The sequence below is a fragment of the Sus scrofa genome, chromosome 9 (assembly GCF_000003025.6).
Source record: "Sus scrofa isolate TJ Tabasco breed Duroc chromosome 9, Sscrofa11.1, whole genome shotgun sequence".
NCBI lineage: Eukaryota > Metazoa > Chordata > Mammalia > Artiodactyla > Suidae > Sus > Sus scrofa.
The window spans coordinates 20,069,910-20,358,267 of NC_010451.4; the positions used below are offsets into that span (position 1 = coordinate 20,069,910).

Consider the following 288,358-nt stretch of genomic DNA (forward strand, 5'->3'; position numbering starts at 1 on the left):
AACTCCGGTTTGGGGGGGTTTTTTTGTTTTTTTTTAATTATTTTTAAATGCTTAGTTTAATACCAGAAACCTCTCCTTAAGGGGATTTCTATATATTATAAGCCCAGTAATTAATATTAATCAAATCAGGTGTGATCTGATTGAAGAGGGTAAGAGATCGATAGTGTGGACTCCTGATTCTTTTCACCAGATGACCCCCTAAGACACCTAATAAGAAGCCTGAAGGCTTTTCTGGACATTGATCCACTCTCTAACACTGCTGATGGGAGTGTAAATTGGAACAGCCTTTTTGGACACAATAAGGCAGTTTGAGGGCAATTTCTAACATACTGTTAAATGATGTAACTTTTGATTTAGCAACACCATTTCTAAGAATTTATCCTATAGAAATACTGAGTTTCTATACAAAGATTTTATTTTATTTTATTTTTTGCGTTTTAGGGCTACATCTCAGGCATATGGAAGTTCCCAGACTAGGGGTTGAATCAGAGCTACAGCTGCCAGCCCATGTCACAGCCACAGCAACATGGGATCCAAGCCTCATCTGCAACCTACACCACAGCTCATGCAACACCAGATCCCCAACCCACCGAGTGAGGCCAGGGATGAAGCCCATATCCTCATGGATACTAGTTGGATTCCTTTCCACTGTACCACAATAAGAACTCCAAAATATTTTATATATATATGTAAAAAGTCATTACAGAATATTTTAAAGTAAAAAACAAACAAACTTTAATGTCCATTAAGGAACTGATTAATTACTTTATAGCACATTCGTCCTCTGGTATATTCTGAAGTCTTTGTTAATATTCAAAGATTTCTAAGATACACTAAAGTAATATGTCTTTAACATACATTTTTAAAGTAACTCACAAAATACTATTAAAAGAATAACTGTATAGTTGTATAAAAATATACATATATGGGTATATAAATGCATAGAAAAATGTCTTGAAGAAAAAGCATGAAAATATTAACAGTGATTACTTTTGGGTAGTGAGATTGAAGCAGAGAGAACTTTGAATTTCTACTTTGTAAACTCATGTATTGTTTGAGTAATGGACATGTATTTATTTTTATTATTTAGAAAATAGAAAATAACCCCTCACCAAAAAAGATGCGGATGGCAAGTAAGTATATAAAAAGATGTCCAACATCATAGGTTGTTAGGGAATTGCAAATTAAAACAATGAGATACCACTACCTATTAGAAAGACAAAAACCCAAAACACTGACACCACCAAATGCTGGCGAGGATGTGGAGCAACAGGAACTCCCGTTCATTGTTGGTGGGAATGCAGTGGTACAGCCACTTTGGAAGATAGTTTTGGCAGTTTCTTGCAAAACTAAACATGTTCTAACCACATGAGCTAGCAATCATGGTAAATACCAAATTTACTCAAATGAATTGAAAACTCATGTCTACACAAAAGCCTGCACATGGATGTTTACAGCAGCTTTATTCATAACTGCCAAAACCTAGAAACAACCACGATTCACCTACTTCAGTACTGAACACATTGTGGTACGTTTAGACAATGGCATCTTATTATTCAGTGCCAACAGCTATCAAGTTGTGAAAAGACAAAGAAGAAACTTAAATGCATATTGCTAAATGAAAAAAGTCAATCTAAAAAAGCTATATACTGTATGATTCCAACAATATGACATTCTGGAAAAGGTAAAAACTACAGAGACATCAAAAAAGACAAAAATTCAGTGATTGCCAGGAGTTAGAGTGTAGGAAGGAATGCATAGGTGGATCACAAAGCATTTTTAGGGCAGTGAAATTATAATGGTGGATGCATGTCATTATACATTTGTCAAGACACACAGCATATAGAACACCAAGGGTTTGGGATGATAATGATGCATCAACATAGGCTCACCAATTGTAACAAATAAACCACTCTGGTGGGGGATGCTAATCATGGGAGAGGCAGTATGAGTGTTATTGGTGGGATTCTCTGTACTTTCTGCTCAATTTTGCAATGGATCTAAAACTGATCTTAAAAAAATAAAGTCTATTTTTTAAAACAGAGAAGAAAAACCTACACTAATTCAAAACTTAAGCCAGCATATTTATTCAGTTTTTATTACGCACAACACGATAGCCTATGTTCCATGAGGCTACAGTGATAATTAAGACATTAAGACATACTTCTTGTTCTTATGGAGCTTAAACATAATATGGTGAGGATATAGAACCATATCATATTATAATTTCTAAGGTGCTATAATAAAGACATTAAAAATTGATAATGGGAGTCCAAAGAAAGGAGTGATTGGCTTTATTCTGACTACGGAGAATCTTAGAATACTTGACTGAGGTGAGAGCATATGCATTGGGTCTTGGAACATAAATAAGATTTTGTCAGTCAGATAGAGAGAGGTAAGGGAACGGGGAAGTGCACTCTAGACAGAGGGAAATAACACAAGCAAAAACACGGGACATAAGAGTGTATATTTCATGTGAGAAATGGTGGCTGCCAGTGTAGATACAACATGAGGAGATTCATTGGGAAATAAAACTTGAAAAGAAAGTTTGGGTAAAAGCATACAATATTGGACTTCTTGCTATGATACAGTGGGTTAAGAATCTGACTGCAGCAGCTCGTTTCACTGTGGAGGTGCACGTTCCACCACCGGCCCATCTCAGGGGGTTAAAGGCTCAGTGAGCTAAAGTGTGCAGTTCACAACTGTGACTTAGACTCAGTCCCTGGACCAGGAACTTCCATATGCCATGCATACAGCCATAAAATAAAATAAATAAAAAAGCATACATACAAACAACATATATAACTCAACAGCAAAAAAACCAACTACCCAAATGAAAAATGGGCAAAAGACCCAAACAGACATTTCTCCAAAGAAGATATATAGATGGCCAATAGGCATGTGAAAAAAATGCTCAACATCACTAATTATTAGAGAAATGCAAATCAAAACTACTAAGAGGTACCACCTCACACCTGTCAGAATGGCCATCATTAACAAGTCAACAAATAACAAATGCTGGAGATAGTTTGGAGAAAAAGGTGCCCTCCTACACTGTTGGTGTGAATGTAAATTGGTACAAACACTATAGAAAATAGTATGGAAGTATCTCAGAAAACTAAATATAGAACTACCATACAACCCAGCAATCCCACTCTTGGGCATGTATCTGGACAAAACTTCCCTTGAAAAAGACACATACACCCATATGTTCATTGCAGCACTATGCACAATAGCCAAGACATGGAAACAACCTAAATATCCATCAACAGACGAATGGATTAAGAAGATGTGGTATATACACACAATGGAATACTACTCAGTCATAGAAAAAGAACAAAACAAAGCCATTTGTAGCAACATGGATGGAACTAGGGACTCTCCTACTAAGTGAAGTAAGTCAGAAAGAGAAAGATAAATACCAGATAATATCACTTATATCTGGAATCAAATATATGTCACAAATGAACCTTTCCACAAAAAAGAAGCTCATGGGCTTGGAGAACAGACTTGTGGTTGCCAAAGGGGAGGGGAAGGGGGTGGGATGGACTGGGATTCTGGGGTTATAGATGCAAACTAGTGCATTTGGAATGGCTAAGCAATGAGATCCTGATGTATAGCAAGGGGAACTATATCTAGTCACTTATAATGGAACATGATGGAGGATAATGTGAGAAAAAGAATGTATATATGTGTGTGACTGGGTCACTTTGCTGTACAGTAGAAATTGACAGAACACTGTAAACTAACTATAATGGAAAAAATAAAAATCATTATAAAAATTTTTTAAAAAACTAATAAAAGATACATAAGAAACAAAAAAAGCACACAATATCTTGTGTATTTCATAATTAAATTGTTTATGTTAATAAGATATAGGATGTCAGCTAGTATTGGCTGGTAGATTGGGCCCATTGCCCTGTAGCTAGGGCAGGGGTAAAGAGGCAGAGACCTCAATCCAAGGGTCTGGGCCAGTATTCAGAAAGGCTGGACTCTGGGAAGGCAGCATTCAGGAGCCTGCCACTGGGGCTCCTAAGAGAGAAGCATGGCTTCTAAGTGGATCTAAGAACATCTACTGCCTTCTGGCTCAGAGCAGTGCTGCCCTTCCTGCTCAGCCTCTCTCTGGCTGGCCAGAACTACTATAATGAAAAATCAGGCTTAGGGGTGCGGGGTGGGTGAAATGGGTGAAGAAAGTTACGAGGTACAAACTTCCAGTTATAAAATAAATGTCATGGGATTGTGCTGTACAGCATGGCAACTATAGTTAATAATATTATATTGCATATTTGAAGGTTGATAAGAGAGTAGTCTTAAAAGTTCTCAACACAAGAGAAAGAAATCCTCTATGGTGATGGATGTTAACTAGACTATTGTGGTGATAATTTTGCAATACACACAAATATCAAATCATTATGTGGTATACCTGAAACTAATATAGAGTTGAATATCAATTAAGCCTTCATTTTTTTAAAAAACAATCAGGCTTTCTCATGTTTAGTGCCCCTTTTAGCGCCGCTGTCTCTAACTGGGCAGGAGAGATATGTAGGGCTCTCTGGCAGGAGTCTCTTGTCTTTCCTTCTCTTTATCCCCCTACTCCAGGAGTTGAGTAAGGGACCTGTCACTCTTTGATCATCTGTAATTCAATGAAGGAGTTTGTACTTTGGAATCACCCTCAATTCTCCTGACTGGTCTTCTAAGGTCCTGACCTTAAACGACTATCATACTTCTTCTCCAGTGTTCTATTTGTGTTCCTGGCTGATTCCCAATGGCTCCAAAACTTATTGGTTTAATGGCCTGGCTCTGCAGTTCAACCTCACTCTGAATCTCAGCCTCAGAAACCTAAAAATAAGGGCTTGTCTCCTAATATGGCCTGAGCTCATTGTTCCTAAGCTACTTGTAATCTAAGCAAGGATGCATGATTTATAAACATTAAACAAAGCAGGAGTTCCCGTTGTGGCCCAGTGGTTAACGAATCTGACTGGGAACCACGAGGTTGCGGGTTCGATCCCTGGACTTGCTCAGTGGGTTAAGGATCCAGCATTGCCGTGAGCTGTGGTATGGGTCGCTACAGCTCCGATTTGACCCCTAGCCTGGGAACCTCCATATGCCAAGGGAGCGGCCCAAGAAAAAGGCAAAAAGACAAAAATAAAAAAAAATAAAAAAATAAAAAAATAAACATTAAACAAAGCAAAAGACTGGACAGAATTAAACTCTAAAATGCATTAGCTGCTTTTTTTAAGGCAGTAAGGTGTAATGGAAAGAAAACTAAAGCCAGGACACCTGGGATCTAGTTCTAGCTGTCACTAACTGGTTGCAGGATTGGACAAGTCTCTAAACCTCAACCATGAAATTGGATTCAATATGATTTAGAATTTAGAACTCTATTACTAAGTGCTATGTGGGTAGAAAAAGAGAGAGAGAACTGTTTGGGCGGCATCTGCTGGGTAAGTCTTCTGTGGGGGGAAAAAGGAATTTAAGATGAATCTTAAGGACGGGCAGAGTTTTTGATTGAGAAGATGCAAGTGAGCATACTTGCTGAGTTGGGGGTAAAATCATTAGTCAAGCAGAGAAGTAGGAACAAGGGGAGTGGTTTATAGCACAGCAGACATACAGGCCTGAACACAAAGGCTGGGAAGCAGTGGGAGAGACGCTGAATGGGCCTGTTATGGAGGATGCTGGACGCAGGGCTGAAGGGTTGTAAAGGATCCCTGAGGAGGGAAAAGTAGTCTGGGACCAGTGGGCAGGATGGATTGGTAAGAGAACATACTGGAAGGAAGATTACATCGAGGCAGTGGTCCAGGTGTTAAAGTAAGCTTGGACTAGGACAACTGAGGTATGAGCTGAGTGCATTTTGAAATCTGAGAGGCATTTTGAAGGAGAGATTCAACGAAGAAGAAAAGACGAAGCAATCTAAATCACCACCAAGGGTGGAAGGGTGCTTCTTTGGCGGAAGAGTTGGTATACTGGGGAGTTTCCTAGTTTCATTTTTAGACATGAATATGTCTGAATAGTTTTACTGGAAATCCTCTAAGATGAGCACATCTTTGTAGGCAGTTAGAGATGAGCATATGATTGTCAGGACCAGAAACACAGAGTTTTTAAAATCATTTACATCAAGGCAGTCGTTGAAATCATAAAAATGGATGCCGTATATGAAGAAGAATATTACAAAGACAGAGACATACAGATAAAGTATTGGAAGGCAAAAAAGGAATCATAAGCTGTTTACAATTTCCAGATAGTCTATTTTATCTTTCATTGTATCATTTACATCTCTTATGGTACTCCTTTAGTTTGCCTCTTTTAGATTTTTTGCATAAATGTTAGCGATGTTTTCATCTCTGGGTATTTGCATTAATAAAATGGATTAGCTTACACTTACACTCAAGGATTCAGTGGCTAAAAAAATTCCTCATTCATTGTACATGTTTGTCACTTTCACACACTTTTTTTTTATTGTTGGTTTAATTTTTTTAAATTATTTTTTTATGGCCATTCCCACAGCATACAGAAGTTCCCAGGCCAGGGAGCAAATCCAAGCTGCAGCTACAACCTGTACCACAGCTGTGGCAACGCTAGATGCTTAGCCCACTGTGCCACAATGGGAACTCCTATTTTTTAATTTTTTAAATTAAAGTATAGTTTATTTATAATGTTGTGCCACTTTCTGCTGTACAGCAAATTGACTCAGCTACGCATATATATATATATACATATATACACACACACACACACACACACACACACACACACATTTTTTAATATTCTTTTCCATCCTGATCTACCCCAGAAGCTTGGATATAGTTCCCTATGTTATACAGCACAACTTTATTGTTTATCCATTCCAAATGTAATAATTTGCATCTACTAACCCCAAACTACCAGTCCATCCCTCTCCCTCTCCCTTTCTCTTTGGCAACCCTAAGTCTGTTCCTTATGTCTGTCCACTCAGATTTTATTGGCCAAAAAAAGTCATGTAGTCACACCAATCTTCCAAAGAGGTAGGAAGTGCAAAATGTCCATGTGCCTTAAACGGAGAGAGCGTTTGAGAACAGTTCTATTAACAATAACCTCATAACCAACTTTTTCCCTTAGATTTACATCTACGATCATGCCTCCTCGACTCTTTTATGTGTATCATCACTAAAATGTCCCTGATGTCAACATTTTATAACCGGTGGTACCATAGCATCCTTCCCACATGAACAAGTTATTTCTGCTTCTGTTCCCTTTGTTTTCTCCTTATTTTGACGCTAGCCTTCCTTTGGTTCCGTAGCTGGTTCTTTTTCCTTTCCTTTCCCTATTCTTGGAACTAAAGAAATTCAAGAAAATTGCTACACCCATAATAAAAAAAGGTCTTTACCCCTCTGTCTCCTGCTTGTGGTTCCGCTTCTCTTCTTTCTTTCGAAAGAATAAATTCCTTCCCTCTGGGTCCTGCCACACTTCCTTCTTCTACCCGCTCACTTCCTTATTACTCAGAGTTTAAGGCCATCAAAGAGCAAAACAACCAGCTGACAAGACACAGATATTGCTCAGTCCGCTATTTTTCTGTCCAACGTTAATTAGCTGGTTGTCCTGATTTTCACAGCCTGTGCACATCCCAAAAATTGTTGACTTGATTAATTCTGATTAGAATTAATCTTGTGTTCTATGAGAATCCCGTAGAATGTTGTCTGAAACTCTGATATGATTGGCAAAGTCTGTCGGGTCTCAGGGTTATTTTTGTACATGTTCCATCACTAAATCGTGACATTGCCATAGATTAAGCTGTGATTTGCATGTAATAGATACTCAATATTTGTTAACTCACTGATAAACTCAATATATGACTGAATTGACCACTGGTTTTGGTAACATTTGGTTGTATCTTCATTGAGCAACTGACACTTATTAGACTCTTGCTCATGTCTAGGAAAAAAAGGAATATACATGAATATACATGATTATTTCTACCTCTCAGCTCTCATAGTATCATTGTTTACTTATAATTCATACCTACATCTACCTCCCAGAAGGCTTTGAAAAATAGATGTATTATTCCCTTATTCATTTATTGATTTATCCAATGTCACTTAATGAGTGCCTATTATGAGCTAATGAGACATGGTGACCTCTTTCAAAATCTGGGAGCAGGTGGGAGGCAGATAAATATAGCAATTGCTACAGTGTGATACATGCTATGGCTTAGAGGAGAAGCAGCTAAATCAGATTGGGACTTCTTGGGAGATGGGACCCCTGAAACTAGATTTGAGGATAAGAGAAAAAGATAGCTAGGGAATTGGGGATGAGATACAAGCTCTTTATGAGATGGAAGATGCCATGTGCAAACATGGAGATGGGAAATTACATGACTTGTTCCAGAAACTGCTCAAGAAATTCAATACAACTGAAACATAACATACAAGTTGAAGGATGGCCAGAGACAAAGCCAGAAAGAGGAACAGGTGTCAGATCTAAAAAGGGCTTGTGTGCTAAACTAAGGAACTTTAATTTCAAAGCTATGGAACATGTCTGGATTCTCCCAGGCAAGTGGGATCTCAGATATCATTCTGGGACTCTAGTTCCAGGAGATGGGTCTGGTTATGGGTGGAGTGAGACATCCCCATAATGCCTAGGAAATAGAACTGAGAGGAACTGAAAGCCAGGGCACAGGGGGAAATCCAAGCTTAATTCAAAGTTGAGAGGAAAAACCAGGCATAATTAATATGAAAGCATGAACTAAAGGTACTAAGACAGAGCAAAGAGGTCAAAATAGAAGGCCACAGTTTCTTAAAGCCTTCTGTCCCCTTTCTATGCTCTTTCAGCCCAGTGTCTGGGTGGAAAAGGATTATACTGAACCAGTCTGGACCTGAGACCTTCAAGGATTTTAAGCAGAAGACTGACAGGAACTGTTGCACTCTTCTTAATCCTAGGTACATAGTGTCTTGCTGTATCCCATGAGCACTTCCCCACTTGTATTTGACCCAGAGTAAGTCCTCAATAAGAATTTAGCAAATGACATGGACTTGCTGCTAATTGTTTTTTTTTTTTTGCTGCTAATTGTTGAACACAGAAATGCATTTGCTTAGATATTCTGATGTGACCTGAGTATAATGCCACAAGAAAACTGATTTCATATAAACCCACAAGAAGTCACTCTTCTCTTTGATTTATTTTACTTTATTTTTATCTTTATGGCTGTACCTGCGGTATATGGAAGTTCCTGGACTAGGGGTCAAATCAGAGCTGCAACTGCAGGCCTACCCCACAGCCACGACAATGCTAGATCCGAGCCACATTTACAACCTACACTGCACCTTGCAGCAACATCGGATCCTTAACCCACTGAGTCAGGCCAGAGATCAAACCCACATCCTCACAGAAACTATGTTGGGTTCTTAACTTGCTAAACCAAAACAGAAACTCCTTACAGTTTATCCAAATTTTTTTCTTTTTTCTCATTTTTGACCACCCTGCAGCATATGGAGTCCCCAGGCCAGGGACCAGATCAGAGATGCAGTTGTGATTTACACCACAGCAGTGACAACACTAGATCCTTTAACCCACTGTGCTGGCAGGGGATCCAACCTGTGTCCTGGCACTGCAGAGATGCCGCCAATCCAGCTGCACCACAGCAAGAACTCTTAATTTATTTTAATAAATGTCAACTAAAATCATGTTATCTATAAGCCACCCAAATGTAAAAGTAAACTTTTTTTTCAACAGGATCTCAGATATGCACATTTAAATCATATGCATTAAGAATTAAAACAATAGGGAGTTCCCATTGTGGCTCACTGGGTTAAGAACCAGACTAGTATCCATGAGGATTCGAGTTCCATCCCTGGCCTCACTCAGTGGGTTAAGGATCCAGTGATGCCGCAAGCTACAGCACAGGTGGCACATATGGCTCAGATCCGGAGTTACTGTGGCTGTGGTGTAGGCCAGCAGCTGCAGCTCAGATTTGACCCCTAGCCTAAGAATTGTCCATATGCAGCAGGTGCAGCTGTTAAAAAAAAAAAAAAAAAAAGAATTAAAACAGTAGAAAAGAAACCCCAAAAAGAAGAACCAAATAAAATATAAGAACACTATAACACAAGCAGTTTAGCAGTTACATGGTATAAGTCTCCATAACAATAGTAATTCAGAAACTGTGGCTGAGATGCTTGTCAAACTAAGTTTAAAACAATACAAATCTGCTCACGAATCTGTATGAATGTCTGTGTGCGTTACCAACCCTATCTAAAGATAGGTGGCTAAAATTAGTGGTGGCAATAACAAAAGCTAGAATCTCCTGGAAAGAAGCTTCACCATTTGCCTGCCATTCTAAAGTCAGGGGGAATCAGGTAAGCTTTGGGCCAGTCCACCAGGAGAGAAAGCTTTAAATAAACCTAACAGTCAAACAGGGTGTGACCAGCCTGTACACATGTCACAATGGTGCCATCATGAGACAAGTCCATGTAATGTAAAAAGTGAGGGAGGAAATACCAACTCCAAGTGAAGATTAAATGCTAAGAGCTGCAGAGCCTCCTGTCTTACCTTTGTCCCACAGTACAGGCGTCTAGGATGTCTTGTGAGGTGATGCGCACCACGAATTGAATCAATGGGCTTTCAAATCAGTACCATGATTTCAGTAATTATAGAAACTCTCTGTCTCAGATTTCAGGATGATCCCCTCATACTTAGCAACACCACCAGAGAACAGAAAGCAGCATTCTTTCTCTGCAATGATTTCCTTTGTGGTATAATAATTAAAAAATTAAGAAAAAAGTATTCAGTCTTTGTTCCCCAGTTCCTGGCACACAGCTCCTTGGAGAGAAAAGACTGTCCTTTGTATGCTAGAGAAGTGACTGGTGGCTGGGGGCCTGTAGAAGGATTCAGGATAGGGATGGTGGCCAGAAAGACTAAACCTCAATTACAAGTTTGGAATGTTCAGTCCCAATCCTTAACCTCCAGGCAGAGGGGAGGGGCCGAAGACTGAGTTCAATCACCAATGGCTGGTGATTTCATCAATCATGCCTACTTAATGAAATCTTCATAAAAACTCCTAAACAATGGGGACTGGACAGCTTCCAAGTTGGTGACCACTTTGAGGTGCTGAGAGGGTGACCCCCTCCAATTCCAGGAGGACAGAAGCTCCTATCCTCTGGACTTTGCACCATGTACCCCTCCACCTGACTGTTCATTTGTATCCTTTATAATAAACCAGTAAATACTGGGAGTTCCCGTCGTGGCACAGTGGTTAACGAATCCGACTAGGAACCATGAGGTTGCGGGTTCGGTCCCTGCCCTTGCTCAGTGGGTTAAGGATCCAGCGTTGCCATGAGCTGTGGTGTAGGTTGCAGATGTGGCTCGGATCCCGCGTTGCTGTGGCTCTGGCGTAGGCTGGTGGCTACAGCTCCGATTGGAGCCCTAGCCTGGGAACCTCCATATGCCGCAGAAACGGCCCAAAGAAATAGCAAAAAGACAAAAAAAAAAAAAAAAAAAAAAAAAAAACTTATTCTACCACATCATATACTTTCCAACCCTATCTGCTAATTCATTCAATATATTCAGCAAACTTTTCCTCAGTGCTTACAACATGCTGGGGAAACAAAACAAAAGCAAAATAGCCTTTATACTCCAGGAATTCATATTCTACTTATGTCATGATACCATAAATGCTATCATCAGAGTCTCAGACACAGGATTAGAACCATCAGTGAATTTTGTAAAACTATAAATGCTTATGTCCAACCTAATTTAGTAAATCTGAGTGGGACTCCAATATATAAAATTTCTAAATCTTCCTCAAGAATTTTACTGAATAGCCAAAGAAGAACCAAAGGGGTGTTGCTGAGTGTGAAAAGAAGGTAAGAATCTGAAAGTGTTGGGTGGACTTCATGTTGGAGGTTGAAATTGTATGCTGAAGGTTAAGTAGTTTTCCAGGCGGAGACAAGAACTCCAGCAAAAGAAGAAGCATAAAGCTTAAACCTAAAGCCTTTGAATTTGAGCCATATAACTTGTTTGTTTGTTTGTTTGTTTGTTTTTGGCCATGGCACGCAGCAGCTTGATCTGGGATCTCAGTTCCCAGACCAAGGATTGAACTTGGGCTGCAGAAGTTGAAAGCGCTGAGTCCTAACAATTAGACCACCAAGGAACTCCCTGAACTGTATAATTTTTATCACTATTCCAGTGGAACAGGGTTAGAAGACACATTTATAAATAACATTTATGCACATCAGCTATAAATTTCTGGAGGAAAATGTTCTTCCTTTCACTGATCAACGCAGTTAGCACAGAGCACAGTAACCATGTTGTTTTCATGGTTGGTTTCTTCTATATTTTATGAATCCTCTTGGGAGAGGAATATATAACTTAAGTCTTTTAACCCCATAACTGATGCATAGTAGGTTTCTCAATCCACATTTGTTGAATGAACAAATGAGGGTCTCTGTTATGATCTTGGTAATGGGGATTTCAAGTCAAGTGAGAGAGGAGATGTTGGGGGAAAGTTAGCCTCTCGATTCCACTTGCAAAGCAAGAAAATGATCACCTGCTCTTTATCAGTGGGTTGTGGCCCTCTTTTGAAATATCCAAAATTTATCCATTTATCTATTATATACTAGGCTCTCTATTATTTTCAAAGTGATGGAATTAATTTCTTGTTTTGTCTTTTTTCTGGCCACACCCATGGCATATGGAAGTTCCTGAGCCAGGTATCAAAGCCATGACACAGCAGTAACCAGAACCACTGCAGTGGCAATGCCAGATCCCTAACCCTCTGTGCCACAAGAAAGCTCCCAATTTTTTGGTTTTTTAAAAAAATATATTTATAAGTTAATATTAGAGAAAGAAGGTGTGTATTTAATGAGTACTAATCAGACCCTTGTTATTTTATCTACATATCTGATCTATACAATATTGTGCATTTTTAGTCTTCCAAATCCACATTTATTCTTATTTGTTTGTATAATGTAGTGTTTTTCATGTTCACCTCACACATTTACTCTTATTTAATGAAGTTGAAAACAAATACTTCAGCAGGTATTCATCTGGCAAGGCAGTATAGAAAAACGGTTAAAGTTTCAGCTCTGGAGCAAGAAGAGTTCAAATCCTTACTCTAGCATTTACTATCTACATGTCCTTGGGCAAATTCTTTAACCTTGATTTCACTAAGCTTCAAGGGGGAAAAAAAAAGACAACAACCTTGAGGGGACTAAAGTACAGATTTTGGACTTCTTATCAGTTTAGAGTTTGAGTGTTCTGTAGGCTGTAGGTTACAAAGTTTTTAAGTTGCTAAACATTCAATGAGATGTGCCTGAGAGGGCAGAACTAGAAGTAGAGCCCACAGCTGTGGTCCAAGGCAAGAGACAGAGGCACAGTAAGTTGTTAGCAGGATTAAAGAAGAAGAATGTAAAGTGCTTAGGTCAATAATTCTCAATAAATACTACTTTATTATTATGACTTTAAAGTTCGTGAAGCATTATCACATGTATTTTCTCATTAGAATTACTTAGCATGAACATACAATGCAAGTTAGGGATGCAAAGTATTTTTTTTTTTTGGTCTTTTTTTTTTTTAGGGCTGCACCCTTGGCATATGAAGGTCCCCAGGCTAGGGGTTGAATTGGAACTGTAGCTGGTGGCCTACACCACAGCTCACAGCAATGCCGGATCCTCGACCCACTCATGGGGTCCTGCGTCCTCATGGATACCAGTCAGATTCGTTTCTGCTGAGCCATGATGGGAACACCAGGGATGCAAAGCAGATGAATAGGGGACAGAGAGATTGGTAAAGGAGGGAACACTTCCTTTTCCATTTGCTGGCATCTAATGTGAGATGAAGTTCCCAAACTGTCCCAAAGCTCTGAGTCTCTCGTGCCCTCCTCCTCTTCCCTTCCAGTGGCTTTTGGCTCTGGGTTGGAATGTCCCAACAGGGGGCCCATCACCGTCTTCACGGACCCCCATTTCCACTTCACTTAGCGTCACACTTTTCTCCATCTTACTCAGAACGTAACTGAGCCCCTTTGAGGGCAGCAAGAGCACAGCCCACAGGGCTCACCCTCCCAGCAGGGCCCCTGTCTGGAGGAAATGCCCAATGCAGGGGTGAGGACTAGGCGAAAGCCTCAGAGTCACCCACAGTTCCCCCCTCACTTGAAGCTTCTCCTGTTTGTGGCTGGGGAAATCCAGCTCAGTCATCTCTGAAGACCTTTGAATGAAGAACCTGAGCTTCCACCTTGGTTGCTTTTGGTGGGGAGAGGTGGCTGAAGCAACGGTCCCCACCCACACCCAATCCTCATCTGCTCAAACCCTCCAAAACACTCTGTCCTCTCAGAGAAAAATATATCATCCCCATAAATCCCCCAAATTAGTCAGCATGACAGAGTCAGCCTTGGAGGCTCATACATGCCGCAGTTATGTGTGGCATACTCTGTCCATAAACTCCCCTAGTTGCCAGTCACCTATTAAAGATCGTCACCCCATCTACTGATTTCCCCTCCTCCACTCCTGAGAAGAGCACATGAAGAGACAGGCAGGTCTGGCTCAACCCCTTGCTGGACCTCTTAAAACAAGGTTATCAAAAAGCTTAATTGGTGTAGTATAATCAGTCACTAGCATTAAATCAGAAGATAGAAGGTTGAAACTGAAAGTTCTCTGTGCTGCCCAAGTCCCTATCTTGTCAATGTCCTCCACCTTGCTCGCGGCTATTGACAAGGTCAGGAATCTTTTGACTGAAGTTCTATCGCTAGCTTCCCGCAGAGGCCTCAGAGCCACTTGAACCCCTAGCTCTTGTTATGGACCATAGATGTGGGCTCCACTTCTAAGTCCCGCCATCTCAGGCACGTTCTCAGTGGATGGTTCAGCTTAAAAAATTTATAACCTACAGCCTGTACAAAGAACACTCAGGCTCTAAACTGACAGGAAGTCCAGTGTCTGTACTTAGCTGCCTCAGGGTTGTTGTCTTTTCCTTCTCCCCAATTCAATATATTGACCCTAGGTTTCATGCTTTTTTCTAGGAAATGGAACTGACTTTATATATTTATTTTTGGCCACACTCACAGCATGCAGAAACTTCTGGGCCAGGCACTGAGCTTGTACCACTACAGTAACCAGAGTCACTGCACTGGCAATTCCAGATCTTTAACCTGCTGAGCCACAGGGAACTCCTGGGCCTGAATATATAGTTGGTGCCCTTGGAAGATTCTCCCCATCTCTTCTTCCTACCGACTCAAGGAAACTCTATCCTGCCCAATGATGCTGCTCTAAAAGGAATAATGGCCACCCACTGATAGCCTTGGAACCCGAAAACGTTACCTTATTTGGAAAATGGTTCTTTGCAGGTATGGTTAAGTTAAGGCTCTTGAGATGTGGAGATTATTGGGGGTGGGCCCTAAATTCAATCACAGGTGTTCTCATAAGACAGGAGTAGCGCAGGTATGTGCAGGGGAGCTCCCACTGTGGCTCAGAGGAAACAAACCTGACTAGGATCCATGAGGTTTTGGGGTCTCGCTCAGTGGGTTAGGGATCTGGCGTTGCTGTGAGCTGTGGGATAGGTTGCAGACACAACTGCTGTGGCTGTGGCATAGGCCGGCAGCTGTAGCTCTAATTTGACCCCTAGTCTGGGAACTTCTATATGCCACAGGTGTGGCCCTAAAAAGAAAAAAGAAAATGACAGCAGGAAGAAATCTGACACACAGAGAAGAAGGTGATAGCAAGACAGGACATAGAGACTTGAAGATGCTTGCCTTGAAAATTAGTGACACAGCCACAAACTCAGGACTGGTGGAAGCCATTTGAAGCTGGAAAAGGCAAAGAATTGATTCTCCCATACAGCCCTCTCCCACGGGGAAAGTGGTCCTGCCGATACTTCGATTTCAGCACAGTGATGTTGATTTCAGACTTCTGGCCACCAGAACAGTGAGAGAATAATCCATTCTCTGGGTATTTGTTTTAAGCCACCCAGCTTGTGGCAATTCATTTTAGTAGCCACAGGAAATGAATAACAGCGGCCATGCCCCAAACATCCCTCTAATGCTTTCATTTACTGCTGCATGTTTAATTTTAAGTCACTCTGATGACCATCCCACCCCCCCAAGGCTTTGCAAAACACTGAAAAGTTTCCCAAGACACTGAAAGAAAGGTTAAATGACCAGTTTCTCTATATCCTTAGAAAAGGCATAGCCATTTAACCTGTCCAGATCATTGGACTGTTCTTTTTTTTGCCTTTTCTAGGTCTGCTTCCTGCGGCATATGGAGGTTCCCAGGCTAGGGGTCTAATCAGAGCCACAGCAATGTGGGATCCAAACAGTGTCTGCAACCTACACCACAGGTCATGGCAACGCTGGATCCTTAACCCACTGAGCAAGGCCAGGGATCAAACCCACAACCTTATGGTTCCCAGTCGGATTCGTTAACCACTGCGCCACGATGGGAGCTCCCATTGGGCTGTTCTTTAGTCTACATAGAAAGGGTCTTTTTTTTTTTTTTGTCTTTTTGCTATTTCTTGGGCCGCTCCCACGGCATATGGAGGTTCCCAGGCTAGGGGTCTAATTGGAGCTGTAGCCACCGGCCTACGCCAGAACCACAGCAACACGGGATCTGAGCCATCTCTGGGACCTACACCACAGCTCACGGCAATGCCAGATCCTTAACCCACTGAGCAAGGGCAGGGACCGAACCCGCAACCTCATGGTTCCTAGTCGGATTCGTTAACCACTGCTCCACAACGGGAACTCCTAGAAAGGGTCTTGAAGCCAGGAGGCTGACAGACTGAAGAGAAGTAAAGGAACAAGGGCTTAGAGACCTTAGTGAGGTAAATAGTAAAAGCCAAGGAATGAAGTTGGAATGGAGAGGGATGGTCAGAGAAGTTTAAGACTTGACAGACATAGAAGAAGGGTTGGAGCCATTGTGGGTGATGTCGGGGTCCTGAGGGCGGACTCAAGCAGCTGAGGACACTGGTGATGACAGAGGACACTGGTGTCAGGAGGCCATGGAACTGGGAACTTGGAATGCTGGGCTGATCTTCCACATGCTCACTGTCTAGACTGCATGAATTTAGGGCATAGAGAGGAGGAAGGAGAATGAAGCATGGTGACCAGGATGAAAACATCTCAGTAAATGAGGATGCTGAAGGATGCTAGAGCAAGGGAGTAGGGATGGGGGGCAGAATTCAAGAAGAGTTTCTATCTTTTTTTTTTTTTTTTTTCCTTTTAGGGCTGCACCCATGGCATATGCAGGTTCCCAGGCTAGGGCTCCAATCGGAGCTGTAGCTGCCAGTCTACACTACAGCCACAGCAACACCAGATCCAAGCTGCATCTGTGATCTACACCACAGCAACGCTGGATCCTTAACCCACTGAGCAAGACCAGGGACTGAACTGTGTTCTCGTGGATACTCGTGGGTTTATTACTGCTGAGTCACAATGGGAATTCCCAAGAAGGATTTTCAAATAATGTGAAATGAATTAGAGAAGTGAAACTAAGGAGAATTCTAAAAGAGACTGCTAAAATAGTGGTAAAGGGGTTATTAGGGAACTTCAAAAAAGCAGTTATCCCACAGTAAGAAAAACCAGGGTTCTAGAAAACATCCTCTAAATCTTTCCCCCTTCCTTCCCATTTCTCAAGTGGTTCAGGCTTTTGCTGCCTTGTATGAAGATGGGTTTCCCTGATTCTTTTTTATTTTCTTGTCTTTTTTTTTTGCTATTTTGGGGCCGCACCCATGGCATATGGAGGTTCCCAGGCTAGGGGTTGAAACAGAGCTGTGGAGAAAAGGGTACCCTCCTTCACTGTTGGTGGGAATGTAAACCACTATGGAAAACAGTATAGAGGTATCTCAGAAAGCTAAATACAGAACTACTGTATTGTTGCAAGACATGTTTCCTTGAAAACTCCATCTTGTCCTTCTTTACTTTATCCCATCTTCTTGTCTTACTTTATCCCATCTTCCTTCTTTTGGAGAAACAGTCACAGTGCTGGTAAATGACTTAAGCTTAAGAGCAAAGACCTAAAGGCATAAATGACTTAAGCTTAAGTACTGTTATGTGCCTAGAGGTCAGAGTAAGAGCTCAACCCTTTACCACCTAAGTGGCTTTCTAAACAAACCCTGTATCATCCACCCATAGCCACTCCTCACTTAATCTCACAATAAAAGCAGTGTGGTTTCTTGAGGCAGGGCTCTTGGTCCCTGAGACCTTGAGTCCCGCACTCTTGGTCCCGGAGAACTTGAGTCCCTGGCTCCCACCTTTACTTAAGATAAATGTCTCTGTGTCTTGTTTTATGTTAACTATTTTTCCTTAAGTTCCACAGCACCCATTCTTCCCCATCCTGCTGAGCTGGCCCCGGCACTGTATGACCTAGCAGTCCCACTCCTGGGCCTGTATCCAGACAAAACTTTCCTTGAAAAACATACATGCACCCCTATGTTCACTGCAGCACTATCCACAATAACCAAGACATGGAAAGAATCTAAATGTCCATCGACAGATGAATGAATTAAGAAGATGTGGTATAAATACACAATGGAATACTACACAGCCATAAAAAAGAGACAAAATAATGTCATTTGCAGCAACATGGATGAAATTTGACTCTCATACTAAGTGAAGTCAGAAAGAGAAAGACAAATACCAGATGATATCATTTATATCTGGAATCTAATATATGGCACAAATGAGCCTATCTACAGAAAAGAAACAAACTCATGGACTTGGAGAACAGACTTGTGGTTGCCAAGGGGGAAGAGGAAGGAGGGGGATGGACTGGGAGTTTGGGGTTAGTAGATGAAAACTATTGCATTTGGAGTGAATAAGCAATGAGGTCCTGCTGTGTAGCAACAGGGAACTATTAGTCACTTGTGATGGAACATGATGGAGGATAATGTGAGAAAGAATGACATGGGTCACTTTGCTGTATAGCAGAAATTGACAGAACATTGAAAATCAACTATGATAGAAAAAATAAAAATCTTTAAAAAAAGACAAAATTACAAAGATTAAGAAATTTGGAAAAATAAATTTGCAGTAATATAACACTTGAAGGGTTAGAACCTTTATTGTAAAAGGAGATTTTGTATTCTGATGAAGAAAGAAGCAAATATTCTAACAGAAAAATAAGCAATGAATATGAACATAGGATTCACCAAAAAAAAAAGAAAAAAGAAATACAATTAGGCAATTAACATGCAAAACATTCAACTGAATAAGAATCAAAGGAGTGAAAGAGAAAGGCCAATACTCACTTATCTAGAGGGTGTAGGCCTGGGGCGCTCCCTATACCAGTCATTCTTGTAAGTGACCATGACCTTTCATGGGGCAATTTTTCAGCATGCATCAGAAACCGTAAACTATGTACACTCTTTGACCAGCAGTTCTACTCCCAGGAATTTATTCTTAGGAAATAATTCAGAGGGACTAGCAATGTACCACAATTCATACTGCAATCTTAATTATAATAGGAAAAAACTAATAGGAAATAACCTAAATCTAGGAAATTTGATTAAATAAATGTTAGGGTAGCATACAAAAGAATAATATAATTATCAAAACAGAAATAAAATATTTTCTAATTCATTGACATGAAAAGATCTCTACATCATACTGTCAAATTGTAAAAAGTTTCAAGACAGTCTGTTTCAAATGAGCTCAGGTACACGATGAGAGGAGGTATTATTTAGTGGGTCAAGGCCAAGTCTTCAGCATCAGACAGACTTGCACTCAAAGCTCTGAGATCTGCAACTAATTGGCTGTGGAAACTTGGACACATAATATCACCTCCCTAAGCCTTAGTTTCTCATCTGTATATTCAGGATAATAACATTATCTACCCCTGTTGTGAAAATTAAAAGAATATCACTTAAGCAAAGTTATCAGTAATGGTAAAGGAAATTTTCTAAAAAAATTACTAAAATTTTGGAGTTCCCATCACGGCTCAGTAGTTAACAAATCTGACCAGGAACCATGAGGTTGCGGGTTTGATCCCTGCCCTTGCTCAGTGGATTAAGGATCCGGCATTGTTGTGAGCTGTGGTGTAGGTCTCAGACTCTGCTCAGATCCCATGTCACTGTGGCTGTGGTGTAGGCCAGCAGCTACAACTCCGATTAGACCCATAGCCTGGGAACTTCCATATGCCACAGATGTGGCCCTAAAAAAAGATAAAAGACAAAAAAAAAAAAATTACTAAAATTTTAATAATGGTTGCCTTTGGAGAATGGGTTTTTGTGTGATTTATGTCTTCTTTTATACTTTTCAGTATTTGACTATATATATATATATACACATACACACATATTTATATATATGAACACATTTGATTTTTACTAAAAAATTTTATTCATCATATGCCAAGAAAAATACTAAAATACACTTGTATTATTTCAAATATCACAGTGAGCATGCATTTATTTATTATTTATAGAACTTTAACAGACTCTCAGGATATAGACTAAAATATCAAAAGCAATTACTCTCTGGATGATGGAATTCTAGATGACTCATTTCCTTTGGTATAATTTTTCTCTATTTTCAGTTCTCGCAAAATGCACAGATAGTACTTGGACAATTTTATATATATATTTATATATATATCTCATAATAGAGATTATGTATCAATGTTGAAATAGTTTTACAAATAGATTACTAAGTGAAAAAAACCAAAAGCTACAAAATAAAATGTAAATAATAAGATGATTTTTGTTTTAAACTTAGGTACCTACATATAAAGAAACAGTGAAAGTGCATGCAGCAAAATATTAATAGTGCTTATCTTTAAGTGATGGAATTATAGGTAATTCTGGTTCTCTATTGTGTTTTTGTGTTTTCTTTCTTTTTTTTTTTTTTTTTTTTTTGCTATTTCTTTGGCCGCTCCTGCGGCACATGGAGGCTCCCAGGCTAGGGGTCAAATCGGAGCTGTAGCCACCGGCCTACGCCAGAGCCACAGCAACGCGGGATCCGAGCTGCATCTGCAACCTACACCACAGCTCACGGCAACGCCGGATCGTCAACCCACTGAGCAAGGGCAGGGACCGAACCCGCAACCTCATGGTTCCTAGTCGGATTCGTCAACCACTACGCCACGACAGGAACTCCCTGTTTTTGTGTTTTCAAATATTCTGCATTAATCATTTATAAGTTCTATAAGGAGATAAAAATATTACTAAATAAATAAGAAAAGTTAGAAGCATATAAATGATAGAATAAGAGATTATTTGGACTAGAACCCATAGGCTTTCATGTTAGAATATCAGCTGGCAGGCTAGAACAATTATGTGGTTCCTATAACTGAAACATAAAAGGCAGTAAAAAACCAAAACCAAAACCAAAAATGTTCTCTGAATGTATGCAGGGAAAAAATTAGGTTAAAATTATGACATTCTGATACTCAAAGGCTAGGGTAAGTCCAACACCTGTGCAGGCTGCCTGCCCTCCCAAAGATCTGGACTTAAATATCACTGTGAACCAGCAAAACGAAGAATTTTAAAGTTTGGCATCTGTCTCCCCTAGGTCATTCACAGGTCTCCTTCATTCCTGGAGATTAAACAGTTTTCCAGGGTCCTAGATTCATGCTATTGCTCTTGCATTTCCAGCTCCTTCCTCCTAAATTAAGACAAGGCAGGCTCTGTTCAAGAAGGCAGACAGACTTTAATTATCTTTTTTTTGTCTTTAAATGTGGAAGTTCCAAAGCCAGAGAACAAACATGCACCACAGCTGTGACCTGAACCACAGCTCGGATCCTTAACCTGCTGCACCACCAGGGAACTCCCAGACAGATTTTATTTTAGAGAAGGCATGTGCCTCACATTTGGCTTTGCATTCCTTCAAATTCCCAGCTCCTGCTGATGACACTGTTCCAGTCCCAGAAGTGACCTCGGACCAAAGCCAGATTCTGCTGCCACCATGAGGGATGAAGCCACACGAATGTGCAGCTAAGGGTCTTTGTAGCTTCAGCCTTTTTTGCTGCCAGAAATAGTTCTCCACCTCTGCCTATTTGTAATCATCAGCTGAAGCTTTGAGTAAGATCCTATCTCAGCAAGAATCCCACCCATGAAATCCTAGACCCCTAAGTAACCACACCAGATCATATACACTTAGGCGGAAGCTGTCTGACCAGGACTCTGCATCATACAAGTGGCTACACAAGCTTCTCACCATGCAAAGAACTCTCGGGGCAAATGCCCATTCTTTATTACCAGCTCATGCTGGCCCCAAATCCTATTAGGTCTCTTGCTCAGCAGCTGGGCTAGACAATGTGGACTCCCCAGGGACGCTTGCCCTTCTGACTTCAGAATGTCCCAGACACTAATCAGAGTCGGGGAAGAGGTGACAAGATAAGAGTATTACAAGAGCTGACCAGAGCTGAGAGTCGCCAGAGATGACTGATGGGGAAAATATTCTCTCAGCCCACTTTCATTTATAATGACTTCACTTCTCCAACAGAATGTACCACAGAATCATTGTTGCTATAAATTCTCCTATTTCTTCCTATAAATTCCCTAGATTCTAGCGAATCTAGAACAAAGATTCACTTCAGAGTTCCTTCTACTTTGGAATGAAAGATGGAAACCTTGAGCTCCCCCTGGAGGAAGGAGAGTGTTAGTAAGAGTCTCCTTGAACTGTGGCTCCTGACACTCCACCCAGTTCTTAGCAGCATCCTTATTTAACCTGGTTGTTGACTTTGTCCATTTCCAGCCAAATTCTAGGTGACCTGTCTACACCTCCACGACATCTGACTGGGGCTTCCACCCTCTTTGTATTTGAGCTACTGTAGTCTAGATAATAGGAAGAGTTCATTGCCTGGCTGCGTAAACATCACAGCCTGTTTCCCAGTCCAGTCTTCCATTTTCTCCTCTAATACAAACTCTTTGTTAGTCATGTGATTCTACTCGACACCCCCCTCAATAGGTTCCTTCCTCTGTATGCTTGTTATTACTCTTCACATTACCTGAATTCTTTTCCTACCTTCAGTCCTTATTTCCTTTTGAAAATCTCTCTCATTCCTTAAAAGCCCAAGTCCCGGGCCAGCTTCCTCACATCCACCTCTGACAACCTGTAAAACCTGTTTACCAAGCACTTATGTACGCTGCTTTGTATTTTAGTTATCTCCGTACAGCTTATCTACTGTATCCAACCAAATGTATAACATGGTGTCTAGAGAGCAGAAAATAATCCTTCGATAAATGTTGAATTAATTTCCTTCATCCCTGTTGAAGGATGACTTCAAACATCCCATTCTCAAAGAACAGAGATAACTGCACTGTTAAGAAAGAAAGAAAGAAAGAAAGAAAGAAAGAAAGAAAGAAAAAAAGAAAGAAAGAAAGAAAGAAAGAAAGAAAAAGGGAGAGAAGGGAGAAGGAAGAGAAAAGGGATGAGAAGTAAATGTCCTGCAAATCTCAGCCTGCTGCAGAAAAAGCACTGGACGGAGAATCAGGGACCTGGGCTCTAGCCCCTCATGGCTGTTAATGAACCACAAATCTACCCTACTAACGTCCTCTAAACAGCCTCTAAAGAATCAGGGCAGTGGTTATATGAACTCTGAAGTTTATAACTATGCTGAAATTGTAAGACATCTCCCTATCTAGGTACATGGATAGCTGATTAAACAAGATACCATTCAGACTCACCTACCACAGAGCCTCCTTTGTTCACACATAACAGGAATAACCTTTAACACTCTCAATTTTAAGAAAGGGAAAAGTTTGCTTTTATCCACTGAGGATGGGAGCATATAGGAATATACATCTGATAATGCAGTAATAAAGAACTGTGCAACTTGTTCAATGCGAAATATTGCTGAAACATTTGTCTTCCCCTCTGGATATTTCTTTATGGAAGAACGTTCAGTGGTTGGCTCTCTCATTAGGCTGAGATTGTTTTATTATCATTTTTTCCTCTAGGTCTTGCCATATGTCATTTTAGGTAGAAGATTCCATTTCAGCTAATAAAGAGAAACTGAAAAAAAGCTATGCCAAAACAAATTCTTAGTCAACCTCGTCATAGTCTGGGAAGATGTGGAAAATCATTTGACAAGATTCTAAATGGTAAGCAAGAAAAGAGGAGGGTAACACTTGGAAGCCAATAAAAAACGGGAAAGGATTTGAATAAGGTATGCCAGGAAAATAACAGATTCCAGAGAATTCAACTACGTGTCTGGAACATAGGACAGTTGTAGAAGTTCAGATTAATACATGTAGGAACCACTCATTTAAGGATTTTAGAGAAATGAAGAGTTCAACCTATGGGCCTTTTAGAGATCACTGAAGTTTGGTCTTTTTTATTTCTAAAAAAGTAGATTAAATTTCAATATTTTATTTTCCTGACTTAAGAGAAGTCCCGACTACCACAGTCCTATCTTTTTTACGTGACGTTCTTTCAGTCATCTGTGCCACTGTGGATGGTATTCTCTCCTCCTGGCGTCTGCCTTTCCCTCTCATCCTTCAAAACCCATTTTAAATCTCTGTGAGAACATCCCAGACTCCAGTCGCAAAGCATGTTCTCTCACTGTTGTCCAACAGTCTTGGCTCAACGCTCTATTATTTTCATAATCCCTGGGGCCCTGGCTGGGTGAAGGCAGGTGCACCCAGTTGGGATCAGCATGGAAAGTGAGAAAGAAACTGATTAGTACAGCAGAATTCAATTCTGAGAAGTCAGGGGCCTTTCTTTACTGAGCATCTAATGCACACTATTATCTGTTGTTTTTTAAACCTTATGAAATGTTTTCTCCTGATGCTGTTCTGAGAGTCTTTTGAGTGGCTCTTCATAGAAGCCGAGTTGTGGGGGAAAAAAATCTAGAAGAGGAAGGTACTGAATTAGAAGGGTGGATGGAGAACCCTCAGTTTCAGAAGTCTTCATAGGAAACAAAGTCTAAGTTTACCCGCTCCTGAATGTTCACTTAGTCATCCTCCTACATTCTTCAGATTTCAGCTTCCTCAGGAGAGTGTTTCATGCTCTTTCTGATTACAACAATCACAGTATCTCACCCCTCTCCTTTACAGCATTTACCATAATTGCAAATCTATCTGGATACGAGATTCTTTGATGGGCATCTGTTTCTACCACTAGGCTCACGAGAGTAGGGATTCATATCTGGTTTTGCTCATCCTTGTACCCTAGATCCTAGCATAGAGTCTGAAACATAATGGGATTTCAATATTTGTAGCATAAACAAATATTGTTGTATGAAACGCAATAGGGTAAAGGAGGTTGAAACATAGATTTAGAGGGACTGCTTGGGAGTTCCCATCATGGCTCGGCAGAAACAAATCTGACTAGCATCCCTGAGGATGCAGGTTCAATCCCGGCCTCGCTCAGTGGATTAAGGATCTGGTGTTGCCGTGAGCTGTGGTGCAGATCACAGACACGGCTCAGATCTGGCATTGCTGCGACTGAGGCATAGACTGGCAGCTGCAGCTCTGATTTGACCCCTAGCCAGGAACCTCCATATGCCGAAAGGTGCGGCCCTAAAAAGGAGAATAAGATAAGATAAGATAAAAGATAAGATAAGATAAGATAAGATAAAGGGACTTCTAAGAGTAACTTAGCGCGGTGCTAGTAATCAATGAGAGAATCTTAAAGGTATGTGGACTTGGTGAGAGGGCACCAGAAGATTCTTCCTGACTATTTATGTCATGTCTTTTCCAACTCTCTGACACCAACTGAGAGTCCAACAATCCAGTTCAACTCTGACCCTGTCTACCTGGAGTTAGCATCAGATTTCATAAGTTAAAGGGCTCACTCACACAAAGCTGGCCCCACTATCAGATGCCAATTGCAAGTCCCAGGTCACTCGTGCTTTTGACCCTTTGGATATAAATCAGGACTACCATCACCTCCTCCTCAGGTTTGAGATTTTGCTAAAATGGCTTGCAGAACTTAGAAGACACTTTACTTACATTTGCTGGTTTGTTTGTTTTTTGGGTTTTGTGGTTTTTTTTTTTTTTTTTTTTTTTTTGTCTTCTTAAGGCTGCACCCATGGCATATGGAAGTTACGAGGCTAGGGGTCTAATCAGAGCTGCAGTTGCCAGCCACAGCCACAGCAATGCCAGATCCAAGCTGCATCTGTGACCTATACCACAACTCACGGCAATGCCGGATCCTTAACCCACTGGTCGAGGCCAGGGATTGAACCCAAGTCCTCATGGATGCCAGTCGGGTTCGTTACCACTGAGCCATGATGGGAACTCCTGCTGGTTTATTATAAAGTATATAAGGGAACAGCCAGATGAAAAAGTACGTTGGGTGAGGTCCAGAAGGGTCCCAGTGCAGGAGGTTTTGTCCTTGTGGAGTTGGGGTTTGCCACCCTCCCATCATCTTGATGTGCTTGCCACCCTGGAAGCTCTCCAGACCCTCCCCACCTCCATTTAGGGGTTTTCATGAAGGTTTCATTTCATGGGCATGATGGATTAAACCATTGGCCATTGGTGATTAAACTCAATCTCCAGCCACTTTCCCTTCCCAGGAGTTGAGGCTGAAAGTTTCATGCTTCCAGTCAAGGTTTGGTCTCTCTGGACACTAGCCCCCATCCTGAAGCTATCTAGAGGCTTGCCAAGAGTGGCCTCATTAAAATACTCTCCTATCACTCTTATCACTCGGGAAATTCCAAGGGTCTTAGGAGCTGTGCCAGGAACTGGGGATAAAAACAAATATTGTTCTATGATACCCCAGGGAGGAAATTAATTAAGGGCATAAATTTAAGGGTATGTGCAGCTAATAAGTAGTTTGTAATGATGATGCCGACAATGTTGTTAGCTGAGGTTTCAAAGGTAATAATAAGTCATTAGGTTACACTTGGATCTCATTGTAATTTATTTCTCACTAACTTCTTCACTAGGGAAATTAATGACATCAGCATGTCTTCAGTCAGTAATTATAGCACTCCCCTCCTCACTTCATCTAGCCTCTTTTACTCTGAGTCATTTATCTGATAATTAGATGATACAGACACTCATGAGAATGTGTGGCTGAATTAAATATTCTGGCACCGTGATAGCTTTTCTAGGAAGAGAAGGGTGGATGACTTTTAACAATCTCAGGCCCCCACATAATACTTAATGAGTTTAGATCAAAACTTTCTTTACTTCTCCTATGCTCCAATACTTAATACATATAAAAAAAAAAACTTGCCAGTACAAATTGATAATTTAAGAGAATAAATGAGACCTTGTCAATCTACATACTGCTGCTCAAAATTGTTGCTGGCAGGGTAATGGAAAGCATATCATATACAATACACAGATGAAGACATTAAGTCATTCATTCCTTGAAATATTTATTCAATGCTTTCTATATGCCTGACATGAGCCCTGTGGGAGTCCTCTATGATAAAGTGAAAACAGGAGACCTATAGGATGGGATGTGAACTCAACATACAATCTGTCCTCAAAAAGCCCTCAATTTTTTTTTTTTTTTTTTTTTTTTTTTTTTTTTGCTTTTTAGTGCTCCACCCATGGCTTATGGAAGTTCCCAAGCTAGGGGTCTAATTGCAGCTACAACTGCCAGCCTATGCCACAAGCCACAGCAACCCCAGATCTAAGCCACATCTGCAGCCTACACCACAGCTCACAGCAAAGCCAGATCCTTAACCCACTGAGTAAGGCCAGGGATTGAACCCATAACCTTATGGTTCCTAGTTGGATTCATTTCTGCCTCAGCATGATAGAAACTCCTGCTGCCACTCTTACTGGAACAAAACCTTAGAACAAAATCTATAATTAAATAGTAAGAAAAAGAAGCAGCCTACAAAAATATGGGGAAAAGGCAACCAAATCAGACTGGAGATTGGGAAAGATTTCCTAGCAATTTAAGTTTTGAAAGATGAGCTAAATAAAAAGAGTAAGGTAGGAAAGAGAGGACATTTTATTTTTTATTTTTTGGCCTTGCCAGCAGCATGCATAAGTTCCAGAGCAAGAGATCGAACCCAAGCCACAGCAGTGACAATGCCAAGTTCTTAACCACAGGCCACCAAGGAACTCAAGGAGAGGGTATTTTAAGGAAAAGGAAACAGATACATGAAAGAACTTAATCAGTAAACCACATTTCAGGATAGGTCTTAAAAATATTCAGTTTGGAAGTTCCCATATGGTGCAGTGGGTTAAGGATCTGGTGTTGCTGCAGCTGTGGCACAGGTCACCACTGTGGTGCAGGTTCAATCCGTGGCCCGAGAACTTTCACATGCCACAGGTATGGCCCCAAAACCTCAAAAAACAAACCCAAACAACCGTTCATTTTATGCACATGAATAAATACAAAGCTCTGTTCCTAAGCAAAAGTGCATCAACTCTTTCATATATGTCAGAAGGAGTCAGGGGACAAGTTGAGGTCATTTTAGTCCTTATCATGTGACCATTGAGTTATTCCTTAAAGTATTTCCATTAACTCCTTAATTGGCAGGAAGGCAAATTCAAATGGCTACCACGAGTGAAGCTGGCAGGGCAGGGACTGAGGTGAGCTGGTGTGAGGGGAACTGCGTCCATCGACATGGGTGGGCAGCCTGTGACGTCAGCTGATCACACCCCACCAGAGTGTAGCCTTGGTGCTGCCTTGCCGTTCCTCTCAAGGCAAACCAGAAACCTCCTACAATTTTGAAATGCAGGTAGCTAATTCAATATTTTAAAATGTTTTGCAGGCCAAACAAACGACTAACGCAGGCCATATGCGGTCTGCTGACTACCACTTTGGGACCTGTGATCTTTGTATACTTGCTGTGTTTGCTCTTAGTTTCCAATTTTTTGCAAAAACAACAAATGGCATTAACCCTTCATGTTCAGTAAGAACAAACGCAGTCACAGTTCCACTGCTGAGCAACTCCCTAGAAAGGGGAGATCAATATCCTATGCCTAAAGAAAGTTAATTCTGGACAAAGACTGGCATTGATTTAGAACACAAAGGCTGAGTGAACACGGTAAAAATGCTGCTGCGAGAACTTTTGACACAGCCACAGTTAGGTTCCATAGTTTAAGGACATTATAGCTTCCAAAGAGTTTCCTACACTTGCAGCCATCACCAAGGAGGGGAATTACCTCTCTCCGTATATGTTCAATGTAGTAGAAACCAGCCCATAGGAAAAGAAAACTGATCATTAGAAGGTAGGAGAGGGAGTTCCCATCATGGCTCAGCAGAAACGAAATCTGACTAGTATCCATGAGGACACAGGTTCGATTCCTGACCTCACTCAGTGGATTAATGATCCGGCATTGCTGTGAGCTGTGGTGTAGGTCACAGACATGGCTTGGATCCCGAGTTGCTGTGGCTGTGGCATAGACCAGTGGTTGCAGCTCTAATTCAACCCCTAGCCTAAGAACTTCCATATGCAGTGTGTGCGGCCCTAAAAAGAAAAAAAAAAAAAAAGAAGGTAGGAGAAATAGACATGTTTGGTTTGTGATTTTAAAGATAAACTATTTTTAAAAGCAATAATTATAAAGCTTTAAAAATTCAAATAGTTTTAGGAGTTCCCATCGTGGCGCAGAGGACATGAATCCAATTAGGAACCATGAGGTTGCATTTCCCATCTCTGGTCTCACTCAGTTCATTAAGGATCCAGCATTGCTGTGAGCTGTGGTTTAGGTCACAGACGTGGCTTGGATCTGGCATTGCTGTGGCTGTGGTGTAGGCTGACAGCTACAGTTCCGATTGGACCCCTAGCCTGGGAACCTCCGTAAGCCGTGGGTGCAGCTCTAAAAAGACAAAAAAATTTTTTTTAATTAAAAAAATAAATAAAAATTCAAATAGTTTTAAAAGATATTCAGTAGCAAACAAGTCTTCCTTTCACCCTAGACCCCCAATTCTCCTGCTGAGAAGTGACCACTATTAAGAATTTCTTATATTTCCTTTCATATGAATAAGCACATATTACACCACTTATTTCTGCAACCTTTTCCCATTTAATGTATTTTGAAGATTGTTCTATATTAATTCATATAGATACACCTTGTTCATTTTAAAAGTTACATGTAAAAATATGCCATAATTTATATAATCAATACTCCATTGATGAATTTATATTGTCATCTTTTCCAACATAAACAATAAATCTTTCTGCTTTGAAATCTTCAAAGAATCTTTTTGGTGAAACTGCATCCTAGGCTTACAAGCTTAAACATCTCTTAGTCCTTTTTGTTTTTTTTTTAATGGCTGCATCTATAGCGTATGGAAGTTCCTAAGCCAGGGACTGAATCCAAGCCACAGCTACAACCTATACTGCAGCTGCAGCAACACCAAATACTTAAACCCACTGTGCCAGACTGGGGGGATGGAACCCAAGCCTCCGTAGCCACTGAAGCTGTATTCTTTCTTCTTTCTTTTTAGGGTCACACCTGTGGCATATGGAAGTTCCTGGGCTAAAGGTTGAATTGGAGCTGTAGCTGCCAGCCAGCCTACTCCACAGCCAAAGCAACACCGGATTGAACTATATCTGTGACCTACACTGCAGAATGTGGCAATGCCAGATGCTTAACCCACTGATCGAGGCCAAGGATCAGACCTGCAGCCTCATGGACACTATGTTGGGTTCTTAACCCTCTGAGCCATGATGGTGACCCCTCTATTAGTCCTTTTGATTTGGGGAACAAGTGAACCTAAGGACAGCCATTTCAAAATGAACCTGTTCATAGGTAGAGAAGATCTGTGTCCAGAAAGAGGGTAAATGTGGCAGTATGATTAGCTACAAGACTAAATTCTCGCTGGTTTTAAGCAGAATGGCAATGACATGATTATGTTTTAGAAACTTACTGTGACAACGATGAGGAGAATAGATTAGAGTGGAACCAGAAAAGAAGTAAGGAGACCAGACAGAGAACTACTTAAGAAACCCAGGAAATAATTTATGAGTATATTAATGAAGTGAAGGCAGTGGAATGAAGAGGAGGGATATGATACTAGAGAACTACTAAGGGAATAAAAGCTACAGTACTTTGGACTGTTTGGACAGGGATGTGATTGAACGGGCAGAATGTAGGATGAATACCAGGCTTCTGGATTGGCCCACTTAGTGGATGCTATTAGTCACCAAGACAAAAGGAGCAAGTCCAGGGAGAAAGATATATGGTGAGTTTTGAACACTTGACCTCGACCTTCTGGGGCATGTGGGTGATTACATCCAGGAATACACTGGTCTGAAGCTCAACAAGCACTACATACCAATGGCAGTCATCCGCATATATTCCACAGCTGAAACTATAAGAATAGAACAGGTGACCTGAGGGTTACATATTCATTGACAGAACAAAAGGAAGAGATGTCGGTACCTTAAGGAAAAGAGTCATTTAGGCGGTAGGTGGAAGGAAAGGAGCCAAGGAAAGAAAGAAAAAAAGCCCTTTAATGGGCATTCAACAATTTTTTAAAGATGACATAAAATAGGATTCAAATAATTTTTTCTTATTTCAAACTTCAAGTTCACAACAACCCCCAGATATTTAAAGCAGACATTATTATCAAAGTCCCACTTTATGGGCAACTGAAGCTCATGTAGATGGCTAGCCCAAGGTTTCAGTTTTTAATAGCAGAGCTGGAACTATAACCCAAGTCTTCCCAAGTTCCACAGGTCTTCATTCTGCCATGCTGATTTCCAACTGCTCATAATTCACATCATGATTTACTGACTAGCAAAACCAAGAAAGCGGAAATGGGAGATGAGGCCAGTGCCCTCGGCCTCCCTCAACACCCCCTATTCCCATGAGGAAATTAAAGCTCAGAGAAATTTGAAACAACACCTTACCTTAAAACTCCAATTCTTACCTGAAACATCAATTCTTTAGCATTAACAAGCAAAAGAACATTAACGGTTTGTATAAAGACACATGTGCTCAGAACTTTCTTTTTTTTTTTTTTTTTTTGCTTTTAGGGCCGCACTTGTGGCATACGGAGGCTCCCAGGCTAGGGGCTGAATCACAGCTACAGCTTCCAGCCTACACCACAGGCACAGCAACGCGGGATCCGAGCCTCGTCTGTGACCTACACCACAGTTCACGGCAACTTCAGATCCTTAACCCACTGAGCAAGGCCAGGGATCAAACCTGCAACCTCATGGTTCCTAGTCAGATTCGTTTCCAATGCACCACGATGGGAATGCCCCCAGAACTTTCTTAATAAAAGTATCAGAAAAGTGTCTTTTTTGTACTATAATAAGTAGACAGCAAACTACTGGACTTCTTAAGGCCTTGCTCTACCCCATACCATGGTCTCTATTTTATGCAAAGGTACTGGCTGTGGGACATCATCTATGTGGTTTTCACTAGCATGACATGATTGAGTGTTACAGATAAGTAAACCACCTCCTTCATAAAGGTATTAACATGACATTATTATTATGGGCCTGCAAAAGCTTAGAAATGTTTTCACTATAATCCATCCTGTGGCAGTGAAACCTGTTTCACTGGAATCTGACTTGAAAGAGCACATCAAGTTTCAACACAAATCTTTTGGAAAGAGTACATTTCTTCTGATATGAACAAAGACTTTTTAAAACTTGATATACATATTATAAAACCTAGTTTTGCAAGCGTATTGCAATTGGGTAGATTCCAAATGCAGGTTTGAACATGATTAGTTCAAGGTCTTTTTACTTACATGGATTAGTCAGCCTGTGAAAGAGGCCTCTGCCCAGAAGCTCCAACCTGTAAAAGTGGTTTCAGTTAGTCTAATGCTGTTCTCACCTGGTTAAAAAAAGTCTTTCAGTTCTTGTGATAACAACGTTAGGAGCTTGCCTCCCTTCAAATCTCTAAAGAAGTCAATATAGAGTAGTAAGTAAGATATTGATTTTGTCCATTCAGAAAACATTTATTGAGCGTGAAGTCACTGTGGATATCAAGATGGATCAGAAATGGATTCTGCCCACAAATACTTTAGCCTGGGGTGTGGATGTGGCACAGCTAATTAGTGGCATTACGGCTGACATCTCTGTTGAGAACTTAAGTACAGCATTTTGTGTTGTGGATCCACATTGATCTTTAGGGTACAGACCCATAAACAGGTGGTGTTGGGCTGCATCCCACAGGGCCAGCTCCAAAACAGAAGAAAGAGCCTGGAGTCAGCAATAAAGACATCAGTGATTTAGCCGGTAGAGGGAGCTTACATGCCTGAAACAAGGTCCTGGAGGGACATCCCACTCCCACTGTGTGCGGCGGCTGGCGGGCAGGACATGCCGGCAGTCTTGGCTCCTAGGGGGTTGGAGAGGATACCAGTTATAGGGGGCATTGACTGCTGGTGGGCTCCTCGGTTACCAGGGAAACTAGCAAACTGGCATGGCCCCCAGCACACCTTTTATAAGCTATCAAGGTGGACAAAGTTAGAACAATCATTAGCTGGGCCTAGGGCAAGCAAGCAGGAAGGTCAGTCACTGGTCAAGCAGGGTGTAGGTTAAGCAGGCACCGGTCGAGCGGGGGATGTACAGAGAGCAAGAGAAGAGCCATCTTGGGTGGCCTGACCATAGAGGTGACATGTGGCAAAGCTGGCATTCTGGTATAAAAGTTGAAAAGTTTGGTTGGTATTTTCTCATTGTTTTCACTACTCCTCCTGTTTGCAGCGGAGGGATCTTTCTTGGCAATTCTGGCAACCCTTCCAGGATCTGGCCCTTAAGAGATTACAGACCTTTTAGTCATCAGATGGTAACCCATCTCCACTGAGAGTGTTAACTGGTACAACTGTGCCACAGTGACATGTAACTTTGAATGAATGACTTAGCTTCCTTCTGCTTTCCCTCGCCTAAGAAACAATCAGATAAGGATAAAAACATGTACATGCATCTATATGAAAAGATCACAAACAATTTAAATGTCAAACAAGCAGGGTGTGGTTAAATAAATTATGGAAATCTTTATGATGTAATACTATACAGCCATTAAAATGATGCTTCAGGAAAACAAAGGAAAATATTCTATATGCTGTTGTAAAAACTGCTTACAAAACGGTAACATGGTATCAATTACATTGTGTGTATATTAATGTTAGTGTGTATACAGAGAAAGATTAGAAAACCAGGAAGACTCAAATATTAATAGTGGTTATCTCGGGTGGTGAGAATATAACAGAGTTTTCTTCTTGGTGGTTTCCTTGTGTTTTCCAAATTATCCAAATTGTACACATATTTTTTGCAGTATTTAAAACAAATATATTTTCAAAAAGAAGGCCCCCAAAGTGGCCTAGCTCTTCCTATTCTGTAGCTCTTTTTTTTTTTTTTGTCTTTTTGCTATTTCTTGGGCCGCTCCCGCAGCATATGGAGTTTCCCAGGCTAGGGGTCTAATCGGAGCTGTAGCCACTGGCCTACGCCAGAGCCACAGCAACGCGGGATCCGAGCCGCGTCTGCAACCTACACCACAGCTCACGGCAACGCCGGATCCTTAACCCACTGAGCAAGGGCAGGGACCGAACCCGCAACCTCATGGTTCCTAGTCGGATTCGTTAACCACTGCCCCAGGACAGGAACTCCAGTAGCTCATTTTGACAAAGAAGTTTCACCAAACTCCCCAAAGGCTGGAATGGAAGGCTATTTTCGCGATTCCAACTGTGCCAACTCAAAACATTACTCACAGAACTTGTATCTAGAGGCAAAGGAAAGAGTCACTTCCCATTCTGTCTGGGACACACTCACCAGGAGCTGCAGGGAGACTGTGACATCTTTTTTCGTTCAGAGGTTTTAAATTATGGTTTCCCTGGGGCCTCATGAGTAATGCCGACGTCTTTTCCATCTCTTCAGTATTCTAGGTGGCCATGCGCAAATAGGATTGTTGATGGCCTTCAGGCGCGCTCCGTGAGTTATGGGAGAGGCCGGCAAAATAGGCCCTGTTTGGAGACAGGACATCATATCACTCAAGAATTCAGACTCTGGGAGTTCCCATCGCGGCGCAGTGGAGACGAATCCCACTAGGAACTATGAGGTTTTGGGTTTGATCCCTGGCCTTGCTCAGTGGGTTAAGGATCCCGCGTTGCTGTGGCTGTGGTGTAGGCCGGTGGCTACAGCTGATTCGACCCCTAGCCTGGGAACCTCCATATGCCGTGGGAGCGGCCCTAGAAAAGACAAAAAGACAAAAAAAAAAAAAAAAAAAAAAAATTTAGACTCTGCAGTCAAACAGACCTTAGTTAGAACACCAACACCAAAATGTACTAATTGTGTGACCTTGGGGATATATTATTTAATCTCTTTTTGTCTCACTTTTTTTTAATTGTGTACCACCTTTGTTTATTTTCAATTTCTTCATCTGTCAATTAAACATAATAAAATCTACCTATAAAGTAATATCTACCTAAATAATAATTTTTCTATGAAGACTAAAAGTGATAATGCATGTTAGATACGTAAAACAATGCTGGCACAGAGTAAGTAATCAACAAATACAAGCTGTTACAGTACTTTGATAAGCACAATAAAGGGATAAATATAAGGGTCATGGGAGAGCTAAAGGCACAATTACTCCTGGCTGAGAAGATCACAAAAATATTTGTAGAAGGAGAAAATTTAGATATTGTAAAATGTGGGATTATGTCATTTAAGGTGACGGCATTGTACAAGTGAAGAGGTTAGGAAGCTATAGAAAACAAGTGTTGAACAGTTTTTCTAGAGCGTCACATGTAGGAAGAAGTTTTTAGGAAACAAGAATGCCGAGTAAAGAAGTTTAGTCTTAGCATATGGATAATAAGGACATGTTTCATCTATTTGTCCTAACTCATCCCCAAATAATTTTTGTGATATTACACAGAAAACTCTTTTAGCAATTCACCTGAGCATTTGCAGAAGTACCCCCATCTACCCATCTCATGACCCTCTAATTGTCTACTTAAAACCAAGTTTTAGCCATTGGTAGGCCAAAGAATCTCTTGGCCAAAACATAAAGGGGTCTCCTGGGACAGAAGAAAAAACCAGAAATAGCAGAGTAAAAGAAAGCATGATCCTGGGAGTTCCTGTCGTGGCTCAGTGGTTAACGAATCTGACTAGGAACCATGAGGTTGCAGGTTTGATCCCTGGCCTTGCTCAGTGGGTTAAGGATCCAGTGGTGCCGTGAGCTGTGGTGTAGGTTACAGACACAGCTTGGATCCTGTGTTGCTGTGGCTGTGGCATAAGCCAGTGGCTACAGCTGTGATTCGACCCCTAGCCTGGGAACCTCCATATGCTGCGGGAGCGGCCCAAGAAATGGCAAAAAGACAAAAAAAAAAACCAAAACAGAAAGCATGATCCTTTCACATTATGGCTTTATAGACACTTTAAGGCATCAAGGGCTACGAAAAAAGCGAAGTCATGCTTGGCCCTGATGAACTGGATCATCTCCAGGATAAACACTTAAATGACATTTAAAAAATAGATGCAAGAGTTCCTGTTGTGGCTCAGTGGGTTAGGAACCCATCATAGTGTCCATAAGGATGTGAGTTTGATCCCTGGCCTGCCTCAGTGGGTTAAGGATCCAGTGTTGCCAAAAGGTGCAACTCAGATCCAGTGTTGCAATAGCTGTGGTGTGGGCCTGCAGCTGCAGCTCCAATTTGACCCCTAGCCAGGGGACTTCTGTATGCTGTAGGCGCAGCCAAATAAATAAATAAATAAAAGAAAAATCTTTGTGACCTTGAGGTAGAACTTCTCAGAGAACAGGAAAAAGAATAAATCATTTAAAAATTGATAATTTGAACTTTATCAAAATTCAAACTTTTTGCAATTTAAGAGACATAATTAAGAAAGCGACAAGACAATTATAGACTAGAGAGAACATTTTGTACATAGCAGGCAAAGGACTTGTACACAGGATGTATAAAAAATTCTTATCACTCAAAAGAAAAGCAAACAACTCTTAAAAATGGACAGACACCTCATCAAAGAAGATTATGTATATAACCACTGTGTTCAACATCATTACTCACCAGAAAAATGTGCATTAAAACCATAATAAGATACCACTACATATCCACCAAATTAATAAGAATGACAATGTCAAGGGCTGGGAAGGATATAGAGGAAAACTGAACTCTCATGTATTGCTGGTGGTAATAAAAAAATATGGTACAGCCACTGGAAGTGATTTGATAGTTTCTTACAAAGAATAAACATTCATTTGCCATATGAATGGAGAATTCCATTCCTAAGCATTCACCCAAGAAAAACTGAAACGTATGTCCACACAAAAGCTTGTCTATAAATATTCATAGAAGTCTTATTCATAACAGCTCCAAACTATAACCAACCCAATTGTCTATTAACAGGAAAACGGATAAACAAATTATTTTATACCTGTACAAGGAAATACCTACTCCACAATAAGAAGGAAAAAACTACATACGCATGCAACAACATGGATGAATATTAAGAAGTAAGTTTAAGAGTACATACTGTGTGACTCCGTTGATACAAAATTTTAGGAGTTCCCATCATGGCTCAGTGAAAACGAATCTGACCAGCATACATGAGGATGCAGGTTCGATCCCTGGCCTTGCCCAGGGGATTAAGGATCGGGCATTGCAGTAAGCTGTGGTATAGTTCATAGATGCAGCTAGGATTTGGCATTGCTGTGGCCGTGGCATAAGTCAGCAGCTACAGTTCCAGTTCAACCCCTAGCCTGGAAACCTCCATGTGCTATGGGTTCAGCCCTAAAAATCCAAAAAAAAAAAAAAAAAAAAAATTCTAATGAAAGCAAACTGATCTACAGCAACAGGAAAGAAGTTAGTGTTTGCATGGGATAGAGAAGATGGGCAAGTGACTGCAGAGGGGGGCTAGGGAACTTCCGGGATGATGGAAATGTTCCACGTCTTGGTGGCAGGGGTTACATGCAACTGTATATTTTAAATGAATGCAGCTTATTGTATATAAATTATGCCCCAATAAAACATGAGTGAGACTATGCATGCCAGGTGCAATGCGAAGGACTGGTGGAACACACAGATGATAAAATATTACTGCTTCCTAGGCTTCACAGTAGAAAATGATATATGCATGGTGTTCAGTAAAGGCAAAAGTTTTCTTCATGCTGCCCCTCATAATTCACCTAACAAATATTTTCTAAAGTCCTATTAGATGCGAGGCATTTGGCTCAAAGTGAGGAGTACAAAGACAGGCAAGCAACCTTCACAAGGTCCCTGACCTTAGAGAGCCTCCGGTTGCCAGGGAGATGGCAAAGTCAACTACAAGAGCCAATGATGATTTCTGCGACTGAGAGAACATAGGATGTCAGTGAAGTGCATTTGTGTGGTTAGCAATGACTTCCTGGAACAAGTAATATTGAAGCTCACATCCAAAGAGTAAGTTTTAGTTAATAAAAGCAAAGCTGTCACCCCAGAAATGCCCCCTCTCAGTTTGAACAGCGACATCCAATATGTTCACGTATGCTGTTTTGGATGAAGGCTTCCACAATTAACCAGTTTTTCAAAGTTTTTCCAAACTGGGGGTAATGTATCCATATTTTCAGTTTAATACCAAAAATATACTTGTGTGGGAGTTCCCATTGTGGCACAGTGGTTAACGAATCCGACTAGGAACCATGAGGTTGCGGGTTCGATCCCTGGCCCTCTTCAGTGGGTGAAGGATCTGGTGTTGCCGTGAGCTGTGGTGTGGGTCGAAGACGCGGCTTGGATCCCGTGTTGCTGTGGCTCTGGTGTAGGCTGGCAGCTACAGCTCCGATCGGACCCCTAGCCTGGGAATCTCCATATGCCGCGGCAGCGGCCCAAGAAATGGCAAAAAGACAAAAAAAAAAAAAACCAAAAAACAAAAAAACAAAAACATGTGTGTTAACCAAAACCCTAGTAGTTTCATGACTGACATTCTTACCCAACTATGCAGCTAGGATCTGGTGTTGAGTATTTTAACAAGAGTATAACAAGTTATAGCTTGTTATACTCTTTAGAGTTTATACTTTAAACCTTGTTTTACATAGTGTAATTATGGATTTATACATTTACTGTGAAATAATCTGATGCAATTAATTACACTGTCAAATCAGGAAAAAAAAACAGAAAAAATAATAGTCTACATATAAATATGGTAAAAGTAGTCTTACTAAATCTAGTCTCTCCTCTAAAAGAGAGTAGGGGACAGTTCTGGAGTTCCCTGGTGGCCTCATTGTTAAGGGTCCAGAATTATCACTGCTATGGTCCGGACACTTCTACAGTCGAGGGGTGTGGCCAAAAAAATTAAAAAAAAATAAAGTAGTTCTTAGTGAAGAGTGTTTTCCCCACCCCAGGGTGTTTGGAAATCCGAGGGATAGTTTCGTGGTTGTCACAGTGATTGGAAAAGCTATTTGCAATTGGAAATTAAGGCCAGGGATGCTAAATGCCCAGCAATGCTCAGAGCCATCCCTCACATATAGAAATTACTCTGCCTTCATTGCTAATAGCTTCCAAATTAAGAAATACCATCCGAAGGTCTCCAATGGCCTTTCCAGATCTAAAAGTTTGTTATTCAATTCTATTATTCATTTGAACTGGTATTGCTTTAGTATTCTAAATGTCAAATATAACAAGCAGACAGCATCAGCCAACTAGGGATCTGTGGTGATTAATTTTATGTGTCAACTTGGTTCAGCAATGGTACCCAGATATATGGCCAGACAGTATTCTGGATTAAACATGTGAGGGTGTTTTGGAGGAGATTAACATTTAAATCAGATTGTCCTCTATAATGCAGGTGGTCTTCAATCAACCAGGTGAAGGCCTGAAAAGACAAAAATTGCCCGCAAGAGAGAGGGAATTCTGCCAGCAGATGGCCTTTGAACTTGAACTACAAATTTTGAACTTTCTGGCCTTCGTAATAACAAATTCCTTAAAATGACAACATATACATAAAGACACATATATTGTTTTGGAGACCCCGCACTAAGATAGTATCCTCGTTCTTTAACATAATATTTGCAAAACATGAAGTTAAAAGAAATGACACATTTACCCTAGATATAGATAGCCATGGTCTCATTATTAAGTGCACACTTCAAGTCTTAAACATTTCAAGTGTCTGAGTTTTAGACTGTCCCTAAGCATTTTACTGAGCATGTTTTGCTCTGGACTTTTAAACTCATGGGCACTGTGAGGAGGGTAATCATATACTTCTGATCCATTTACACTTAACCCATCGAAATATCTTTTCACAGTTGTCACTCTGATCCTCCCGAATGCTTTGGCTCTCTCCAGTCTTTGTTCTAAGAACAGGAAGTCACCTTTTGCTCTCTCAAAGAAATGAAATAAAGTAAGAAATCAAGTTGGAGTAAATTCGAAATGCATGATTTGTAATTTAGTTCCTACTCCCTTTTTAAAAACATATTTATTTTTACTTATCACATCTTCATTAGGAAAAACTGCCTTGTACCTAAAATCTACTGAAGGTTCTCTCTCAGACATATTTTGAAATATACACATATCTTCAAATCAAAAGCAAGTGATTTTTCTATCAAGTATATTTACATTAAGTATATTCCTTTCTTGCCTTGGTTATATGTACCGATAATGGATTAGTGCAAATCCAGTAAATGCAAGTATCACCCATTTTGTTGTTTTTTGTTTTGTTTCCCTTTAAGTGCCTCATGTTGTTTTGCAAAGTCCATGTAATTTGATCTATGTAATTATCCTTTCAATGCAAAAACTTCCCATGTGTTGCCTTATTCCAACAAAAACAGCACTATCTGATCCAATAGATTAATACCTCTGAGATATCATACAATAACAAACCAATAAGGACACAGGAAAAAGGAAAACCAAATATTGGCAAGGAAATTAGAAATGCAATTTTGCACCTTTAAGGTGCTAACTCACATTTTTAACTTAAACATCAGGACGGTTTTGGCACTGACTTTAACTTACGGTTCATAGTGAATTTGTTAAGGCTGTCTTTCAGCCTTAACAAATTTAAAGAGTATAAATGTTTAAAAAGCTTAAGTGTTAAAAAAAAAAATCTTCCTGTTTCTCTGGCTTTGATAGCTAAACTTTTATTTCAGGATTGTACATTTATCTCTAACTTTCCAGACCCTAAGACAATGACAGTTAATTAACCTAGCAATAATTTTAGTCTATTTTTTCAGAGAATTGGGCAAATGAACTTATTGAACAATGCATCAGACAAAACCTGGTCTTCAAAAAGTAATGTACTTAGAGCTTGAAATCAAAATTGGATATATGAGTGGTTTTTTTTTTGGGGGGGGGGAGATGAGTGAGAATTGTTTATCTGATTGCTTTTTAAATTAAAATAACCTTTTTTTCCTAATCCCAAAGTAATACATGTTTATTACCAAAAATACAGAGAAGCAGAAAGAAAGAAGTAAAGAATATACTCAGGGTCACCCTTCCAGAGCTAAACATGTTGGCAATTCAGTGGGAAGCCACGTGGTACAGAGATGAAGAACTCAGGTCCCAGAGTTAGGCTGTGGGCATTCAGACCCAGCTCTACCACATATCATCTCTATGAGCTAGTGATTTACTATCTCTCTCTCCTCTTCCTCATTTATAAAACAGAGTTGCAAGGGTTTGTGAAAATTATGAGGTAAGTCATGTAATGTCCCTGGAATTCATTGAAGCAAACTTTCAATCAATATTAACTTTCAACTTTCTGGATTCTTTTTGTCTTAACATTTTCATCTAGGGGCATAGCTGGGTTTGATTCATATTTGAAAAGAGCACTGAGTGTCTCAGAAAATAGTCACTATATACACACTTGCTTTTTAGGGCTGCACCCACAGCATACAGAAGTTCCCGGGCTAGGGGTCAAATCAGAGCTACAGGCTGCTGGGCTATGCCACAGTCACAGCAATGCCAGATCCAAGCCTCGTCTGCAACCCACACCACAGCTCATGGCAACATCTCTGTTTAGACCCACTGAGTGAGGCCAGGGATTGAACCCCCATCCTCATGAATACTAGTTGGGTTCATTTCTGTCATACCACGATGGGAATTTCAATCAAAATATAGTTTTTTCATACTTTTTAAAATTGTAGATAAAAATCTTGTTATTCCTAAAATCAAGCCTGGTGATTTTAAAGCACAAGAAAACTTTTATTTCAAAAAATGAAGTAAATTCATCATTCGACAATTTTTCATGCATTAACAATTGTTTCAAGCTTGTCCACACATATTGTCTCATATGATGCTCATATAAAACTTTTTTGAAAGCAAAGCACAATTAGAATTATCTGCATTTCTTGCACTAATTCTTCCCTCAGACCACTGATAGACCATTGTCAGGTCCACTTGCCCTTGAAGAATATAATTGGGGAGAAGTAAAATTTCATGTCCCCCTGATTAACATTAAAAGTTAAAAATTCCACCTGCTTCTCGTATTTTCCCTATCTTATCTAGAGATACCTTCTAGGAAATCAGCCAAACTACAAACCTGAGTCACTCTATGCCCCTCTCTTTATCGCACACATTCCAAGAATTACTGAGTCCAGTTGATTGTAGGTCTTAAATCTCTCTAGAAACAACCCTTTGCTTTCCATTTTCATTGGCACTGCCTTAGTTCAAACGTGCAGTGTTACATTAGCCTTGAAGTCCATCTCCCTGCATCCAGTCTTAGCCACTGACATCTACCAAAGGGAAAATTCTTTGAGTTCCCATTACTTACAGACTAGTGACAGTGGGCTTTTCATGATCTGGCCTTTTCACAACTAACAAGACACCTATTTATAAGCCATACATCAAGTATTAAAGTTTTACTGTGAAATATTCCTCCAAGGTGACTAAAAGACAAATGTCCACTCTTTAGGGCACTCCCTTTTTATTATCAAGGAAACCAGAAAGTTGAACTAGCAGTCAAGGCTATAACTGATCACAGTAAACTTCTTTTACCCACAATAGTATGCTTTTCTAGTGTTTGGAATACAGTATTCATGTCCACTGGGTTGTCTCTGTCTCTCGGACTCTATTAGCAGTCAGTCGTCAATAAAAATTTATTTTCTGAGCTAATTCCCCCCTCTTTATGAAGCCCTCTTACATTTATGCCAAGTCAAAATTATTCATTTCCCCTACAGCCTATCCTAGATTGGTATTTTGTGTTGGGTATTTCTACTATACGACACATTAGTATTTTTGTTACTAAAATTACTTATGAGTTGCTTCTTCTAGAAAGCTGCAAGTGTTAGTGATCAAAAGGACCAGCCCTTGGGTCAACAAGATGTGGGTTTGAACTCTGATTCTTCTATTTAATTCCTGAGTAGCCTCTGTCTAGTCCCTTAACCTCTTTAAGCTACTGCTCCCTCATGCATAAAATGTAGATAATATAGTACTGGCTTCATAGAGGTATTAAGAGGATTAAATGACAAGCTGCATGGAAAACACTTTCACAGTACACAAGACACATGGAAAACACTTAGTAAAGTAGATCTTACAGATCATCAGTGCATTCAGCATGGCAGTGAGGAATCTTGTGTCTGGGTTGGGATCCATTATACAGCCTTGCTTTTAGTCTTGGTGGTTTATCTACATTGAAAAGCAAGAGCACTTTCTCTTTTAAAAAAGAAACAAAAAACACTTTGCCTATTATTTAGTGAACACACTTTCTAAGACAGCTAGAAATACTCATTTGGTTTACTTTTGTCTTCCCCTACCAGAGTGTAAGTTACTAGAGGAGGGGCCTGATGTTTTAGTTATTTTTCAATCCTCAGCACATAGAAAGTGCCTGGCACATAGAAGGTACTTAAAAAATATGCCTACTGAATGAACAGATAAATTTCTAGAAACTGTTCATAGGATATTTCTGAATTTATCATCTAGACCAGTGGTTCTTGAAGTATCGTTCTTGAATCAGCAGCTTAGGCACTATTTTGAGTTTGTTAGAATGGCTCCAGTCGAAAAATGGGCAGAAGACCTAAACAGACATATCTCCAAAGAAGACATATGATGGCCAATAGGCATATGAAAAAAATGCTCAACATCACTAATTATTAGAGAAATGCATATCAAAACTACAAGGAGGTAACACCTCACACAGGTCAGAATGGCTATATGAATAAATCTACAAGGAACAAGTGCTGGTTGTAGAAAAAAGACTCCTCCTACACACTGTTAATGGGAATGCAAATTGGTACAACCACTATGGAAAACAGTATGGAGTTTCCTCAGAAAACTAAATACAGAACTACCATATGATCCAGCAATCCCATTCCTGGATATATACCCAGACAAAACTACAATTCAAAATGATACATGCACCCATATGTTCATAGTAGCACTATTCAAAATAGCCAAGACAAGGTGGATCCAAGATGACGGCAGGGATATTACTGAGTGATCTTAAAACAGTGACTGTATCCTCCAAAAAGAAAAAAAAAGAATCTGGCTTACTGTTAAGGGAAGGTGCTGCTTTTGCAGCAGGAAATAGGAATGAGGAAGGCTGTTCATTTTGGCCAAACTTCTCATGACTTGGAAACCAAGTAAAGCAAAATAATGTTGAATGGATTGGTTCATCTCTCTTAAGAGTCCTACTCCTTTCTCTGGCTCTGAATATGCAAAAGATATCTGCTAAATACTTTATTGGGGAGATGGGATTAAGACGGCAGAGTAGAAGGATTGGAGCTCACCTTCTTTCATAAAAGCAACAAAATTACAATCAACTGCTGAAAAACCTTCAACAAAATAGGCTGCAAACTATCAAAAAAGATATCCTACTCTAGAAGACAAAGGGGAGGCCACATCAAGATGGTAGGAGGGCAGATTACATGATATAAGCAACCCCATACATGCTGGGTGGGCAGCCCACAGACTGGAATGTAACTATAACACAGAGGCTCACCCACAGGGTGAAAGTTCTGAGCCCCATGTCAGGTTCCCAGGCCTGGGGATCTGCAACTTGGCATTGAGGGCTAGCAGGGCTTGTACACAGGAGCTCCATAGGACTGGGGTAAGTGGAGACTCTACTTTTGAAAGGCACACACTGGGTCCCAGGGCAAAGCAGAGACTCCATAGGAATCTGTGTCAGACCTGCCTGTGGTTCTTGGAGGATCTCCTGGGTAAAAAGTGGGTAACTGTGGCTCATTATGGGGAAAGGACATTGGATACAAGGTCCCAGGAATAAGCATCAACTCCTCTAGAAGTGCCAAAAAATCTGGCCTCACCCACCAGGGCTGAGAAGCCCCGGGCCAAACAACAAACCAGGTGGGAACACAGCCCCACCCATCAGCAAACAGGCTGCCTAAAGACCCCCCAGGTACACACCTGCCTCTAATCACACCCAGAGACAAAGCCCCACCCACAAGAGGAATAAGAATCAGCTCCACCTACCAGTGGGCAGGCACCAGTCCCTCCCATCAGGAAGTGTGCAGCAAACCTCTATACCAACCTCAGCCACAAGGGGAGCAGATGTCAGAAGCAGGAGAGGCTACAACCCTCTTGTCTGCAAAAAGAAGGCTACATCAAAAGTCTACACAAAATGAAAAGGCAGAGAATTATGACTAAGATAAGGGAAAAAGAAATAAAAATAGAAAAACAACTAAGTGATCTGGAGATTACCAACTTCGATGAAAAGGACTTTGGACTAATGACAGTAAAGATGATTCGAGATCTTGGAAATAAACTGGAGGCAAAGATTGATAAATTACAAGAAACATAGAGCAAAGAAACATAAGATTTAATAATTAAGCAAGCAGAGGTGCAAAATGTTATAACTGAAATAAAAAATTCACTAGAAGCAACCAAGAGCAGAATACAGGAGGCAGAAGAATAAATAAGCGAGGTGGAAGACAGACTACTGGAAATCACTGACAAGGAACAGAAAAAAAAAAAAAGATGGAAAAGAAATGAAAACAATCTAAGAGAACTCTGGGACAAGATAAAACACACCAACATCCATATTATAGTGGTGCCAGAAGGAGAAGAGAGAGAGAGAAAGGGCCAGAGAAAATACCTGAAGAGATAACAGCCAAAAACTTCCCTAACATGGGAAAGAAACCACTCACTCAAATCCAAGAAGCACCATGAACACCTTATAAAATAAACCCAAGGAGGAATACACTGAGACACATATTAATCAAACTGACCAAAATTAAAGACAAAGAGAAAATACTGAAAGAATCTAGGGAAAAAAAACAAGTAACATACAAGAGAACCCCAATAAGGTTATCAGCAGATTTATCAGCAGAAACTCTGCAGGCCAGATGGAGTGGCATCATATACTTACAATGATGAAAGGAAAAAACCTCCAACCAAGATTACTATACCCAGCAAGGCTCTCATTCAGATTCAAAGGAGAAATCAAAAGCTTTACAAACAAGCAAAAACTAAGAGATTTCAATACCACTATACCAGCTTTACAACAAATACTAAAGGAACTTCTCCAGGTGGAAAAGAAAAGGCCACAACTGGAAACAAAAATATCACAAATGACAAGGCTCACCAGTAAAAGCATACATATAGTAAGGTCAGGAAATTATCCACACATAAATATGCTACCAAAACCAGAAATCGTAAGGAAGGTACAAATGCAGGATACTGAAAATGCACAAGCAATTAAGAGGCCAACAACTCAAAACAATCTTGTATATATATAGACTCCTATATCAAAACTTCATGGTAACTGCAAACCAAAAACCTACAATAGATACAAACACAAATAAGAAAAAGCAATCCAAATACAACACTGAAGATATTCATCAAACCACAACAGGAGAGAACAAGAGAAGGGAAGAAAAAAGACCAACAAAACCAAATCCAAAATAATTAATAAAATGGCAATAAAACATAGTTATCAATGATTACCTTAAATGTAAACAGACTAAATGCCCCAACCAAAAGACACAGATTGGCTGAATGAATAAAAAAATAAGACCCATATATACCTCCCTTCAACAGACCCATTTCAGTTCTAGGAACACATACAAATTGAAAGTGAGAGAATAGGAGAAAATATTCCATGCAAATGGAAATCAAAAGAAAATACTCATATTATACAAAATAGACCTTAAAGACTATATTATAAGAGAGAAAAAAGGACAATACATAGTGATCAAAGGATCAATCCAAGAAGAAGATATAACAATTGTAAATATACACCCAACATAGGATCATCTCAATATATAAGGCCACTGCTAACAACCTTAAAAAGTCAAATTGACAATAACACAATAATAGTGGGGGACTTTAACACCCCACTTACAGCAATGGACAGATCATCCAGATAGAAAATCAACAAGGAAACACAGGCCTCAAATGTTGAATTAGACCAAACAGACTTAATACATATTTATAGAACATTCCATCCAAAAGTAGCAGAATACACATTCTTCTCAAGTCACACAGAACATTCTCTAGGGTAGATCACATTCTGGGCTATAAATTGAGCCTTGGTAAATTTAAGAAAACTGAAATCATATCAAGCATCTTTTTTGATCACAATGCTATACGACCAGATATCAACAAGAAAAAACTGCAAAAAACACACAAACACGTGGCGACTAAACAACATGATACCAAACAACCAAAGGATCGCTGAAGAAATCAAAGATGAAAGTAAAAAATACCTAGAAGCAAATGATAACAAAGACACAACAATCCAAAACCTATGGGATGCAGCAAAAGCAGTTCTAAGAGGAAAGTTTATAGCAATACAAGCCCACCTCAGGAAACAAGAAGAAGCTCAAATAAACAACTTAACTTTACACCTAAAGCAACTCAGGAGAGAAGAACAGACAAAACCCAAAGTTAGCAGAAGGAAAGAAATCATAAAGATTAGAGCAGAAATCAATGCAATAGAAATGAAGAAAACCATAGAAAAGATCAATGAAACCCAAAGCTGGTTTTTGAAAAGATCAACAAAATTGATAAACCCTTAGCTAGACTCATCAATAAAAAAATAAAGAGGACTCAAATCAATAAAATTAGAAATGAAAAAGAAGATACAACAGAAATCACAGAAATACAAAGGCTTGTAAGAGACTACTACGAGCAACTATATGCCAATAAAATGGACATCCTAGAAGAAATGGACAAATTCTTAGAAAAGCACAATCTTCCAAGACTAAACCAAGATGAAATAGAAAAGATGAATGGACCAATCACAAGCAGTGAAAGTGAAACTGTGATTAAAAAATTTCCAAGAGGGAGTTCCCTTTGTGGTGCAGCAGAAACTAATCCAACTAGTATCCATGAGGATGCAGATTTAATCCTTGGCCTCGCTCAGTGGGTTAAGGATCAAGCATTGCCATTAGCTATGGTGCAGGTCACAGATGCAGCTTGGATCCTCTGTTGCTGTGGCTGTGGCACAGGCTGGCAGCTGTAACTGTGATTCAACCCCTAGCCTGGGAACTTCCATATGCTGTGAGTGTGCCCCAAAAAGAAAAAAACCAAAAAACTTCCAAACAACAAAAGTTCAGGACTAGATGACTTCACAGGAGAATTCTATCAAAAATTTAGAGAAGAGCTAACACCTATCCTTCTGAAACTATTTCAAAAAACTACTGAGGAAGGAATGCTCCCAAACTCATTCTATGAAATCACTGGCCACCATCATGGTAATATCAAATCCAGACAAATACCACAAAAAAAGAAAATTATAGGTCCCTATCACTAATGAACTTAGATGCAAACATCCTCAACAAAATACCAGCAAACCAAATCCAGCAATACATGAAAAGCATTATACACCATGACCAAGTGGAATTTATCCCAGGGATGCAAGCCATCTTCAATATCTACAAATCAATCAGTGTGATACACCACATTAGCAAACTGAAGAATAAAAACCATATGATCCTCTCAATATATGCAGAAAAAGCTTTTGACAAAATGTAATAATCATTTCTGATAAAAACCCTCCAGAAAATGGGCATAGAGGGAACATACCTCAACATAATAAAGGCCATATATGACAAACTCACAGCTAATGTCATTCTCAATGTGAAAAGCTGAAAGAATTCCTGCTAATATCAGGAACAAGGATGTCTGCTGTCACCACTACTATTCAACATAGTTTTGGAAGTGCTAGCTAAGGCAATCAGAGAAGAAAAAGAAATAAAAGGAATCCAAATTGGAAAAGAAGTAAAACTATCACTGTTTGCAGATGACATGATACTGTACCTAGAAAATCCTAAAGACTGTATCAGAATACTGTTAGAGCTCATCAGTGAAGTTGGTAAAGTTGCAGGATATAAAATTAACACACAGAAAACAACTGCATTTCTTTATATTAACAATAAATGATCAGAAAGAGAAATTAGGGAAACAATCCCATTTACCATTGCATCAAAAAGAATGAAATACCTAGAAATAAACCTACTTGAAGAATCAAAAGACCCGTACTCTGAAAACTGTAAGAATCAAAGATGACACAAACAGATGGAAAGATATACCACACTCTTGGATTAGAAGAATCAATACTGTCAAAATGACTATACTACCTGAGGCAATCTACAGATTCAATGCAATCCCTATCAGATTACCAATGGCATTTTTCACAGAACAAGAACAAAATATTTTAAAGTTTCTTTGGAAGCACAAAAGACCCAGAATAACCAAAAGCCATCCTGAGAAAGAAAAATGGAGCTGAAGGAATCTGGTTGCCTAATTACAGACTAAAAAGACAAAATAATAATAATAATAATAATAATGGCACAGGAGTTCCTGCTGCGGTACAGTGGGTTAAGGACCCAGTGTTGTCTTTGTGGCAGTGCAGGTTCTATTCCTGGCCCAGGAACTTTTATATACTGACGGTGCAGCCAAAAAAAAAAAAAAAAAAATTTGCACAAAGATACCACACAGGCTAGCAGCAGCCCTGGCCTTGTACTTCCTCTTCATAATACTTCACAGTTGTAATTTAACATTTGTATGTGTGGCTAGTTGGTTAGTGTTGTTTCCCCCTCTAGACAGTAAGCTCTATGACACTAGGAAACTCTGTAGTTTTGCTTATTATCAAGTATTTTCCACACCTAGAATGGTGCTTGGCACAGAGTGACTACTCAGTAAATGTTCTTAAAATGCATGAGACATTTCTTTTAATGCTGGAAGAATATTAGGCTTTTTGAAGATAGAGTCTGTGTCTTATTTTCCCTTTTTCTCTCCTCCCCCACACCCCATAATTACCATACTGCTTTGCACATAAATGATATTCAGTAAATTCCTCCTGATTGATTTAAAAATGTTCAAAAAAGCCATATGATGTTCTGTTCATAGAAAAGTGGCTCTGCAAGCATATGATTATACACTGTATGAGTGATGATGAACAGCTGCTATTTATGAAGCAGAAGAGACAAAAAATGTTGAATGAATGAGAAATAGACTTCAACTGAAATGGTGTTTAATTTAGCTTTTGAAACTCATTTCCTGATATGAAGCTTACAAGATACTAGAAGACAATACCAAGGGTGGCAGTGAATTTTCTTCTTTATAAATAGATGATCTTTGAAAGTTTTCCAACACAGATCAACTGAAAGCGTTCCAATATAGACTTATTTGAAGGCTAAGGGATGTTTCTGGCTAGAGTTATTAACTGTTTAATATAAGGTAGATTTTTTAAATTTAATATTTATATTTAACTTTTTTTGGCTGTATCTGCAGTATGCGGAAGTTCCCAGGCCAGGGACTGAACTCAAGCCACAGCAGTGACCTAACCAGATCCATAATCTGCTGCGCCACAAGAGAACTCCAGATTTTTTTTAAAATAAGGTTTTTTGTAGGGGATTATTTTACAGAAAAGTTGCAACATTTCTCTCATTAACATCTTACATTACCATGGTACATTTGTCAAAATTAAGAAATTGAAACACATGACTATTAATTCCAGACTGTATTTGTATTTTCCCAGTTTCCCCAGTTAGGTGCTCTTTCTGTCTCAAGTAATACAGGTTTTTCATGTTCTTCAGTGGTGTTTAAAAGATTGAGTGTTCCAAATATCAAGCTCTGTGAACAGAAATACATAAATCCCGGTCCTTCATCCTGATGCAAAAGTACTTTCTAATCAATCAGACTTGAACATGATCCTTAGCTCTGCCACTGTGAAGAGCTGTGTGTTTGGGGGCAACACGTTTAATTACACTAAGCCATTGCGTCCACATTTGTAAAATGCAGGTTGTAAGACCACTCCAACTGTGATGGTTCCTGAAATTATTCACAGTAAAAGAATTCAATGCTAACAAACTTATAATTTTTAAGATTTTTAATAGGTAACTATACTGAAACTAATAACATAAAAATAGCACTCTAATTAGCATACCATATGGTAAATCAGAAGAGGGCTCAAAGGAGCTTGACTAAAGACAAACTGTAGTGAGGCTCCTCTGAGCCCTGTTCTCAACTAGTCCTTATCCTTCCGCCTGCCTAGTTCAGATGTAGCAACAATTCTGTGAAATCAGTTTAGAAAGAATCCTCCCTCCATTCTTGATATCTGATAACCTTGGCAAGTCAGTTTAGGAAGAACTCCACCCCACCCTCCACCCCAAAAAACCACACACAAAATTTTTTAAGTTAAAAAATTTTAAAAATAATTATAAAAAGACAAACAAATGAAGAATGTCCCTACCCTTCATGTCTCCTCTAGTAAATTTCCATCCACTAAGCCCCCATAGGGGAGGAATGTCTTCCTCTACCCTCCCAGAATTGACAGCAGGGCCTATAGAATAAACTGAAAACAGCCAAATTAACAGGAAAAAGGTATACAAATTGACTCATTTTTAGTATTATATGCACAGGGCCATTGAGGGGGAAAAAATGAATATCCCCCAAAAGCAATAATCTTTGATAGCTGATACCATCTCAACAGGAGAAGGGGTAAGGGGACATATGCTGCTTAGGGGAGAGTAAGTCATTTTTTGGAAAGATGAATGAGCCCTTCGAATAGATGGGAGATGATGGCAGTTCATGACAAAGTTTGTCTGAGGGTGGTGTCAACTTCTGACTTGTAACTTCCTCTTCTGTGATAAGAGCCAACCTTTCCCTGGCTGACCCAACCCCTGGGGAAGGGATTCGTGACAGTTCAGTTCCTTTTGGAGGATCTGTCTTTAGGGAGATGAGTGGGACTCAAAGAAATCTGTTTTTCAAGTACCTTCAGCTCAAAATAATATACCAAAGCAGCATATTGCATGTGGCATGTCCTGCACTCCGTCCCCACCCCTACCCACCACTCCGCTCCATGATTATAAATCTCCACCTAATCCTGCTGTATTCAGAGTTGAGCCCAATTTCTTTCTCCTCCTGTGACGGTCTTGACACTTATTACAACAGTCCTAAATGAAGTTCTTTTCTGTTCTCACAAGTGTCAGAATAATTTTTGTCTTTTTAGGGTCGCACCCGTGGCATATGGAGGTTCCCAGGCTAGGGGTCAAATCAGAGCTGCAGCCGCTGGCCTACACCACAGCCACAACAACACCACATCTGAGCCTCACCTGTGACCTATACCACAGCTCATGGCAACACCGGATCTTTAACCCACTGAGTGAGGCCAGGTATCACACCTGCATCCTCATGGATACTAGTCAGATTCATTTCCTACTGAGCCACAAGGGGAACTCCAGAATAATTTTTAACATTAGCAATAATGAATAAAACCAATTTCCATATATTATCCCTGACTCATCAGACACATTTAAAAGATATCTCTCCAAGTTTTAATAAAACTCTTTAAAAATATTTTCGCGTTTTGGGTAACATGAAGGCCGAAAGGCATTTTCCTTCCATATGTGTCCTTTACCCAAATGTTCAGCAATTTTCTAATTTTATGACTATAAGTGATTTCCACTTTCCAGCTCCCATTGATTCCCAAATACACAGAGTAATTTGGATTAGAAATGCCTTAGCTCATTATCCTTTTTTTTTTTTGGTAGAGCTATATTTCATAAACATCCTTCTCAAGAGACAAGCGGGGTATGTTTGTTTCTGCGCATGAAAATGTCATGCCAAACCACATCTTAGTTTCTCAGTGGTTGACTCTATACCAGTTTCATCTCTCTCTCTCTCACCAACTGAGTGCTTAGTAGTGCCTGGAATGTTAGGATTTCAACAAATAAATGCAATTACTATTATTAAGATATGGACTTTAATTTTTCAGCCTCATTTTTGTCTTCATTGCAAAAAAAAAAACTTATTCTGCCTTGCTTTTTGCTTTACCTTTTCTCATTCTCAACAGAATCCTCTCCCTATCTCCAAAAGAAAGAGTGATTTGCAATCCGCAGTTAATGAAACAGATAATATTCTCTATGTTAAAGCATCATGCAAAAGTAGTTCAAGTACACTAGAATTTAATAGATGGGGCACTCTCAACTGTTTATCCAACAGGCTATGTAATGAGGTTTAAAAGAGGAAAAAACATATAATATCACGCACCTTTCTTTTTTTTTTTTCTTTGTTGTTCAGTTATGTGGCTTAATGACCCATCTAACAAATTCACCAGGATCACCAATTTATTTAGCATCTGTCAAGCGCCCAGATTTTGATGAAATCTAACAGTTTTGTGGCCTGCACCTAAAATTTTATTGTATCGGATTTGCCGTCACTTAAGTCTCACAGTTTCAAACAAAGTTGGAGATGACCATTGATTTTTGGGCCTTGGCATTGTCCAGGGCCTTGATAACCCTTTAACAGTTAAAGGAGTACTTTGAGCTGTAACTCACTGGAGTCTAGGATATTATAGTTTTAGGATATTCTTACTTAAACTCTTCTCAATAGTAGCACCAATTGGACGAGGATAATCATTCATCGTAATAAATATTCACCAGAATAAATATTCATCAAAAAAAATTATGACGCATTCAGGGACTACGATTTGGTACCGCTTTGAAATCCATCTTAGGCTACGGAAACCCGGTGGAAGACTACCTGGTTCAGCAAAGACTTCGAAGAGGCGGGGCTTGGAGGAGGCGGGTCCGGACAACCAAGCGCGAGAATACGCCCCAGCGCATGCGCACCTATGAGCGGGTAACTTCCATTTGTTAGGCAGGGGAGGCAAGTGAGAAACAGTCTACAGTTTTAAATTTCTATTCTCACCCGAAAATGAGATTGTGAACAGGTCCATGAACAATTTGAGAGCGTTAGCCTCTGAGGTTAAGGTTATGGACACTTGCCATATACCCCTAAATCAAGAGGTGACTTCTCATCTCTTCCCCCGTCCCCTAGGATATTGGTGGTCTAGTCCATTCCACAGACTTTCGAGTCCTTGCAGCGGGTCGGGGATCGAAGGATTGGGCCAATTGCGACTGAAACGTCTTTGGAAAGAGGAAGGGGGTGAGGGGGCATCCTTCTGAGTTCCGCCTCTCTTTTTTCGACGCGGTCGTGGGGAAGGGGAACGTACGAAATACTGCCCTTGAAAGCCAACGGATCACACCTCTCCGTGCAAACTGCCGGGAGGGCGGCGGGAAAAGGGCAAGACGGGAGTGGGTAAAGGGAAGGATCCAGGAAGCCGCGCGGGAGGGCGCGCGCGCGCGCGCCCCTTTTTCAGCAGTGTGGCGGGGTCGCACGCACGCCCGCCTCGGCGGCTGGGCGCGGTTTGCGACAGTGGGGGGAGCGGTGGAGGTGGCGGCGGCAGTGGCAACTTTGCGGCAAGCTCCGGCCGGGCTTGCTTGACGGCGGTGTGGCGGAGGCCCCGCCCTAGGCGGCAGGAACCTGGAGGGAGGCGGAGGAATATGTCCGAGAGGGAAGTGTCGACAGCGCCGGCGGGAACAGACATGCCTGCGGCCAAGAAGCAGAAGCTGAGCAGCGACGAGAACAGCAACCCGGACCTCTCTGGAGACGAGAATGTGAGTGCAGTTCTGAGCAGTTCAGATGGGACTCCGGAGTGAAAGTTTTAAATTCTTTTTAAACTGTAGGCGTGGGGGCGGGCTGGTGGCTGTGGGGGGAGGGAGAGGTGTCACACTCTACTCAGGAAAACGCGGGCGTGGAGGAGAAAATCGAACTTGTTTCTAAGGGGGTTTTGAGCTGAGGCCGAGAGTGAACGGAAACTTGGCGAAGGAGAGTGGTTTAAGAGAGCGAGATGGCAGAGGGTCAGAGGGGTCTGGGTCCTTTTGAGAGGATGGGGAGTGTTCGGGCCTTTGGGAGATTTTGTCCGAGTGCAGAGCTGAGACTCTAGTAGTTTAAAAGGCAAGTTAGAGGCTTTTCTAAGAAAGTTGGAAGGAGGGGCTAGCGTGTTATGGACTTTTAAAATGGAATTTAGGGACCGTGTCACTCTTAGAGCCTTCTGACTGTCCAGGATGGGAGGAGTAGATCTTAGACCTAAGACGTTTAGACGACTCTTTTAAAGGGGCATTTGTGTCTGCTCTTATCTTGTCCATGGATAAGGGGTGCGCCTGACAGTCGGATTCTTCTCAGGAGGAGAATTGAGAGGGTCGTCTACTGACTTGGAGGAGGAAACGATCCTTGAGGAAGGAATGAGAAGGGAGTTACTCTCTTTTAAGTTTTCACTAAGATAAAGGGGACGACCCCTGGAAGATTTTAGGCCAACTGCGGTTAGATCCTTTTAAGTAGGGGCTCATGGCCTCGCATGTGCAAGGTATTTTGGAATTAGATTTTTTTTTTTAAACTCTAAAGTGGATCTTGGTAATACTCTAGTCCGTCCCAACAGTTGACCCCATTGTATTTAGGTGAGACTCCGGTAACAACCGAATCGACGTTAATTTTCAGCTTCAGGTTTTAAGTGTATATCCATTAAGGTCAGCAAAATGTCTTGACTTAAAGACGGTACTCTAAAATGTGAACCTTCCGGGGAAAAACATCTGATCATCTTTTTAAAAATCTTCAAAATATTGTAGAAGGGTGGATTAAGTTCTTCGTTTTCTCAGTTTGGCCAGTTTTTAAGGATAAATGTTATTTCTTATACACCCAGTTCCTAAATTCTACATCATTACCTCATCGACTGAAGCATATATATGGTACGGTGTCACGACCAAAATTTTCACTGAACAGATGGGAAAGAATCCTTTTTGCAAATAGAAGAAAGATATTTGGGGATTTGGACTTGAAGTTTCTGGAAGGCTTAGGTGCTGAATGTTACTTTAAATCTGTTTTTGTTTCCTGTTTGTGCTTCCAGTCTTAGGTATTGGGACCTAACATTTTGACCCTCTTCATTCCATCCCATGGAGCCTGTTTTATTTTCATCTTTTCTTAAATTTTTCTAGGCAGACTAGGTTAGTGACTAGAAGCACAACTGGATCCAAGTGTTAGATTACAACCCCCTGTCTACTACTTACTGGTTGCTTGACCTTGAGCAAGATATTTGACCTAGTTGCCTCACATTCTTGAAAATGGGGATAATAACAGTGTTGATTTCATGGGGTATTTGTGAGGATAAATGAGATAATATAGGTAAAGTATTTTTTTAAAAGAGTGCCTGCCCCCTAATAAGTACTGTACAAGTGTTTTTAATTACTATTACTTATTTTGTAATCATATAGTCTGGACTTAGCTTTCTGGTCCTTAGGCATATTCATCAGGCAGAAATGTAATGAAAATGTCAGTAACCTATTTAGACTGAGGAAAATTTCAGGGCACCAAAAACATTGAAAGAATATTTTCTTTTTACAGACCCTAAAGAGGAGTATATTTTTTGATGTATACTAAAACTATTTAGAAGTAGATGATTGGATTAAGCTTTTGTGTTTTGAATAGGGACTTTTAACCTTTTTTGTGCTTTGGACACGGTAATGAATCCTATGAAACCATCTCAGAATAGTATTTTCAGATGTATAGAATACAATATATAAGGTTACAAACACAATTAATAATAAAATTATTTTAAAAGTTACAAAATTTTTAAACCCATTTAAGATTTGTTTTAATGAAGTGCTTTAATACAAAGTGCTTCTTTATTAGCACATTAGGTAATTAGATCTCGCAGTGGCTCTGATAGCAGTGATGGGCATGGACAGTTTTTGAGATCTGTAACAACTGTAATGTGATATAAAAACACCTGACTGCCATTGGCGAGAAAGTCACGGCTAAAGTAACATTAGCATGTATGCTGTCTGCATTATAATAAAAGGAAGTAACAGATTTCAGTTAAAGATGATGAACATTTAAGATGCAGTTTTAAATTTATTTATATATTTATTTACTTAAGTCCACAGGCCCTCTAAATTCCATCCCGGGGACCCAGGTCTAGGCCATAGGTTAGGAAAAGCACTAATGGAAGGGAGAAGTCTGTATTAAAAAAAAAAAAAAAAAGAAGAAGAGTTCAGAGAAAAGCTAACAAGGGCATTGGTTTTACTCTTGAGGGAGCTCAGTAATGACAAGAAGGCCAAAACCCAAACGGGGAAAGAATGTGGTGTTTTCAAGTTGGAGTTAAGGTACTCTGAGCAGCTGTTACTGTTAGTAAATCAAAGAACTGAAAGGACATTAAAATTTTTGTAATTGAGGCATAACTGATAACATTATATTATTAGTTTCAGGTGTACAACACAATGATTTGATATTTGTACACATTGCAAAATTATCAGCACAGTGTCTAGTTAACATTCAACCTATTTTAGATTTATCGTGTATGTATCTGCCATTTTACTAACTTTTTTGTATGACTGTAGAGTAGTTAGCGTTTTGAAGAGTACTAGTTGTTCCCTGGTAGTAAGATAAAAAGGCTAGATCTGGAGACTTGCCTTTGGCTTAAGTAACCTGTGGCAAGATTGTCAGACAATGACTGTCTCTCTTTCCTTGGTGAGCATGTAAAGATGGTGGTACCATATCTGTTGCATGGTACCATTCCATACTTTGAGGAGGGGCCTCAGTGGAAGTCAGCTTGTATGTATATTAGACTCTCAGCAAAGGCTTGAATTTAACTTAAAGATTAAATGAAAGCATTTTGACTGTATTGAATTTCCATTTGATTCCATCTCTTGATTTGCCTATTTGAGGAGACTGGTAAATCAAGTGATCAAAAGTTTAAAATATATATGTGTGTGTGTGTGTGTGTGTAGCACTGGGAACTGTATCTAGTCACTTATGATGGAGCATGATAATGTGAGAAAAAAGAATGTACACATGTATGTGTAACTGGGTCACCTTGCTGTACAATAGAAAATTGACAACACTGTAAACCAACTGTAATGAAAAAATAAAAATCATTATTAAAAAAAGACATATGACCAAAAAAAAAAAAAAAAAGGAGTTCCCATCATGGCGCAGTGGTTAATGAATCCGACTAGGAACCATGAGGTTGCGGGTTCGATTCCTGGCCTTGCTCAGTGGGTTAATGATCTGGCATTGCCGTGAGCTGTGGTGTAGGTCCCAGAGATGGCTCAGATCCCGCATTGCTGTGGTTCTGGCGTAGGCTGGCAGCTACAGCTCCGATTAGACCCCTAGCCTGGGAACCTCCATATGCTGCGGGAGTAGCCCAAGAAATGGCAAAAAGACCAAAAAAAAAAAAAAAAAAGGCATAGCAAGAGATATACCTTCTCAGCAGCAAAAATAAGATAAAATATATATATTTACACACATTATTAAAAATCGTTAACATTGTGTGTGACTTCATGATTAGCAGTTGAATTTTTAGCCAGAATGGAAAGAAGCTGGTGAATAAATGTCTAACCATTTTATTATTTCATTCGTATAGTGATAAAAGGTAATTTTCAGAAACATTTCATTTTACTCATGTGAGGGAACTGGGCAAGTGTAAGTCAGACAGTAAAAATGTATATAGATTAAAAGAATGTAGAGATGAAGTTGCAAATGGAGGCAAAAGTTTTCTTCAAAGTGGAAGGAAAGACATTTTGAATCTCTGCCTTTGGATTATCCACAGCATAAGGGATAGAAGGTCTGAGATAGGTCGTTTAAAAGCAATGAAGAGGGGTGGAGCCTAATAACATGGAAGAGTGTGCTGTAGATATGCGGTTTTCCATTGAAACACAAAATTACTTCTCTATTTTCTATACTAGGTTGGGTTTTTTTTTTGTTTTGTTTCCTTCGTTTGTTTTGTTTTGTTTTGTTTTTGGCCATGCCTGCAACATGCAGATGTTCCTTAGCCAGGGATTGAATCCTCGCCACAGCAGTGACCCAAGCCTCAGCAGTGACAACACTGGGTCCTTAACCTGCCTGGCTTCTAGGGAACTCTGAAGTTTTACACTAGGTTTTAGCTATGTAAGTACAACTGAAAGGTAGGGAGAAATAGAGATTAAAAACACTTTCAACCTAGGAAGTGAACTTTGAAGTTTTACATTTTCTATATCTGCAAAGGCTGATTATATTTACATTAAATTACAGTACAGGTATTGAGTACTACTGTGTGCCATCTATCCACTTCATTCTGTTCTTTCACTTTAGATAATCAGTATATTCTAGAATAGTGTGTGTGTGTGTGTGTGTGTGTGTGTGTGTGTGTGTGTGTGTGTTGGCTGCACCTGTGGCACATTGAAGTTCCTGGGCCAGGGATTGAACCCAGTGACAATGCCATATCCTTAACCCATTGAGCCACCAGGGAACTCCTTGTGTGTATGTGTGTGTGTTTTGTTTTTTGTTTTTGTTTATTTAAACCATTTCATTTTGCCTTTTCGTTGTTGTTCTTTTTTGGGCTGCACCCGCAGCATATGGAAGTTCCCAGGCTAGGGGTTGAATTGGAGCTACAGCTCCCAGCCTATGCTACAGCCACAGCAACGCAGGATCTGAGCTGCATCTATGACCTACACCACAGCTCACAGCAACGCTGGATCCTTAACCCACTGAGCAAGGCCAGGGATCAAACCCATAACCTCATGGTTACTAGTTGGATTTGTTTCCACTGCGTCACAATGAGAATTCCTTATTTTGTCATTTTGGTAGGACCCATTTGAAATTTTGAAAACAACTCCTAAAAACAACTATAGAATACCTTATTGTTTTTCTTTTGTCTTTTTTTTTTGTTGTTGTTGTTGTTGTTGTTGTTGCTATTTCTTGGGCCGCTCCCGCGGCATATGGAGGTTCCCAGGCCAGGGGTTGAATCGGAGCTGTAGCCACCAGCCTACGCCAGAGCCACAGCAGCACGGGATCCGAGCCGCGTCTGCAACCTACACCACAGCTCACGGCAACGCCAGATCGTTAACCCACTGAGCAAGGGCAGGGACCGAACCCGCAACCTCATGGTTCCTAGTCGGATTCGTTAACCACTGCGCCATGACGGGAACTCCCCTTATTGTTTTTCAAGTGAATTAATGTGAAATTTTTATATAGTTTTTGATACTCTAATTTTTAACCTTCTATTATATCATAAAACTAGCTTTAGGAAGCAATAATTTAAAAATAGCCCCTAAGGCAGTGGTTCCTAGACTGTGTCCTCATAGATGTTAATAGACACTCCTTGAAAAAAGCTTTCTTTGGATTGAATTTAGTAGCTACTGCCCTAGGGGTGATAGGTTTAAATAAATCTCTATTCTAAAGAACACTTTGGAATGTGTAATCAGTAGAGGTAGAGAAATAGTCTTCTGAGAGTAGAGGGCCATTAATATATCTTTTGGACTAGAGATAGGGTGTAGATTAGGTGAATTTTTAGGGTTTCCTGTAGTTATTTCTACCTTGGAAGGATTTTACTTTATAGTGAGTTTCTGGAGACCTAATATATGAGTATTGTTATTTTAGAGCTATGAGTCACATTTTACTTGTAAATAGCACAGAATATGTAGAAGTTAAAATTCTAAGTGCTTTCGATGTTATAAATAAGCAGAATTTGAATGATAACAGGATTTTCAGAAATGGCATCTAAAGTAGGAAGCACTAACACTGACTCCAGCCTCAAAGGCCGCACATTCCCATGCTCCAGACTGAGCAGCAGTCAGATAAATTATGAAGACATATAGGTCAGTCACATATAGGGGTCACAGCTTTAGTTTTGAATCCCAGCAACCCTAACCTGCAAGGCACCACTTAGGCTCCCTAAGCAGCACTTCCTCAACTATGTATCCTACGAAGCGCAGTAAAGATGAAGAGAGGCAGTGTAGTAATGTGGCCGACACAGACCAGTGCCTTGTTATTTAAAGGCAGTATTATTCTTACTGATTCTATTATCGTCATTATGATTAGCTTTTTTGTTTATACTTTGGCTGAATTATTAAATATCCGCAAATACTTTGGCTGGTTTGCATTTTATTCTTATTTGGAGATGGGAATAAATGTTTTTATTTCTTGCAGAATTTATTAATTTTTTTAGGTCAGTCAGCAGCTACCCAATACGAAGTCATTTGCTCCTAAGTACAGTATTTCTGTTTCATAGAATTTTTTTCTAATTTTCCATTTATAGGATGATGCTGTCAGTATAGAAAGTGGTACAAACACTGAACGCCCTGATACACCTACAAATACGCCAAACGCGCCTGGAAGGAAAAGTTGGGGAAAGGGAAAATGGAAGTCAAAGAAATGCAAATATTCTTTCAAATGTGTAAATAGTCTCAAGGTATGTGCAGAAAGACATAGTCTCTGGGTTAAATGCTGGGCTCCAGCTTCCTTCCTTCCTGCACCCATGGCATATGGAGGTTCCCAGGCTAGGGGTTGAATTGGAGCTGTAGCCGCTGGCCTATGCCACAGCCACAGCAACTTGGGATCCAAGCCGCGTCTGCGACCTACACCACAGCTTATGGCAGTGCTGGTTCCTTAACCCACTGAGCATGGTCAGGGATCAAACCTGCCTCCTCATAGATACTAGTCAGATTCATTTCCTCTGAGCCATGACAGGAGTGCCCAGCATTATTTCTTTTTTTTTTGGCTTTTTAGGGCCGCACCCGGGCATATGGAGGTTCCCAGGCTAGGGGTCTAATCGGAGCTATTGCTGTTGGCCTACGCCAGAGCCACAGCAATGCCTTAGTGGTAAACATTTTATGCTCAAGATACTCTGTCAAATTAAAAATATTTTAAAATTATTAATACTTTGAAGAGTTTTTTGGTAGGACAAATTGCATAGTTATCATAGTCCATTCTGCATTTGTTTAGCTTTTGTTTGTTGTTTTAAATTAAATGGATAATACCTAGTATTGTAGTCTGGTTTTTCTTTATTGTTCTTATTCAAATAAAAGATTTTGGAAAATATTACTCTTCATATTTTGGTAAAATTTAAAAGCATAAGCCACTTCCTGGTACCTGTTACTAAAAAGAACTGAATGTGACTCATTAACTTTGAGTTAACATAAATTGAAACAGATGTCTTGCTTGGCGTAGTCTTTTAAAATTTACTCTTTTATTTATAATTGTTTTCAAAGAAAAAGATATAAATTAAAATTTCCTGTTTTTAAATTGTGGGTATATTTTTCCTTTGCTGAACAAAAATATGCATTATAGTATCTTATACATAAGTTCGATTCTTTTTGAAATATCTAAATATACTTTTAGGTAAAGTTGTTGGAAAGCATAAAAAGCTATAGCTGTACAGAAATTATTTGTGTTAGCAAAATTCATTGTTCAGTGTGTCAAATTATACTTTTTTTTCTTTTTAGGGCCACACTTGTGGCATATGGCAGTTCCCAGGCTAAGGGTCAAATTGGAGCTGCAGCTGCCAGCCTATGCCACAGCAGTGCCAGATCCCAGCCACGTCTGTGACCTGCATCATCAATGCCAGATCCTTAACCTACTGAGCAAGGCCAGGGATCGTACCACCTCCTCATGGATGCTGGTTAGGTTCTTAACCCATTGAGCCACTACAGGAACTCCCTCAAATTATACTCTTAAAAGGAGGAAAGTTAATCTCAGTGGTTTTTTGTTTTTTTTTTTTGTTTTGTTTTGTTTTTTTTTTTGGTTAGGCAAAGCGTCCATTATAGTTTCATGTTAATATTTAGGTATATTAACCTATTTTTTACGTAGTAAAAATGGAATGTGGTTTTGATTGCCATTTAAATATTCTGATTAAATATTTCCAAAGCCTAAAAGCTGTGGCTTTTTAAAGGATAAGAAGTGAAAGTTGTTAATATTTAAAAGTGAAAACAATGCCTTAAGATGAACATGGAAGGTACTATTAAACGCCAGGAGATTGCCAGTTAAATCCCAAGGCTGAAAAATAAATAACTTTGTGAAGAAAACTTAATATTTGTTTTTTATGTACTTCCTTATAGCCTCCTGGTAACTGTGAAATTATACTCCACTCTCAGCTGATCTCCAGTGTTCATTATAAAACTTTTTGGGATGTTTTTCTTTTAGGACCCAAACTCAAGTTTCTTTAAAATTGTTTCTATAGGACTAATAGAAAGCAATGATTTGGGTTTTTTTGTTTTGTTTTGTTTTGTTTTGTCTTTTTCCCTTTTCTCGGGCCGCTTCCGCAGCATATGAAGGTTTCCAGGCTAGGGGTCTAGTCGGAGCTGTAGCTGTCGGCCTATGCCAGAGCCACAGCAACTTGGGATCCGAGCCACATCTTTGACCTACACCACAGCTCACGACAACGCCAGATCATTAACTGGCTGAGCAAAGCCAGGGTTCGAACCCGCAACCTCATGGTTTCTAGTTGGATTCATTAACCACTGAGCCACGATGGGAACTCCAAGAAGGCAGTGATTTGAATGGAGTCTCATATGCTTCGTTTTACAAGGAAGAATTAACCCTAATGAAGTTTAATGAGTACTGGAGAAACTGCATTAACTCTTGAGTTATTTGTTATTTCAGAAAAATTAATTCTGTCCTTAGGTCCTAAGAGATAAAATGCATCTACCACAATTACCCATTTTATTTTGATTCAGAATACAGTTGGGTTTAACAAAATAGAAGGCAACTGTCAAAGTATTTCACTGATAAGTACTTGTTACCTAACCTCTGATTTACGTCTTAGTTATAAAACTTTATCATGCACAGATATTTTAAAATGTGAAAACTAGACTAACAGATACTAAGTATCAGAAGTCAATTTATGTATGATATGCAAAGTACAGGCTTGCATTTTGGAAAGTTATAAAGGAGGATGGTCAGTTTACTACCATTTTTTTGGTTTCTAAAATATATTTTTCTTATTTTTTGGTTATTTTATAGGAAGATCATAATCAACCATTGTTCGGAGTTCAATTTAACTGGCACAGTAAAGAAGGAGATCCATTAGTGTTTGCAACTGTAGGAAGCAACAGAGTGAGTGTTAAGGGGTCTGTTGGCATTTGGCTTATCAGACTCAATTGTTAATATAAATTGAAGTGTAATGATTTGGAACTAAACTTTATTTTGTCCTCAAAAGTAGTTTGTTTTGAGTGGCTGAAAAACATGACTTAGCTTTTTGGAAGTGATTTTAATAGTTGTTTGTCAGATTGGGTAAGAAGTCTGATTTCTTAAAAATAATAAATGTAATTAGTTGTTCTCTATAAATGCAAAACATAAATCCAGTGGATTTATATAATAGCTATTAAAATATTTTAATTATTTGCAATAAACATTTATTTTGAATTATTTTTATTTAAGTAAGCCAGAGCATCTTAAACTGAAAGAAGTGCATAGAAAAAACTATGGTGGGCACGTTTTGATATAAACCATTATTTAACTTTTCAGTTAAACCTGGGGCTGAAAAAGTGGATTGCAAAGACATATTTATTCATTTCCATCCACTTCTAAATAAGTGGGCAAAAGGAAGATTCCCTCGTGCTTACCAGGGAGTCTCGAAAGAGTTTTCGGTTAAATTGAAATCACCTTGGAAAAATTGTCTTCCTAAGTCTGTATTAGCTTACATTCTGGTTATTCATTAATACTGTACTAGGAGTTAGGAGGAATAACAGAGAAATAGATTGCCGTATTTGGAAAAAGAAAGATGGAGGAAACTAATTGGTATGTGGTGACAATAAACAGTCATTTTCTCTACCTTAAGCCTAAGAGGGGGAAGAGAAGGTTAATCTGAGAGGTGTTCTGTAAGTTTTTTTATTTTATTTTTTGCTTTTTAGGGCCGCACCCTTGGCATGTGGAGGTTCCCAGGCTAGGATGTCTAATCGGAGCTACAGCTGCCAGCCTACACCAGAGCCACAGCAACGCGGGATCCGAGCCGCGTCTGCAACCTACACTACAGCTCATGGCAATGCCAGAAGCTTAACCCACTGATTGAGGCCAGGGATCAAACTCACAACCTCATGGTTCCTAGTCAGATTTGTTTCCGCTGCGCCATGACGGGAACGCCTATAAGTTATTTTAAGTGAGTAAAATTAAATTTTATACTTCTTTAGTAATTGCGCTAAGCTTCTTAAATAAAAATACCATGATTTTTAATGGACACTGTTTCCTGTATTTGTTTTCTGTTTCTTAGTATTGGTTTCCTTCTGTTCTCAATCAAAACTAACTTGATAACAAAGAAATTATCAGCTAAGTATTTTTCAAATGTCAGTATATTTCCAAGATTTTTTTTTTCTTTTTTCTTTTTAAAGTTCGAGAATCATACTAACACATATGAATCTGTTCTGGGTTAGAGCCTTCCTAGTCCTGTTTTCTAAAACATGAAATTTGGCTCTAAGTAATTTCCAGAAAGTCTTTTATGAAGTTTTAATTATATTTAAAGCTCTGGTGCTTTTACTAGGTTGTTGAAATTCTGAAAGTTTGAAACTTACTTCTGAGGTTAATAACCTGGGATAACAGCTCTTTTTGGTGTGATGTAAGTTGTGATATGTAGCTTGAAAACAATTCAGAGGGAAAGTGACATAGTTTGAAGAAAAGATTAGAGATTATTTTTTCCAAATATTGGGAACGTAATCCATTAATTTGAATCCACTCTATTGCTATGGCTGTGGCATAGGCCAACAGCTGTAGCTCCGATTAGACATCCTAGCCTGGGAACCTCCATAGGCCAACTCCCTTTTATTGAGAGTTCCCTGGTGGCACAGCTAGTTAAGGATCCGGCGTTGTCACTGCTGTTGTGCAAGTTCAGTCTCTGGCCTGGGAACTTGTGTATGCCGTGGGCACAGTTGCCCCCCCCACATCAAAAAAAAGGCATCACTATAAGCCTAAGATTGTGCCTTACTAATTTCACCATGGTATTAGTATAATTAGAATTAGTATAATTTGTGCTCCCTTATGCTTATTGTAATGGTCCAGGCTGTCTAACAAAAAGAATTCCTGTTCTCATTCAAATGACATTGAATTATAGTTTATTGAATTATTAAAAGGTCTGCTGTTTGGATTTCTTTTTTTTTAAAAAAAAGTAAAATAATCTCTAAAGACACAACCTGCTTAGCATCCATATAAGGAATTTTTTTAGAATATTAATATAGAGATTATCTTATTGATTCAATAGGTGATAGATTTAAAGTTTCTTTATAGAGTTCTTATAGACTCATATTAAAATCAATAATGGGGTTATTGCTGACATTACTAAGCTGTAAGAAAAATGGAAAGGGATTTATAAAAATTTAGTATTACAGAGTTAGCCCTCTGTATCTGTGGGTTCCACATCCATGGATGATTCAACCACCTGTGGATCACAATTATTTGGAAAAGGAAATTCCAGAAAGTTGCAAAAAGCAAAGCTTGAATTTGCTCTATACTGGTAACTGTTTATATAATATCTATATTATGTTAGATATAGTGGTCTAGAGGTGATTTAAAGTACATGGGAGAATGTGTATGGGTTATATGCAAATACTAGGCCATTTTATATAAGAGACTCGAGCATCTCTGGATTTTCATATCTGTGAGGAGTTCTGGAACCAGTCCCCTGCAGATACCAAGGGACATCTGTACATAATTGAATAGAATGTATATTCACTAATTTTAGAGTATGTGACAAATGAAAAGCATCACTGTACATCAGAAAGTTAATATTTGATGAACAGTGTCCATGAAAAAATTCTTATTAGGCAAATTTTAGATTTTCTTATATGTAATTAATAAATGCTTTAAAATTACCCAAAGACTTTAAGAACTTAAAAGAGGATAAATCACAATTTTAGTAAGTAGTTACACTTTACTGCGAGGTATTCACCTTTATTTACTTTGAAGAGTTGATGCAATTATATGGATGAGAGATACAATTTTAACAGTGGAAATAGAAACCATTACTACTAAAATATTTAGTATACTTTGGAAAATATGTAATACATTAGGCTTTATATAGCTTCCTTAAGTTTAAAGGAGCTATTTTATTTTTTATTTTCATTTTTAAAATTTTTCATTTACGGCTGCACCTGTGACATATGGAAGTTCCTAGGCCAGGGACTGAATCCAAGCCACAGCTGCAGCAATGCCAGATCTAATGGAGCTATTTTAAAGCAGTAGCTTCTGTAACATCTTTGAGATAAAGTTATGGCTAAAATACATTCAAAAGCTGAAGAATGTGCTCCTATATTTGAGATAAAATTGACTGTGTTTTTGTTTTCATTAGGTTACCTTATATGAATGTCACTCACAAGGAGAAATCCGGTTGTTGCAATCTTACGTGGATGCTGATGTATCCTTTCTTGGGTTTTCAACATCATTGGCTAAAGAAATTGACTCTCAATAAATACACTGAAACTTCTGTTAAATTAATTAGTCCCTTAAAGTTATGTTGTCATTTCTTAACTTTAACCAGTGCTGTACCTTCAGTGTCACCCAAGAGATTCCTGGTTTCAGTTTTCCTGATTTCCTAGAAATCCATTGTAGGCTGGGAATGAGGGAGGACACGGCAGGTGGCTAGAGATGAGCATTGGAAATCCAGTGATGGAAGATGCTAGCAAAGGGTAGCTGAAACTTCCTGTTTTTTTGACCTTGCTTAGAATTTTTTCATTTCAGGGCAGTTACATTGATGAACTTTGGTTGATTGGAAGCTGTGACTGGCAGTATCAACATATCAACAAAGCCTACAGGGAGAAAATAAACATGCAGTTTGTTCAGGAAATAAAACACTGCAAAACACGGGTTTATAAAGAAAAAGCTTTAAACAACCAGAGGGTACAGCAGTTAAAGCATGTAGTAAGATTTCTTGCAGATCTGTTTGAAAAACCTAGCAAATGAGAAAAAGCAAAGACATTCATTCTTCCCTAGGTGATAGGAAAGAAGTGGCCCATAGCCATACTGGGAAGGTCTCACACAGGAAAAGATAGAAAAGTGAAGAGTTATTTTTATCTAGAGGCAGACAGAAGTATCTGGATAGAGTCAGGTTCAGCAAATTACAGCCTGTGGAGCTGGCCACCTGTTTTTGTAAATAAATTTTTATTGTGACACAATCATTGCCATTCCTTTACGTATTGTCTGTGGCTGCTTTCAAAAGACAGAGGTAAATAGTGATGTGAACAGCAAAATAGTAATCAAAATTCAGCAGAAGTACTGAGTTTGTTTACTTGGTATAGATTTTAGACCTAAAATCTTCATTATTTAAATCTGATAGTATAAAGAAAAATGAGAACTTCTTTGTCAAAAACTGTAGCAGTTCTTTAGGGGTTTCCATGTGTGGTATTGTGATGGTAGATGTGTTTTTCAACAAGTTATATTTCTTAACTGGCATTTCTTAGGCTGATGAAAACTTTTATACTTGTGCATGGACATATGATAGCAATACAAGCCATCCTCTGCTGGCTGTAGCTGGATCCAGAGGCATAATTAGAATAATTAATCCCATAACAATGCAATGCATAAAGGTGGGTTTTCTTGTTAAATTGTAGATCTGCTTTTTTTATTTTTTGACCTCACACTTAGGAAAACTTGTCTTGTTGAATTTAAAACAGTCAGTGTCCAGTTTCTAATTGGATTTGTCCTTTGCCCATTGCTTTTTTTTTTTTTTTTTTTGCCATTTCTTGGGCTGCTCCCGTGGCATATGGAGGTTCCCAGGCTAGGGGTCCAATTGGAGCTGTAGCTGCCAGCCTATTGCCAGAGCCACAACAACGCGGGATCCAAGCCCACGTCTGTGACCTACACCACAGCTCACGGCAGTCCACTGAGCAAGGCCAGAGATTGAACCTGCAACCTCATGGTTCTGAGTCAGATTCGTTAACCACTGAGCCGCGAAGGGAACTCCCGCCCATTGCTTCTTGACATTTGGGTCATGCACGTTAAGAGATAAATAAGAAAACTTTATCACTATTTTATCACTGTTTTCTTTTAAAATCATTTTGCCTTGCTTTATTCCGAGGACCTCTAAATGAACAATAACAAAAGCGAGCTCACTTTCCAAGTCAAGGTCATATTTTAAAGAACTGAAAAGTGAAGCTTTGGAAGTTGATAGAAGAAGAAATTTTACAAATTGCTTTAACTCTGGGGGCACATTAGAATCACCTAAGAATCTTTTAAATCCTTTCTGTGGCTGAGAATATCTGCCACAATGGGACTTTGAGTATCTTCTTTTTTTTCCTTCAAGTTGGGTGATTTTAATATGCACCCATGGTTGAGAACCAGTACTTTTAAGTGAAACCATTTTTCCATTCTTTTAAGATTAGTGATTAAAGAACTTAACTGATTTTTGTATGAAAGTTGAAATGTTTTAAATGTATTTGTAGCACTATGTTGGCCATGGAAATGCTATCAATGAGCTGAAATTCCATCCAAGAGATCCAAATCTTCTTCTGTCAGTAAGTAAAGGTAAGAAGAAGCAAATGTTTCTTTAGTTCTATTTACTTGAGAGTGAGAGGTTTTTGTTTGTTTTTTGTTTTTTGTTTTTGCGGGGGGTGGGGGGTAAGCTGTTCTAAGGAAAAAAAGCTAAATTTAAAAAGAGCTAAGTTTTAGAAAAACCTTAGGCTACATTAGCAACCCCAAACCACTACTTGGAGAAAGGGACCATGAAATAAACTGTTAACGTAAGATGTAAATAAAATAATTGGTAATGAGGACTAGGTGTGTATTACCCTTCTTACTTACCATATTACATTATGATAGTTCTAGAACTTTACCCTCAATTGAATTGTTATGTTAAGCTTCATTAATTTTAAGTGGCAGATGACCAAGGTTATGACTCTTTCAATAGTTTGAAGGTAGGGAGTCCCCATTGTGGCTCAGCGGTAATGAACCCAACTAGTATCCATGAGGACTCGGGTTCGATCCCTGGCCTCACTCAGTGGGTTAAAGGACTTAATGTTGCCGTGAGCTGCTGTGTAGGTCTCAGATGTGGCTTGGATCTGGCATTGCTGTGGCTGTGGTGTAGGCCGGCAGCTGTAGCTCCGATGCGCCCCCTTGCCTGGGAACTTCCATATGCCACAGGTGCAGCCCTAAAAAGACCAAAAAAAAAGATAGTTTGAAGGTAGTTTTGCAAATCATCTTTTTATCACTCTTTCCAGTCATATAAGAAATAATGCGAATCTATATTGCGTTTTCATCTCTCTCTATAAAGCTTCTGTCTTATAAAAGATTCCCTATAGAATTCCTTAATATGCTAAGTTATCCAGTGTAAGCTCTTTGAACTATCTCCCTTACTTATAGAGAAAGCATTGCCTTGCTCAGTATGCCTTTGTTGGCATTATAAGTTTATTCTGGGTTCAAATGGCTTCTTAATCTTTCTCAATCATTTCTGAGCTTTCTGAAATGATTTTGGTTGTTCTTATTTCTACTTTGTTTTCAATTGCCCTTTCTCTTTTCATTTCTACATGATTATTCTAGTCAGATTTATTACTTTCTTAACAATTTGTCACATCTATAACCCACCCCTGCAAAATGCTCATATTAAAAGATGTCCTCAAATTAAAACTCTGCCATGAAAAATGTTTTATTGTGATTTTTCTTTAACTACCAAGGTGTGTTTGGAAATAGACACCTAAGAAAAGAGCTGATAACTTTCTCTTCTCTTACAAGAATTCCTTTACAAGTGCCATCGGCCATCATGTCTCACTTGTCCTTAATATCACAATTTTTTCAGACTCTGCTCTTCCCCCATTGGGTCAGTAAGAGCATTTTCCAAACAGCTTTTCAAAATGAATAGGAATTTTCCTGCAAGTAATAACTGTCAAGACAGAAAAGGACAACCTCTCAAATAGAAAATATTTGCAAATTATGTATGTAATGAGGACCTTGTATCAAGAGGGCATACAGTTCAATAATAAAAAGACAACCGCATTTAAAATGGATAAAGGCAAAATAATAATAATAATAAAATAAAATGGATAAAGGTTTTGGTGTTCCCGTCGTGGCGCAGTGGTTAACGAATCCGACTAGGAACCATGAGGTTTCGGGTTCGGTCCCTGCCCTTGCTCAGTGGGTTAACGATCTGGCGTTGCCGTGAGCTGTAGTGTAGGCTGCAGACTCGGCTCGGATCCCGCATTGCTGTGGCTCTGACGTAGGCTAGCGGCTACAGCTCTGATTCGACCCCTAGCCTGGGAACCTCCATATCCCGCGGGAGCGGCCCAAGAAATAGCAAAAAGCCAAAAAGCCAAAAAAAAAAAAAAAATGGATAAAGGTTTTAAATAGACATCTCTCCAAAGAACATGGACAAATGTCCAGTAAGCACATGGAAAGGCACTCAGTATTATTAATCCTTAGAGAAATCCAGATCAGAAACACAGACACCGCTTCACACCTACTAGGAAGGCTATAATCAAAAAGACAGACCATAAAATATGTTGACTAGGATGTGGAGAACCTGGAACCCCCTCATCCACTGCTAGTGGGAATGTAAAATATAAGTACATTGCAGAACAGTCTGGCAGTTCCTTAAAAAGTTAAACATAGAATTACCACTCTTAGGTACGTATATCTTCAAGAGAAATGAAAATAAATGTCCATACAAAAACTTGGGCTTAAATTGGAATCACGAAATCATTTTCATAGCAGTGTTAATTTCTATTGCTTACACAGTGTAGTACTGCCTCTTGGTGTTATCTATGTAATATGTTAATATTCATGTATAATATGGAAATTTTATATTTCAAGTTCTGCATAGTATTTCTTATATTTATGAATATTGCCATCTATTCTTTGTTTTGTGGAAAATGAGATTGCTTAAATTACATTTCTAGAATTGTGATAATGTCCAGAATACTCTAAAATTATGTCACAATGTATATGTTTCAATTCTATTTTTTTATTTACTATAGCAATCTTTATACTTTGTCCTCTTCAATTTATAAATGTAGATATGGTGGAGGGAGAAGCTAGTACCTTATTCTGTGGCATAAGGCAGCGCAATTTGGGGCCACATAAATGGTTCCTTCGTATCTTGAAAGTTTGAATTCATATCTAGTTAACTCCACGGGTGATGTAAATTTTAAATTGCTATATGATATGGATTTCCTCTTTGTCTTTACTCTGAATTTCAAAGTCCAAACTTTGGTAGTTTTTTCTTCTTTGCAGTGATTCTTAATTAAAGTCCACAGTAAATAAATGATAAAAGTTCATCTTAATTTTTTTATGTCTATACTAGATCATGCTTTACGCTTATGGAATATCCAAACGGACACTCTGGTGGCAATATTTGGAGGTGTAGAAGGGCACAGAGATGAAGTTCTAAGTGCTGTAAGTTCAAAGCTAGACGGCAGTGACCTTCAGGTGTACAAAGCTGTGAATAATCCCCATAGAACTCTTTCCTTATAAGAAAGTATATGGTTTGTTTCATCTAGCGTGGCAGGCAGTTATTTCATTTACTTATGATAGACAGGATTTTAACTTACAGGTGAAGAAATAAAGCAAGTAGGCTCTTGGTGTTTTATCTGTATTCTTGCACTTTTATTCTAGTGCCTGGATTGTCATGAAAGAATACTATGGACTTGTCTCCTTTTTTAATCTAAAATTACCAAGTTGACTTTTGTTGTTTCTCAGCTATTAAAGGAAAAGGTTAACCTAATTAAGAAACATTTTCCAAAAAAGAAAAAAAGAAACCCACAACTTTTTCATTTTTTATTTGAAGTTGAAATATAAGTTACTCTTTTCTAGGAAGTGTTATTGTGTTCACACTGATTTTTAGATAACTCTTCCCTTTGATGGCATGGTGTTATCTTTGTACTTACGTATTATAATATATAGATCTTTTGTAATAATATGATATAAGTGTTTTTAGTCAGGTTTTGTTTGTTTTTTTAGTCAGGTTTTGTTTGTTTTTTGTTTTTTTGGGTTTTCTTTAGGGATGCACCCACAGCATATGGAAATTCCCAGGCTAGGGATCGAATTAGAGCTGAAGCTGTCGGCTTAAACCACAGCCACAGCAACTCGGGATTCGAGCCACATCTCAGCCTACACCACAGCTCACAGCAATGCTGAATCTTTAACTCACTGAGTGGGGCCAGCTGTGACTCCACGTCCTCATGGATACTAGTCGGGCTTGTTACCACTGAGCCACAACAGGAACTCCAGTTTTCAGATTTTTACATTGGATTAGGTTTACTTACGTTCCACATATAGCTTACTTGTTTAATAGTTTTACAGCTCTTTAGTTCTTTTCTTTTTAACTGTTTAAGGGGGCACCATGTTCTGAAGCATGTGCCATTTTAATTGGATGTACTAAATTTTCCTATGGTTGGGGTTTGCATGCTTTTGTGAGAATTATACTTAACCTGAAAGAATTTTCTAGAAGGTACAATAGCATTCTCCACCTGGCTTTATGTCTTTAATAAAGACTGTGTCCTTTATTAAAAACTAAATGAGCGCTCCTGGCTTTTAGGGTGTGTTGCTATTGATGGTGAGGTTATTAGGAAAAGTAGCAGCTACCAGACTTGTAAATTCAGCACCAAACCTGGGAGTTCCCTTGTGGCATAGTGGGTTATGAACCTGCCTAGTATCCATGAGGATGTGGATTCCATCCCTGGCCTCACTCAGTGGGTTAAGGATCTGGCATCGCCGTGAGCTGTGGCATAGGTCACAGACACGGCTCAGGTCCGATATTGCTGTAGCTGTGGTATAGACCAGCAGCTGCAGCTGCAGCTCTGATTCGACCCCTAGCCATAGGTGTGTACAAAAATAAATAAATAAACGAACAAACACCAAACCTGAAGTTCTCAGACTCTTAGAAAACAGTGTCCATGATGATATCAAAGGTTGAATTAACATAGAATATCTAGTTTAGTGAGGAAAATACCCTCCTTAAATAGAACTCTCTACTGCTATTTTAAAAAACAAGAACAGGAGATGTCTCTCTCTCCTATGTAATAACTGATGTTTACTGCTAGAAGGATTGATGTGTGAGATTTTCATTAATACCATGTGCTAAAGTGAATACCATCTCTGCACCTTAGTGTCGTGTCTGTGAAAGGAGGTAGAATAAGGTTGTTGTAACAGATGATCTGTTAGAGCTTGTTAAAAATTAGTAAATAGCAACTGAAAAAGTTTAAATATGTTATTTCCTTTTTTAGACTTTTTTTTTCCTTTATTCATTTAAAAAGTCAACTCTAAAACCAAAGTACCTGAAGTGTTGTGACTTAGATGTACAAATATTAAGTTGTTTAAAGACTTGTAATTTCACATGCAGATGTCAGTTTCATTGCTTGGTCAGGGCTGGACAAAGAAAAGTAATGTAACTATTCAGTCAGATTTTATGTCATAGAATAATTTACCTCAGCATTCGATTCACCTTCAAAATCAAGCAAAGAAAATATTTAAAGATAAGTGAATAGATAAAACTATTGTATTAGCTTATATGTTTTGGTGGAGACAAATCAGTTAAAACTAAATCTCAAAAGTGGTAAAAACTTTGTGACTTACGGCTCACATAGTTAAATCCAAAATGTTAGTGTGGTTTGAAATAGTTTTCACAATACTGGTCATCAGGTGAAAATTAGCATAATTTGGGGAAATAATTTATATATTTAATTCAAGCTTTTCTGTTTTACATACAGGATTATGATCTTTTGGGTGAAAAAATAATGTCCTGTGGTATGGATCACTCTCTTAAACTTTGGAGGATTAATTCAAAGAGAATGATGAATGCAATTAAGGAATCTTATGATTATAACCCAAATAAAACTAACAGGTAACAGTTGTAGTATTTAAAACAATTTGCTGTTCCATGCTGTTGAATAACCTTTTACTTTTTCCAAAATTGTTTTATGTCCCAAACACTGAGTTTAGAATCTCCTCTTTTAGTAATGTTATGGTATTGGAGTTCCCTGGTGGCTTAGTGGTTAGGGATTTGGTGTTGTCACTGCTGTGGTTTAGGTTTGATCCCTGGCTAGGAACTTCAGCATGCCACAGGTGTGGTCATTAAATAAATGAATATTAAAAATAAATACAATTTTAAAAAAAACTTAAGGTATAATTTGTATGCCATAAAATTCACCGATTCTAAATGGAAGCCCTTTATTTTTATCTGAACTGTTTGTGGCTCATTTTTCAAAATCCTTTAAATTATATTTTTATCTTAATTAAGTGGCACATTATTTTTATTTAGGTATGCATGCGGTAATGTTATTAGTACTATTTTTCAACACTGTAAATTCTAATTCAAGACAGTAAATCATAATTTTAAAAATAGGGTTCTTAGCTTTATTTTGTGGAACATAATGCTTTCCTTTAAATGATATTCACTTCACTAAATGCAGAAAATCCAAAAGCAGGAGCTTTGATCCAAGGGATTAGGTGTGGGAGCTTTGCAGTTTTTTTGATATATTTTTGAAAAACCTCAATTCTTAATTCATTTACTTTGTTCTTCAGAATTTTATCAAGCTGCTATTAACATTTTCACTGTGACTATCATGTCAATAAATGTTAACTTTGCCCTTTTCATTTCAGCAGAGTTAATTTTCTGGTTATCAAGTCAGATTATGAATAGATTGTTGGTTGAATTTGTATCCATAAGTAAATCTTTTAATACACTAACTCATCAAATCTCAGGCCTCTAAGAATTAGCACAACTTTCAAATTCTATTTTAAAAAAACAAGGGTTAATACAATATTAAATTTATGTTTCTATATTTCCTAGAGCTCTGGAATCAGTAGAAGTTGTATTTCACAGCTTACAGAAAATAACAGTGAGTTATGCTGGCCTTCTTGAGGGAGGTTTAACCATAGATTATAGTATGTATTTGGCTAAAAAGCAATTAATAAAATTAGAGCAGAGTTAAAAATTTATGTCAGATCATTAATAATATTTTAATATTTTTATGGAGTTCCCGTCATGGCTCAGTGGTTAACAAAACTGACTGGGAACCGTGAGGTTGCGGGTTTGATCCCTGGTCTTGCTCAGTGGGTTTAGGATCCGGCGTTGCCCTGAGCTGTGGTGTAGGTTGCAGATGCGGCTCAGATCCCACGTTGCTGTGGCTGTGGGTAGGCTGGCGGCTACAGTTCCAATTAGACCCCTAGCCTGGGAACTCCCATATGCTGCAGGAGCAGCCCTAGAAATGGCAAACAAGACAATAATAATAATAATAATAATATTTTAATATTTTTTAAAAAGAAAAGACCCCAGAATTTGAATTGGAAAGAGTATGTGAAATGATTTAGCCCAACATCCTTGTTTCATATGAGGGAAAAATAGAGAGGACATGCGTGTTACCCCAGAGACAACTAATTCATGGCATATGATGCTTCTACAGTTACTTGTATTTAAAAACTGAATCACTTACTAGATTAGAAATGTTAGGTATACATTTACTTCATTTCAGAATTGATGGCAGCTTCTCTAGTTTATTGTCTTCTCACTGACATCTTTAAGGAAAAATTGTGCCATATTTTACTTTTCTAAATACAGGAAAAGTTCTTAAATGGCAAATTCCTGTCACATACCATTTTCAGAAATGGGTGCTCTAGGCAGGATTTTCATCTAACCTTATCTTTAGCAGACTTTAAAATGTGTCGTCGTTCCTTAAAAAAAAAAAGTGTCAGTGTTCCTAAAAGATGACTATCTTTTGAAATAATCTAGATGTGTTTACTTCATACACCATTAATGCTCAATTTTAAAGGATTAAGTAAGTAGCTTAATATTTTCTATGAGAAATTTTCAGCGCTATTGAATCAGATATCTGGTTATTAGAATAGTCAGAATTGAAGTAATTAATTTTGGCCTATGTATAGAAAGGCAGGAAGCTGTGATTTTTATAAATGAAATTTCATAGGATAAAGACAAAATTGAGTTGAAAGCTAATAATAGAATAAAATGTAGAAAAAAATAGCTCTTAATAAACAGATAAGGTATTTAGTTTTGTAGGAACACAGATGAATTAACAGTCATAGTTTTCAAAGTTTTATAAATACAAAGAGGGAAGTGAGCTTCTGCTAGACGTTTTTCTCTTAACTTTTGATGTTTCTATTTCAGGCCATTTATTTCTCAGAAAATTCACTTTCCTGACTTTTCTACCAGAGACATACATAGAAATTATGTCGATTGTGTGCGATGGTTAGGTGATTTGATACTTTCCAAGGTATGGTAACTGCTGTTAAGCTGTATTTCCTTTGTATGAGTTAGAACTTTGCAGGGAGCACAGTTTTTTATGCAGTCTGGTAAACTGGATAACAGATGGGAGATGGCCTTTTTTTTAAGTCTCATAATAACTTTTAAAGATTTGGAAACTTGTTTTAGGCATAAACATCCTGATGAATTTATAATTTGCGCTTCAATGAGATGAAAAATGTTAACTTGCAAGATATTATTATTCTCTGATACTCATTGTTATTGTAAAATAACTAATATCTAAAGCCAGTAGTTTTTAATGTTTGTGTCCATTTCAGTAACTGTGTACAAAACAGATGGAGTTGGCTCATGCGCTGTAATTTGCCAACCCCTGCTCTGTTATATTAATGTATATATTAACTTTTTTTTTTTACCTGATAATTTAGAGAAGTTGGTGGTGATGTCATCTGAACATTTAGGATTGTCAAATTTAGAGAAATTGCTGTCCAGTTTCTTTTCTTGATGTGGGTTTCAGGGCATTTCATATTTTCTTGGGCAGAACCCGATTTATTTTTTTCTTGGTTATGAGGGTATGGTTTTACCTTTTTATTTTTTAACTTTTGAAATTAGATCTACAGGAAGTTTCAAATATCGTTCAGAGAGGTCTCATATTGCCCTTCACCCGATTTCTCCCATTGGTTATATCTTACAGAACTATAATATAGTATATACAGGAAAATGACATTGTACAATGTGTGTGTGTAGTTCTGTGTCATTTTATCACATGTGATTTTGTCATTTCAAGAATGTTATAGTATGAGACCGTTCATGATTTTTTTCACTCAGTGTAACGCCATCCAGGTTGTGTGTATCAGTAGGTTTCCCTTTTTAGTGCTGAGTAGTATTCCAGGGTATGGATGTACCACAGTTTGTCCAACCTTATTCATCTATCGTAGGACGTCTTGGTCCTTTCCAGTTTGAGCTATTACATATAAACAATCGTGTACAGGTTTTTGTGTGGACCTACTTAAGTTTTCATTTCTCTGGGATAAATGCCTGGAAGGGCAATTGCTGGGTCATGGTTAAGTTCGTTTAGTTTTTTAAGAACCTGCCAAACTATTTTCCAGAGTGGCCGTGCCATTTTACATTCCCACCAGCAATGTATGAAAGATCCCGTGTCTTCGAATCTTCGCCAGCATTTGGTATTGTCACTATTTTTTATTTTAGCTGTTCTGATAGGTGTGTAGTGATACATCATCGTCGTCTTAATTTGCATTTCCCTGATGGCTAGTGGTGTTGAACATCTTTTTTCATGTGCTTATTTACCATCCATATATCCTTTCAATGATGTCTCTTCATATCTTCTGCTCATTTTCTAGTTGGATTGGTTTTTGTTTTGTTGTTTTTACTGCTGAGTTTTTAGAGTTCTTCATATATTCTAAATATAAATCCTGTGTCGGATAAGTAGTTTGCAGATATTTTCTTCCAGTCTGTAGTTTGTCTTTTCATCCTCTTAACAGGGTCTTTTGCAGAGCAAATGTTTTTAATTTTGATAAAGTTCTGTTAATTTACTACTTTTAAAAAAAAGTGTTGGACTTCCCTGGTGGCCTAGTGGTTAAGGATTTGGCCTTGTCACTGTTGTGGTGCAGATTCAACCCCTGGCCCAGGAACTTCCACATGTTCAGGGTGCAGCCAAAAAAAAAAAAAAGTGTTATTTTATGGATCATGCTTTTGATATTGTGTTTAAATGCTCTTCACTGAGCCCTAAACCCTAAAGAGTTTTCTCCTGTTTCCTTCAGAAATTTTTATGATGTCGTTTTATATTAAATTTACAGTCCATTTAAAATGAATTTTTGGGAGTTCCCATTGTGGCACAGGAGAAACAATCCAACTGGTGTCCTTGAGGATGCGGGTTCAGTTCTGGCCTCACTCAGTGGGTCGGGGATCCGGCATTGCCATGAGCTGTGTAGGTCGCAGATGTGGCTCGGATCCCACTGTGGTTGTGGCTGTGGCGTTAAGCCAGCAGCTGTAGCTCTCATTCCACCCCTAACCTGGGAACTTCCATATGTCCGTGGGTGCAGCCTTATCAATCAGTCAATCAATCAATAAAATGAGTTTTTGCATGAGGTTTAGGTACAGAGTTCTTTTTTTGCCTGTAGTTATCCAGTTGTTCCAGCACCATTTATTGAAAGCCTATCTCTCCTCCTTTAAATTACTTTTAACACTTTTTTTCAAAATTGTTTGGCAATACTTGTATGAGGCCGTTTCTGGTTTTTCCATTCTGTTCCCTCTACCAGTACCACATACACAGGTTTGATTACTCTACGTCTATACTAAGTCTTAGAGGTGGTAGAGTGATTTCTTTCACTTAAAGTTATTTCAGCTACTCTTGTTCCTTTCCTTTTCCATATAAATTATAGAATAACCTTGCTTACATTTACTAAAAATCTTGCTGGGATTTTTTGGGGCAGGGAGGGAAGACTTTGGGATTGTGTTAAACCTAAAAATCAGTTTGTTGGGAAATTAATCTCTTTGTTTAGTCTTCCAATCCTTGAATATGGTATGTCTCTCCATTTATTTAGACCTTATTTGATTTTTTATTGTCAGCATTTTATAATCTTTAACATATAAGTCCTATATTTACTTGGTTAGATTTATACCTGTTTCTTTTTTTGTTTTGAGTGATTATAATTGGTATATCTGATTTCCATTTCTTTGTGTTCATTGCTAATATTGATTTTTACATATTGATCTTGAATTCTTCAGTCTATTTGAATTGCTTATAGTTCAGGAACGTTTTTTGTTAGTTATTTGAGGTTTTCTATATAGACCATCATTTCATCTGCAAATAAAAACAGTTTTTATATCTTCCTTTCTGATCTGAATGTTTTTATTTCCTTATCTTATTACAATGGCAAGCTTCCAGTCCTGTGTTGAATAGCAGTATTAAGACCAGACATCCTAGACCTGTTTCTGATGTTAAAAGGGGAAAGAATTCAGTCTTTCGCAATTATGTATATCAGCTGTATGTTTTTTGTAGATGATCCCTATCAAGTTGAGAGCTGTCCCTTTCCTATTTTTTCAGAGTTTTAGTATGAATACGTGTTAAATTTTGTCATACTTTTTCTGCACTGACTGATATAATGATTAGTTTTTCTTTTTTAGATTTTTTTTTTTTTTTTTTTTTTTTTTTTGCTTTTTAGGGCAGCACCCAAGGCATATGGAGGTTCCAAGTGCTGGCCTACACCACAGCCACAGCAATGCTAGGTCCAAGCCACATCTGCGACCTACACCACAGCTCATGGCAATGCCAGATCCTTGACCACTGATCAAAGCCAGGGGTTAAACTGGCAACCTACTGGTTCCTAGTCAGATTCATTTCCACTGTGCCATGACAAGAACTCCATAGCTTGCTAATGTAGTGAGTTGCACTGGTTGTTTTGAAATATTTATCACTGGAATAAGTTTACTTGGTCATGGTATGATTCTTTTTATACATTGCTGAATTTTATTTGCTAATATTTTGTTAAAGATTTTTATGTGTATTAATGAGGTATGAAACTGGTCTGAAGTTTTCTTATTTGTATTGCCTTGTCTGGTTGTAGCGTCAATAATACTGGCCTCTAGGCCTATTTTTTTTTTTTTTTTTTTTTTTCGTCTTTTTAGGGCCACACCCATGGCATATAGAGGTTCCCAGGCTAGGGGTCTAATTTAGCTATAGCCGCTGGTCTATGCCACAGCCACAGCAATGCCAGATCCAAGCCGCATCTGTGAACTACACCACAGCTCACGGCAACGCTGGATCCTTAACCCAGTGAGCGAGACCAGGGATTGAACCCAAAACCTCGAGGTTCCTAGTCGGATTTGTTAACCACTGAGCCATGGCAGGAACTCCATAGGCCTATAAATTTTTGAAAAGGAGTTTAAAAATTACAGATTTAATTTCCTTAAAAGTGAAAAGGTCATTCAGATGAATTGGGTGAGTTGTAGTAGTTTGTGCTATTTGGTAATCGGTCCACTCCATCTAATACTTTGTGGAGAGTTGTTTGTAGTATTTCCTTATTATCCTTTTGGTGTCTGTAAGGTCTCTAGTGATAGCCCCTGTTTCATTCCTAAAATTAGTAATTTATGTCTTCTTTTGTCAGTCTTGTAAAGGGTTTGTCTTTTTTTTTTTTTTTTTCTTTTTTCTTTTTCGGCTGCCCCTTAGCATATGGAGTTCCTGGGCCAGGGATCAGATCCGAACTGCGGTTTCTACCTATGTCTCAGCTGTGGCAACACCAAATCCTTAACCTGCTGTGCTGGTCTGGGGATCAAACCTGTGTCCCAGTGCTGCGAAGATGCTGCCAATCCCATTGCACCACTTCAGGAACTCCTGTCAATTTTTAAAAATCTCCTCTCTTTCTTCTTTCATTTAGTTTGTGAATGAATTTTGCTCTTTTGTTTACTGATTTCTTAAGGTGGGAGCTTAGATTACTGAGTTGAGATTTTTTTCTAATGTAAACATTTGGTGGTGTAAATTTCCCTGTCAGCACTGCTTTAGCTTAACAGAATTTTTGATATGAAGTGTGTTATTTAGTTTCTAGGTGTTGGGGGATTTTGTTATCTTTCTCTTACTAATTCCAATTTGATTCCATTTTGGTCAGAACGTACTCTTCTTTATGATTTTGAGTCTTACATTTTTGAGATTTGTTTTTTGACCCTACTTTGGGTATGTTCCATGGGAGCTTGAAAAGAATGTGTATTTCTGCTGTTGGGTGGAGTGTTACGTAAATGTTAGATCCTGTTAGTTGATGGTGTGTTGGTTGAGTTCTTCTTTATTTCCTGTCTACTTGTTTTATTTATTTTTGAGATATGCTGAGTCTCCAGCTATAATTGTAGATTTTTCCCTTTCTCCTTTTAGTTACCTGACTTTTTGTGGCTATGTTGGTTGGTGTATACCCATTTGGTATTGCTATGTTTTGGTGGCTTGACCATTTTTATCATTATGTTAAGATCCGTCTTTATCTTTGGTAATTTTATTTTGCTTTGATGTCTCCTTTATTTGATAGTAATATAGCCATTCCCACTTTCCTTTAATTAATGTTTGCATGATTGCAAGGTTTTTCAAACCTTTTACCTTTAATCTACCTGTATTGTTATATCTGAAGTGAATTCCCTACGGACAGCATATGGTTGCGTCATATTTTTTTAATTCACTTTGCCAGAGTGTCTTTTAACTGGTACATTCAGACCTTATATTTGTATTTGAGCCTTAACTTATCAATTAATGTGTTACATTAAGTATATCGTATAATTTTTCATTTTTTTCCTTTCTTTGGGTTTTTCCCCCTAACTTCCTATAGGTTATAAGAACATACTTTAGAACTCCATTTGATTTGTCTGTAATATTTTTGAGTATATTTCTTTGTATTGCTTTTTGGGTATTTGCTGTAGATGTTAGTATTATATATGATATATATGTGATCAGTCACGTCAACATTTTACCACTTCAAGTGAAGTATAGGAAGCTTACTTCCCACTTTGCCCTCCACTTAAAATTGTCTTAAATATTCCCTTTACAAATGAGAACTTCATCAAATAGTATTACAAATTTTGCTTTTAAACAATTTAAAAACGCAGGAGGAAAGGAGAATGTTGTGTTACCTCACTTTGCTCTTTCCATTGTTCATTCGTCCTTTCTGATAGTCCAAGAGTCCATTTAATATCATTTCCTTTCTGTTTATAAAAACTTCCTGTAGCCATTCTTTTAGAGTAGGTCTGCTGGTGACAAACTCTCTTAGTTGTACTTAGTCTGGGGATGTCTTCATTTCCCCTTCATTCCTTAAGTGTATATTCACTGAATATAGGATTTTTTTTTTTGTCTTTTTTTGCCATTTCTTGGGTCGCTCCCGCAACATATGGAGGTTCCCAGGCTAGGGGTTGGATAGGAGCTGTGGCTGCCAGCCTACGCCAGAGCCACAGCAACGCAGGATCCGAGCCATGTTTGCAACTACACCACAGCTCACGACAACGCCGGATCCTTAACCCACTGAGCAAGGCCAGGGATCGAACCCACAACCTTGCAGTTCCTAGTCGGATTCGTTAACCACTGCGCCACAACGGGAACTCCTGAACACAGGATTTTTTGTTGACATTTGTTTTCTTTAAAGTTTGAACAATGTTGTTAACCCCCTCTTTCTGGTCTTTGTCATTTCTCATGAGACATCTACCATCATTGGAATTGGCTCTTCCCCAATAGGTGAAGGGTTCTTGCTGTCTTAACTGCTTTCAGGATTTTTTTTTTTTTTTTTTTTTTTTTAGTTTTTAGTTTCCAGAAGTTTGATTATGATGTGCTTGATATGGATTTATCATTTTCAGGTTCACTTGCCTTCTTGAATCTTTAGTAGGTTTATCTTTGGGGGGTATAATTTATCCCAAATTTGGGAACTTTTCAGCCATTATTCAAGTTATTTAGCCTCACTTTCTTACCCACCCCCCCTTTTAGGGACGCTAATGATATGAATATTATATATATATATATATTTTTTTTTTTTTTTGGTTCCTGAGACTTTATCATTTATTAAATCTGTTTACTTTTATTTAAATTCGGTAATTTCTACATTCTAACTTTATTTTTATTTATTTATTTATTTGCTTTTTAGGGCTGCACCCTCGGCATATGGAGGCTCTCAGGCTAGGATGTCTAATCAGAGCTACAGCTGCTGGCCTACGCCACAGCCACAGCAACACAGGATCCAAGCCACATCTGCAACCTACACCACAGCTCACGGCAACGCCAGATCCTTAACCCACTGAACGAGGCCAGGGATCGAACCTGAAACCTCATGGTTTCTAGTCAGATTGGTTTCTACTGCGCCATGACAGGAACTCCCTCTACGTTCTAACTTTAAATTTACTGCTTCATCTCTTCTGTTGTTGAGCCCTTTGGTTTTTTTATTTTGGTTATAAGTTTTTTTAGTTCTGAAATTTCCATGTAATTCTTAACTTTTATTTCTTTGCTGAGACTTTGTTTTAAATGTGTTTTAAATTAATCATTGAAGCATTTTTATGATGTCTGTTTTAAAATCCTTGTTAGGAAGTTCCCTGGTGGCTCAATAGGTTAAGGATCCAGTGCTGTCACTCTGTGGCACAGGATTGATCCCTGGCCTAGGAATTTCCACATGCCGCAGGCCTGGGGGGAAAAAATCCTTGTCATATAGTTCTAACATCTGTGTCATCTTAGTGGTAGTATCTCTTGATTATCTTTTCTCATTAAAGTTGAGATTTTTATATTTCATGGTATAACAAAGTGAATTTTGATTGAGATAGATATTTTGTGTACTGTTGCAAAACTCTGGATCTTATTTAGAGCTCTTATAGCAGGCTGCCTCTGATAAATTTTCACCTGGGGAAGGGGCGTGCTTCTTTATGGTTGGCAGGTGGCATGAGTAAGTCCAGTTTCCCCACTTGATTGACTTGGTGATGCTATCTCATGACTACTGAGGTGAGAGTTCAGGCTTTTCACTGGGCCTCAGGTGACACCACCCTCACTGGGAGGGACTGGGAGGCCTCATTACTACCCCATGGGGTCCCCACTTATAACTGAGAGTGATGGGTGGTTGTAAATAAACATCCTGACTCTTTGCTAGGCCTCCTCTGATACCACTCCAGCTGGAGAGAAGGAGGAGTCACCTCATAGTGAGGGGTAGGGAGGAGTCAGGGTGTTAGGTGCTTGAAGTATTTACTTAGTTACCACCTGAGAAGGGATCCCCACTGGGACTTTGCTAGGTCACAAGTGGGTGGATCCAAAGTGTTTCCTGTGCTATTAAGTGTTTATCTGAAAATTTACTCTTATGCTAAGTTGCCATTTTCCGGATCCTCTGCAGAAAGCAGGCCTTTGTTGGGGCTTCTTCTGGTCTTCACTTGTTAGCATTGTTGAGTTGCCACCTTCTATAGGTAGGTAGCATCCACTCTGGGATACATAAAGGATGCAGAAGAAAATGAAGGAATTCAGCGTCCTTCTTGTCCCAGGGTCCCTAAACCAGTCTGCCTCCTCTCCACCCTTCAGATTTTTAAGCTGTGCTTGGTAAGATAAATAGGGGAAAATACTCAATTTGTTTTAGAAGCAGAAGTAAAAAGGCAGTAACTAATATTTCTGCTCTTAGAACTTAATTAGATTTCAGAAAGGAAAGGATTTCTGCCTTTCTGATGGGAAGTTAAACTGGATATTGGTGGTCTCAAATCTGGCTCTGCCTCAGAACTGTTGGGAGGATGTTATAAAAATAGTGTCCTAGGCTTCATCCTCAGAGGTTCTAAGTCTGGCACAAGGACCTGAGAATTTGTAATTTAAAGAAAAAGAACTCCAGATGATTTGCAAGTATAGCCATCCATTAATTAGTGTGGGTAAATTTTTTTTACCTCCCTATGTTTTAGTTCTCCATGGGGGGACTCCACTCATTCAGAATCCTTTACCAGTATCGTCAGTAAGAAGCACTTGAAGAACCATTTTACAATTCTGCTGCCTTGGCCTTCCCTCCCAAAGATTCTGACTTAATAGGGTTGAGGCCAACGTGTGTTTTTAAGGAAAGGTCTACAGGCTATTAATCAAATTGTGCACTTGAGTTAAGAGTCATCAGACTAGGTGATAGCTAGGGTACTTAGAGTAAAGAACTTGCATAGCAGATCTATAGACCTGGGATGTTATACAATCTAAAAAAGGCAGAGAAGAAAAAAAGCACATTCAGGTCAGGTTTACTCCCTGACCTCCCAGTGGCCCTGCTGAAAACTGTTTAAATGCCAGAGAACCCCACAGAGCTACCACATATGGTTGTGTAGGCTGTGTCCTGTAAAATTCCAAGAGGCACTCTTCATGTACACCAGAATTTCTCCATCCTACCACTATTGAGGTTGGGTCAGAGAATTATTTTTTTGTGGGAGGAACTGTTCTGTGCATTTTGAGGTGTTCAGCATCTCTGGCCTCTGTTGACTAGAAGCCAGAGACATTGCCAAATATTCCTTAATCGGCAAACCACTAAATCTATACAGTGATATAAATAGTGCCCTCTGTTTTGCATTTTTCCCCATTGTATTTTTTACCACTTGATGCTTAAGTGGAATACATGTAAAGGTTCATTGTTGCAGGATAGTGAAGGTGTAACTCAGCTATTTCAATCCCATCCCTTTATCAGTTTCCTGACATTGAACCACTGCTTTTATTGCCTTCTATATAATTCCATCTCTAAGGCCCTTTCTAGGCATTCATTAGCTTTCCTATGTTTGTTGAGCATCTACCATGTAGTGGAGACACCAGGAATGAAGGATCAATAGTTAACCAGATAAGAGGAACCACAGAAGGGGGGAAGGGAGTTAGAAGTGGAATTGGGAAAGATGAAAAGAGTGAAATAAGCAGGGGCCATGTTGAAGAGCTGTGTATTCTAATACAATGTTTATAATTTTACCTTTACTATAAAACACTTCAAGTCTCTGGATGCTAAAGTATCCAGAACTCAGTCTGGTGTGGTTTGGGAAAGAAATTGTGACTTCAAAAATAAATATTCCAAACAGTGTAATGCTTTTGTTATTATTAAAATCTGTTGGTAATTAGACCTCTTGTCCAACACTGACTTTGTGAATATACATGATCGTATATCACTGTACTCAGTAGATGGATAACCAGGTTCTAAAAGCTGTCAATTCTAAAATGATGTAGAGAAAAAGCTTTGTTTTTTATGTTTAAAATTCAGTTCTCCAAGTAACAATTCTTTTTTTCCCATTTCTCTCTTTTTTAAAGTCTTGTGAAAACGCCATTGTGTGCTGGAAACCTGGCAAAATGGAAGATGATATAGATAAAATTAAACCCAGTGAGTCTAATGTGACTATTCTTGGGCGATTTGATTACAGCCAGTGTGACATTTGGTACATGAGGTTTTCTATGGATTTCTGGCAAAAGGTAGCAATATGTTTTATGTTTTGAAATTATTTGATGTAAAACCATGGCAGTTTTAATTTTCTCTGTAGTGCATTTGTGTTGTGTTTCCTCAAAGTTTAATCTACCTTTTTTAAAAAAAATACTAATTGCTTTGACCTTTGATGTTATTTATTTTGCTTTTTAGGGCCGCACCCGTGGCATATGGAAGTTCCCAGGCCAGGGACTGAATCAGAGGCCTGTGTCACAGCCACAGCAACACAGGATCCAAGTGTGTCTGTGACCTACACCACAGCTCACCCCAACGCCGGATCCTTAACCCACTGAGCAAGGCCAGGGATTGAACCCACAGCCTCATGGCTGCTAATCGGATTCCTTAACCACTGAGCCACGACAGGAACTCCAGCCTTTGATGTTATTTATTCTACCCTTGTGCTCTGCACACCATCCGCAGTGCTTATTATAAATGAAATTGACAAGTGTCAATGGTGACAGGTGTTTATTATCCCTAACATCTATTACTAAGATTTAATGTTTGTTGATTAAAATGTTAATCTGTTTTTTTTTTTTTTTCCTTTCTTTTTAGGGCCACACTGGCAGTATGTGGAGGTTCCCAGGCTAGGGGTCCAATCGGAGCTACAGCTGCTGGCCTATGCCACAGCAATGCCAGATCCACCGTGTCTGTGACCTACACCACAGCTCACGGCAACAACAGATCCCCAGCCCACTGAGTGAGGCCAGGGATCGAACCAGCAAACTCATGGTTCCTAGTCGGATTCATTTCTGCTGTGCCATGATGGGAACTACAGAATGTTAATCTTTTTCTATAGCATTTTCTTAGAAAAACCAACATGGAAGATAGAGACAAGACATTAGTTATCTAATTTCTTGTTTTAAAGAAATTTGGGTATTAATTAGGATTTTGTGATAACAAATTACTTGGATATTTATTTCTATATAAAAGCTTTGCAGATTTTCTACGGCTTTTACTACAGTTCTTTAAGGCAGCATAAGGAATACATGCTAATAACATTGTAAATTTTAAAGTTCTTCATAAACTTGTAAAATATCTTAATTTACTCAAGACACTTTTGTGGGGCATCAGTTGCTCTTTTCTCCTTTACAAATCAGAAATATAAGATGCAAAGACACAATCAAGAGCATTGCCATAGGCTGCAGCTGAGGATCTTCTGAAATAACAAAGTGTCTTAGGATTGCTTGAAATCTTATAGCTTACTTTAATATTTTTTTAAAAAAATGTGTTTATACAGATGCTTGCATTGGGCAATCAAGTTGGTAAACTTTATGTTTGGGATTTAGAAGTAGAAGATCCTCATAAAGCCAAGTAAGTATTTAGAAATTCCTCTTCATAATTTCTGCCTTTTTTCTCCAAAGTGTTAGCTCAATATAAAGGAAGTAATTGATATGTGCAGTGCCATCCTAAATAATTTGTAACATTTACATTCTCAGAGTATTGTAAAGTATTTCTCTTTTATTCTATAACTGTTTTTCCCAAATACTTTGGTAACACGTTATTTCGCTTTTTTTAATTTAAGTTATGGGGTGCCTTTGGGAGTTAAAGTATACCCCAATTTCATGAAATTTGAGATTGAGCCCTTAGTGAAGTCTATTCTGGTTTCAAATGCTTTTCTATATGACTTGGAGCATCTATTCACTTTCTTATTCATTGTGTTAAGTTAGATACTTGACAGTCTTATGTATGTATGGTATTAACCTGTTGTCATGTTTTCTCCCTAGATGTACAACACTGACTCATCATAAATGTGGTGCTGCTATTCGACAAACCAGTTTTAGTAGAGATAGCAGCATTCTTATAGCTGTTTGTGATGATGCCAGTATTTGGCGCTGGGACAGACTTCGATAAAATACTTTTTCCCAATCAAAATCAGTGTGTTTTCTGTGTACATTAGAACTAATGTATCTTGCTAGTAAAGGCACATAGAGCAATTTAGAATTGTCTTTCAGCATTCAATCAGGCTGAGCTGAATGTAGTGATGTTTACATTGTTTACACTCTTTGTACTGTCTCCTGCTCAGATTCTACTGCTTTTAATAAAAATTTATTTTTGTAAAGCTGTGTTATTTTATTTTCTTTGTTCGTTATGATGAAATGTTGAAAGTAATAAAATTGCACCTTATCTTTTTGCAATGATTATTTTTTGTTTGTTTAACTGAAGAAAGGTAGATAATAAAGTGATTATGTATAAGCTCTAGAACTGAACTGAATTTAAATCTTGGCTCTACCACTAACTGACCTTGGGTAAGTAACTTAACATCTTTGTGCCTCAGTTTTCCCCTGTGTAAAACTTACCTCACAGTGTACTTGGTGATTCTGTCCCAAACATAGGGTGATTTGCTTATATCTATGGAAAAGAAACAGTAGCAAGAATAGAATTAAAATATATAAGACCAGAAAAATCCCCAAAGAGTTAGGACCAAGATGACAAGTGGAGCGTTTATCCTAAAACAAAAGAATGAAGAAGGCCTGAGTGAGTGATCATAAATATAAAGGTAGGAGGTGAAATGAGAGGGGAACAAGGGTAAAATACAAAAAACTTCTGTTAAGTTTCTCAATTCATGAACCTTTTCTATAAATCCTCCATACATTTCTGTGAATATACCATTTCTACGAATATACCACTATTTAATAGCTTTTTGGACAGAGTCCTTGCTTCCTGTTTTTTGCTGTTATGTGTAATATTTTGATTAATAGCCCAGAACACAAGTTTTTATGTACCTCTCTGATTATTTCCTTAGGCTCATTTGTCAGAAAGAGTAAGTGAAAGAGCATTCTTATTAACACTGAACTTGTTCCATCATATATGTTAGTGCTGCTTCAGTTTTGTTTTTCATTCCTGTAAATATCTTTGTAGATCAGAGGTCAGAAAACTTGTGTGTTAACAGCCAGACAGTAAATATTTCAGGCCAGTGAGCCATAGTCTCCATCATACCACTCAGCTCTGCTGCTATAGCGTGAAAGTAGCCATAGACATTATTTAAATGAATGTGTTCCAGCAAACCTGATTATAAAAACAGGCAGTGGGCCATATTGGGCCTACAAGCCACAGTTTTTTAACCCTTGCCATGGATGTTCGCTAGTAAAACAAGGAACCTTTAAGGAGGCCTCTAAGATTGCTAAAAATTTAGCTTAACCAAATAGCTCACAATCCGAGATCACGAGATAGAAAATGAAATAAGCTGCTATGACAGTTCAAGCAATGCACAATATACTGAGACCACCAAGGGTTTCAGAATGTTTAAAGAATATGAAAGAAACATTTTAAACTGCATTCTCCATGTATTCACTCTTCCCTTATTTTTCCTCAACTGTCACCTAATAGACCGCATGATTTTCTTAACTCGGTTTGTTGTGTTTTCTCCCACTGGGGATATAGGCTTTCTGAGAGTTGGAATTTTTTTTCCTTTTTCATTTCGCTGGTATAACCCTGGTACTAAGAACAGTGGCTTGCACTTGGTAGGTGCTCAGTAAATCTCAGTAAATATTTGTTGAACGAATGTAACTCTTAAATAAAAGATGCAGTCACAAAAATGAGCAAGCAGTAAGACACTCCCAAGATGAACTGGGGTGGTGGGGGGTGGGCACTGAAAAAGGAAAAAATATGAGAATTTTTAGATATGAACAATGGGATTGTTGAAGTAAACTTAGTGGGATAGAGTCAGTTATACAAAGCTTGAATAGAGATTATTAAGAGGCTACTTAGACTGCGTACATAGAGAACCAGGACAGTGGGGCATGTGTGGAGTTAATGACTACATAGAGGGTAAAATGGAAGGATCTAATGATACATCTCATTAGAGGTCGAGAAAAAAAATGAAGGATAGACAATATTGAAAGTAATTCCTTTCCTTGTTTCCATGGTATCTAAGTGCCATATGATAGAGCAAGGAAAGTTGGTGGTTCTGGCATCTTCGTACCATCAGTCATGTCTCCTCCCACTTCTATTGCAGTCATAGCCACAAATGTGCCATCTGCTTCTGTCTCTACAAAGCCCAGAACTTTACCCCAATCTGTATCCATATCTTGAGAAAAAGCCTCCACAGTTTATTTCAAGCTGGACAAGTGGCCAACTCATGCAGTATTCCTCTTGTAGCCTTTTTGTGGTGAGGCCAGGGGCTCACCAGAACAGCAAGTTTTTCCAGGGCCCTCTACAGCATAATTTGAAGGATGATAAGATGCAGTAGTCCCTGTGTGGTTTTGTTTCTTGAACAATGGGATCCACAAGTTGGCATTCCTACACTATGGATCTGCCCCAGGACCTGATGCTTGATCCAAAGCCCCTCTTCCAGCCATTTGCCACAGGCATTCCAGTGTTACAAGGAGCCACAAGTTCTCCACTTAATTCTACATCATGGGCCCATTTTCTTCCTGGATTATAACTGGATAGTGAGGGAAGATGCACACTTAGCTCACCTGGACCTCCAACCCAAAAGGGAACAAAAAGCCTGATCATTGGGGGTTTAAGCACAGAGACAACTGTCCGTGCAGGCCAAGATTATGCCCCAAAGGAGCCAATGTTATGACACAGGCGAGGGTAAGGGACACAGGATTTTTTTGTCTATGGAAATCTGAACAAAGTCTTCCTGGAGCCCTTGTGCTTCATGGGCCTCACACATGCAGCTTTTGGAAAGAAATATGCAATAATTAAGGAGCTACTGGATGTTATTGGTCCTGTCTATAGTCCTGAAGGCAGGGTCAGCTTAATTTGCAGGACCTAGTGCAAAATGAAAAGGCAAGCCTCTTGTTTAAAAAGCAGGAAAAAGGTAAGAAGTGAAATATAGAGGTTTTTCTCTTCTTCCTATGGTTTCTTTCTCAATTTGTTTGTTGTTGTTTGCTTTTTTAGGGCCGTACCGGTGCATATGGAAGTTCCCGGGCTAGGGGTTGAATCAGAGCTGTAGTTGCCAGCTACACCACAGCCACAGCAACACCAGATGCATCTGCAACCTATACCACAGCTGACGGCAACACAGGATCCTTAACCCACTGAGTGAGGCCAGGGATCAAACCCGCGTCCTTGTGGGGACTAGTTGTGTTCGTTATTGCTGAGCCACAACAGGAACTCCTCAATTTGTGTTTTTAAATGTGCTTTTTAATGCCACTGTAAGTAAGGTTAAAATATTGTGTTATGCACATGAATCTTCCCATTCATCTTCATATTGTATAGCGAGTTTTCCATGCAAACATAAAAGTATTTAACTCCTATTTGGAGTCACTGAAATTACATACTTGGTACTTTGTAGCTCCTACATTCATGTGTATTTAGTTCTTAACCAGTATGATGGGAATGCTTGGTATCACGCATTTGCATTCTACATTTGACTTACTGATACAGAAGGACAAACTAAAGAGAAAATTAACTATTGATAGCCCTACCTTTACCTTTTCTTCTGTGTCATAATCTTCAATGAAAGTGGTTGGTTAATACAAGGAAGGGACATAAGAAAGAATAGGATTCCTTGGTTGTTTTGAGTTTCTTAAAATGTGAGGTCTTTGTTCAAACCAAGTTCTGGTTCAAACTGAAAGCACAGCCTCAGGCTGTCAGCACCCTGTCTACTCAGCTGTAGATGAAACACGCTTACTTTGCACTGACTCTGAGTCTTACTGAACTCCACACATTATGAGTCCAATGGAATCTTTGCTCATAGGGAATCACAAATGCCATATGTGAACAAACAGGCAGAGAACAGCAGACATGCATACTGCATGTACCCTCTATTCGCACCACGTTGCGTTGTGCCATCAGACTTCAAAATCCAAGTTCAAAGATGATTAAGAATGTCAAGATGGGGTAGCAGAGCATTAAACCAAGCATAGAGTCTTTCTGAGCTCAATACCCTGCACTACTGCACAGGTCACACACCCATGAAGCTGACCCTGCCTGGGGCTGACCTGAAGTCCTGTGCCTCACTTTTCCCAGCAGCTCCATCTGGAACTGACATGTCTGCTGATAGGTTCTCATTGCTAAACTATTTAGTCCTGTTACCAATCTCTTTCTGAATCTATCTTGATGTCTTTGGTCCATTTAAGTAAAATGAATACAATAGTTCTCCCCCTCTCCCCACATCTGCCCCCCAAAGAAATAATTTAGTGTTTGTTTCAGAAATAGGGGAGAATCAGAGCTGCATCTGCTGGACTATGCCACAGCCACAGCAATGCCAGATCCAAGCAGTGTCTGTGACCTATACCACAGCTTGTGGCAACACCGGATCCTTAACCCACCGAGCGAGACCAGGGATTAAACCTGCATCCTCATGGATCCTAGTTGGATTCGTTATCACTAAGCCACAACAGGACCTCCTAGGACAGTCATTTTTTAAAAAAATTTTAAATGAAACCCACAGTAAGAAATAGACTATATATATTAGATTCCAATCACACAGACATATACATAACAAACAAAAAGTTCCATGGAACAATACATGATGTATTCTAAAATGCTCTACTTGTTTTTTGTGTTTTTTTTTTTTGGTAATTCAGTTGTGACAAATTAAATTGATTTCACACCCCAATAACGGATCTCAACCTGCACTTTGAAATACACTGATCTAGAGGAAATGAGTCTAGACAGCTTTTACTGAGGAGACTAAGAGCAGGACCCACACTGTCAAGAATAAAAACATAAGTAAAAAAAAAAATACTACATGGTCTCTTTAACCACAGAACATATCTGTAAGACTGTAAAGTGTGTAACTTCCCCTGCTTTAATTTATTACCTGTGGGTTTTCCCCTGTTGCGTTTTGTAGAAAATAACTATCGTTTTGGAATTGAGGTGGTGTATTTCTGAAGAGATTCTTGGTATTTTGTGGTTATTTTCTGACACAGAGTAAGACTTCCAATGAATAAAACAGACTCATTTCACCTTCCTTGCTTCAGTTACCCCAGGCTGATGTGAAATGTAAAAAGTTGGGTGATTTCTGTTATATTCTGTGTAATGAGTAAGGGAATATGTGTCTGTAATTGGTTTTACTTCTAAAACCATTTAATCAAGGGTTTTCAGAAAATCATTGCTTGTGAGAAATATATAGCACTGTATTGGCCACTGATTTTTTTTGTTAAATGCCAAATCACTTTTTAAACTGCTAAAACTTTGCGTAAAAAATACTTGGTTTCTCTTTCTCAAAGACTGCTTGCAAGTCAAGGTTTGGCCCCAGTTCTTAAGCAGCAACCTATGTCACCACATTTGTTTCCCTCAAATCCCTGAATAAAGCTGGTCATGACAGTGTTTGCAACACTTGAAAGTCAAAACCCTCTGTGAAGGGCTCTCCAAAATAATAATTTCTTATCTTTGCCTTAAAATGTGAGCTCCTAATAGACAGGAACCACTTATTTATAATTTTAATTGGCCAGGTGTGTCAAGCATTGCCTTAATTAGGTCCCTATATAAACCTCTGCCATGCAGTGGTTCCCGAACGCAGGTCTGTGCAGAGTGCGTGCACCAGAATCTTTAGAGTATAGGACAGATCTCTGAGTCCCGACCTGAGAGATTCAAATTCAGGATTTTTTAAAAAGCTCACCCAGATGGTTCTGATGCAGAATATCATATGGGGATGGACAGTTGATTTTAACCCAGACCCTCGTAACTTTCCACAGTCATTTGGAACTTTCCCACTGTAGCTAACTGGTACCTCTCAAACTTATGTTCAAGGCTACTGATGGAGTGGTGGAGAATTGCTAATAGTTCTGCTGTCTGTTGGGTCCCCTCTGTGTCAGAGATTTAGCATTATTTCTGTACCAGGACTCATACTGGGGCCTGATTCCTGCCAGGACACCCCTCTTTCTGGGGTCTTTCTCTTGAGTCTTCTGGGCCACAATAAAGATCAGGACATCCATGAGAAACAGATGCAAACAGACCAGAACTTGGTGGGGACTCTTCAAGGCCCCACATACACTGCAGTCTCTCTTTCTTCCTGGCCAACATCCCTCACTTGGCCAGTGTCCTTTCTCTTTCCTTCTGGTGGCCTTGCCAGGTGTGGGCATGGGCTTCCCAGAGGGTCAAGCTGTATTCTGCATTCACACTGTAGGGGCTCAGTTAAATGTCCTCTGGAAAGAATCTCTACCTTTCTGTGTTACTGCCTCTTTTGCACTTCCCTTCATTATACGGCTTGTTGAAGCTCTCATTTTAGCATCCCCACTGAAATGCATACAATGTTGTGTTCTTCTGTATTATGAAGCTGGTGCCAGAGGAGGAGCTCTTGAAACATAGAAGCCTTTCCTTATTTTCTGAATCTCAGTGTTTAACACATTGGCTCATAGGAGGCATTCAATCAAACGAATGAATGAAAAATAAGTTAAAAAGTCTTTGTTTAAATGAATTTCTGATGGGAAAAAGACAGTATGGACTAACACACACACACACACACACACACACACACTGAAAAGAAAGATGGAACACCACTAAGCCGACTCCCTTAGGTAAAGCTGATTTGGGAAGAGAAAGATTCATGCATTATTGGCCTTGACATTCTTAACCCCTAGCACAGACAGTGCCTGGATTCTTATATTTTCCTTAGCAGTGTTTTCCAAATTTTAACATACATCAGAATCATCTGGAAGGTTTGTTAAATCACACATTGCCGTGCCCACCCCCAGGGTGTCTGATTCAGTAGGTTTGGGGTGGGGCCAGAGAATCTGCATTTTTAACAGTTCATGTGTCTTTTGATGCTGCTGGCCCAGGGACCACACTTTGAGAACCCCTGAATTTTCAATAGTAGTAGCTCTACTATTAGTTGAGTCCTAACCATTTTATTCCCCACCATGTACTGTGCTAAGTTCCTTATATAAGTTATTTTATTTACCATTCAACAACCTCATGTAGTAAAAGTATTTTTTCCATTTTACAGATGAAAAATCTGAGTACTAAATTTGTTTGGGCTTTTTGTTGTTGTTTTGCCTTTTAGGGCCGCACCTGAGGCATATGGAAGTTCCCAGGCTAGGGGTCAAATTGGAGCTACAGCTGCTGGCCTACACCACAGCCACAGCAACGTGGGATCCAAGCCTTGTCTGCAGCCTACACTGAAGCTCACGGTAATGCCGGATCCTTGAGTGAGGCCATGGATTGAACCCATGTCCACATGGATACTAGTTGGGTTCATTACTGCTGGGCCACAACAGGGACTCCCTCAAGTTAAGTATCTTGTCTAGTGTCGTAAGTGGCAGGGCTCAGATCTGAAGTAATTTCTGATTTTTGTTTGTTGGTTTGGCCACACTTGTGGCATGTGGAAGTTCCTGGCCCAGGGATCAAACCTATGCCACAGGAGTGACTTCTGAGCTGCTCCGGCGTCAATGTTGGGTACTTAACCCACTGTTTAAGAACTGATTTCTAATTCTAGGCTCCATGTTTACAACCATGGTGACACACAACATAATTTGTGTCTTAAGTGAGTATCTGATGATGTGCAAGCCAGTAACTTCTTAGGTGAATGCCCAATCACATCTACCCCCGGACAGCCACTAAATGCCAGTTCTATGAGAACATGAGGCCTGATCACCCTTATTCCTTGCTTTATCTCTAGAGCCTAGAATCAAGCTCTCACATAGCAAGTGCACAATAAATGGATAATTGTTTTAAAAAGAAACAGTACATATTTAAAGTATGTAGTTTTGGCAAAAAAATAAAATTTCTGAATGAAGCAGGAATATGTTCACATGTACAGACTGAGTGTTCATATTCTTGAGTTGGGCTGGTGGATATTTATTTCACTCTGGCTTAAGACCTCTGGCCTAGCAAAGCTCCAATATACATGAGATTATACAGGTCAGTGTTTCTCAGAGTGTGGTTCCTGGACCAGTAGCATCGGCGTCACTTTGCACTTTGCCTAAGGGCTGCCAGACTTATAAAATACAGGACGCCAAATTAAATCTGAACTTCAGATAAACAATGAATAATGCAATGCTTGTGACATACATATAATTTAAATTATTCAGCATTTATCTGAAATTCACATTTAAGACATATGGTTTATTTGGCAACCCTAACTTGTTAGAAATTAAAATTCTCAGCCCTACCCCAGACCTACTGAATCAAAAACTCAGGTGAGGCCTAGTCATCAGTGTTTTAGCATACTGTACAGGTGATTCTGACAAACCTTAAAGTTTGAAAACCACTGCCTTAGCAGTGCCTTGTTTACCAGATCTGGCCAGCTGTCTGTTCTTAATAAAGTTTTTAGGGCAAAGCCACATCTTTTCTTTCACTTAATTCTCTTATGTATATATTTGTTTCTTTCCCTCTTGGAATTTAAATTCTAGTTGTGGGTTGTTGTGTTCATGACATCTTCAGCTACAATGAACAATGAAGCCACCTCAAACTAACTTAAACAATAAAGGGATATATTATCTTGCCTAACAAGAAGTACAGAGGTAAAGAAGTCACCAAGGCTGGTTTGTTCCACAATTATTGCCTTGTAAAGGGCATGACAGCAGAAACCTTATGGCTTAGAAAGCTCCAAACATTTACTATATGGCCTTTTACAGAAAACATTTGCTTGACCCTGACCTAAAGAAAACACCCTCTGATGACAGAAGCATGTTCTCAGCTTCCACTAAGAGGTCCTAGAAACTGGGACAGGACAGATGCTGAGGTTCTGAATCTGGAAAAGCCCCCCAAAGGAACTGCTATGGTTTTTACCTCCTAAGCAAGGAAGATGGAGAGAAAAGCAGCAGAGAAGCTGATGAACCAAGAAAGGAGAGCACCTAGCACCCAGAACACCTGTTTGTGTGCACCCTCTGCTGGAGAGTTGGCAGAATTCTGTAACATAAGACACTTACTCAACAAACATGTAGAGAAGATCTATTGGTACTGGGGAACAAAGAGTACGCTTCTTCAAGGGCTTACAGTCATGGAATTTTCCAGGGTAGGGGTTGAATTGGAGCTGTAGCTGCCAGCCTACACCACAGCCATGCCAGATCCAAGCCACATCTGCCATCTACACCACAGCTCACAGCAACTCCGGATCCTTAACCCACTGAGCTAGGCCAGGGATCAAACCCATACTAGTCGGGTTCCTTACTGCTGAGGCACGACGAGAACTCCCTTAATTAGATCTTTATACTATCTAGTCAAATGTCAACTGCAAACATATTAATGACTAATGATATACTTTCATTCATTAAATAACTATGAAATGCTTGCTAGGGGGTGGATGCTGGCTTGACACTGGAGATACAGTGGCAAACAAAACAGCTATGTTCTCTGCCTTTTGGAGCTTATATTCTAGTGATGATTGTGCTAACTGTAACATCAGCTGCAAGTAACAACAAAGGCAATTTAAATTGGCTTAGGCAATAAGGAAATATATTTTACTTCAGCCGCACCTCCTGCATATGCAAGTTCCCAGGTTAGGGACTTAATCCAATCTGCAGCTGCACCCTATGCTACACCTGTGGCAACACTGAATCCTTAACCCACCGCACCAGGCTGGGGATCAAACCTGTGCCACCACAAAGACAATCTTTTTTTTTTTTTTTTTTTTTTTTTGTCTTTCATCTTTTTAGGGCCGCACCCGCAGCACATGGAGGTTCCCAGGCTAGGGGTCTAATTGGAGCTATTGCTGCCAGCCTACACCAGAGCCACAGCAACACCAGATCCGAGCTGACTGCGATTTACACCACAGCTCATGGCAACGCCAGATCCTTAACCCACTGAGTGAGGCCAGGGATCGAACCCACAACCTCATGGTTCCTAGTCTGATTCGTTTCTGCTGTGCCCTGACGGCAACTCTTACAGAGACAATCTTAACCCACCACGCCACAGTGTGAACTCCTGGAAATATATTATTTCGCATATCCATAAGTACAGAAATAGGGTAGGCTTCAGGGCTGGTTGGTTCAATAGCAAAAGACATTAATAAAGACTTAAGTTGTTTTCATCTCTTTGCTCTGCCTTCCTGATTGTGCTGGCTTTCTGCTCAGGTTGTTTCAAGATGAGTGCTTCACCTCGAGGTGTCACAGGTGTCACTTTCAGATGTGTCAAGAGAGAAAGGGATCATCTTTTTGTGTTACTTTCTTACCACCAAGTAATCTTTCTCAGAAGCCAGCAGCAGGCTTCGTCTCAGGTGTCAGTGACCAGAAATGGGTTATGGGACTGATCCTAAACTAACCACTGCCAAGAGAATGGAAATCTGTTGATTAGATTAAGCAGGGTCTTATTCTTGGGCTCTTGAATCTCATGGAGGACCCTGAACAAAACCGGGGTTCTTTTAACAATGAAGAAGCGGGGAAATGGATGTTAAATGGTTAACTATCAGCATTTGTTATAGGGAAGGAAAATTCATAAATAAAAAGTAAACACAGATTTGAAAGAACCACACAGAAGTTAGCTTTCAGCTGCATAATAAAGTATCTCAAATGTATTTATCTCATGATTCTGTTTGGGCTGAGCTCAGGTGAGTGGTTCTTCTGGCTTGACTGGGTTCACGCATGTGTCTGGGAAGCTGCAAGTCAGCTAGGTAGCTCTGCTTCTGGGGTTTGACTGGTCCTGGGCTGAGACAATGGGGTCAGGTGTCTTTCATCATCCAGCAATGTGTCCTTGGCTTGTTCCTATGGTGGACTGGCAAAGTTTCAAAATAGAGCAGAGGCTTGCAAATGTTTTTGAGGCTCAGGTGTGCAAATGGCACATCACTCCTGTTGCCTTCTTTTGCTCAAATTAAGTAAGAAGGTCAGGAGGGTAAAGAAACAGGCTACATGTCTTGCAGGGAGAAACTTCAAAGTCACATTGCACGGTCATGGACACAGGGAGGAAGAATTTGTGGGGTTTTTTTTTTCTTCTTTTTTTGGGAGGGGGGTGCTTTTTGCCTTTTCTTGGGTCACTCCTGCAGCATATGGAGGTTCCCAGGCTAGGGGTCAAATTGGAGCTGTAGCCACTGGCCTACTCCAGAGCCACAGCAACATGGGATCCAAGCTGACTCTGTGACCTACACCACAGCTCACGGCGACGCCAGATCCTTAACCCTCTGAGCAAGGCCAGGGATCGAACCCAAAACCTCATGGTTCCTAGTCAGATTTGTTAACCACTGCGCCACGATGGGAACTCCAATTTGTGCTATTTTTGCACTCTACCATAGGTGATAAGATGAGTAACGTGGAAAGCCATTCAGATCTCTGTTCAGAAGAGAACAATGATTTGGAAAGTTTCAGATCACCAATATATCTTTCTGAACTGAAATTCTTATACTATATGATTGCTATTGATGGTTTCCTGACAGTATTCGTTTTAGGCATCGTAAGTTCGCAGGCTGTGATGCTGTTATTTAAAACAATAATGTTGGAGTTCCCATCATGGCTCAGCAGGTTAAGAACCTGATTAGTGTATCTATGAGGATGTGGGTTTGATCCCCGGCCTCCCTCAGTGGGTTAAGGATCCGGCATTGCTGTGAGCTGTGGTGTAGGTTGCAGACTCAGCTAAGATCCTGCATTGCTGTGGCTGTGGCATAGGCTGGCAGCGGCAGCTCTGATTCACCTCCTAGCTTTCGAACTTTAGGTGTGGCCCTAAAAAGAAAAAAGTTAAAAAAATACAATATTAAAGAGATACAGGATCATGGAATCTCACTGAAGGGAATTTCAGAGATTATTTAGTCCACTTCTTTTTTTTCACTTTTATAAAATTAGATTTTATTATTCATATAATACAGGTATACAGTTTAGAAAAAACAGGGTAAAAAAGCTTCTAAGCAAAAAACAGTAGTTTTCTGCTCATGATCTGTTCCCCAGAAGCAAGCACTTTTAACATTCTTAGCTGTTTCTTCTTGTATTTACCTCATAATTATAAATATTGTGCAACTGTTGTTCTCTTCCTTTGATTCATTCATTAGTTTTGACATATAATGACCACATTAGGCGAGGATTTTAGCTATCCACACTTCCTCTTCCCTTTTCCTTATCTTCTCCTTCTCCTTTTTTTTTTGGCTCGCATCTCCAGTATGTGGAAGTTCCCAGGCCAGGGATCAAACAGTGCCACAATGGTGACCCAAGCCACAGCAGTGACAACGTCAAATCCTTAACCCACCGAGCCAACAGGGGACTCCATCTCACATCTTCTTAATGCAGTAAAATAACAATTTCCAGTTAACCCATATTTGGAGTTTTATTAAGATGTTGGTGGTAGGGCTAATAATGCTCTCCCCAAATAGTTAGGTCATCATTCCTGGCACTTGTGAATATTTCTTTCTAGGGCAAAAGAGATTTGGCCAGTATGATTAAGTTAAGGATCTTGAGATAGGGAGATATTAAAATTATTCCTAGTTAGACCTTAAATATAATCACAAATACCCTTATAAGAGGGAGGCAGCGTTATATCTGACATACAGAAGAAGGCAATGTGAGGACTGACGCAGGATGCAACGCTGTTGATTTTAAAGATGGAAGAAGGGGCCATAAGTCAAGAATTCAGCTCTAGAATCTGGAAAAGATAAGCAAACAGATTCTCCCGTAAAGCCTCTGGAAGGAATGCAGCCTGATGGCATCTTGTTGGCAGCAGCCAGGTGAAACCGAAGTCTAAAGACTTCTGACCTCAAGAAGTGTAAAAGAATGTGTGCTGTTTTAAAGCCGAATTTGTGGCATTTTGTTACAGCAGCCATGTGGAACCGATAAATGCTTGTAAACATTGTTTCGTGCTAAGTCACTTTATTAAATTTTACTAGCACCGGCCTAAACGATGGCCTCTTCAGTTTTAATTTGAATATCTGACTTAGGCTAAGTCTTCATCTCTCCACCAGCTCCGTGAGGCACCACTCTATAATTTTCTATGTTGTCAGACATGTCAAATAATCTATTCCTTTTTTTTTTTTTTTTTTTTTTGCTTTTTAGGGCCGTACCCATGACACATGGAGGTTCCCAGGCTAGGGGTCGAATTGGAGCTACAGCTGCCAGCCTACACCACAGCCACAGCAACGAAGGACCCCAGCTGCGTCTGGGACCTACACCCCAGCTCACCGCAACACTGGATCTTTGACCCACTGAGCTAGGTGAGGGCTCGAACCCGAATCCTCATGGATCCTAGTCAGGTTTGTTAACCACTGAGCATGAAGGGAATTCCCTATTTTTTCTTTTTTCAATTAAAAAAAAAAATCCCTTTCAAGGATCCCTGGATTGGTTGCTCTCGGCATAATGTCCTAGGACTTCTTTTTGCCCTCTCCTTTGAAATTCTCTTTGTCCTCCTTAGTGGAATCTCCTGTGTTCTGAATCTCACGTCATGTCTTCCTCTTTATCGGTTTCCTTGTCCCCTGTTTGGCAGGAGCATATCTAGTAACTTACTAAGAAAAGACTATACGGGAGGTAATTATGGTTGAGACTTTGCAGACCTGAATATATCTTTTTTTTTTTTTTTTTTTTTTTTTGTCTTTTTGCTATTTCTTTGGGCCGCTCCCGCAGCATATGGAGGTTCCCAGGCTAGGGGTCTAATCGGAGCTGTAGCCACTGGCCTACGCCAGAGCCACAGCAACGCGGGATCCGAGCCGCGTCTGCAACCTACACCACAGCTCACGGCAACGCCGGATCGTTAACCCACTGAGCAAGGGCAGGGACCGAACCCACAACCTCATGGTTCCTAGTCGGATTCGTTAACCACTGCGCCACGACGGGAACTCCTTGAATATATCTTTATTCTGGCCTTTAGTTGGCTGGATATTGATTTAATATGAGAAATAATTTACACTCAGAACCTTGAAGGCACATTTCCTTTGTCTTCTAGTACTTAGTGTTGCTACAGAGAGGTCAGTTCACTTTGGCCCCCAATCACTGTATGCAAATTTTTCTTTCAGTTTCATGGAATCTCTATTTAGTCCTGTTCTGAAATTTCATGAAGATTAGCCTTGGTGTGGGTCTTATATTGCTGGGTGGTTAATGAGCTAGCTGCTCCTTCCTGGAGACTCACATCCTTCGGTTCTGGGATTTTAAGAAAAAATAGTATTTCTTTGATAGTTTACTATCCAGTGTTTTCTTTATTCTCTCAGGAATTCCCACTAGGTCAAATATTGAACTTTATTTTTTCTTTTTCTGTCTTTTTAGGGCCACACCCACAGCATGTGGAGGTTCCCAGGCTAGGGGCTGAATTGGACCTACAGCGGCAACGCAGGATCCAAGCCGTGTCTGACCTACACTATAGCTCACAGCAACCCCAGATCCCCAACCCACTGAGCAAGGCCAGGGATCGAACCCATGTCTTCGTGGATATTAGTTGGGCTCATTAACCACTGAGCCATGACGGGAACTCCCCCAAATATTGAACTTCTTGTATTGATCTTCTGATTTTATTTCTTTCTTGATTTCCATTTCTTTCTTGTCCCTCTCCACCCTGGGAGAGCTCCTTGAGCTTATAACTTTTCTAAAAACTAAAAACTCTCTTTACAACCCTATTTTTAAATTCTTTCTTGTTCTCTGATTTTCCACTTTTATAGCATTCAATTTTTGCCTCAATGATGCAATCTATTTCTCTCTCTGGATAATACCTATGGGGTTTTATTAGGGTTTTTTTTTTTGCTTTTGGTATTGTTTCGTTTCTACTGAATTGGTCCCCCTGCCCCAACTGCCCCAACTATTTATTTGTCGTGGTCTTTCTCTTTCATGATGGTGTTTTTCCTCAATATCTGTTGATCCTTAGTGGCATGTTCTATTCAAAAGCAAAAAAAAAAAATGTGGGGAGGGCTTTTTCCTGAGAGGGATGCTCCAGTCTCCTGCCTGGCGAATATAAGCCTTGATGGCAGTGTTGTGAAGCCAGGAGGGGGAAGACTTCCACATAATCCCTCTGTCCTTACCCTAGGACTAGCCACTTGCTTATAGGTACTTTTTCTTTCCTTTTTATAGTATTGTCAATGGTACTTTTTTTTTTTAAGGGCCATACCTGTAGCATATAGAAGTTCTCAGGCTAGGAGTCAAATCAGAGCCGCAGCTGCCAGCCGCTGCCACAGCCACAGCAATGCGGGATCTAAGCCAGGTTTGCAACCTCCACAACTCAGGGATGGCAATGCCAGATCTTTAACCCACTGAGCGAGGCCAGGAATTGAATCTACATCTTCATGGATACTAGTCAGGTACGTAACCCACTGAGCCATAATGGGAACTCCCAAAAGTACGTATTTTAAAAAGTTTTATTGAAATATAATTCACATACCATACAATTCATTCATTTAAGATTATAATTCAATAGTTTTTAGTATATTCACAGATATGTGCAAATATCACTAGTGTCAATTTCAGATCATTTTTAAGACCTCAAAAAGTCTAGGGGAGTGAGAATAGGGAAACTGTTCAATAGGCATAGAATTTTAGTTTTGTAAGACAAGAAAGTTCTAGAGATCAGTTGCACAAGGTGATACAGTTAATACTACTGTCCTGTACATCTAGAAAATAGTAAGATGGGGAGTTTCCATCGTGGTGCATCGGAAATGAATCCGACTAGGAACCATGAGGTTGTGGGTTCAATCCCTGGCCTCAATCAGTGGGTTAAGGATCTGGTGTTGCTGTGAGCTGTGGGGTAGGCTGAAGACAAGGCTCAGATCCTGCGTGGCTGTGGCTGTGGTGTAGGTCGGCAGCTGAAGCTCCAATGAGACCCCTAGCCTGGGAACCTCCATATGCCATGGGTGCAGCCCTAAAAAGCCAAAAAAAAAAAAAAAAAAGATAGAAAGAAAGAAAGAAAATAGAAAGATGGTTAAAAAAAAACCTCATGTACTTTAACTAGCACTCCTTATCTCCACATCTCCACCTACCCCAGCCCTAGGAAATCACTAATCTATTTTCTATCCCTATAGATTTCTCTAAATATTTCATAAGGATGGAATCATATATAATAATATATAATTTTCCATTGTACTATATACCACATTTTGTTTATCCATTCATCTGTTGATGGACATTTATGTTGTTTCCACTTTTTAGGTATTATGAATGATGTTGCTATAAACATTCATATAAAAGCTCTTGTGTGAACATCTGTTTTCATTGCTCCTGAGTATATACATAGGAGCAGAATTACAGGGTCACATGGTGGCTCTATGTTTAATCATTTTAAGAATTGTCAGTTTGTTTTCCAAAGCAGCTGCACCATTTTACATTTCCACCAGCAGTGCATGTGGTTTCCAATGGTCTTGCTTCTGACTTTTTGATTCCAGCCGTTTTAACGTGTGTGAAGTTTATTTCATTGCGATTTTGATTTGCATTTTCCTGATGACTAGTGATGTCCAGCATCTTTTCATATGCTTATTGGCCATCTGTGTATCTTTCTTGGAGAAATGTCTATTTGGATGTCTACAGTGGGTTGATTAGCGTCCTCCCCCAAATTCATGTCAGTCCATGTGAATGTGACCTTTTTGGAAATAGGGTCTTTGCAGATGTAATCAATTTAAGTTGAGGCCATACTGGATTAGAGTGGATCCTAAATATCAGGACTGAAGTCTGCATAAGACATATATAGACACAGGAGGAATGCAGTATAAAATGGAATGATGGGTCTATAAATCAAGGAATGCCAGGGACTGCTGGCAACCAGCAGAAGCTAGAAGAGAGGCATGGAAGAGAGTCTTCTCCTCTTACAGGGATCATGGCCCTCCTGACACCTATCCGGACTTTTAGCCTCCAGAACTGTAAGAGAATAAATTCTTGCTGTTTTAAGTCACCTGGTTTGTGGTAGTTTGCTATGGCAGCCCTAGGAAATTAATACAAGGCCTTTTGTCCATTTTAAAAGTGGGTTGTCTTTTTAAAGCTGTAAATATATTCTGGGTACAAGTGCCTTAGCAGAAATATGATTTGCAAATATTTTCTTCTATTCTGGGATCGTCTTTATACTTTTTCAATGGTTTCCTTGAAAATATTAGAGTTTTAAATTTTTGTGAAGTTCAGATTTTTTTTTTTTTTTTTGCTGTTTTTGGGTGTCATATTTAAGAATCCTTTGCCAAATTCAAAGTCATGAAACGTTAGCCCTCTGTTTCCTTCAGAGTGTTATACTTTCCATATTTAGACCTTTGATATGTTTTGAGTTCATTTTTTTTTGGTTTGTTTTGTTTTTGTTTTTTGTCTTTTTGCCATTTCTTGGGCTGCTCCCATGGCATATGGAGGTTCCCAGGCTAGGGGTCGAATCGGAGCTGTAGCCGCCGGCCCACGACAGAGCCACAGCAACGCGGGATCCGAGCCGCGTCTGCAACCTACACCACAGCTCACGGCAATGCAGGATCGTTAACCCACTGAGCAAGGGCAGGGACCGAACCCACAACCTCATGGTTCCTAGTTGGATTCGTTAACCACTGCGCCACGACAGGAACTCCTTGAGTTCATTTTTTTATGTGGCATATGGAAAAGGCTAAATTTCATTCTTTTGCATATGGCTATCCAGTTGTCCTAGCATCTTTATTGTAAAGACTTTTATTTTCCCCACTGAAAGGTCTTGGCACCCTTGATGAAAATCAGTTGATCACAGACATGTATTTTATTTCTAGACCCTTAATAATACAGTCTTCATTACTATTGCTTTGCTGTAAGTTTTGAAATTTGTGTTAATCCTCCTAGTTTTTACTTTTTGTTCTTCAAGATTGTTTTGGCTATCCTGGGTCTCTGGCAATTCCTTGTAATTATTCTATTCTGGCCTCACCCACAGCACATGGACGTTCCTGGGCCAGGGACTGAATCCAAGCCACAGCTACAACCTATGCCACAGCTGCAGCAATGCTGGATCCTGTAACCCATTGTGCTGGGCATGGGACTTGCACCTCCAGAGTGACCTGAGCTGTTGCAATCAGATTCTTTTTTTTTTTTTTTTTGTCTTTTTGCCATTTCTTGGGCCGCTCCCATGGCATATGGAGGTTCCCGGGCTAGGGGTCGAATCGGAGCTGTAGCTGCCAGCCTATGCCAGAGCCACAGCAACGCAGGATCCGCGCCGCGTCTGCGACCTACACCACAGCTCACGGCAACGCCGGAACCTTGACCCACTGAGCAAGGGCAGGGACCGAACCCGCAACCTCATGGTTCCTAGTTGGATTCGTTAACCATTGCGCCACGATGGGAACTCCTTTTTTTTTTTTTTTTTTTTTTTTTTTTTTGCAATCGGATTCTTAACCCACTGTGCCACAGCAGGAACTCTGGTTGCTTATAAATTTTAGAATCAAGTTGTCAATTTCTACAAAATGTCAGCTGAGATTCTGACAGATTGCACTGAATTTATAGACCAGTTTAGGGAATACTGCCATTTTAACAATATTAAGTATGCTGACCCATGAACCTGAGATATTTTTTCATTTATTTAAATCTTTAATTTCTTACATTCTATAGTTTCTAAAGATTTATGCTTTTTGGGGGTTAAGTTTATTCCTAAGCATTTTATTTTTCTGATGCTATATAAATGGAAATGTCTTTATTTTTAGATTATTCACTGCAAGTGTTTAGAAATACAGTTGATTTTGTATATTGATCTTTTATTGTACAACCTTGTTGAACTTATTACTTCTAGTAGTTTTTAGTGTATTCCTTAGGATTTTCCAAATACAAGATCATGACACAAATAGAGACAGTTTTATTTCTTAATTTCCAGTCTGGATGCCTTTTATTTCTTTTCCTTGCCTCACTACTTTGGCTGGAACCTCTACTACAGTGTTGAATAAAAGTGGCTGAAGAAGACATCTTTGTTCTGTTCCTGTTCACTTTTTTTAGTATCTGGTTGCCTAGTGGTTGGGTCCTGTCTGATTCAGTTTTTTCCAGAGATGTCATACCAACAGCTAAGGTGTAGATGATGGTCAGATATAAAATCTTACATTGATTTTAAGCAATCTACATGTTTCACTCTACTGCCTTACTCCTGCCTTCTGTGCCTTTGTTATCTCCAACTCCTCAACTTCTCTGGTACATATTATCTTACTCTGTAAATACTTGAGTTCAACTTTCTGCTCTGCTAAGTCACTTGCCTTTCTTCTATCCACTTTTCATTGATATCTTTGTAACATGGAATTACAGATTACCTCTTATTTCAAAGATGGAATTTTGTGCTTTTATTTTTCTTTTTTTGGAGAAGAAAAAAAAATCTTTGCTCTCTCAAAATCATAATCCAATACTCTCATTCTAGAAGTGTGGAAACCTAGCAGGCAAAAAGATGAAATAAATTACTTCAACCCTAGGCTAGTTAATGTTAGAGCTAAAATCAGAATTCAGTTCCTGATTCCCTGACCAAAATTTCACTATGATTTGTTCTTTCTCCATGGAAGCATAGTCTGACAGCTGATAGGTTCTGCTGAGGTCCTAGGACAAGTTTTCCATGAATCTCTTTAACAATATAAGTGGATTTTAGCATTGGTTAAAATATCAATGTGAATGGGAGAATTCACCATCCAATGTCTGCCTATTTTTATTTCAGAGAGTTTGGTTTATTGGAAAGATTTTTTTTCCTCTGAAACATTTTTCTTCACTTCCAGACACTGTTTCTAGTTCTGCTTTCTTTAGTTACAAAGAACTGTTGTATTTAGAAGCAATATAGTTTGGTGACTAGAAGGCTGGATTTTATAGTCTGGAGAAAGAGTAATAAACTCATTCTTCTAATTCTTTATTCAATCTAGAACTAGATAGTTCACCAGCAACATGGAGAAGCAGCTCAAATTCCAGATAACAGACATTGGGCCAATTAATAAACAGACACTGTAGTTTATAAAAAAATTTTTTTCTAAGTTAGCTAGCTCTCAATCCATTAGATAAGACTGCTGCGTAAGAAGAGGAATAACTAATTATCGGGCAGGTCAACGGAGGTCCTATCATGGCTCAGTGCAAACCAATTTGACCAGCACCTATGAGAATGCAGGTTCGATCCCTGGTCTCGCTCAGTGGGTTGGGGCTCCGGCATTGCCGTGAGCTGTGGTGTAGGTCGAGGATGCAGCTGGGATCTGGCATTGCTGTGGCTGTGGTGTAGGTCAGTGGCTATAGCTCTGACTCAAGCCCTAGCCTGGGAACTTCCATAAGCTGCAGGTGTGGCCCTAAAATGACAAAAACAAAGAAAGAAAGAAATAATAATTATCAGGTAGGTCATTGAAAGATTCTTTTTTTTTTTTTTTTTTTTTTTTTTTTTTTTTTGTCTTTTTGCCTTTTCTAGGGCCGCTCCCATGGCATATGGAGGTTCCCCGGCTAGTGGTTGAATTGGAGCTATTGCCGCCGGCCTACGTCAGAGCCACAGCAATGCGGGATCCAAGCCACGTCTGCAGTCTAGGAGCAAGGCCCGGGATCGAACCCGAAACCTCATGGTTCCTAATCGGATTCATTAGCCACTGCGCCACAACAGGAACTCCAAGATTCTTGAAAAAAATATTTGAGTCAATTGGGAGAATATGTAAGAAACTGCAAATTATAGGCAGATAAAACAAGTTACTTATGCACAGAAAGACTGAGAAGTACTAATTGCTCAGAGAATCAACAGTATGGTTACAGTATGTAAAGGGAAAAACCTGGTCTCATTTCTGTTTCTCCTTTATTTTCACACTACTGCCACACTCACAACGCTTCTAAAACCAGATGTGGGTTTTTCCCTCACCAAGCAATTCTGTGACACTAGCTGGGTCTCCTACGATTTAGCTCAATTCTGACTCTGTCAAACTGGAGACAACACCTGGAGACAGCATCTGATCCCACAGGTTAAGGGCTGAGTCCCACAAGACTGCCCCCGTTCAGATGCCAATTGCAAGTAATTAAGTGCCTGGGTTACCCACAACTTTTGTCCAACATGGCTATAAACTGGAGGTTTCCATAACCTCCTCCCCTTCAATTTGATTATTGGATAGAACAACTCACAGAACTCCGTTTATTAAAGGATATGGTAAAGGATAAAGATGAAGAACCTGAACAACCAGATGAACAGATACACAGGGAAAGTCTGGGAGTGTAGGAGCATCTGCCTAGTGGAGTTGGGGTGTGTAATCTTCCTGGTATGTGGATGGGTTCACCAGCCTGGAAGCTCTCCAAACTCCATACTACTGGGATTTTATTAAGTCTTCCTCATGTAGGTGTGATCAATTGACCCCATTTCCGGCCTTTCTCCCCTCTCTATAGAATGGGAGGAGGGGCTGAAAATTCCAAGCTTCTAATCAGGCTTTATCTACCTGGAGACCAGACCACATCTAAGAACCCATCCAGAGTCCCCTCACAAAACAAAAGATGCTTCCAATGCACCTATCACTTGGGAATTGACAAGATTTTCAGGAGCCCAGTGTCAGAAACAGGAGGCAGAGACCAACATATTTATTTATTGTTTTCCATGGTACAAGGTGAGCGTGAAGACATGAAAAGTTGGGAAAAGTAGTAATGCCAATACTAACATTTTATTAAGCAACATTCTGGTTACTATTTAGTAGTTTACATGTTACCTTCATAACAACCCCATTTTACAGATGCCAAAAAAGAAGGCATGGTAGTGTTAGGTTAACTGGCCTAAAAGATTATACAGCTAATAAATGATAGAGACAGGCTCTGAATCCAGGGAGTTTGTCTGCCCTTCTGAAAATGGTGTCATAACGAATGGCCTTTTTATTCTGAAGATTCCGGGAATTCTTAGGTAGAAAGTTGGAGACAGTGACAGAAAGATCCTTTTCTATCTATTTGCCGTTGGCTTGGCTACCTCAAAGGAAAATCTAAGTTTATGGAGCTAAAATGGAAACCAGAGGACTGTTTCAAATACTCTGATCCTCCACATTACCTGAGCAAGTGGACTAAGTTCAGATATTTCAAGTTGGGCAGACCTTCACCGAGGGGGTATCTTACCTTCCTATCCAGAGGAAAGGGAACTGGAGCTGTGAAATGGAGAACGAGTGTTGTTGGTAGTCAGTACTTGATGCCAGTTCCTCTGGCTATTAACTTTTTTCTGCAAATGCACAGAGAAAAGAAAAAAGGCATTTTACAATAAAACGGCCATTAGCTAAGTACTGCCAGGTTCTAAGTGGTTATTTATAAATTTACTTAACCCTCACAGCAACCGTAGGAGACAAGCAAAATTATTATTCTTATTTAACAAATGGCATCATTAAAGCACAATTATTATAGAACTTGCTTACAGCCCCCCCCCCCAAACAAGTATATGGAGGAGGTAAGTCGGGCTGGAAAAAAGTACAATGAAATTGTAAATAAGTACACAACATATGATTAAGAATTAGTACTTTTCAGCTACCGTGTAGCAGAAGAAACTCGGACTTGAACCAGGACTTGGATTCAAGCTCCATCCCTGAGTCTAAGTGTAAAAATTTGGGGCTGGTCACTGCGGGCAATTTTCTCACCTACAAAACGCAAGACAATAATTCCTACCTCATAGGGTTTTTGTAAGGATCTAGCGTTTGTAAAAGCGCACTGTAATCTCTAAAATGTTAAACAAACGTGAAAAACAACTCCACTCTGCTTCGGACTCGTAAATTTGGGACGCGGTCAATCAACCCTAACAGGCAAATGCTCCGCTCTCCTTCCCGGAAGCCGGCGCAAGGCCCTCTGGGACTTGTAGTCTTATATGGGAGCTGGCGCTCCTTTCTCATTTGGGGAGGGGAGCAGCTGCATGTAAGCCCCGGAAGTACTTGTCGCTAGAGAGGCGCTCTGGTTAGGAGGGGAGGTCAGAGGTCGCGGGGGTAGAAGGCGTTCCTGCCGCTGGCCTAGTCGTTATGTAGTGGAGGGGTAGGCGCCCTCCTCCATGTTCTGGAAGGTTCTTGGTCTCGACTAGGGCAGAAGCCCCAGGACTTCTAGTCCCCGGCTTCGGGTCCCTGCCGGCTGAGCGGAGCCGCCGCCGCCATGTTTGGCTGCTTGGTGGCGGGGAGGCTGGTGAGGATGGGGTCGGGTGGTCTCAGGAAGCGGGCAGCACCCCGAGGGTGAGGCCCCGGGAAGGCAGGGTGCGCCGGTGCTAGGGGTGCGGGGGAAACCCCCTCACGTCTGCTTTCCAGCTGAGCATGGGGGTGGGGAGTGGGACGCTGGGGTGTTCGCTGTCTTTGCCCCCAGCGCTTTTCAGAGTCGTTTTATTAGTAGGCACATCTTTAGGTGCCATTTAGCGAGGGTGCATTATCTGAGCAATGCATGACTTTTGTCCACTTCTCATCATCTCAGCCTTCTCTGTAGCGCTAATTTGGTACCGCAGACTTAACCAAAGCTCCTGAAATGGTTACCATTTTCATGTTGTAGTTGAAGAACTTAAGCTTTGTTGGTAGTATAAAGATTTCGCCTGAGCTCATAAATGAGTTGCAGTAAATCTGAACCTAATTTGTAGCGTCCTGTTTGTATCGAAGATTAAGGTGTTTGGGTAATGTACAACTGCTGAATCTTTTTAGAAGGGACTTAATAAAAATATTCTTAAGGTAGTTGGAAGTTGGCAGCTAGAAACTTATGAAACTTAAGCGTGAGCCTACCTGAGATGACCCCAGAAGGATTTGAGCCGCGAGTGTCCTTATTGGTGGCTTAAAAAAACCCCACCTTAATGCATTGTTAGAATTAAATGAGATAAATACCTGGAATTGTTCAGGAATAATCGGGAGGATGAATCTTGCTTGCCTCCTTAGAAACCACTCAGAAATCCATTTCAGACCCGATTTCTTTCACCTAGAATGTTTTTTTTCCCCTCCCTGCTTTATTAAATATTGTAGCTCCTTTGTTGAATTGTTAAGGTTTTCATCAATTTCTGGCAATATGTTGTGAACACAGTACTGAGGAATCACAGAGATAAATTAGAGGTGGCTGTCAGAAAATCTGTCTCTGGAGTGACTGGGAGACCCCTTTTGGTGATGGTGGTAATTGTTAAAACTGGTGAGATGACTTTGGATTGCCCCTGCTCTTGATAGGAGAGATGAAATGACTAGCCTGGGATTGAGTCTGGGACTGGGATGAATTTCATTAGTCAGTGATATTTGAAATGTGTCTTTTTCTAAAGAGTTGAACTAATTTGGAATCCATGTTATCAACTAATTTGGAAGGACTAGGAATACCTGTGTCTATTTAGCTAACACCTGATCTCTGTAATGGATATCCAGTGGCAAGATTTTTTTGACGGTCTTTGACTCTTTAATTGTGAAGTTATTAGAAGAGACCTAGCGGTATCTCAACTCTTTAACTACATTACTCTCTTACTTTCTAAAGTTATGAACTCAGTTTTCTTTCCTGAAAATTTTTAAGTAAAAGTGAAACCTTTTTCCCGAGGTTTGAGGATTAGAGTGTAATAACACAGATTAACAGAATGGTGCCTTTGATAGGGTTGACATTTAAGAAATATTTATTTTGCCTGATGATTATTTCAAGACTTGTAATTACCGTAATTTTACATGCCTTTTAAGATTTATGTGCATGGCAAAAACTGGTAAGATTGAATTTAATACTAATACACACCATTTGGTTTATGTTCTTCCTTTGTTTTTTTTCTCTGTGTTTAAACCGAAGGGTCACTGCTGTGAGCTGTGGTGTAGGTCTGAGCTGTGGTGTAGGTCGCAGACGAGGCTCAGATCAGATCCCGCGTTGCTGTGGCTGTGACCTAGGCCTGCGGCTACAGCCCAATTTGACCCCTAGCCTGGGAACCTCCATATGCAGCAGGAAGCGGCCCTAGAAAAGGCAAAAAGACAAAAATAAATAAATAAAAAATAAACCCAAGGGTTTAATGATTTGGGGGTTACAAGTATATTTTAGGACTCAACAAATGAGGATTGACTGTAATTACTTCTGGATTGCTTACCTATTTTAATTACCTGAGATTCTTTACCCTCAAACTAGAAGATAAGGCTTTGGTGGTATAGTGTTTTGAACAGCCTTTCACCTTTTTATTACTCAATGAATTTATTACCTTTATAGTTGTACAATGGTCGTCACAATCCAGTTTTATAGGATTTCCATCCCACAACCCCAGTGCATCTCCCCACCCCCCAAATTGTCTCCTCTGGAGACTGTAAGTTTTTCAATGTCTGTGAGTCAGCATCTGTTCTGCAAAGAAGTTCAGTCCGTCCTTTTTTCTCATTCCACATGTCAGTGAAAGCATTTGATGTTGGTGTCTCATTGTATGGCTGACTTCACTTAGCATGATAGTTTGTAGGTCCATCCATGTTGCAAAAAATGCTGGTATTTTGTTCTTTTTAATGGCTGAGTAGTATTCCATTGTGTATATGTACCACATCTTCTGGATCCACTCCTCTGTTGATGGGCATTTAGGTTGTTTCCATGTCTTAGCTATTGTAAATAGTGCTGCAGTGAACATCGGAGTACATGTGTCTTTGCGAGTCATGGTTTTCTCTGGATAGATGCCCAGGAGTGGGATTGCTGGATCAAATGGTAGTTCTATGTTGAGTTTTCTGAGGAATCTCCATACTGCTTTCCACAGTGGTTACACCAATTTACAATCCCACCAACAGTGTACTAGGGTTCCTTTTTCTCCACACCCTCTCCAACACTTATTGTTTGTAGACTTTTGGATGATGGCCATTCTGGCTGGGGTCAGGTGGTACCTCAGAGTGGTTTTGATGTGCATTTCTCTAATCATGAGTGACGCTGAACGTCTTTTCACGTGTTTCTTGGCCATCTGTATGTCTTCTTTGGAGAACTGTCTGTTTAGATCTTCTGCCCATTTTTTGATGGGGTTATTTGTTTTTTTGGTGTGGAGCTGCAGAAGGTGTTTTTAATCCCTTGTGAGTTAATTCATGTGCAAAGATTTTCTCCCATTCTGTGGGTTGTCTTTTTGTGTTGTTTAGGGTTTCCTTTGCTGTGCAGAAACTTTTCAGTTTGATTAGGTCCCATTTGTTTCTTTTTGTTTTTGTTGTCAGTACTCTGAGAGGTGGATCTGAGAAGATGTTGCTGTCGTTTATGTCAGAGAGTGTTTGGCCTATGTTTTCCTCTAAGGGTTTTATAGTGGCTTGTCTTATATCTAGGTCTTCAATCCATTTGGAGTTTATTTTTGTGTATGGTGTTAGAGTGTTCTAATTTCATTCTTTTCCATGTGGCTGTCCAGTTTTCCCAGCACCGCTTATTGAACAGGCGAACAGTCTTTCACTTTTATACCATTTTGAAGCCGTAATGATTTATTTATTGAAGTAAAATCCTTTCAGGGCATTTCTGAAATAATTTAGGTATGTTTTTAAAAGATTAAATTCATTAAATCACTTTAAGGCTGAATGTATCTTTTTAGGTTTTCTATTAAAATTAGCTCTCTGTCTAGTGCATTTGGTAATTCCATAATTTGACTGTCAGATTGACCCAATGTTACATTTGGTATAATGACTTTAATTGACTATTTTTGGTACACACTTACAGCAGTACTAAAAGGGCTATAGAAACGTAGTAAACTGTTGAACTAAAACAAGTTTCTTATTTTCTAGGTGCAAACAGCTGCACAGCAAGTGGCAGAGGATAAATTTGTTTTTGACTTGCCCGATTATGAAAATATCAACCATGTTGTGGTTTTTATGCTGGGAACAATCCCATTTCCTGAGGGAATGGGAGGATCTGTCTACTTTTCCTATCCTGATTCAAATGGAATGCCAGTATGGCAGCTCCTAGGATTTGTCACGAATGGGAAACCAAGTGCCATCTTCAAAATTTCAGGTCTTAAATCTGGTAAGAATAATACATTAAAATAGTTTCATAATTAAATTTTTTCTTAAGTAGTATAACATAGAATATGGCTTTTTTTCACTTTTCATTATATTTTTTCTGATTGCTAATGTGTAACATTATTTTTAAAAAATCAAATGATACGCATTTGAAAAACAGTAGGAGACCTCACACTCCCATCCTCTGTCTCTGGAGGGAACCACTCACTGTGGTTTTCTGTGTGTCATGTATACCTTTGTAAAGAATTTTTTTTAGAATTGGGTGTTTTAATAAATAATGAGAGGAATCATCTCATAATTTGTAATATGCACATCAGTATTTAAATAGATTAACCAAGTAGGCTTGTATAGGAAATACGAGTCTTTTTTTTCTATGAAGATTTTTGAGCTCTTAGATTTGATACCCTTTCAATGTTCTTTTGGTTATATTGACATTGCAGAGGTTAGATCTTACAGGGGCATATTCCTTGCCTTGATGTTTGAGTATTTTGTATAGAAATGTGAGAATGAAATTAGGTACCATTTGAAGTCTAGATAGAAACAAACATAAAAATCTTGGAAGTCTAGATAAAAACAAACATAAAAATCTTAGCCTATAAATAACATATTCTCCTAGAAATAATCCATATAGTCCAAGGAAAAGTTCTATATAGGCAACATGTTTATATATTTAACAAACATTTGAGTGTCTACTATAGGAATTTTTTAATTTATTTATTTTTAATTGTTATTTCCCCAATACAATTTTTTTTCCCCACTATACAGCATGGTGACCCAGTTACATATACATGTACACATTCTGTTTTCTCACATTATCATGCTCCATCATAAGTGACTAGACATAGTTCCCAGTGCTACACAGCAGGATCTCATTGCTAATCCATTCCAAAGGCAATAGTTTGCACCTGTTAACCCCAAGCTCCCCATCCACCCCACTCCCTCCCCCTTGGCAACCACAAGTCTGTTCTCCAAGTCCATGATTTTCTTTTCTGTGGAAAGGTTCATTTGTGCTGTATATTAGATTCCAGATATAAGTGATATCATATGGTATTTGTCTTTCTCTTTCTGACTTACTTCACTCAGGATGAGAGTCTCTAGTTCCATCCATGTTGCTGCAAATGGCATTATTTTGTTCTTTTTTATGGCTGAGTAGTATTCCATTGTATTTATATACCACAGCTTCCTAATCCAATCATCTGTCGATGGACATTTGGGTTGTTTCCATGTCTTGGCTATTGTGAATAGTGCTGCAATGAACATGTGGGTGCGTGTGTCTTTTTTAAGGAAAGTTTTATCCAGATATATGCCCAAGAGTGGGATTGCTGGGTCATATGGTAGGAATTTAAAGACACCATTTAAGTTCTTGCCTGAGCTAGGTCATATTCTTATAAAGGAAGATAGTTCTGTGAACCAGTTATTAGAAGGGTGAAAAGGAATTGTGGATGTACAAAGTGCTGAGAGAATAGGTAAGGGAGCAATCAGCACTAAAGTATGGCGGGGAAGATTTCCTGGAGGAAGTGCTCTTGGCTCTCTTGAGAAGATAAGTAGGTTTTTGTCAGGCCTATGAGAGAATATTGGCAGTCTTTTCTAAGGGGAGGTAACATGGGTGTAATGATGAAAGTTTGAAATCAAGGTGTGCTCAGAAGGGCATAAGCCATGATATATAAGGGTAGGATAAGCAGGCATAGATCATGAAAAGTTTATAAATCCCACTGGCTCATGTGAATTTAATAGGTTAGCAAATTTTTTTTTTTTTTTTGGTCTCTTTTTGCTATTTCTTTGGGCAGCTCCCGTGGCATCTGGAGGTTCCCAGGCTAGGGGTCGAATCGGAGCTATAGCCACTGGCCCACACCAGAGCCACAGCAACGCGGGATCCAAGCCATGTCTGCAACCTACACCACAGCTCACGGCAACGCCGGATTGTTAACCCACTGAGCAAGGGCAGGGACTGAACCCGCAACCTCATGGTTCCTAGTTGGATTCGTTAACCACTGCGCCACGACAGGAACTCCAGGTTAGCAATTTTTAACATGCTCAGATCACAGACTTGTTTGATAGTACATGTAATAGGGTATAAACATAATGTAAATGCTAAAAATTTGAATGTACTCTGAAGCCGTCCATGTTTCCCTCCCCATAAAGAACTGTTGCTGTAGGTGTAGAGGAACCAGTGAACAATTTTGGGTAGAGGAATGATCTGATGAAATGTCATTTTTAGCCTCAGGACTCTGTGAAGAATAAACTGGAGCAGGTCTGGCCAGATGATGAACCTTTAGCTGCTGTTATTTATATAGTTGGAATTCTATGAGAAGAAATGGGAGAGAGTAATATTTAAAGCTAAAAATTGGAGTTCCCGTTGTGGCTTGGCAGTAATGAACCCGACTAGCATCCGTGAGGATGCGGATTCGATCCCTGGCCTCGCTCATTGGGTTAAGGATCCAGTGTTGCTGTGAGCTGTGGTGTAGGTTGCAGACATGGCTGGGATCTGGCGTTGCTCTGGCTGTGGCTTAGGCTGGCAGCTACAGCTCCAATTTGACCCCTAGCCTGGGAACTTCCGTATGCTGAAAGGAAAAAAGCTAAAAATTGTTTAGATTGATGATGAATACTAATCTCTAAATTTAAGAAGCAGGACAAATTCTTATATCCCTTCTCCGTGAGGGTTCTCTGGGATAATTACCTCTAATCCCTAAGGCAGTTCTTTTTTTTTCTTTTTAGGGCTGCAAGCAGGCATAGGGAAGTTCCCAGGCTAGGGGTTGAATGAGAGCTGCAGCTGCCAGCCACAGCTACGGCCACAGCAACGCGGGATCCGAGCAGCTATTGCAACCTTGACTGCACTTCATGGCAACACTGGATCCTTAACTCACTGAACAAGGCCAGGGATTGAACCTGCGTCCTCATGGATACTAATAGGGTTCCTTTCTGCTGGGCCACAACGAGAACACCCCTAGGGCAGTTGTTAAAAGTATGGGCCCCTCATCAGGAGCGTCAGCATTACCTGGGAACTTGTTAAAAATGCAGATTTGTGGTAGGAGCCAGACCTACTGAATCAGAAAACTTGGGTGGTATCCAGTAGTCTGTATTTAAATAGGTTCCCTAGGTGTTTTTGTTACCTTCTAAAGTTTGAGAATCCTTGCTCCAGGGCATCCACTGTATGTAATGAATTAGTACCTTAAACATGTAGTGTGGTATTCTGAAGAGTCTTTGGGAGAGTTAAGAAATAGTCACTATCAAATCATGTTTTTTTTTTGTGGCTGTGCCTAAAAATAAATAGATAATCTATAAGTAGAAAAAATCATGGACAATTCAGTTCACTCTAGTGAAATTATTGGACACTAAATATGAAGAAAAAGTAAAGGAACCAGAGAGAAGACAAGTCATTTTTAACTGAACAGCAGTTAGTTTAGCAGATTTATCAACAGCATGAGTAGAGGTAAAAAATCAATAGATAAGTATTTTCAATGTGCCAAGGAAAAATAAAATAACCCTCAAGACTGTCATTGTGCAGTGAAGGAGAAATAAGTGTATTTTTATGTGGAGATGAAAGAGTTTACTACTCATATTCCATTACTAGAAGAACTACTGACGGTTGTTGTACTTTAACACGAAATTGAATCCAGAATGTAGAATACAAGACTCTTAATAATTAACATGTCAAGTAAATATATTATTAGTAAAGAAGAAAAATTTGAATAAAGAATTAACAAGCTTGAGCTAATGGACCCTATAGAACCCTGAAACTAATAATTAGATCATACACATCTTTTAAGTACATAGAATGTCAAGCAAGCTGTAGCAAATGGAAGATAATCAGTATGTAACCCAGCAGTGTAGGTGATTACAAATCAAGAGATAAGACACTGTTATGTTTAGAAATTCAAAAGTATTTTAAGTAATTAATGGGTCAGTGAAGAAAAGACCATGGAAATTAAACTTCTGCAGAAACCAAAGCAAAGTAAAACATCACATATCAAACCTTTTGAATGCAGATAAGGTAGTACTGAAGAGATTAAGTCATAGGCTTAAATGTGTATGTGTGAGAAGAGATTGAAATGAATGGGCTAAGCATTTAACGTAATCAACCCAAAGAAAGAAGATGAAAAAAATGATAATGCTAAGAATTGAAATTAATGACAGAAAGCAAAGAAACAGTAGAGGGGCTTAGTGAAATAAAAATCTGATCCTTGGAAAAGACTAATAAAATAATGAACTACTGTAAAGATACGTTTAGGAAAAAGAGGAGACCCGATCAATGTTACTGAAAATGTGAAAATGGAAAACTCTAAATGTGATTAGGTAAAATTTTCAAGAAATTTTATGCCAGTACATTTGAGAACCAAGAAACAGGTGAAATTGGCTATTTTCTAGAACAATGTACTAAACAAAACTGACTCTGGAGTAAGTTTAAATTCTGAGTAGATACAATATCAGTAAAGAAATTACAAAATAATTAAAAATATACTCTCTTCTACATATAACTATCAGGCCCAGATGGTTTCACAAAGTTCAGCTAAACCTTTATGAAGCCGATTGTTCATATCTTATATAAACCCATCAGAATAAGAAAAGTGGTAAAGTTATCTAGTTTAGATTTTAAAACTAATATAATCTCATCAAAAAGGATGAGGATAGTATGAAAGAGGAAATGTGGCCTAAGCTAATTTTATTTATGTGCATAAAAAAGCTACAAAGTGAATTCAACAGAGTATCCTTATTTTTAAACACTTTTCACATAGAAAATTCAAGATATATAAAGCAGACCAAATGGAATATTGAACCCTTCAGTAGTCATCACCCAGCTTCAAAAATGTCCAGCTCATAACTGAATCACTTTGCTGTATACTCTAAACTAACACAATGTTGTAAATCATCTGTTCTTCAGTTTAAAAAAAAAATTATCAACTCATGGATGATACTATTTCATTTATATTCCCACTCACTTCTCTCTTCTCATTTGGAAGCAGGTTTTAGAATGTAATCTGTAAATATATTTGTATGTGTCTCTGAAAGACAAGACCTTTTTTTGAAACATAACTACAACACTGTTATAATATCTAAAAACAATTTGTTAATTTTTTTGGTTTGTTTGTTTTTTGTCTTTTGTCCTTTTAGGGCCACACCCACTGCACATGGAGGTTCCTAGGCTAGGGTTCCAATCGGAGCTGTTGCTGCCAGCCTATGCCAGAGCCACAGTAGCGCCAGATCTGAGCCGAATCTGCGACATATACCACAGCTCACAGCAGTAGCAATGCAGGATCCTTAACCCAGTGAGCAAGGCCAGGGATCAAACCCGAAACCTCATGGTTCCTAGTCGGATTCATTTCCACTGCGCCACGACGGGAACTCCCAATAATTCTTTAATTTTGAATTGAGCATTTAATCAGTGTTCATATTTCCAATGGTCTCAGAAGTTTTATGTTTATATGCTTTAAAGTTTTAAAGTATTTTCAGTCAGTACCTACATAGTAAGGTCCCTACATTGTGATTAATTGGTTAATAAGTCAGATATCTTTTATAAAAGAGACTTAATGTATTGTGTATAATTTCCAGTAAATTAGTTGGATTTAGAGGTTTGAGGTTTCATTTGAATGCATTTAAATTTTTTTTGTAGGATTATTATAGGCAATGGTGTGTTCTTTGATCAGGATATATAAATAACAAATATATGTAACTATATATATTTATAGTTATCTTTGGGGGAACTAACAGCAATTTATGTACAATGCTAATTCAAAATGATAATATTCTAATTGTCTTTTGTTAGCTGTAAAGAGACACTTGTATATCTACTATTTGGCTACCTATGCGTAGTGGCATAAGGCCGGATAAACGCTTTCTGTCACTGTAAAATTGTCCATATTTTCTAGAGTTTATGTACAATATATATATTCTTTTTTGCCTGGATTCTTTCATTCAGAATGGTTACTTTTACATTCATTCATGCTGTAGTGTGTCTTGCTACAATAGTAATTCCTATTTATTGCTGGGTAGTTGTATAGTCTACCATCATTAACTTGTATAGACATTTGGATTGTTTCCAGTTTTGGGCTTATAAAAATAAAGCTGCTATAAATCTATACGAACATATGGTTTCTTTGGAGGGGTGCTTACACGCAGAAGTTCTCGGGTCAGGGATTGAACCCACATCACAGCAGTGACAATGCCAGATTGCACCGTAGGAGAACTCTGGACATAAGGTTTTGTTTCTGCTAGATAAATACCTAGATGGAATGACTGATCTTTTTTTTTTTTTTTTTTTTTTTTTTTTTTTTTTTTTTTTTTTTTTTTTTTTTTTTTGTTTTTTTTTTTGCTATTTCTTGGCGCTCCCGGCATATGGAGTTCCAGCTAGGGTTGAATGGAGCTGTAGCCACCGCCTACGCCAGAGCCACAGCAACGCAGGATCCGGCCGCGTCTGCAACCTACACCACAGCTCACGCAACGCCGGATCGTCAACCCACTGAGCAAGGCAGGACCGAACCCGCACCTCATGGTTCCTAGTCGGATTCGTTAACCACTGCGCCACGACGGGAACTCCTGTGTTAAACTTTTAAAGAAGCTGCCAAACTATTTTGCAACATGGTTGTTCCATTTTATATTTCATTCTGCAATATATGGAAGTTCCAGTTCCTCCCTGTCCTTGCCAGCACATGGTTAGTTTTAGTCGTTCTAACTGATGAATAATGGTATCCCTTTAGGTTTTAAATTTGCATTTCCCTAATGACTAATGATATTGAGCACTTTTTCAAGTGCTTATTTGCTATCTTTCTTAGTGAAGTGTTTAAATCTTTGCCGCCCACCCCCCTTTTTAAGGGACACAACTGCAGCATATGGAAATTCCCAGGCTAGGGGCCTAATTGAAGGTTCATCTGCAACCTGTGCCACAGCTTGCATCACTACCGGGTCCTTAATCCACTGAGCAAAGTTGGGGAATGAACCTGTATTCTCATAGATACTAGTCAGGTTCTTAACCAGCTGAGCCACTGCAGGAAATCCTCTTTTTTTGGGGGGGGGGTGTTTTCTTACTGAGTTTTGAGAGTTGTGTATATATTCTTGATAAAAGTTATTCATTAGATATGTGATTTGAATTTTTTTTTTATTTTTGGCTTGTTTCTTCTCTGTCTTTTGTAGAGCATAAGTTTTTCATTTTGATGAAGTTCAATTTTTCAATTTATTTTCTGGATTTTGCTTTTGGTGTTGTATCTAAGAAACCTTTGCCTAATACAAGCTTATAAAAGTTTTTTTCCTAGATATTTTTCACTTTTAGATTTTACATTTATATATGGGATCCAGTTTGAGTACATTTTTGTATTTACTGCAGGGTATGGGTTGAAGTTGTATCTTTCAGGGGGGTGTGGGCAAGTGAATATCATAGCGTTCCAACACCGTTGTTAAAAAGAGGAAGCAGTGACATTTTTCTGCATCCGTCATCAAGCATGTTCACTTGATATTCACTTGGGAGCTCTCAAACTATTCCATTTTATTCTTTTTTGTTTTTTGTTTTTTGGGCCAAATGTGTGGCATATGGAAGTTCCCAGGCTGGGGGTCAAATTGGAGCTGCAGCTGCCAGCTTATGCCATAGCCACAGCAACGCAGGATCCAAGCCATGTCTGTGACTTACACCAGAGCTCACTACATCACCAGCTGCTTAACCCACTAAGCAGGGTCAGGGATCAAACCCGTGTCCTCGTGGATACTAGTTGGGTTCATTACTGCTGAGCCACAATGTGAACTCCTTATAAATGAATACTTGTATAGATATTTGATGAATATGTATTGATTTAAAAAGGAAAAAAATGGAAATACAGTTTTTTAAACAAACCACTAGGGAAATATACTAGAAGATTAGATGGATACTAGGAAATATATTTTTTTTTTTTTGTCTTTTGTCTTTTTTGTTGTTGTTGCTATTTCTTGGGCCGCTCCCGCGGCATATGGAGGTTCCCAGGCTAGGGGTTGAATCGGAGCTGTAGCCACCGGCCTACGCCAGAGCCACAGCAACGCGGAATCCGAGCCGCGTCTGCAACCTACACCACAGCTCACGGCAACGCCGGATCGTTAACCCACTGAGCAAGGGCAGGGACTGAACCCGCAACCTCATGGTTCCTAGTCGGATTCGTTAACCACTGCGCCACGACGGGAACTCCGGAAATATTAATAGTAATAAGCAGTAAGGCAAAGGAGTAATTAACTTTGGGCAAGAGAGAGTATTTTTGGTTTGTATTTGTGGAGCCTTTGGAGCATGGTAACAGTGCCTTACACATAATGTGGTGGGTTTTCTTTGTGTTAACAATAGGCTGTTAGTCAACTGTTAACCTTTGCATAGTTGGAAAGTGCAGGCTTATTTTGTACCCAGACTCATATGCATTGATCAAGGTTAATACTGGCCACCATCTTGTATGCTGGGATCCATTGGTTGGTTTTGGAGACATATTAATTAGATTATCAGTGTCTTTGTCTTCACCTTACTCTCTTTTGTCTTTGCTGTAGCTTAGCCAGCATTTTGAGTTGTGAGAAAGGGGTGCAACATCTCTTTTTCATTTATTTTTATTCTATTTTATTTGATTTATTTTGCTGATTTTAGGGCTGCACTCGTGGCATATGGAGGTTCCCAGGCTAGGGGTCTAATCGGAGCTACCTCTGCCAGCCCACACCATAGGTCACGGCATTGCCAGGTCTTTAACCCACCGAGTGAGGTCAGGGATTGAACCTGCAACCTTCCTAGTTGGATTTGTTTCCGATGTGCCATGACAGGAACCCCCCTCTTTTTCATTTATGATCATCATTATATTCCCTGCAGGAGATGCCTTGGGAATAGTGAAAAGTGCCTTCTGTAATTTTTGCATTGGTTTTGGCTATCTGTTACCTTTTATTTATTTATTTTTTGGCCGTGGTGTGCAGCAGGTTAATAAGGGATCTCAGTTCCCAGACCAGGGATTGAACCTCGGCCACAGTGGTGGAAACAGAGTCCTGACCACTAGACATCTAGGGAACTCCCTCCCTTTTGTGATGCCCCAAAGGTTCGGGGCAGTGGCCATTCATTCTGAAATCATAAAACTCTCAGACATTTTCTTATTGTGTTATCTCATCCAATCTCTAGAAAATTCAGTAATTGAAAATGAATTAATATAGTTGCTCTAACCAAATCTTTAACAGCAATGATTACTCAGTGTTTTCTGTTGTGAAATTAGATAAAACAGTTCAAAACCCTGTCCCAAAGTAATACTTAATCCATTACAGAAAAATGGATTTATTTCCATTATGATAAAAAAACTAGTTCTTTTATTCTCTTGCCTTTTAAAAATTAATTTCTCATCATTTCCACTATAGCATGGCTCTTGATGGTTTTATCCTGAAAACAAAGTGAAATTTCAAGGCATTATTTGTATTGAGTAAAGCACAATGCTTTATTAAAGAAAAATAAAGCAGCTTAAAATACTTAGAGACCTAGTGAATATCAACATTAAACAAATGAGAATGCTGTTAAACTGTTTTGGGTGGTTCTTTCCTAGTATGTTTGGAAATGCACTTTCTGGATGTTGCAAGTATTAGAATTCTTAATTTATACAGAAAAGATTAGACTTTTTATTCGTATTAGGGAATTATGTACTATTAAAATAAAAGAAGTAGGATTTGTAATGGATTTATATTTTTGAACCTTTGAGATGCCCTTTATGTTTTATTAGGTTGCTCAAAACTAGCTAACCAGCATTTCAGGGTGAAAGAGAGACTTAGTGAAGTAACTTTAGGCAGTTGGTGATTGAAGTGAGGGGGAAAAAAATTATATATATATATGGCTGCACTCACGGGCCAGGTATTGAACCCGTGCCACAGTTGCAGTCTGTGCCACAGTTGTAGTCTGTGCCACAGTTGCAACACTGTACCACAAGGAAACTTCCAAACCAAGAATTTCTTAAATAAAAAAATCTAGCAGAATTGTGTGGGAGTAGGGAGGGTAGAAGGTTAGTTCAAGTGAAGCAGATTTCATGTTAAAATTTGGCAATTCTGCGGTTTGGTTCTCTGCTAGATGATGAACAGATTTATTAATTTTGCACAAAAAAGTTTTGGTTGGAGAAGGTTGAGAGCTCTTTTGGGAGAATTGCAGTTGGTAGGGGGTTTTAAAACCAGTTACTGTGAATTTTATTTTTATCAAGAGGAAATTCAGACTATTGGGTTCTGAAAATAAGTTATATGATTAATATTCTTTTAGGCTGATGCTGGAACAATCCAGGCAGATGGTTGAGAATTAGGATAAGACTAATCTTCAAAATCTAAAAGGAAGGGTTTGATATTAAGAGACAAGAAGAAACCTCCCTTCTTCCTTTCTTCCTCTCTCCATGGGATCTAGCCATCCTAAAAAAGTAAATAAAAGGCACAAGCTTAGTAGACATAGTTTGGTAGTTAAAGAATTGGGGACGTTTAAATGAGCCTCTTGCAGTTTTTATCATTGGATGCTGTGCTTGGTGTTCATAGTGTGAAAGAGACATTTAATCAAAAACTTAGTAAAAATTATGAAATACTGAGAGTACTATTTAGATTCTTTTCTTTATAGGCATTGTTTGCAAACTCAAATTAGCACATAAAAGGGAATATTAACAAAATTTGTATGGGACTTATATTTTTAAAAGTGGTGGCTGTGGGCACTATAGGTCTTTTGCTATATCATGATTTTTAAGGTGTCTGTTTACATTGTGAAAGCTTGGGAAATATAGCTAGCATTTACTTAGACATTTCCATTAAACAATTTACGGAGGAAAAGAGTACTTGCTTATGTAAAGACCTTGTCTTAACATACACATTTCAAAAGACCCTGCTTTCAGTTAGGTTCTTGGTGGGGTGTGTGTGTGTGAGTGTGTGTGAGAGAGAGAGAGAGAGAAAATGAATGTGAATATTAAAGTCACTCCAAGACTGTATTTAAAGGAAACAGATTAGTGAGCTTAGATAATTGAAAATGGTTCTGTGGAAGGTTAGACTGGAGCGTGAACTTCAAGTGTGAATAAGTTTGGATGGGATGTAAGTAGAGGATGGGAATTGCAGTTGGAAATCATCAGAGTCATGAAAGTAGTAATGCACACTTCACCTTCAAGTGACATTGAGGAGGCTTTTAAAGGTAGCATGATAGACTTCTATTTGGGAAGCAAGGGGTGGGGTAAGGTTTAAAGGTAAAGTCGAGCTGTTGTATGATGGTTATGCTATGTGGTATTTACTTTTCTTCTTCTTTTTTTTTTTTACTTTTTTTTCTTTTTTTTTTTTGTCTTTTGTCTTTTGTCTTTTTGTCTTTTTTTTGTTGTTGTTGTTGTTGCTATTTCTTGGGCCGCTCCCGCGGCATATGGAGATTCCCAGGCTAGGGGTCGAATCGGAGCTGTAGCCACCGGCCTACGCCAGAGCCACAACAACGCAGGATCCGAGCCGCGTCTGCAACCTACACCACAGCTCACGGCAACGCCGGATCGTTAACCCACTGAGCAAGGGCAGGGACCGAACCGCAACCTCATGGTTCCTAGTCGGATTCGTTAACCACTGCGCCACGACGGGAACTCCTTTTTTACATTTTTTTTTTTCCTAGTAGGCAAGTGTTTGAGCAAGAGAATGATATTTTTTAAAATGATATTTTAGGAAAATCATTGTCTGGGATGGCTTGGGAATCTTGTTGAGATTAAAGCCAGAGAAGCCAGTTGCAAAGATTTTGTAATGTTTGAAGGATGAAGAAGAGGGTAACATTGAACATCTGCTCATGCAATGCACTGCACTACGCTTTCATGTGTATTACCTATTTAATCTTTAACAACATTTAGAGGTGGGTATTATCAGCCTCTAGTTTTCAAGGGACTAGATGTCAGAGAAATTAAATATTTTGCTCAGAGAAAAAGAAAGTCTGTTAAATTTTAGGCAGTATATATAGATCTACCTCTTTCAAACAGTTGTCTGTTATATGATAATACCGAAATTTATTTAATGAATCCCTATTTATAGAAATTTGGATTGTTTCCATTTTTTTATTGTTTTATTGGCAATGCTACAATAAGTATTCTTACACGTGTCTTTGTATGCATTTGCTAGCACTATATTTCTGTAGAAGAAACACCTATAAGTGGAACTGAATTCCTAGATTAGAAGGGCCTTTAAAGCAAATGATACCGGAGGCCTGAAGAAAGGGTACTGAATGTGGGTAATGGATCATGATAGCGATGGCAGCTTTTAGAGAGTCATAAAAAAGGTACCGTGTACTTGGTACTACATAAAAAAACTAATAGAGCATATCCTTGCCAAGTATAAAAACAGAATAAGCCATGAAATGTTAGAATAGAAGGCTCTAAAAATAATTTAATCCAATTCCTAAACTTACTGTTGAGATTCTTGAGATCTAGAAAATTTTGGAGAGTTTCTAAAATTGAGCAGGGATTAGGATCTATTTTAAATGTAATAGGTCTTTTCACCTCCCAAAGCAAATTAAAGAAGAAAATTACAGTCATATTCCTTTCCATTGTTTATATACATATATGGTTCATATGTTTGTAATTGCTGTTTTTCTGCCGTTTTTTCTTAGTATTATTTCATATGGGTTATGAAGTTTTTTTATGTTTAAAAAGTGTTAAATATTTAGTTTTTTTTCTCTCCTTTCCTATTTACCAAGTAGACTGAGAAACAGACACATTCCGATATCCAGGTGGGATGGAGTGGAAATAGAAGATAAGATTTTCATGTTTATTTAAAAGGAAAAGATGCGAGTAGAAAGGTTTTCAGAAGCAGTGATGTAGAGTATATGGTCCTTTTTTTCTACTTGTTTAAGATAGTATTACATTTTGTTGATAGGTTATAGTTTACCTATTTCTTGGGCATTTTGACACCCCCTCCCCCCAAACAAATTTCCAGTCATTTGTTACTGGTATATACAAGTACAATTCATTTATTTTTTTTTTAGACTTTATTTTTTTTAGAGCAGTTTTAGCTTTACAACAAAATTGAGAGAGGAACAGAGATTTCCCACGTACCTTTGCTCCCACATATGCATAGTCCTCCCCCATTATCAACATCATTTACTGATGTAAATTTTTTTCCTTTTTTTTTTTTAACCAAAGATGAACTTAACATTGACGTATCATAATCACCCAGAATCCACAGCTTACCTTAAGAGTTTTCTCTTGGTGGTGTACATTCTGTAGGTTTAGACAAATGTGTAGGATATATACCCATAATTATAATATCATACAGAATATTTTCAGTGCCCTAAAAATCCTCTGTGCTCTACCTCCGAACCTGTCCCCACCCCCACCACAGCCACTATTTAAATTGTCTAATTTTGTCTGTTTCAGGATGTCATGTAGTTGGCATCATACGGTATGAAGTATGAAGTTTTTTTCAGATTGGCTTCTTTCACTTAGTAATACGCATTTAAAGTTCCACTGTGTCTTTTCATGGCTGGATAGTTTATTTCTTTCTAATGCTGAGTAATAGTCCATTGTCTTGATGTACCATAATTTACTTGTCCGTTCACTTACTGAAGAACATTTTAGTTTTCTAGCTGTGCCTGTGGCAGGTGGAAGTTCCTGGGCCAGGGATCAAATTTGCACCACAGCAGCTACCCTGAGCTGCTCCAGTGATAGCTCTGGATCCTTAACCTGCCGTGCCTCTAGGGAACTCACTGAAGGGCACCTTGGTTGCCTTTCATGTTTGGGCAGTTAGGAATAAAGCTGCTATAAACATCCATATGTAGGTTTTTGGGTGTATAGGTATTTTCAACTCTTTTGAATATCAAGGAGTATGAATGCTGGGTATTATGGTAAGAACACGTTTAGTTTTCTTTTTTTTTTTTGGCTGTACCCGCAACATGTGAAAGTTCTCAGGCCAGGGAGCAAACCCAGGCCACAGCAGTGACCCAAGCCACTACAGTGACAACACAGAATCCTTAACCCATTGCACAAACAAGAGGATTCTCAAGAGTATGCTAGTTTTGTGAAAAAGTGCTAAATTGTCTTCTAGGTGGCTGTATGTACCGTTTTGCATTCCCGCCAGCAATGTAAGAGTTCCTTTTGCTCCACCTACTTGTCAGTGTTTGGTATTGTCACACACCTGATTTTTGTATATTGACTTTGTATCCTGAACCATGAAGGAAAAAGATAACATATTGAATATCTTACTAAACTCTCTTTTTAATAGTTCTATTTGCATTCTAGAGTTTTCTGTGTAGATGCTTATAATGTCTGTAAAAAAGACTTCTTTCCAGGATTTATGTCTTTGATTTCTTTTTATTGCCTTGTTATGTTGTCCAGACCTCGAGCACCATGTTGACTAGAAGTAGTAAGGGTGCAGTCAGGCAAGAAAAAGAAATAAAAGGCATAACAATTGCTCTCTTTTCCTCTGTTTTATGAGTGTCTAAGATTAATAATGAATTGAATTGGTCCTTTCCATTAATATAAAATACCCTTTATCTCTTGGTACTGCTCTGTTTTGAGGTCTGCTTTGTCTAAAATTTATATACCTTCTTCAGCTCTCTGTTCTTTCCTTTTCTTTTTCTTTTTTCAAATGGCTGCATCTGTGGCATATGGAAGTTCCCCAGGCCAGGGACTGAATCCGAGCCACAGCACAGCTGCTACCTGTGCTGCAGCTGCAGCAGTGCTGGATCCTTTAACCCATAGTACCACTACGCAGCAACCCAAGCCATGGCAGTCAGGTTCTTAACCCACTGTGCCACAGTGGGAACATCTCAGCTTTCTTTCTTTCTTTTTTTTGCTTTGCTTTTTAGGGCCGCACCTGAGGCATATGGAGGTTCCCAGGCTAGGGGTCCAGTTGGAGCTATAGCTGCTGGCCTGCACCATAGCCACAGCCACGCCAGATCCGAGCCGCATCTTCAACCTACACTACAGCTCACAGCAATGCCAGATCTTTATCCCACTGAGCAAGACCAGGAATCAAACCTGCGTCCTCATGGATCCTAGTCAGGTTAACTGCTGAGCCATGAAGGGAATTCATGGCTAGTGTTCACATGCTATATTTTCTTCTGTATTTTTACCTTTGACATCTTTATACCTGTTGTAAATGGCATATAACTAGGTACTGCCTTTTTCTGCCTTTTAAGTGAGGTGCTTAGACCATTAATATTTATTGTTACTGATATGGGTAGGTTTAAATTTTTGTTTTGCTTGCCCTTCCCCTCTTTGGCATTCTTTTGGATTGAATTTTTTTTTTTTTTCTTTTTTTTGGTCTTTTTGCCTTTTCTAGGGCCGCACCTGCAGCATATGGAGGTTCCCAGGCTAGTGGTCTAATTGGAGCTGTAGTCGCTGGCCTATGGCACAGCCACAGCAACTCGGGATCCAAGCCGAGTCTGCGACCTACACCACAGCTCACAACAACGCCAGATCCTTAACCCACTGTGCAAGGCTAGGGATCAAACCTGCAACGTCATGGTTCCTAGTTGGATTCGTTAACCGCTGTGCCACGATGGGAACTCCTGGATTGAATATTTTTTAAACACACATTTCTTCTATTTTTTTTTTTTTTTTACCTTTACCTTTGCACTTTTTAGTGGTTCCTCTAGGAATTATGATAAGCATTGTTAACTGTTCATAATGTACTATGAATTAGTGTTAACAGTGTAAACATCTGTATTTGATAACTGTGAACCTGGATTTGATCATTTTTATAGGGCCTCATCTCCACTTTTCCTTGCTCACATAGTTAAATTCTGAATATGATGGCAGAAACTAGGTCAAATAATCACATTTTGGTGATTTATTTTATTTTATTTTTTTATTTTTTATTTTTCTCTTTTTGCTATTTCTTGGGCCGCTCCCGCGGCATCTGGAGGTTCCCAGGCTAGGGGTCCAGTCGGAGCTGTACCCACCAGCCTACGCCAGAGCCACAGCAATGCAGGATCCGAGCCGCGTCTGCAACCTACACCACAGCTCACGGCAACGCCGGATCGTTAACCCACTGAGCAAGGGCAGGGACCGAACCCGCAACCTCATGGTTCCTAGTCGGATTCGTTAACCATTGCGCCACGACGGGAACTCCGGTGATTTATTTTAAATTAAAGCTAGTATCTTCATTTTCATCTTCATACCATAGTTCAATGTTGCAGCTCTTAGTAGCTTGTGAGAGAGTCAGATATGGATAATAGGAAGCCAAAAGTCTATTATAAATACATGTTTTCTCCAAAGTTTAGAATTTTCATGTCTTCAGAGTTGAATAGCCGAGGCAGAAGGATATTTGCTAACCTTTGCTTTAACTTAATCTTGTCCAGAGAAGCATTTCATGATCAGCTCCGGGTTGTACTAGGAATTTTCTCAGTGGACAGCATCTTTAATCTTCTTAATGAGGACACATGTACTCTAGTGTTCATTGCAGCACTGTTTTCAGTAGCCAAGACATTGAAACAACCTAAATGTCCACTGACAGAGGAGTAGATCAAGAAGAGGTGGTCCATATACACAATGGAATATTACTCAGCCATTAAAAGGAACAAAATACTGGCATTTTTAGCAACATGGATGGACCTAAAAATTACCATGCCAAGTGAAGTCAGTCAGTGAGATACCAACATCAAATGCTATCATTGACATGTGGAATCTGAAAAAAGGACAGACTGAACTTCTTTGCAGAACAGATACTGACTCACAGACCTTGAAAAACTTATGGTTTCCAAAGGAGACAGTTCGGCCTGTGGGGGAATACGCTGGGGTTGTGGGATGGAAATCCTATAAAATTGGATGGTGGTGATCATTGTACAAATATAAATGTAATAAATTCATTGAGTAAGAAAAAAAATTTACTGGGGAAAAAAAAGTCTTTTGGGAGATAGGTACTTTTTTGATGTATGTCTGTTCCATTAACACAAAAGATATCTAATTAAAAATTCATTTTCCATATACTTTTAAGTATTTCTTTTAGTTGTGCAATATTAGTATTATCAGATCTCACAGTACTTTTTGAATTTTTTTCATAGCACTTTGGGAAGTTTTTCTTAAAATGTCTTACATGAGTTCTGAAGTCAGTATCTAGTCTTAGTAGCATTATTAAACTGTAAGATGCACAAAAATATTCAGCATTCATATAGTAGGTCAGCTGAGTACTGGTATTCATTTTTAACTTATAATCTGTTAAAAACTGTAATACATGAATAATGAGACATCGTGGTTTGGAGTTCCTGCTGTGGTGCAGTGGGTTAAAAATCTGAGTTCAGGAGTTCCTGTCGTGGCGCAGTGGTTAACGAATCCGACTAGGAACCATGGGGTTGCGGGTTCGGTCCCTGCCCTTGCTCAGTGGGTTAATGATCCGGCGTTGCCGTGAGCTGTGGTGTAGGTTGCAGACGCAGCTCGGATCCCGCGTTGCTGTGGCTCTGGCGTAGGCTGGTGGGTACAGCTCCGATTGGACCCCTAGCCTGGGAACCTCCAGATGCCGCGGGAGCGGCCCAAGAAATAGCAACAACCACAACAACAACAACAACAAAAAAAAAAGACAAAAAAAAAAAAAAATCTGAGTTCAGAGGCTAGGGTTGCTGAGGAGGCATGAGTTTGATCCCCAGCTTGGCACAGTGGGTTAAGGATCCACTGTTGCTGCAGCTGTGGCTCAGGTTTGATCCTTGGGTCAGGAACCTTCATATACTACAGGTGAGGCCAAAAAAAAAAGTTCTGGTTCATGATATATAAGGAATATTGAGTACTATATCTTTTAAATTAAAGTTTAAATTTTTAATTCTGAACTTGGAAGGTGGAAGCAGTTTGTCTTACCAAAAATATGTAACTGAATGAATGTATATTATTCATATTTAAACATGTTTATATGCATATGTCAAAGGTATATACTTGTAGAGTTCATATGCTATTTGAAGAGTTTGTTTAAGCCACATCCACATATTCGTTCATACACATACCTAAGTTCAACTTAAAACCTTCCTTTTCTCTGTAGGTTAACTATTTTAAAGTGTTTCAAGAGACAATGAGGAAATGGCTCAATGCCTCAGTCAGGGAGAATTCCAGTGACATCTGCAGTGGAGAATGGGAAACAAGACGAGTCCAAGATTGGAAGAGCAGGTGGGGGAGTAGGACATTAGGTCAGATATAATAAAACACTTCTTTGGAACTTAAATATTTTTTATTGTCTATAGCACTTTAATATGTGATTGTACTTAATAGAAGGATAAGAACTAGTTGATTAAATCACAAGGAGGGGGGATTGTATATTTATATTCATAAAATAGAGCAATGAATGTGGTAGAGCTTTGTAGAATACTCATGTTAAGAAAAGGCTAATAGTTTGTGTTTTAGACACCTGAACTAGGCACCTTATGGTGAGGTTTTACCTTCTTATTACTGTTTTTTGGTACTAAGGCCCTACTGTGAGGTAGTGTTAGCTTGGAGTGAAGTTCTTTTTTTTTTTCGCTTCTGCTTTTTAGGGCTATACTTGCTGCCTGTGGAAGTCCCAAGCTAAGGGTTGAATCCGAGCTGCAGATGCCAGCCTACATCATAGCAGCACGGGATCCAAGCCCCGTGTCTTTGACCTATACCACAGCTCACCATGGCAACTCGGGATCCAGGCTGTGTCTGCAACCTACACCACAGCTCACAGCAATGCTGGATACTTAACTCACTGAGCTAGGCCAGGGATTGAACACACATCCTCATGGATGCTAGTTGGGGTCGTTTATGCTGAGCCACAATGGAAACTTCCTGGAGTGAGGTTCTATAAATATCAGTTATGATACTTATGATTTTTGCATTAGGGATTTAAAAACAATTTTATTTTGAAATAGTTTAAAAATTAGAGAAAAATTACAAGAATAATATAAAAAATTTTTTATATTCCTCTTCCATATTCATTAATTTTGTTACATTTTATTTATCCTTCTCTGAATTTTTTTTCTTCTGAGACTTTTGAGAATAATTTGTAGATACCATACCCCTCTACTCCTAAATACATTAGACTATATTTGTGGAAACAAGGGTATTCTTTTATAATCAGCAAATTTAACATTAGTACAATACTGTTGTCTGTTATACATTCTGTATTAAAGTTAAGCCAGTTTTCCCAATAATGCCATTTTTAGCAGTTCCTCCCTCCATCTAGGGTCCAGTCAATATTGTGCATTGCATTTAATTGTCACACTTCTTCAGTCTTTACTCTGACACAGTTGCTCGGCCTTTCTTTGTCTTTCATGACAGAAACATTAAAAATATCATGAAAAAAAACTTAGCACCAAAGAGGAATTTTTAAGGAATGTTGAGAGTTTGTTATAAGTCATTTGACTTTTTTCGTTACAGTTCTGCTCTTTTCTTGTTGGGCTTGCTGCCATGTTTTAATGTCATTGCTTTGGCTTCTACACATGACATATGTGGTCTCTCATTTCATCTAGCTCAGTTGCCAGGAAGAAACTTTTAAGCTTATTGTAGTTTTCATTTTAAAATTGGATTGAGCTTGTCAAGGGGTTTAGAAAGGACAGAAAAACCCTTCAGGATGCTATTAGTCTATTCTAATAGAAGTGGAACTAGAGCCAGAATGGGAACCTTGTACTTCCTGACATTTTCTTGACTTGCTTTCTTGAATGGCTTATTGTGAAGTAAGTAATGAATAAAAATCGTTAAGACTTCATACTGCAGAATTTGGTATAAACAGGAAAGATAATTAATGAAAATGAACATCAGACTTGGAGCTTGCTAGACCTGTTTCAATCCCATTGATAGTCTTTACTAGCTGGGTAGTCTTGACCAAATTATTTAACCTTAGGGGAAAATTCAGGTAAAATTAGGATGGTAATACCTAAGGTGCATGTGTTTTTGTGAGCATTAGAGGTAATGAGTCCAAAATGCATAATAGTGCTTGGACATAGTTGGTGCTCAAAAAATGGTTATTATGTTTTGATAAAATTTTAGAAAGACATCTCTAGGAGGGATCTTAAAAATCACCCAGATAATGAAATCTGTTCATAAAGTCTCAGTAATTGTTATTCCCTTATTAGATGTAAGCTCCTTGAGAGGACACTGTGTCTTTATGTTCTTCAGAGTGTATAGGGCACAGTGATGAACTTTAGATACTCGGTGAATATTGTTTGTTTAAATACATTTCACGTGTCCAAATTCTTTTTTGTTGTTGTTGTTGTCTTCTTTTGTCTTTTTAGGACCACACCTGCAGCATATGGAGGTTCCCAGGTGAAGGGTTGAATTGGAGCCGTAGCCGCCAGCCTACACCACAGCCACAGCAACCCAGGATCTTAGCCTCGTCTGTGACCTGCACCATAGCTCACGGCAGCTCCGGATCCTTAACCCACTGAGCACGGTCAGGGATTGAACCCACAGCCTCAGTGTTTCTAGTTGGATTCGTTTCCACTGCGCCATAACGGGAACTCCGTGGTGTCCAAATTCTAAGACATACTGTGATGTCAGATAAGTTATTATCTGGCTTAAAATATTGCTTGTTTGTTTTTGTTTTTGTTTTTTGGTCTTTTTTAGGCCCGCACCCACAGCATATGGATCAAATCGGAGCTGTAGCCGCTGGTCTCCACCACAGGCATAATTAAGTTGTTTTTCTGTAGCTTTTTAGCATATGTCATATTCAAATGCCGTCTCATGGTGAAGTGCTTATTTTTGGCATAACAATTTTCTTTAGTCCTCATCTCTTTGCTGCTGTGCACACTACTTCACACCAAAAATATCTTAACCAGTAGACTCACTTCTAGTTTTTTAGTTTCTTTTGGGGGCACTTATAACTCTTAGAAAGATTATTTCATGAGTTTTACTCTTTTGTAGAGGTCTTCCAAAGAACAGAGAGAAGACATTTACTTACATATTTTTTAAACTTTGCAATTACCATATGGGTCCATTGGACCATTTTATAAATCTAAGATGCATTTGTGGATATTAGTGTCTGTATCTTGAAGCATTTTGCTGTTTCATCATTACTCATTATTTATTCTCAAGTATAGGAAAGAAAAGGCTGAAATAATAAGAAAAAGGATGAATGATGGAATTAATTAAAGCAGAGGCTCACAAACATTTTTGTAAAGCTTAAAATGGTAAATATTCTAGGCTTTGCATACTACATATGGTCTCTGTGACATATTCTTTCTTTTCTTTGGTCTTTTTTAGGGCTGTACCCGTGTCATATGGAGGTTCCCAGGCTAGGAGTCAAATTGGAGCTGTAGCCGCTGGCCTACACCGAAGCCACAGCAACACTAGATCTGAGCCACGTCTGCGACCTACACTACAGCTCAGGGCAATGCCAAATCCTTAACCCACTGAGCAAGGCCAGGGATCTAACCTGCCTTTTCATGGATACTAGTCAGATTCGTTTCTGCTGAGCCATGATGGGAACTCCTATTCTTTAAACAACCTTTATAGATGTAAAAAACTATTGTTAGCTCCCAGGTCATACGAAAATACGTTATGGGCCAGATTTAGTCCTTTGCACCTTAATTTGCTCTTGTGTTATCTTACAATTTTCATATTTCATTGTATAAAGTATGAATGAAGAAGTATAAAAGGAGTCTGGAGAAACCATCTTTGTCTGCTTTTTGCTCTTATTGGGCAGAATTAGAAATTAATAGTTTTTCATATTTTGTTAATAATGGCAAAGAAGAAAATCGACAGAAGAACAAGTTTTCATAATTATAGCATGAATCAAAATGAATACAGAGAGGCAAATATCAGCATGCTAGACTCTAATGATGATTGGGAAGTTGCTCTATATGCAAAGTCTCAAGACTGAATCTTCAGATGGTAATCTCTTAGGCGAATTTTATTTCTAAAGACCAAAAAAATATGGTATTACACATTTATTCATTCAGCAAGGAGTAATTAATCACATAGTATTTTGTGACAAAATCGTGGACATGTGGTAAAAGGATGTATGTGGATATTCTTTCATCTCTTATATTTGTGCTCCAAATTTGGGTACAGTTTTTGTAAGTGGACGTTATTGAAAGAGGATGTGTATATAAAGGTGATGAGAAGGCAGTAGATGTGCAAGTGAAAAAAGTTAATTGGGTTGATTATTCTAAGTAATGTTTATAAATCTAAACATGACAATGTTTTGCAAATTACAGATCAAAGAAGATGGCCATTCTTTCTTCAACATTAAAAGTTTCAAAATTTCAAGGTTTCAAGTATTGCACTTTGACAATGCAGTTGCCAGAAGAAGGACCAGGAGTAACGATAAGCTAGAACCTATTAGAGATGTGTTTAAAATCAGGAGTCCACATTTATTCATGACACTTGATGAACAGTTGTATTTAGAGGACATGACCCATTTTGCCTATTTTTTATTTAAAAACCAGGCAAATGTGGGAAATCTGAAATGGATATTTGAGCGTACTGTATTTTAGTATTTATTAAAAATTCTAATAAAGTTGTTTTTTTAACTATTTCTTTATTCTTCTGAACATTTCTTGTAAAATAACTTAAAATGTATATATTTTAAGAAAGAGTCATTTAGACCCAGATAGTAAATGATGATGACTGCTCTCCTTGTATGCTGACTCTAAAGCACTAGTTTCCTATAGAATTTTCTCCTGTGGTGCCTTGTGTTAGGCTAGTGAGTAGGGATAGTTTGAAAAACAGCCTTAAAAAATTGCTTTTTACTTTTGGAATGTTATTGAGGGTGTGTGTGTGTGTGTGTGTGTGTGTGTTTGTTTTAGGACCAGGTCAGATACTTTAACTTTCTCTGCCGTTTTTTGTTTTTTTTTTGTTTTTTGTTTTTTTTTGAAATTTTATTTTTATTTTTTGTACAGAATGAAGTACATATATTTAAACACAGTTACCTTCACACAGATTATTATATCATGGATCTTAAGAAACAGATTAAGTGACTCCCTCTGGAGAAGTGGAATGGAAAAATGGAAAATATGCTGAGACAAATAGGAAATCTATTCTATACTTTATCCCATTTTGTATGGCTTTCATCTTTACTATTTAGTATTATCTATTACATTCAATTTTTCTTTAAAAATTAGCATTATATTAAAATTGTGTATATTATGCAACTAAAACTTATAAAGAAGAAAGCCTTATATACCATTAAATATTTTATATAGCATAAGAAGAAGAATAACCTAACTGGTAAGAATAACAAAAATAATATACCCTCTGAAAATAAGTAAAATATAAAATGCATAAATTGGTTAAAAAACAGTGTAAATATGTTCTCACAATTTGTTACATCTTACTGATTCTTCAATATAGGCATTACACCATTCTAGGTGATGTGATAAACAAGACATTATAGACCTTACATTGTACCATGGAGAGAAATGGTTATTAATAATACAATTGTAGAATTGTATTATTTAATTGTACAGTGGCATTATTTAATTATAATTATCATAAATTCTTTGATGGAGAGGAAATCAGAATCAGATCTAAGAAGACTTCAGCACTCCAAAAATGATGTCAAATGACCCCTTCATGGTGGATTATGCGCTTATTTACTGTGAGATGTATTTCTTCTCCAGAGATTCCTTGTTTATCAATTGTAGATTTTTGGTTTGCAGTTATTCTGAAATTTTGATATGAGTCTATATGTATATGAGATTGTTTTAAGTTGTTCTCTTAATTGCAAGTTCATCTCCAGTGTTCTGCATTTGTTCTGCATTTGTTCTACCACATCTTCTCAGGATTCCTGATTTTGGTGGTATAATTGTGGATGGATGATTTCGTATCTTTACTGTATATATGCATTTACTGGTGAGCCTTGTCATTTGTGGAATTTTTGTTTTCTGTTGCTGTCTTTTCTTTTCTGCCTAGAGAAGTTGCTTTAGTATTTGTTGTAAGGCTGGTTTAGTATTGCTGAATTCTCTCAGCTTTTGCTTTCTCTTTCAAATCTAAATGAGAGCCTTGCTGGGTAGATTAATCTTGATTGGAGGTTTTTTCCTTTCATCACGTTAAGTACATCATGCCACTCACTTCTGGCCTGCAGAGTTTCTGCTGAAATATCTGTCGATAACCTCATTGGGGTTCCCTTGTATGTTACTTGTTTCTTTTCCCTAGCTGCTCTCAAAGATTTTTTCTTTGTCTTTAATTTTGTTCAGTTTGATTAATATGTGTCTCGGTGTTTTCCTCCTTGGGTTTATTTTATATGGTACTCGTGCTTCCTGGATTTGAGTGAGTGGTTCCTTTCCCATGTTAGGGAAGTTTTTGGCTGTTATCTCTTGGAATATTTTTTCTGTCCCCTTCTCTCTCTCTTCTCCTTCTGGTACCCCTATAATGCGGATGTTGTTGCATTTAATGTCCCAGAGTTCTTTTTTTTTTTTTTTGGTCTTTTTGCCATTTCTTTGGGCCGCTCCCGTGGCATATGGAGGTTCCCAGGCTAGGGGTCAAATCTGAGCTGTAGCCACTGGCCTACGCCAGAGCCACAGCAACGTGGGATCCGAGCCGCGTCTGCAACCTACACCACAGCTCACGGCAACGCCGGATCGTTAACCCACTGAGCAAGGGCAGGGACCGAACCTGCAACCTCATGGTTCCTAGTTGGATTCGTTAACCACTGCGCCACGACGGGAACTCCGTCCCAGAGTTCTTTGAGACTCTCTTCATTTGTTTTCAATCTTTTTTCTCTTTTCTGTTCCACGTCTGTAATTTCTACTAATCTGTCCTCCACCTCATTTATTCATTCTTCTGTCTCCTGTATTCTGCTCTTAGCTGCTTCTAGTGATTTTTTTATTTCAGTTATTGTATTTTGCATCTCTTCTTGTTTAAGTTTTATATCTTGTATCTCTTTGGTCAGTGTTTCCTGTAAATTATCCATCTTTGCCTCCAGTTTATTTCCAATGTCTTGCATCATCTTCAGCATCAACAATCTAAAGTCTTTTTCGTCGAGGCTGAGAATCTCCTCATGCTTAGCTGTTTTTGTGGGGTTTTTCCTTTCTCCCTCATCTGAGTTATAGTGTCTCTGTCTTTTCATTTTTATAGATTTTTGGTGTGGTGACCTTTTTACAGATAATAGGGTTGTAGCCTCTCTTACTTCTGGTGTCTGCCCCCCTTGTGGCTGAAGTCAGATAGGGGCTTGCTGTAGGCTTCCTGATGGGAAGGGCTGATGCCTGCCCACTGGTAGGTGGAGCTGATTCTAATCCCTCTTGTGGGTGGAGCTTAGTCTCTGGATGGGGTTAGAGGCAGCTGTGTGCCTGGGGGGTCTTTAGGGAGCCTGTTTACTGAGGGGCGGGGCTGTGATCCCACCTGGATTGTTGTTTGCCCTGGGGCTTCTCAGCACTGACTGACAGGTGGGGCCAGATCTTCCCAAAACGGCCCCCTCCAGAGAAAGGCAGCTGCTGAATATTCCCGAGAGCTTTGCCTTCAATGTCCTTCCCTCACAACAAGCCACATTCACCCCTGTTTTCCCAGGATGTCGCCCAAGAACTGCAGTCAGGTTTGACCCAGATTCCTATGGAGACCTCACTCTGCCCTGGGACCCAGTGCTCGTGAAAGTCCATGGGTGCCTTTTAAGAATGGGGTCTCCGTTTCCCCCAGTCCTGTGGAGCTCCTGTGCAAAAGCTCCACTGGCCTTCAATGCCGGATGCTCCAGGGTCTCTTTCTCCCAGTGCCAGATCCCAGCAAGTGAGGGTTTGACGTGGGGCTCAGAATTCTCACTCCTGTAGGTGAGTCTCTGTGAACCAGTTAGTTTTCAGTCTGTGGAGCTTCCCACCTAGGAGGTACGGGGTTGTTTATATCACGAAATCGCCCCTCCTACCTCTTGATGTGGCCTCCTCTGTTTCTTCTGGAGTATGGTATCTTTTTTCCCATAGCTTTTTTTTTTTTTTTTTTTTTGTCTTTTTTGTTGTTGTTGTTGCTATTTCTTGGGCCACTCCCGCGGCATATGGAGGTTCCCAGGCTAGGGGTCTAATCGGAGATGTAGCCGCCAGCCTACGCCAGAGCCACAGCAACGTGGGATCCGAGCCGCGTCTGCAACCTACACCACAGCTCACGGCAACGCCGGATCGTTAACCCACTGAGCAAGGGCAGGGACCGAACCCGCAACCTCATGGTTCCTAGTCGGATTCGTTAACCACTGCGCCACGACGGGAACTCCGTGGAGTATGGTATCTTTTTTAAGGTTTCCGGTCCATTTGGGTGGAGATTGCTCAGTCTTTAGTTGTGAGTTTTGTTGTTTTTAGGAGAGATGTTGAGCTCCAGTCCTTCTATTCCACCGTCTTAATCCTGCGCCTGTTGTTTTTTTTTTTTTTTTTTTTTTTTTTAATTTTTTGATTGTAAGACTTTGTAACTGATCATATTTTTCTTTGGCTGTCATGAATTCATATCCAAAATTAAATGCTCACTGTGAGTTTGTATATTATGTTCCAGTGTTTCTTCCCAGTATTTTATTTTATGGTTGCAAACAAGAACCTTTGTACTTGGAGGGTATCAACTACTGTGTCAAGCTCATTTTGAGAGTAAGATTGACTAAAGGAATGGTTTAATTGCATAATGGATTTCTTTGAAAATATAGATTAAAGATTACTAGAGACTTTGCCACCCCTCTGCTCCAAGTTGTCTTAGTCCCAGAGAGAATTAAAATGAAAAAGTCAGAATATTTCCTTAGCCCAGTTTTATAGTGGATTAGACATTTAGGGCTGCACTCATTTACAAGAGCTTGTGTGTGATAAAAGATGGAGGTTAGAGAGGACAAGTCTTTTTGCTTGGGCAGATCACTCCGTGGGTAGTTATAACTAAGGCAATAATAGGTTGTATTGAACCACTTTCCCTAATTGAGATCATTGGAGTCTGCTATGCGGACAAACAAATGCATTTTCCAGACTTGGCATAATTCTAGTTTTAAAACAGTTAAAATGGTGAAATAGGGAACTGTAAAAGTTCATCTTTCCATGAAAGCAAAGACTCTCAGAATCAACTTCCTCAGGACTCTGAAAACCAACTGAAGGCTTGTTTCAACCAGAGGGACATTTAATCAAGAAAAAATATTGAATCTCTGAAGAACATTGAGCTTTATGGCACTTTAATCTACCCTGATCCCAACCCTTATTCGTTAGCTCAATGGTAGCCTTGAAAATAGCAGACTCTATACTGGTGCTAATAGCAGAGGGAGAAGAATGGATCTCATTCACAATTAATTGTAATTAATTTGTTCTGTATCTCCATGGAAGACTGCTTCAAAAGGCTTACCTTTACATCATTTAATTTGGAACTCTCCCACTGCTGAAGTGATTTTCTGCAAGTGTTTGTCAAAAATATGTACAGTGTTTGTCAAAAATATGTACAGGTAAATGTATTTATTAGTCACTGCTGCCAGAGGCAGTGACAACAGTTGGGGCAAAGAACAAATGAAAAACTTGAGAGGAAAGGCTGTGGATAAGATACTTTGGGGAAGAAGGGCTTTGAAATTCTCTGACCTAGGAATCTAAAAGGCCACACGTGTGTTCAGGCTTGTGCACATGTTTGGGAGAGACCTAAGAGGGTTCTAAGCTCTCACCACTGGCTGACCTTGAAGGCAGGAGTACTGAAGGCATATCTCAACACACACAGCCCATCTGCAAACATTGGGAGAATTTTTTGGTTCCAGGCTTCTAGGAAATCTCTTTCCATTTACTGGCTGACCACAAAGCTAATAGAATGGAGACTTCTTCAGTGGTTCCAGATGATGGAAAATACAGACTTTGTACTATTAGTTTAGAAAAATAATTAAACAAGAAAACAACTAAACCAGCAGTAGCATTAAACTCTAAGTAGGGGTGAAATATCTGATTGCTAAAGTTGTGAAGTTATTCAATATCCAGTTTTCAACAAAAAGTTGAAGCATGCAAGAAACAAGACTCAGAAGAAATGAATATAAACTAACCCTAGGAAGTGTAGACATTGGACTTAATAGTCAAAGACTTTAAGAAAACTCTCAAGTATATCCAAAGAGCCAAAAGAAATTGGGAGAATGATGTGTCATCAAATAGAAAATATCAGTAGAAAAAATTTTAAAAGGAACTATAATTATGCACTGGAGAAGTACAATAAAATGAAAGATTGACTAAAGGATTTCTGAAGCAGATTTTTCTCAAAAAAGAATCAGTGAATTTGAAGCTAGGTGAATTAAAACATCTAATTTGAGGAGCAGGAAGGAAAAGAATGAAAAATGAACAGAGCTTTAGAGATATATGAGACACCATCAAGCATGGCAACATATGCATAATGGGAGTCCCAGAAGAAGAGAAAGGGTATAAAGAATATTTGAAGAAATATTGCCTTAAAACTCTAAATTTAATGAAAAATGTTAATCTACAGACTTAAATAGCTCACCAAACTCAAGTGGGATAAACTTCACTCTTAAGGCATGACAGTCAAACTGCCAAAGACAGCATCTTGAAAGTGGCAAGAGAAGCCTTCATTACACACGAGTCCTTAGATTATGGTTTATTTCTCATCAGAAACATTGAGTTTAGAGGCAGTAGGATGACATATTTAAAGTACTGAAAGAAAAAAAGTCAAGAATTCTCTAGCAAAAATAAGTTCTTTTTTGGTACAGCAGGTTAAGGGTCTGGTGTTGCCACTGCAGTGGCTTGGGTTGCTGCTGTAGCATGAGTTTGATTCATGGCCTGGGAACTACCACATGCCTCAGGCACAGCCAAAAGAAAAAAGAAAAAAAAGTCTGTAGCTATCAGAAATGAAGGGGTAATGAAGACAGTCCCAGATAAACAAAAATAGAATCATGGCCAGAGGACTTGCCCTACAAGAAATGCTTCAGGCTGAAATGAGAGGACATGAGAGTAATTTAAATTCATGTTCAGTTAAAAAGAACACAAAGATGCATAGGTAATTATAAATGTTAATGTTAATTAATGCTTTGTAATGCTTTCCCCCCCTATATAATATAAAAGACAACAGCATAAACAAAAACTGTTAAGTCTGTGCTTAGGGGCACACTGTATAAAGATATAATTAGTGACAGTAACTATAGGGGAGAGAAGCAGTTATATATAGGAGCAAGGTTTTTGTATACTATTGAAATTCAGTTGGTATGATCCAAACTAGGAGTGTTATAAATTAAGATGTTAATTATAATCCCCAATACAATATTTAAAATATATAACAAAAATATATATAATAAAAGAAGTCATTAGGGAATTAAAATGGCACACTGACAAATTATTTAACAAAACTCAGTTCTTCAACTAAAAGGCAGATTTGCGCAATAGACTAAGAAAAACATGATTCAACTACTGATTCAGAGATACAAGTTGGTTGAAAGTAAAGGATGAGAAAGGTATATATGCAAACAGAAACCAAAGCTTGGAATGGCTATAAGATAAATAAGATTAAATAGACCTAAGACAATTTTTTTTTTTTTTTTTTTTTTAAAGGGCTGCAGTGCGGCATGTGGAAATTACCTGGCTAGGGGTCAAATTAGAGCTGCAGCTTCTGGCCTACACTACAGCCACGCAATACTGGATCCTCAACCCACTGAGTGAGGCCAGGGATCAAACCTGCATCCTCTTGGATGCTAGTTGGGTTCTTTTCCACTGAGCCATGATGGGAACTCTAAGACAAAAATTGTTATGAGAGAGAAAAACATTACATAATGAAAAAGCTCAGTCTTTCAAAAAGATTTCACAATTACAAACTTGTGTGCACCTAACAGAGCCTCAGAATACATGAAGCAGGAATTGAAAGAATTGAAAAGAGAAATAATGAGTTCAACAATAATAGTTGGAAACTTCAATACTGTACTTTATATGAATAGCAACTAGACAAAATCATCAAGGAGAAAGACTTGAAAAACACCATAAATGAAGTAAACCTAACAGTCTATACAGAGCATTCTATTCAACAGCAGAACTATATTCTTCTCAAGTGCCCACGGGACCTGTCCTTGATTGGCGATATATTAGGCCACAAAACAAGTCTTGGTATATTGAAGTTATGTAAAGAGGCTCTCCTACCACATTGATAGAAATAACAGAAGTAAATCTGGGGAATTCACAAATATTAGAAATTAAGTAAAACAATTTTAAAGACTGAAAATATCTTAAACCAGCCATGTTCAGTGAAGTGTGTGTGTGTGTATTTTTTTTGGCCTCATTCAAGGCATGTGGAAGTTCTCAGGTCAGGGATCAAACCTCTGCCACAGCAGTGACCACACTGGGTCTTTAACCCACTAAGCCACAGTGGATCTCCTGTGTGTATATTTTTAAAGCACAAAAAAATACAATTATAAGTTTGTGTTCATATACTTGAAAATGTAAGAAGAGTTTTAATACTTGCAGAGAGTGTTCTAGGTATCAGGAATGTGTATTGTCCCAGATTTTTCAGTATTTGTTTAGACATTGTGCTGTCATATAAAAATAGCACGTAAACCAGTATCTGTTCATTGTATGATTTTTTTCCTTCACCAGGCTAACTTTTCTTATTATGTCTTATGTGGATTAATAAAATTGGCCTGTACTTTTTCATGTGTAAGTTAGCTGGCACTTAGAGGCTCAGATGTATGTTTGATATATTTATGATGTGTTCTGTATTTTAATTATAAATGATATAAAGGGGAAAGTAAATATTTTTCACGAATAAGCTGCAAATTTCTTGGTTTAGAATATTAAAACTAATTCTAAAAATCTTAAAAAAACATCCTTCCCTCAGTTAACATTGAGAATCTTATCTAGCTAATGCTAATTTATTTTTCTCTTATTGTCCTAATTTCCATTTCTGGCTGCAGTAAATTTAATTTTATAAGTTTTAGAAAAGTAACAGCTATTTTTTTCTGGTGGGGAAAATAACAGTTTTCTTAATTGTGAATATCATAAAAACTGGATATCCTTTTATTTACATTTATCTGAGGAGAAACAAACAGGCATATATCAACACTTTTAGTGCACATAGATCAGGGGTTACAAGTTAAACTTGAAATGTTTGGCACATGTTGATTTCTTTCAGGTGAAGGAAGCCAACACCCTTTTGGAGCCATGAATATTGTCCAAACTCCGTCTGTTGCTCAGATTGGAATTTCAGTGGAATTACTGGACAGTCTGGCTCAGCAGACTCCTGTAGGTAATGCTGCTGTATCATCAGTTGACTCATTCACTCAGGTAACGCAATGCATATTTCATTATTTTCTAAAATAATATAAAAATCACATTCTATACTTTAAAAATTAGCCTGGTGGTAGAATTCATGTAAAAATGAAGGTAAATTATATATATGACAGAAGTTATTGGCTTCCATGAGTATTTTCAATTTGCCTCCCTTCTCTATAGGTATTTTAAGATTTATAAATGCTTTGATGATACTTAGGTTTTTGTAGTGACAAAATAGCTCAAAGATATTGTTTTAAATGGGCTTAAATGTTAATTTTTCCCCTTTTCCTCCCACGCTTGTATGATAGGCTGTGGCTGTACAGTTGCGAATCTCATAAGCAAGTTCCTTGTCCTCACGTTGCTTAAAGTGACACAATCCATAAAGGTTGACTTCTAACCTGTATGGCAAATGCCTGAAGGGGAAAATGAACTAGACAGAGTTATAACTAGTACAAAGGTCTTGAGGTAGAAATCTGTAATGTTGAAGAATAAAATGAAATTTTGTGTCTGCAGTAGAGTGAGCAAGGCTTTAGAGCTGGGAGATGAGGTTGGAGATTGTGGAGGAGGTGGTTGTGGAATAAATCATATGGGACCTCATTGGCTTTTGTCAGGACTTTGGCTTATATTCTTTTTGGAAGAGAAAACATAAGAGCTGAGCAGGAGAGTAATATGATCTAACTAACACTTTTAAGGGATCACTTTTGCATCTTTGCAAAGAAACTGTAGTGAGGCAAAGATGGAAAGAGAAAGATCAGTTAGGAGGCTCCTATGAAAATCTAGGTGAGAGATTATAATGACTTGAACCAGGGAGTATGGAGAAGTAGAAATAGAGGTGACGAAAAGTAGTTGATTTCTGGAGATAATTTGAAGATGGGACCAGTAGTATTTCATGGTATGTATTATATGCGAGTTCTGAGATACAGACATCAACTATGGCTCCAAGGATGTTGATTGCAAGGATCTAGAAGACAGGAATATTGTGAAAAGAACAGTTATAGGCTGGGAGTGGAATCAGGAATATGGTGATATGAATTTTGGTTGTATTTTGTTTGGATGTCTGTTAGATACCAGCTGGAAGTGACAAGTTTTAGAGTGCAAGGGAGGTCTAGGATAGAGATAAAAATTTGCGAGTCCTGAGTGTAAAGATGGTATTTAATTTGTGGCGGGAATATGATTGTTGAGAAGAAACTAAATAGAAACACTGGCCAGTGATGGAGCTTGGGGCCATTTCAAAGTGGAGACACTTAAGAGATGAGGGGGAATAAAAGGAAAGAAGCAGCTTGAGGTAGGAGCAGACCCCAAAAATGGTATTTTGGAAGCCAAAAGAGAATTGTTACAATTTTTTTTTTTTAGCTTTTTAGGGCTACACCCACAGCACATGGAAGTTCCCAGGCTAGGGGTCGAATCAGAGCTACAGCTGCCGGCCTGCGTCATAGACAAAGCAACGCAGGATCCCAGCCACGTCTGTGACCTCTGCCACAGCTCACGGCAATACTGGGTCCTTAACCCACTGAGCAAGGCCAGGGATTAAACCTTGTCCTCAATGATCCTAGTCAGATTCGTTTCCACTGTGCCACAATGGGAACTCCAGGACTGGTTTTTAAGAAAGAAGAAGTGGAGTTCCCATCGTGGCACAGCAGTTGCTGTGGCTGTGGTGTAGGCCGGTGGCTGTAGCTCCGATCGGACCCCTAGCCTGGGAACCTCCTTATGCCGCAGGTGCGGCCCTAAAAAGACAAAAGAAAAAAAAAGAAAAAGTGATCAATAGTATGCATTGCTGATGGGTCAAGTAAGATGAAGGCTAAGAATTAACTGCTGGATTCAGCAAGGTGGAAATCATTAAAAACTGACACAAGTTCATAGAGTGGAAGGGAGTTTGGAGTGGGGTGGAGTGAATTGGAGAGGAGGAAATAGAAACCGAATTTAGATAACTCTTGATGAGTGTTGTTAAAAAGGACAGCAGATTAATGGTCTGGTTGCTTGAGGGGACAAGGAATCTTTTTTCTTTCTGTTTTTTTGTTTTGCCCCTGCCTGCAGCATGCAGAAATTCCCTGGGCCAGGGATTGAACCCAAGCCACTGTAGTGAAAATGATGGATCCTTAACCTGCTGTGCCACAAGGGAACTCCTTTCTTTCTGTTTTTAAATGAGAGATATTATATCATGTTTGACAGTAATGAATCATTAATGAGAGAATAACTGATGCTGCAGGAGAGTGGGAAGTGGTGTCCTTGAGTAGGAAATAAGAGGGTATTTGGAGGTATTAGGATAATGGACCCTGTTTATAGTAATGGATATATGGACATATACAGATGCAGAAAGTTGGTAAATGTGCTAATAAGAACTTGTGCCAATTCTCTCTTGATTGCTTTTCTTTGCTCAGTGATACAGGAAGCAAGGTCATCAGCAAAGATTGAGGGGAGCTGAAGTGTGGGTAATCTAAACTAAAAGAATTATTAAATAGGTCCTCTAGGAGAGGAGGAGGGCGAGTGGACTAGGGAAACCTGAATTTGCTGGGCAGAACATTTTTGAGGATTGTAGCCATGAATTTAAGCACAGACTTGTCTTGAGAATGGGCTGAATTTGAATGAAGAATGATAGAGTCGGAGTTCGCGTTGTGGCTCAGTGGGTTACGAACCTGATTAGTATCATTGAGGATGATGATTCGATCCCTGGCCCCACTCAGTGGGTTAAATATCTGGCATTGCTCTGAGTTGTGGTGTAGGTCGCAGATACAGCTTGGATCTCACCTTGCAGTGACTATGGTATAGGCTGGAAGCGTAGCTCCGTTTTGACCCCCAGCCTGGGAACTTCCATACATCACAAGTACGGCCCTAAAAAATAAATAAATAAATAAAGGGGTTCCGCCCCCCCCAAGTAAAGAATGACAGAGTCAAGGAGTTGCTGCTGTGGCACAATGGGATTGGTGGTGTCTTGGGAGCACTGGTACGTGGGTTTGATCCCTGGCCCAGCACAGTGGCTTAAGGATCCAGTGTTGCTGCAGCTGCAGCTTGGATCTGATCCCTGGCCTGGGAACTTGCATGTTCTGCAGGGTGGCCAAAAATGGAAAAAAAAAAAGAAGAATGACAGAGTCTAGGTTTTAAAGTGTTTGTCAGTAAATAAAAAAAAAATAAACTCTGCTGAAAAAAGCAAGTTGTAAAGCGATACTTACAGTACCCCATGTAGATTGTATTTGAAAAATGTCTGGAAGGTACATGCCAAAGGGATGTTTTCCCAGGAGAGGAGCAAGAAGTCTTTTTACTCTATAATTGTAAATTATTTGAGCTTTTTTTTAAATGAAGCACATGTATTTTTTATTAATATTTTATTGTGAAATATTTTAACATACAGAAAGTGCATTCCACAAAGATTTATGTGTGTACTTGCTGTGTGCCAGGCATTTTTTTAAGCACAAAGAGATAAAAATAGATTGACAAAAATAAAATAATACCTCTCCTTAAAGATCTTTCTTTATAGTGGGGTATATTTGAAGATTTCCATGTGTCTTCCATCCAGTTACATTTTGCTGTATTTGCTACTAGTTAAGAAATTATATAACGTGTTAGAGATATAGCCCACTGCTTCTCTTCCTTTTCCTCTCCAGGTAGCTAGTCTTCTAAGTTTATGTATCTTTCTTATTTGTATTTTAGTACTTTAAAAAATTCATATTTATCCACAAAATATGTATAGTACTATCTGTATGTGAGTTTAAACACGTTTCTAATTTACGCTCTTAGTGTTTTTCTTCATTTTAGTTTTTATCAGCAGTGCATGGTTTGGAAAGTTAAATAGTTTAACATGCAAAAATCCTCTGCTCCCTGATATGCACATATCTCTTTTCTCCCCACCTTTCCAATATGGATTTTCATTAAGTTAATATGCAAAGTTTTCAGTATTATGATCTGGTATTTTTTGAAACTGAGCCATGTGTAGTGCTGTGATTATATTTCCTGTCCTGTATAACTTCTCATTTTCCCTGATTAATAAATTCCTCATTTTTTTGCTTTGCATAGGTTTCTATGTTTCCGTTCTAATAATTGATGCCCAAACTCTGCCATGTGTAAATTCCTGTTCAGTATATTTAAATATAGCAGTTGGAAATTTGCCTTGAAGTAGTTATGCTGCGAGCCACATGGGACGTCCATTTTGCATACAGACATAATGTATTTTTATGTAGACAAGTTTTATCAGTTGTTTTCTTTATGATTTGTGGGGGTTTTGTATTTGAGAAATTCTTCCTACCCTGATATGTCAAGATGGTGTGTTCTCTTTTTCTTAAAGCTTTTAACGTTTTACTTTTTGAATTGTGTTTATGTGTGGTATGGGAAGGGATATACGTTCATTTTTCTCTCCCTATGGAAAACTAGTTGTTTTAGCACCATTAGTTGAAACTTCGTCTGTCCGTCTGTCTGTCTATCTATCTATCTATCCATCTTGAATAATAGCATCTTTGTTATATATCATGTGTTACATATGCTTAGGTTTGTTTCTGGGCTTTCTCTCTTTTTATTATAATTAGTTTATTTGCCTGTCCTTTTTGGCAGTGAAAGTCTTAATACCTGGTAAGCCAAGTTCCCCCTCCTAGTCAGTGAAAAATAGGCTTAGGTATTTTTCATGATAATTTTAGTATCAGTTTGTCAAGTGCTATGAAAAATTCCTCATTTGGAATTTAGTTGGAAATTGGAATTTAGCTGAAAGTAATACTGGGTGTATAGGTTTTAATGTGCCATTACCACTTTAAGTCTTCCCATCTGTGAACATATATCTTTACAGCCAACATGAGATTATAAAGGTCCTTTCATTTGTTTTTTTTCTCTTGTCATTCAAGACAGTCTTAAAATATTTTCCACAAAAGTCTTATATCAGCTTCTCTTTTAGCATTTTCCCTAGGTATCTTACAGACTTTGTTTCTATCATGAATTGGATCTTAAAGTTACATACAAAAATTTATGTTGCTTGTGTGGATTGCTTTTGTTTTTTTTTTTTTTCCTGGTACTTATTTTTTGGTGATCTTACTAAACTCTGATTGGTTCAAGTACCATAACAGTAGAGTCTCTTGGGTTAAATTATCTTGATATTATTAAATAAACAAAAACCCTAATAAGATATTTCTTCTCATGTAGAAAAGAGACAGCAAGAACTTTCATGGCTAGTTTTTTGTTTCTAAGAAAGTGATGTTGGGAAGATTATTTTTGAGTGAGTAAAAGGTAGTGTTATTGTTAGTAGTTCATTAACTTTTGGGTTGAGTGCTTAAACCTATTTGATTTTCAAGAATTATAAATCAGTTTATTCTGTCTTCTACCAAGGAGACTTGGATGCTGGTGGATTTGCCTTTTGAGGGTCATTGAGAACACACAGGCCAGGAAATAAAAGAAATGGAATAGTGTTACTTTTTTTCTTCTTTATAATTGATAGGAAGTAACCAGTTGCTCCTTTTTTATAGTTAAGTTTTTATCTTTCTTTCTTTCTTTTTTTTTTTTTTGTCTTTTTGCCTTTTCTAGGGCCACTTCCCGCAGCATATGGAAATTCCCAGGCTAGGGAGGGGTCTAATTGGAGCTATAGATGCCAGCGTACACTACAGCCACAGCAACGTGGGATCTGAGAGCCATGTCTGTGACCTACACCACAGCTCCCAGCAATGCCGGATCCCTAGTCCACTGAACAAGGCCAGGGATCAAACCCACAACCTCATAGTTACTAGTCGGATTCATTAACCACTGCACCATGACAGGAACTCCAAGTTTTCATTTTTCTGATAACAAAAAGACTTCTTAGAGATGGTTACTGTTTGATTTGGGGAAACAGGTTGATTTGATGAGGGTGGTATTGAGGAGAGGGGCATCTCCAGAGCTGGAGGTAAAAGAAGATATTTTGAAGGAAAAACATTTTTTCTTTTTTTTCCCCCCCAAAATGAATATGTTAGAAACTTAAAAATATTTGATATTCAAATAGAAGTTCTTTGATATATAAAGAAAGTACTAGGCACTGCTGTATGGAACAGGGAACTATATCGAGTCACTTGTGATGGAACATGATAATGTATGACTAGGTCACTTTACTGTACAGTAGAAATTGACAGAACACTGTAAATCAACTATAATGGAAAAAATAAAAATTGTATGTATTTAAAAAAAGTAGGAGGCAGATTGTTTTGATTTTGTGCCATAATGTTATTTTATAACTTGTCTTAATGTTCACCATTAGAACTGTCTTAGAGCTCACAGTCCTTAAACCAAGTTAATGTGACAGCATTTTTAATTAAAAGTATTAGGATCTAAATGGGGTATTTAGTGTAATCTATTAATCTATTCATTATTAACTTTTAGTTCACACAAAAGATGTTGGACAACTTCTACAATTTTGCTTCATCATTTGCTGTCTCTCAGGCCCAGATGACACCAAGTCCATCTGAAATGTTCATCCCAGCAAATGTGGTTCTGAAATGGTATGGAGCATTTTGTAGTTTTCATATTAAGGCTTTTGGTAACCATATATATTTTGCTTGTTGAATGTATTTCTTCTTTGATATTTAAACATATTCTTTTATTGTGGACATCAGCATACAATAACATTTGCATGCCTTTAAAAAGTATGTACTTTAGAGTTAAGATTAGGAATCATTTTTACCCTAAATAGTATTCACTATATAGTAAGCATTTTGGGTTTATAAAGACAGGAAAATAAAATTGCCCATGTTTTATGGACCATAATTAAGGACTATAAATTGTTTATATTTTGAATTATGAGTGCCATATATGAGGCTTGAAATATCATTGAAAAGATTTTTTTCAGAAGTTTAGAAAGTCTTGATCTGAAGTAAACATTATAGGAGTTCCCATCATGGCTTAGTGGAATCTGACTAGCATCCATGAGGACGCAGGTTCAACCCTGGCCTTGCTCGGTGGGTTAAGGATCTGGGGTTGCCATGAGCTGTGGTGTAGGTTGCAGATGAGGCTTAGATCCCGTATTGCTGTGGCTGTGGTGTAGGCCAGTGGCTGCAGGTCCAATTCAAAACCTAGCCTGGGAACCTCCATGTGCTGCGGGTGCAGCCCTAATAAGACAGAAAAACCCCACAGTAAACATGTAAAAAAGGGTGGTTTATATTGTACCCTATACATGAATGATTAATCTGCTTCCCTAGTTTTTCTGTGTTTCTGTTGTATAGATATTTCTTTCCACTTTGAATATCCCAGTGGTGGGGAGATGCATAAGGAGAGTTTGTTGAGAAGTGATAGCATGGATTGTCCTGGAATATATTAGGTTTTAGATTTATTATAATGTAGCTATGTAACCTTGAGCAAATTACTCTCATCTGTGAAATGAGGTAGGGGAAGTTAGATTTCATTTTTTTCTTAGGTCCCTTCTAGCTCTTAGATTTGCTGAAGATAAATAAAATTTATTATGATTTATGCTTTATGATGCAGCCAGTTTTGCTATCTTTTTATAAATTAATAATTAAACTTCCAGGTTAACTTTTAGCTTTCTAGGTTTTTAATCTTAGCTTTTTAGAAATGATATCTGAAGTTAATTTGCTTTTTGATAAGTCATTTGTCAGGTCATGAAATATGCTAATTAAATTTCTTATAAATATATCTTTTGTAGGTATGAAAACTTTCAAAGACGACTAGCACAGAACCCTCTCTTTTGGAAAACATAATTTGAATAAAATAATTTTTAATGGATTCTGAAATTTGTCATGTTTTGAAGATAATGACTGTTTAAAAGCATGAAGTCAAAAGGATCATGAAGCTAAGTTTAAAAACTGCTTTAGTAACTATGAAGCTTAATTGAAATCTTTATAAAAAATTAAAAACATTGAAAAATGAAAATATGTTCATCATTAATGACTTTTTTCCCTTAAGCTTAAAATACTCAGAGACAAAACATTTTGTTTTGGCTATGATTCGTTTTTTACTTAAAAATAAAGCATATTTACAGTAGTGTGCCAGATGCATTGGATTTATAATCTTTCTTTTATATTTACAATGGTTTGCTAGAATAGTAAAAATCAACCATATCAAAACATGGGGGACTTTTGGAAAAACGTATCAAGTATACATTTTTACAAATGGAGAAGTTATTTTCAGTTAGTATTTCTTAAAATTACAAGTTTTTTCAGTTAACAGGCTGGTTGTCACTTTTTATATCTGCAAATTCTGCATTTTTGTTTAATAAAATTACCATAATGAATACAGATGAGATTTTATTTAATATTGGTAATGTTGTTAGACATTTGTTTATAGAATATAGGATTCATTACTTTTATGTATGAAGATAAAGCCTTTGTTTCTCTCTCTTTTTTTTTTTTTTTTTTTGGTCTTTTTTGTAGGGCCGCACCCGCGGCATATGGAGGTTCCCAGGCTAGGGGTCGAATCAGAGCTGTAGCTGCCAGCCTGCGCCTTAGCCACAGCAATGCGGGATCTGAGCCGCGTCTGCAACCTACACAACTCACAGCAATTATGGATCCTTAACCCACTGAGCAAGGCCAGGGATTGAACCCGCAACCTCATGGTTCCTAGTCAGATTCATTAACCACTGAGCCACGACGGGAACTCCTGTTTCTCATTCTTGTTGTGAGCCACACGGGAAGTCCCTGTTTCTCATTCTTAAGCGAATCTTTTCCCTTTGACTTATCCTGGTGATGCCCATTGACCAAAAACCACCAGGATCCCACCTATCCAGTGATCTTACAGAGTTACAACGGGAAGTATTAACTAAGTATATTCTGTCCCTTGGTTTGCTAAGAGGCTATAAAGACTATAGATTATCCATGACATTCCCAGGTAGTGTATTTAAACTGGTTTGTTGGACTTCCACAGCAGAAGATTAGGCAAAATTTGGATCACTTTTCTAATGGTATTATTCTTGCTTTTGGAGTAGTAGTTCTACACGGTATACATAAAGAGAGTCAGTTAATCACTTCTGAGAGCTCTCCTGAATAGCTAATACCTGTTTCATTTTGGAAGTCTCATTATCTTCCTAAAGGAAACATGCTACACTGGAGAGAAAAGGGCTTTACATATCAGCCTCTTAATTATTCCATAAACCCAAGATAGGTTTGGATGTAGGAGGTGAACCAAAGCCTGGTGTTGATGTCATAATTCCTGATGAGTTACAGATAATATCAAGCATATAAATGTATTTTATCACAGCGAGAGTGAGCCAATAATTGTTTCCTTGAGGTGGGCACTTTCTGTGGAGTTTGGTTCCTGCACAGAAGTCTGGGAAATCTTGGAGAAAACGACCAGTGCAGTGAGAATCGCTCCAGCATTTGTTCCCTCCCCTGGTGAGACTGGTTCTGGTGACAGTGCTATATGATTATAGCCGAAGTATTTTGTTGACTTGGAATAAAGTTCCTTGTTTTTACAGTAATGAAGATTGAGGCTTTTGGTATAAGGAAAATTCAAATATCCGAGAACTTTGGGAGGAAAGTGGTCTGAGGATTTTAAAGGAACAATTGTTAAATCTTTTACAGTGGAATTTAACAGACTCAGAGTCAAGTTCCGCTGTAGAAGATTTAATACCTATGCCTTTAAACTCCTGAGGTGTCCAATTTCCTCCCAAAGGTCCCTTCCGCCATGTGAGGGTACGTGGAAACCTCTGTGACCTGGAAGTGGGCCCACAGCTGACTACGTTGGCACCTTGATCTTGGACCTCCAGCCTCCAGAACTGTAAGGGACAAATTTCTGTTGATTATATGCTATCCAGTTTATGGTATTTTGTTGTAGCAGCCTAATAGGACAAAGACACATTGAAACATTAACAAATTTTACTTACACATAGTTTAACCTAGGAAGGCTGAACTATTGATTTGCTAAGTTTCTTTTTTTCCTTTTAAGTTTGATTTTTAGAAAGAGTTTTTAGAATAGTTTTGAATTAACTAAAATTTGGAGAATGCTAAACTTCATTTTTCCTATTACCATCTTTTTCCATAAAGTGAAGGGAACCCAGAGAATTTAGGCAAAAAAGACCTCTTAACAGTTTTATTATGCCTCAATTTGAGAAACATAAAATCATAAAGAGTTGTTAGAAGAGACAAGATATGAACATGAGTCAAAAAGTATCCAAAGGCAAGAAATAGTCTCAGCCATTAGCTATATTCAGTATACTAGAAGAAATAGTAACACCATTTACCATCTGTGCCCAGTGAGTCCATTTTAAATGCTTCTGAGTCATTTTTTGAATCATCTGAATTAAAAAATAGAAGGATAGTAAGGGACTTTATTTGAATTTTAAATAATGAAAAAATAATAAACTCAAATATGTTTCATATTTTCATAGTTTTGATGATATTTGTACCTGATAAGGGCTTTTGTCTTCTAAATCTAACTAACTGTGCATGAGTTGCCATGTATGAACCTAAAACATAACCATCTTGTAAATGCTGATTCTAGATTTCAGAAACGTATTTAATAGGTACTACCTTACTGCTTTCTGAGTTCTTGTACCTGTATTGTCAAAATGCAGTCCATGAAGAATTAATTGAAAATTGACAGCTGGTAATTTTGTAGAAGAGAGAATGGCTGTCTTCTTAGCTCTATAGCTGTGAGACATTTTCATGTTTAGATTTTAGATTTACGAGTTTATTAGAATGTCAAATATCCTTTTTGTGTCTTCTTTTTCCATTATTTTTGTATACACATCTGCTTTCAGCATTTTCCTGCCTAAAAACCATATTGTCAGGTTTATTCAAAGTGTACAATTCATTGTTATTTAGTATACTCACAGGATTGTGCAACCATCAGATCTAATTTTAGACCATTTTCACCCCCCCCAAAAGAAACACCATATCCATTAGTAGTTAATCCCTAGCCTCCATAACCCTACCAGCTTAGAAATTAGATTCTAAGCAACTATGAATCTAATTTCTATCTCTTTGGGTTTGCCTTTTCTGGGTATACTGTATAAATAGAATCATATGGTATGTGCTCTTCAGTGACTCACTTCCTTTACTTAACATATTTTTCAAGATTCATCCATGTTATAGCATGTGTCAGAGCTTCATTTTTTATTGCTGATAGTATTATGACAGTGTATGATTGTACCACATTTTATCCATATATTCATTGATAAGCATTTGGGTTATTTCTACTATTATGAAAAATGCTTTTATGAGCATTCATGTAAAAATTCTTGTGGTTATATGCTGTAATCTGATGAGTATATACCTAAGAGTGGAATTATTGGATTATATGGTAACTGTTGAATTTCCTAAACTGTTTCCTAAAGCTTTTACTTTCCCATGAACAATGTATAAGAGTTTCAGTATCTTCTTATCAACTTTATTGTTTCTTTTGATTGTAGCCATTCTAGTGAGTGTGAAGTGGTTATCTCCTGGTTTTGATTTGCAGTTTTCTAATGACTAATGATGTTGTGTATCTTTCTGTGCTTTTGCCTCTTTTCCTGTACTTATTGGCCATTTGATTATGTTCTTTGGAAAAATGTCTGTTCAGATCCTTCACCCATTAGTTTGGTTATTTGTCTTTTTATTGTTGAGTTATAACTGCTCATTATATATTCTGGATACAAGTGCCTTATCATATACATGATTTGCAGATATTGCTCCCATTTTGTAAATTGTCTTCATTTTCATTTTCTTCTTCTTCTCCTTCTTCTTTTCTTTTCTTTTTTTTGTCACACCTATGGCATGCAGAAGTTCCTGGGCCAGGGATTGAACCCATGCCATAGTTGTGACCAGAGCCACAGCAGTGACAGTGCTGAATCCTTAAACTGCTGAGCCACCAAGGAACTCTATGTCTTCATTTCTTTTAGAGTAAAAATTGCAGCACAAAGATTCAAATTTTGGTGTAATCTAATTTATCTTTTTTGTTATTTACAATTTTTGTATCATACGTAAGAAAATATTTACTCTATAAATCTGTAAAGATTTATTACTCTGTTTTCTTTTTAAGAGTTATATAATTTTAGCTCTTACATTTAGGTCTTTGATTTATTTTTTATGAATGGTGTGAGGTAGGGCTCCAGCTTCATTCTTTTACATGTAGGCTATTCAGTTGTCCCAATACCATTTGTTGCAATATAATCTACTTTTGTTAACTCTGATGCCCAAGCATAAATGGTAAAAGAATATGCAACTGAGATTATTAGGAACTTAATATTTTCAAAAGTGGGGAACTTTTTTTCAAAAATGAGTTAATTATATCAAAATGTTCAGAGCGTCATTCTTTAATAGTGATAGAAGAAAACTCAGCAGAGAAATAGCTTGGCTGTTTTACTGGGAAAAAAAAAATCTAGGGGTTCCTGTTGTGGCTCAGCAGGTTATGAACCTGACTAGTATCCATGAGGACGCAGGTTCCATCCTGGCCGCCTCAGTGGGTTAAGGATCTGGTGTTGCCGTGAGCTGTGGTGTAGGTCGCAGACGTGGCTTGGGTCCTGTGTGCTGTGGCTGTGGTGTAGGCCGGCAGCTACAGTGCTGATTTGGCCCCTAGCCTGGGAACTTTCATATGCCACAGGTGCGGCCCTAAAAAGACCAAAAAAAAAAAAAAAAAAAAAAAAAAAATCCAAATTATGGTTTTACTCTTTCTGTTTATTTTCTATGCAACAACATCCAGTAGTGGTTTCATGAGCCTATCTTTGTGAATACATTCATCATATTTAACCAAATTTGTCAAGTTTTAACACATATACTAATCGTTTCCAATTTATTATTTGTAGCTCATTATAAACCTAAATGAAATTCACCCCTCAAACCTTCTACATTTTCTGTATTCTCTTAAATTTGCCTTTATAAAAAGTACTCTTTTTATATTGTAGCACAACTACTTTTTGTTTTAAGAAATTTTTTTTATGCTGGGGGGGTCTAGGTAGAAAAAGTATTTATTACTCTATATGGACGCCCTCTCATATATATATACACACACACACATATATACACATACACATATATACATATACTCATACACATATGCACATATATATACACACACACATACATATATACTTTTTTTTTTTTTGCTTTTTAGGGCTGAATCTGCTGCATATGAAAATATCCAGGCTAGGGGGTTGAATTGGAGCTGTAGCTGCCAGCCTGTACCACAACCACAGCAACGTGGGATCCAAGACTCATCTGCAGCCTTCACCATACCTCATGGTAATGCGGGATCCTTAACCCACTGAGCAAGGCCAGGGATCAAACCTGCATCCTCATGGATCCTAGTCGGGTTCGTAACCCACTGAGCCACAACAGGAACTCCCATAATAATGTCTTCTGAAGACCGAAAAATTTTAATTTTGACAGTGTCATTTATGAAAATTTTAACTTTTATGATTAATGCTTTTTGTGTCCTAAGAACTATTTTCTTAACCCCAAGATTACAAGATTTTCTCTTATGTTTTATTCAAGAAGTTTTATAGTTTTTACTTTTATTTTTTTGTTATTATTATTATTTTTTGTCTTTTTGTCCTTTTTAGGGCTGCAACCGAAGCATATGGAGGTTCTCAGGCTAGAGGTCTAATTGGATCTGTTGCTACCAGCCTACGTCAGAGCCACGACTCGGGATCCGAGTCGTGTCTGTGACCTACAACCACAGCTCATGGCAATGCCGGATCCTTAACCCACTGATCGAGGCCAGGGATCGAACCCGAAACCTCATGGTTCCTAGCTGGATTTGTTTCCGATGCGCCATGATGGGAACTCCCTATAGTTTTTACTTTTAGATTTAGATGATCCATTTTAAGTTTCCTTACTATGTGATGTGAGTTGGCTGATCAACTTATCAAATATTGCCAAAAGTCATTTACATTTCAGTTCTTTTCAGAATATGTTTATTTATCAGTAGTCTCAATTTAAAAAATAGTTAAGAGGTATTCTTTTGCCTGTAGAATATACATTTTGTTTTGGTATGCAGAATGGTACAATGTAATTGTAAAATTGGGCAAGTAACTGCAGGTTTAGTATCTTTGACAGCCAAAAATTTTTCACATTTAACTTTTCCCATTGTTTCTCTATGTTTTCTTTTTTCTTTTCTTTTTTTTTTTTTTTTTTTTTTTTAGTGGAACCTCACCTGAGGTGTATGAAGTTTCCCAGGCCAGGGGTCAACTTGGAGCTGTAGCTGCTGGACTATACCGCAACCACAGCAACACCAGATCCAAGCCATGTCTGCGACCTACACCACAGCTCATGGCAATACCGGATCCTTAACCCACTGAGTGAGGCCAGGGATTGCACCTGCGTCCTCATGGATGCTAGTCAGATTCGTTTCGGCTAAGCCATTACGGGAACTCCCCCCATTGTTTCTTTAAGCATATTGGAATTTTCTCTCTTAGCTTTTATCATTATTATTCCTACTTTATGAATGAAAGACTGAGGGTCTGAACTATTTTTTTTTAGTCACACAAATTATGCTAACATCAGATATGAACTCAGGTCTTCAATTGCCAATTTTTTCATCTTAGCTTATGTGAAGTAGGAAAAAAGTGAAAAATGTTTATAAGGGGGGCAGGTCAGATGAGTACAGCATAAATATTAACTTTGTATTCATAAATAGATAATGGTATATACATGGGTATAATTATCATATTCATTATTTATTGAGGTCACATCTATTATACATGGGAAAGTCCTATTAAATGACTTTTATCCTCCAGTTACACCAAGCAGGATAGTAACTGTGCTATCTATTACTTGAAATGTTCTCTTTTTAAGTAGTCTGACTTGGTTTTTCCTATATTTCTTCCTTGGAAGATCATTTATAGTTTAATCTCAAAGTATTCTCATTTGTCATATTATCTAATTTACCTTTTTTCAGTTGTGTTCTATCTTTGCCATTTCATCTGTTAAAAGTTTATAAACAATGACATTAATCATTCTGGGGCCAGCTTTTCCATAGCTAGCACTTAGCCTTTGAGTTAATTGGTGGCCCTCATCTCTCAGAAATTTCTCTGATTACAACTGACTATAGAACAATGAGTGGGGGTCAGAGGTTTGAAATGCCGACCCTCCCTATGTTGCCAAAATTCGCCCTCTAACAGTGCCGAATTGAAGTGCAGAGACAGAGTTTTGTGTAAAGGAGAAAAAGATAGCTTTATTGCTTTGCCAGGCAAAGAGGGCCACAGCATGCTAATGCCTTAAAGACTGTGCCCTCCTTGGAAGGGTTTGGTGGTGGGTTTTATAGTTTGGGGTGTGGAATAAGGATCAGGGCTGTAGATGAGGATCAGGGTAGAGGAAGCTCGCCTTGTGTTTCAAAGCTGGTCCATTTGTTGGGGTGTTAGTTCTATAGAAAGGCTCAAAGATAATGTTGGGATCCGAGCTGTATCTGTGACCTGCACCACAGCCCATGGCATTGTGTGATCCTTAACCCACTGATCGAGGCCAGGGATCAAATCCGCATCCTCATGGATACTCGTCAGGTTTGTTACCGCTGAGCCCAAAAGGGAATGCCAGCAGTGGTTGTTTTTAGATAGTGTTAAATTGTGTATGAAGGTGGAGGAGTTTAGAGAAACTTTGTGGTCACTTTTCTCTTTTGTTTGCTGCTTACCCAAAACATGGATCACTTTAATAATTTTCTCGGGTTGTTGGCTTTTTTGCTGTTGAGTTGTATAGGTTGTTTGCATGTTGTCTTTTTTCTTTTTTATGGTTTCCTTTGCTGTGCAAAAGCTTGTCAATTTGATTGGTTTATTTTTGCTTTTATTTCTGTTGCCCTGGGAGACTGACCTAAGAAAACATTTGTAAGGTTGATGTCAGAGAATGTTTTGCCTATGTTCACTTCTAAGAGTTTGATGGTGTTTTGTCTTTATATTAATATTTTAAAGATAATTTACCGAAGAAAGAAACAGAGAGAGAAGTACAGGCAAAGTATAAAGGTTTACACCAACACTAAAACAAACAGACTGGCCAAAACTTTCCACACTACTTCAGTGTACATACACTTTCTGCAAGCTCCACCTTGCCTTGCAAAACCCACATTGAAAGGGCAATCATGTTTACTCAGGTTTCAGAGCATACACAATATTCAGTGGCTCATATTAAGGGCAGTTCGGAAACCCCTCGAAAAAGAAAACATTTAAAATACATACTCGGGGTTCCCATTGTGGCACAATGGGATCGGTGGCATCTCTGTAGCACCACAACACAGGCTCAATCCCTGGCCCAGCAGAGTGGGACTTGAACCCACGTGCCAGGGCTTGAACCCAGCCTAAACTCAGATTGGGACTTGAACCTACGAGGGTTTTTTTGGTCTTTTTTGGCCATTTCTTGGGCCGCTCCCACAGCATATGGAGGTTCTCAGGTTAGGGGTCGAATCAGAGCTGTTGCCACCGGTCTACACCAGAGCCACAGCAACGCGAGATCCGAGCCTTGTCTGCAACCTACGCCACAGCTCTGGCAACAGTGGATCCTTAACCCACTGAGCAAGGCCAGGAATCGAACCTACCAACTCATGGTTCCTAGTTGGATTTGTTAACCACTGAGCCACGATGGGAACTCCGAACCTATGGTTTTTTTTTTTTTTTTTTGTCTTTTCTTTTTGTTGTTGTTATTGTTGCTATCTCTTGGTTCTTGGGCCGCTCCCGCGGCATATGGAGGTTCCCAGGCTAGGGGTCCAATCGGAGCTGTAGCCACCGGCCTACGCCAGAGCCACAGCAACGCGGGATCCGAGCCGACTCTGCAACCTACACCACAGCTCACGGCAACGCCGGATCGTTAACCCACTGAGCAAGGGTAGGGACCGAACCCGCAACCTCATGGTTCCCAGTCGGATTCGTTAACCACTGCGCCACGACGGGAACTCCCGAACCTATGGTTTTTAATTAGAATCACTCACCTGGTGTCTGGACTTACTGAGGTTCAAGTTCTTTGTGCCTCAGCACAGAAGGAATTCAGTGAGACACAAAGTGATAGGCAAGAAATAGATTTATTAAGATAAGATGCTTGTGAGAGATGCAAGTGGGCATCCAAGGAGGCAGTGCCAGGAGGATTAGGTGGGCTACAGTTTTATGATCCAAGGGGAGTGGAGGTGAATGCAGGCCTTACCCTATCACCAACCCAGTGACCTGTGGCATATCTTGCTGTGCCTCATTCTGATTGCTTTCTTGAGTAATTAACTGTTCAATTAAGTGATATCCCAAAGTTCCCTAGGTTTCCCTCTCTATCTATGATCCCATAGTGGGATTTCCCTAACTACCTCTGTAATTATCCCACTCCATCCTTATCAACTCTAGAATAACAGAAATGAAACATAAGTACTGTATAGTAAAATAGTACGTATTTCAGCATATTTCAACTGTCATTCCAGGTATGACTATGCTGGAAGGCAAAGTCACACGCTTTACCTACAGGACAAATCACCATGAATACAGCAGTTACAAATGCAGTGTGGTTCAGGTGTGTTGATTACTTTACCACCGGCCTCTTTGATGGTGATGATACAAGTTTCTTAACTGGTGAAGAATTCTTCTTAAATCCTTGGGGGAAGAAAGCATAATCTCCTCCCCATTTACTTGGATCTCGAATTCTTAGGAAGTTAGGTGATATTAAAATTCAACGAAAACTTCTTGTATTTACACATAAAGTGGATTTTTTTTTTCTAGGCTTGTAAGCAGTCCTTTTTCTTTTCTGATGAGATATGCAGAATGGTGTGGAATGTGGAAGAGTCTTCACTGTGCAGGGCTGCCCTGTGCTTTGCAGGCCATGGAGCCTCTCTGGTCTCCGTCCACCCTACGAGCCAGAAGTTCCTCTCCACCACCATTCGGACAGCCACTTTGGAAATCCACTTGCATTATTTGTTAAAATCTGCATTTCTCATGATCCGGTAGTCTACTCCTAGTTCATGTATCAGAAATGAATATATATGTGCATCAGAGTTTTGTTCAGTAATGTTTGCAGCAACGTTATTCTTACCATCCCCAATGGAAACAACTCAGGGCCCCTCAACAGTGGAATGGATAAATTGTGCCATAGTCACACAAAGGAATGACATGCAACAGTGAAAATGAACAAATAGCTACGCAGAAACCATGGAGGACTCTCACAGCGTTGAGTGACAGAGCCACACACAAAAGAATGCATATGATTCCCAAAGCTCAAATACAGGCAAAACCAATTTATAGTATTTGTTGGAATAATGCCTGGAGAAGGAGTGAGGTGTGTTTCTGTGGTACTGATAGAGTTAAATTTCTTGATCGGGATGGGGTTTGGATTTGCATGGGTGTGTTCGCTTTGTGATAATTCATCAGCAGAGGGGAGAGTATGAAAACGATGCTGCAGGATGAGATTCCGTAAGTGTATAAGGAAGGGGGAAAATTAGTGTAATGGAGAAAAAGTCAGCTCCCTCCCCAGTCCTCTAGCCCTCTGTTTCCCAGGAGGGAACGCAGGAAAAACCAAAACGGAGAAACAAATTCCAGCTCAAATGCAAACCCTCAAACAGGTCTGGAGACTCAAAAGTCCATCCCTCCTGAAAGAGGTTATTCCCAGATTTGTCAGGGGTGATTACAAAAGTGACCAAATCTCTTCACTGCCTGGGGTAAGAGGGGAAATTTAAAACCTTTTACTTGGCACCCGTCGCTGCCTGGAGCTCTAGCGTCACTCTGGTAACCTGAGACCCTAACTACCTTAGGGGGTGGGGCCCAGGCCCTACTCTGACGCCCTAGCAACGGAGCGAGCCTTTGTCGCGTCCTAGCAACGCGCTCCGCCCTCCTCTGGGCTGGCTTGCCCTCCCGTGGCCCCCTTACCCTGCTCAAGGCTCTGCCCTCATCCTCTCGCTGAAACTCTTAGTAGTTGTGAGGGCTTAGATTTACACAGTCTGATTGGAGTGCTGGACAGCTCTGAGTTCCTGTGGGAACTGTTTAGGGAGAGCCAGAGTGGGGGAAGGACCGCAAGAACGTTTAAGAAAAAAACAAAACAAAAAAAACCAAAGATTCGGAAATTTTTATTTTTGAGGCACATCTAAAGTTCGAGAAGACTGGGCTGGAGTTTGGGGAAATCTGATTTGTATAACCTTCGTATATAAATAAAGGAAGAAAAGAGACCTGCTGAAGACCCGGCATCTAGCGGCCTGAGGACTGGAGATGTTGGACACCATTGTCCCTTCTCTGCCGGACCTGGGCAGGCATGTGCTGCCCACACTGCCCTCGCTGAGCCAGGAAGGTAAGTGACTTGGAGCAGGGGCAGTGCCTGGGGGCAAGGCCAAGACCTTTTTCATAACCCCTGCCTCGGCAGGCCTTGAGTGGGCCTGTTGCCTTGGCAACCAGCAGGTACTCAGTGAGGGCTCACATTGGCTGTCAAAAGACACTTTGTTTATTGGCTTGATTGGCTTCTTTAATGAGAGAAAGGGGCCAGATGAGGGTTTTTGATTAAAAGAGAGTAATACAGGGCTTAGCTCAGAGAGTAGTGTAGAGTAACTGCTCAATATTAGCAAAAAACAACCACCCTGCAAGTTCCTGTCGTGGCTCAGCTGAAAAGAGCCCCAGTAATATCCATTAGGATGCGGGTATAATCCATGGTCTCGCTCAGTGGGTTAAAGGATCTGGTGTTGAGGTGAGCTGTGGTGTAGGTCCCAGACACGGCTTGGACTCAGCCTTGCTGTGGCTGTGGCGTAGGCCAGCAGCCGTAGCTCCTATTCTCCACCCCTAGCCAGGGAACTTACATATGCCGCAAGGGTGGCCCTAAAAAAAAGGCAGACCCCCCCCCCCACACACACACAAACACCACCCCCAAATGGCTGCTTCTCAGAATGTATGCAAAAATGGGCTACTTTTTTTGTTGTTGTTTTAAGGACACTGTTACTTTGGTTGCCATTGGTATCTTGGGGTTGTGTTAAGAAGGTGAGATCAAAAAATGAACTAGTTGTTTGGAAGAAGACCTGATATCTCATGGCAAACTTACTAGGTGTGGTTAAAATAATAGTTTCTTATAAGAGTGACCCCATAGTGACCTTGAGGTCTGTCTGCAAGCAGTAAGAACCCTTGGGAAGAAAGGGGCTCCAGAAATGGAAGCTATTATTACTATTAAGTTGTAACTTAGGGATTATGCCTAGGCTTTCACCAAATGATTTTAGGAGACAAGGTAGAGTATATGCCTTTCTTTCTCTCTCCCCTTCATCACTCCTGTTTTTTCCTATTAAAATAATTCTAAGTGTTTACCATGTTTTTATGGATTTTAAAGTATTTTCCATATTTATAAATTTATTTATAACTTTTTCATTCAAGTATTTTGAAAACCTCCTACCTACTATGTGCTGGGCACTGGAGAACTGATGTTGAGCCAAAAACCTTGGAGTTTACTATCTAGTAGGGAAGACACACATTAAACAAGTAATCACAGAAATACAAATTTACATTTAGTAAGTACTGCCAAGGAGGTTCAAGGTAGAATGAAAACTTTAAGTGAGGGTGAGAATGGGGATGTGTGTCAAGACTTGCCAAAGAAGGGAAAATTTGAGCTGAGATGTGAAGAATGACTTGAAATTGTTAAAAAACCAAAGTTGGGTCCACTTGCCCATTGTGCAGCAAAGCCAACCTACTGACACCAGGTTGTAAGTGAAGGAAAGTAATCCAGTTTATTGGGGGGCCAACCAAAGAGAACGGGCAGCTCCTCAAAAAACCCAAAGTCCTCAATGACTTTCGGGGCAGGGTTTTTATTTTTTTGTCTTTGTTTTGTCTTTTTGCCTTTTCTACGGCCGCTCCTGCGGCATATGGAGGTTCCCAGGCTAGGGGTCTAATCAGAGCTGTAGTCATCGGCCTATGCCAGAGCCACAGCAATGTGGGATCTGAGCCACGTCTGCAACCTGCACCACAGCTCATGGCAATGCTGAATCCTTAACTCACTGAGCAAGGCCAAGGACTGAACCTGTGTCCTTACGGATGCTAGTCAGATTCATTTCTGTTGAGCCAACAAATCAAAAGGAACTCCCAGGGCTGTTTTTTTTTTTGTCTTTTTTAGGGCCACTCCCACAGCATATGGAGGTTCGCAGGCTAGGGGTCTAATCAGAGCTGCAGCTGCCAGCCACAGCCCCAACAACGTGGGATCCGAGCCTTGTCTGCGACCTACACCACAGCTTACGGCAATGCCAGAACCCTAACCCACTGAGCGAGGCCAGGGATCAAACCCGTAACTTCATGGCTCCTAGTCAGATTCATTAACCACTGAGCCAGGATGGGAACTTATTTATTTATTTATTTATTGTCTTTTCTAGGGCCACACCTGTGGCATATGGAGGTTCCCAGGCTGGAGGTCCAATCGGAGCTGTAGCCACCGGCCTACACCAGAGCCCCAGCAATGCGGGATCTGAGCCGTTTCTGTGACCTACACCACGGCTCCCGACAACGCCGGATCCTTAACCCACTGATCGAGGCCAGGGATTGAACCTGCAACCTCATGGTTCCTAGTCAGATTCGTTAACCACTGAGCCACGACGGGAACTCCCTAAAGTAGTATGTTCTTTAATTTGCTTTTTAGAATGGATTAAAACTATTATTATTTTCTGCTATTTTAGCGCCGCACATGCAGCATATGGAGGTTCCCAGGCTAGGGGTGGAATCAGAGCTGTAGCTGCCGGCCTACTCCACAGCCACAGTGATGCAGGATCCAAGCCTTGACTTCGACCTACATCACAGCTCATGACAATGCCTGGTCCTTACCCCACTGAGAAAGGCCAGGGATTATACCTGAATCCTCATGGATCCTAGTCAGGTTCCTTAACTGCTGGGCCACGAAGGGAGCTCTCTAAAATTATTTTTCTTTTGAGGTTTGGTGATACATTTTCTGATACTTTGGGATATGGGAAAAATCCAAGTTAGAATCACAGTCTCCAAGATTTCCAGAGTCCACTCCCATTTGAATTGCAAGGGACTAAAACTTCCTAAAGGAAATGATGTACATGTTTTCCTTATCCTTCAGTGAAAAATATCAAATTTGAGTTTAGAATAATAAACTCTGCTCTTATATAACTGTGCCTGTTAGATTTTATAGAGTAAAACAACAAGGTGGACTTGAATGTATCATTCAAATGAGGAAAGACGATCTTCAGATTTCTAATTAAGCTCAGTCAAGTCTTTTCACTAGGGTTTGGTTACAAGCTATATAGTTTGTCCTGGCTCCAGTTAAATAATTTCCTTTTGGTTAGACAGTTTTCCTGAAATTTGAGCTGCATACCATGAGTCTAGGTGAAAGGCTTAACAGTTTTGACTTAATTATTTTGAAAGGTCTCCATGCAAGTATGGATACTGAGACTACATATTATTAGTGAATTAATAACACTTTTGGTCATGATGAAAATTTGAATTTAGAATATTTGGAAGGACTATTTGAAATACCTTCTTGGTTATTAGCCTGCAGTAGAATTCTTTTGCCTATGGGGGTCAGAAAGACTGGGGAATGCAGTAGGATGAGGCAGAATAAAAGAAATAACCTGATTATAGTAAACCATATATCTGTGACTTAGAGTGAAGTGCAGAATCTTGGTAATCAGCTCACTGTAGCATGTAGCCCTAGTTTTCTTGGTGAGTGAGGTTTTATCACTCAAGTTGTTCCTAGATGCCCATAAGAGTCACTGCAACTTCTTACTGTCAACCTGCTCCTTCCCTGCATATTAATAAAAATATTTATAGCCTGATATACTGGATTAGAAGACTGCAACTTTTTGCTTTAGGTAGTGGTTTAAGAATGAGATTCCCCCCCCCCCCTTTTTATGGCCACACCTTTGGAATATGGGAGTTCCCAGGCTTGGGGTAGAATGGGAGCTACAGCTGCAGGCTTCCTGGATCTGAGCCGCATTGGTGACCTATGCTGCTTGTGGCACTGAGCCAGGCCAGGGATCAAACCTGCATCCTCGCAGACAAGTTCGTAATCCATTGACCCACAATGGAAACTCTAGGTAGTGTTTTAAACCATTAGGAAAAACAGTTATATCAATAAATCAAGCAGTTTCTAAAATGGGGAAAGAATTGATTTTTGTCCCCAACTGCATCTGTGTCTGAAATGGCAACCTGATAAATACCACTGTTCTTGATCCTTTATTTTGAGAATTAAAACATACTCTTCTGATTTGCAAAGAGTGCCTCATTGGAAAGTATCTGTAATAAACACATGACTAGGTTTGGAATGGAAATGTCAATATAGACGTAATTTCCTATATTTACAAATATTAGTTATACCTAGAGTATACCTTCGTATCATACGTTAACACTTTGGTTACTGGCAACTACACATTTTTCTACCACATTTTTTTGGGGGAGTGTGGCAGCTCAGGGCAAGAAAATAAACATAGAAGGCCTCCCTCTGACCATTCAAAACAGTGCAAAGTCCATGCTGATTCAGTGTAAAGCCCCTTGGGCCCCTTGTCCAAGGGTCTGTTTTTAAAAGATACTATTTTAGACATAGTATTAGTATATTTGTGGAAATCAAGAGCACAGCAGATCAGAAGAAGTGAATTAGGACTGGGCTGGGAGCCTACAGAGCACTAGCAGCACAGAGAAGTGACAGCTGCAGTTCAACAGTGACAAATGAGATTGAAAATCGGAGTCAAGAATTTAGCAACACTAGAAGTACAGAGACAGTTAGTGTGCAGACACCAGCCTTCCATGCCCTAGTGGCTCTCGGCCTTCCTCCTGTGTTAGAGAATGGCGTGAGAATGAGTGTTCATGTTAACACACTGTATCCATAAATCAAGCAGTTTCTAAAATGGGCAAAGAGTTGGTTTTTGTCCCAACTGCATCTGTGTCTGAAATGGCAACCTGGTAAATACCACAGATGGCACAGAATAGACCCTTAGAGGCTTACTGAATGGGTCCTTAAGAAAAGGCAAGATTGGAGATCCTGTTGTGGCTCAGCAGGTTAAGAACCAGATTAGCATCCATGAGGACGCAGATTCAATTCTGGGTCTTGCTCAGTGGGTTAAGGATCCGTTGTTGCCGTGAGCTGTGATGTAGGTCACAGATACGGCTTGGATCTTGCATTGCTATGCCTGTGGTGTAGGTAAGCAGCTGTAGCTTGGATTTGACCGCTGGTCTGGCAACTTCCATATGCCATAGGTAAGGCCCTAAAAAGCAACCCCCCCGAAAAGGGCTAAATTATGTTTGGTTAATTCTAAGAGGTGTGACAAAGTTCCCTTTATGCTAGAAAGATTTTCTTCAGAAATTTCTCCTCCTCCTCTTCTGCATTTTATATTTACATTTTTATTTATGAACACCAAGATCTACCACGGGGGTGCTTTCATAAACTATTTTTTGTTTCCTTTGAATTTCAGAAGTCTCTACTATTTGGGGGAATGTGTCAGAATTTGTGGAACGGCAGCTATCCCTGCACAAGGTAGGATTTATACTTTAATTTTAATGTAGGAGGTCACAGAATCTTTCCTCCTTAGTCTCATATAGTTTTGCTGGGAGCAGGAGAGCAGACTTTAGAGCCACCCAGTTTAATTTGCAGTTTTGTGATCTTTATGATGCTTACACTTGGGGTTGGGGAGGGTAGATTTAACAAACATGGATTTCACCATCAGGTAATGAATTTTTAAGCTCTGTTCTTTTGATAATAGAAAGTGTATCACGAATCAGGTGTGTGTAGAGGAAATAGGTGAATTCTGCTCATTTATGATCAGATAGTTCCTGGAGTAGCTATAGGAGGATATAATGCCTCTTGTAGGAAATGGAGTTTAATTGAAATATAAGAAGGCGTCAGGGACTGGACTCACAACTTGCCAAAAATGAGAAACTTTATCCAGGGCTGGGCTGTCTCCTCTCGTCAAGTCTTGAGTTTGATTGCCATAGAAATGAACAAAGATTTTGAGAGTTTGGAGGGAGCTGTGATGTTGTAAAGCTTTTATACTCAGAGGTCCCAATGTGGCAGTCCTTGAGCTGAACTGATCTTTGAAACCTATTTTGTTTGGTCTGATAATTTGAATTAGTTGTCAGCACTTAAAATTGAGTTTATATAAAGTTTAGTATTTTTTTCTTAAAAAGTCAGCAGATTAACGGTGCCAATTTCCCATTCCTACATGTGACACTAGGCTGGAGCTGACAAGGGGCTCTCCTCTTTAGATAGGGCATGCACTCCTTAGCCGTCACATTTGTTTTGCTGGCCTGATGCCTGCCTTGTGTTCTTTTTAGCTCCTGTAGGCATTGAGTTTGTAACTCTTGATGTATGATATTTCTAGGCAGGCAGAGATCCACTGTGAGAGCCAAAAGCATGTGCTTCTACCCAGCAGCCAAGATCACCACACTGCAGCAAGTGACATGGATGCTGGGTTGTCTGACATAAACAGAGGGACATAAAACCTAAAGAGAGAATGAGAAAGTAGAGGCTCTCACAACTTCTTAAAATCTCTCCTTCTGATTGCAAATGATTGAAATTTAAAATGTCAACACAGGAGTTCCCATGGTGGCTCAGTGGTTAACAAATCCGATTAGGAACCATGAGGTTGTGGGTTCGATTCCTGGCCTTGCTCAATGGGTTAAGGATCCGGCGTTGCTGTGAGCTGTGGTGTAGGTCACAGATGAGGCTCAGATCGCGCATTGCTGGGTCTCTGGCATAGGCTGTCGGCTGCAGCTCCAGTTAGACCCCTAGCCTGGGAAACTCCATATGCCGCAGGAGCAGCTCAAGAAACGGCAAAAAGACAAAAATAAAAATAAATAAAAAAAAATTAAATGTCAACACAATTTAGGACAAGAGTAATATATAGATTAAAAGCATCCATACAAGTTTTCTTTTTTCTTTTCCTTTTTGTTTTTTTATGGCCACACCTGGGGCATATGGAGGTTCCCAGGCTAGGGGTCTAATCGGAGATGCAGCTGCCAGCCTACAGCACAGCCACAGCAACACAGGATCTGAGTCAAATCTGTGACCTGCTTCCTCATGGATGCTAGTCAAATTCGTTTCTGACGAGCCACTACGGGAACTCCATGTTTTCTTTGTCCTCATAGCCTTTGAATAATATGGAGATGAGGAATCAGAAAGAATCATGGAAGAGTTCCCACTGTGACACAGTGGGTTAAGAATCCAACTGCAGCAGCTCAGGTCACTGCAGAGGTTCGACCTGTGAAGTGGGTTGAGGATTCTGCATTGCTGCAGCTGTGGCTTGGATTTAGTCCCTAGCCTAGGAACTTAAATATGCTGTGGGTGCAGCCTTTAAAAAAAAGAGAGGGGAAAAAAAAAAAAAAGCACCATGGATTGATTGAGTACACTTTATACCTTTTTTTAAAATACTTCATTTGAAAATTTAGAATTGTAAAATACCAAGGCTATAAGAGATCATGGGCATCATTGAATTTTGAGGCCTAAGCTTAATTCTCTTCATGTTTTTTGGGATAAAGTCCTAAAGATTATTTTTCTTTACTTTTAGAATGAATTCTCTCTCTCTCTCTTTTTTTTTTTTTTTTTTTTTTTTTTTGTCTTTTTGCCTTTTCTAGGGCCGTTCCTGCGGCATATGGAGGTTCCCAGGCTAAGGGTCGAATCGAGCTATAGCTGCCGGCCTACGCCACAGCTACAGCAACACAGGATCTAAGCTGTGTCTGCAACACACACCACAGCTCACAGCAATGCTGGATCCTTAACCCACTGAGCAAGGCCAGGAATCGAACCCGAAACCTCATGGTTCCTAGTCAGATTCGTTAACCTCTGAGCCACGACGGGAACTCCTAGAATGAATTCTCTTGTTTTTTTTTTCCCCTTTTTTCTTTTCAGGGGGTTCATATTCCAGGACTGGGAACTTTCACTTTCATGAGACAAAAACTGGAGGTGGGAAACAACAAATTTATTCTAATTCAGAGACCCATGTTTATCATGGCGGAGAAGTTAGTACAGATCCACGGACTCAAACAAAACAAAGCATATACTCCTGGTAAATGTATTTAATTTTTAAAACTTTCCCAGGTGGCTAGCCTGGGGATGAAAATGAAAGGGCAAAGCTTGGCCAGTTGCTGTTTTATTCGGTTCTAATTTGAGGAGCTCTCTTTTCAGGTGGTGCCTTTGGCAGAGGAGGGTCAAGTTAGAATATAATATAGAATCTTCCTACAGGCCGTTTTAGACCTCAGTAGCTTAAGACCTGATGTGACATCAAGGCAAATTTATACAAAGCCACATCACCAAGTCGTACAGATTTTACTCATATGTCAGATCCTAAGAAATTAAAAGTCATGAAGAAGAGAATTATAATTAGGATCACTGGTTGGAAGAATTACAGTTGGCATCAGCTGTAAAAAGACAACTGTGTTTCCATTACATGTAAGTTATTAAAAGTTCAAAGTTGTGAGGAGGTTAATAATTACATGTAAGTTATTAAAAGTTAAGAGTTGTGAGGAGGTTAATAATTCTATAATTCCCTAAAATTTTCCTTCTTTCCTTCCCTTCCTTTTTCCCTCCCTTCTTCTTTCCTTCCACAAATATTTACTGAGGCCCAACTATGTGTCAAACCTGTTCCAGGTGCTAGAGATATGGTAGCAGACATGACAACTGCTGCAGGACACTTATGTTCCAGTTTTAATGTGTGGACTTCGTGACACCTGCCCTGGTTACTTAGAGGCCTTTGGGTGCTTCCTTCCTAATTGCTGACCTTTTGACCTTCCTTAGCATCCTCTCCTATAGCAAAGTCATATCTGGATGAAGAGAGATATCTACCCCCGATACCAGCAGGTGAAAAGGCAGAGTTTCCTTTCTGTTGACTTCCCTGAAAGTTAATTTTCAGAGTAACTTTCCACCAAAAAATGATAAATTAGAAAAAAAAAAAAAACCAACAAACTATCCTTAGAATTCATTATTCATATATTCTGTATGATGAGTTTGATGGAGTTTTCAGCCATTTTTACCTAGACTTTTACGACTGGAGAATTGTAATATCCTGATTCATCAAAAATCTACCAAATGAAAGTCAACTTTTCTTTTTTTTTCCTTTCTTTTTTTTTTGTGTATAAACATTTGTGCCTTAGAGTAGAGCTTATTTTGCATCTTGGATTTTGTACTGTAGTCCAAAAATGTACTTTAGATCAATAATTAATTTTTTACCAGGTCGAGGAAATTTCAGAATTAAATAGATATGATTGAATTCATTCATAAGAATAAAGAGTTTATCTTTGGGGTTATGATTCTTCATCATTAGGTAACTCATCAAGTATTATAGAGTGATTCTTAGAGATTATTAAGACATGGTCCTTGCTTTGAAGAGCTCAGAATCTAGCATAGGAGATAAATATATAAGCAAATGATGCAACATGATTAAGCGCTATAAAGCAGCATTGATCAGGACTGGATCAATGCCAGGGGAGCCCAGAGGGAAGGCTGCCTAACTTGGCCTGAGGAGGTTTAGGAGGATGACACGACAGGAGGTCTTAAAGGATGGCAGAGAAGCTGTGGAAACTATTTCAGGAACGGTGTGAACAATTCGAGTATAAGGGAAAGAGTGAAGCCTGTTAAGGGAATAGCAGGTGTGGGGCCAGGGTATTTGACTGTGGAGTCAAGTAGAGGGAAGTCAGAGGTTGGTAGGGGTAAAAGTCTAAGGAGCCTTATTTGGTTTGAAAAGGACTTTGGAATTCATCCTGTAGGCACACTGAGAGCCCCTGAGAGATTTTGAGCAGGGAATTATCTGTACTGGTCCAGTTTTTAGGTTAGGAAGGTAGTAGCTCTTTTAATTATAGTAGTTTGGTAAAATATGTAAAAGCCCGAATGAAGGCAGTAGACATCAGGGGGAAGATGAGGGAATCTATCCGTGAGATATTTCAGATGTGGAACTGATGGGATTTGGTTACCAGTGGAGAGCAGTGGGCAGCAAGAGGAAGGAAGATATTTAGGGTGATCAGATTTCTTGGAGAGTAAATGGATATTCATGCCACAGGGAATGAGAGGGAAAGCCAGGTGCTGGTGGCAGAGTTTGCTTTTGGACATGTTGTATTAGAGATTCCCTTCGGGATATTTAGTTATAGGTGATTTCAGAGCTCAGAAGGGTGGTCATGGTTAGGATAAATTTGCCCTGGAGAGCATATAAAGTAAGAAGAGATAAAATCCTGTTAAACAAATGCCATCTTATAAGAAGTAGAAGAGGAAGAAACCAGCAAAGGAGACCAAGGAGGAGGAAACTGGAGATCTGAGAATGGTGCCATGGACTTAAGAAAAAAGGGGCATAGCCCATAGAAGTTACAGAGAAGTTGTAAGATTTACAGCATATCCATTGGCTTGTCCATCAGGAGATGACAGTGTCCTTACTGACATGAATGGGCTGGAAGGCAGGTAGGCTCTGTGCAGATGGGAGGGGGAGTCCAGAGGAAGATGTGCAGAATCACCATTCAATTGTGCAGGAGACTGGGGGCTGATAGAGGGAAGCTTGTATCTTGTAAAGCTGTTAATTCACATCATCCAGCAGTATTAGACATGGAAAAGGCTATAAATTAATGTTTGCTGAATGAATGTTTAGAATGTTCTGGGTTTTTTGTTTGTTTGTTTGTTTGTTTTCCTTTTCTTTTTAGGGCCACACCCAAGGCATATGGAAGTTCCCAGGCTAGGGGTTGAATCAGAGCTGTAGCCACTGGTGTACACCACAGTCATAGCAATTTGGGATCCAAGCCACATCTGTGACCTACACCACAGCTCATGGGCAACGCCAGATTCTTAACCCACTGAGGGAGGCCCGGGATGGAACCCACATCCTCATGGATACTAGTCGGGTTTGTTTCTGCTGAGCCACATGGGAACTCCTAGAATGCTCTTATCTTCTCTCTGCCCTGGTCTATCTGTGGACCTTGTTTATCATCTTGATCATCTTTCCTGTTTTCCTCCTTTTCTGACTTACGGACCTTGCCTAGCTCCTATATCTCTTCTAGTTGCATAGACTCTGTGCTTGCTGTCACACCATGTTCCTCTGCAATGCCATCTATGGCCTCATCAGAGAGGAACAGCTTTCTGCGGGCCATCCAGTCTGATACCCTCTGATAAGACCCACTTAGTGGAGAGGACTATCTTTTCAAAACATTTTATGTTTGCAGAGATTTATGATCATTTAGAAATGATGCGATAACTGGAGGAGAGAGGCAAATATTGTTGAGCATGTCCTGAAATATAAGGAGACTGAAAACTTCAGAAAACCCTCTGATGAAGAGAAACAGTTAGAAATATGTCTCCAAGAGGAAATCAGAAATTTGTCTGGAGTGTTGCTAAGAAAGCTAATTGTTGTTACTTTGATCAAAATCATTCTACTTTTTAGTGAAAATTATATTGATTAATATCTAGGGTACAACTAAAGGCTTTATGTGGAGAGTTCTATTTTTGAATATTGAGAATCAGATGATAATTTGCTGAGTATATATGATACGTCCTTGTGGTAATTTCCACTTCTCTTCTCTCACCCCAACTGTCTCTTTCTCCTCTAGGTGACATCCCAGTTGTTCCACTTAACTTTGTCATGATATCTCTGGAGGGTCCATTTACCAGAGATGTAGTGGAAGGATGCGTGAAGGAGACATTGCTTTTTTTATCACGATCCATTTCCACCAAACAAAACGTGGAGTTTACATTCAAAGGAATTGGGGTCCTCGTGATCAAAGACGGCAAAGTCAAGATGAGATTCTATAAGGACTTCCTTTGTACAATGGATGGAAGTGAGACTTTGGCAAAAGCCCTAACAAACGTAAATTAATGTTTCCTTTCTCTTTACCCCTTTCCTGATTGATGCTCTGAATCATCCGTAAATGTGTCATCTTGTAAAAAAAGAAACTAAGGTTTTCATTTTTTTATTTTTTTAAATGGCCACACCTGAGGCATATGGAAGTTCCCAGGTTAGGGGTCAAATTGAAGCTGCAGCTGCCAGCCTACACCATAGCCACAGCAACACCAGATCCGCTCCGCATCTGCTACCTACACCATGGCTCATGGCAATACCAGATCCTTAACCCACTGAATGAGGCCAGGGATCAAACCCACATCTTCATGGATACTAGTCGGGTTCGTTTCCCCTGGGCCACAATGGGAACTCCAGAAACTCAGGTTTAAATGGCAGTTACCCCAAGTCAAAGAAGTGCTTGTTTATAAATGATTAACTCTTTGACAAAAAAATTAGAGGAGATAAGGAATTTTAAGTTTTGAGTCAATGTCAACCGGAAAATAAAAATAGTGATAGAAACTCTTATAATTCTGAACATTTTATAGTGCTTTATAGTTTAAACTTTTTCCCCACATATATTACTTCGCTTGAGTCTCAAAGCATTATAAAACCAGCATTATTATCCTGATTTTACAAATGAGAACAATGGAAGCTCAGAGAGGTTATGTGGGAAACTGAATTCAAGGTGCTTAGCAATGGAACTGGAATTCAAGCCCTGACTTCCCAGTTATGTTGTGTGTGCGTGTGTGCTGATTACACTATTTTATTTTAATGCAAGTCTACAGAAAAATAAAGTCATGGAAATTAGCTTTCAGTTTGCCATGTTGTAGAAGAAATTTCATAATTGACACAGCACTCTTAACCATTTAGTAGCTGCAGTGAACTTTGTGCTAGGTTGGGCAGGGCAGAGTTTAAGGAGGCAGCAAACTAGTCCATCAACAGAACTAAGTGAATCTTAGTGCAGGAAAGAAGTTGGTATGAATGAATTGGATTATCATGAATGTTGTAGAATCCTGTGTCCCATAGAACAAAAGCCTGATTTTAAATGGAAAAGCTGGAGTTCCCGTTGTGGCTCACGAATCCATGAGGAACCATGCAGTTGCGGATTGGATCCCTGGCCTTACTCAGTGGGTTAAGGATCCGGTGTTGCTGTGAGCTGTGGTGTTGGTCACAGACTCGGCTTGGATGTGGCGTTGCTGTGGCTCTGGCATAGGCTGGCGGCCACAGCTCCGATTAGACCCCTAGCCTGGGAACCTCCATATGCCTTGGGTGTGGCCCTAGAAAAAGACAAAAAAAAAAAAAAAAAAAAGGAAAAGCTATAAAAGAAAAGGTTATAAACATGGTCTAATTCTACCCTCTAATTTTTCCTTTCATGGTGCTCTGGGATAGGGATTTAGGAGACAGATTTGGGCCTAGTAAGGCTCTTGGTGTTTTCTCCACACTCTGGCTTCATACAGGATTGCTAAGGCAGCTACCAACCTTGTGTGTGGAAAGTACAAACACACGCACAGGTAACACCCTTTCTTTTTCATAAATCACAGGCAAGATCTGCAAAACCAGAAGCAAGGCCAAAGTGCTGCTTCATCTTTCACCCACAGAGATTCTACAGAACTTTCTAAGCTTCAATATGTGTTTTAAAGAAAGGATAATGTTTTTATTAGCCTGCTGCCCTGTAAGACGTACTTTTAAGGCGCATTTTCCAAAAGAATCAGTCTTGAGGGATATTATATGCAGAAATGGAGGCTTCAGGAGGTGGAGAACTGCTGTATAGGAGCCTCGTGGACAGAGGCAAAAGGCACATGGACATGAAAACTGAGCAGTCTGGCTGGGAAGAAGCTGCTTTAATGCCTGATGTATTTAATCATGGAACTTTAGCTTAAGCCAGTGTTCATTCACGTCTATAAAACACATTTTGGGAAATGGCTGTAAAGTTGTGAGAGTGACTGTTTTTCCCCTAAATATTCCATAACATAAACCTGAGTGCTGTCCTGCAGAAGAGTTCTCTGGGGAAGCTCTGTGCTAATTTCAGTGATGCTGCTCTTGCTCAAAATATTTTTAAAACCTCTATCTTTGGAATCCCCTTCAGAGCCCTTTGTAAACCATGTCATTAATCCAAAAAGAATAATTGTATATATTGTTCTATACTAGTATAATTTAATAATGACATATTATGATATAATATTTGTGTTATATGGGATGTTATATTTTATAAATAACATTATAAAATAATTTATATAATATTATTACATATGATAATTATCATAGCCACTATTTGTGGAGTGCTTATTATATGCTAGCCACTTATATACAGTACCTCATAAAAATCCTATGAATTTGATCCTATTATTATGCCCACATACCTATGGTCTAAGGCTATGGAGCTGTGAGCAGTGTGGGGATTTAAACATGAGTACACCTGACTCCACAGCCCTTCTCTTAATTACCCAGTTTTAGAGTTATTTAAGAGGAGGAATTACCCAGCTTCCCCATTTTCCTGATAGTTTCAGTAAGTCGGCTCTCCTCTTAAAGTTGTCTAGAAGAAGCTGTTACCTCTGAAGGCAGTTTCCAAGGAGGAGATGGTTGGAGAAAAGGCAGCATCAGTGGAACTGGTATGTGACCACACTGGGTGGCTGATAAATGAGATCGTTCCTCACTGGATTTTAAGCACTAAACAAAAATAACAATAGCGAGTGTCATGGTGGTCTGAGGCCTCTGAGCAGCCTGTGGCTTTGATTTGTCTGTGTCCTGGACCACAGCCCAAATGTAACCGTTCTCTGTCCCTGTTCCCAGAGGCCTGGCACAGTGGACTCAGTGTTGTCTAGCAGAGAGACCTTGGGGAAGCGGCCCAACAGCGTGCTTGCATTTCCAAGGTCAGTGCTTTCCTCTAGGCACAGCAAGCCTTGCTGACCCATTGATGGGACTGGACAGTGTTTAACACCCTTTTCTGGCTCATGTTTCTTCTAGTGCATTCTCTCTCTCTGTGTTCCAGCAAAGAAGGGTTTACTGCATACACTTTCTGAGTTAAGTTAAAAAACAACAGGAACTGAGGATATTCCTTTTTTTTTTTTTTTTTTTTTTTTTTTTTTTTTTTTTGCTTTTAGGGCCATACTCACAACATAAGACAACATAAGGAGGTTCCCAGGCTGGGGATGAATCAGAGCTATAGCTGCTGACCTACACCAGAGCCACAGCAATGCCAGATCTGAGCCACGTCTGTGACCTACACCACAGCCCATGGCAATGCTGGATCCTTAACCCACTGAGCGAGTCCAGGGATCGAACCTGCCACCTCATGGTTCCTAGTCGGATTTGTTTTCACTTTGCCTTGATGGACACTCCCGAGGATATTCCTTTTTTAAATGACTCTTATTTCCTTGGACATTCTCATAGCACCTCCCACCAGAATTAGTCCTTGCAGTATTACTAAAATTTGTCTCGCCTGCTGGGCTTTTCTTTCCCTTCCCCTGACCTGGCTTCTTCCTTGTCCTTCAGTCTAGACTCCCTCCTGTCTGAGCTCTGATTTTACTGCTGAAGGGGCTAGAAAGACAAGGTACAGCTTCACCCCAAGAGCACAGTGGGCCTTACCAGCGGCTGCTGCTGAAATGATTATAATAGTGATAATTATAACAATAATAATAATGATAGATATTGTCTATGGAGAACTTACCAGATGCCAGGTATTGTTAAGCACTTTCTCAACAGTCTTGTGTTTAATCTTTACTACAACCATTTGAGAGACATATTATACTTTTATCCATTTTTACAGAGGAGCAAAATTAATTGTAATCTTAATTCTCTCACTCTTTTTTTTTTAACAGGTGAAGTGACAGGTAGCAGTATTAAAAGCACAGGAATAGGAATCAGGAGACCTGGGTTTTATTTCCAGTTTGGTCATTACTTATCATTATGAGCTCTTACTTATGTTTTTTATCTTAATTGCTATACCATTAACTACTACACATTTCGGGTAAAGGAAGTTTGGAGAATAATAACCATCTTCCCAGAGTATTATTTTCTCATGGTTTTTGACTGCGTGATATCCTCTTGTGTTTGTTGGTTTGGAACAACTCCCTCCTGGAAAGACTGTATGATATCTACCTCAGCAAAATCAGTGTGAAGGGGGAGAATAAACCTCAGAGGTTAGTTAGTCCAAGCCTCTCATCTTGCAGATGAAATGGCTACGCAACTGAGGGGTCAAGCTGGAAAGTAAACCATGGCTCCTGACTCTTCCAGTGTTGTTTCCATTGCAGCATGTTGCTTTACTCATTAAAAATAGTGCATTCAGAATAATTTTATTGGAGTTCCCATTGTGGCACAGTGGAAATGAATCCAAGTAGTAACCATGAGATTTTGGGTTCAATCCCTGGGCTCGCTCAGTGGGTTAAGGATCCAGCATTGCCATGGGCTGTGGTGTACGTCACAGACGCAGCTCGGATCTGGCATTGCTGTGGCTGTGGCGTAGGTTGACAGCTGTAGCTCCAATTCGACCCCTTGCCTGGGAACCTCCATATGCTGTGGGTGCAGCCCTAAAAAGAAGAAGAAGAAAAAAAAATATATATATATATATAATTTTGATTGTATTTTGGAAGGCAAATTCGGTTGTCTCCTTGGACATATTTTAGCTTAGGCATTCCAGGAAGGAAATAATCACAATTAATTAAGGAACAGAGAGAGGGGCTCCTGTCAGTTAGCCTGAAAATAGACATGAGGACTCAAATACTCAAAACAATTGTAGGTGTTTTGTTTATGTGACATTTGGTCCCTGAGTTTACTGTAAGTACCACCTCTCCTCCTGAACTTTAACCCAGCATTCCATACCTGGGATTGAGAAAATCTACAACTGTGCACACCAACTGAACAGACCCCTTCCCCCCTTGCCTTTGCAAGTCCCTCGTGTTTGCCGGGGGAGAGGAGGGAGAAGTGTGGAGGAGAAAGAGGGAGGAGAGGAGTGGATATTTCTGGGCGTATCCTGCCTACTAGGCTATGAATCCTTGCTTTCAGGCTATCCAAAACCACCTTTTATTGTATCAGGCCTATGGTATCTGGTTACAGAACTAGAAAAGACACATTGAAACTGAAATAAAAAACAAAACTTAAATCCAGGCCTGGAAAGCAATTTTTAAAAGAGCTGCTTTTGGGCCCTCAGCATAGAGGGGCAAGGTCTTGGTCAGCTCTCAGACTTAGCCCCAGAGAGAATGAGCCCATGTTTTGTACTCAGCAAATAAAAACACTTACCCCCCTTGAGAGAAGTAGGCTTATTTCATTTGGAATCAGGGAGCTAGCTTGGTTCCTTCTCAGAATTGAGAGTTTACACAGTCACTATGGACAAATATCTTGCTTTATTCCTAGGGTTGAGTTCAAGGAAATGGAGAACAAACCACTTATGGAAACCATTGTAGAAGAAGATCGAAAGAGTAAACAAAAAAGTAACAAGTTAAAAGACCAGCCAGACAAGGAAGAAGGCATCCCAGGTAGGTCATGGTTTCTGGGTATAATCTGTCTTTCTTTACTCCTTATGAGCCAACCCATATTGCTTAGGAACTCCTTTGGCCAAAATAAATAAAGTTAATTTCATGAATAATCACTGTATGCTTCTAACAAACATCTACTCCTGGAATCTCATATCTTAACTTTTACCATTTTATGACTCTCCGGCTTTTAGACTCTGATCTCTTTGCTGGCTCCCCACTGCTGAAAGGGGTCAAAACTCAGTTCTCTGTAGGGTCCAGGCAGGTAACATAAATGTATGAACTGGGCTGGATGTCACATGATGGGATGTCACATTATGTTAGCATAAATAATAATTTTTATGAAAAATGAAGAGTGGTAGTTTTACATCTTTGGTATCTGGCATTATAGAAGATAGTGGATCGCATATCTACTTCATATAATCTGTCATGATATGTTGGTTTGATTGAAGCATGTAAAGAGAATCCTAGGACTTCAAAGACTTTTTGAAAGGGTCCCAGGGATCCTCAGGGGTTGCCAGACTATCCTTTGAGGCTTCTTCCTCTAGCAGATTATTGATTTGCGGAATAGGTGGCCAAGGGGTATCAAATTTTCTGATATGTGAAATCTATTGATTGTTAGATAGTGATAATTGACAGTGAAACAACTGACATTGAAACAAAAAAATACTAACTAGGCCAAACAAAACATGTCAGTGGGTAAACTCTGTCTTATGAATATTGGTTCTGTGACATGTGGCCCCTGGGGTAACATACAAACTTTTAGTCTAATATTCACATGCTTTCATTCATTGCTGTTCCCTACAGACTCTTTCTTTGAGCAAAATTGTCTATTCATACTCTTCTACTAATGTGCCTTGCCCTTCCTCAACTCCATGTTTCGCTCACTCCTTTCCTCTCGCCTGGATTGCCCTTCCTTTTCTCAGTCTGTCCCAATCCTACTCCCTTCTCAGCACCCTTTTCACATCTCACCTCCTCCATGAACACTCTTCACTGGATTCTGAAGTGACTTCTCTCTTCTCTGAACATGTCAGACCGTTAAAGATGGCACCATTCATTTGGGATTTAGACATTCAGCGTAATTGTCCTAAGTTGCTATTTATAATGTGGGTAAAACACTTAGTACTGTTGGCAGGTTGTAAGACCTCCATAAATAAGAGGTTTTATGTTTTCTTTTTACATCTTATTTTTCCTCCTCAACTATATTTATTGAAAAATCTTTAAGGTCAGAAAATTGCCTTTTTGCATTTTGTAAACTGCCCAGCCAGAGCTTTGCAGAGTATACAGCAAAAATACATACTTTAACCACCCTAGGATAAGGGACAGTAATTTAAAGATAAGAAAGTGTACCTTACATGAAATTTTTTCCTAGTAAAATTATGAGTTTTAAAAATCGGTATCAGGTACAAACCACCTATTGAGAGTTGTAAGGAAACTCACTTTCATTCATCCCACAGAGATCTTATCACCCAAGGTAACTCAAGATAGACAAGCTGTCTCACCTGCCAAGGCAACAAACCTCAGTTTGCCAAACAAATTGGAGCAGAATGGGAAGAATATGAACCTTGAAAGGTAATACATTGGCATTTTTTCTGTTGCACTTTACTAAATGTATTTCCAAGTCTTGTCTTGATGCAGGGAATTTAAATAAGTATTCATTCATCCATTCCTTCATCCAATATTCTTTTTTTTTTTGCTTGCCTCTTAGGCCCACACCAGTGGCATAAGGAAGTTCCCAGGCTAGGGGTCCAATCAGACTGCCAGCCTATGTATGCTACAGCCACAGCCGCACTGGATCCTTAACCCATTGAACGAGCGCAGGGGTCAAACCCACATCCTCATGGACCCTAGTCAGGATTGTTCCCTGCTGAGCCACGGCGGGAACTCCCCATCTGTGTTCTTGGTGCTGTCTTCTATATACTAAGTGATGGGGATAATGAAGACGAGCAGGGCACAATCGGTAATGACCGTATTACAATTTATGATGGCCCTGTCTTCTTGTTATGCCGAAAGAGTTCTCTTTTCTCCTTCTCCCTTTGTGTAGGATGCTCTTTAAGACCGCAGAGCAGGGGAGCTCCTGTCATGGCTCAGCAGAAATGCATCCATCTGTTATCCATGAGGATGTGGTTTCAATCCCTGGCCTTTCTCATCGGGTTAAGGATACAGTGTTGCCGTGAGCTGTGGTGTAGGTTGCAGACGTGGCTTGGATCTGGTGTTGCTGGGCCTGTGGCGTAGGCTGGCAGCTGTAGCTCTGATTAGACCTCTAGCTTGGGAATCTCCATATGCCATAGGTGCAGCCCTAAAAAAAAAGACCTCAGCACAGAACTACACTCAAATATCTTTTGAGCATCTACTATGTGTCTTGCCCTGTGCTGTCAACTTTGAGTTTATTAAGGTGTCACAATTAGCAGCTGTCATGTGTGCAATTTAGGTGCTTCGTGGATTCCTAAAGTCCTATTCAAAGTCCCATTCTAAGCCCCCCGAGCCATGCTTATTTTGGAATAATCTCACTGTTATGCAAGATAACTGAGAATTAAATGGCTAGGACCTTGGAATTTAGTTCAATCCAACAAACATTTAGCACTACTGTGTACCAGGCACTATTCTAGACTCTGAAGCTACAGAGCTATGAGACATAAAAGACATAGAGACTTACTTTCATAAAAATTATGGCCCCTTTTCTTTTTTTTTTTTTGGCCACACCTACAGCATGTGGAAATTCCAGGGCCAGGGATGGAAACCGCATCACAGCAGTGACAGCGTTGGATCTTTAACCCAGTAGATCACCGGGAAACTCCAAAACTTATAGTCTTAGGAGAATGATGATAAAAAAAAATAATGCCCGTGATGGAGATAGCAAAAGAAAGTACAGAGGGGAGTTCCCGTCATGGCGCAGTGGTTGACGAATCCGACTGGGAACCATGAGGTTGCTGGTTCGGTCCCTGCGCTTGCTCAGTGGGTTGACGATCCGGTGTTGCCTGGGCTGTGGTGTGGGTTGCAGACGCGGCTCGGATCCTGCCTTGCTGTGGCTCTGGCGTAGGCCGGAGACTGCAGCTCCGATTGGACCCCTAGCCTGGGAACCTCCGTGTGCCGCGGGAGCAGCCCAAGAAATAGCAAAGGGACAAAAAAAAAAAAAAAAAAAGAAAGTACAGAGGCTCCCAAGAGGGGGGAGGGGGGAGTGATTATCAGAAAGCCCTAGTAAATGTTTCCTATAGAAGTTGACCAATGTTTTTTTTCTTCTGATTGCTAAAGTAATACATGTTTGTCACAGAAATTTTAGAAGAAATGAGATAAGCAAGAGATGCAAAAAAGTCATCCATAACCCTACTAAATAGAGAAAACGTTCTGTTAACATTATGGCATATATTCTTCATTTCAATGCATATTATACACACACGCACACACACACATATATATATGTACTTGAAATATACATACATTTTAATCAAAACTGAGCTACAGTTTTATCTTCCAAGGGGAGTGGGGGTCAGAAAAGACCACCTCTTCCTTTCTGGAAGTAGTAGCTCCTCGTTGGTGAGGTGTGTATTCAGATCAGCAGAAGGGCGGTCCTCAAACTCCTGAACTTGGTCTGAATCTCAATGCAGGCCTCATCCCATCCCCCACCCAAAAAGCTGAGGCAATTCTCGCACCTTCACTTGTCAAGCAAGTCTGCCTTGTGCTGATGGCCTTCTTGAGCATGTATTAACCTACAGTGATCTCCCACAGTCCCCTAAGTTTCCCTCTTTATCTATGGTCCCTCACTGGGACTTCTACAAGCACCTGTGCCTACTCCATCCCTATCACTAGTACTGGACACTCTACCCTCCAGTGGCTTCCCATTCTCACCCAAAGTGAAAGCTAAAGTCTTTACTATGGCCTTCAAGATCCTGCCTAATTTCTGATCTCTCCTACTTTCACTCACTAACTCATCTCTTGCCATGTTCACTGAACACAGCATGCTCCCACTTCTAGGATTTTGCCACTGCCTGATTCTTTCCATCAGATATCTGATTATTGTAATCCCTTTACTTCTTTGCAGGTATTTGCTCAAATTTCACGTTTTTGGTTAGAACTTCCCAGGGCCATTCTGTTCATGATTAACTTCATTCTTCCAACATTGTATGGCATATACTGCCATCAAACAGACCATAAAATTCACTCATTTATCTTCTCTATTGGCTGTCTGTCCCTGTCAACATGTTAATTCCATGAGAATAGAGCTTTTTTCGTATGTATGTTTTGTTCTTCACAGCATCTCTCATGCTTAGAGCAGTGTACATAGTAAGTACATAGTACATCTCTGTAGAATGAATAGATTTTTATCCCAATTTCACCACATTGGTACCTGAGACTACCAAATATGTAAGATTATCCAGCTTGTCTATTGCCAGTCAGCTTTTAATACAGAAAGCCGGGATTCAGCCTAGGTTTATCTGACACAAAGCCTACATTATTAACCTCTGTACATGTAGATGTTTTAAAGAAAACCACAGAGATATTTTTCATTTTACTATGTTTATATTTGCTTCTAAAATTATCATTGATGGGAGTTCCTGTCATGGCTCAGCAGTTAACGAATCCGACTAGGAACCATGAGGTTGTGGGTTCGATCTCTGGCCTCGCTCAGTGGGTTTAGGATCCAGTGATGCCATGAGCTGTGCTGTAGGTCGCAGATGTGGCTCGGATCCCGCGTTGATGTGGCTCTGGCGTAGGCTGGTGGCTACGGCTCTGATTAGACCCCTAGCCTGGGAACCTCCATATGCCGTGGGTGCGGCCCTAGAAAAGACAAAATAAAATAATCATTGATAACTGATCATTGATAGCAGCCCATATTAACATTAATTAATGTTACATTGCTTTCATAGCCTATCATTTCCAGGTGGTGTGAAAAATGACAATGAAATGAAGCTCAAATGTCTCCAGCCCTTTCTTGCCAGGATCATAATAGGGCAGGACAGGTACAGTGTCTTCAAACAAACATAACCCAGTCAGAATGTTTCTCTGACTTCTGTTGCTCAATGAGAATTCTGGGAATTGCTCTATTTCTTTACTATATGCATATGACTCAAGTACTCAGGACTCATAAGTGGACTGTGTGATCAGTCCACCAGTCCAAATCTACAAGCTAACAGAAATAGGGTTGAGAAAGCTCTTTCTAATTTTCAATTACTATAAACCATTTGTCCAAGCAAGAGTTTAGTGAATCCTCTTGCACATTTGTGGGGCCCCCTCTGAAAAATCTCATTTGGCTCCTGTCATCTATACATCCTTTTATGACATATACCTCTTGATACACCTAGCCTTTGGAGAGCTCGGGAAGGGATCATGAGGGCAAAAGTAAAAGGTAAAAATCAATTTGACTTAAAACTTGGTGTTACAGGAAATGTGTTACGTATGCTTGCAACGAGCCCAGCGGAATACTCCACTGTACTGCAGTGAGGAGAGGCGGAGGAAGGAGGTGGAGGATGAGCGGCTCATACAGCAGTACCAAATGCTGAAAGACCAGGAGGCTCTCTTTAAAGAGCAGGTAGGTCAGCGCCTTGGTTAAGGAGTGTTTAACGTGGGACAGCATTCAAAAATTCCATCACATGTCTGTATTGTAACTTATTTACTGCTAGATAAACTAAAACTCAAGTGGAATCCAAGTTTCCACTAATAGTAAAGAACCCTGGGAGGAATATCCATGCAGCTGATGTTTGCATGAGTCACTGATTCCCCCCACTTCCCACCCCAAGGACTACCATGTAAAGGTGGAATTCCTGGATTATATGGCTTTTTTTTTTTTTTTTTTTTTTTTTTGCTTTTGCTTTTCAGGGCTGCATTTCGGCCTATGGAGTTTCCCAGGCTAGGGATTGAATTGGAGCTGCACCTGCCAGTCTACGCCACAGCCACAGCAACACAGGATCAGACCTTGTCCTCGACTTACACCACAGCTCACGGCAACACTGGATCTTTAACCCACTGATCGAGGCCAGGGTTGAACTCACATCCTCATGGATACTAGTTGGATTTGTTTCCATTGAGCCACGGTGGTAACTCCCCAATATATAGCTTTATTTTTGATTGAGATATAATCCCAGCCAAGGCTTTGCCCTTGAAATTTATGACCTTTTTGAGAAAGATGGAATGGCACCTTCACCTCTGCTTTATGCAGATTTCTGTCATCTCCAATAACTCATCCTACTGCCCTTTCCTGCACTGGTGATATCATAGGTAACCACTCATGAAACCTTCCCTTCCTGGAGAGGTAGTACCTAGAGCCCAAGAAAGGAAACAAAAACACTTTCCCAGCCTACTTAAAAAAAAGAAAATCTATGGACACATCAGAAAGTACCACTGCCTCCAAAAGGCAAGTTGCTACCTTGGCTGGATTATTTTAATGTAGCAGAATTAAATTTTTGAAAGGCTTTCTTCCAATATGTGATTATTTTTTTTTTTAAAGATGAGAAGTCTGGCTAGTAGGGAACAGAATCAAAAAAATGCTGCTTATAATCTTGGAGTTGCTGAAGCTATAAGAATCCACAAGAATGAGAAACCTGAATTTTATGTAAGTCTTTTCAAAATTTCTATTGCTGATACCTGCCCTATTTGTGAGCATTCGGATCTACTCTCTGTAATGTGGGAGAGGTAAAAAGAGGGTTGTGAAGGTTGGAGCTTCCTAATAAAAGCCTTTCCTAAGCCAATTTAGCCTGATCCGACCCAGTCACTCACTGTGAGGGCTTCATAGCACTTATATCATCTCTGTGTTGTTTGCTCATTGGCCGCCCATCTCCTGCACCAGCATGCAGCCTCAGTGAGAGCAGGGCTCTCTGTGGATCTCTGTTCTCCATCACTGATGGGTTCCCAGTGCCTAGAATGGCCAGGCCCAGAGTAGATGTTCAGTTCTCTGTCTTCCACTTCCTTGCAGTCCTTGCTCATGCTCTGGACTCACTCAGAAGTCCTCCTCCTTTCAGTGTGTGTGTTGTAAGTACTAGGACTATTCCATCTCTCAGCGATGGGCCTTTGGTCAGTTCAGTTCAGATTCATCCTTGAGCGCACTCATATTATCCTGTGGGTCACTCGCTGGTCAATGTGTTGAGAACTGGGCACATATTATAACTGAATCAATACTTTCTGATTGATTTTAGTCTTTCGAATGATTATTCTTTGTTGCTTTTTATTACTGAGAACAAATGAGATGCTTCTCTTTCATTCTAGAAATCCTTCCTGTTTGATAAACGGCCACTCAGTCCTGAGATTAATGCTTTTAAGCAAGAGGCATATTCCCAAAGTCTCCTAAAACAAGTGGATTGCAGACGGGGAAAGGATATAAAGCAGAGACAGAACAGAGAGTTGATGGATCGCCTGGAACAAGTGCAGCTCACAGAGGAGTGAGTCTAGCCAGACATGCCCTGAAGCATGAATTCAGAATGGTTATGTGACACTAATTTCCATGTGGGACCAAATCAGCATTGGTAGTTTCATTAGCACACCTGTAACCAACTGAGCAAACTAACCCAGCTAGCAGTTAGTATGGAACTTCATTAGAAAGATGAAGAAGCCGGTACTATCATAATTATGATCACAGCAATGATTGCTAGTTTATAATAACTTTAATTACAGGGTATCATTTTGTATTGTTTTGTGGTCACTAATCCTGGGAGATGGAGGAAGGGACGTATCTTAAAGAGGATTTATTCCCAGCTATTTTCAGGTGACTTCAAGGCAAAGCTGAGTTTTATAATAAATATGAAGAGGTGTCCCTTGGCACCTGAGGGCAGGAATATATGGAGGACCCAGGTGCAGTGGAACCAGGGACTAAAACGCGTGTAAAAAAAAAGCTTTCCAACTGCTCACACCCACAGCTTCTTAACTCACATGGTCTTTCTTCCAGCTCAACTGCTGAATTTCAGTCTCCATTCCAAATTTTCAGGAAAGAGAATCTGATTGGTGCTGCTTGGGTCATCTGAGGCTTGGGATGGGTCAGGGCCACAGAGTTCAAACGTGCCTGCAGGGGCCACACTTCCACTGCGGAGGTCAGGAGAGCAATTAAGGAGGCCACTGTGGTGTGAGAGAGGCTCCTAAAACAAGCAAGCAGCTGCTTTCTGTGACCAAAACATTAAGTTTCTATAAAATGCATATGTTCCATTATACACACTTTATGTCATGTGGAGGTTGCATATAATAGATTCATTCTTTTTTTCTTTTTTGGCTGCCCCACAGCATATAGAGTTCCCCTGCCAGGGATCAGACCTGAGCAATGCCAGATCCTTAACCCACTGTGCCAGGCCAGGGATCGAACCTGTGTCCCAGTGCTCCCAAGAAGCCACCGATCCCGTTGTGCCACAGTGGGAAGTCCTATAATCATTTTATAACAGGAAAGATCACTTTTCTGAAAAAGGAAGCTTACGATGAACTACTTTATAGAATGAATAGATACTTCCTGCTTTCCTTTCTAGATTTTTTTTTAAAGCATGGGGGCCCTGGGTGTGGGGGGGTGCTGTGAATGATGGGGAGGAGGGGTGCCTGTGTTAATAGTGGTGCATTTGGCCAGTATGGTCATTTGCTTATACCTGCCTGTCTGTCCATGTCCAACACATTGTCCATTAGCCTATGGATTTGAATCACTCTCTTCTTAAAATGAAAGTTCCTAGAAGGAAATACCACTTTTTGCTTACCAGGCTCTTATCCCTATTAATACTTACCAAACATGTTTTGTTGATGTTAATCTGTATTACTAAAGACCCTGTAACAAACTGTGCCCCCACCTTTTCTCATTCTTGACTGTCAGACTTGCTGCACAAAGAGCCAAATATATAAAAGATAAGATGGAAGAAACACAGTGTTACAAGAGAGCTTTGGATGCACAGGTAAAGGGATAATTATTACTTTAAAAATTTGTAGTGCTGTAATTCTAAAAGAATGTATAAATCCTGTAGTGTTACGAATACCCTTCTGTATTACCTATTTGGTGGTTTTTGAGGCCCTGTTCCTTCCTCCGAGTTACTGGTTTTTGCTCTGTCACAGCCTTGTGCATAGTCTATTCCCTGGTATAATTATGACCTGCATTATGTGTGTCCCTGCTTCAGATAAAGAACAGATACCCCCAGCTGCCCATGTTTGAGCCAGACTCTTCTGAGCCCATCTTTGGGAAGAATGAGGGTGAGCTGATGATGGAAAGGCGAAAGCGAGAACAGAATTGCCTGAAGCACCAGCTGGAGGCAGCTGCTAACCACAAGAGGAAAGCCATCCTGCACCAGCTGGTGGACCAAAAGCGGGACTTGTTGATGCTTCAGAGGACACACAAAGAGTAAGACAGCCTGCATCTTTCCTCTTCCTCCTCCTCTTTTCCTCCCCTTCCCTCCCTCGCTCCTTCCCTCCCCCATACATCATTAGAGAAGCAATAATAATAGTGAACACACTGAGGAGTTACTATGTGGAAAATATTGTTCTAAGCTTATTATATGCTTCTTCACATTCCATCCCTACAATTCTATGAAAAAAGTTCTTAAAAACAACTCTTTTTTAGACTATTATGTGTACATGTTTGTATAAGCATATTTATACATACATATAATGTAAGTGTAAGCAATAATTAATCCCAAATGCATTACTTCTCTAATTTTTAAAAAATTATTTATGGTCGTTATTATCGTTTGTTTGGATTTGGAATCTGTGAACAGGAATCAGTTGTGGGGGGAATTTTATAAGGTCTCCATAGATCTCAAAGTATGCATGCTGTTAGAAAACCTGCCATGAATATCTAAGTTTTAATATTCTTTTCCACTATGGTTTATTACAAGTACTGAATATAGTTCTTGTTTATCCTTTTTTTTTTAAGGGCTCCATCTGTGGCATATAGAGGTTCCCAGGCTAGGGGTCAAATCAGAGCTGTAGCTGCCAGCCTGCACCACAGCCACAGCCACACCAGATCCGAGCCGCGTCTGCAACCTCCACCACAGCTCAGGGCAACACTGGATTCTTAATCCACTGAGTGAGGCCAGGGATCAAACCTGTGTCCTCGTGGATACTAGTCAGATTCATTTCTGCTGAGCCACGACGGAAACTGTTTTTCATCTATAGTAGTTTGTATCGCTAACCCTAAACTCTTAATTTATCCCTCCTCTACCCTCTTTCGCCTTTGGGAAACATGTGTTACAAATAAACTCTCTTGATACAACTTCTCCCTCTAGGTACATTTCCATAGTTTTCTTTCCCTTTACGGGACACTGTCTGAAAGGGGTTGTCCACAGCAGCACTGTCCATTGGAAATACAATATGAGCCTCAAACATGCTGTCCTGCTCAAGTGGACACAGCATGAAACTCAAGCCCTTTCCCAACCAGCACTAAATCCCTTCTTCAGAGAATGTGAGCTGTGCCAACCGTTGCTGGTGCAGGGATAGGCAGAGGAGGGCTTTATGCTGTATCAAGGCAAATACCTTTCAATTCAAACATCAGACACCCGTTTTTTTTTTTAAGTGCCTAATTGGTTACCCCAGTGGGGACTTTTGAAAAGTCCTGAACAGCCCTCAGCCTCGTAACAACTCCCTGGCTCCTTGTCTTCGCATTTCCCATGTTTCCTACTCTCCTTCCTCCATCCAGATTGCCAGTTTCTTCTTCGCAGATGTTCAGCAATTCTCAGATCATTGATTATTAGAACTGTAATACCATCAAAGTGCTTAGGAGTTCCCAGAGGGCTTCTCGTCAAAGGAATCTCCTCTTTTAAGAAGGCACTTGTAAGAGCTCCCTGGTGGTGCAGAGGGTTAAGGATCCAGCATTGCCACTACTGTGGCCCTGGTTACAGGGTTCAGTCCCTGGCCTAGGAACTTCCACATGCTGTGTGCAGCCAAACAAACAAACAAACAAACAAACAAACAAACAAACAGAAGGCAGTTGTATTTATGAAAAGAAAAAGTTATTTTATTAAAATTTTATAAATGGTCAGTAGGATGGTGCAAAGATCTGTCATGTTCTATACCAAGTAGGCTCAGACATGAATCTGTCGGATAGTTAGGTGACGATGGGAGGATATTGTGATAAGGGTGGAGTTAGTTGGGGTAGAGAGAGATGAGAGTAAAAACATGGCTTTTGGAGTCAGCAGATGTGGGACCGAGTCTTGCATCTGCTCAGGCAATGTATACTTGTATGTCTACACTATTTGCTACAATACTGAAATATTTCCACACTTCTTGATAAACAGCTGTTGCCCCAAGCCCCACAAAGGCACCTCTGCTGCCCAAGCTGCTCCAGCTCCTCCCTGGGATCCCCACCCCACCTCTCCGTGACCTTTCACCTAATGGATGAATACCTGGGGTCTCCAAGACCACTTCCAGTCTCCATTCTGATTGATACGTGGTTCTGCCATTTTACTAGTTGTGTGGTGCTGGGTAGGTTATAGACCCCAAAGGGCATTGGTTGTCTTATTAGGGAGAATACTGGCATCTACCCCCAGGGTGGTTGAGTCAAAGACATTAGTTCTTATAAGGAGCTTCTGTTTCATAGCAAGCAGCTGCCCCTTGTGCTTCAGTGGCTCTGCTGCTCCCTGCTCGCTGCCGCATCTGGGTCTGGAACCCTCTGCATTTGTTGCAGAGATTATTGCAGCTTCCTCCTTTGCTCCTTGGCTTCTCTGGTTGCTCTCCTGAACTTGCAGTTAGGAGGGTTTAAACTTTGTCACTTTCAAGCTCTGTGACCTGATCAAACCACACATGGGGTCTTTAAGCTCTTTTTTCCTCATATGAAAAATAAGGGTAATCCCACCTGCCTGACTATCCTTACTGAGGATTAAATGAGACAATGTATGTGAGAGCGTTTCTGGAAACTGCAGAGCTCTGAACAAATACAAACTGTGCTCTTTACTTGGTTATCTCTTTCGTTGGAGCTCTGACCATAAACCTCCTTTTCTGTATGGATCAGAACCTTGTCTTCTGTTTCTATATCTTTTACTGATTGTTCCAGATTCTCTTATTTTTCTTTTCTTTTCCAACTTCCCTACCCTCTGGTCCATTTCAAAATGCGATTTTAGGTTTTCCTGTGGCAAACAGATGATCACTTTATTTCAGAGGAAATAATTTAATCCGTGTGATCCAGAAAGGCTGCTAAAGTATTATTTGTTTTGCCTTTTTTTTCTTTAAATTTTTATGCTTAAAAAATCAATTCGTGCTCATTAAAATAAGTCAGTTAGTGGAGAGATTTTTAAAAAGGCTAATAATCCCCCTCACCCCAACCAAGTGGTCAGTGTTAAGGTTAGCCTTCTACACTTTCCCCTGTCTTTGCAAATATAGTCAAACTATATGAATATATACTTTTCCTTCTGTTTTTATAAATTAAAAAGAGGCCTATGAGATCTACATATTAGATCTGCATACCTAACCTTTCTTTAATCTAATAATATGTCATTAATTTGTACTTAGGTCAGTACATATATATGAAATTCATTATTTGAAAGCAGCATAATATCTATAATATGGATTATATAGTTTGACTTTTGCACCACTGATGAACATTCACTTGCTTCCAGAAATTTTGCTATTACACTAAGCATTTTTCGTGTATATATATGAAACAAAAGCAATATATATAACCAATATACATATATATCTGTATATATGTGTCTATAAGGTTTACATATGTGTGTATATACACACGTATATATATACACATGTATGTATGCACATACATATGTACACACAGTATATATAAACATATGTATATACACACGTATATACACACATGTATACACACACACACACAAAGATTCTTTTGTTTGTATTGAGTAAATTCCTAAAGTGAGACTGCTGCATCAGGTGTATGGCATATTTTAAATATTAATAGATACTGACACTTTGCTTTCTAAAAAGTTATAGCTATTTGCTTCACCAGCTGCCATGTGACAATTCTAGTTGTTTCCCCTCTACCCACTTCATTTGCTTACTTTTTTTTTTTTTTTTTTTTTTTTTTTTTTTTTTTTTTTTTTTTGCACTGCCATTACATTAATCGCTTCCCCCCCCCCCCCCCCCCCCCCCCCCCCCCCCCCCCCCCCCCCCACTCATGCTACTTGCTGGCACACATTAAACTGAGTTTTAAACCTGTGCTTTAAAGAATAACATAACAATGGCCAAAAAGCATATGAAAGGATGCTCAACATGAGGAATCACTGGGGAAATACAAATCAAAACCACAGTGAGATAGCTATTCATTAACAGTGGTTTCCATGCTCTGTGAAATGTGCGTGGGTGAGCTTTATTCAACCATCTGGCTGTCAGGCTGTCATTGTTTGCACTGTTTGAAATAGAGGAGGTTTAGCATTTAACTGTAAGTGTGCCTCTTCAAGATCAGAGGTGTTCCGTGACTTACTGAATATTTACTTATGTAAACCTGAGCCACAGGGATTCTCTACTCCAGTGAATAAAGATGGCAAAAAGGGAGTTTCCATCATGGCTCAGCAATTAACAAACCTGACCAGTATCCAAGAGGATGCAGGTTCAATCCCTGGCCTCGACCAGTGGGTTAAGGATATGGCGTTGCCGTGAGCTGTGGTGTAGGTCACAGATGGGGCTCGGATCCTGCATTGCTGTGGCTGTGGCGTAGGTCGGCAGCTGCAGCTCAGATTCAACCCCTAGCCTGGGAGCCTCCATGTCCCATGTTGCAGCTCTAAAAAGACAAAAAAAAAAAAAAAAAAAAAAAAGATGGCAAAAGGTAGGAAGATGAGATTCAAAGCACAGCTAAGTTTTATATTACACAATTTGATAATTTAATTCCAATAATATATAAACCCTGAAATGCCACGGCTGTGAAAGTCCGAATAGAGTAAGCAATCAGCAAATTGTTCATGTTTTCCCCTGCAAAACACTTATGTAGACTTGGGAAAGTCTTTACTATGTAAGGTGTGTGTGTGTGTGTGTGTGTGTGTGTGTGTGTGTGTGTGTGACATTCACAGATAAGATGGGGTGTGTGTGTGTGTGACATTCACAGATAAGATGGCTATCTTCTTGTTCCTACAGTTTTTTTTAAAGAAGGCATTTACACACTTGCAGAATAGTGTAATAAGATTTCATAAATTCACAAATGAAATGTGCTATCATTTATCTTGGATTATAATATCTGTGGAGTTTGTTTTTTGTTTTTTGCTTTTTAGGGCCGCACCTGAGATGTATGGAGTTCCTTAACCTACTAAGTGAGGCCGGGATTGAATCTATATCCTCATGGATATAGTCTGGTTTGTAACACACTGACCAACAACGGGAACGCCCCTATCTGTGGTTTAATTGCCTTGTGAAATGTCTAAATCGAGAACAATTATAGAATTTTCTTTTTTTTTTTAATTCATATGACTTTTTTTTTTTTTTCTTTTCTCCCACTGTACAGCATGGGGATCAAGTTTTCCTTACATGTATTCATTTTTCTTCCCCCACCCTTTGTTCTGTTGCAACATGAGTATCTAGACATAGTTCTCGATGCTACTCAGCAGGATCTCCTTGTAAATCTAAGTTGTATGTGTTAACTCCAAGCTCCCGATCCCTCCCACTCCCTCCCTCTCCCATCAGGCAGCCACAAGTCTACTCTCCAAGTCCATGATTTTCTTTCCTGTGGAGATGTTCATTTGTGCTGGATATTAGATTCCAGTTATAAGTGATATCATATGGTATTTGTCTTTGTCTTTCTGACTCATTTCACTCAGTATGAGATTCTCTAGTTCCATCCATGTTGCTGCAAATGGCATTATTTTGTTCTTTTTTATGGCTGAGTGGTATTCCATTGTGTGTATATATACCACATCTTCCTAATCCAGTCATCTGTGGATGGACATTTGGGTTGTTTCCATGTCTTGGCTATTGTGAATAGTGCTGCAATGAACATGTGGGTGCATGTTCTCTTTTAAGTAGAGTTTTGTCCCGATAGATGCCCAAGAGTGGGATTGTGGGGTCATATGGAAGTTCTATGTATAGATTTCTAAGGTATCTCCAAACTGTTCTCCATAGTGGCTGTACCAGTTTACATTCCCACCAACAGTGCAGGAGGGTTCCCTTTTCTCCACAATCCCTCCAGCATTTGTTATTTGTGGATTTATTAATGATGGCCATTCTGACTGGTGTGAGGTGGTATCTCATGGTAGTTTTGATTTGCATTTCTCTTATAATCGGCGATGCTGAGCATTTTTTCATGTGTTTGCTGGCCATCTGTATATCTTTCTTGGAGAACAGTCTATTCAGGTCTTTTGCCCATTTTTCCATTGATTGATTGGCTTTTTTGCTGTTGGGTTGTATAAATTGCTTATATATTCTAGAGATTAATCCCTTGTCTGTTGCATCATTTCACACTATTTTCTCCCATTCTGTAAGTTGTCTTTTTGTTTTCTTTTTGGTTTCCTTTGCTCTGCAAAAGCTTTTCAGTTTGATGAGGTCCCATGGGTTTATTTTGCTCTTATTTCTATTGCTTTGGGAGACTGACCTGAGAAGATATTCATGATGTTGATGTCAGAGAGTGTTTTGCCTATGTTCTCTTCTAGGAGTTTGATGGTGTCCTGTCGTATATTTAAGTCTTTCAGCCATTTGGAGTTTATTTTGTGCATGGTGTAGGGTGTGTTCTAGTTTCATTGCTTTGCATGCAGCTGTCCAGGTTTCCCAGCAATGCTTGATGAATAGACTTTCCTTTTCCCATTTTATGTTCTTGCCTCCCTTGTCAAAGATTAATTGACCATAGGTGTCTTAGTTTATTTCTGGGTTCTCTATTCTGTTCCATTGGTCTGTCTGTTTTGATACCAGTACCACACTGTTTTGATGACTGTGGCTTTGTAATATTGCTTGAAGTCTGGGAGAGTTATGCCTCCTGCTTGTTTTTTGTTTCTCAGGATTGCTTTGGCAATTCTGGGTCTTTTGTTGTTCCACATAAATTTTTGGATTGTTTGTTCTAGTTCTGTGAAAAATGTCATGGGTAATTTGATAGGGATTGCATTGAATCTGTAGATTGCTTTGGGTAGTATGGCCATTTTTACAATATTAATTTTTCCAACCCAGGAGCATGGGATATCTTTCCATTTCTTTACATCTTTGATTTCTTTGATTAAAGTTTTATAGTTCTCAGCATATAAGTCCTTTACCTCCTTGGTCAGGTGTATTCCAAGGTATTTGATTTTGTGAGGTGCAATTTTAAAAGGTATTGTATTTTGTATTCCTTTTCTAATATTTCATTGCTGGTATACAGAAACGCAACTGACTTCTGAATGTTAATCTTATATCCTGCTACTTTGCTTAATTTTTTTGATTGGTTCAAGTAGTTTTTGGGTTGAGTCCTTAGGGTTTCTATGTATAGTATATGTCGTCTGCATACAGTGACAGTTTTATCTCTTCTCTTCCTATATGGATGCCTTTTATTTCTTTTGTTTGTCTATTGCTGTGGCTAGGACTTCCAAAACTATGTTGAAGAGCAGTGGTGAGAGTGGGCATCCCTGTCTTCTTCCAGATTTGAGTGAGAAGGCTTTCAGTTTTTCCCCATTGAGTATTATATTTGCTGTGGGTTTATTATAAATGGCTTTGGTTATGTTCAGGAATGTTCCCTCTATACCCACTTTGGCAAGGGTCTTGATCATGAATGGATGTTGGACTTTGTCAAATGCTTTTTCTGTATCTATTGAGATGATCATATGATTTTTGACTTTTCTTTTGTTAATGTGGTGTATGACGTTGATTGATTTGCGTATGTTGAACCATCCTTGTGAACCTGGGATGAACCCTACCTGTTCATGGTGTATAATTTTTTCGATATGTTGTTGGATTTGGTTGGATAAAATTTTGTTGAGAATTTTTGCATCTATATTCATCAAAGATATTGGCCGATAGTTTTCTTTTTTGGTGTTATCTTTGTCTGGTTTTGGAATTAGGGTGATGGTCTTTGGGAGTATTCCTTCTTCTTCAACCTTTTGAAAGAGTTTAAGGAGGATGGGCACCAGATTCTCTTTATATGTTTGATAGAATTCACCTGTGAAGCCATCTGGTCCTGGACTTTTATTTGTAGGGAGTGATTTTATGACCTCTTCAATTTCATTTCTAGTGATCGGTCTGTTCAGTTGGTCTGTTTCTACTTGATTCCGTTTTGGCAGGCTGTAAGATTCTAGAAAATTGTCCATTTCTTCCAGATTGTCAAACTTGTTGCCGTATAGTTGTTCATAGTATTCTCTTATGGTTTTTTGTATTTCTGCTGTATCCATTGTGATTTCTCCTTTTTCATTTATAATTTTGGTTATTTGGGTTCTTTCTCTCCTCTTTTTAGTGAGTCTGGCCAGGGGTTTGTCAATTTTGTTTACCTTCTCAAAGAACTAGCTCTTGGTTTTATTAATTTTCTCTATTGTTTTTTGAATCTCTATTTTATTGATTTCTTCTTTGATCTTTATAATTTCCTTCCTTCTGCTGACTTTAGGACTTTTTTGTTCTTTTTTCTAATTCGTTTAGGTGGAGGGTTAAGTTGTCAATTTGGGATCTTTCTTCTTTTTTGAGAAAGGCCTGGATTGCTATAAATTTCCCTCTGAGCACTGCTTTCGCAGCATCCCATAGATTTTGAGAGGTTGTGTCTTCATTATCATTTGTTTCAAGGTAGTTTTTAATTTCCTTCTTGACTTCCTCATTGACTCATTGGTTTTTTAGTAGCATGTTGTTGAGTCTCCATGTAGTAGGTTTTTTCTCATTTCTTTTCCCATGGTTGATTTCTAATTTCATGGCATTGTGGTCAGAGAAGATACTTGAGATAATTTCTATGCTCCTAAATTTGTTGAGGTTAGCTTTGTGTCCCAATATGTGGTCGATTCTTGAGAATGTCCCATGTGCATTTGAGAAGAATGTGTATTCTGATTTTTTTGGATGTAGTGTCCTGAAGATATCAATTAAGTCTTAACTTTTCTATTGTTTCCTTTAGGATCTCTGTTGCTTTATAGGTTTTCTGTCTAGAGGATCTGTCCATTCGTGTGAGTGGGGTATTAAAGTCTCCTACTATGATTGTATTCCCATCAATTTTTCCCTTTATGTCTGTTAATATTTGTTGTATGTATCTGGGTACTCCTTTATTTGGGGCATATATGTTGACAATAGTAACATCCTCTCCTTGGATGGACCCTTAATCATTAAATAGTGTCCTTTGTCTTTCTTTATGTCTTTTGTTTTAAAGTCTAGTTTGTCTGATATGAGTATTGCAACTCCTGCTTTCCTGTCATGTCTATTGGTGTGAAATATTTTTTCCCATCCCTTCACTTTCAATCTATATGTATCCTTTGTCCTAAGTTGAGTTTCTTGTAGGCAGCATATTGAAGGTTTTTGCCTTTTTATCCACTCAGCCACTCCGTGGTCTTTTGACTGGAGCATTCAGTCCATTGACATTTAAGGTGATAATTGATAGATGATTATTTATTGCCATTTGAACCTCGTCTTCCAGTTGATTCTATGGTTCTCCATTCTTCTTTTCTTTTTTTGGTTGGATGGTCTCCGGTTATTATCTGCTTGAGTGTTTTTGTTGTTTTTTTTTTTTTTTTTCATTTTTTGCGAATGCAATGTTTGGTTTTGGCTTGTGGTTGCCCTTTCTTTTAAGTATGCTAACCGCTTCCTATAATTGTGTGTTTTAGCCTGATGGTCCTGTAGGTTCAAACACTTCATTACTATACTAAAATTAAGAGAAACAAACAAATAAACAAAAGGGTCTATTTATTTCCTAACTTCCCTTGCCCACATTTTATGATTTTGATGACTCTTTTTTCTTTTTAATTTTATTTTGTTTGAAACATGTTCATGATTAAATCTGTATGTTGGCTTATTTGAGTGACTGCTCTCTGATTGTGGTTTCCTCAGTCCTATTTTTTCCTTTTTTTTTTTCCCCCTTCTTCCTCCCTTTCTTTCCTTCCTTTCTTTTTGGTTTAGAGAAGCCCTTTCAGTATTTCTTTTAGCCTGGGTTTTGTATTGCTGTATTCTTTTAGCTTTTGTTTGTTGGAAAAAAATTTGATTTCTCCTTCTATATTAAATGATATTCTTGCTGGATAGAGTATTCTAGGTTGCATATTTTTTCCTTTTAGCACTTTAAATATCTCTTGCCATTCCCTCCTGGCCTGTAGTGATTCTGTAGAGAAATCAGCTGCTAATCTTATGGGGGTTCCCTTGTAGGTAACATTCTGCTTTTCTCTTGCTGCCTTTAGGATCCTCTCTTTATCACTAACTTTTGCCATTTTTATTATGATGTGTCTTGGTGTGGGTCTATCTGGGTTCAAGTTGTTTGGGGCCCTCTGTGCTTCCTGTATCTTGAACTCAGTATCCTTTAGATTTGGGAAGTTTCCAGTGATAATTTCTTCAAATATATTTTCCATCCCCTTATCTTTTTCTACTCCTTCTGGAATTCCTATTATGCATAGATTGCCCGCTTTATATTATCCCATAGGTCTCTTATATTGCTTTCCAGTTTTTTGATTCGGTTTTCTGTCTGTTGACCGGATTGAGTGATTTCCATTATTCTATCTTCCATATCACTGATTCGTTCTTCTGCATTATTCATTCTGGTTTTTACTGCCCTTAGTTCAGTTTGTATCTCTGCAAATGAATTTTCTAGTTTTTCTTGTCTCCTCCTTATATTTTCTAGTTCCTTTCTGAGAGTGTCTGTATTGCTGTTCATATGTTCTCTTAATTCCTTCAGTATTTTCACTATTTCTCTTTTGAACTCCAGGTATGTCAGACTGCAGAGATCTGTTTCATTGTTGACTGCTTTAGGTGAGTTCTCCTGTTGGTTTAACTGGGGGTGGTTTCTCAGCTTCTTCATCTTGCTTGTTGTTTTCCTTTTCCTGGTGCAGTTGCACTCTCCGTGGCTGGGCAGTGTTTGCCTTGTCACTGCTGTGGAATGTTTCCTGAGGGCTGGTGTTGTTGGTCAGTCTTTTTTAAGGCAGTGTGGCTTTTCTGGAGTGTATGTGGGGTTAATAGGGTCTCTCTGAAGCAACGGAGGACTTCCTGAGGGCAGACAGGACTGGGAGGTCCATACCACGATGGGAGCAGATTTCACTTGGTCATGCAGAGCTTGCTCTGGTGTTTTTGGGCTGTGGGGCTCTTGCAGGGGGATGGTGGTGCTGGGCAGCTCTTCTGCAGGAGTGCAGCACCCCGCAAGGGCTGGAGCAGCTATCTGGGTCACTGAAAACCCAAGAGTCTCTTCCCCAGGGCAGCCTGACTCAGGAGGACTGTCTGAGAATGTAGGCAGATGTTTTCACGGCCTGGCCAAGCTTGTTGTAGCTTTTTCTTGGCTGCAGGGGCTCCTGCATGGGGCTGGCGGTGCTGGGCAGCTATTCCACGGGAGTGTGGCACCCCTGAGGGCTGGAGCAGCTAGCTAGGCCGCTGCAAACCCAAGAGGCATTTCTCCAGGGCAGCCCGACTCGCAAGGACTGTCTGAGAATTAGGCAGATCTCTTAAAGGCCTGGACAAGCTTGTTCTAGCTTTTCTGGGCTGTGGGGGCTCCTGCATGGGGCTGGCGGTGCTGGGCAGCTTTCCACGGGAGTGCGGCACCCCCCAAGGGCTGGAGTGGCTATATAGAATTTTTTTACACCACAAATACCATGAAATATTTAACAAGTACTTCTTTTAGACCATTCAAAAGATTAGAAAGGAAGAAAGTTGTCTATTCAGTATTAGATAAAACCATTAAGATGTGAAGATGATATGATGTAAAGGGGGAAAATAAAGAGAACTAGGACAGGCAAGAGAGAAAGAGAGAGGCTACCTCAAATTATTAGGATGGCTATTAAAAAACAACAACAACAAATGAAAAAACAGGAGTTCCCATTGTGGCTTAGCAGATTAAGAACCTGATGTGGTCTCTGTGAGGATATGGGTTCAATTTCTGCCCTCAATCAGTGGGTTAAGGCCTGGGGTTGCCACAAGCTGCAGTGTAGGTTGCAGATGCTGCTCAGATCTGGTGTTGCTGTGGCTGTGGTGTGGGCCTGCAGCTACAGCTCCAATTCAACCCCTAGCCTGGGTACCTCCATAGGTCACAGGGGCAGCCGTAAAAAGAAAGAAAAAAAAAAAAACCACAGAAAATAATGTGTTGGAAAGGATGAGGGAAAATAGGAACACTGAATGATGTTGGTGGAAGTGCAAATTGGTATAACCACTATGGAAAACTTGATGGTTCCTTAAAAATTAAAATAGAATTACCACATCATTCAATAATAAAAGAGTCAAAAGCAGGATTTTTAAGAGGTATTTGCACATTTACGTTTATAGCAACATTATTCCCGATAGCCAAGGAATGGCAGCCACCCAAATGTCCAACCACAGACGAATGGATAAACAAAATGTGGTATACACATATGGTGGAATATTACTCAACCTTAAAAGAAAGATAGTTCTGGTATAGGCTACAACTTAGATGAACCTCGAGGACATTATGTTAAGCATTATGTTAAGTGAAATAAGCCTGTCAAAAAACTGTATGACTTCATTTATATAAAGTATTTAGATTAGTCTAATGCATAGAAATAAAGTACAATGGTGGTTGACAGGGATTAGGGGGAGTTGTCCTTTAATGGATTTAGAGTTTTAGTTTTGCAAGGTGAAAAGAGTTCAAGTATTGGTCACAAAATAATGGGAATATATTTAATACTATATATCTATACACTAAGAAATGGTTAAGATGGTTAATTTTGTGTTACATGATTTGTTTTTACTACAATTAAAAAAATCAAAAAGATAAAAACAAGGTTATGAATATAATAGGTACCATTCAGTCATTGAGCTCCCATTGTGATAGGTATTGGCACTTTCTATATATTATCTCATTTAATCTTTATAATGACCACACAATAGCTGTTGAATCAATGCTTATTTTTTAATCATAATTTTTAAATTTTAATTTAATTTTGATTGTCTTTTTAGGGCCACACCCAAGGCACATGGAGGTTCCCAGGCTAGGGGTCGAATTAGAGCTGTAGCTGTTGGCCTACACCACAGCTCACAGCAATGCTGGATCCTTAACCTGCTGAACGAGGCCAGGGATCGAACCTGCATCCCCATGGATGCTAGTCAGATTCATTTCCACTGAGCCAAGATGGGAACTCCTGCCATGCTATTTTAGAATAAATGAATCACCACTAACCACATTACAGATTTTTTTAAATTACTCAAATGAATTTATCACATCTGTAGCTGTATAATGATCATAACAATCTGATTTCACAGGATTTCCATTCCACAGCCCAAGCACATCCCCCACCCCCCAAACTGTCTCCTCTGGAGACCATGTTTTTCAATGTCTGTGAGTCAGCATTTGTTCTGCAAAGAAGTTCAGTCTGTCCTTTTTTCAGATTCCTCATGTCAGTGAAAGCATTTGATGTTGGTGTCTCATTGTATGGCTGACTTCACAGCATGATAATTTCTAGGTCCATCCATGTTGCTAAAAATGCCAGTATTTCGTTCTTTTTAATGGCTGAGTAATATTCCATTGTGTATATGTACCACATCTTCTTGATCCACTCCTCTGTTGATGGACATTAGGTTGTTTCCATGTTTTGGCTATTGTAAGTAGTGCTGCAATGAACATCGGAGTACATGTGTCTTTGCGAGTTGTGGTTTTCTCATCGGCAGTCTGACACCTAGTGGTGGTTGGTACCTGTAACACAAAGCTCTTCAGGGCAGGCAAACTAAATCAAGGGTGACAGTCAGTGAAGTGCCTTCTAGAGCTTAATAAGAATTGAGTATAAGAGTTTCAGTTTGACAAGAAGTAGACACATTTAAATCGAACCAGGTTCAAGGTGATTCACAACAGCAGTGGCTGTGTGTCTGGAGACCAGTAATAGAAACACTTGACACTGGAAATGCTGTGACACTGTATTTGGAGATATTATACTGCAGTCATATATCTTTGATGATGTGAGCTTTAACAAATACTTTTTTAAAACTTCTTGATGTTAGATATTTTCTGGATTTCATTTTCTTTTGCCTCGTCATTATGTTTCACCTTCTAACCATTCCTTTGCACGCCATCTACTTAGTCTTGTAAAATGCCTGTAGGAACTGGTGGCTGATAACTGACAGCTGAAAGGCTGGACTAAAGGAAAGAAACAAAATACAGGAAATCCATTTGAGATGAATCTTCAGATTAGTTTAATTAGCCTCAAAGGAAATCGATGGTTTTAAGCTGAATTTGTTAGTTGAAAAAAGGTTTTAATCATGTTAATTTAAGCCAGGATTGAAGATGAAAAGTCCTAGATGCATAAATTATTTGCTAGGAGTCTCACTCTGTTTTTACAGTGTTCATGCCTCTTGGTCTATTTCAAAGAGTAGTGAAGAACACTCTTCTCTTTAATTTAGCATAAAAGAAGCTCTTTTATACTCTTAAGGGGCTCTTAAGGTTGGTGCACACCCTTCCCAGTATTATGAATGGAATTAGACTGTTCTGTTCTCTCTAGGCACTTAGCAGACAGAAACGCTGAGCTGGAGCGAGTGAACAGAATCAACCAAAGCTTGCAGGACGACTGGGAAAGAAGTGCTGTGATGAAGAAGCAGCGGGACTTGGAGGAAAAGGCTTTTGAGCGGTAAAGTCGTACCTGAAGTTTTGTTCGTGAAGAAAATCCCCGCTCTCTTTAGTCCCCTCTAATCCTTAGATGGCAGACGGGTTTTAAGTGTCAAATTTAGTTTATTAGTGTTGGCTGCCTAGAGAACTTGGTGGAGAAAAGAATTCTGGGTTCGGTGGGAAATACTGCTATGATATGCTACACATGTCTGTTGTGGCTGTGAGATGAGAATGCGGCATTGTATGTTATGTTTGCCATCTCTGACCTAATCCTTGCCTCATGTAGTAACTTTGTTTTGTGGCAGCAAGGGAGGCCTGGAGCGGGTGGAGGGGGTAGGAATTCTCTTTGGGAATAGCTAGTTGGAAATGGAAGAGATAATTTCCATCTCAACACATCTGAGGCTTCGGGAATGGTCACCTAAGAGCAGAGGCAGGGGCTGAGGGTAAGATTGGCAGTTGGAAAAGTGAGAACCCAAGAATATCTTCCTGAAATGTATTATCATATCCCTGTTCACTCTCCCAGCTGCTATTTACCATCTAGAATTGGGGAACCTAGGAGTTCCCATCATAGCTCAGCAGTTAACAAACACGACTAGTATCCATGAGTATGTGGGTTTGATTCCTGGCCTCGCTCGGGGGGTTAAGGATTGGTGTTGCTCTGAACCATGGTATAGGCTGGCAGCTGCAGCTCTGATTTGACGCCTAGCCTGAGAACTTCCATATGCTATGGGTGCAGCCCTAAAAAGCAAATAAATATATAAAATAATAGAACTAGGGAATCTAGATGTTTTTGAGAATTAACATTAACTTTGGAGAGCAGCTAATCTTTTTCTTATTTGTAAGATGGGGAAAGTAAATATTTGCCTGGCTTGGCTAACATAGGAGTTTTGAGAATCAAATAAAGAGACAAAAGTATTACACTTAAAAAAAGTAAAATGCTTTACAGATGTAAGGTATGATTTAATAGAATGGTAAAAACGTAAAGAAACTGACCAAGCCTATTTATTAAAACATGAGTATACCAAAATATTTAAATGGCCAATTATCAATTAATTACTATCACAGAAAAAATTGTTACAATGGATCTTGATCTGTAACTCTCCTTTTTACATTTTAAGGCTGTTCTCACCTGCCTTTCTAACAGGTAGAACCCTATTTTGACAAGGAAAGTGTGAGGGATGACAGGGAAAATAGGTTCCCAGGGAGAAGTGGGGTTGTTTGGCCTAGAGGAGAGGAAGGTAAAGGGAAGTTGGGCATTTCAAACCATTTTTTCATGTTGTGGGAAAGCAGGTTAAAGGCAATGAGACTAGCACCAGGGAGATTTTAGTTGGATTTTGGAGGAAACCTTGGCAAGTGATGTGACATTACCTTGAGTGGCAGGATAACCCAGCTGCTCCACAGACATAGCAGAGCAGACCTTTCCCCTGAAGACGTAGGCCAAGTTGTGGGCAGGGACTCAAGTGGACAGCAGGTAGGAAGGAGGAATTGGTTGGTGTAATAAACAAAACAAAAGTAAAACCAAGGGTCATGTGTGCAGTTAGCTCTTGACACTCGCCCCACTGCCCAGGCAAGCCAGGTAGGTCTTCCCCTGCAAGACTGTCCTTTTTCCTTTGAAGGCTGTCATTGATACTCTTCTTTGCAGAGTTCCACCCAAGTAAAAAAATTTTTTTTTGTCCCTTCAGGGCCACACCTGAGGCATATGGAAGTTCCCAGGCTAGGGATCTAATCAGAGCTGGCCTACACCACAGCCACAGCAAAGTGGGATCCAAGCCACATCTGTGACCTACACCACAGCTCAAGGCAAAGCTGGATCCTTAACCCACTGAGCGAGGCCAGAGATGGAACCGTGTCCTCATGGATACTAGTCGGGTTCCTAACTGCTGAGTCACATTGGAAGTCCCCATGTAGAAATTTTGATAGCATAGGACAACACATAAGGAACTGTCCTGCATGATCAAGAAAGATCATTGACGTAGAAAGCCAGTCACTGCCAGCCCTTCGTCCTGCTACTAGCTGCTTTCATCCTCTTTCTCTTCATCTCCACTTCCTCAACTGCCCTTAACTCTCCAGAGGCCCCTGGCCCCCTGGGACTTTTCACTGCAAGTCTACTCCTCACTCTCTGCTGGGAATGTTAACTGTTAACCAGCAGCTTGATAGCTTGATCTCCCTCAAATGCTGTCTCCTGGAAGTGGGACAGGTAAAGGCACATCCACGTGACAAAGCAGCAGATAGAGGCTTTGCTGTCTCTTCGCTGAAGGCTATGTGACCGTGGGCGAGTCCTGTGTTCTCTGAAGGTTTAGGTGGGTGTGGGGAGAGGGCTGGGGTCAAACTGTTGTCAAGGCACCATCCAGAGCACTTTACTCACTGGGTAACAAGGTGAAGCAGAAGCAGGAGAGGCGAGGCTGGGGTGCGCCACAGGTAGCAGCGTGGAGGGGAGATACAGTGGCTGGGCGAACAAAGGTAGGCCTGTGCTCTGGAGGGTGGGCACCGGCTATTCCTTTTCTTGCGTATCCCTTCCTCTGCACCAGCTTGCAGGCTAGGCCTCCAGCAAGGATTCAGGGGACGCTGGCCAAGGACGGTTTTTCCTGTCTCTCCACAGGGCTTCGGACAAGCTCTTCCTCCTGGACCAGTGCGAGAAGTATCGGCGCTGCAGGCAGTGCCAGAGGCGCACCTCCAACGTGGGCGAGAGCAACCTGTGGCCCTTGAACAAGTACATGCATGGCTCCCGGCTCTTTCTATAAAACCAAAGTTTGGGCCTGCGTTTCCTGGGGAAAGTTTTTCTTTTTAAACTGTTTAGGGGGGATGGTGAAACGACATATTTGCACTTTAGAGGAAACAAAATATATTGTACCATTTTGGTGCTTTCAGATGTGGACTGAATTCACATTGATGGGGTCTCCCCTTCTGTCTTCCTCCTGTTTCTCCCCCACCGCAACCCTGTAGCTGCTAGGCAAGGGATTCTGGCTGAGGGGGTGCTGCTGACCCAGCCCTGTGTGCTGATGTGTAAGAAACTTATGTTTTCCTCACCTGTAATGAATGTACCTTCTACGTGCTTGTGCACAACAAATCATAATGGTAAATTTTATCACCGCTCCCCCAGCCCTAGATTTTTCCAGAGGACAGTATGTGTGAACCAACCATAGGTAGGTTAAGCTATTTGCCTCACGTGGTCTGAGCATGTTGTCTGTCTAGTTGATGACACACCTGGGACTTGTTGGACCTTAGGGGGTATTGTTCCCTTGGGGATCTTCCAACCAGCAATCTTGCATCTAGCCATTTCTGCACCATGATATTCTTGGGATAAGTGTGTGCTGGAAGGGGAGCCTGGCAAGGTCCACCTTCTTCTCTCATTGCTTCTCTTGCATCCATTTTAAGCAGTACTGCTGTGGAAGAGAAGGGCTTCCCATTAAGGATTTTCAGTTAAGGCTATGTGTTCCCAATCCAAACTTTCTTCATCTTCACCCCTTGTCTTTCCTCTCCCTGCCCTGCCCCCTCAGGTGAAACCATTCACAGAGTGAGGTCCAGATTCTGAAATATAAAAAACCCGGGAAGAAAGTCCCTTTTAGACTCTCTGCTTTCTGTCTGCCACATCTTTCCCAGAAAATGGGGAAAAGTCTATATGGAGAGACTCCAAAACATTGTTTTTCCCTACTCTAAATATAAAATAGGAAGGTTTTGAGCCCTGAATAGTTAAGGGAAAAATACTTACTCAAATTGATATTGAGCAAATTTTGTTGTCAATGTTCTCTTTTACTATGGAACTAAGTATGATCTCTGCTGACTGGTACTTTCTAGAACACTTCCCCCCATGCTTCCTACACTGCCACTTCCTTCCATTTCCTCAGAAGTCCCCTCCAAGCAGAAAGTCCAATCATCACCAACCAATATTTAAAACAACAGCCATTCCCTGGGACTGCTCAACTTACTTGAAATCCATTCCTGTCATACCCTTGGAGTAGTTCTGTCTTTAATACATAGTAAGTAGCTAAAATATTGTTGCATTAATATATTTTTTTAAATGTAGACTGCTTTATTAAAGAAAAAAGTCTTTAGGCAATTTTGATATGCCTAGGTGAAAGAGTGAATGTAGTAGACACGTTCGCTGTAGTAACTGAACTTATTATTATTTACTACCATGGGTAGAGATACTGAGTTGGACTGTGTCCAAGCACCAGGCCACGGACCTGGAGGTTAAGACCTCGTCAGTCCCTTCCTGCCTTTGGAGCACTCATTGTGTAGTGCAGAAGGTAGATGTGACTGGAAAATCTTTGTATAACAAGGTAATCTAATAGCAGTGTGCACTGCTTCTTATGGAAGAGCAAGCTGGGGCCCTTGCAGTCAGGATAGCCTGACAGGGAAAGCTTTTGGAAGAGATGAGGCCTAATCTGAATTTTTAAGGATCAACAGGAAATAGCTAGATGTCGAGTGACAAGGGGTCATGGCAACTGACATCAAGGCCCTAGGATCCTGTCTATTGAAGACAAGTTGGAGATACGGTTATGTGAGTTAGGTTATAAAACCTGATTTAAAAAAAATAAAATTTTAAGAATAAATTTTATTATAGTCCTTCATTAAAACAGCTGATCTCCTACAATAAAGAATGCAACATCTTTTCTTTTTTGAGCATGTCTTCATAATTTGGTATCTTTTTCATTGATTTTCTCATATCATTTTAGTCCAGCCCTGTTAGTAGGCCAGACTCAATTAGAATGTCTTTTTCCAAATGTATTTGAATTGCTGTCATCAAGTTCTATCATTTCTGGAACTATGGCACTTCCAAGCTAGCTTATCCCAATTTCAGTGGTTTTTAATGTTTTAGATAAGTTGTTGACTCTTGAGAATCTGATGAAAAATATAGACTCTTTCCTAAAAATATGTGCATTTTCATATATAACATTTTGCATGCAGTTAGAGGTTCCCTATACTTCTTGGACCACAAGTTAAGAACTCCTGCTCTAGATGGCTTTCCTTCAATGTTATTATAAGCTCAAGCTATCAAAAGTGAGGAAAGTCACAGCAATCAGACAAAGGAAATAAAAGGTATATATAGAAAACCCTAAGGACTCAACCCAAAAACTACCTGAACTGATCAAAAAATTAAGCAAAGTAGCAGGATATAAGATTAACATTCAGAAATCAGTCACATTGCTGTATACTAACAATGAAATATTGGAAAAGGAATACAAAAATACAATACCTTTTAAAATTGCATCTCAAAAAATCAAATACCTGGGAATAAACCTGACCAAGGAGATAAAAGATTTGTATACTGAGAACTATAAAACATTGATCAAGGAAATTAAAGAGGATTCAAAGAAATGGAAAGATATTCCATGCTCCTGAGTTGGAAAAATTAATATTGTAAAAATGGCCATACTACCCAAAGCAATCTACAGATTCAATGCAATCCCTATCAAATTACCCATGACATTTTTCACAGAACTAGAACAAACAATCCAAAAATTTATATGGAACCACAGAAGGCCCAGAATTACCAAAGCAATCCTGAGGAGCAAAAACCAAGCAGGAGGCATAACTCTACCAGACTTCAGGCAATATTACAAAGCCACAGTCATCAAGACAGTGTGGTACTGGTACCAAAACAGACATACAGACCAATGGAACAGAATAGAGAACCCAGAAATAAACTAAGACATCTATGGTCAATTATTTTTTTTGACAAAGGAGGCAAGAACATAAAATGGGAAAAAGACAGTCTTTTCAGTAAGTACTGCTGGGAAAACTGGGCAGCTGCATGTAAATCAATGAAATTAGAACACACCCTCACACCATGCACGAAAATAAACTCAAAATGGCTGAAAGACTTAAATATAAGACCAGACACCATCAAACTCCTAGAAAAGAACATAGGCAAAACATTCTGTGATATCAACCTTATGAATGTTTTCTCAGGTCAGTCTCCCAAGGCAACAGAAATAAAAGCAAAAATAAACCAATGGGGCCTAATCAAACTGAAAAGCTTTTGCACAGCAAAGGAAACCATAAAAAACCAAAAAGACAACTTACAGAATGGGAGAAACTAGTTTCAAATGATGCAACAGATAAGGGCTTAATCTCTAAAATATACAAACAACTTATACAATTCAACTGCAAAAAAGCCAACAACCCAGTGGAAAATGGGCAAAAGACCTGAATAGATAGTTCTCCAAAGAAGATATATAGATGGCCAATAAGCACATGAAAAAAATGTTCAACATCACTGATTATTAGAGAAATGCAAATCAAAACTACCATGAGCTATCACCTCACACCAGTCAGAATGGCTATCATTAGTAAGTCCACAAATAACAAATGTTGGAGAGGGTGTGGAGAAATGGGAACCCTCCTGCACTGTTGGTGGGAATGTAAATTGGTACAACCACCATGGAAAACAGTATGGAGTTCCCGTCATGGCTCAGTGGTTAACGAATCCGACTAGGAACCATGAGGTTTCAGGTTTGATCCCTGGCCTTGCTCAGTGGGTTAAGGATCCATCGTTGCCATGAGCTGTGGTGTAGGTTGCAGATGTGGCTCTGATCCTGAGTTGCTGTGGCTCTGGCATAGGCCAGCAGCTACAGCTCTGATTAGACCCCTAGCCTGGGAACCTCCATATGCTGCAGGAGCAGCCCAAGAATTGGCAAAAAGACAAAAAAAAAAAAAAATGAAAACTATACATAGAACTACCATATGACCCAGCAATCCCACTCTTGGGCATATATCCAGAAAAACTTTCCCTGAAAAAGACACACGCACCCACATGTTCATTGTGGCACTATTCACAACAGCCAAGACATGGAAACAACCTAAATGTCCATTGACAGGTGACTGGATTAAGAAGATGTGGTATACATACACAATGGAATACTACTCAGCCATAGAAAAAGAACAAAATAATGCCATTTGCAGCAACATGGATGGAACTAAACTCTTATACCAAGTGAAGTAAGTCAGAAAGAGAAAGACAAGTAGCATATGATATCACTTATATCTGGAATCTAGTATCTGGCACAAATGAACTTTTCCACAGAAAAGAAAATCATGGACTTGGAGAACAGATTTGTGGCTGCCAAGGGGGAGGAGGAGGGAGTGGGATGGATTGGGAATTTGGGGTTAATAGATGTGAACTACTGCCTTAGGAATGGATAAGCAGTGAGATCCTGCTGTATAGCACTGGGAACTATGTCTAGTCACTTATGATGGAGCACAATAATGTTAGAAAAAAGAATGCATACATGTATCTGTAATTGGGTCACCTTGCTGTATAGTAGAAAATTGACAGAACACTGTAAACAAGTTATAATGGAAAAAATAAAAATCACTATAAATAAAAAAATAGAAAAAAATGTGAGGAAAGTGAAGGACTTTACTTTTGAAAATGTCCTTTCAGTTCTAGAGAACTATGTTTATTTTTGCCTTCCTCTTTGACTCTTCATAAAAATAGTGAGATCAGAGTTGGAATGCTGTTAGAAACCACATACTCCAGTATTTTTCAAAAGTTTTGGAGTAATACTCAGTAAAAGCAACACATTTCATACTGAAGCACAGAACCTGTGCCCACACATACAATTGAGAAGTTTTTCAGGGCTGTTACTCCATCCATTTGCAATGCATTTTTTTTTTTTTCCACACCTATGGCATGCCAAAGTTCCTGGGCCAGGGATCCAATCCACACCATAGCAGCAATGTGAGCCAGAGCAGCAACAATGCCTGCCAGATCCTTAACCACTGGGCCACCAGGGAATTCCCTGTAATGGCATTATGATAATTTTTATTTCGTTAAAAAATTCTGATTAGACTGAACAAAACTAATTTCATAATCCACTAGCGTAGATAGATAATTTTTCAGGTTGATAAACAATTCATCCCTCTCAGAGTACTTGGTAGTTTGCTGGAATTCATTAACAGTTAAGACGGTATTATAACCATATTCAACCAGGAGGCTGAGGAATGTTTGGGTCCTGTCTTGTAATGAGACGGCTTTCTTTTGAGGTATCCCAAGAAACTCAGGTAACTATTTACACTACCTTGTTAAAATCCCCTGAAGAATGTTTGTTTTTTGTGTTTGTGTTTTTTAGGGCCACATCTGCAGCATATGGAAGTTCCCAAGCTAGGGATCAAATCAGAGCTGCAGCTGCCAGCCTACACCACAGCCACAGCAATGGGGGATCTAAGCTGCATCTGCAGCGCACACCACAGTCTGCAGCAATGCTGGATCTTTAAGCCACTGAGCGAGCTCAGGGATCAAACTGAATCCTCACGGAGATGTCAGGTCTTTAACCCAGTGAGCCTCAACAGGAACTCCCTGTATGTAGTCTTGGGGCATACCAGGGAGGAGGACAAAGGGGGGAGGTTTTTCCTTTATAGTCAGCTCAGAGGGGACCCTTTTCCTGCTTCTCTGGCTAGAAAGAGGGGATTTCCTTTGAGTTTATGCGCTCTATGTAGTTCTGGATATTAGATTGACCTCAGATCAAACCAGAAGAGGAATCAGTTCACCAGCAGATTCATCACTGTGCTAGTCATTCTTCAGGTTTTGACTTACACAATCCCCCTGTTACTGTTTACTTTTCAGAGTCTTCAGGTAGTTGCTTTTTATATTCTGTTCAGTTATAATCAGAGAGAAATACTGTACTCCATCTTGGCCAGCACAAGAAGTGTTTTATTTTGCTTTTGAGTATCAGGTGGCACTCCAGTCCTTTCATTTATATTTTATTAGAATAGTGCTTTAACAGGGAGTTCCCTGGGGCCTATCAGTTAAGGATCCAGTGTTGTCACTGCTGTGGCGCAGGTTTGATCCCTGACTTGGGAATTTCTGCATGCTGCAGGTGTGGCCAAAAAAAAAAAAGCTTTAGCAGAGATCAAATAGTAATAACTTAACCAAGACAGAACTGCAATTTTCTCTCAAGAAATAATCTAGAAATAGGTAGTCCAAAGTACAAGGGTGGCTCTACTAGCTTCTGTGGTTTCCACTGCTGGGTTAAGGCAGCTGCTTCAGTTACCAACTCCTAACTAGCAAGTAGGGAAAAAAGCCAGGAGAGCAACTATGCATGTTGTTTTAAGGAGTATAACCTGGAAGTGGTACCATTATTTCTGTCCAAGTCTCATTGGCTACAATTTAATCACATGGCCACACTGTGCTGCAAAGGAGTTTGGGAAATGAAGTCTCCAGCTTGGTGGCCATGTGTCGAGTAAAATAACCAGCAAATGCTAGTACTAAATATGGGGAAAATGGATCGTAGTAGACAACTGCCAGTCTGCCATACCCTAAAATTCTGGGGGGAAGAACCTAATACCTAACAAGCTTTGCTAAAATATTTTTAAAATCTTAGGTATGAAATACCTAAGAAGCCTTGCTAAAATATTTTAAAAAATCTTTTAAAAATGTAAAGCTGCAAAAAAAGAAAAGTCTCTAGAAGCAAACACAAAGTGGGAGCAAGAATTCAGGGAAGCAAGCATCAGCTAATTACCTAGACCTAAGTCCTTTAAATTAATGCTAGGGATAAAATTTTTGAAATAATTTCAAACCTACAAGGAAGATTCAAGAATGGTAAAAATACCATTCCATCCATCACCAGAACTAAGAGCCAGTTGCTAACCTATGTCCTCTCACTTCTGAATACTTTAGAGCATTTTACCTTACAAATAAGAATATTCTCATAAAAGCAAATATAACCACCAAAATCAGAAAGTTAACATTGAGTCATTATTACCATACAATCTAAAGACTCAATTAAAATTTTGCCAGCTGTCCCAGTCATGTCCTTGTAAGCAAAATGATCTAATCTATGACTGTGTATAACACTGACCTGCCATTATTTCCTCATCTTCTTTAACCTGGAGCAGTCCTCAGCTGTTACTTGACTTTCATGGCTGACACTTCTGAAATTTTCATTCCTTCCATTGGATTTGTTTGATTTTTTCCTCATGCTAAAATGAATTTTTTATCAGAAATATCACAGATGTGATACTATGTTCCTGGCACTCCATTCTATCAGGTGGTACCCAGTTTAGTTTGTCCCAATACTGTCATGTTAACTTTGATCATTTGATTAAGTGATGCCTGCCAGGTTTACCACTATCACTTCTTTTCCTTCTTTAGTAACTAACTGGTATTTTGTGGCAGGTACTTTTGAAAGTAAGTAAATATCCCATTCCTTTATTTCACCACTAGTTTTTAGCATCTATTGATGTTTCTTTGCTAAATGCATAATTATAATGATGACTGATAAATACAGATTTTTCTAATTCGACCATTGTCGCTACATTTATTATCTGGCATTCTACTATAAGGCAAAGTGTTTGCTTCTATTTATTTATTTATATCAGTATAGACTTAAGGATTTTTATTTTATTCAGTGACTAACAACCCATTCTATTACTGATATAAAATCATGACCAGTAGGAGCCCTTAAGCTGGCTTCTATGTTTTTTTGTTTTGTTTTAAATAATTAAAAAAAAAATCTCAGAATGGTTTTAGGGAGTTCTTTGTATACTCCTCCCCCAATTCTCTTCATTGTTAATATCTTCAATTTCTATGATACATTAGTCATAACTAAGGAATCAACATTGATACTTTATCATTAATTAAATTCACTTTATTCAGATTTCACTAGTTTTTCCTTAACGTCCTTTTGCTGTTCCAAGATCCCATTCAGGATAACGCATTTCACTAGTTGTCAGGTCTCTTTAGCCTCCTCTGGTATGTGCTCTTTTTGGTCTGTGTTCTTTTGTCATATTCCTATCGTTTTCTGAACACTTCCATAACTTCCTATCATAACAAGATGTTCCCAGCTTCTCATGTTTTTTCTGCCCTACCTCTGCAGTCAGCCTTTCCCCAAGGAGACTTGGTTCCTTTTAATGGAGAATGGTAGTAAGAAACCATGATCTAAATGCTAGTTGTTCTTATTGCTATTGGGATGCCATTGCTTCAGGCCCTCTCTGCTCTTGGTAGATGAAGCTGAGGAATTCATTCATTCTCCCTCTCTCTCACACACACATCTATATTTCTATATCTATATAATGGAATGCTAAGTGCACACTGATACAACCAATTCCAACCACAAATCCTACAGCTCACTGTTCTTTTTTCCCTTTCCGTATTTGTAACTCCTGTCTGACAGAAGTCTAATTGCCATTATTTTCAATGTATTTCTGGATAAACTTTTATGCAATCTCTGATTGCCACTGCTGTTCCCCTATGCATATGTCCTCTGCATCCTGCTTAGGCTCTGACAGCCCACACTAGGCTGCTACGCCTACCCCACCCTTGCTTGAATGTCTTCCGCACCCTCTCCACCAGACTCCAATATCTTTTGCATCACCACCTACTGCAGAGACAACTACCTTTTTCTTGTCCACGCAGTAGACCAAGTTATTGAAGAAATGGAGGAAGAAGGGCAAAGAGGGAAGGGAGGCAGGAAGAGGAAAGTAGGAAGAAATAGGGCTTTATCATTATGGGCCATGCATAGGTAAAGAAACAAAGCCTAGACATTTTATAAAATTCTAAAGCTAATAGAGAGTAAAACTGAGGACAAGAAATATCTTCAAAAGGCTGCAAAAATAAATGTCAAGGTAGAATTGTGTACTCAGCAAGACTATTAGAAATGAAAACAAAAGAATTTTAGAAAAAAATGCTTATTAGTAATGAGATCCTGCTGTATAGCACCGGGAACTATATGAAGTGACTTATGATGGCGCATGATGGAGGATAATGTGAAGAAAGAACGTATGTATGTATGTGTGACTGGGTCACTTTGCTGTACAGTAGAAAATTGACAGAACGCTGTAAACCAGATATAATGGAAAAAATAAAAGCCATTTTTTTAAAAAAAGCTTATTTAAAAAGCCCAAAGAAAAACCCCAAATTTCTCCCAACAACATGTATTTTTTTTCGATAGAGAATGCATATATTCAAGGTTATATAAAATATTATCTAAGTTAATCATATGCTGGAAGCTAAAAAAACCTTCAAAAGATACTCTTACATAAAGAAGAATAATCTTAGAAGGGTTGAGCTACAAGAAGAAATAACAAATACACTGATGACACATTGGACAAATGTAAACACTGAATTTTACAAACAGTGTAACTTGTGGGGTTAAAAAATGTTTGACAATGTTAATAGTTAAAGCATGCTGAGTTCCTTCAAGAGGTGGGAAAAGATTTTGAATGTTTGATTTTTTTCTAAGCCACATACTAAGAAAATAGAAATAAGGTATATAATAGGGAGAATGAGACTCTAGAGCCAGAATTCCAGGATTCAAATCTCAGCCTTGTCATTTACTAGCTATGTGGCCTTGGGCAAATAACTTTTCTGTGCCCAGGGTTTTTTAAGAAACTTTTTTTTAAAAAAATCAGAACAATAAAAATACTAGTATCTAATTCACTGGGTTGTAGCAAATGTTATGTAAAGCCATTTAGATTTAGAACAGTGTCTAAAATGTAATTACTGCTAAGTTTTTTTTTGTTTTGTTTTGTTTTTTTTTTTTTTTGTCTTTTGTCTTTTGGGCTCTTCTAGGGCTGCTCCTGCGCGGCATTTGGAGGTTCCCAGGCTAGGGGTCTAATCAGAGCCTAAGCCAGGGCCACAGCAACGCGGTATCTGAGCTGCGTCTGCAACCTACACCACAGGTCAGGGCAACACTGGATCCTTAACCCACTGAGCAAGGCCACGGATTGAACCCGCAATCTCATGGTTCCTAGTTGGATTCGTTAACCACTGAGGCACTACAGGAACTCCACTGCTAAGAAGTTTTAACCACAAGTACAAACTAATGAAACAGCGGAGGAAAATACGGATTTAGGGGAGGAAAAACCTAAATCCAAAAGAAATTTTTAAAAGAATAATAAAAAAAACAGAAATACGTCAAACGGCAAAAAGAACAAAAACAAATGCAACGACAGTAATAACAGCATTGTAATGTAAAACAAAATATTGTAAAAAAAAATGTTTATGGACTAAGTTCTTCCGTTTAAAAGATAAAGCTTGTAAGACTGGATTAAAAAAAAAAAAAGCCTTAAATGACATAATTAAAACATGAAGCCAATGGAAGAAGATACAACAGAGTCAAACGACGAGATTCCTCTTACACTACCTGCCCTCCCCGCCCGTCTTGGTCCACCCTCTTCCAGGCTTCGTCCCCGACCCTCTCTCCACCCCAGGGTCCCGCTTCAGTCTCTTTTTACTTTCTAGAGTGAGCCCGGGAGGCGAGGACGCTTAAGCCGCCGCCCTTCTCCCAACACCTACCTTCTCTCTCCCGCGACGGCCGTGGTGACGTCGGTGGGGGGGCGGGCCTTATGCTTAAGTGCGTAAGTTCTTGACCCGCCCCGCCGCGATTGGTGAAGAGGCGCGCACGTCACACCGCCTATAAAAGGGAGGGCTTGTGACGCAAGAGCTCCCGGGCACGCGCCCATTGGCTCTCTCGAGGCCGAGCTCTGCAGAGCTCTGTGTTCCGCCGCCGCCGCCGCCGCCGCCCCGCGACGACCAGTACTGCTTTCTCTTCTGCAGCCGACGCCCCGCTGCCGCCTGTGTCGCCGCCGCGGGACCGGCTGTATGATTAGGCCACAGTCTTTAATGAGTAAACTAAATCCTTCCTGTGGTGTTCTTGGTCACGCATTTATGGAGTTTTTGAAGGGCCCCGGAGACTACTGCCAGGCACAGCACGACCTTTATGAGGACAAGTGAACTGTAGAAATTCATTACTACTCCACCAGGAAGCCCCCATAGGTACGCTCCTCCTGGACACAGACGTGTGGGATTGAAATCAGAGCATTTTGCAAGAATTCCGACCTGGATGGGGTAAACCTCGGTGCTCTTCCTTTCCATTGACTCAGAATTGCTGAACTGAAGGATGGCTTCTTGTTAAGAGGGTTATTTCATTTCCTCTTACTCCCAACTTCATATCCAAGGCATTGAGAATTTCGAGTGGGGCATATTGGAGTAGACTTCAGTTTCTTTACATTTCTCCATTCAAAAGTTAAAGTTTTTTCCCCTGTAATCCTATCGAATGTTTTTTTTTAACGAAATTAACATGGCTCCACTGAACCGCCCAGCCCCTGTTGAAGTCACATACAGGAACATGAGATTTCTTATTACACACAATCCAACCAGTGCAACCTTAAACAGGTTTATAGAGGATCTTAAGAAATACGGAGTTACCACAATAGTAAGAGTATGTGAAGCAACTTACGACACTGCTCTTGTGGAGAAAGAAGGCATCCAGGTTCTGGATTGGCCTTTTGATGATGGTTCATCACCGTCTAACCAGATCGTTGATGATTGGTTAAGTCTTGTAAATGTTAAATTTCGTGAAGAACCAGGTTGCTGCATTGCTGTTCACTGTGTTGCAGGCCTTGGGAGAACTCCAGTGCTTGTTGCCCTGGCACTAATTGAAGGTGGAATGAAAAATGAAGAGGCAGTACAGTTTATAAGACAAAAGCGGCGCGGAGCTTTCAACAGCAAGCAACTTTTGTACTTGGAGAAATATCGTTCTAAAATGCGACTGCGCTTCAAAGACTCCAGTGGTCATAGAAGCAGCTGTTGCATTCAATAAAACTTGGCTTCCTGATGCTGTTGCCTTGGAGGTGGAACTTGAGACAGGATTTAACTTATTGTACCTATTAGTCAATGTGTAGGCTTAACAGAATGACAAGTCTAATGAAGCCTCCATAGGAACACTGAAAAGCCACAAGCTTGACAGAATTGCAACCTCTGTGTTTGGCTTACTACTGTTCCCATGCCAGAAACAATATTTAAGAAATTGAGAGGTTAGGTACCAAAATACTCAGCACACTACTTGTATATTTTTAGTATCATGTAGAATTAAAATCCTAGGAATTATGAACAGCACCATAAACCATATGTGGTTTATTCAGTCATCTTGAACACGGCAAGTAGGAGCTAGATGGTTATTTGTCTACTCCTTTATGTTTACCACCTCACAGGTGTACCAGTACACCTGTTAGGTTTGTGCAACAAGTGATTTTGTTGGATTCTTACCAAGACTGATGGTGATTAATGCCTTCCTATAAATCTCATTTTGTGCTATTATGAAAACCTCCATTTTGCAATAAGTTACACATCTCTGGGTGCAAGTTCATGCAAGTTATACCACCATACAGAAGCATGTGTGTGTAATGTCTTCAGACAAAAAAGTCTTACAATTAATTCAATGTTTACACTTGGGATGCAGCTTTAGAGGGGAGGGCCTGAAGACAGAATGGGAGGAAGCTACAGAATATTTTTAGTAAAATCTTGCCTTTACTGGAGTTCCCATCATGGCTCAGTGAAACGAATCTGACTGGCATCCATGAGGATGCAGGTTCCATCCCTGGCCTTGCTCAGTGGGTTAAGGATCTGGCATTGCCATGAGCTGTAGTATAGGTCGCAGATGCGGCTCAGATCTGGCATTGCTGTGGCTGCGGTGTAGGCCAGTGGCTGCAGCTCTGACTCGATCCCTGGCCTAGGAACCACCATGTGCCTTGGTGGGGCACTAAGAAGACATGCACACACAAAAAGTCTTGCCTTTAACTTGTGTATGATGTATAGAAGAGGTCCTTTTATTTAATAAACTTTTTTTTTTTTTTTTTTTTTTGTCTTTTGTCTTTTTGTCTTTTGTTGTTGTTGCTATTTCCTGGGCCGCTCCCGCGGCATATGGAGGTTCCCAGGCTAGGGGTTGAATCGGAGCTGTAGCCACCGGCCTACGCCAGAGCCACAGCAATGCAGGATCCGAGCCGCATCTGCAACCTACACCACAGCTTACGGCAACGCCGGATCATTAACCCACTGAGCAAGGGCAGGGACCGAACCCGCAACCTCAGGGTTCCTAGTCGGATTCCTTAACCACTGCGCCACGACAGGAACTCCTATTTAGTAAACTTTTTAAAGGTAGAGATATTTTGTAGCCAAAACATTTCTTAATTATAACATTTCTGAAGGCCTTGTAATTTTTTGTCATACTTATTGGAAGTTGTTTATTAACCAATATTTTTGAAGTGTGATTTTTTTTTTTGCTTGTCTTTCCAACCAAAACAAAAGAGGGTTTCTACTGATGAACTAATCAGACATCTAATATTTAATGTTTCTGAATTGCGTAACTTAGTTGGATACTTGATACTTTGTTTTATTATGTAATTGATAAAAATGGTGGCATATATTAATGTTAGTTCAACCATATATTCATAGTGTCTTGGACTATAGTTCTGTGGGAGAAATAATTTGTCAGTATTCACTATTCATCAGCTAGTTCAAGAGCTTCAACATCTAAATAAATCATGAACTATAGGAAAGAGACAGATTTAAAACTAAGCAGGATGGTATAGCTGTGTTAATATTAGTAAAAGTGGAAGCAAAGTCATTACCAGAGATAAAGAAAATCATTAAAGTTTCAAAAGTTTCAATTCACCAGGAAGTTGTAACAATTCTAAATATTATGTATCAAATAACAGTTCAAAAATTATAAAGCAAATATGGAGAGAATTACAAGGAGAACTGAGTTTACCACAGTGATAGGAAATTTTACTATATTTCAAAAATCGAGTAGACAAAAATCAGTAAGGATACAGATTTGAACAAAACAAATAACAAGCCCTGATCCCGTGAACTATAAGAGGCATTGCATCCAACAGTGAGAATACATATACTTTTTAAGAGTGCATTAAATATTTTATTAAATTTGATTATATATTAGATCATACATAATTTAAGCAAGTTTTAAAATATTTGAGTAATTTCTGCCTACAATTCAGTTAGAAAAAAGTTAATAGTATTATTTGAAATTTTGAAAATCTAGAGACTTCCACTTCTAGATAGGATATAGTAGGTCCTGGCAGCCCAACACTCTCCCTGCCACAATCAGAAAAATAGGGATAAATTACAAAGATCACATGTTTAAAGACATGTGAGAGCTGTGAAAGCAGCAAGGACTAGGTGAATAGGAATCCCAGAGAGGCGGGGGCTCTCCTGAGGTGAGTGAATGGCCATTTTGTTTGCTGGGGGCATTTACTGATTCTGGACCTGGACTGAATATCAGGCTTGGTTCTTGCAGAGGGTCTCTACTGAGGGAAAAAAAAAAAAAACCAACACAGTAAGGGTTTGATGGTCATGTGGAGCGGGTGCAACAGACTGGAAAATTGAGGAGCCTGGCTAGTTTCCTCATGTTGCAAATTGAGTTCCTTGTAAAACAGGTACTGAATCTGAGATTTGCATTTGGAGGCTTACCAGGGAATCATCAACACTTGTGAGGGAGCTGGAGAACCAGGACACTGCACAAATTTAACAGTCATACATACAGTTGCAACCGTGGCCTTAGCCAATGTCCCAGGGAGCTCTGAAGCTGAGATGGCCTTTTAGAGAAGTCCACAGTCGTAGCAAGGGGGTTGGACTTTTGGAATCAGCCGGTCATTGGATGCAGGCTGTTCCTGGAGATGAGGGCATAACCCTGGATGAAGCATTTTCCTTCAGTCAAGTGCAACTCCAAGGGAGGGATGCAGCTGTGAGCCTTCAGCAGATAATACTGGCAGCTGGAGGAATGAGTGTTCTAGAAGGATTTGGGGGGGGTGCCAACACAGCATCCTCTAGATTAAATGACACTTGCTGAGTTCTAGGACTTTGTATGAGAGGCTGGGGAATTAGAAGGAAGATTTTTGTTTCCATTTTAAAAAGTTTTATTGAAGTATATAGTTGACTTACAATATTGAATTAATTTCTGCTGTACAGCAAAGGGATTGAGTTATAATATACACATCTCTATTCCCATAGAGGTTATCACAGAATATTAAGCAGATTTCTCTGTGTTATACACAGCAGGTCCCCATTGACCATCCATTCCACATACCACAGTGTGCACATGCTATTCCCAAGCTCCCAACCCCGCCTGCTTCCCCTTTGGTAACCACAGGTTTGTTTTTGAAGTCTATGAGTCTGTTTCTGTTTGGTAAATAAGTTCGTTTTATTATTTTTTAAAGAAGTTCCACTGGGTTAAAACAATCGTGCATTCCTGGGATAAATTCCACTTGTTCATTGTGTTTAATTCTTTTATGTTGCTGGGCTTGATTTGCTAATAATACTTTGTTTAGGATTTTGCATTTATATTCATGAAGGATATTGGTCTGTAGTTTTCTTGTGTTTGTATTTTTATATGGCTTTGATATCAGGGTAATACCAGTATCATAGAATGACTTTAAAAGGGGTTCCTTCTATTTTCTGAAAGAGTTTGTGAAGGATTGGTATTATTTCTACTTTAAATATTTGATAAAATTTACCCATGAAGAATTCTGGGCCCAGGCTTTTCTTGGTAGAAAGATTCTTTTTGTCTTTTTTTGTATTTTCTATGGCATATGGAGGTTCCCAGGCTAGGGGTCTAATCGGAGCTGTAGCCACCGGCCTACACCAGAGCCACAGCAACGCGGGATCCGAGCCGTGTCTGCAACCTACACCACAGCTCCCAGCAACACCGGATCCTTAACCCACTGAGCGAGGCCAGGGATTGAACCCGCAATCTCATGGTTCCTAGCTGGATTCATTAACCACTGAGCCACGACGGGAACTCCAGTAGATTCATTCAATTTCTTTCTTTGTCGTAGGTCTATTGATTTCTGCTCTAATCTTTGCTTACTTTGAATTTTATTTGCTTTTCCTTTTCTAGTTTCTTGAGGAAGTTTATGTTATTGAGACTTTTTTCTTTTTTCCTGATATAGGTATTTAAAGCTATAAACCTCTAAGCACTGCTTTTGTTACAACTCATTAATTTTGATTTTTCTTTATTCAACATATATGTTACCTTGTGAGTTCTTTTTTTTTTTGCACTGTGACTTATTTAAAAATATACTGTTTCATTTCCAAAGAGTTTGAAATTTCCCATTTTCTTATTTACCTTTGTTGATTCCTAATTTAATTATTTACTCTGCCCAGGGAGACTTTCTGGAGCCAAATGCATTTGAACTGTAATGATGAGTGATGTCTCCAGACAGAAAGCTGGGGTGAATTGAAACTTAAAGGGCAGAGAAGCAGAGGAAAGAACTTTCCAGGTAGAGACCAAGCCCGCGTAAGGGCCACCAGCCTGAAAGTACATGTGTTTAGTGCCAGCAAGATGTTCACTGTTGTTTGAACAAAGGAAATGTAATTTGTATCTTCCTTCTTTTTGTCTTGCTTAATTAGCATAGCTCAAGTTTGTTAACTTAATTGATCTTGTCAAATACCTTGGTTTGATTTCATGGATTTCTCCGCCTTTTTTTTTTTTTTTTTTTTCCTATAACAGAGTTGGGGTGCCGAGGAAGTTGTGGGACAAAATGTAGAAAAGGTAATGGAAACGGCTCCCTGGTGCTCAGATTCCTGCTTCACTCATCAAACCCTCTTCTGAAGATGTTCCATTAGCTATGAGTCCACAGATATAGAAGAGGGATGTTTTCTCAGGATGTTCTTTCTTGGCTGAGCACCAGCACTAAGGAAGCAGATGTTGGAAGAACAAGACCCGGGTGAGAGGTGACTGATGTCTCTGCTAACTCTCTTCTAGGAGCCCAGCAGTCCACCCGGCCTGTCACTGAGAGGTGGCCATAGAGGACCCATTTATTGTGGGCGGTGGGATCCGGAGGCTGAGGAGTAGCAGGGGTGGGCAGTGGTCCACCATGGACCATTGTTTGCTGTGTTACAGGGTGAGAGGAGAGGTCGGCTGCTGCCATCCTGATAGATGTGAGCGATTTAGCGATCTTGATCGTGGGAGTCGCAGGCTCGTCTCCCCCACCCCACCCCATGGTGTGGGGGCTCTGCCGGACATGAGAGAGGTGAAGCTATGACTGAACTTGGCCTAAGAATCACTCAGGACAGACTGATGCCATTCTGTAAGAAGACTGCTCCAGTTTGCTGAATTAGTTCAGAGAGTGAAGCGTGGAAGAGAGTGTTCCGAAGCCAGGAAATGAAATCACGTCTTTCCTAGAATTCTCCAGGGTGCTCTTCCCTTCAAGGCCTCTCTTCCTTCCTACTCCTTGGTTTGCTGAGCCTCCCCACCAACATTTCTCTGGTTTTCCTTTTTTCTTTTTTTCTTTTTAGGGCCGCACCTATGGCATGTGGAAGTATCCCAGGCTAGGGATGGAATTAGAGCTATAGATGCCCCCCTATGCCACAGCCACAGCAACGCAGGATCCTTAACCCCCCAAGTGGAGCCAGGGATTGAAATCTCCTCCTCACGAATGCTAGTTGGATTTGTAGCCCACTTAGCCACAGTGGAAAGTCCTAGTTTTCCTTTTCATAATAACCAAAAAGGAATGCCTAGTACTTAGCAACCCACAGGACAGTGACCATTTTTGACTAGTGAGCCGCCTCCAGCCACTCAGCCCTCATGCCCGTCTGAGTCTTGCAGGAACTGTCTTCCTCTAACAGGGACTGAGCTCCCTGATGGGTGGGCCAAGCTTTCTGGCCAGTGGCTGCCCTACATTCCTCTTTTACCATTAACCCTACCCATCCTTCACTCTTGGGACTCAGTACAAACACTGCCCTGCCCGCCACCCCGGAGCCCTCTCTTATGTCATATGATATACTTCATAGGAAGTATCCTCTCCCTTCTCTGAGCACTCGTGACCTTTATCTGCGGTTCTTTCACAGACTTACCACTTTCTGCCCTGTGGCAAAGTGAACTGTGTCCATATCTCATCTCCTCTTCTAGACCCTGGACTCTGTGAAGGCAGAGCTCTAGGCAGGATTCTAGATGTCCCACAGGTCTAGTTGGTAATAAACAGATGAAGAAATCCCTGGGAAGGAATTCAAGGCCTTCAGGGACAGGCCGTCATCCACTGTATGCCTAGGCATCTCCCTTCATACCAGAAAGTTCAAAGGAAAAACACAATGACAAGGATGGCCAGTTTGGATCCCATTTATAGTTCCAGTGTTACTTTGGGCTTCATCCAGCCCCCCATGAACCTCTGCAATTGCATCAGACATTCTGAACATTCATGGCTTCCTTGGGCCAAGTGTAGCTGTCCAGCGTAAAGGAGTCATAGTCTGGAGTATAGACCAGGGATCTTACAAAAGCCTCCTTGTCCTTGGGCTCTGGGTAGTAGGAGGCCAGGTTGTGTTTGTACGCGTAGTCGAGGACCTAGGGAAAAACATGTTTGACTGAGGAACTGGACCCAAGGAGGAACCTGCCTCAAGGCCCCTGCTTGGGGGCCCTGGAAGGAGAGTATTGCCTGAAGCACCATTCACATTCCTCTCATGAGCTGTGGCCCATGAAGCCACTGGAGAGGAAGGGTCTAGAAAGCAAGCTGTGACACAGTGGAATAAACACTGGGCTAGGGTCAGGAGGCCTCAGGAGGCCTCAGGCTAAAGTCTACCTCTGCTTCCACCCGCCTGTGGGTCCTCAGCAGTGACATTATCCTAGCTGAGCCTCAGTTTCCTCATCTGTAAAGTGGGGGTCATGACAGCTTTCCCTGGCATGGTGGGAGAATAAAATTAGGGAGCAGGCAAAAGTGTTCACTACCTGGTATTTTTTCTCTCCCAAACATGGCTTGAAGAACAGCTTGGACACTGTTCTCTGGGTATTAGATTTGGCTTCGGAAAAGCATGAATCTAAACGTCCCCCAGAGGAAGGAACTGGACAGGGTGGAGCTGGACTATGAGCTGGACTGTTGGTCTTGAGGCTGACTCTGGATTCCACCCTGGACAGCTCTTGAGGAGCACACAGTGATGTGCAATGCATTTTCTGAAATTATTCTTAAAACTTAGAGAAAATGTACAATATATATTAATAGAAATAGCAGTGTAATAAGCCCTCATGTAGTCATCATCTGGCTTCAACAGTTATCAATGTTAGGTCATCTTTATTGCACCAAGTTCTAGTTCTTTGAAAACCCATCATCTCTGTATGATCTACTGGGTGACATTTTTACTTGGAGTATTCTGGGCGCCGGATCACCCCGTGGCCCAGCCGTTCTGAGAGGAAGGGGAGGCACGAGCATCTACACGCCAGAAAGGGGCCAAGTGTAGAGTTTTCCACTGTTCTCTTTAATCTTCTCCAAAACTCAGGGGGCGGGGAGCAGGATTACTGGCTCCTTTGGAAATGAAGGAAACTGAGGCTCAGGGAAGTGAAAGGACTGGCCTAAGGTGACTCTGCCCCTGATTGGCAGAGCTGGGACCCCACAGCCTGAGCTCTTTCCATGATGCTATGCGAGTTGACCTTTCTGTATAAATGAGCACTTATGATTCATTAAATTAAAAATTCCACCCACATTCTGGTCCACAAGACTCTGGACTTTGCTGACCTTTCTGCCTGGCGTTTGAAGGGAAATCCAGGCACTTTCCCAGAACTGCCCTCGAGTGGGTGTTGGGGTGGGGCTCGAGCTTGTAACAGGCAAGAGTTTGTCACCCAGCCTCTGGGGTGCATGAAGTACAGCCCTGGGAGCTCAGGATGTCTCCACGACTGCCACCCCTTAGCCCCAAGTCACACAGAGAGATAGGTGTGAGCTCACTACCCCATAAGGGCATAAGATGTCCCTTACTTTGATGGCGATTCTCAGAGACACGTCTCGGATGGTGCTGAGCGGTGGGTACAGTCTCCCCTGTGACAGATGCTGCTCCGAGACCTCTTGGGCAATTTGCTGGAGAGAGAGAACCGAGAATCAGCTGAGTTTCTGCCTTCCCAGAACACGCCCAACCCAGTACACCAGTGACTCACCTGGCCCCTCAGAGGTGGCCGGACACTGCATTTTCCACTGTCACCTGCTACCTCATGGCCCCTGGGGAGCTTAATGCTTGAGTTTAAGCAAGGTCACATCCTTTCTGTCCTATGAGGCTGGCTGAGGATTAAAACAACACGAAGCTCCCTGACTGCTAAAGGAAAATCACTAAGGCCAAGATGAATAAACTCGTGACTTGCAAAGCAGACCCCGGATCTCCCCTTGGTTGGTCTAGCCTGTTGCACACGGATCCTTGAGCCCCTCACTGCCTGAGTTCCAGCAGCTCCCACTTGCCTAGTAACATCCTGGGCGTCCCGAAGCCATTGTGTCTCTCTGTATTCCAGGCTTGGCTTCTCCTTTCCAGCCCTGGCCCCCCAGTGAGCAAAGAAAGGCCACTTCTGCAGTGAGTGACATCACACATGGGCCTTAGGCTTCATCTGAATAAATGCCCTCAGCACACGGACCAGCATCTCCCACTGCTTCCCCCTGCATCAGAGCTTGTCTCTGAGAGCCAGCTGCCCCTCACCTGTGGTGTAGGCCAGTGGCTACAGCTCCAATTCAAACCCTAGCCTGGGAATCTCCATATGCTGTGGGTGCAGCCCTAAAGAGACAAAAACAGACAACCCCCTCCCCAAAACCCCAAAACTCAGACAAGAGGGACCGAGAATCAGAGCACCAAGATAAAGCCAGTGTGCACCAGGCTCGGCGGAGGCCAAGAGACCTTCAGGAGACAACGTGAGGGGGAACCTGGTTCAGGAGGCTGCTCCTTGCGGAGCTGGACAGGGCTGCCTGGAAACCATCCTTGTGTCTTGCAGGTTTGAGGGGCTCACCAGTGCCATGGTAAGAGGGAGACACATGTCAGAAATTACAGTAGAGCCTTTGGAGCTCTTTGGGAACATATTTAATATTTTTAAAATAGTTTGATGAGCCTAACCTCCCAACAGAAGCATTTCTAGGCCTCGGTCTCCTCTGAGTGAGGATAAATGAGAAGCTCCTGGCATTTGGTACCACGTGACGGATGTCAGCCCCTGTAACTTATTAACAACCTTATTATGAACGTGGGCTATCATTCTTTTTTTTCTTTTTTCTTTTCCTTTTTAGGTCCGCACTCATGGCGTATGGCAGTTCCCAGCCTAGGGATGGAATTGGAGCTATACCTGCCAGCCTACACCACAGCCATAGCAACACAGGATCTGAGCCGTGTCTGTGACCTATACATCACAGCTCATGGCAATGCCAGATCCCCAACCCACTGAGCAAGGCCAGGGATTGAACCCACAACCTCATGGATACTAGTCGGATTGTTTCTGCTGCGCCACAGTGGGAACTCCCTGGGCTGTCACTCTTAATGGATTCTTTGTTGTTTTCACCATGCCCAGGAAAGGACCCTTCTGGGAGTTTTTCTAGTATGACACCTGGAGCAGGTACACCCCCCGCATCACCATGACATGGGTACTCAGAGCAGGCAAGCTAGACATGAAACCCATCCCTTTCTTTACAAAAAGCTGCCCTACCGGGGCTTATTTTGCTACCAGTTACTCCAGGAATGTGACAAACACCCATGGCTGGAAGAATCTACTGCTCATCATGGTCCGTGAGCCTACGGTTTCAGGTGGTTTTGATGGTATCACTGTTCTTGGTGCTCGTATGGGCATAGCTGGGAGGCTGGGAGCAGTGTTCCCTCACCGTCAGTGCCTCCTGCCCTCCCCTCGATTATCCCTTACTGCCCCCACCCCTTAAAAAACATGTGTGTTTGCAGAGAAGTTCAAGCCTCCCCATGACTTGGGAAGAGACTGAGGTTCAAAAACTTTGGGGAACCATTGCTAGGGGTAAGGGCAGGTGGGTATGAGAGACCAGAGAAGGAATCTCCAGGGGGCTGGTGGAGGGCCTGGTTGGCTCACAGCCCTACTGGGAGCACGGGGGGGTGGGGGGTGGGGGGGCAGGGACAGTGGTACCTCTGCTGTCAGGAGGAAGATCTCGTCTGGGATGTGCCGGATCCCACCAGCGATGACGCCCAGAGCCACTCCGGGGAACACGTAGGCGTTGTTGCCCTGCCCAGGAATGAAGGTCCTGCCATCTTCCAGGGTCACGCTTTTAAAAGGACTTCCACTGGCAAAGATCCCTCGGCCCTGGGAGCAGAAAGAAAACCAGAGACAGAGCTTGAAGAGAGGTTTCTGAAGTCACGGTGGCTGAGTCTAACCTCCCAAATGCTGAACCCGTCTCATCTCCTCCTAAATGCTCAGCCTCGTGCCAAGCACACTGCAGGTGCTGAGAGACACCTGTTCACTGGATCAGAAAGCTTAGCTCCCACTGAGTTACCTGGCTGCCAAGAAACTGCTAAAAGGGGAAGGTGCATCTTTTTAACTTGTCACCTCCCAAGAGGGCCAGCCCGGGACATGACAGGTATGCAAATGGCCTAGAGTCTCGAGTGCGTCGGGTTCTGGCCAGGGCTGTAAGGAGAGCTTTGAGGTAAGAGCCCAGGGCTTTGGAGCCAGACCTGAGTTTGAGGGCCAGCTCCATTCCTTTTTAGCTCTGTGACCCTGGGCAAGTGGCTTCATCTTTCTGACACTCAGTGGGCTTATCAGGGACGTGGGGAATTTTTTTTTTCACCCTCACAGGGTTCCTCAGAGGTAATGTGACTATATCCTCTCAGCCTGGGGAAGGAAGGACTCCCCGCTGACCTCGGTGACCCGGTAGCACTTCTCAGCCGTGCACTCGGCCTTGCTGGTGGGGTTGCTCAGGGCAAAGATGATAGGGCGCTCGTGGAAGGAGGCCATGTCCCTCAGAATCTGCTCCGTGAAGGCTCCTGCGATGGCGGCAACACCTACAGGGAAAAGGGGGGTAGCGGGGATGCCTGCTCCTTACAGACCCCCACGCCTCTCCTGGTGGGGGCGAGAGGGGACTAGGTACGACACAGATGGGTCGCGAGTCTCGGGGGTGGCATCTGCCGTGGGGACAGAGGGAGGGGAAGAAGGGAGGGCCTTCCTGCTTGAGCTGGCGGAGACCTCCTGCTAATTCCTGAGGGAACCCTGGTCCGCGTCGGTCCCTGCCCAGCTGAGAGGCACCTGCAAAGGTGTCCCAGGCCATTGTCCTTTAGAGGGGGCTGCCCCCCAGGACAGGGTGTGATGCCAGGGCCTCCCACGTGGGGAGGATGCTCATTTCATCCTGGTGAAAGAGACAGGCTGTGCTTTTCCACTTCACTATATGATTCTACATCATGAAGCCCGGTTTGGAGCCTGAGTTACATGGTTTTCATTATTTATTTATCTATCTATCTTTTTAGGGCCACACCTGTGGCACATGGAAATTCCAGGCTAGGGGTCAGATCAGAGCTGCAGCTGCCGGCCTGTGCCACAACCACAGAGACACCAGATCTGAGCCACATCTGTGACCTGCACTGCTGCGTGTGGCTATGTCGGATCCTTAACCCACTGAGTGAGGCCAGGGATCAAACCCACATCCTCACAGAGACTATGTTGGGTTCTCAACCTGCTGAGCAGGATGAGCAGGAACAGGAACACTTCCTGATGAACAGGAACTCATTTTTTTTAAATTATTTTTTTGGCTGCACCCACGGCATAGAAAAGTTCCCGGGCCAGGGACTGAACCTGTGCCACAGCTGCCGCAACACCGGATCCTTAACCTGCTACATCACAAGGGAACTTCCAAGTTCTATGGTTTTCATACAGTAACAACTCAATAAAAGTTTGTAGCTACGAATTGACATGAAGGGAAAGAGCTGTGTTTCCATGGCTGCTTATGCTTCCTTGCTGAGCCTCTGTCTCACCTAAAAGGCAAGAGGGTTAGCTGGGTTGGGCGGTGGCCGCCCTCTCTTCCTACCTATGATGGCGTGGGCTTCACCAGCCTCACCACCTCCTCGAGGGAGCTCACTTCAGGATGGTCCTGGGCAAACATCTCCTTCTCATGGTTCAGGTGGCTCCTCCCCTGCAGAGAAAGGAAGAACCCAATGCCACTGTGGTAGGACCCTGGGCAGGGTGTGGATGCATCTGGAGACTCGGAGAGCATTTCCTGCAGAGCCCTGTGCCTTGGGGCTGGCCTCTTGATCAGAACCTAAGATGGAACCTAAAATTTTAAACATATGTGTGTTCTTTTAATCAAAACCACAGATGAAAATTCATAAAGCCTTTCTTTGGGCTGCCAGGGTCATGGCTTTTGAGCCAGGAGAGAAAGGCTCTGAGGACACACCTGAGTCTGACCAAGACTCTTGGCCCCACGACATATAGCACACAGGCCAGCTAAGGGGTGGGGGCCCGAGTCACCCAGGGTCAGGGAGTTCATTGGAATATCTGATAAGAGGCATTCACCTCCCTAGAAATAATAAGCTGGGCTCCCAGACAGACTTGCAAAGGCTGGCTGCTCCCAGAGAGCTCCAGATTCCATCCATTTCTTCAAATAGGAGCCAGCAGGTGATAGGCTGGTCAACATTTCTTTTTTCTTTCTAGGGCCATACCTGTGGCATATGGAGGTTCCCAGGCTAGGGGTCAAATCGGAGCTGTAGCTGCTGGCCTACACCACCACAGCCAGAGCATCGCAGGATCTGAGCCGCATCTTTGACCTACACCACAGCTCACGGCAATGCCGGATCCTTAACCCACTGAGTGAGGCCAGGGATGGAACCTGCATTCTCATGGATCTAGTTGGGTTTGTTAACTGCTGAGCCACAAAGGGACCTCCAAAGGTCAGCATTTCTGATGACTCCTGTGGGTCAGCTGGCATCAGGAGGATCAGAGTGAAGACGGCAGCTCTGAGAGATCCTCAAGGAGGGGTGAGCTCAGCGGGGTGAGCAACGTGATGTTGAAGGGTGGGCAAGATGCAGTGTGGCAGCCTCCACCTGCGCCTGGACCCTGCTCTGGAATGATCTGGGCCATGAAGAGGCATCTCCAGGTCCCAGTTCCTTCTAGTGCCTTTATAGGGAACAATAGGAAGGCCCATTTCTGCTCAACCACTATTCTTTTTTTTTTTTTTTTTTAAGGGTCGCACCTGTGGCATCTGGATCCTCCCAGGCTAGAGGTCAAATTGGAGCTGCAGCTGCCAGCCTATGCCACAGTCACAGCCATGTGGGATCCTTAACCCACTGAGGGGGCCAGGGACTGAGCCTGCATCCTCATGGATACTAGTTGGGCTCTTAACCCACGGAACCACAACGGGAACTCCTCAGCCACTACTCCTGTTTGAGACCCTCACGTTCCTCTCCTGACTTTTGAATCTCTCACTGACATTCCTTGTTAGCGGAGTTCGGGGAATTAACACATGGAGCTCTGAGTGAAGTCCCACGGGAGGAGGTCCTCCCTCTGTGCCCCTCACCGCATCCCGGGCGGAAGCGGGACTGTCCCTCTCATTCACCCCTTTACTCCACCTCAGACATCAATTATGGACTCACAACACGCCAGCCACCGACATGGAACTCTACAGCCTCACGCGGAGGGAGACAAACGAAGGGGAAACAGCCCTACAAGGCGCTAATTGTAGTGCACGGAGCAGGGAGGGCTGTGTGAGCACAAAGGTAGGAAGCTCACTGAGACTTAGATGCTTGAGGAAAGCTGCTTGGAGGAGGGAACAGAGGACAAGGAGGAAGTAGACGGGGTTGAGGGCTGGGAGTGGAACGTGGAAAAAGAGAAGGGCATTCCAGGAACACAACAGCCCAGATGTGGAAGAGACAGAGCACGTTACTCCCGGACAACTGTGATTGACTGTGGTTGGAGGTTTGTGCAAGGCAGGAATGGGTGGGAGATGAGGCTGGAAGGAGCACACATGCACACATGTGCAGGTATATTCAAAGCTTTCGGACAAGAGCAATCAAGGCTACTTTGGGATGAGTCCCTTGCTCTGGAGATTAGGGTAGTGCCCTCCTTGGGCTCTTTATTCTGAGCAGGTTGCCCCCTGGGGGTCATTTCCAGTCCATTCCAACAGCTGCAGGAGACAAGGAGCCTCCAGGTCTGCAGACTGACAGTACCTTGACAATGAGCCCTCTGGAGTCCACCATCCAGATCTTCCTTGTGGCCTCTGCCTTGGGTACACCTTCTTTCTCTAGGGCCATGACAAGGAGGTGGGCGATGCCCATGGCTGCCTGCAAGGTGGATGTTTAGACAAAAGGCCAAAGCTGCTCAGCATTTATTAGGTGCTTCGCCCAGACCCTCCCTTCTTCCCCTGCTACTCCCAGGAGCCCAGTGAAGTCCTTTGCCTCAAGACACCCAGGCAGCTGCATTGATTACAGTGCATCTGTGCTGTTTCCTCTGAAGCCCAGAACACCTCCCCTCCCTGATGCTCCTCCACCCATTCTCATCCTCCTGGAACAACTGGAGAGGCCCTGATGGCACCTACCTCACCGGCACCTTGGAAAACAAACACGTGGTTGGAGAGCTTGTTCTTGGTGATTCGCAGAGCAGCCAGGATCCCTGCCACAGCGACGGAGGCTGTGCCTGCAAGAGGGTGGACGAGATCAACCTCTAGCCACTGGATCCCACGCCCAAGGGAGGACCCTTGGCAGAGTCCCCCATACCTAGAACCTCTGGCAGAACAAACATCTTTCCTGGGTCCTTTCAGAGGTCAAGTCTTGCAGGCAAGCGGGTGTCAAGCAACTCTCTTTTGCCTGATACTCTCCATGCACTCTGTTATTTTGAGAAACAGCCTCTGGATTGTTGCCTGACCCTGGGGGAGCGGATCAGAGGATGAGATGCTGCTACCACCATCATTCATAAATGAAACAGCAAGGACAAATATAATGGAAGCCCAGATGAAGTGTGAGCTTCATAGAATGAATTGTTTGAGGGGTGAATGGATAAGACATATTAAAAATGAGTCCTTGGAGTTCCCATCATGGTGCAGTGGAAACTAATCCAACTAGGAACCATGAGGTTGCGGGTTCAATCCCTGGCCTCACTCAGTGCGTTAAGGATCCAGTGTTGCCATGAGCTGTGGTGTAGGTCACAGAAGCGGCTTGGATCCCGAGTTGCTGTGGCTGTGGCATAGGCCGGCAGCAACAGCTCTGATTAGACCCCTAGGCTCGGAACCTCCACATGCTGCAGGTGTAGCCCTAAAAAGACCAAAAAAAAAAAAAAAAAGTCCACAAACTAACCATAAAACATTAGGTGACCACGTGACCTGAGCTACCTGTTTCCAGCAAGTATAAGGTTGGAGGTGCCTGGGTAGCATAACCACCATCAGACGGTGTGAACATGTCTGCAGTAAGTTGCATGAGCAAGTGGCTCAGACTCATTTGACACATATTTTTCCTCTTCCTCAATCCACACCTAACTAAGAATTCCTCATGACCAGCTGACCAAAGAGGAAAATACTTGGGCCTGGTCTTCAGATTATTTATTCTTAAGAATATGGTGGCATCAGCCAGAAGTGTACGCTTGCAGCTTCACAGCTGCAATGAAAGGCAGCCCTAAAGGGAAATGGTGAAGTCAGTCTTCTCAATGGACACGACCCCCAGTCACAAACGTGGTTGTCCATTTTGGTCCAAGAGATGGCTAGACCTACACTGATTCATGGGCAGTTGCTGATGGTTTAGTTAGACGGTTAGGGACTTAGAAAGAACAAAAGAGTAAGACTAGTAATGAGGAAGTCTGGGGAAGGGTGTGTGGATGGAGTTCTCGGAAGAGGTAGAGTATGAAGATATTTGTGGCCCATGTGAAGCTCATCAAAGGCATAATGTGACTAGGTTCTCAATAATCAGGTGGACAAAATATCATGTCCTGTGCATGTCATTCAGCATTTTCTCCAAGCCAGCTAGGGTTTGCTCCATGAGCTCATGTGCAGAGTATCCACAGTGGCAAGGATGGAGCCTAATCTATGCATGGACTTCCTCTTCCTGAGGCTGCCTGTTATTGCACTGATGAATGACTGACCTGCCGATGGCAGAGATCAACACTGAGCTCTTGATATGATTCTCTCGGAGGACTACCCACCTGGCAGGAAGATGATTACACTGGACTTGTTCCATTACAGACAGGAAAGTGACTTGTGGGTACAAATTGTCTTTTCCTATCTATAATGCTCTGCCAGTGCCTTCCTTTCTAGATGTTTGGAATGCTGAGTCACCATCCTTATATATTCTAAACAACAAGGGTTCTCATCAAGGAATTCATTTCAATAGGCTCACACCCATGGAACTCAGTGGTCTTAACAAGTAATCTACCATCCAGGAGCTGATGACTGAATCGATCAGTAGGATGGGCTACTGAAGACTTACTTAAGACTCAGTTGGCGTAACCCCCTATGGAGATGGTGAGATTCTCTCTTAGAGGATGCAATACATGCTTTGACTTGGCAAACAATATTCTGTGCTCTTTTCCCCACAGCCAGGCTCTTTGCAGCCTGAATCTGGATATCAAGGGGTTGAAGCGAGAATGGCTCACCTCACTGTTCCACCTAATAAATCACTTGGAGAATTTGTGCTTCCTGTCTCTTCAATTTTGGGCTCTCCAAATTGGAGGTCTTGGCTCCCAAGGGACAAAGGCTTCCTTTAGGGTTCACAACACATTCCGATTGAACTGGGAGCTGAGACTTCCACCTGGCCAACTGGTGCCATTTTTGCCATAAAACCAGTGGGCAAAGAAGAGGTGACTTTACTGGCTGTGCTTAAGTCGTCCTGATAACCGAGGGGAACCTGGGGACAGAGAGGACTATATCTGAGCCTAGGGGGGTCCTCTGGGGGGTGTCTGGTACTTTCATGCTCCACAGTAAACAGTAATCAACCCTATGGCAACTAAAGAGAGGCAGGCTAAGGACTCAGATCCTTCAGAAATGAAAGCTTGGGTCGTCCTACTAAGGCATCCTGACAAGCTGAGGTCTTGTCTGAGGACAAGAACACATGGAATGGGAGACTGAAAAAGACATTCACAAACATCATGCCTCATAACTGGATACAGAAATGAGGAAGGTAGCAGCCATGCTTATCTTATTCTTTGATTATCATGTGATTATATGCAAGAGTATTTATTCTTCCTTCTCCTTCCTTTTAATATTTTATAGAAGTTTTGTTGCAGGTTAACTCTACAATTTAGTCCTCAGATAACAGAATTTTCAAATGTGATTGTGACTGAGTTTTAAGAGTCATTAATCCTGCCTAGAGCTGGCTAGTATGACTATCTTCCAGAGATACATACGCCAACTGAAAAAAAAAGCACCCTGTGAGAGCTGTGAGAAAAGTTTTATTAGAGGCCTAATGAGGATTAAAAGCCAGGGAGACAGCCTCTCAAACAGCTCTGAGGAACTGCTCTGAAGAGGTGGGGGGGCGGGGAGTTTCCGTCTTGGCTCAGTGGAAATGAATCTGACTAGCATCCATGCGGACGCAAGTTCTATCCCTGACCTTGCTCAGTGGTTTAAGGATTCAGAGTTGCCATGAGCTGTGGTATAGGTCACAGACGCACCTCGGATCTGGCTTTGCTGTGGCTGTGGTGTAGGTCAGTGGCTACAGCTTGGATTCAACCCCTAGCCTGGGAACCTCCACATCCCCTGGGTGCAGCCATAAAAAGACCAAAACAAAAACAAAAACAACAACAACAAAAAAGAGGTGGGAGGAGGTCAGTGTATATGTGATACTGGTGAACAGGGTATAACATTTTGGCAGAGGCTTGCTGCTAGTTATGGGGAGCATATGTCTCTGTTAATGATTCTACTGCTTTTCTAGATATGAGGAGATGCAACATATTGGGCTCTTAAAATTTTCTCCTGAAAATGTCCAGCTATCTGAAGTCCTGTTCTGCCTTTTTTTGCCCCCGGGCACAGAGTGCTCACTGCTGACCTCTGTCCTGATCTCCTTTCAGGGTGTGTGGAAGGCCAGCGACTGCAGTGGCTAGTGACTTCATTCTCGTAGAACCAGGAGGCAGGTGAATTCTTTAGCTGGCAACTAAAATAACTGTAGAGACTGTGCCTCTTCCCATTTCAGGAAGAAGATGAAAATGTCTCCATTTGTTGGAAAGACAGTTGCATTTTATTAGGTGTTTTGTGAGAGTTGTTTTCGTTGCTGTCTGGAAATACCAATGTGTAGAATGGATGCTAAACAGCCAAAAAGGGTGGATTTCATCAATTATTGGGTAACTGAGCCTCCTTTGTCAGCAAACCACTTTCCAGCTTTACCAACTGGCTCTATGGTGGATTCTGCCAATAGGGGGCGCCAGAAGGCAACTGAAAGGCTAGATAAGCGAGGAAAGAACACATCATCCCTGCCTCATAAGACTTCTGGGTAAAATGCAGGCCACAAAGTTAAATTCAAATTTTAAATAAACATCTAACAAATTTTGTGTGTGTGTGCTCCATGCAATATTAGCATAAATATTCTAAAAGTTATTTGCCTGAAATTCAAATTTAACTGATCATCTGCATTTTGTTTTTGCTAAATTTGGCTACTCTATAGCCTTGGTTTTTCAACCTTACAGGAGCAGTTTGTTCTAGAAGTATGAGTTGAATCCAGTTTTAAGTTTATCCATCGCTTAGAGAACTAGCCTTGCATGGCCCTGCAGAGGCATGAACACTAGCCGGCTGTCACCTGGACCTTCCTGTCTTCCCCCAGCCTCAGGGGCGGTAGCAGGTCCTCAGTGTTTCTTTTTCGGCTTTTCAGTTCTTTAATGCATAATTCACAATTCTTTACGTCAAATTTTCTCTGTTAAAGAAACTGATGTGGACCCAACCATTTATGGCTCGTTAAAACTGTGCAAACGAGGAGTTCCCATCGTGGCGCAGCAGAAGGATTCCTAATGAATCCAACAAGGAATTCGATTAGACCCCTAGCCCGGGAACCTTCATGTGCTGCGGGAGTGGCTCTAAAAAGACAAAAGACAAAAAAAAAAAAAAAAAACCAAAACCCCCAAAACTGGGCAAATGAAAGAAATGGATAATAGCTATGGCTGGTGAGGGGACAGTGAAAAGGGACGACTTCCAGCACACATTCCATTTCCCTTTTTGGAAAACTACTTCCCAGTATAGACCAGAGGCATAAAATGTTTCTGCCCTTTGACCTCATGTTTCTACTTCTGGGAATCTATGTATGAAAAAATCCAAAAGGTATTTTGTAGGATATTTATAACACAGAATGACTGGAAATAACAAACATGTAACAAAAGAGTAATGGCTAAGAAAATGAGCTGAGAAAGAAACGAATCTGACTAGCATTGGAGAGGATGGAAGTTCGATCCCTGGCCTTGCTCAGTGGGTTAAGGATCCAGCACTGCCATGAGTTGTGGTATAAGTCCCAGATGCAGCTCAGATCCCACGTTGCTGTGGCTGTGGGGTAGGCCAGCAGCTATAGCTCCGATTTGACCCCTAGCCTGGGAACCTCCATATGCCCCAGGTGCAGCCCTAAAAACAGAGAGAGAGAGAGAGAGAGAGAAAGGTCATTATGAAGATGATGTAGCAACATAGAAAATGCTATGAAATTAGTAACTAACATCAGATGTTGTTCTAAGTGCTTTATATGTCTTGATGTAAAGTCATTTATTTAATCTTATCATCACCCCCATTTTACAGATTGGGAAAATAAGATATGGAGCAGTTTTCTGAATCGTCTAAAATCACATAACAGAGTAAGGCTTTGAAAGCAGGGAATCAAGCTCTAGGGCTTATGCTCTTCTCTTAACCCCTAAACTATGGATGCTTCATTGAGCTGGGTGAAAAAAAGACATTAAACAGTCTACATACCACGATTCTAAGTGTAACAAAATATACACACGGAATCTGGAAGGAGCTACAAAATACTAATGGTTACAGGGTGTGCGTAGGAGTGAACTTTCCATTTTCTATTTCCAGTTTTCCACTGGACAGCAGAGCAAGTTCTCTGCTCATCTGATTCTATTTTGGGACCACCTCCTGCCTCTTGCCTCCTGACAGAAGATGCAAAGGACACCAGGGGGCGCCAAAGATATTTTATCAATGAACACCCTCCTCCCCCAAGACACTGCATTCTTGGGTCTTTGCCTTCTTGGATGTCAGGTATCTTTTGCGGCTAGAACCTGCAAGCTGAATAACAGCTTACCTGCAGAAATTCAGTGCTGGATAAAGAGCATGACATCCAACATTTGTAAAGATGGGGAAACAGGCCAGAGAGGCAGTGGCTGGCCTGTGTCCGTCACAAAGTTGGAAGAAATGCAGGTAAACCTGGGGTGCTCTTTCCACCCCTTCTGGGTCTATGCAGCTCAGACAGCCTTTCCTGACTCTAGAGTTGAAGGCAGTAGGTGTGGCGTTATAGGGTTTCCCTGGGGGAGAGCTGAGGGGCGGGCGGTAGGGGAGATGGAGGGCAGTGGATGTAACTGATCAGCTGTGACTCTGGAAGCGGTGGAAACACTGACGAATGGAAAATCTGATAGGAAAGAGTTGAAAACTTCAAAAGGATACAACAGCACCTGCCACTTATGAATGGCTCTCACCGTCGTGACCTTGGCTCTGTGCTACGTATGTGCTTGCCTGCATTTATTTGCTCATGTGACCTTTACCACAACTCTAGCAAACAGCTATGATCTGAGCTCCCCTCCTTTTCTTCCCCCCCTCAGAAGGGAAACGTGAAGTTCAAGGAAAAAAAACAACATCCAGGAGAGAAGAGAATTCTCTCAGCATCAAATCTATAACACCTCTGCCCCCAATCCGTATGCCTTGCCTTTCCTCCTGCTACATGGATGGATGGTCCCTGCTCTTAGACAGGGCCCTCTCCAGATGTGTGCTGGGCCTCGTCATGTTTACCTACTCAAGGAATCTGTTTGGTAACTCTCTCTCCTTTTTTCCTGCCTCCTCACCTCTCTTAGATCACTGCCATCAGCATACAGACAGGTCAGAAAGGTCCCACCCCTAAAAAGCCTCCTCCTGACTCTACGTCATTCCTACTCTGTTTCTTACTTCCCTTTATAGCCAGATTCTTCTAAAGAGCTGAATATACTCAGTGCCTCTGTTTCCTTTCTCCTTGGTCTCCCTGAAACCCAGTCCCAACAAGTGATGCTCCCCAGGACCTCCGCCTTGCCCAGGGCCAGTGGTCAGTCCTCAGCCCCCTCTTCCTGACCTCTCAGCAGCATTTGGTACTGGTGTTCTTTCTCTCCTTTGGGAAGCTCGGCACTTGGCGTCTGGGAGCCCACACTCATGGGCTACATCCTATTCTCCTTTCTGGGATCTTCCTCTGAGAGCATCCGCTGAAGTGACAAGTTACCTGAATCACAGTCTGGAACTCGAGAGGGGAAAGAGCAGTTTATAAATCGCACATTATAAAGCTTGGCAAATAAGTTATCTCCATCATCCCCTTTCATTTGGAGAAGGAGGGTTTTGGGTAATAGATGAGGGATTTAAACTCCAACAGGAAGGAAGCTGCTCTGCTTTCTGAAGGAAACCACCTGGAGCAGCTGGGGGTCCAGAGATGTGTCAAAACATGGCTTGTGCCCACCCGCAGCTGAAGGCATGACTGTTTGCTCCTCATTCATGAGGAAAGAAAAACAAATTTTCCTTTTCAGAAGGAGTTTTCCATAACTGCATTTCCTGCCAACTGAGAACTGGAGGTTGCAGGTTCAGGAAACAGCACAAAAGGACAGGCTGAAAATGTAGATTCTATCCTGCTTTTAAGAGTCACATTTGACAGAGTTAAAGCAGTTTCCATTCTAAGCCACAGATTATCAGAGCAAAGGGAAAGGCTGGCTTTTTCTCAGGTGAGGCAGGCCTGTTGTCTTAGAAGGTAAGATGGACAGGAATTAGGCTCAGCCGGGGTCTGGCCAAGATGACTTTGGAGGCTGGGAGCTGTGGGTGTCCTTTGGTATAAGGTCAGGCCCACTTTTATGGTTGCAGAGTTACGTGCCCACAGCAGCCAGCTATGCTCCCTTGTTCCCGAGCATATGCTGAGAGTGCTCTGGGGCTCCACTGGCTGCACGGATATCGAGGCCTTCGGTTTATGAGGATGAATACGACACTCTTGTGCAGAGGGGTTGATGGCACAGATGCTCAGAAAATTCCAGCTCCCCTTACCGGAGGCCAAGCCAAGACCTTCTAGATGACGTCAACCCTACTTCTGCGTCACGAGGGGAATTGTCTGGAGCCTTTGGACTCTCAAGAAGGCAGTGTCTGACCCATGATGAAGGCAGGGTTAGGCCTCTTCTGCCACAATTTAGAAGAAACCAGAAGGAGTAATTACTGTCTTCCTGGCTTCTGTGGGGATTTCACTGATGCCACAGGCTCCGGGGGTGGTCTCGGAGGAGCCAGGATTAGACGCACGAGGAGACCCCTGGGAACCTCAGGGGTGGGACAGCCCCTAAGTGAAGAACTGTCTCAGAGCACAGGACTAAGTGAAAAAGGAAGGTTGTGGGGACTGGGGAGAGATGCGGTTGAAGAGCCGAGGGGAGGTTTCGCTGAGGGGGAGAGAGAGCGGATACACCAGACCTGCTCCTCAGTGGGTGGGGGAGGGGAGGGGCAGCAGCCCCCTGACAGCTGGAAGGCGTCCCTGGGGTCTGGTAAACTGGACAGAGCAGCTGGACAAAGACGTGGGAGCTGGGCCGCTCCTCTCCATCTGCCCCTCTCCCACCGTGGCATCTGAGCCCTGGGGTATTTGGAAGTATTCACAAAGCAGGCAACCACCACCCAACGTCACTCCCAGGTCCTCTTGGAGCCTGGGGACCAGGACTGGCCCTGGGTGCAGTGTCCTCGGGGAGGCGGGGCTTGAGTCCTTACAGACAAAGAAAAATCAGCCAATAGCAGGAGAGAGATTGAGGCAGAGGGACCGGCACATGCAGCAAATTCACAGAACTGAGAAATTCCGTGGGCTGGAAGCATAGGGGCCGTGTGAAAAGTGGTCAGAGGGGAGGTGGGGTTCCTCCTCCCTCCGCAGGCTCCCCAGTCCTGCGCTCACATGGATCCCTCTCCTTACCTCCACCAAAGCCTCACTGGTTGGTCTCAACCTTTCCTCCCTCCCATTCCTACATACTGATGCCTCCTGTGCCCCAGAGGTATCAGTATTGGTGCTGGACTGAGTACAGTCACATGCTTGTCCCTGACTCTGCATCACTAAAGCCCTCACAACCACCTGGTGCCATAAACAGGGGGGACGATGGAAACATTTAGCAAACAGGCATACGCTGCATCCGGCCACAATTGATGCTGGCCTTAGAAAAGCGTCCTGGGGCGGGGGGGGGACAAAAAAAGCATCCTGGTCTTTCTGGCAGTACTGGACGAGTGTCATTCACAGCTGGGAACCCCATCCTGTCCATTCTACAGACAAGGAGAAGAGGGTGTGAGGATTTAAGCCACTCGGCCAAAGCCCTGAAGCCGAAAAGCGGGGATTCAGACCGAGGCGTGTCTCTATCCCACGTCTGACTCACAAATGAAAACTGGAAAGTCTGAGGGGTGGCGATGGCCTGATATGGCACACAGGCGCCCTGAGGGCTGTGGGCTGACAGGAACGGAGCAGGACTTGGGGGCAGCACAGGTCCAGGGAGGGCTGTGGGGTGGGAGGACGCTCTGGGGCTGACAAACTCGCTGGGCTTTCCTGTTCTGGGTACTATGTGGGCAGCAGCAGCGGAGGCTGGGGGCCTGTGCTCACCAGGCCAGCAGCGTCCTGGACCTGGCTTCCTGGAAGGACACAGCTGGCCTGCACTCCAATGCCATCATCCCAGCTGCTGTTCCCCTTCAAGATCTTTCTCGCCTCCCCTAGAGCAGGGATGTTTCTCTGATCCCAGCTGAACCAACAAAAGTCACCTGAGCCTCTTGCCTTTTCCAAAATTCCTGAAGGAGCCGTCAGCAACAAGCCAGTGCCCCAGGCAGCCTTGACCGCTATGAAGCAGCCTGTGGCAGCAGAGGCACTCCTCCCCCCACTATACCCTCCAAAGCCGCCACCCGGTGGTTGGTGTTGGGCTGGTGACTCCCTGGAGTGTGGAGCAGCAGGATGGGGTGGGGGACAGTTCAAGTCACATGGCCCAGCTCCTGCTCAGGGCCAGGCATGGCCCTGCCCTCATGGAGCTCAGGCTGGTCTAGGGGCCTTCGGTCATATCTTTCCTTATTCCACCGAGGGCATGAGGCTAGGGTGCATTTCATGGGGGCAGCCTAGTCCCAGCCTCGCCGTTGCGAGCTTCCAGAAGATTCTGACCATGGCCTGTCCACATGTGGCATGGTTTTGTATCTGTTCGCCACTGTGACTCTTCCTCCCATCCCTCCTTTCTCCCAATACTTTCTGGTTCTGTGCATGAAGGTGTCCCTTTATATATATATATTTTTTAGGGCCACACCTGAGACATATGGAAGTTCCCAAGCTAGGGTCAAATCAGAGCTGCAGCTGCTGGCCACAGCCGCAGCCACAGCCACGCCAGATCCAAGCCACATCTGCAACCTACAGATGCAGATTCAGCAACGCTGGATCTTTTAACCCACTAAGCGAGGCCAGGGATGGAACCCTCATCCTCCTGGACACTAGTCAGGTTCTTAACCCACTGAGCCACAAGGCGAACTCCATCTACTTTTGAGCCTGGCTATGTAGTTTTATGTTTCTTTTTTCTATTTCTCTTTACCTTGTATTTAGAGGTAGAGGGCGTCAATTCCAGCATGAGCTTAATCTTCCACGTGGCCTCATTACTCACAGAATTCCTCACTCATCTTCTAACTGCCCCCTGAGCAACAGCGCACATCACAGGCTTCTTTCTGGTCCTGGACCCATCACTAAGAAGTGGGTGACTGTGGGCGAGCCCCTCCCTCCCATTGGGCCTGATCTTGGGGTCTGCGAACTATAGGAGTTAGAAGAGGAGATGGGAGGTGAGGAGAGTACTGACACCCACACTTCGGTGGGGCGAGGAATGAAAGGAGACACGGTACTGCCTCAGCCACGGGGGAACACAGGCAGCCTGATGTCAGAGTGGAGAATTCCGAGTCGGAAATAACTAGGTTCTAGCCCCAGCTTTATGCCTGTCCTGGCATAAACTTAAGCCTTGAACTTCAGTTCCTTCCTCAGTGACATGGACGGCAATGTGCATCCTCACCACGGGCGGTGGTGATGCCTGCAAACTAGGAGACAGCGTGGACGGAGAAGGCTTTTCAAGCCTCGAGGTCTGTGTGTGTGTGGATGACCTGGCTCAGCTCGGGTTGCTGGGGAAGCAGGTTCTGAGACACGTGGCAAGTTCAGGATGTTGTCAACAAGTGCCCTTGGGACCAGCACCTGTGAAAGGGAGGGAGTGGATGCAGGACGCGGTAGAGGGAGAGGTTGGGGCCTCAGCCAACACCCTGGGGAGCTCTGGCAGAAAATGTCCCCTCAGAGTTGTCCTGCATTGGGCTGAAAGGATCAGCCTTTTTTTTTTTTTAAGGGCGCTTCTGCAGCTTATGGAGGTTCCCAGGCTAGGGTCAAATTGGAGCTATAGCTGCTGGCCTACACCACAGCCACAGCAACACAGGATGCAAGCTTCATCTGTGACCTACACCGCAGCTCATGGCAATGCTGGATCCTTGACCCACTGAGCCAGGCCATGGATCAAACCCATGTCCTCATGGATACTAGTTGGGTTCGTTAATGGTTGAACCATGATAGGAACTCCTGATCAGGCTTTTATACCCCTCATCACCCAGTGAGGGCCGCCCTGGCAGGGCAGGACCGTGGGTGAGACGGCTCTCTAGCTGAGGCTCTGCCTGATGCGGCACCAGCCTCTGTGCCAGCTGTGGCAACAAGTCCTTTTTCCTTTTCTTTTTCCTTTTCTTTTCTAGGGTCCATACCCACGGCATATGGAGGTTCCCAGGCTAGTGGTCGAATGGGAGCTGCAGCTGCCAGCCTACAATGCCAGCTCACAGCAATGCCAGATCCTTCAGCCACTGAGCAAGGCCAGGGGTTGAACCTGCATCCTCATGGATACTAGTCAGGCTCATTACTGCTGAGCCACGACAGGATTTCAACAAGTCCTTTCTTGAAGAAAGATCTGGGCATCTCCACGCCCACCTCTTTACTGTGGTTAATTACACCTGATGGAAGGCTGTCCAGATCAAAGACTCGATATTACAGGGCTCCTGCCATTCTGGTCCTATCGGCCACCTCTCCTCATGCATTTTGGGTCAATGACTTCAGTCTTTCATTCGTGAGAAAAGAATGGGGAATTTCTCTTCCGTGTGCTGTGGGACCTAGAACGCCATTCCCTCTGGCTTTGTGCCTGGGAGTGAAATACGCTCCGGCAGCTGGGTATTAGCAGATATAAAAACTAGTGAATTGGTTTAATTGAAAAAGTTTTGTGTGTTCAGACATGAGGGTGTACACACGTGAAGATGTATATACATCTGCGTGTGAGCATCCGTGGGGGGCATCTCTGTGTGAGTGTCTGTGTAGCAACCAGGATGAGAGACAGGCTGTGGGGGCAGGTGTCCAAGTGTAGACACACCCACATGAACGGGTGGGTGCTTATGAGAATCTCAATCTGTGCCCAGAGACTTCATTCATTCATTCTGCAAACATTAATGAAGCATCTATCCTGTGCCAGGCGTTGTGCTGGGGGCTGGGGAGTGAGAAGAGATAAGACATGCTTCCGGCCCCCGGACATTTATTGTCTCCTGGAGAGACAGATAACTCCCTGCAGGCGTTTGGGGTCCAGTGTGGTAAGAAAACTGACAGAGGGGCACACAGGAGGCTGTGGGGCCACCTGGGATGTGCCTAACTCGGGCTGTCCCTTCCCCGGGACAGGAGACCCTTGAGCCGAGTCTTGGAGGGTGAGGAAGCATCACAGAACCAAAGATGATGGGAGAAGGGTGTCCCAAGCTGAGGAGCACAACTTCCACATGCAGAGGGGGCCTGACCCAGAGGGAGGTCAGAGGAGTAAGATTAAGGGCGGGTCAGAGGGCAGAGGAAGATTGGTGGAGGTGGGGCACGGGTAGCAGGTCCCTGAAGCTCTGTCCATTCATGAGCGGCTGTGAACTTTCTCATCCAGAGCCACAGTTTCATCTTAGAGGTGCATCTGGCAGCAGTGGGGGTGGGAGGAGGGGCTGGGGTCTGGCTGTGTCCCCGGGGTGTGTGTGTTTCTGAGGATGTACACACACGAGGTTGTGTGTGTCTGCACATCTGCAGTCGGCGCAGTGCCAGGTGTGCCGCCCACGTGGACTTGTTTTCCACTTCCACCTCTGGCCTTTGGCAGCTTGTGGGCTCAGGGGGGTGGCTGTCCTGCTGCTGACTCATGGGTGAGTGCCATGACCAGGGAGCTGGGTCAGGGGCCAGGCGCCCGTGTTTCCTCCAGGACTGGCGGCCAGGGGACCAGTGCTCTCCCCTGTCTGCAGACCACCGCGCTGGTCCCGGGGAGGCGAGGCTGGCACAGCCAGTGCCTGTCCCAGACCAGGGGGATGGGGTGGTGACAGGCTTGGGGGTCACCATGCCCGAGCTTTCCCTTTCCGTTAATATCTGTTGTCAATACCCAGTAGGATTAACACTTAAGTGCTCTGAACCATGCCCCCTGGGTAATAAGTATTCGGTGCTAAACCTTAGCAATTTTTTTACCTGGGCTTGAATCCTCTTAGGTCTATTTAACTCACTGAATGACAAGTTGTGACCTCTCCGGGCCTCATCTGCAAAATGTTGGCCAGTCTTTAACTCCCAAGGACCAATACCTGTCCCCTGCCAACTCGTTCCTTTTACCTGACATGGATCCTTGGTTTGATCTTGCTTGACACTTGACTTGCCAAATCATAACCTGCAGGTCACCAAGCTTTGCCTGGGGATTTAAAAATACTAGGAATGGCTGGCAATGCTCCTTACTGAGACCTGCGTCGGGTTGGGTAAGATAATCACTGAGGGAGCCACCCTTCCCACCCCAGGGTCCCATGCTGGCACATCTGCAGCAATAGGGAATCAGCTTGACCCTGAACTAGGAGATGCTTCCCATGGGCTTCTGGAGTGTTCTTAGGTCCTGCTACCAATGTCTTTGGGGTTCTCATGGTGAGAAGCACTGATGCCCTGACAGGGACACAGCCTGCATTTGGAAAATCTGAGAGTGTGTTATAATGGCTGGGGAAGGCCACTTTTCTGGTGGCTGATGCTGTGGTCTGATGAGTCCTATGTACTGGTACTTTCCAAATATTAGCTCTTTCAATTTGCACACTAATCTTCCAAGGCAGTTATTATCATCCCAAAGAACAGATGATGAAACTGTGACTCAGAGATGTGATCTGCCCATGTTCTACCAGCTAGTAAATCGCAGCGCTGTTTAAAATTTCTTTCACGCACGCACACACACACACACACACACACGTGCACACGTATATTATGTATTTTTTGCTTTTTAGGGCTGCACCCATGGCATATGGAGGTTCCCAGGCTAGAGGTCAAATGGGAATTGTAGCTGTCAGCCTACACCACGGCCACAGCAACGTGGAATCCGAGCCGCATCTGCGGCCCACACCACAGCTCACGGCAAGGCTGGGGATCGAACCTGCAACCTCATGGATACTAGCCAGATTCGTTTCTGCTGCACCACAACGGGAACTCCTTTTTCATACATTTAACCACATAACTCTTACTTTCTTTTGGAGCAGCGATGATCTCCATTTTACAGCTGAAGAAACTGGGGCTGAGCAAAGCTACGGGACATGTTCCAGGCCCTTTAGCCAAGTGGGAGTCGAATGTGGATTCACTGCTCTTTCTTCCAGAGCACTGGCAGCGCACTGGCTGGGTGTGGCCCGCCCCATGTTGGCGTCCAGGGGAGCCCAGCGAGAAGGCTGCAGCCCCGGGCGGCTGAGTCGGCGGTGGCGGGGGGGACCTACCTTGGATGTCATCGTTGAACATGCAGTACTTGTTGCGGTATTTGTTGAGAAGGCGGAAGGCATTGGCGTTGGCAAAGTCTTCAAACTGAATGAGGCAATTTATTCCAAACCTGTGGGGAGGGAGAGGGAAGGGTATGTGACTGCCTCCCCAGGCTGATCCCCAGCAGATCCCAGCCTGAACCGGGGAGGGTGGAGGTGCAGGCCCAGGGGCGTGGGGGTGTGGCAGCTGGCTGGCTCCTGGGCTCCTGGCTCTGTGGCTCCATTAAGGATGAGGATGGGGAAGGCAGAGAGGAGGGGCCTGGAGCCTGGTGATCAGCTGAGCTCATGTTGTTGTCTCTGCTGTGGGGTGGTGGCTCCCATGGGCTCTGGATGGCAGACCCCAGGGGGTGCTGGAAGGGCTGAGATGGGGCCTGCCTCCCTGTGGCCTGTGGCCATGTGAAATCTCAGCAGGAAGCTTACTCACTCCAACCCCAAGAGCATGCAGGGAGCCCGGCTTCTCTACCCCGCAGGCGTGGGGAGCCCCTGCAGCCTCCAGGTATCTCCCCTGATGGATCCTGAAGCCTGGAGACCCTCCACCAGACATTCTTCCGGGTTCAGGCACTGTTCCAGGATGAGACACAGGGAAGGCTGGGAAAGGCCACCGCACAAAGCCACTGTCATCGACTAACACCTCAGTGAGGGTCTTCTCCACATGCAGGTGGAGAGGATTAGCCAGGGACCTCCTTCAAAATGCAGATCACCAGCCCCAGAGAGTCTCACTTGAGTTTGGGGTGGGGCTCAGGAATCTGTATTGACAAATAAAAATTGTATCTCTTTAAGGAATATAATGCGGTGTTTTGCTATGTATCCATTTGAAATGATGACTGCAATCAAGATAACTGACACATCCATTCCCTCACATTGTTACTTTTTTTTTTGAGCGGGGAGGACATTTAAGATCTACTGTCTCAGAGTTCCCATCGTGGTGGCTCAGTGGAAATGAATCTGATTAGTATCCATGAGGATGTGGGTTCGATCCCTGGCTTTGCTCAGTAGGTTAAAGATCCAGCGTTTGCCATAAGCTGTGGTGTACGTCGGATCTGGCGTTGCTGTGGTTGTGGCATAGGCCGGTGGCTACAGCTCCGATTCGACCCCTAGCCTGGGAACCCCCATATGCCACGGGTGTGGCCCTTAAATGACAAAGAAAAAAAATTACTTAATCCATGGGCAGAAAAAAGATTGCATCTTATGGGTCAATTTGAGACTGACAGTATCTGAAGTCATGCTCGTTGAGGAAAAAAAAAATGCCCTGACTGATGAGCACGGCCTGGGCATGTGGTAGGGAGAAGTGGCTGCCATGCCCAACGGTGTGATCCAGAGGCCTGGGACCGGCTTGGGACCAGCAGCGGAAAGGAAGAGGAACGAGTCTGCTGGAAAAGGGGAGCGGAGCACACACGCGGGGGGCTTCCCGTGCCATCGGAGCATCTGCCTAACGAGGCTGGAGGCTTTGAGGGGGCGGGTAGCACTGAAATGGTCCAGAACACATTTTTCCAACCTCGGGATTTTGTCACGGCTTATCCTGTAGAGCAGAAATGCCAGTGAGCAGCCAGATATTCACTCCTACCACGGTCCTCCCACAACCTTAGTGAGCTGGAGCTGTTCATGTTACAGGGTGGACGGGGAGGGGTGAGGACTCACCACAGTCCAGTGCTCAGAGTTGTGGACTTAGGTTAGGAGGCTTGTGGGCTTGACCTTGCTCTGCCACTGCCACCGAGGGATCTTAACACCTGTCATGCCACTTCTCTATTGGGCCTCAGCTTTCTCTCTGGCAATGGGCACAATACCTGCCTGGCCAGCTTTGATGGGCTGTTGTGAGGATTAAAAGCTGGGGATGGTTTTAAATGGTAAGGTGCTGAACATGTGTCATCCTGCCACAGTTCTTATTCAGAGTCACAGAGCAAGTGCTGGTGGGGGTGGGGGCGGGGAGCTGGCTGTGTCTCCTGACCCACCATCCAGCCCTCTTCTCCTTGTACATTGAATATGAAAGGTTAAAAAAAAAAAAATCCTAAGTGCACAATTATAACGCTATGCTCGCCAAGCCAAAATTTACTGTGAATTTTTGTTCAGGGTGTGAATTTCAAGTATTTGGATGGGGAGGGGGGGAACAGACTGTCTTTGGTTGCTGGTGACATTTTGATATATAGACTCCCAGTGTTGCTCCCCCACTGGCCTGAAGCGAAAAGGCTGGAAAGGTCAGACGACAAAACAATGTGGTGCACGTCCCCCTTTCTCTCCCTGTCCCTGTCTCACACACACACACATTTGACCTTTAAGCAACACCATTCTGAGGTAAAAAATAAGGTCATTATTTTAATATTATTAAAATTATAAACAAGTACCTTTGTTCAGCGCACTATTACTCTTTCACGTCAAATTCTGTCTTACATAAGAGAACCTTCCCACGGAACAATCTGATGATATTTAGAGTAAAAGCTCATTTATTCAGGTCACTTTAATCGTAACTTGAAATTGCATAAAAGGCTATATGAATCTCCCATCTGATAACCTCGACGCAGAGTTTCTAGACCTACTTGGAGTTAAGGACCTCCAGGAACCCTGTCCACCTTGGACACCCCTCCCCACGGCTGCTTCTTGAATCTTCTGTCACCAGAAGCCACTGCTACTCTAGGATTTCACACTGCCCATTTCAGCTTTTAGCCACGGCCTCCCCTTCCAGCTCTTTCATTTCCACTATGCCTGCTCTTCATCTCCTGGGAGACCTTGGGGCCCTTCACCATTTTTTCCCAGTCTCTGGGCTTCTCTCTATGGTTTTTCATGAATCTAGACCACTAACTACCCAGTCTGAACAAAGGATGGTTCCTTCAAAGGTGGTTACTTGTTATATGAGCGTCATCCACCCATTCAACCACCCATTCACCATCCATCTATCCATCCATCATCCATCCATCCATCCATTCACCGTCCATCCATCCATCCATCCATCCATCCATCCATTCACCGTCCATCCATCCATCCATCCATCATCCATCCATCCATCCATCATCCATCCATCCATCCACCATCCATCCATCCATCTATTCACCGTCCATCCATCCATTCACCGTCCATCCATCCATCCATCCACCATCCATCCACCGTCCATCCATCCATCCATCCACCATCCATCCACCGTCCATCCATCCATCTATTCACCGTCCATCCATCCATTCACCGTCCATCCATCCATCCATCCACCATCCATCCATTCACCGTCCATCCATCATCCATCCATCCATCCACCCATTCACCATCCATCCATCCATCCATTCACCGTCCATCCATCCATCCATTCACCGTCCATCCATCCATCCATTCACTGTCCATCCATCCATCCATTCACCGTCCATCCATCCATCCATCCACCATCCATCCATCCATTCACCGTCCATCCATCATCCATCCATCCATCCACCCATTCACCATCCATCCATCCATCCATTCACCATCCATCCATCCATCCATTCACCGTCCATCCATCCATCCATTCACCGTCCATCCATCCATCCATCCACCATCCATCCATCCATTCACCGTCCATCCATCCATCCATCCACCATCCATCCATCCATTCACCGTCCATCCATCCATCCACCATCCATCCATTCACTGTCCATCCATCCATCCATCCATTCACTGTCCCTCTGTTCATCTACCCATTCATCCAAAAGCATCTACTGAGCACCTATGATAAGCTGATACTGTAGTTGTTCAGTAAAGGTTTTAGGAAGGGGAGGATACATGAAGAAGTCGATGGAAATTTAGTGCATGTGAGTTTGCCTGACAACTTGTTGAACTAATTAAAAGTCAATTAAGAACACAAACAAAATTTCAAAGTGAACATTTAAATAGCTTTGGTGAAAAAAAAAAGCCTTTTCTAATCCATCCATTATATTCTAATACAGGTAATAGACTTTCACCAGTAATACCAATTTAAATGTTAATTATAATTGCCTTAGATATTCATTAAAATACTTTTCCTAACAAAGCCAGTAACAAAAACAGCTGGGCATCAGGCTGAGTTCTTTCCATATGTTATCTCAGCTCATCTTCCCACGACCTCTGAAGGAGGTGCCATTTCAGAGGAGGAATCCTGAGCTACAGGATGTTCAGTTATTTGCCTGGGGTTACTTACTCTCTGGCAGTTGGAAAGCAGTGGAGCTGGAATCTGAATCTGGCTCTATCTGACCCCAGAACTTAGTTTTAACAGCAATTGGATTTTGTAAAAGACAAATTGGAGTCGATGCTCAAGTTGGATTTCTTTCTCCAATGAGAAAGACGGTGCCACGTGGTAAAGAAAACACTGAACTGAGATAGAAAAGCCGTATTCTCTCCCTGTCTGTCTTAAGCTCTGAGTCTTGGGTGACACTTCTTTCTCTCTGGGTCTCAGATCCTGCTCTGAGACTCTTGGGGGCGACACAGGAGCTACTTAAGGAGGGATTGGAGTAGATACCCTGGGTGCCTTACTCAGAAGTCCAAAGTCGGGAGGCTGACCATTCTTAGCAAGGGCAACATATGACAGGGATATTGGTATTTTCGAGTCCTTTTTGAGCTGACCCACAGCAGAGCAGCTGAGCACACGCAGGGCCGAGGAAGCCACTGTCCCAGAGCAGCGGCAGGAACCCCTCCTGAGGGTCGCACTCAGGCCTCTACTCAGGGCTCTGGGCAGTTTCCTGATTTTAGGGCAGGCGGCGCATCACTGACCTTCCATCCTGCCCCAAGCTGCCCCTCACCGGGGAGGTTCCTGCTTGTCTGTCCCCTTCTGCACCTTTGAACTCCTCCCCCCGAAGCCCTGGCAGTGGCTGAGGAATATCTGAGGCTTCTCAGTGGAGAATTCCTGCAATGGAGAAGGAGGCACTGCCCAGACTCCTCTGCCCTGGGGATGCCGCTGGGCAATGACCTTGGCACTGCCAGGGAAGGCACTCTAAGGCCAGTGTTCACTTAAAGATGCAAGGCTGATGGGTGGACAGTAAAATTGTTTTTCCTCCAGCCCTTAGGCAAGGGGAAGCCTATCTGGGAGCCCTAATGGGCTGTGTGTGACAGTGTGACAGGACAGAGTCAGGACCCACGGAGCCGGGTACCTGCCACCTGGGATGCAGCCTCCCCAGGAAAGTGAGATTCTGGGGTGGCTGATCTGCACCCCCTTCGCCCCCCAGCAAGCTGACCAAAGGCTGCGTGAGAGATGTGGTGAGAGCAGAACATTCCAGGGGCTGCAGAGCTGGTTTCTTTGTTCCCTAGGTCAGGACCTGGCATTCTTTCAAACACCTGGGTCTGACCTCTTTCAGGCCTGAACAAACAGAGGGACCTGGGAAGAGCAGGTGACTTCGCTGAGCCTGCCTCCAAACAGAATGACTAAAACCCACCATTCCTATTTCCATGGGAGCCCAGTCCGTTTCCCCAACAAAACACACACTGCAAGGCTCCCCCTGCAGAGTGCACAGCGAGGACAGCAGTTATACCCAGGGGAAAGCTGTTTCTTTTGTTTACATTTTCCTTCCAGGAATTAGCGCTGATAGAATCATGGAAGCTCTAGGTCTTTGCTTCTATTTTACATTAGACTCTAGTCTCTTGAGATGCTCTCAGAAAGAGGTTCCATGACTAAATCCGTTTGGGAAACTTTGAATGTTCTTATAACATATACAATGAATATCAAAGGCTCTGAGAAGTCCTGCATTAAGAAACCTGTTTGGAATTCCCTGGTGGCTCAGCTGATTAAGGGTCTGGCATTGTCACTGCTGTGGCTTGGGTGGCTGCTGTGGCTTGGGTTTAATCCCTGGGCAGGGGCCCTCTTTGCATGCCTCGGGCCTGCTCCACCCCCCAGAGAAACCTGTTTAAAGCAGCATTTTCTAAACTTACTTGACTAGAGACCTTACCCCTCTGTGTCCCACCATCACCATTTACAAAAGAGCAGATTTTGACAGACACAGCTCTCTGCAGAAAGGACTTTGCACCAGGTGTCAGGGCAAGGCCATCTCTCCCTGGGATTCCTGCAATTGTTCTTTCTGGCCAGGATACTCTAATCACGGATCTCACATCCTCCAGCTTTATTTCCCCTCCCCCAATTCCACCTACTGTATCTTTATAAACACACATTTATGCAGGCCGCCTATTTTCTGAAAATCCTAATAGGGTTCACAGTGCCTTTGGGGTTGTGTTCAAACATCTGAAATGGCGTCCACTTTGGCCCCGACCTTAATGCTCACCATCCCTGCTCCCAACTCCCACCTATATCTTTTCACACCCTGGGCATATCCTGCTGCTTCCCAACTACTGTGGGTCCTTACACAACTCCCCATCTTCACTAGAAGGCCTCCTTTTCACCCTGGCCAACTCCTACTTAAACGGTAAGGCCCTGCTCAAATGTCCTCTCTTCCAGGAAGGCTTCCTTGACTCATCGATGTTCCTACCTTCAGGGTAGCAGTAATTCTTCTCTTCTCTAGGCTGCCTTGCTATTCTGGGCATATCTCTGCTAGGATATGTCATATTATATCACAATTATTTATTAACATTCCTGCTGGGCACGCTCATGAAGAGTAGAGGAGACATGCAGCTCAGCAGAGAGGAAGAGGGCGTTCAGGTCATGGGGTTGCGTATGGGTTTGGGGCAGAGGATGTGCACTGAGCAGGGAACAAGGCCAAGGACAGAACCTAGGGGGCCCACCTGCGTCCAGGGGCCAGAGAGGGGAGAAAGAAGAGAATCCAGCCAAGGAAATGAGCAGGGGGACGGGCCAGGTGGAAGACTGACCAGCAGAGTGGCTGCCACAGGAGCTGTACGATGGGCTGTGGTCAGTGTCAGATGCGGGGCAAGGTTAACGAAACCTGGGACCCGGAAGTGCTGGGGGGCCGGCGCCCGGAAGAGCCTTCAGGAACTTCCAGAGCACTTCCGGTGGTGTGGTGGGGAGGGAACCATTCGGCAGGGGTTTAAAGAAGAGGCTTGGCTATGACGTAGGGTGATAGCCATTGGTGGATGGATTCATTTTTGGTGCAAATATGCACGTGGAACAGAGGAGCCAGTATGGAGGGAGATGAGAGGCGTCACGACAGGGGATGGAGGTTCTGGGGAGTCAGAAGGAGGCAGGAGCCAGAGTCCAGTTACAGTGTGAGATGACGTGGTTCTTCCTTCTGGGACATCACAGCCTGGTGGAGGGACGGACATGAAGCCCTGGCACCACAGGGCCACCAGAGATGGGAGAGGGAGCAGTTGGTTACTCAGGGGCAGGGACCGGAAGTGGGGGCTGTCACTAGGACGACAGGGAAAGTACGCAGTCGGCGAGGAAACTGGAAACCGTTGACTGGAGAAAGCGGGAATGTGGCCCCTGAGGAGAGAGAGATCCCAATGGAACGGGGCATAAGGAATGAGGTCCTTCAAAGACATGAAGGCCCCTTCTGTGGACCTGGAATTAGGAAGACTTACTTAATGAGGCCTTGAGGGAAAAAAGCAGAGCCAACAGGTGGAAGTCAGAAGGACAGAGAGATTCCAGTGCCCTATAAGGCAGAGATGCAAAGACTGGCTGCTAAGAGGCTGTCCCTGGATGTGATTCCATGGTCCCACTTGGCACTGAGGTTGTGGAAGGGAGTCCAGCCGCGGTGGGGTGGGGAGCGGACCTCCGAGGCCCTTCCCCTCCCAGGTCCCACACCGGGAGATTCCCCTGGTGTTTCCCGGGCCCTGCAGCCAGACTGGCGGGCTCCTGGCACTGCCATTCTGGCCTGATGGGGGGGAAAACTCCCATTGGGTAATAAGACAGTCACAGGAAGCAGCAATTTCTAAGCAAAAGTACCAGAATAATGCAGCTGTTCCTCAGCCACCGCTCTGATGGCAAGCCCAGGCCAGACAGAAAACACTTCAGGAACAGTTTGGATTTCCTTCTCAATTTCCCTGTTTGTCTGAGTTCCTGGGAAAACACGCAAATGGCGCCAGAAATCCCAGAGCGGGGACAAGGATGGTGGCTGATCTGTTGACCTCTGGACCTCTCCAAGGTCAGAAGCCAGTACTGATATTTTCCTCCAGGACACAGCAGCTCACTCCCCAACCTTCGGTTCTTCAAGCTGGTGCACTTTCCCCAGCCACCAGCCCTTTCTTTGGCTGACTTGGGGCACAGGATTAAGGCCAGCTCTGATCTGCCCACAGATTTAGTTGTCACAGAGTCACTGATGTCGCCATGAAGATCCTGTGATTAGTCTGGCCCGTTCTGACCTCTGCATTCAGGTGAACTACCGTAGCATTTGTATCGGAGTGTTTGCCATACAGTCATCTCTTGGACTTCCTCAGCGTCCAAACTGCCCCTCTCCTGGGGAACTCACTGAATTCTCCCTTGAATGACAACAGTCTGGCTGGAAGACAATAAGGCTGGAAAACCTAGTCCTTGCTTGCGGGCTTTGGGACCCAAGTGAGGCCAAGTCAGGGAGCGAAAAAAGAAAAGATGAAGCTACATCAGCGGAGAGACAAGATCAAAGCCGAGAGGAGGCAGGGTCCTCGAGGGCAGGGGAGATGTCTGACTTAGCACGTGGGACACGGACAGCTGAGGAAGGAGCTTTAACCAAGCCCCTTTCCTAGCCCCTGCTCTGGACAAATCCACTTCAGACACCCAAGTTGGAAGAACAAACAAACCTGCTGCCGTATGCCCAGGGCCCTGCGCTTGCCCGGCTCAGCCAGCCTAGGTGAACAAACGCAAGCATGAAAGTGTGCCTGCTAGAGCAGAGCCCCTCCACGGGGGTGGCCAGTCACACAGCCCATGTGACATCCTTGTCCCCTAGGAGCCCCAGGTTCCTCTTCTAGAGGCACTGCAGCTAAGTATCTTTGTATCACAATAGCTCAGGCCCTTTCCTTTATCCCAAGGATGAGGATGCAAGTTAAGACAAAGGAGGAGGGCCAGCCTGGGAGAGCAGGCAGCAGAGGCTGGAGTAAACCACCTCCGATTTTGAAGTCAGACAGGTTTGGGGCAAGTCCAGACTTCCATTTTTAGCTGGGTGATTTTGGACAAGTTACTTAACGTTTCTGAGCCTCAGTTTCTTTACTCCTAAGGGTTGTTGTGATAGAGCACCCAGCACAGAGCAGGTTCTTTGTAAAGGTGAGTTGCTGGCTCTTTCCTGGGAAGAAGGCCATGACTTTTCTTTTCTTTTAACATGGCTGCAACTGCAGCATAGGGAAGTCCCTGGGCCAAATCGGAGCTGCACCTGGGGCCTACGCCACAGCCATAGCAATAGCAATAGCAGTGACATATCCAAGCAACATCTGTGACCTATGCTGCAGCTTGCAGCAATGCCAGACCTTTAACCCACAGAGTGAGGCCAGGGATCAAACCCATATCCTCACAGAGACAGCACTGAGTCCTAAACCCACTGAGCCACAGTGGGAACTCCAAGCCATAACTTGCAAATCCGGTGGTGGTCAAAGGCCTACATGCCCTAGGCCTCTGACCCCTGCAGGTGGGGCCATTAACTAGGCAGATGGTACATCTACAGAAGCTCAGCTGTAATTATTTAGGCTTATTTCTATTTTTCCCAGTCTACTCTGAGCTTCTTGAGAGCTTATTTCTGACTTATTGCTATGTTCAATAAATATCTGTCAATGAATGAATGAATTTATGGGTGGATATCTGATAAATACATGAATAATTGGAATGCTGCTTTAAACTGTTTTCTCATTATTTTATATTTGTCCATATTACAATCTCAAGGGAAAACTGAACTTTAGGACAGGTTTTTTTCTTTGTATTGGCTGCACTCTGGAGCACAGAGAAAGCACAGGATGAATACAGGCTGGGTGGAAACTTGGAAGAGAGTTCACAAATTATGTGAATGACAGCAAACAACTGGGTAAGTTTCCCTTAACTTCCCACTGAGTTACCACTGACTGCAGGGAAATAATTTTCTCTCCAGGCCTCAGTTTCCCCACCTGTAAAGGGATGGAGTTGGGTCAAAGGAACAGGTTGTTTCTTGCTCGGGTATTCTAAGATTGTGAGATTACATACCTGGGGCAGGTCAGGTGGTAAAATAAAGTAAGACACAGTTGGAACTGCAGAAGGCATCCATAAATTTCAGTGCATATGAAACTACTGAGCAGTGACTCTCTTCTGAGAGGGACTCGGAATGTGAATGCTCCCTTGCAACATTACGATCAGGACTTAGAGCTAATGGTTATGCTCTTTACAGGCTTTCAAAATTTAAACAAAATCTTGAAACTTTTCTTTGTGGTCTGGATGCCATACACTTGGAGGCTTTCCTTTGTTTATATTGTTTTAAAACCACCAGGAGAGTTTGGAACCAGAAGAGCCTCAGCTTTTCCCCTGGGGTTTTGACAGCGCGGGCTGGGTTTGCTGTTTGTGGAGAGGCCTGCAGGGGGCGCCCGGCTCTGGTGAAGGACAGGGCAACTGGATCTCTACATGCTAGACAGTTGTGAAGGAAGAAATAAGAAGGGTCACCCAACTGACCGAGATGCTGGGGAATTTTCCCACCACAGAGAAAGAAACGAAAATTACATGAGGTGATAGAAATGTTAATTAATGCCGTGGTAGTGACCAGACGGCCATATATTAATGTGTCAAATCAACACGCTGTACACCTTAAACTGACACGACGTTATATGCCAATTAGATTTCAACAAAAGTAAAAATAAAAAAGAGGATGCTTTCCTCATGAGGGGTAGTTAGAGTGTTGAAAATGGGAGTTAATGGCTGGTCCCTCCACAACCTCCGTAACGGCGAGGGCACCAGCCCTGCTCTAGATCAAGCTGGAGAGAGAAGACCTGGGGAGGCGAAGGCGAATAGTTTCCACAGGCTTTCCTCCTACTTGTCTTCCTTGCTTAACTGCACCAGAAGGTGTCTGGAGTCTGTTGGACTATCTTTTCTTTCATGAAGTAGTTAGAACACCTGGATTCACAGCTTGGCTCCACCTCTGCTAAAGGTGTGACCTTGGCCACGATTCTTAACCTGTCTGTGCCTCGGTTTCCTTGTCTGTGCAATCGTCATTATTCAATAAGTGTTTATGGAGAATCCAAGCTGCGCAAGGCGTGGTTAGGGCTTGAGATACAGCAGTGAACAGAAGAGACAAAGCTCCCTCCCTGGAACTTATGCTTTAGAGGGATAGGACAAGGATTGTATCTACTTAATAGGTTACTGTATTACATGAGTTGATGGATGTGAATGACTTTATTGTCCACAGGAGCCTAGGTGAGACCTGCACTCAACTCACCAGAGGGTGAAGGCTGGGGTGCGTGTTTGCTTCTTTGTTTCTTTAATGGGGTTAAAAACCAAAACCCAAACAAAAAACCACAGGGAACTGTCTCTAGGAAAGAAGGGCTGCCTAACTCATTGTTTTTAAAAAACTCATTATTTTTTCTAATTACAAAAGGAACACCTGTGCGCCACCAATCCAACATTATAGAAATGACTGGCTTGGAAAGAAAAACCCCCAGAAATCTCATGATTTAACCATAACCACTGTTAACACAATGATGCAGATACACCCAGGTATTTTTTTTCCTTCCTTAACTAATCTTGTCAGAACCATTTGCTTTTAGGATTTTTCCCCCAACCTCATTAAAAAAAAAAAAAAAACAATGTGCTTAATAAAACAAATGCAAGAGAATGAGACTTCAGAGTATGTGCACATAAAAGAGTGAGACACACACTCAGACACACACCCACAGGCTGGGGGCAGGGGGGAGAGAGGGAGGGAGAGAGAGAGACAGACAGACTGACATACAGACAGACAAAGAGAAAAGGGAAGTAATGTACCACGGCATTGCCTGGAATTGCCACATCCTCTCGGCATGGAATGATGAAGTTTGGCTTTGGGGGCTGCGGTCTTATCCATCCTTTTTGTCCCTCGACAGAGATGCTCTTTTTCATCGATAGCAGCTCAGAAAAATCTTTCCTGATTAAAACACCTGGTGTCCCAGTTCTTTCTGGCTCATCAGCAGCAGGCACGGAGGGTCTCCGCAATGCCCACAGGCACTGATTTTTTAAGGATTTGGGTTTTCTGATGGTGTTCTGAGCTGAAACGAGGGCACTCTGCTGCATGTCCATGACTGTTTTTCATTTTCAGAAATTTTATCTGGGTCTTTTTCAAATGTGCCTACTATATATTTTTTTTAAGTGTTGGGTACCGTCATTATTAGTTCATTCTTGTAAAAAAAAAAAAAACTCTCTTTAAATACATCTAAGCATAACTGATTTATAGCTCCTCTCAGAATATTCCTTTTCCTTGGGGTTCTAATTCTTCTATTAGTTGTGTGTCTGACACATCTGCGATTGTGGATGGTTTCCATGTGGGTTATTGGGAATCATGAATTTATTTTCATTGGGGAACTGCTTTTCCCTTCAAGGAATTCCACAGGGCATGGGAGTATCCCTACAGAGAAGTTTTAGTTTTCTCTCTGCCAGGTTCTCCAGCCATATCACTGGTAGGGAACACTTTGATACTCATTTCTTATCCTAGGAACTTCTGCAGCATGTGTGCAGTACAGTTGTGGGCTCTAAGGCCACATGTGATGAAGGCTTAGTGTTTGGTTTCTTCCAAGAGATATTCTGACCTCCCCAACTTCCCATTCAAGGGCCTTGTAATTTCCCTGGGTTGGTGAGCAGAGTCTATTTCTTCTACATGGAGGGTCCAGCCATTCAAACCCCAGTTTTCTGCAGGATTCTTGGTTCCACTGTTTTGCCTTGCAGGGGACTCAACACTTGACCCCACCTGGGTGTAGACCCATCTCCAGGTCTGAATGATGAGAAGAAAATAGCCACGAAAAGGGAAGGACATTCAAAGCTGGGCAAACAGCAAGCGTGGCAGCAGCAGGAGGGCCTTGCAGTGGAGCTGAGGGAGTGAGGGAGGGGGTAGAAGGAGACAGAGACATTGAAGGCTTCCTTCCAGCTCCAAGAGCAAATTACAAAAGGTGCTATACTCGTAGCCTCTGAGTAAGTCAGTGTCAGTGGCAACTGAGTGATTTTCAACCCTTGGGCCAATTTCTGTTTCTCATTTCTATACTGAGAAATGTGTCACACAAAAAGATGTTCCGTGTTGCATGGGGACCGCACTGTGAGTGGTGGGTCTGTAAGGCGCAAATAACACTCAGCTGAATCAACAACAGAAAATGTGAGATCTCACCCCCACTTGGATACGTGGGTACACACAGTGCCTCTCCACTTGGCAGGGGTGGGGGTGGGGAGAGTTACCCGAAAGGTGAAGGGGGCAAAGACCAAATGTTTACTAACTGCCCAGACCAGGGATCTGAAAATGGAGACGGCTTATCCAGAGCTGTTCTTTTTATTTCTTAAGCTCAGCATCCGGGAAGAAGAGGTGGGGCCGAGAAGGAAAGCACTGGTGGAAGGGCGGGGATGCGTGCGTGGGGCGCTATGGAAGGAAGAGATGGATAGATTGATGGATAATCTCACTGAATGCACGAACGGGGGCAGCACTGAGGCACCGCCTAAAGGATGGTGACCTGGGAAACTGCCTATATTACGATTAATCATGGTCATAGCAAATATGAAATGTTTACTATTACCCAGCTGTAATGTTAAGCATTTTACAGGGACCATCTCATTTATTCAGCAGAGACACTCTACAAGTTAAATCTCAAAAAAAACGCATCTTGGAAATGAAGACACCGAGGCACAGATAAATTAAGCCGCTTGTTAATAAAGCAGCAGGTGAGAGGTTCAAACGCAGGCAGTGGCGCTTTTAACAATCTTGGTTAGTGGGTGGGGTCTTACGAAGGTCCTCTTTCTTGGGGAGGGGTACTTAACACTTTATAAGCTTGTTTCCTCATCCCTTAACATGAAACTTATAATAATACCCACTCTAGGGGGTTGTTGCGAGAATTAAATGAATTAATATTGTATAAAGTGCTAAGTATCATAAGCAGTTAAGCAAAAAAGAGTAGTTTTTATTACTATTAATCCACTGAGGAAGATCAGAGGAAAAAACCCTTCTCTTCCTTCCTCTCCTCTGCCATAATCTGGAACTTTCAGGTCTGGCCGTGGTTTTGTCCTGTTTGATATAAGGTGATATAATCTGCCTGTTGGGGCAAAATGAAATGCAAACAGCCAGCTGGTGTCACTGACTCCATCTCCCCAGGCAGTGAACTTCCTCCATCCCGTTTTGGCCTTTCAGTCATTCGGTCTGCTTGGTCACAGTGGAAGCGAATGGGTCCTCGAGAGTTGGGTGCTGGTTGGCACTTTGCTACCTAGCCCTTTCTGTGACCCAGGATGGATTCCTCCTGCCTCGCAGGTGGGAGAGGAAACATCCGGCTCCTATTCTGGAGGGAACTTGTAGGAGCTGGATTGTCAACAATCTGCCACGTCAGGCTGAGACTGGGTACCTGTCCTGTTTCTTCAGAGACCAGACAAGCCAGGATGGGTCCCAACATTCCTTCGTCTGAGCTTCCTCAAATATTGTCAAACTCATAACCTTCAATCCATTCTAACTGATGGCTGGCCTGATAAGGGCTTTCAATCCTTCAAGCAACTAACCAGCCAACCAACCAACCAACCAGCCAGCCAGCCAGCCAACCAACCAACCAAACCATCCAACCATCTAACCCTACCCTCACCATTTATGGTGGGTCCACCAAGAGTAAAATCACACTCCCTGCCCCCAGGAACTACCAGTCTGGTAGAGATGTTACAGAGCCACAGGACCTGAGGAAGGAATGAATTTCAAAGTCCATCTAGTCCAGCCCAGGCTGATATTTGCAACCCTCTACAACAGTCCAGGCATATCTTTGCCCACCTCTGCTCTGTCAGTGAAAAGTTAAAAACCAAAAAAAGCTTTAAAGAAAAGCTCTAGACCATCAGAGAAGAGATGTCACAAGGGAATGCACGATTAATTAGCAAATGAATTATATGCCCAATAAGTTATGCTATAATTACAAACCAGGAAAGAGTTTCTGACCAGGCTGGTCAGGGCAGACTTCCCCCGGGGAGGGCAGAATTTGAGTTGGGGCATTGCTATGGCTTCTATTCTAACCTCCTCTCACATCTGTCAATTTTGATACTTCTGTTGCTCAAGAATCTACCATGGTTCCCTATTGCTCTCTGCATCAAGTCCCAAATAAGGTTTTGTGTGGATGTTTTCAAACATTTCTAGTATAAGAATTTTTTAAATTAATGAAATCTTGAGCAGAACCCTGGTACAGAAAGCAATGAAAAACCATGCGGTTTTTCTTCAAGTGGTTTAATTTTGTATGAATGGTGGGAAATACTCATCTCTACCATCGCTGAGGCACCTCTGCAAATGCCTAGGGTTCAGGGAAGCTTGGTTTAAAACCACTGTGGCTCAGTGGTTAATGAACCTGACTAGTATCTATGAGGACACAGGTTTGATTCCTGGCCTCGCTTCGTGGGTTAAGGATCTGACATTGCTGTGAGATGTGGTGTAGGTCACTGATGCGGCTCGGATCCTGGGTTGTTGTGACTGTTGTGGGGCCGGCAGCTACAACTCTGATTCGTAGCTGGGGAACCTCCATATGCCATGGTTGTGGCCCTAAAAAGAGACAAATAAAATAAAATAAAATAAAACCACTGGATTAGGTAACTGAAGTCCTTTCCACTTTTGACCTCTACCAACAACAACCTTCTGCCTGGGGTTCGAGGCCTGTCATACAACCTACTCTACTCCTGCTTAACCTCACTGTGAATCAATAAACATTCACGTCCAGTGGGGCCGGTCTCCCAGAGTCTCCTGCGACGCTCCTTGCCTTCGCTGTCCCTGCTTTTCCCTTGATGCGGCAGCTGCGGGAATGCACGTTTTCTCCCGTGGCTCTACTCCTGTGCTGCCCCGAATCTGCATACTTTCTATCTCTCCCCAGTGGCCCTGATTGTCCCCTTCTAAGAATTTCCACCGAACTGAAGGTCAACACCCCACAGTGGAGTGCTCAACTCCCCTCTAATGACTCCTTCTGAGAACGCTGTCTTTTTGGAAGGTCTGTAAGATTCACAAGGACACCATGCAACTTGGCTTTTCCTCCAACTCTCATTACAGGACTTAGTAGAGTGGCTGGGCACGTGGTCATCACTCGAAAGCCCTGGAAAAGCATGGTTAGATATGCCATTTGCTTGTGCTGCTCTCAGCTTTCTTGGAGCTTTGAGAATGCGTTTTCTCACCTCCGTGGTGACAAGAAAGCTCCATTCCCAGGAGCGCTCCATCAGTTCCTGCTGCTCCTGTGTCTTTGCCAGAAAAATACATTCCCCTCGCAGGAGGAGCTTGAAAAGTCAAATTCCAAAAAATGTAGACCTACTTCTTGGGAGAGGGACGTGACTTTCTATGTTGCCACAGGAAGCTTTTTGTGAAAAATCCCCAGAATGAGACAGTCCCGGCAGTCTTCACCTTACGGATGCCTTTGCCAGCTCCCTCTTCTGAGCATCTTAGCCATCACAAAGCTGTCACAGAGGGGACTCGGGCCCTGGTTGGTGGGGAAAGGCGGGCCTGACCCCTCCCTGTGGCGTGTTTTCTGGGCTGGGGCGCCAGATGTATGAGTGTTTTCCCCACACGCAGACATGCGATTATGTCAGGCCTGAAATCAGCTCAAGTGCCTCGAGGGCAAAGGGGGATTCTGCAGCAGGCACAGCCGGCTAGGGAGGTTTTCAGCCTGGAGGAAACTATTAGAGAGGCGGGTGTAGGGTCAAGGTGGGTGGCCCAGTAGGGCAGGTCCAGAGAATGTGCTAGGCCCTTTTTCATGCAGGTTCCCAGTGGGAAGATGGCTGAGAAGCCTCTGTGTCCTGGCCTTTAACCCTGACCTCAGGCTCCAGTCTGACTCTGAAAGTAAGGGAGCTGGGGCTGCTCAAAACATGCCTTTCCTGGGGATGTGGCTCACTGGAATTTCTCAGACCTCAACCTTTGTACAATCTAATAGAAGCATCAGGAAAGCTTCAAAGACACAGATGCCCAGGCCTTGGCCCAGGCCTACTATGGTGCAGGGGCCTGGAGTCTACACCCTTTTTCTTTTTGGCTATGCCTGTGGCATACAAGAGTTCTCAGGCCAGGGATCAAGCCCAGGCCATAGCAGTGACTTGAGACACAGCTGTGACAATGCCAGATCCTTAACCCCTAGGGCACCAGGGAATTTCCTGGAGTTTCTCTCTATAAATATATTTAATGGCCATTCCCATTTCTGGGCCAGGGATTGAGTTTGAGCTGCAGCTGTGGAGCATATTCCTGCATATTTTTGTAACTCAGAAGAAGCAGCTATAGTTTCATGAGGACCGAGTAGATAGGCTTGGTGTAGCTCTTGAAATATCTTGAACACCTAGAGATGAGAGATCTTCAGCCTTCAGGTCCCTTTGGCCTCTGAGCTGCTATTGAGCTGCAGGAGTTGCAGAAGGACCAGCAAGTGTAGGTGCTCATGGAGTTGCAAATGATTAGACGATAGGCTCCTCACAGGCCTAAAGCATGGCACACATGCTGCCCCACCTCATCCCCCTGCTCAGGGTAGACACTGCTAATCAATCACAGCATCATTTCCTATTGCACCTAGAGAGGCCTTAGAATCTCAGCAATCAGAGTTAGTACAAAGAATGAAATCTTTTATCCTTCTTGCCACTTCTGCCAGCAATATCCTAGTCTGACCCTAAATCTTGAGCACTTTGGCCGTTATTCACAGGGCACAGTTCCTGTGATGGTGGTGGGCCTTTCTCTCTCCTCTCTACTCTCTTTCCCCACGTGAACGCCATCATGACCTTGACCTTACATACCACCTATGAACTGGCAACTGCCAGCTTTCTACTTTCACCCTTGAATTCTTTTTTTTTTTTTTTTTGTCTTTTTAGGGCTGCACCCACGGCATATGGAGGTTCCCAGGCTAGGGGTCTAATCGGAGCTGTAGCTGCCGGCCTACACCAGAGCCACAGCAATGCCAGATCCCAGCCACATCTGCGACCTACACCACAGCTCATGGCAATGCCGATTCTTAATCCACTGAGCGAGGCCAGGGATCGAACCCACAACCTCATGGTTCCTAGTCGGATTCATTTCTGCTTCGCCACAATGGGAACTCCGACCCTTGAATTCTTAAAGAGACTCAGAGGCTAGGAAAGCTTAGAGGTCAGGTTGAAGGTCCAGTAGGTAGACAAAAATGTCTCTGAACGAACAGCTCCTTGAGAGCAGGCCTGTTTATTTCTCTGTGGATTGCCAACTACATTTGACACAGTGTCTTGTATACAGCAGGTACTCAATACCTGACTCTTAATTTTACATGACACATTTCCCTGTTTATATGCATAATGGTGTTATTCTTTTCTCTGCCCTCCTTGCATTTCCAGAGCACAGCCTCCTGTAATGCTGGCTGCCCCGTTCCTTGCCCCTCCCAGGCTGGGGGGGACTGTAATAGTCTGTAACCTTGGTGGCTCCCCAGTGAACCATGCCTCTTGGCGTTTAGACCTTTGTGCTGTCTTCTCCTTTGGAATCTGGTATGGATCTGTGATTCGCTTTAACCAGTAGAATGTGATGAAAGCTGTACCATGCTGGTACCACCATGGTGTGAAACTGCTGTAGGGTGGTGTGTGTGTGTGGGTGTGTGTGTGTGAGAGAGAGAGAAATAGACAGAGACAGAGAGAAATAGAGAATCAGAGCTAGAAAGATGGAGAGACTCAAAGAAGAGAGTTCCTGGAATTAAAAAGTAGATGCTTTTTAAAAAAGTCATGTTTTTTAAAAACGATCATCTCCCTTCTTTTTCATTACTCTTATCTTAGAAGCTTAGCAATATATATTTAAGGTTTGGGGAACTAGAGGAAGGGGCTGGTTTCCTTTCAGGACCTGCCTAAAGGCTGAAGCTGCCACTGACATCAAACTTCTGTCCAGCCGAGGCCAAGCATCAGACAGAGAGGGGTTTCCAGGTGTAAGCTTAAAAAAGACCATTCTCATCCATTCTATGTAAGTGACATAAATGAAAAACAAGTGGAAACCACTGAGGAAAACTTGTCACTCAGGGGCAACTCTACGGGTCCCAGCACACGGCAGGGAGAGCGGGAAGCATGGAACGACGGGTCTCTGTCGCGGGAATGTTAGGCTGGGTGTCAGCTTTGAGCAGGCCGCTCACAATTATCTCCTGCTGTGGTTCGCAGATGCTCGTGAAGATTCCTTCTGCACGGGTGGGTTCTTCCTGGTGGCCAAACTTCAGGGCAGCAACTGAGCTATCGTGACTCCTTTTTTTTCCCCCAGGACCGCAAGTGTGACATATGGAAATTCCGAGGCTAGGGGTTGAATAGGACCTGGACCTGCCAGCCACAGCCACAGCCACAGCCACAGCAATGCGGGATCCAACCTACACCACAGCTCACGGCAACGCCCGCTCCTTAACCCACTGAGCAAAGCCAGGGATCGAACCCGCATCCTCATGGATACTAGTTGGGTTCATTTTTGCTGAGCCACAACGGGAACTCCCAATCATGACATTTTTTCACGTCAAAAAACCATCTTAAGATATTTCTGATTAGCAGGTAGGGGCAAGAAGGGGGAGCTTTTATTCGGAAGACATTGGAAAAGAGACAAGGGTGTTGAAGGCTGGGGTCAATGTTTCCCAAGGTTCTTTCTTAAAATACACGGTGCTGGCCTCAGGGTTGCTGACTCACCCCAGCCGGGCCTTCTGTCTTGGGGCTACTATATTCCTAATGGTGCCTGGGAGAGTGGCTGGCCCCCCACCTACAGTATCCACAGAAGCATCTGCTTCAGCTTATTAGAAAGTTAAACCCCCCCAGGGTCAGCCCATCATCTTTTCCACTTAAGGACACATTCCTCTTGGCTGATGCACACCCTGCCCAAGGGTTCACCCTGGACCGTGTGAGTGTGTCTGCGAGACCATGCACTGGTTTTAATGACAATTTGAAGAGCCTCTTACATCCTAGTTTATTTAACCTTCTCACACGAATAGCAGGACTTCTCCGCAGGGAATCACGAAATGACTACTGACTCACTAGATAAGCAGTGAGCCCTGGAAACAGGAAGCAAAAAGCCAGCGCTCAAAGCCAAAATCATTCCCTTCTCTTGTCATCCACCGGTAACTGGAGAAATCAGACTGGCCATGGAGCCAGCAGACTCAGGGTCAACTTGCAGTCCTGCCCAATGCTACATGACCTGGAACCAGCTCCTTGGCTTCTCAGGGCCTCAGATTCCTCTTCTGCACAATGGGAATACTAAAACCTATCCTGCCGGCCATGCAGGGATCTTAAGAGGTCTGAAGAGACTACTGCTGTTGGGGGGGCCTCTTAAAGTACCACTGACACATTTCCTATCGCAGCATCACCCAGAAGCCACCATCCTGGGCATAGGCTCACTCTCCAGGAGAGCTCAGCACACTGGAGAGAGTTCAGATTCATTCTGAGCTGAAACCTTCCTCCTGGTGCATTCTCCCCACTGGTTCTTCTCCGGATGGGTGTACAGACACGAGCCCAGCCCTCTTCTGGGGGAGGAGCTTTCAGGTTTCTGGAGGGAGGGAGGCCCATGCCCCATATGGACACGGACAGAGCAGCCCCCGTGGCTTCTCCCTCTGGCCCTGCACCCTCGAGGTTATTGTTCTCCAAAGGCCCTTTAGGTAATTTATGACCTTCAAAGTACCTTGTCTGAAACTGAGTGTGATACTCAGGATGATCTACAAGGCGGAGAATTAAGGGGGACCCTCCCCTCTCTCGTTCTAGATGATGGGCCTTCCTTCACGTAGCTGACCAGTGAAGCAGCTGTTTTGCTGGTCACAGCTCAAGAGCAGCGCTTCCTTCATCATCTCGACTTTGAAGTCCTGACTTTCTTTCTTCTTCTTCTTTTTTTTTTTCTTTTTAGGGCTACACTAGCAGCAAAGAGAAGTTCCCGGGCAAGGGGCTGAATCGGAAATGCGTGCCGGCCACAGCCACAGCCACGCCAGATCCTTAACCCACTGAGCAAGGCCAGGGATCAAACCCGTATCCTCACGGATACTGGTCTGGTTCTTAACCTGCAGAGCCACAACGGAACACCCCCGGACTTTCTGATTACCACTTTTCTTCCCAGCTTATTTCATCTGGCACTCAATTCAATAATTCTTGGGTCCCATCAGGACCTACCGTCCATTGGTCACACCACTGTCCCTTAGGCCTCTCTGCACAGATGTGTCCTTATCTGTCCTTCTTCCCCGGCCTAGGCCTCGTAGCACATCATTCAAACCATCCCCGGGAATACACTCTCAATTCCTTTCTCTCTTTTCCTCTCTTGCCTGGTAAATCCCAACCCCGAGTAAAGCCTGCTGTCTTTTCCTGCCCTGCATGCAGACAGTGGAAACTGGCTGAAGAAAAATCATACAAAAATATTAACTAATACAAGTTATAAGCCCATGACCAGTAACTTCAGGGGGGGTCCTAGAGCCACCTGGCACCCATCCTCCAGTTCTGGGTCCTACTGCCTGCATCAGAAAGTTCACCACCTCTGTCCCCATCCTCACTTTCAGCAGACAAGCCTGTCATTCAAGGAGGCTCCCCCACGCTCCCCCAAGACATCTAGCTACCGGCCGGCATCCATACTCGGCACTTGGCCTTCTCTCTGTGTAGACAGCTCTGTGCCCCACCTAAGACGAAGCTCTCAGGTGCACGCTTGTCCTCTTGTTACCTGGCCCACCTGCCCCTCCCTCCACTCTGTTACCCATTTCATCCTTTTTATAGGATCATTTCCATCCCACAGAATGCCAATCCCACTCTCTCTCGTCTTAAGAAATGAAAACAAACCCCACCACCACAATTGAATGCTTTCTTCTTATCCCCAGATAAGGGCTCCAGGTAAGGAGACTAACATGTAGTAACCTGGCCAAAGCAGAGACCTGGAGGTGGTGGCGTCAGGGTGCCTGCCCCCAAAGCCCACCCAGGCAAGACTTCCTGGGCTACAGAGGCCAGAGCAGCCCTCACTCCAGCCCACCACTCTGGTTCAAGGAGCCAAATTCAGCCATGGAAGTACTTTGCCCAGGATGTCCAGACCAGCTCTGCCATCCCTGGGCACTCCTGGGACAGCAAGAGAGGCGGTGGTTTCACGTGAGAAATGGACCTGTGTCTGCAGGGCCTGCTGGCTGCTGAGCCCATCTTGAGGAACTAGCTTGTCACACTAAGCGTGGGAGGGTAGAGGGCTGTTTCCAGACGAGCCAGCCTGTCATCCCAGTAGCATGCCAGCACGGCACAGGGAGTATGTGGCAATGGTCGCAGACAGACGGGGCTGGCCAGGGGAGCAGGAGCTGCCCGTGTGATGCACCCTAGTGCAGAGATGACACCTTGTAAATCTCACAGACCCAGCCTGTGTGGCCCACTGTGGGGGCCCATTAACACTGCATGGTCCTCAGAGCTGGAAAATGATGATGAACGTGGCAAGCTGCCTTCCAAGGCCACGTCTCCAGAAGGGCACACTTCCTTTCCCCAATACTAACGACGTCCCTGTTCGTGCCAGGAACTCAGAACCACTTGGCAAAGGGGCTTTTCCTCCTGGGCCATCAGACACTTAACTACCTCCAGGCCTTCAACCATGCTCCCCCACCCCGCTCCCAAAGATTCTCCCAGAGCACAAGCCCATTTGGCTTTGAGACACAGGGTCAAGGTGGAATTTTCGGACCACCTGGAAAAGCACGCATCTCTGCCAAAACCCATGTTGATTCAGTCGTACTATCTCTTCCCCTTTCACAAGGGCCAGGCTGACCCACTCACTTGTCCGTCACAGCCTGCATGAACTCGTCCAGAAGGTCGTCGTAATCTTGGCCGCGCACGCGCCGGTGCTTCAGGCCGATGTACAGAGGGTCTCGGAGCAGCTCCTGCAACAGATGGCATCCGTGTCGTCGAAGGTCTGGGGTTAGTGGGAGGGAAGGGGGAGGGGAAAGGGGAGGAGCAAGCCGGCTCTTCCCCACTCCCCTGTCCTCCAGGAGGGTCTGAAGGCTAAGTCATTGTCTGAGGATGGACCCCTAGGGGCTCACATTTTAGAACCGAGGATGCTTTGAACAAGCAAGACTCTAACATAGTCTCCCAACCTCTGGCTGTGGCTCTGGGTTCATGTCAGGGTTTCTCAAAAGTGGTACTGTGGACATTTTGGCCCAGACAATTCCCCCCACCTCTCGCTCTCTCTTTTTTTTGTTTCTGCTTTTTAGGGCCGTATCTGTGGATATGGAAGTTCCTAAGCCAGGGGTTGAATCAGAGCTGCATCTGCTGGCCTCCACCTCAGCCACAGCAACTTGGGATCCAAACATCACCTGCAACCTACACCATAGCTCATGGCAATGCTGGATCCTTAACCCACTGATCGAGGCCAGGGACTGAACTTGTGTCCTCCAGGATGCTAGTTGAGTTTGTTACCATTGAGCTATGATGGGAACTCCGACAATTCTTTGATAGAAGGGCCGACCTGCATATCAGCAGCATCTCTGGTCTCTTTCCACTAGAAGTCAGTAGCACCCCTAACTGTGACACTAAAACATGTCTGTAGACATTGCCGAAGGTCACTCTAGGGGATGAAATTGCCCCCAGGTGAGAACTGCCACAGGCAACATCTGGATTAAGGTAATGGGTCTTGCCCAAAGCCACTGATCTGGACTTAAATTAGAAAGCCCTCCCCCCTTCCTTCCCTCCCTCCCTCCCTTCCATGAAAGCATACTGAATACCTATAGTGTGCCTGGCACTGTGCTAGGCCCAGGGAACACAAGGATAGAATGCTATAACCAGAAATTTCCATTCAAAAAGACGCCCGCCTTAAGGCCGGCTTGTGTTAGGTGACTTCCCTGACTCCACCTCCTGCAGCTCTTTCTGTGTCTGCACTAGTCTGCAGTCTCTTCTCTGCCCCTCACACACACCCCTGCACAGAATCAGGGCTCATTCGTGCACAATGCACCTGCTGACCCTCCACGCCTCTTGCCCTTGGGCCCCGCAAGGGTCTGTAGGTAAGAGGTGGTCGCAGCATTCAAGGTGCTCAGGTGGCTGATGAGTAAGCAAACTCTACTACAAGCCAGAGTGACAGTCCTTTGGCACAAGCATGGCACATGTCAACACAGAGAAGGAGTGGAGTATTTCCCCCTGGGGGACGGGTGGGGATGATGACATGGAAGAAATGGTCAGGCCTTAAAAGATGCACAGATTTTGCCAGGTGGGCTGCGTCCTCTGGGCTGAGAAGTCAGCACAAGGAAAGGATGGGGGCTGGAGGTAGGAGGAGGCAAAAGGACCCGGTGACCTGGTATCTTTAAGAAACAGGAGCTAATTTTATGTTTTAGGATCTTTGGAAATGATCTATTTTTGTGTCTAATTCCTCCCCCCAAGTATATGTTCCTCGGGGTCAAGGAGCTTTGGAGTCAAGGAGCTGTGTTAGCTTCATCTGCATCTGAACTGTTCCTGCAGGATTCAGGGGCGAGGATATCACAGGGCTGCCCTCAAGGGCCTCAAAGTCAAGTCTCACCTCCACCACTGACTGGCTATGTGACCTCAGGCAAATTGCAGGACCTCTAGGAGCCTTCTTCTCATTTGCCAAGTGGGGGTAAAACAGCAGCTGCACAGGTTGATTGTGATCAGGAAATAATATGTGAAAAAGCTTCGAGAATCATGACATATGTTGTAAAGTCAAGCTTTAACTTTCATAATGTTTGTTTGCTATTGCACCAGGTTCCGCTAAAGGAGGGCAAGACACAGCGAGGTTAAACAAGCCACCAGGTCCTCCAAGAATCCCATTCAGGAGCTCCCATTGGGGCTCAATGGGTCAGCAGCATCTCGGGAAGGCTGAGATGTAGGTTTGATCCCCAGCCTGGCACAGTGGATTAAGGATCAGGCATTGCTGCAGTTGTCGCTCAGGTCTCAACTGCAGCTTGGATCTGATCCCTGGCTCAGGAGCTCCATATGCCTCGGGGTGGGAAAAATGAAAAAAAAAAAAGAAAAGAAGAATCAGGATTCAAACTCATGGCTGCCAGCTTCAGAGCCTTTGTTCTTAACCACTGAGCCATGATGCTTAGGTGGCTTTTTTGTGCATCAACCAGAATTGACTTATTCTTGTGAAAGATACTGATTTAGGTCCATGTTGTCTTGATGGCGCTACAGGAGGTGGGAGGCGGGGAGAAAGGTGCAGGAGACAGAAAAGACCAAGAAATACCTGCCTTCTCAACCCCTCGCCCCTGAGGCTGGGTCCATATAATCTGAGGCGGGTTTAGCCCGTTCTCCAAGGAACCACAGGGCTACCGCAGAAAGGCAGTGGGGCCCAAACTACTTTTCTCAATCATCTCTTTACCTCCTGGGTTATGCATCCTTGAGACTGTTTAGGCCTCTGTCCTGACAGGTGTGTGTGTGTGTGTGTGTCTGTGTCTGTGTGTGTGTGTGAACAAAGGATGAAAGTAGGACATATACAATGCCTAGCCTTCCACAGGCCACCTTCAAAGTGACCATCTAAGAGCCACTCAGAGGCAGCAAACATCCAGCTAAGGGGGAACTAGGAAGTAAATGACGGCATCACAACTAGATGGACAACTAGGCAGGTGCTGAAATTGGTGGTTTTAAAGATGATGTAGCCACCTGGACAAATGTATATGAGATTATTTAAAATGAAAAAAGCAGGACAGAAATTGGCACAGATACCACGATTTCAGTGTCTGAAGCATACCAAGAGCCTGGCAAGGCATACACAACCCTGATAAAAATAGTGTAACTCTTGGCATGTGCAGAAAACATTCAGTTTTTTAGTTCCTATAGAGAGGAAAGGGTCCATGGTAAGTTGTAATTTGTCATGTTTCCAAATCACAAATTGGCTCGGGGGTGCATTAAGCAGCCAAGAGTGGGTTTCTGAGTGCTCCATATGCAGTTTCTGGGGCACGTCCAATTCTCCAATGGTACTGAAGAATTTTAGGTTTTTCTAAAAAGTCCTCAGTATATTTGCATTTAAGATGAAAGGTCAAGCCTAGTGAGGCACCACTGAGATAGAAAGGAGACTATAAGACTATGAAGATGGTAAAAAGCTCTGTGGTGGCCAGGGGTTGGGGGGTAGGAAGGAATGAATAGGCAGAGGATTTTAGGGTAGTAATAATACTCTATGATATTATGATGAGGGATACATGTCATTATATACTTGTCCAAACCCACAGAATGTATCATACCAAGAGTGAACTACACTGTACACTATGGACTTTAGGTGATAACGATGTATCGATGTAGCTTCATCAGCTGTAACAAATGTACCACTCTGGTGGGGATGCTGATAACAGAGGAGGAGGCTACGGATGTGCAGGGGGCAGGGGTGGGGGCGGGGGATATGGGAGATCTCTTTCTTTTCCCCTCAATTTTGCTATGAATCTAAAACTGCTCTGAAAAAACTTAATAAAAGAAGGTCTGCCTGAACTACTTCAAAACTAAGCACACCAAACAAATGGGAAGAAAGTTTCTTTATGAAGGTGTCACAAAAATACAGCTTCTTGTACACAACTTTTAACTAATTTGCTCCTTCCGAATCAAAAGAAGTTTGATCCTTCTGTCTTACATACTCTCAGGCCCATTTTACAGATGAGGAAGGTGGAGTTCAAGAGTTTAAATTAATTGTCCCAAGCTGGGAGTTCCCACTGTGGCTCAGTGGGTTAAAAACCTGACTAGGATCCATGAGAATGCGGGTTTGATTCCTGGTCTTGCTCAGTGGGTTAAGGATCCAGCGTTGCTGCAAGCTGTGGCATAGATGGCAGATGTGGTTCAGATCTGCGTTGCTGTGGCTGTGGCATAGGCCGGCCTACAGCTCCGAGTTGACCCCTAGCCTGGGAACCTCCATATGCCACAGGTACGGCCCTAAAAGAAAAAAAAAAAAAATTGCCCAAGCTCACACAGGCAGAAAGTAGCCCGACTGAATGTGACCCTTGCTTTGATGGGGTCTCATGACAATGCCCTTTCCGCCCCTCATTTAACACCGTGGGGACGAGGGAGAGTGGGGGTGACTCCCAAGGTTGGATCCATGCTATCTTGGCACCACATGGAACAAGAGTCCACATGCTGCCCTGTGTCTTGCTGAGTGATCAGTTATTAGAACGACTGCCAGCAAGGCATGGGACTAAGAATGGGCCTGGACCTCCCCTTGCAGCCTTCCTCTGTCCTGGACTTCCTCATTCAAAGGCTAAGAAGTTTTCAGCAGGCAGTACTGCCAAATAAAATACAGGATGCCCAGGAAATTGTGAATTTCAGATAGAAGATACACACACACACATACACATTCATATATCCATACATATATGTATATACATACATATATATGTATGTATACACATATTCCAAGTATTGCATGGAACATACTTATGTTAAAAATTATTATCTATTTATCTGAAATTTAAATTTAACTGGCATCCTGCATTTTTCTTTGCTAAATCTGGACACCCTATCAAGAGAGGCAGAAGGAATCTGGAAATTGGGAGGCAGTGCCCTGCAGAGGAAAGGGCACTGCCAGGCCTGGTGGCCCTGGTCAGGATGCTTTTCCCAAGCATCCTCAGGGCGGCCTGGCTTTAGAATCCAGGGGGGTGGAATTCTCAACAGGCTAAGAACCTGACTGGTATCCATGAGGATGTGGGTTTCATCCCTGGCCTTGCTCAGGATCTTGCATTGCTGCAAGCTGTAGTGTAGGTCACACATGTGGCTGGGATCTGACGTGGCTGTGGCTCCAATTCGACCCCTAACTCCTAGTCTGGGAACTTCCATACACTGCAGGTGCAAAAAAAAAAAAAAAAAAAAAAAAAAAAAAGAAAAGAAAAAGAAAGAAAAAAAGAATCTAGAGGGGCTCTGGGCTTTGGAATCAGACATGCCTGGGTTTGAATTTAGGCTGTCACTTAACTGGCTCTGTGACTTTGGATACCTGGATATTTTACTTCTCTGTCCAATGGGGATAATAACGACTTCTGCTGCATAACACAAGCTCTTTGAGGAAAGAGTCCTTGTTCACCAGTGATGTTTACAGTGCTGGCACGTGGCAGACCCTTAAAATACGTCTACTGACATGAGTTGCATGAATTCTAGGACTGGGCTCAGGGGATGCTGAATTAAGAACTAGGAAAGTCTTAGAAATCACTTGGTTCATCTTCCTCCAAATGAGTTTCTGAGGCCCAGAAAGGTTAAATGAACGCCTCAAGTCGAAAAGCCAGTTTGGTGGGAGCCCCACGGTGGAAATGATGACGCCTGGATCCAAGAGTCTTCCCAGGAGGGACCTCCGAGCCTGCTGCTTCCCCTCAGCTAGGTAGTTACCAAGTTCCCTTTGGCACCAAGTGAGTCTGCAACTTGAACTTCAGGTTAAGGCTCTATCCAAAGCAGGTGACCTAGAACTTTCTCCTCTGCTGTGGGAGTTATGCCCTCCATGGCTGTCTGCCTGGCTCTGACTTCCTAAGGTTTTTCTTGGAGACTAAATGTCAATAAAAACAGAAGAACAGGCTTCCTCCTTTTTACTTGCTATATCACTGAGCACTTGGTTTATTTAAAACTTTTAAAAATGTTTTAGTTTATTTTTAAAATTTTGCTCACATATAGTTGATTTACGATGTTGTGTTAATTTCTACTGTACAGAAAAGTGACTAAATTATATATGCTTATACATTATTATTTATATATTTATTGTTTATATACATTTATATTTAAATATATATTAAATATATAAATATATATATGTGAGAATATATATGCTCACTTTCTATATACTTTTCCATTTTGGTTTATCACAGGATATTGAACACAGTTCCCTGAGTTCCTCCCTGGGTTTAAGCTGGAGGAGAGATGAAAAATATTTACCTCGTATAGTAAAAGGCACATGAAGATGTTACTCAGAGAGCCTCTGGGGGTCTGGGGAGGTCAGGAGATTGGTTCCAGGGTGGACACTCCCTCCGGGTGGCAGTTATGCCCACCAGATAACTCCCTGGGAGCTTAGTTAAGCCCAAGGGTGAGCTATGCAGATAGGGCTCCCTCCTTGGTCACATGTGTACAGAGAGTCAGCACCTCTGGTGGCATCACAGGTGAATGCTGACTATTTATTCACTGCAATAAGGACGATCTTGCCAGGAAAGAACCCTTTGATGGCCAGCTCTGTGGGTGACCTCACGCCGCCTCAGCAGCCAGTAACACCCCAGGCACCGCCTGCTAGGCTCTCTTGGTAAACTGTCCCCTCCATGTCCCCCATGAGTCATTTCCACAGGCCCTCTCAGAGCACTGCCTTGAGGGGAGACTCCATCAAGGCTCTAGACTTCTGCAGGAGAAAACCTCTAGGGCTCAGAGGCCATTTTAAAGCCAGGTCCCGAATTGCTCCCCAGAACCCTTGGCACAGATCGGGACAAGCACTGGGCCTGGACTCAAACCCAGGGAAAGCCATTTCCGCTCTGGGGCCCCTCTGCCCATGACACGAGGGGGTTGGGCGAGAAGTCTTTCTATCTCATACGTAGTGTATCTGATGTGGACCGTGGCTCCGCTGGTTGGCTGTATGCGGATGAAGGAAGATGCACAAAGCAATCCACACACAGCCACGGGGAAGGACGGCCGCCGCAGGTGCCCTGGCTCACGGGCGGGGCTCCCGCACCCACCCTTGCCCTTTGGAACTCCCCCCGGGATGGCCTCCTTCATGGGTTCACTGTTCCCCCCATATTTATAGTTCCAAACCCCCTTAGTGTCACAGGTACCGGTGACTCAGCGTGTCAGAGCTGCAGACACAGAGGTTTTCCTTCCACAGGAAACCTGGGGGGGTGTTTTCTTTGACTCTGACTAAAGCTCCTATTGCCTCAGGAGTTTTTTTTTGTTTGTTTGTTTTTTGTCTTTTTAGGGCTGCACCTGCACACATGGAGGTTCCCAGGCTAGGGGTTGAATCTGAGCTGTAGCCGCCGACCTACCCCACAGCCAGATCTGAGCCACATCTACGACCTACACCACAGCTCAGGGCCAACGCCAGATCCTTAACCCACTGAGCGAGGCCAGGGATCGAACCCACATCCTCGTGGATACTGGTCGGGTTCATTACCGCTGAGCCACGACAGGAACTCCAACCTCAGGAGTGTTATAGAGACACACATGCAGATAGTCTAGCTGTTCTGACATGAAAGCCTTCAGAGCCGCATCCTCCCTGTGCTGGCACGTGAGAGGGAAGCTTCGAGGCAGGGCCTTCCTCTCCTACCTCTGTGGCTTGCTCTGGCGAGAAACATGTCCCCAGACCCTGAGGGGTAAAATTCTTGCAAACAGATTTATTTTTAGAAAAGCAGCCTAGTGTGGGAGACCCCATAGTGAACGCATTTTAAGAGATGTGCATCATCGTCCTCCCAGTGTAGGCCTCTTTGGAACTTTCCTGAAGACCTGCCCGGCGGGAGTTCGCCTTTCTTTGTGGGGAGGGCTGTGAAAAGGGCATCGCTATGCCCTGGTTTGGTCCTGAGTGTCCGTGGGATTGTGTGAAACACCTCCTTTCCCAGTCTGCATCACTCAGTCCATGACACAAAGCCTTGGCGTCGTGGAGCAGTGTGCCATGGAGGACCAGGCAACGCTGGTGCCAGAGAGACTTGGGTTCAACTCCTGGCTCCGGCACTTAGAGCTATGGGCCTGAGGTGAGCAGTTACCATGTCTCAGCCTCACCTTCCTCATCTGTGAAATGGAGAGAACAATCCCTCTAGAGCCAGGAGAGAATGAAATGAGACTGAAATATACAAGGGCCCAGAACTAGGCCCGGCCCATTGCAGGCGCTGGCACGGGGCTTACTGGACTCGGTGAGAACTGCTTTTTCTCACGCCCAAGGGCAGGTCAGGCTGTGACACGAAAGCCTCCACAGCAGCATCCTCCCTCTTGGGTGGGGGATCCTCTGGTCCTTCCTGACAGGAGGGAGCAGGCCCAGGGGAAGCTCTCTTTCTTCTCCACCCAGAAGGGAGAGGTGATGCAGAGGCCGAAAGCCCCAGGAGGAGAAGCAGACACTTTGAGGAGATGTAACACATGAGCCATTAAAAAGATCAATTAGGTGACAGGGTTGAAACACTGACAACTAGAATGTTCCCACCCACGCCTGGCTCTCAGTTATCTCCCTCAGCCTAGCAGAGTGCCTGACACCTACCAAACACTTCACAAGCTTTTAAAAAACAAGTAAAGAGAAAGTGTTCACAGAATAATCTTCACCGAAGAAATGAGAACAAAATTAGGGGCACCTTATGATGCCAACTGGGTAAGAACTACATCCATACAGACACACAAACATGGGACGGAAGCACACAGGTAGCAGAGGGGGAGAAATGGCATTTCCTTTTTCTTTAAAAATTATGAAAAATGTTTTAAGTTACTTTAGTAAGATAAATTCTAAAAGTCAAGACATGGTCTTTTCTCATAGAGCAACAGCACCCCGGGCGGGCGGTGTGGTGGGGGGAGAGGAGGACGGCTGTGGGTTAAGCCCTCGCTCCCGGCTCTTCCAGCAGAGCTTCTTGGGCGAGTTAATCTCTCTGGGCCACAGCTTCCTCAACTATAAAAGGAAGGTGATAACTGAAGCTCCTACTGTCAGGCTTAAACCAGGTGGTCTGTGAAAAGGGCCTGGCCATGATTCCTCAGTTCCCACCATTTTTTTCTGGTGGGTTTGTTACAAATTGGGGTCAACTCTAAACATCAGCATATCATTGCTGGGGGCTGGACCTTCAATGGCAAAGGATCTAAGGCATCTGCTATTTTTTGTTGTTGTTGTTTTAAGGCCACACCTGTGGCATATGGAGGTTTCCAGGCTAGAGGGTGAATCAGAGCTATAGCTACTGGCCTACACCACAGACACAGAAATGCCAGATCTGAGCCATGTCTTCAGTCTATACCCCAGCTCATGACAATGCGGGATCCCAACCCTGAGCAAGGCCAGGGATCAAACTTGCATCCTATGGATACTAGTTGGATTCGTTTCTGCTGCACCACAACGGGAACTCCTAAGGCACCTGCTAGAGGCAGCCCAGAACCTTCCAAGGGAGGCAGCAGCCTCAGAATCAACCTAAAGTCATTCCATTTCTTGCCTAGAGCCAGATTTTAGGAGGGCTTGAGTGAAGGTCTCAATTAAATCCTGTTGGAACCCAGGAGGAGGTGACGGATGGAATAAGAACTAACACAGTTTGCTACACCTATTTTTGCATGCATGCTCCACATATATTTTTTGCAGCTGAGGAGTGATTTCTGTAAAACCCAGGCATCTGGCTGGGGAAGAGAACACAGTGCTGAGCAGACCTTGAAGATGTCTTGATGAGCAACTGTAAGGCTTGTCCTACCATCAGCCTCCCACCTCCTGTGGTGGTGGGGAGGCATATGGAGAAGAGCTTTAGAGGTAGGAGAAACCCTCTGGTCCAGACTCTTGTACCTTCTGGTCCAGACTCTTGTACTAGAAGGGGATGGTGTCTGGATGGATACAGAGACCACCTGGCTGTCAGGAGTACCGGGACCAGGGTCCCTGCTTCCCAGTCCAGCACTTTTCCCACGCCCCTGTCCTCCCTCTTCCCATTCCCACCCCTATGAGCTCCCAGCTCCCAGCTCTGAGGCCAGTTCTCTCTGCTGCTCCCTCATGTGACCAGATCTGTGATGAAGCCCAAATAAGCATCACTTTTCACTAGGGGCTACTGTGCTTGTTCTTGTTTTAAAATGGGGACATCATATGGCATCCAGAGAGGAGAGAGGCCATGCAAAGGGTCACCTCGAGTCTTGTTGAGACAGATCACTGCAGAACGCAAATAAGCATAAGCTTTTTACAAAAGGAATCAAGAATCTAAAAAATAGCCATTCCCTTTGCCTTAATATTTCCACTTCTAGGAATTTATCCTTGGGAAATCATCAGAGATGGAAAGACTGATCTGCAAGTATGGGTATCAGAGCACAGTTATATTTGCAAGAAGACTAGAAATAGCCTATGTGTCCAGGAGCAGAGGGTTTCTTATGAGAGTTATGACACCCCAGGCAGCTACGAAAACAGCACTGTGGAAGAATGGCAGTGACCTGGGAGAAAACTCAGGACATAGACACATTACATTTAAAAAGGCAAAACTAACACTGTACATGCAATACAAACCTAATTTTCTTTTTATAAATGCTCTGGGGTGGGGGAAGGCTGGAAGGAAATATCCCAAATTGTAAAAATGATCAATACTGCTTGTATGACTGATAATTTATTTTTAACACGTCTCTGGATTTTTCTTCTTATTTTTTCTTTTTAGGGCCACACCTGAAGCACATGGAAGTTCCCAGGCTAGGTGTCAAATCAGAGCTGCAGCTGCTGGCCTGCACCACAGCCACAGCCACATAGGATCTGAGCCACACCTGAGACCCACACCACAGCTCATGGCAACACCAGATCCTTAACCCACTGAGCAGGGCCAGGGATGGAACCCAAATCCTCACAGACACCATGTCAGTTCTCAAACCTCTGAGCCACCACAGGAACGCCCAGGTTTTTCTCAATTTTTTGGAAGACGAACATACACTTATTTTAAACCCAGAGATAAATGTCATGGATGCCAGCCGGATTCTTAACCCATTGAGCCGCAATAGGAACTGAGATAACTGTCATTAAGAAGGAATTCTTGGGTATTTTTTTGAGTTCTCTGACACAGAGACACAGAGCTGAGAACTGCAGACAGGCTCAAATACCATGTCCCAGGGTGGTGGTACCCAGAGCAGACAAACTCTTGGCTGGGGCCTGAGCTCCTTAAATCTCAACCACATGTAAGGTGGCCAGTGGCTCTCAGCCACAGCTCGGGGGAGTTTCTCTCCCTGGGTTAGCAGGATGCTCTTCCAGACATGGCAGCCCTTGGCCCTGGTGCTTTGAGTTTTCATCCTTTTACAGAGGGAGCTTCCCTCTAAAACGCTGAAAAAAACACAGCCCAGCAGCCACTCCCACCTCGATGGCTTTCTCCATAAATGGATCAGAGAAAAGCCCTAAAGGCAATGGAGCTGCCTGGGGTTGCCTAATAACGAAGTGCAGAAGGTCCGAGCAGGGGTCAAGGTGGCAGGAGGTAGAGGACCAAGGACCAGGGAGGAGCGAGGTCCTCAGGTCACAACCATGTAGGGCAAGTGCCCTGGCGAAGGGGACCCCAGAAAGAAATGGCCCCATGCTGTGCAGATAGAACCACCGCACAAAGGTGCTCTCCCCACCCCATCCCAGCCGCCACCCTCGGGCTCCTGGCTTCAGCATTACCTCGTTGTTGGTGCCGACGTCCAGCAGGACAGGGAGGCACTGCCGAGGGTTGACGCCTCCACACGCCGTGTACAGGGCCAGCTTGCCCACGGGGATGCCCATGCCGTAGCAGCCCAGGTCTCCCAGGCCCAGGATGCGCTCCCCATCGGTCACCACCACAGCCTGCAAGACAAAGCAGGATGCCATCAATTGGGACGGCGCCTCTGGCGACAAAGTGCAATACATCAGGCCTGACAACCAGACGCCCGCTGCCTCTGCTGGGGGTAAAACGGCTTTGTCTGGGACAAGGCCAAAGGATTCCCTCAACTGCAGCTGGCAGGGCCTTCCTCACCACCCCCTCCTCTTCCTGGCAGGGCTGGTGAGAAACCCCACCGAGGTGAGATGATGGAAAGACACCTGCCTGCATTCTGAGGTCTGGGGTGGAGATGGCAGGAAGAGCTGAGGTGGGGGGACCCCATCTGGTCACTCTCCCTCAAGAAACTAAGCAGACGAGCTCTGCATGAGAATTGTGAGGAGGAGTGGTGGATGGTGAGGGAAGGACAGAAGGAAAGGAGATAATAACGCAAGCGTTCCTGCTGCTACTACAGCCCTGGGGTTTAGACGCCAAAGTAAGAGCTCCATGGCCTGCTCCTGGGTATAATCGATCCAGTTTGCAAAGGACAGAGCTCCTTGTGAAATCCGCTTGCATCACTGTTTCCCATGAAACCAGGAGGGTTCTCAAGCTGCACGGGGATCATCTTTGTGTTTTGGCAAATAATCAGTGAAGGCATGCTTGGACCAGACATAGCGCTAGTTCAAGGCTAACCTACTGTGAATGAACAGATGCTGATGGCGCTTGATGGTGATGACAGAAATATGACGCTGATGGCTCGTCACTGACTCATTCATTGATTTAACATATCTCGATAAAAATCACTACTTTGCAAAAGACACGGTGCCAAATCCTGGGGAAGGAGCTTCAGTTTGCTCATCTGTTAAGAACAAGAACGCAAGGACCCAGCCCTTTAAAGGACTAATGGGCAAAAGAGAGATGGAACATAAATATTCATAATGACTCTTGGGGGCGTGTGAGCGCAGCTGAAGGGCAGCAGAGATTGAGAGAAGGGAGAGGCACTGCCTGTAGGGTGACCCTTCTTAGATGAGGAGACACATGTGCCAGGCACTGGGCAGAGGGAGACTGTCCATCAGGGGCACAGCTGGGGAGAAGAGCATTTGATACAGAAGGAAATTAAGGCCCAGGGTAGAAGTGGGGGGAGGTGGGCTACGTGTGGGGATTCAGGTCCCACGAAGGGAGAGACTAGGAAGTCAACCAGGAGTCAGACTGTGAGGGGCCCTGAGCATCAGGCCAAGGAGAACCCCTCAGAGCAAGAGTGCAGGGGTTTCCAGGTCATCCTGACCTGCTCACCAGCACCAGTTTCCTCCACCTCTAAAGGTGTGGAATTGATGGGGTCAGTCAAGCCCCCCACGGGAACCAGCTTTGGGCCAGGATTTAGGACCAGCTCTGAACCAGAGATGTGCCAGTTGGCTCCAAGCATGGGGCCCAAGGGCAGCATAGGGGTCAGTTTAATCCATGCAGGTACAACGCTGGGCGCTGAGGAGAAGATGAAGACCCACTCCTTCCGGGAAGGGTTTATGATCCAGAACCCACTGGCTCCGTGGAATCTTCTCTCTCTCTCTAGGGATGAGAGTGTTCAGGGCTGTGCTGTCTTTCAGTCAAAATAGGTATAGAGATTCTTGATTTTTTTTTTGTGTATGTGTCTTTTTTATGACTGCATCCTTGGCATATGGAAGTTCCCAGGCTCGGGGTCGAATTGGGGCTACAGCTGCCAGCCTACACCACAGCCACAGCAATGCCAGATCTGAGCCGCGTCTGTGACCTACACCACAGCTCACTGCAATGCCAGATTCTTAACCCACTAAGCAAGGCCAGGGATCGAACCTGCATTCTCATGGATGCTAGTCAGATTTGTTTCTGCTGAGCCACAACGGGCACTCCCAGGTGCAGAGATTCTTAAAGACACTCTTCTGGGAGTTCTCATTGTGGCTCAGTGGGTTAAGGACTCCATGTAGTCTCCATGAGGATGCAGTTCGATCCCTGGCCTCATTCAGTGGGTTAAGGATCTGGTATTGCCACAAGCTGTGGTGTAGGTCACAGATGCAGCTCGGATCTTGCGTTGCTGTGGCTGTGGTGTAGGTCTCAGCTGCAGCTCTGATTTGACCCCTGGCCTGGGAACTTCCATATGCGGCAGGTGGCAGTAAAAAGATAAACAAAAACATCCATCCTTCCACTGCTGGAAAGGGGGTCTGGAAAGTGCAGTGGGTCATGGAGATCATGCTGTCCCCCTCTACGGCGTGTGCCTCAGACCCATGTCTCACCTGGTTCCCCCACTCAACCCCCAAAGCCTGGCCCTGGCAGGGAGGCAGGTCTGGGATTGTTATCCCTGTTTCACAGCTGAGCAAACAGAAGCTCCTGGACCTTCATGTTCTATACATATTTGTTAAGTATCAGCCACATGCCAGGCACTGCACTGGATGTTTCCATGTCAGTTATCTTAGAAACATTAGATGACTTGCCAAGGGCACCTTGCTTGTGTGAGTGGCAAGTCAGGATTCTCATCAGCCTTGGGGTTCCTGGTTCAGAGTTCCTTTGATCACCCCGCTTGGCTGGGAAAACGCACCTGTGCTCTTGGCAAAGCCTGGCCCTGCCTCAGTGCCACCCACCACACGGCTTGCCTCTGACCTCCTCCTGGCAGTTCTCCTTGGGGAAGTGTGTGCCCTCATGCCCCCCCACCCAGGTGCCCAAACTCTGGGCCTTTCTCCACCATCTCGCCTAACCAAAGCTTCCTCCTTCTGGCTCCCCTTCTCTTAGAATCTCCCTCTGCTGAGGGGCGGTGAGTGACAGTTTGACAGAGGGAATCACGTGCTGCTCCAGGGTGTCATCCTGGCAATTCAGGAGACTTTCAAGATGGCAGCGGGGCTCTGCAGGGCCGCCCTCCCAGCCTGGAAATGTCCTGGGCACCCTTCTGCACACCAGACTCCTCTGAGGGCTGTCTCACCACCTCAATCTCATTGTGCCAACAATTGGGTTATTGCAACAGCTTCACAACCACCTAACGGCCCATAAGACAGAGCCCAAAAGGCTTAGCTCCTTAGTGACAAAGATCCAAGATACCCTCTGGCACTTCCTGCCGGTTACTCATCTACACATACTCGCCCACTCTAACCAAACTGGCCTCTTCGCTCCTGCCAGACACAGTCTGAATTCACCTGTAATCTCTTGCCGCTCAGCCTCTGTGTTCCTTTCTTCCTCTTTCTCCAGCGGTGCAAATCCTGCCCGTTACAACTCAGGGTGATTCCTCCTAACACTTGCTGTCTCTGCCACGCATCTGCCTGCTCATCATTCTGTCTGCCTGCCTCCTGCAAACATTTATGAAGCACCTACTGCTTGCCAAGCCCTGCATAAGGTGCAACTTAAAAATCTGATGGTGACCGCACTTGGGTTTTTATTTAACATTTTAAAAAATGCACATTTTAATCCCACCAAACAGTCTAAAGGGGAATGGAAGGGGTGTTGGGGTCTGATAACCAGTATTTGGATCTAGGCTCCTTGTTAATGCACCAGTTGTGATCTTGGGTCAATAGATAACTTTTCTGAGTTTTAATTTTCCATAAAATGGGAACAATAATAATATCCAACTTATCCAGTTCTTATAAAGATGAAATGGAATAATAGATGCCTTTATGTATGTATGTATGTATGTATGTCTTTTGCCCTTTTAGGGCAGCACCCACGGCATATGGAGGTTCCCAGGCTAGGGGTCTATTTGGAGCTGTTGCTGCCGGCCACAGCCACAGCCACAGCCACAGCAGATCTGAGCCTCATCTGTGACCTACACCACAGCTCACGGCAATGCCAGATCCTTAACCCACTGAGTGAGGACAGGGTTCGAACCCGAAACCAATGGCTCCTAGTCGGATTTGTTTCTGCTGCACCACAATGGGAACTCCATTTTTTTTTTTTTTAATAAATGCCTCCTTTTAACCAACTGCCTTGTATAAAGTAAGTGATCAGCAAATGATCACATCTCTTATAATCATATGGACGATTATTATTTTGGGAAAAGATTAAAAATTAGAATTATTAATTGTTTCATCTCTCTTTAGTTTAGCATTACCACACAAGGACCATGCAATAATTATCTGCTTTTTAAAATTTTATTTATTGGAGTTCCCACTGTAGCTCAATGGTTAACGAATCCGACTAGGAACCATGAGGTTGTGGGTTTGATCCCTGGCCTTGCTCAGTGGGTTGGGGATCCGGCGTTGCCATGAGCTGTGGTGTAGACTGCAGACGCGTCTTGGATCTCTCATTGCTGTGGCTCTGGCGTAGGCTGGCGGCTACAGCTCTGATTAGACCCCTAGCCTGGGAACCTCCATGTGCCACGGGAGCGGCCCTCGAGAAAGGCAAAAAGACAAAAAAAAAAAAAAAGCAGTAGGGATCAAAAGGCTGACGGCAAACATGAGCAGCAGCCTGGCATTTCAGAGCCCAGCAATAGCTACCAGGGAACTACGGGCTCTCAGTTCCCCTGTTTAGATGCCTTTACAGCTGTAACCCCTCAGATGACTAGGAAGAGATTCAGAGGCTCTGACGATCACGCCCCCTTGCTTGCTCTGGCTCTGGTCTCCTCCGACATGGAGCTCAGGCGTGGGCTGCCCACAGCACAGGGAGGCCCTCTCCTTCCTGAGCACCCCTCCTCCTCTCCTCCTCCCCTTTTCTCGCTCCACAACGTAAATCATGCACAGTACTGAGTTTCAAATCTTGGTTCCACCCTTCACATGCAAAGAACCTAAGGTCTCGGCATCCTTGTCCGTAAAGTAGGGGTAATAATAATCCCTGCCTCTTAGAGGGTGGTCGGGAGGAGTCAGCGAGTTGATCTGTGCAAAGCACTCAGCACAATGCTGCCGAGGCAGATATGGCGCTCTGCGCCATCCCCCCGTTAGGAATAAAGGGGTTATTCCCCCGGCTTTGCCCTCCGCTCGCAGCCCCCCTTGGGAATCTCCTGTACTGAAGAGAGCCACCTTGGCCAAAGGCACACCCGGCCCCCAGGGCAGGAGGCTGCAGCCAATGCCTGACGGATGCAGGGGTA

The 288,358-nt window shown here is 41.8% G+C and overlaps 4 protein-coding genes, 2 long non-coding RNA genes and 1 pseudogene across 13 annotated transcripts in view; 5 read left to right on the plus strand and 2 right to left on the minus strand.

Annotated features, from left to right (window-relative positions):
- Positions 53,168-88,838, plus strand: EED (embryonic ectoderm development). 7 transcript variants are annotated; one of them, XM_003482581.4, is made up of 13 exons: positions 53,168-54,543; positions 60,996-61,148; positions 63,698-63,790; positions 67,011-67,076; positions 68,119-68,244; positions 69,100-69,181; positions 71,949-72,040; positions 74,353-74,486; positions 76,767-76,872; positions 77,969-78,043; positions 86,611-86,769; positions 88,017-88,090; positions 88,504-88,838. In XM_003482581.4, exons 1-13 carry the CDS (start codon positions 54,430-54,432, stop codon positions 88,628-88,630), a joined length of 1,401 nt encoding a protein of 466 aa, XP_003482629.1. In that variant the 5' UTR covers positions 53,168-54,429; the 3' UTR covers positions 88,631-88,838. The 7 variants fall into 7 exon arrangements, with proteins under 7 accessions (XP_003482629.1, XP_013834683.1, XP_003129781.3 ...); XM_013979229.2 differs by lacking the exon at positions 63,698-63,790; XM_003129733.6 differs by lacking the exon at positions 77,969-78,043 and having other exon boundaries at positions 53,947-54,543.
- LOC106504836 lies at positions 66,577-111,196 on the minus strand. Its single transcript, XR_001298678.2, has 4 exons — positions 111,028-111,196; positions 110,491-110,590; positions 89,077-89,128; positions 66,577-67,467 (listed from the first exon to the last, which is right to left on the minus strand). It is a non-coding gene; the product is annotated as an uncharacterized LOC106504836 (long non-coding RNA).
- On the plus strand, positions 111,278-154,207 carry HIKESHI (Hikeshi, heat shock protein nuclear import factor). Its single transcript, XM_013979233.2, has 5 exons — positions 111,278-111,528; positions 115,047-115,284; positions 146,123-146,274; positions 152,584-152,702; positions 153,860-154,207. The coding sequence occupies exons 1-5, from the start codon at positions 111,499-111,501 to the stop codon at positions 153,912-153,914; spliced, it is 594 nt and encodes a 197-aa protein (XP_013834687.1). The 5' UTR covers positions 111,278-111,498; the 3' UTR covers positions 153,915-154,207.
- LOC106508627 lies at positions 135,506-137,625 on the plus strand. Its single transcript, XR_001305600.2, has 2 exons — positions 135,506-136,278; positions 137,308-137,625. It is a non-coding gene; the product is annotated as an uncharacterized LOC106508627 (long non-coding RNA).
- On the plus strand, positions 154,725-209,682 carry CCDC81 (coiled-coil domain containing 81). The gene is given in 18 exon segments (XM_021062609.1): positions 154,725-155,928; positions 163,510-163,598; positions 165,229-165,359; positions 170,458-170,519; positions 172,890-173,046; positions 176,561-176,817; positions 179,581-179,660; positions 182,140-182,261; positions 183,716-183,830; positions 187,124-187,164; positions 187,167-187,216; positions 187,639-187,785; positions 188,701-188,805; positions 189,456-189,628; positions 191,029-191,107; positions 191,327-191,547; positions 205,652-205,777; positions 208,355-209,682. Coding segments are annotated over 16 exon segments (1,956 nt in total). The 5' UTR covers positions 154,725-155,928; positions 163,510-163,598; positions 165,229-165,280; the 3' UTR covers positions 208,497-209,682.
- On the plus strand, positions 218,997-220,432 carry LOC100521853 (annotated as a pseudogene).
- The window catches only part of ME3 (malic enzyme 3), a 318,355-nt gene continuing 254,958 nt past the window's right edge, over positions 224,962-288,358 (minus strand). Inside the window, 11 exon segments of one of the 2 annotated variants that reach the window (NM_001244258.1) lie at positions 226,598-226,835; positions 228,235-228,333; positions 230,367-230,540; positions 231,093-231,235; positions 232,252-232,261; positions 232,264-232,356; positions 234,386-234,499; positions 234,754-234,851; positions 249,106-249,215; positions 271,778-271,881; positions 283,212-283,373. In NM_001244258.1, coding sequence (NP_001231187.1) covers positions 226,674-226,835; positions 228,235-228,333; positions 230,367-230,540; positions 231,093-231,235; positions 232,252-232,261; positions 232,264-232,356; positions 234,386-234,499; positions 234,754-234,851; positions 249,106-249,215; positions 271,778-271,881; positions 283,212-283,373 — 1,269 coding nt within the window. In that variant the 3' untranslated portion in view covers positions 226,598-226,673. 2 annotated transcript variants of the gene reach the window in all.

Coding starts and splice junctions, on each gene's coding strand:
- EED (XM_003482581.4), top strand. CDS start 54,430: ATGTCCGAGAGGGAAGTGTCGACAGCGCCGGCGGGAACAGACATGCCT. Junction 61,149..63,697: donor AATGTGTAAATAGTCTCAAG/GTATGTGCAGAA, acceptor GTTATTTTATAG/GAAGATCATAATCAACCATT. Junction 74,487..76,766: donor AACCCAAATAAAACTAACAG/GTAACAGTTGTA, acceptor TTTCTATTTCAG/GCCATTTATTTCTCAGAAAA.
- HIKESHI (XM_013979233.2), top strand. CDS start 111,499: ATGTTTGGCTGCTTGGTGGCGGGGAGGCTG. Junction 115,285..146,122: donor AATTTCAGGTCTTAAATCTG/GTAAGAATAATA, acceptor GATTTCTTTCAG/GTGAAGGAAGCCAACACCCT. Junction 146,275..152,583: donor CAGTTGACTCATTCACTCAG/GTAACGCAATGC, acceptor ATTAACTTTTAG/TTCACACAAAAGATGTTGGA.